This window comes from Erithacus rubecula (genome assembly GCF_903797595.1).
Source record: "Erithacus rubecula genome assembly, chromosome: 1".
In the NCBI taxonomy this organism is placed as follows: Eukaryota; Metazoa; Chordata; class Aves; order Passeriformes; family Muscicapidae; genus Erithacus; species Erithacus rubecula.
The window spans coordinates 40,425,965-40,685,411 of NC_136658.1; the positions used below are offsets into that span (position 1 = coordinate 40,425,965).

The following is a 259,447-nucleotide window of genomic DNA, read 5'->3' on the forward strand; positions in this document are numbered from 1 at the left end:
GTTCATCTACATATTGGGGTCAATTGTCCAGCCACAGCCCCAGGCTAGGAAGTTTCAGTCCCCTGGCTTGCCCCCTTCCCTTCACCACTGTTTATGATTTTTGAGTAATGGTTGTCCTTGATTTTCTAGCTAGAAAGGGATTGTTTTGTCTAACTACCCTGTGAAGAGAGCTTACTAACACCAAATATGAAGTTTCAGAGTTACACACCAAGCAGCAGAGAACCTGAAAAATATAAGAGTTAAAACCCAAGCTACAAACCACCAAATTTCCAATGCTACAAACCACCTCCTTAGTTTTCACTCAGAAAGAAATGGTGTACACTGCAGGGAAAAGTGATTTTTACAGTGATTTATGTCAGCGTTGTGTAAATAAATGTCAGACACACTGCAGGTTACCAGATTCAGAGAGTGTATCTGAATATTTAGGCACTTAAATTTAGGTGTCTGTATGAAATTCAACTTTTGATGGCAGCCAGTGGGGATCTGGCTGCTGCAGATCTGCATAACCTTTGTCTCTTATAAAAGCAAACACCTACATTTGGACATGTAAATAGCTCTATACAGTCCATTGGCTGATTTGACTAAACCTCTCTTAATTTTAATGGGAACTTAAATGACTGGCTCATGGGTTAAAGGTGTTAATGAGAGTCTTTGCATTATAATTAGAGAGAGAGAGCAGTGCTCATATGAGGCAGAACTGGAAAATCCTCTGTTGCTTTGATGGCTTTTCTAAAATAGTCTGGCATTGTGTCACATTTGTAAGTGTCTGAACCTTTGTCTAAATCCTGCCTTAAATCCAGAATGCTCAATAAAATTTTTTAAAAAATTATTTTAGAATTTAAAAGTAAATCAAAACCACACCTCCAGCTTATTATGGCTACAACTAATAGTGTAGACTTCTGGGGAAAGGAATAGGGGAAAGGGAAAATTAACTGTGAAAAAAACCCAAGGCCTTTCTAGATCCAAAATAATTATCAGCTGGTAAGGCAAAATCCTTCTGTGTGGATTTTGGAGGAGGAAATGTGTTGATATTCCAGTTTGTTCCATTTTTGTATGTGTCTCAATCGACTACCTGATATGATGCTGCCAGTACTACAAGACTCTAGCACCTGGCATCATTTTGTTGATTATGTTTGACTGACACATGGTTTGATTAGTGCTGAAGAAAAGCATACTTTTAAGTTAGGCACAAAAAGAATACAGTTCTAGTTCAGCCACAGATCATTTCAGAAGAGCTACTAAAGAAATTCAGAACAGTCCATTTTTACCTTGCTATAGTGCCTCCTTGCCTAATTGTCATGCAAAGGCTGCAGTGAATTTCTTTCAAGTTACTCTGAGTCAACTGGAAGACTTTTTAAAAGCAATCTCTGCTTTAAAGAGCCTTCAATAAATTGCTATAATTATTTTTCTAGCTGAAACAATTAGTAAATAATTGAATTTCTTTTTTTGTTGTTGTTGTTGATTCCTTTCATAATTTCAATTATGAACTCATAAGTGCATTGTTAGTTCTGGCAGCTTGTGATTTTTTTTCCCCTGAAAGGGTTAGTGCTCCAGTAGGCACTGCATGTTAACTAGGTGTGAGCAATTGAGAATATTAATTTGTCAAAAAAAGAGAATAAATGAGTGTGGTGAGCTACAAGTATTTATGACTGGTGTAGAAACACAAGGCTCTGGGTGTCAGTCTTCTCCCTGGCCCATCACTAACTGGGTGCTGCTTGAGCCAGGCCCTGCTGGTCACTGGGGCATTGTCACAGAGAGATAAGTGACCAGCATGGCAATGACATCAGATTATGGGATACCACAGGATGGGGACACACAGTACATCACAGCTGGGACACGAGTCATGTCAAACTGGATGCTGGCAGAGGAAGTGTTATTTGAGGGAAAGGACATCCTGGCATATCAAGTTGAATTGTGCCACATTGTTTTCACTAACCAGAATACTTTCTTCTTTTCAGTCTAATACATGACCTAAGAAGATTCAGAAGATTATTTCTAATATTTTTGGAGATACAGAGCAGGTAAGGAGATGAGACAGCCATTCATCTGGGAAGCAAGTTTTCACTGACAGTAAAAAAAACCCTAAAAGACATACCTTTGCACCCTGAATAAGCATTTTAAACTCAGGCTTGCAACAGAACTGTAGTGACCCAGGAAATTATTTATTAAGGTTTTTGTTTTAATAAGAAGACAGGGAGATCAAGATCCAGCTTGCATACCAACAATTTGAAAGCCAGTACTGTGGCAGAAGTATCTATGCTCAAAAATATATCTGTCTATTGTATTTTATGGTTTATTCTGTAAGAGCCAACACCAATAAATTAGTCCCTGTAAGGGGTTTCTTTCCTGGTTTCATGCAGCAAATCATTGAATCATAGAGAATTGCAAAATATTTGGCCTTCCTGATTGATACTTTTGGATCTAAGGATACCCTACTTTGAAATTCAGAGAAAATACTGTGAAAAATTTCCACATTATTTTCAAGTAATACAGAACAAGAATATACATAAAAACAAACAGAAAAAGACCTCCCAGTTCAGCAGATCCATAAGTTTCAAACCATTGGAGTAATCACTGAGAAGACTTTAACATCCAAACCCAAATGGATAAGGCTCCTGACCTTCATGTTACTGAGACACTGGCATGCTTCATTTATTTCATCTTCATAGCCTCCTTATCCAGTCTAAGTAAGGTCAATATCAATACCCAACTTAGCAGAAACACTGTCAGAGAAAAAATAGGTAAATTAATTAGAAATGCTTAATTATTAAAGAAAAACTGGTTTCTCAGCTGGTGTAGGTGGACTTCTGTCTCCCAACGTCCTCCCCACAACACAGTTTGCAATTTTCAAAACAATCCACCCACTTTGTTCTTAGGTAACCTCAGTGTCTGGTCAGCTGGCATTTTCCTCCCAGCAAACCCTCAGCCAAGCAGCCTCACAAGTGTGCAGCTCATGTCTCCAGTGAGTGAGGTACAGAGAAACCATCTCTGCCTGGTAGCCAACTCAAAAGATTCCAAAGCATGACTCATTAGTTCCTCTTTCCAATTTTTAGAGAAAAAAAATTTAACTTTTTTGGTTGCCTTTTCATATGTAAAAATAAATAGCTGCTGTAGGTTTCTGTAGGTTTCTTGTTTGATAGGGAATTTTAGGAGGAACTCACAAGTATCTGAAGAGCAAAGAATTACAGCAAAGTGGGCTGTAGCTTCCTTACTACCTGCAAAAGAGGTTTTCACTGATTCTCTGCCATTTATAATGTATCCAAGAGAAAATAAGGATAATAGGCACCAGAGAGAGACTCATTCAGAAGACATCCCCAGAAGGCATTGGAGGGAGGTGCCTCCAGTAACTTCTGTCAGCCTGTACCCCTGACCCAAGGAAAAGAGTCTGGAGGGACACAGGGGCACCTTTCACAGTTGTACAGTGCCAATGGACACAGCTTGTTGTGCTTCTGACGTGAGGGCTCTCCATGTCAGCTCCACTTTGGCTGCTGCCTGCTCCTCCTTGGAACCTCTACTGCACTGTCAAGAGCAGGCACAGTGCCACCCAACAGATGGTCATGTGTGTAGGCATGTTGGAAACCTGGAATGCACAGACCTAAAGCCAGATTTCTCCTCCAAATAGGAAAAACGTGTCGAGCTTCTGCATTCTTTGTAGTCTAAAGTCTTCTCCACTTTTAGTACTCCCAGATACTTCCCATCATGCTGAGAGTGGCTTTGGGTCTCTAGTACAGAAAGATAAATTATGCCTGAGGGTGAAGAAAGAGATTGTGAAGGATGTCTCTGTGCAGCAAAATCGATGTCTATAAAATGTGAGGTGTGGAGTAGAAAATTAATGGGTTTAAAGTCCCTCCAGAGGATAAGTATACCTAGAGTGGATAAAAAGGTACATTCTTCACATGTGGGAAACTTGTATTAGATCCAGATTTCATCCCTGTTGTTATTATACATTCCACTAGCCTCCTTCTTGCTATACATATGGCAGGGAGGTTTGCTCCTCTCAGATTGAATATGATATTAAACAGGATTTTGCTTCTCATGGCTCAGTAGCTGGAATCTAATTTATGCAATGCACGCAAAAGAGAAAAAAAAAATGTTATTTTCCAGAGACAGCCCAATAAAATCTACACAACAGGTTTTCTTCAATACAAACAGCCATTGCAGGGCAATTCATGTATCTATTCCACTCAACATTTCACTTAGAAAGAAATATTTTCTAGGAAGCTAATCTAAACTCTTGGCCTTGTTTTCAGTTTTTCTTTAGCAACTCATGGCAGAGAAAGTGATTTTCCTGTTCATTGCTTACTGCCATCAGCCTTAGTTGTTTTACTGCTTTTCTTACCTCTTATCTCAGTACCAGTATAACATAGCTGCTTCAAAAACAATCACATTTCTACATGCCTGTTCTGTTTGCAGCTGGAATTCCATTTTTGTTCTGTTAGCTGTGCTTCACAGCACACATTGCCTCTTCCTCAGAGGATCCCTGTGGTTTGATTTCCTCTGCTTTACCCCTCTTTGTAACTGGTCTAATCTAATGTCAGGTTCTCTTCTGAGAGAATAAGGTATGTCAGGCTGCTTTCAAGAGGTCTTGAAGGAACTGATATGAGTAAAAACTGCAATAGGGGAAGTCAGGACTTCCAAATATTTGGATCCCAAATTGCTGTTTCATATAATTTTAAAGCAAAAGAAATGGACCCTCTGCTTCTAACAGGAGAATCAAGACTCCATGCTTCAGTTTTAATATTTGTTACTGAAAGTGTACTTTCAGCTTGGTCAGCTTATCTATATCAGTTTTCAAATGAGTACAAAGCAAAGACACTTTGCTGCAGTATTCCTTGATCAGCATTCCCAACTCCCTGACCTGTTTGGTATCTGGAGCATCTAAACAGCTTGAACACAGTGAGAAAAACAAAGAAAAGAACAAATAAAAAAAAAAAATTTAAAAAAAACAAAAGAACATACAGAAACACTAAACCAAACCAAAAACTCAAATAAACAACCAAGCAAACAACTGTTTTTAAAGGTTACTTGTATACTTATACTTTATATATTTATATTTTATATTATAATTTATGGGTTACTTATTACATTAAAAATCCTAGACTGAGTAGCAGCAAGTGAGTCTAGGAGCAGCCAATTTCAGTGGTGTTTCATCTGCCTGAACAACTAAAGAAAATTTCTTCCATCACTTTTGTATTTAAAGAACCTTTAAAGTTAAGCTTCTTTCAGACTGACCAATGGACCCAATCATCCAGTCCCTCTGCTTCTGCCATTTGGGTTGGCAATTTCTGGTACAGATGCAACTTCAAAATAGAAATGGCTGCACAGCTGCACATGACACACCAGTGGTGTCAAAAGACAGAACCCTTTTCCCTCCTGCAGTGAATCCATGATAGAAACATTTCAGAATATCTCTGTGCTGGCTAATACCAAGCATAGGCATGAAGGTGCAAAGTGCAATATAGGGAAGATTATGCCTTTAGTTGTGGAGGAGTTAATGCATGATGATTTTACATTTGAAGATAATAACTGACTGTGTGTAGTGTGAAAAATATTTTCTGTTGATAAGTATGTGCTTGATTGAGGTTACAGAGACGATCAACTCATAAATGGTTGAACGTGATTCTTGAGAACTTTCCTGCATTAAATGCAAGACCCTTTGAATGGGGCTACTCTTCATATGATGAACATATGTTTCTCAGAGTTTTTTTTACACTACAGGTGAAATTTCAAATTTTGAAAAGCTATATGAACTTAAATATGGTCTTTTCTTGTTTTCTGTGTGATGGGATGGGAAATGGAATGGAGAACAGATGCTTTTATAGACAACTCTTAAATTAATGTTTTCTACATGATAATCTGAAAAAGCAGGAGATGGAGCTGGAAATCCATTTAACTCCTTTTTCTTTATTCCTTTCTCCCTCTGTGAGCTGTATTATTTGAATGTGAACAAGTAGAAAATAGAAAATGGATGAAGTTGGTAGGTCTGCTTACTTAAGGAGAAATATAACATCTTCAACACAAGAAAACCAAAAATTGAAGTTTCACTATGCACAAGAAAAAAAGTATAATGACAGAACAAGAATAATACAAAAGAACCAACAGAATTCTACCTGCAAAATCTGTCCACAAAATATGAAACCTGATAAAGTTATTTATTCAGAACATGACAATAGGACAAAGAACTTCAGAATGCAGGACAGGCTATATAGACAAGTGAATTGTGAAGTTGGTGAGTATGAAAAAACCCCCTAAAACTTGTTCTTCAACAGTTGAATTAAAAATTAAAAATGTTGGGTTTATACTTGTGGAAAGAAAGCTGTATATCATTATAGGTAAATCACTGGAACACCTACTTAATATGATGGAAAAAAGCAAGTGATATGTCAGAATGCACACAAAAGTGGGCTGAGGAGAATAGTGCAAAAGTAATGCAATTATGTTGCTAGTTATAACCCTAGCCACCATTTCTTGAGGAAAATTGGACAGAATTATAGAGGGCTTGAGAGAAGGACATAATTATTAAGAACACAGAAAAACACTTAAGGGGAGATTGAAAAGAGTGTAATTGTTTCCTTTAGAAAAAAGATTAATAAAAGGATATGAAAAATGACTATACTAAATAAAAGAATATGATAGAAATGGTAAATGGAGAATCTCTGCTTCCTCTGTCTTGTGATGCAAGAGTATGGAGATATGCTAGCAAACCTGAAAGATGGCAGAATGAAAACTGATAAAATCCATTCCCTACAGGAGATATTTCTGAGTGTGGAGCAAATTAATTGATAGAGGTGCAATTGAGGTTAAGGATTCTGCAAGGCTGAATGAAATTTGAATGGTTACATGAAATAATGCCAGAAAGAATATCAGAAAGAAGATAAAGCCTATGTTTTCAGACCTAAACCCAGTCTCTAATTTCTAGGAACAGGTAGAAGGCTCTCTATGACTCTCTCAGGGCACTTTATGTTTCATAAAAACTGCATTTCTCATGCTATTAGTAAGATTCCCACAATATGGCCAATGGAATTTCTCACATCAGTCTATTTTACAGTGTTGTTCTGATTGCATTTTGGGTCTGTTCACAGTAACATGACAGCATTGCAGATGGTGTAAAAGCCTGTCTCTCCAGAAAACAATTCAGTCATCACTTCCATTTTCAAAATCCAGAGATGAGTCATTCCCCTCCCACAGGTAAATGTATTTGTATGAACATCAAGCTCTGCAAACTTGTATGTATATCCTCACAGTAGGAAAAAAAATTACAGCAGAGTCCCTCTCTGTATTGATAAAAGGCAAGTTTCAGTATGCCCTTAACCACTCTCCAGTTTGTCAAGTGCTCTTCAAGCAAATGTAATTCAAAGTACCCAAATGAGTACAGCAGTGACACACTGGACTGTGGTAAAGACAGAACAAAAAGTACAGGTTGGTAAGTGAAGGATGTGAAAAATGTTCCTTGGAGAGAGCAGACAAGCAGTGGTCAGCCACAGCTCTTAGAAGACCACAGAATCACAAGATGATTCAATAAATTCACTACTGATGGGGCAAAATGTACCACCAGCAAGTTTCTTGTGACACAAAGATGGGAGAATTTGCTGATATGCAGAGGGCTGTGCTGTCTTGGAGAGAGGCCACAACAGGCTGGAGAAATGGGTGACCCTTTCCCTTTTACTCAGCCCTGGTGAGGTTATACCCGTAGAACTAAATTTTTTAGTACAAGAGAGACATGGATGTACTAGAGAGAGTCCAGTGAAGCACCTCTAAGATGATTAAGGAAGTGGAGAATCTCAAATATGGGGGAAGTCTGAGTAAGGAATATTCAGCTTCAAGAAAAGAAGTCTCAGGGGAATCTCATCATTATGTGCCAGGGTCACCTGCCTTGGAGAGACCCAAAGGCCATCTGGATATGGGCAGCTGGCTCCAGGTGGCCTCCTGTCCATGGGGGTTCGTCCAGATGACCTCCAGAGGTCCCTTTGACCTCAAGCATGCAGTGTTTCTGGGGCTTGTTGCTGACTCATGAGCTGCATTACTGCAGCTCTTCCTGCTCTGGAGCAGGGCTGGCATTTGGCTTTGATGCATTTAATGGGATTTCCATTGGCCTGTTTCTCTAGGCTGTCTATGACCCCCTGGATAGAAGCTCTGGCCTCATGCAAATTGTCTTCTGCCCCAGTTTGGTGATATCAGTGAACTTGATGAGAGTTCACTATCTAAAGAAAATAACTACATGGATTCCATTAGTATTAGCATGTTTTCTGTCACTTACTGAGAATCTGAGGTGAATGAGGGGTATCTCCACTTTCCATGAAACAGGGCCTCTCAGACTCAGCTAAGGAATCTTAAACCTTGAGAGGTGTCAGTTCATCCTAATTAGGAAATAGACAGCTCTCCCTCTACATTCACTCAGTATAAAACAGGAAAGATTCTAAATTAACAAAATTAATCCCCACTTGTAGAGAAATGGTTAGTCATGACTGTAGCTAAATCCCATACTTCTGCATTTACAGCTAATTCTGGCATGGTCCTGCTCTGCTGGCCCCTGAGGTTTTTTTATTTTATTTGTCCAACAACAGGCATCTCTGTCAAGTTGAGGAATATGTTAGCAAATACCCTTAGTACCACAATGTTTTAAAACACAGGCAGATTTCACAGCAGCAAAGATGACTGCCCAGCCAAAAACCAGGGATAGGAAAAACCTTCTATCCCTTTCTGTTGTTTGAGCTGTCAGAAACCTGTGATGCACTTCCAGCTCTGGCTTTGCTGATTAGTCTGGTCACTGACTGCCCATAAGTATGTCCTTTGTGGGCGGTTTTCCAAACCTGTGCTCCTGTGCATGTACTGCTCAGATGAGGACAAGCACACAGGCTGTTTTCCCACTGCAGGCTGTGCCATCAAGCTGTGTCTATCCCATCACCTGCAGGTGAAAGAGACTGAAAGGGCTGTGCCTGCTGCTTGTAGGTGAAAAAGATTTTAGAAACCACGCTGTACAGGACATGGAATGAGAGAAAGGACATGACAGCTGCATCATGGTGCTTTGTGGGAAGTAGAGTGGTGGATTTGGCACGTCACCCAAGCAGCAAAAGGAGGGAGGTGAAGGGCACTGTCACCAGGCTCTCTCACACCTCTCACATTCCCCACTGCTACTGCACCCCTGGCACACACAGGCTCTGAGTGGTGCATCAGTTTGGTCTTTCTGAAATGCTTTTCCTCAGGCTATAGGTAAAACTCATGCAGGAAAAAATCACACTTACAGGACACTGAGCAGCCACACTGTTTGAGGTCATCAGGTTAGGTCAGGGAGCTAACCTAGTGCATGTTGTTTGGCTAAGAAGTATTTTATCTTAACATACTACAGGATTTTTGTTTTTGATTGAGAAGGCCTCTGAGGCAGCTGAAATGCAATGGTGACTCTTTCAATAAAAGGCTGGCTTGATAACCAAACTTGTATTTTCTCACCAAGCCACAAGAAGCTGTGGGAGAAACAGAAGAAAACTGGCAGAAAACTCATAACTTTAAAGAAAAAAAAAAACTTAAAGAAGTTTTGAATGTCTTTTCCTGAAGGCATTAAGGTTCATTGAAATTCCTGACAAACTCCACAGCAGTCGTGGATAACTGGACTAACACAGAGAGGTCTCCAGTTCTCCCTCTCAGCAGAGGCAATGGCAGCACAGCACTAGGGGCTATGGTGAGCTGTTTTTCACAGAAAATGCCTGTAAAGGTTCTTCATATCTATAGGGTTGTTCATACATTAAAATTATGCAAATGTATCAGATAAGAAAATTTTCACATTGGTTGTCTGCCAATTCTCTCTCTTTCATTTCCTTCTTCTTGTAAATTTAAACCTATATAATTGTGCACTTTTAAATCCCTTAGCATTGTTCCAGCTGGTGAGATTCTAGGACACAGGTGCAGAATGCCTGCCTTTATTGCTAATACAGAATTTAACGAAGCCAATTTATGTCTGTGGTACAACCTATGTTCATACAAACTCATTTTATCCATTATGGTCAAACTCCCTTTCTTCAGCTGTAAGACTGATAAATTTTAAAGTAGTAGCAGTTTCCTGAGAGCTGAGCTTATGAATTTCATCCCATCTTTATGAGAAGATACTGTGACATTTAATGTGAGAAAAAGTTATAAACAAATATCATTAATAGTTAGATTTAATAAGGAGCTGTATGTCCTATGAAACTCTTTACCATTGCTTAAGAAGCTGTAAGAAAGTAAAGCACTTTTTACTAAGGCTTTTAAAATAAGTTATTTTAAGATTATTACTGTATTTCTGATACCAGTTATTTGTATATTTATTTATAACAGTTTTATTAGTTTTTAAATGTGAAGATAAGGCTTCTGCCATAGTGGTGCAGGCAATGACAGAGAATGTTTTCTATACAGACTGATTTATTGAGATCTCCACACAGGATAATACTCAGAAGGGAAATTGGATGTCTCAGACAGATGACCACTTGCTGCCTGGTTGGTGATGGGACTCTGAGGCTCATTGCAGCAGCACCCTCCAAACTGTACCCAGGGGGATTTTTTCACATCCAGATGGGCCATGGTCCTACAGCAATACCCACACAAGCAAGGTCCACTGACACTGATTTTCTTCAGCTGTGCAAAAGCTTTTCCTATCCCCAACAAAGCACTTTCCTATGTGACCATTCCTGCATCTGGAGAAGCAGTTTGTACTGACCATACAGGTGTCCTGTTTGTGTTCAGTTTGGTCAATTCTGCTGCAGGAATGGGCTCAGAACATCTTTGGGACTGCAGCACTGGCTGCCCATTGGTCTGTGCACAGCAGCAGCTGCCCAGGGGAGTCTGCAGGGATGCTCAAGCTGCCTTGGGGAGCAGCTGTCACAGCTGGTCAAACACCTCATAGTGAAGCCAGTGGTTCAGCTGAGCACTTTGGCACACATGAGTGCACTGAACCAAACCAGCCCTGTGCCTGGATGCTGGGGAGCTCCTGGAGGCCCCAGGGAGCAGGGGACTAAGAGCACTGGGTGTTCACACAGACAAATCCCTGCTGTCACCCAACTATCGTGCAACACCCACTTCCACTTTTTTAATCAGGCTTACAAGTTAAATCTCATAACTCTTGCCACTGTAGATATATTTGGTAACCAGAACCTCAGAAAAAGGACTGTGATTAGTATTTGTGTCTTTTTTCAGACAGAGCCAACTAAATTACTGATTCAAAAGAATAAATAAATATTTCACTGTTTTAATGACAATGTAAAATGCCATTTATTTCCCTGCATACTAAAGTACTGCTTCTTTCTCCTTCAATTTTATTTGTCTGGTTTCTTTTGTTCTGTAGTTCATGCATAATTTCACACTTGCAAAATTTCTGAAGAGCTAGGATTTTGCTTATCAATTTGAACAATAAAGGCAGACCACTCAGAGAAACTTGCAAACAGCCATTTCACAGGCTGAACTGAAGGTGCCTGGGCTGCTTATACCAGTGGAGATTTTACTTTTTGCAGCTAGCTGAGAAGCCTTGTGCTCTTAATATAATGTTAAAAGACTCACAATGCAAAATAAAGTGTGCAAAACCCCATGCCAGCTAAGAGGAAGAGCGCAGAGATGGGAGCACACACTGAGAGGAGGTTCTGTGATGAATACCAGGCAGTTTCAAGCAAATGGCTCTTCTTAGAAGTCTTCCAAGGGCAAGGGTGATGTCTCCTCTAGCCAGGTCTGTGCACTCTACAGAGGTGGTGCCTAGTCAGGCATGGCATGTGTTGCATCCAAACCTCCTGATCAAATCCTACCAAGAAGTTCTTCAGGTAGGCAGCCAAAAATATAGGAAGACAGCTCTCCCTGTGTTTCATGATACTGGAAATAAAGTCCTGGGCAGCACTCAGTGGTGCTGGTAGGACATAGACAGTTGTCAGACTGGAGATCAAAAGGAGACAGATCACTAACAGAAAGTGATCAAGACTGCCCTGAAATCTCTTTGAAACTTAATACCACAGAGATAGAAAGTCAGCTATGTGCTGTTACCTCTCTTATCAGAAACAGGGATTATGTGGCTACATCCAGGCTTTGCTCCAGACTGAATACAGAATACATCTGTGTCTGAGCTCTGGAAATGGTGTTGCTGCTGGTCCTAGGTGACAAGGGATCTGAAGAAGGAAAGTTACACTAGGAGGCAGAAAAAAGCATGCTGTAAAAAGCAGTCTTGCTCCTAGAGATTAGCTATCCTGACATTTGTCTAACAGCTTGTTGGTATTATGCACTGTGTGCAAGACAGTATACAGCTGAGTATGTTGGATGCAGTGATGGTTCTCCAAGGGCTTGTGCCATCTCAAAGAACTGCTTTTACTCCCCCAGATTCAGGGCTATTGCCAAAAGGTGTTAAATATCTAAGCAGCTTTGGACAGAAAAGTGCAGCCTTTGTGATACTTTTCTGTCTATCAATCTTGTAAAGCTGTCTAGACTGTCCCAGGAGAGGGGGTGGAAGTGAAAATCAGATATAGGTGTAAATGTAGAAGTGTAAATCAGATTCTATAAGCATGCCTTTGCAACAGAGCATAGGGAAAAAAATTCCCAACATTCTCAAGATGAAGATCCAAGGACACCCTTGAAGCTCTGGTAATAAATGAATCTTTCCTTCTCTGGGATTAAATGAATGGCCAAAATCTTCTAGAAGCTGTGCTCAATAGCTCCACATCTTTGATACAGTGCAGTTAATACCCAGCCAAAATGGGATCATGACATGCAGTAGCAGCAGAGCACACCTCATGGGGATGGGTCACAGTGCTGCAAAATAATTTATGTGAGCAGAAGCACTGGCTGGTAATTATGTTTATTATCTGTGAGCCCATGGTGACAGCAAATGTGCCCAGCAATAGCTGTATCTCACCAACACAGTAGTCACCCACACTGCTAATGTAGCCATGGTCATTTTATGAATTACAACAAGGTAATATCTGCAGAAAGTTATTAAACCTGCTAATGGAACAGTGCTGGGTACATGGTTTTAATATCCACTATTTATTATTTCAGTTCTTTGCAATAAAAAGCTTAGGAAATATCATTTCCCTTCCAGGGTTTCTGGCTGTGCCTGGGTTTTCTCTGGTCCCACAGGGAAAGACAATTAAATGTTCCAGTTTTAGCAGCTGACAGACCTGAGTTCTGCACACTATCTTGAGACCACAGACTTGCTGCATTTTTTTGTGTTTGTTTTGTTGCCTGGTATTTTTTTTTCCAAGATCCTGGATCATCTGGAAGTTAAGCTGATGCAGAAAATGTCCAAGAGAACTACAGGTCTGGATTCTTGTGTTCATGCATGTGCTTTCTAGAGAAATGAACTTGAGCCTGCACAGGCCCATGCTAGTGGCTTTCAATGAAACCTGTGGTTTTTTGTGTAAGCCTGTTCTACTGAGAGAGAAATAAGGTGATGATGATAAACCACCAGATAAGGATTTTTATATAAAACTAAGACCAGACTCAGTGATACAGATTCTCTTGGGCAAGAACCAAAGAGGATGTCAAAGCATGTGCTGTCTTTGGGCTGTATTCAAATCACCTGCTGCTGCAGCCACCCACCCAGCCAGGGCTGCTTCTCTACCTCCTGGCAATGAGCAAGCAATGAGCAGTTAGGGGAAGGAATTGCAAAGAGCCCAGATATGGTTCCACAGCAGACAAATTCTCTGCTGGTCTACAGGCAAAGTTAGAGGGAAAAATGAGTCTGTTCACAAGGCACCAAAATTTCTGACACCTCTTGCTATATATTAGCAAGTCAATTTGTATTCTGGACCTCGTTTTGCTGAAGATAATTTGCCATTAGGCAAAGCAACTCTTAGGACAAAACTTCATGAAATGCTGCACTGAACTCTACAGATTACATGCAAAGCCTTTAAACCTGTTTCCTCCTTGGAACTTCCCAACTTGCAATGCCATTTTGAAAGCAGCCAGTTGCCTTTGTCCTCTCTTCACACACAGTTGTGGTTTGTTCCTCAATGCTCTATTATCCATGAGGGCTCTTGGCATATCACAACTATATTTTTCACTGGTTGAAGTCATATCTGTTTGAATCTTTTTCTCTAGTTCTTTTTTTTTCACTTCACCCAAGTAATTCCCCAATCTCTTCTCAGTTCCTGGGTATGCCAAGAAATGAATCTACTTATTTTCACCACTGTGAAAGTGAATTATCTATGGCATGCTTCTTAGTAAATGTGCAAAACTAAAAAAAGAAAAAATGCAATTATGAGTCATGTTCAGCAAATAATCAGGAAGCAAACATTTAAATAAAATAATGTATATATTCAATGGAAGCTGCTACAAAGAAATTTGAAGAAAATTCAGCCCAACCAAATCAGGAGCACATACAGAAAAGCAAAGCTAAATTATAAACAGCAGTTTTCTTTTTTGAAATGGTTAACAAAGCTGCATTAAAAAATAATGAATCTGCACAAAAGATAAAAGTATGTTTCACCAGGAGGACAGCATTCCCTGTCTTTATGTCATCCCGCCCATTACTTTTCTTCAGTCGGATGAGACCATGGAAAAGTCTTTCTGCAGAAAAGGTTTTCCTCACCTACTCTCTGTACTTTTCCTTTTCACCTTCTTGCCTTCTTAACCTCTGCAGAAGATGCTATTAAAACAGCTCTGAACAGTTCTGTGTACTTCAGTTTTGGTTAATTGGAGCCTTCTCTCCTCCTTTTTCAGATCAGTTTGTTTTTTCCTAGCCTACGCATAAACATTTCCTTCCTAAAACATTTATTTTTCTAAGACCATTTTCTTCTAGGTCCATTTCTTCATTTACATCACACCATCTAGTCAGGCAGTGGGGAGGGAGTAGGAATTCACAAGCATGCCTAAACTGAGTCATTTCACTCATCTATTCATTCCTGAGTGAGATGCCACATTTTTCAAAATTGACTACATTGGACCCTAATGAAGGAATTAAGTTCCTAACGGTACAGAGTGACACTGGAAACTGCAGCACACAGATTAAAGGAGAAATGCATTTTCATGGCATTAATTATTTACATGAGGGAAGAAGATGAGCAAGGTTACTGCTATGAGTCAGGCAGAGAAGTTCTCATGGGGCAGTGAGCTGGGCAGTGAGCTGAGCTGACTGCACTCTTAAACAACTGAGATTGTAAAGAATATCTTGTACTTTTCATGCATGAATATAGTAGAGAAATCCACCACTGTATTTTGCAGTGGCCTTTGAAAAGCAGTTCTCTAATCAAACAAATTCTATAGCATCAACTTTTTATTGGAGAGGAAGGACAGTGGAAGAAGAGAAGGAAGAAGAGGTTTGATTTTATCTCAGCGTTTGTTTTAAGTGACTGCTTTTGTACCCAGGAGGAGCCTAGGAGCAGGTGAGCCACTGGGCTGCCTCTGCTCCTCCTGCATTGCTCCTGTTGGTGGCTGGGTATGTTTAAGATTCAACAAGCATTTTCTCTTGCAGGCATTGTTCTGCAAGGAAGTTGTGATGACCTCAGGGATGGAGATATACATCAGCCCTGCCAGGTGCTGCAAAGACAGAATAGCCTTGGCATCACCTGCTCTAGAAAAAGAACACTTCAGCACAGTGACATGCAGGTCTGAACCCATGGCACAGTCTCCATCAGGAATGCCCTAGGTACAGGAGTTTTATGGGAAAACCTCATGTGATCTTGGAGTTTCTTAATGACTTGCAGACAGTGAATTTACTGATGAACTAGTCACGCTCATCATACTAAGACTAAAAATGCCATCCTCCTCTGACTACTAGATAATTGCTTCAGGAAAATGTAATTAAGACAATGTTGATTTAGCACACACTTCCAGTGTCACAGATCAGTTATGCCACTGACATTTACACAAGCTCCTTTTGACCTGGGGCACAGGGCAAATACTCAGTCAAGTTGTAATATGTATTAAACTTCCTGGATGTAATAATCTGCTATACACAATTAAAATTGATTAGGTCTTGATTTTCCAGAGTATCTGAGAAATTCATAATTTTTTCTAAGAATTTTGCTTCATTCTGATACATAATAAATATGTGCCTAAAGTGAAGAATAAGTCTTCTTTTTTTTTTCCCTACCAATAATCTTCTCTTTATTTCAAGAAAAAATTGTGTTCCTCCCTTGGATTCCAGCACAGGCATTAAGAAATAATTCTTTTCTCCTTATAAACTACACTCTTCAATGTTCAAACTAATTTTAAACTCACACTTATCATGAAAGCCAAGATAATTGTTATTACTGTTATTGATGGGTTTTCAGCAGCAGATTTTTATAATGTATTGGTCTGCAAAATTATTATTTCATGATTTAAACAGAAGTTCAGCATTACCTCATAACAGATTTCTGAAGTATTCTGGTGGCAGCATCATCTCTTTTCTTCTATGGCCCTTAGCAAGTCCAACACAGCTTATACAGCATCTCCTTCTACCTATTTCAGAATTTTTTTTGGTACTAATTTCAATTCGAGCTCAGTTCTGGATTCTAACTTAACTCTGATTTCATGCATGTCAGGACGTTCTCTTGCACACACTCCAGGAACCTCCCAGTCAGTTTCCTCTTGGCTGTGTGGCATTTCCAGCTGACAGATGAGAGGAAGGTATGGCTCTTGCTCAAACTGGGCACTCTTGCCTCATTTGTCTATGTTTCTGTTGTTGGAGAATCATAAAATCATATAATATTCACAAGGATCATTTAGCCCTGCACAGGACATCCCCAGAGTCACACCATGTGCTTGAGCACATAGTCCAAACATTTCTTGAGCTCTGCCAGGCTGGTGCTGTGACCACTTACCTGGGGAGCTGTTCCAGTGCCCAAACACCCTCTGGGTGAAGAATATTTTCCTGATATCCAACCTAAATTTCTCCTGGCACAGCTTCAGGCCATTCCCTTGGGTACTATTGCTCATCAGGAGTGAGAAGAAATCAGTAGCTGTTCCTCTGCTTTCTCCTGGGAGGAAGAGTATTTTCTCAAAGCATTGAACATTTTTTAATGCTTCTGTGTGTTAGTGATAGAGCTGGAGAAATCCTGAGTCCATTTGGAAAAGCATTTATTAAGGTCTTGGATATCTAGCACAAGACATCTTATTGGAATTCCGATAACAAAGTGCTTAGAAATGTAAATGAAAAATCAAAACAACTTCTCTAACACTCTGGTGTTTTCACACCTGAAAAAACTGGAAGGGTCAGAAACTGTATATGCATCTGGGACACAAATTGAGCTGAAAAGTGAAGCTAAGTATTTTGTCATATTTCATGAATCAGGACAGTATTTCCCAAGGCAGGTACCTGAAAGGAAAGAAAGATTAAAGAAAGAAAGAAATGTTTAACATTCAGTCCTAAAACTGGGAAGTTTTCATTGGCGTACTGGAACAAGGAATTAATATCAGTAACAAGCTCATGACCTGCCCTGTAATGACTCGGGTGTGTGACCACAGGCCTCTCTTTCATCTGACACACCACTGGCCCCTGTCACTGCAGAGAGACCATCTAAGGTTTATAAACTCAGAGCTGAGCAGCCACGTCCTGCCAGCCATGGGACTTCCTGACGGGGAAATGTAGATTGCCCCTTACACAATCAGGATTCCTTTTGGGTGAAGAGCACTGCTCTCAGCTCCCACAGCACTGCAAAGGTCTCATTACCACCATTTTCATGTGCAGCATAATAACCTGTCAGCTCCAGACAGACAACTGGAATAAAGGCAGTGTTTGCTCTTTCACTGCTGCCACAGGACAAGCAGTCTAGCTGGATTTGTGCACTGTAGGATTATATTGATTTTTGTGAAAGTAATTACAATAAGGCATATTATACAAGACATAGCAACGAGACAAAAGAACTACTATTTGCAGAAACAACTATGGGAGAAAAAATGCAAATTATACAACACTGTGCCTATTTCCATTGGCTTAAAGAGATATCTTAAGGGACAAATAAAATAAATCATATCACAGTTCCATTTCACTTGCTTGTTAAAGTATTCAGATCATTACATTACCATGTTAGGAATATTATTCAAGTTTCTTTTAATATATTTCATATTTCATATGCAAAGCTTTGTTTCATCATTTGTGAATGTACTCTAGTAAAAGTAATTCATACACTGATAGATGATGAATGGCCTGTGATCTTCATCTGGATAGCTGTTTTTCCTTCTGAGCAGTGTGATGTTTTTATCTGGGGAGTCAATTATAAACCCAGCACCATATAATTAATTCAGAAGCCATTTTCTGGCATCTAAGAGGTCAATGTGGTATTGCAAATATGGCCCAGGACCCTGAAAAGGTCTTCTGCCACATAGAAACTAAAGGGCAAACAAGGTGAACTGGGGCATTTAAAGTGCAGGACAGGTCTGTGTTTAGGAAGCTGAAACAAGATTACTTGCAGAAAAATTGCTATTTAACTCCCTTTCTCACATTTTTAATAGAAGTCAAGAGCACAGGCAATGCCTGAAGACCCTTCACCAGTTCACTCCAGGCCCACATAAAACAAGAAAAACTGTTTTAAAGATCACAACCTGGACCTGTCAAGAGATACACTCAGCCTCCTCTATCTCTTGGCTATTTTATTGAGCTGTATCACTTTGTACCTCCTTAGCCTACAGAACAGGAAGAAATGTGAGTATTTTGAACATTATTTATGCTATATTCTCTACCTAAAGACATAAAATTGTATCAGGCAGACTTCATGTGTATGTCCTTTAAAAGATGCACAGTTCACTCAAAAAGAGGCTAATTAAATAATTATACTTCCCCTAGGCTTTACCTGCTGCCAGTCACAAAAAATATCCTATAGTTGAATAATCAGAGTTACACACAATATTTCAGATGTGATCACATAAGTACCTTATGCAGTGCCTCTGATGTCTCCCTGCATCTATCAGAAACAGCTCTTTCTCTTTTTCACATGACATTAGTGAGTATAATCACACACTTCTCGGTCACTACACTTCCATCTCTTTTTCTGCTTCTGTCACTTCTAAATTGTGAGTTTCCAGTTACTACAGGAATACCTGCAATTAATCCTGGCAGACATTACTTATCCTTTCATCCTATCTCTATTTTTTGTGGTCGGGAGGCTGCTCTACTCTTCCCTTCTTTCATTTGGCTCTTGTTGTGTTGGTAACAACTCCCTGTTTTGTGCCATCAATAGATGTCATTTCTTCTCCTCTGTGCTAAGGCCTTTAATGAAAATACTGAATCAAAGTGGTCCTTAACTTCAGTTTCTGTTCTACTCAGCCTGTGCATCACACACAGGCCAGTAAAACAGAATTAAAGTGCCTGATCTGCTTATACATACCGGGTGTGCAGACCTACAATAGCTTTTTTATTCAGTATATTTATCAATTTTCTCTGCCTCTGTGCTGAAATTAAGGAGGAATATTACATGTGAGGAAACTTAAACAGTCCTTTCCACTTAAAGCTGTTACTGAGAATGTCTCAGATTTCACCCTGCAAGGTGTGTGCCCCAGGTACTCAGGTAGAGCCAACACACAATGGAGTGTTTTTCCCATCAAGAGGACGACAGCCCCCCAAGACTTTCTTGTAAAACTGATCTTGGCCCATTTCTGGATCTTTTTTTATTGCCTTGGTCCATACTTTTGGGGCTTTTTTCTAAGTATAGGAAAAGTGCTGTGAGAGATCACAGGTAATTTATTTGAGCAGAGTCAGTTCAGCAAAAACCTTCTTTTCTGATTTGTCTCCCAATGGAGACCATCTCTTTTCCCCCAGTCCAGCTCTGATGCCCAGACTGCATATTAGCATTACACTACCCCCAGATGCTGGTATGACTTTCACATTTTCTTCCCCCAGCCTGCAGATCATCCTGGACTCTCTTCTTCCAGTGTCTCCCATACCAAAATACAAACCCAGGACTTTTCTTGAAAGCTCCATCTACCCAGCAACTTTTCTGGAATGATATCCATAGGGAATGGTATGCAAAGAGGGGATAAAAAAGTATTACAAGACCTCTGGCTGGGACACTCTCTCATATTCCTGCAACAAAGGATTAGTGGCTTTCTGAGCTGACAATAGCATGCAGTTCAACATGTTTGAAATCAGTGGATGGATCTACCCTCCATCAGCTCTTTCAATTGCTTCTATTTTAGTCTTTCAAATGTTCTGTTGGCACTGAAAGTCACAATTTGATTACACATTCTAAGAAAAAAAAGTGCTTTCTCCTGCCCAACTTGTTTTTAATCTGCTGCCTGTAACCTCATTAAATGCACTCTAATTCTGCCATTAAAAGAAACACAGAATAATCAGCTTTTATCCTTTTTCAACATAATATTCAGAGATTTTTATCATAGTCATGTCTCTTCTAACTTGAGCTATTCTTTCCCATGTAATTTCTGATATATATGCAATAGCTTTCATAATTGTTGTTGTCCTTGACTGCACAAATTTTTATTCCTATTATATTCTTTTCTCCTGGGATTACCTTTAATGCATATGGGTGTTAAGCTGAAGGCACTTCTTGCAATCCTTGCATTCATACAGTCACATAATGGAACTTTATTTCAGAAAGTGAGATCTCAAAATGTAGTGTAATATTCATAAAAAAACTCTTACCACTAATAAGTCTGTGATAATTGTCTTCATCATAATTTCCTGGTTAACACATAATATTCTCAAATATACTGTGGACAAGAACTGACTCCCAAATACTGGAGTTATTAAAATTCCCATCCAAAAATTTCAGAATAATTTTCTAGAGTAATTTTCAAGACAGGAATAGGCAAATTATCAGTCTTCTTCCTAGAAAATGTTCACCAGGCTTAAGGCCAGCAAAAATCTCTGAAATTTCAGGACAGGTTAGACCTTCCTTAGCTTTAGTTTTAGCCACATAAGAGCTAAGCACATTTAGAACAAAAATGTCAGAATCAATCCCCCAATAACACATAGAATTCATTGAAACTCCACTTTCTCCCAGTAGCACAGAAAAATATTGCAACCAATTCTAGTTAATGGTCTTCTGTAAAAAGTAGCAGAGCAGAATGAGTAATTTTCTCAGTTGGGGATATAGAAAAGATTAAGAAAGAATGGAAAAATGGGTAACATATGCCAAACTGGTGACACCAGAGCCTGCCAGCTTCCTTTGCTCCTGCACTGGTAGCAAGGAGCTGGTGCTGGGATTTCCCTGCAATTTCACCTGTTCTCCCACTCTGTTCTCCAGGAAGGAAATCTGCTTCTGCTCTGTTGTTCTACAGAACCAAGAACTGAGCAATCACTGAAATCAGCTTTTGTAGTATCACCCACACCAGACATTTTCTTTCCAACAATCTGTTAAATTTCTTGAGAAGCTCTGCCTCAAATGCCAGAAGTTCAGCCAAGAACAAAAACTTTAGTAAGGCTTTAGCATGGCCATGCCCATGAAAACCAAAGCTTACATATCCAGGGATATACACAAAATGTATCCAAGCATTTAGCATCTATTTTGTTATAACTTATTTTAATGGTTTATTGTTTTAAATTAAATTTGGAGTTGGGCTAAAGGGTGAGGTTTGAGAGGTAGGAGTGAAAAAAAATTCTTTTCCACAAAGGCCTTCACTGACTTCTTGGACTCTTTCCACTGAATTGGGTTTTAATATATTTAAATACTGGCCTCCATAGGTAAGGCATAAACAGGAAAAAAAAATTCAATGAGGCTTCATGACTTTTAATAGACTTTTGCATGATTTATTGATGTAAATATACTTCAAATAACTGGTTGGACATTAAAGGGAAAATGAAATGTTTTTTCTTTAACAGACAACTTGGAAATGAACATTATAAATAGAACATAGTTGTCACCACTTCATTTTATGTCATTCCAATCTACTATCAATTTCTTTTCATATACAAACTTTTTTGTAGTCTTGAATACCTAGAAAACTTGCATAATGAAACATGTTATTTACACTGTGTATGAGTCACAAATAATTGCAAATAAAAAGAATACAAAATTATTAAAATGTATCATTACATGAAAAGCACAGAAGATATAGTAGATGTTCTGATTAACTATAAATGATTACATATTTGTACATATATTTCTAATCTGAAATTGCTAGATGACATATCTGATGATTTTGATCAGGAATACTACTTCTTATGCTTGCACTACTGGAGAGGAAGCAGTATTTTCAGACATAATGAGCCACTTAAGAAACATTTATGGAACTGCATAGGATGAAATGTATTCATTTTAAAAAACAAAAATAAAATATTTGACTTTGCAAAATATAAGCATTTTCACTCATGCCATTGAGATACATTGTACATTAAACCAATACTGTAAGATGGCATTGGAAATGAATCATAACAGAGCTATATAACATTTTAAAAATAAGCAACCCACATGGCATTTGTATCACAAAATAGCAGATGTACAGTATTATTTACATTGCAAACCAAAGAGAGAATAACCCCATGACACTGCAGCAAACAAACTGTTCCAAACATTGATCACAGACCTGATTCATAAAATCCGTAGGCATGTGTGTAGGGTGGGTGTAAAACTGGTCCTGGGATTTGCTTTGGGAATGTTTAGGACCAGCACTGCTCAGTCCTGATTCACAGTAACATTCGAATTCTCACCACAAAACCTTGCTGGAAACTGAACCCTAATGCCAAGACACTGCAGGGTATTTTTGGGTGTCGACCACTTCAGCAACCAATCTTTAAACAGGGGTTGTTAAAAAGCCAAACCCTCCTGCCCTGTGGCAGGATTACAGCTGCTCAGTATAAAATTTACTTTTGGAAGCTGAAATGGAACTCCTATGATACTGCTGATCAGCACTGACCTCTGTATTTGAATGGTTTTAGTTCCACCTCTGGAACATGAAATTTGATAAATGAGCTCTGCCTCACAATTGCCCTCGTTTGTTTTTTTCTTTCCTTCTTATTTTCCTATGTTTCTAGATAGTTTTCGTGACACAAGAGAGAGTAGGTGGCACAAATCATGTACTCCTGCCAACATCTCAAATTCCAATTGCTGCAAATTCCATTTTTCTCAGGATTTGCCAAGCTGTTGACCATGTGCCTGCACGAGCTGAGCAACATGTCAATGTGTTGTGCCTTTACACATCAGCTCTACAGCATAAGGTGAGCCCACTGAACTCAAAAAGTTGGTCTGCCCCTAGCAATAAACCTAAAATATCCTTACAAAACTTCTCACCTGAGATACAGATTTGTTCTGCACATGTTTAGTGTGACCTTTTGTCCAAGATTTCCAGCCATCCAGGAGCCCAAAAAAAGCTAATGATATAGCTGAAGAGATGTCAAAAAATTCCAGACAGGAAAAAAAAGGTATCACAAAAGAAATAAACCATCTTCTCTGTCATAAAGCAAGTCTGCAACATACTACCAGATGCCAGATGCAGTCTGCACATATGAGAATTTGAGTAATGTGGAGACAAAGACCTAAGCTTTATTTATTTATTCATTTCCCTTTTCAAGCAATGGGAGAAGAATAAAAAATGCAATCTGGGTGGTATCTTGAGCAGCCAACAATGCAACTGAACCAGTGCATTTCATACTGTGTTATGACAGTGTTCATAAGAACAAGCTCTGTCAGTGACTTCCAGTGAATTAAAGACCTCTGGGACTACTGAAGTCTGGATGGATTTGGTGTCTGGATTGCATTTGAAATGTAATTCGTACAAGGTCACCAGGTAACTTTTTTTTTTGTTTTGGAGATCTTCTGGCTTCAAAAGAAAGACAGTGAAGGAAGAAATAAATATTTTATGAGCAGCTGTTACACGTATAAACAAATTTTAATGAGAAAAAACCAACTTGATAACTTCCCCATCATATCACTTTTTAAAACCATATACAAAAAAAATTCTTGATTTGTCCTAATATTCTGTCTTCTTTGATCACCTCTTCAGTGACTTAGCTCTGAAATAGAGGCATCCTTGTCACAAACAGCATCAAAATATTTTTGAGTGAGGTTTCTCTGGAGAAACATTTTTTGTGGATATTTTACTACTATTATGACAAGAATTAATTAAAGTGAGCTATCTACCAGAGGAAAAGGTCAAATAAAGTGAGAACTGTCTTGAAGAAAACTTGTAATTTTTTTTTTTAATCCAGATAATTTATCCACTACAGTACACTTCCACATACAACTGGAAGCAGAAATTAGAACAACTTTATGAGGATACCAGCATCTTGGCCAAGGCTTCATCAAATATATGCATTATAATGACCCAAGAAACTGCAAAACTGAAGAAGCAATGCGAGAACTTCAGAATTTCCTCAGCTGAACTTCAAAGGATTTTGTTGTTTTGCTGATCACTAATAACTCATAAATGAAATTTTGGATCTATTTATCTTTATGAATCAGGTACTGTGCAAAGGTCATGCACTGAAATAGCTCATTACTTTTCCCTTTCAAATGCTTAATGGGGAATCATTAGGATGGACCCCACCACAAGTAAACTAGAAGCATGAGCAAAGAGTATTTTTTTAATAGAAATGTTACTGTTAGTATTTAGACAAGGCAAAACTTTGCTTGGTCCTGTGAAGAACAAGAAAACCTGTATTTCAATTATAAACATTTATATGAATAATAGCCTAAAACTAGAGGCATTGAAATAGAAGATGTATAGTATATTGCATATTGCTTTTCTTATAGAGTGTACATCATGTTTCTAATATGATGACAAACAAGTAAAATCTTTTAGGACAAACTGAAAGGACCTTGTTGCAACAAACACCATTAACAGCAGGTCACACTATGAAAGCGAGATGTCAAGTCACAGCACAGTGCAGGCACGCTGCTAAAAGACAGTCTGGGGTACTCTGAGAAGGCTGCTTTATCCTTCTGCTGCCTGGTAGCAACATACCTGCACGAGTTTTGTAAAGTTTTTTCTTCTTGTTGAGGCCTTCTGAGGCTTTGAAAACAGAAGGGTAAAAAAGGCAAGCTGTCCTCAGTTACACTTTGAGAGTTGTATCGCCAAAGCCTACTCAAAAGGAGGCAAAAAAAATTAAATTAAGAAGTATCAATAGAAGTGGGACAGAGCAAGGCTGTTTTGTTTCCTCTAAAGAAGGCCCAGGCTATTGGCACTGTTTGCATTTGCTAGTAAATAGAACTGGCTTATCAGGAGGAGATTCAGAAAAGGCATTCACTGATCTCACTAAGCCTGCAAGATTTACAAATAGCATCTGCTTTTCCATTTCCCAGCAATATACAGAGAAAGACCCTCTGCTGTACGCAGGTCTGTGTAAACAGTTAGACACAAAACAGTAATTTTAAGACAAGAAGAATAAACTTTAGATTACATTTTTTTTTCAGAAGCTCATAGGATCAACAGCTATCAAGACATACATTCTGTTATAGGAAGAGCAGTACAAATGTTAAAGCTTTTAAGACCGTATATAGTTCACTGCACACACAATTTTCCCATGGCCTACACATATGGCACATCAAGTTTTTACATAGACTAGTATTAATTAATTAATACTGAATTTTGAATGTGTAACACTGGTGCTGCAGCCTTGAATAACTTCTTCAATGCCACAGCACAGGCTTGGTTAGTACATACATCATGCACTTCAACTGCTCACATCCAAAGACACAAATGACGGAACCAAACTTTACTGGTTTTTTTTGTTTTGTTTTGTTTTGTGTTTTTCAAGTAGGTAAGTCTTTGGTTAGTAATAAATTCAGTTGGTTTGGGGAAGCAATCATAACCGAAGTAGCAACTTTCAAACAGAGGTACTTACAGGAACTTCCAGACCACTAAGTCTGCCAAACAAATGCCAACAAAAAAACTGAAATGCAGCATGTGATAGTTTGTATGGACTCTGCTTCTGTTGGCAGAAGGATTACTTTGCTGAACAGCTAGTTACAGGACAAGTAATCAGATGCAATTTTGCAATTAATTCCTTGACTTCAGCAGGGGAAGATCCTGGCTTATATGTTTTCTGAGCTTTTCTGTTCATGCCATCTGACAGTAAAACTCTAACCTGCCCCATCCCTTCCCAATAGATCATGGGTTGATATTTTAAAATAATGTTCAGATTTATAGAGTACTAAAATTAATCTCTTAACCATTAAGTTGACAGAAATCTCTAGGGACACTGCATTAACTCCTGTGTGTATACTAAAATGAAAATACTGTTGTTAATGAGATTATCCTTTGTCTGCAAGAAATTTTATACAAACAGGTTCAGGTTCACAAACATTTGAGTGCTCTAAACCCTGACAGAGCTCTAGTACTCCTTAATGGCATCCAAGATTGTTTTAATGCAAAGCAACCATTGTTGGTAGTGCAAGGTTGTGTAATCTTATTAGTGCAGAATGCTTGCACAAGTCTCTTCAGATAAACTTCATAAGACAACACTAAAACAGTATTACAGAACTACACAAAAAGCATTTGCACCCAGGGGATGGATATTTGTCCATTTCCACAGGAGTGCAGGCTTTGAGGTGGTCAATCTTCACATTTTAGGAGGACCAAATATTTTTATCCAGCATCCAGAACAGCAAAGTTTGAAACAAGACAAGCAGCAATTCTCAGCATTCATAAAGCTCTAATGAAAACTGCACCCTACTGAACAGTTCTGTCCCTTTGTTCTGCTATCAGTAAATGTCACACCAGCAACGGGTGGCTCATAACTCTTCCTAAAATTCCCACTCCCACAACTAATCATCATGAACTCAAGTGAAAATCCATCTTCCTACAATAATCCAACTTATCTTCCCATATGTCTGGCTCTGTTATTACAGATGTTTGCGTCCACTTTAGATAGGAATTAGCCCTCAGATTTTACTTTGGCAACATTGAAATTAAAGGGAAAAGTTGAAAGATACAACTCTAAGGCATCAAAGTTAATTGTCCTCCAGCATTACTTTCAGAGGAAATGAAGATGAGCCTGAATGAATCACCAGTTAAATCACCAATTTCAGCTGATTCCTGGAAAAATGTTTAAACAAGTATCAGAAATTACTTTCCATTCACATTTTCTTGAATTTCATGACTCCTGATTAGAAGGGAGAGGCAGAATCACAGTCACAGACAACTGGAAAACTGTTATCACTTCTTCTAGGCAAGATATTGCATGCAAAGTTCAGTATGTCCTCAAAGGCTTTGGGAAGAGACTGAACCATGACTTGTTGTGAATTTCATGCCAATAATATTAGTCTGTTTTGCAAGTTTCTCCTTATTACAAATTAATCCCACTGAAATATATAAATATAAACCACTAGATTATTTTTAGTAGCATTCAGCTCCTTGTCTAAGGTTGGCCATAGAAGCAGAGCAAAGTGGCAAAGAGAGAAAGGGGATTATTCATGGCTGTGAAATAATTGGTTGGACTCTCCAGGATGGTGATCTGAGAGTGCTTTAATATTTATGTGTTGCACCCATGAATTGAACAAACAGAATACACACAGCCTCCTCAAAACACTGTGGGATACTGCAAAGAAGAACTTTTGCAGAATTTTAGTAACCTGGGAAATGTTAAACTTTTATCAAGAAGGAATGTAGTCAGTCCTAGCAGTGGAGCCCACCATATTCAGGGGAAAAAACCCAACTAAAAGAAACAGTTACTGTTGTCTGGAAAATACTTATGTCATTACTCTCTGGGCTTTAAAGAAACTGAAGCTGAAAAACTGAAGGGATGAAGATGACCATGCTTTTCACTGAAGTAAGGATGGATGCTAAAGGTGCATGATTTGGTTTAGAGTAATCCCAAGGGTGGGTGACAAGATATCCATAATATCTCAAGACAGCTATCAGATATATTTTGCATATATTTTGTATTATTTATCCCTAACCATATTTCTACAAATTTAAGCAGTCATATCATGTTCTGTAAAACACAAAGCATGCCGTGGAATGTGTACATAATGCAAAGGACATGGGATGCAGATAACTGCTGGTGCTGCTTGTCCTGACATTTCTGTTCCACCACTGAACCCTAACACCCTGATAATAATGGTACACACTGAATGCCTGATAAATGGCATTGATGCTAATTCCATCTCAAAATCAAGATTACTCTTGACCTCTTTTACAACGAGGACTTCTTCAAGAACAAAATTTGCAAAAAACCCCCCTAGCTTATAAGACAATGAGCACAAATACTTTACAAATATTTTTCACAGTGATTTGCTTTGCTGACATGGGTTATTATTTATACCCTACACTTGTCACTGCCTCAGATCTGAAATGCAGAGATCTTATAACAGGTGTGCAGAAAAGACACCTACTATAGAAAGAATTTCTAAAGAAAGTGATGAAGGTTATTCCTGAGCTATGCATAGGTCATCTTGTGAATACATAAATAAAAAGAATTACTTAAGTCATAGTAGAAACTGACTTCCAGCCTGTATCCAGAAGAATTTTTCACTTTGACCAAACAGGCTGAGGTTCCCTATCTGCAGTGGATTGCTGCTCCTCCAGGGTCATACGCAGTATGGTGGAATTGCCCTGCTGCATAAAATAAGTATTTAAAGAAACATGATGAAGTGGTTTGCTTTGTTTAGTTTGTTAAATCCATGCAAGAAGTAATATGTACTTGCAAAATCACAGCAAAGAAGAGCATTCTTTAAAATGCAAATGTTTGAGGCAATGGAAAATTACCCACTTTTTAGTAAAGATATGCTGAGGTTTGGAAATTTGCTTTCACTGTAGCTCTGTTATTAGATTTGGGCTTTGGGAGTTTAGTTTTTATTTTTCAGTTGAATAAGTTTAACAATAAATTACCTCCTCCTCCCTCCTGCAAAGAAGATGGAAACGTCAAGCCAAAAACTTATTTTTCAGTATTCAAATAATGGCTTTAACATGAATTTCAGTCATAACTTGAGGTACTGAACTTTGAAGGGACTGATTCAGCAGACAAAACAGAAACTGTAAGGTGGATTTAGAAGGTGAATAAAACAGAATTAAGACTAAACCTTGTCATTCTTCTTCTTTGTGATTGCAATTGTTTTTGATGTAATTTTATGGCTAACTTGCTTTCAGTTGAGCATTTTTTGTTGCTTTTTCTCCAGATGAAAATGTATGAAATTTTGACGTACCTTCACCTCTATTGCTGAATTCACCCTTCTCTGGCAAGCCCATAGTGTCTATTTTTAGCTCCACGAGCTACTAATCCAGTTTCTCTGACAACTGCAATTTGTTGGAAGAAATGACTAACGTGACGTCGTCTCAGAGCTATGAGCCCATTTGAGAAATCAGCATCTTAGCTGACCTTTAAAGCAAGTGAGAAGAATGTGCCTGCAATTCCACAGGGTTTGGATTTCATTATCACAGCAGTGTGCACGAGATGGGCTGGCCCTGCTGCACAATTCTGCCTCTCTGTTTTGTTTTCCTGGTAATTATAGAAACTGCTCACTGTGCATGGAAAATCTGCAAGGTTTCTCAGCTCTTGAGGACAATACTATTTCTAATCCTTTTCTCTGGAGAGTAACAGTTCACAGTGTGGAGGACTGCATACTCTTGATTCTTCTCAAGAGGAACTTTCCCACGGACCATGACCACAGTGAGAATCACCACAGATGTCAGGATCAGAATGGCAGCTGTTCCTCCCTGGTTCAGAGCCCGACACAAGCTCCTCTTGGAGAATCTGAGTATTCCAAGAGAACAACACAAGTATGATTCAGGATGGGTCAAAGAGAAGCTTTAGTAACCATGATCATTGTTAGTTTTAAGTTGAAAGGAATGTTCTTTTAATTAGAATAGACCCCCTATCCAGATTTCTAAACCCTTAAATATTAATAATTTTATCATCACATCCCTTTGAATCTCTATCTGAAGCCTGGCCCTTGCCCCAGTGTCTTTGTCTCCATGAAGTTCTATTCTTTGCATCCTCTCATTTTGAAACAGCAGTGGAATTCATCTCACCTACAGCATGGCACATAATCTGAACTAGTCCTCCACCTCCACACAGTGTCACTTGGGAGGAAAGAGAAGAGCACATCTAAGGCAGTGGTTAATCTCATCCCTAAGACTTTCTCCAGGACAGCTTAATCTTTGAAATGCCAGCATGTCTGCACTGACTGTAGAGGGAACTGACCTGAGTAGCTGAGACCAGACAAAAGTTTTAGATACCTAAATGCAGATCAGCTGAATTTCATTTATATTTACAGCAACTACCCATATCCTTGGTTCTCTAGAGGACCCCATGGCAACTTGGGCACAGTGAGACATAAGAATAGTAAGGAATATTCTAACTTCAAAGACATTAATGGCTGCAACCTAGTGAAGTTCTAATTTTCTGGCAAGACAGTATAAATGTCATGTATTAGGATAGGAGTTTTGTCTAGAATGGGTTTTGTTTAGACTTCAGGAAAAGGCACAATGCTGTCCTGTCAGTAAGCACATTTAAAGCTTGGCTTTGGGATGCTTTGTATCTCTTACTAAGCTCTCAACAACTGAGTTAAATTTTGGGTTTACCCAACGTGACCTGCACAGCATTTCAGCAGAAGCTGCTGGGTAAAATGCTGCTTCCTTGGAAATTCACTACAGACAACTCCTGGTTGAATGTGCATTTGAAAACTCCATATAGAGGACTGTTTCTGAAAGAAGGGTGTGACCTGCAGATAATCTCATTGTACTTTTTTATGATGATACAACAGTATTAGAAGCTTTCTCTCTATTTAAGTATTTCCTAACAATACTTACCTACAGAGCAAAGCAGTCTCATTTTTTTAAAAAAAACTGCTAACATTTATCCCTATATACTTTTGAAAAGACATTCTTACTACCATCTCCAAATTTCCAGTTGGCAAAGTACCCCACTCGCCCTGTTTCACATCCAGTGTTGCATTCATTGTTGAAACTCATGGGGGAATTCTTATTCCTACCTCCAGAAAAGCCAAAAAATACAAAAAAGCAGGACACTCTTTACATTTTGCATTATAGACTTCCTAGATTTTCTTTCCCCCCAGCTCACCAATTTTTCTCTGTAAGTAGATATTCAACACTTACTTAAAACAAAAAACTCAAAAATTATGCATTTCTCATGCAATTCCACTAAAACTTTAAGGATTATAGACCCTAAAATTCAACCTTACACCCTCAGAGTTCTTGACACTACGTGCAATACTTTCTTGCACTTTGTATGAACAATCTCTGAGTCATCCAGCTTCCAGAGAGAGGAAAGCTAACATCAGCACCACATCTATGTACAGCTGCCCTCTCCTACACACAAACTTCACTTTCTTCAGATGCCTCTTATTTATACACTTGCAGGACATACATGAAATTTCCAGAGAGAATGTTTATACACCCAAACACTGACAAGCACATGGGACTTTACTTAAAAGGAGGATTTCTAACCCATATTTCCAAAACTAATTTAGGCATTTAGAACCTCAGGATCATGCAGCAAAGTAGGATTCAACTTTCAGAAAGAGGTTATGTTTAAGCAGAGAAAATAGGATTGAGAACTATGCCCCTTAATGTCACTTTAAAAATTTCACATGCTTCTTTGTAGGAAATGCAAATAATCTGAACTGGGAAGCCATGCTTTCAGTGTACAGTTTTAGAATTATTTCAATCAACCAGAAGTGCCATAGAAACTTCTAAAATAAATATACCTGTCAGCACCTCCTTTCTCTTTCCCATATGATCTGTTCTCTCATGCAATGGCTCACATCTAAAAAACTCTCCTTGATGGTTATTTATTCCTAAGCTTGTTCTTTTGCAATAAGTTCAGAAACTTTGATATTGATTTAATAGTATGTTCTAACCTCATTAGGGAAGGAAAAAAAATAATACCCTAGGGATGTACTGGTAATAAACAAATGCCAAAATGGATTAAATAGTATTTGCCCTCTGTGGGTATTAATCAGTTTTAGCATCTATTTACTGCTGTGTATTACACAGAAGTTATCTATTGTATACACCCTCCTGGTTTATAACTCCTATTTATCATTCCTGGGTATATCTTACATCAATTACCTGTATTTCTTCCCATATTCCTAGGATGTGAGATTAGTCTTACTCAGTGGGCAGTCTTTTAAAATACTGTTTATATCCAAAACTCTTTCCTAATTCTGGTCTATAGTTCTGATTCTGCTCTTCCTTATTTAAGTAAGTAACAACACATACTTTTAGAAAACTAACAAAAAAACACACCACCTCAAAAAACCTCATTAAATGCTCTACTCTCTGATAAAAAGGATGGAAGGACAAACAGTACATGTCAGGGTGTTATTCTGCCATTTAATGTCCCTCTGAAAAGCACTTTGTTAAGGTGACAGGTGTTGTACAGGAGCCTACACAGAAGAGATTAGCATGGCTTTATTTATTGCTTCAAGAGTAGTCATTAGAGAGTATTGCTAAGGAATAATTGCCTAGAAAACAAGAAGCTCAATGACACCTTTTGCTAATGAAAAGTTAATTTTGAGCCTACAAATTCACAAAAGCACAAAAAAATGTGTGGTAATGATAACCTGGCAACTATCTCTCTGTTCTTTAGAATCCATATATGCTATCACCACCTTGACTACAGGATAAGGTTTATGCAGGCATTCTGGCATACAGTTCCGGTGAACGTGGCATACAGGTTTTGCATAACTGAGCTAGGGGCTCAAATCTCAAAACCTTTTCTAAATCACACTCCTAATGGCATCCCAGAGCTGTGATTGGCAGTGCTGGTATCATATGCAAAGGGTGGGTTCAGACACGAGGAGGGATGTGCAGAACCGCAGTAGCCCACGTTCCTGACAGTCACCATGGCTACAGTGGTAACATTTTATTTATCCTGGAATATGCTTATCCATCCCTCTGACACTTAGTTTGATTCCATTTATTTTGGCCAGTGCAGGATGCTGGAAAGCAGCACAACAGACGATCTGAGACACAGCACTTGGGCTGAAAAGAATCGAATTCATTGGGATCAGTCTCACCCATCTTGGCCATCTTGAAAAACAGATGTCTAGGCTAAGTTTGCCATCTGTGGTCACTGAGAAAGTGACTCAAGGATTTAGGGAGCCTCATACTCTTTCCAAAGCAGAGGGGACAAGTGCCTGAAGTGCTTACCTGTCCTCCGGTTTTCAAAATAAACTTGACTGCTGGATGCCAAAGAGGGACAGCCAGCTGAAGGCACTGCTGCAGCCAAGGTAATAAGCATGTCCCTCTTGATTCATCTTAATTCCACTGCCTCCTTACTAGCCAGGGGAACACTTGCTTCTCTGAAATCCTCTCTTTTTGTTTGAATTAAAACACGTTCAGCCGCACTCTGACTTTGGAAACTAAAATCCCTGGAGCGAACAGCTGGTTTAACATCTGCCTCCACTGATCCTTTTGTTAAGGCTGCCAGCAAAGTTGCCACTTTGCATCACATGTTATATTGGGATCCTTAATGTGAACCCCAGCCCAGAGGGAAGCAGGTTGAGATGCCTGATGCTGTTTTCAGAGCGACACTAGTGTTGCTAGAGTGACACAGTGACACTAACCTGGACCACAGATAACTGGAGGTCAACCTTTCTAAGTCACAGGAGCAAGTTAGCATCTGCAGAGGTGAATGATCCATTGCCTGAGACTGAATTCCTGCATTGCTCAGTCTCACTGCTTCTCTTGCTTTCAAGCATGATTAACAGCCAAGCCACAAAAGATCAATCATGTATATGAGGTTAAACACTTCACAGATTTTTCTTGTAAGCCTACTCATGCATTGCAAATTAATAGCATCGTTAAGGAGTAACTCCTATCTGCACAGATAAATTTGGTGCATGTGGAAGCTAAAAGCATGCCACTGGTTGTTAATGCACTGAGCTCACCCAAACCCACCAGTGATAACTTTCACTGTGGTCTTTTCCCTCTCTAAGGATGTGAGTGCTTGCTGTGTCACTGCAGCAGTTTTGTCTTTGCTGCAAGAATAAGATCAGCCCTTTAACCCCAGTTATTCTTTAGACATAAGCAGACGTGTCAACAAAATATGCTAATTAGAACAGTAGGAATTATTCACTACATCACACACAATGTGCTAAGGGAAGGAAAGTGGAGGTCTTTTGGAGAGCAGAACCCTGACCAGGAGCAGGACATAGCATGCAAGATGATGGAATTATTTACAGCAGCAGAAGCCCATCAACTCCTAATTGTTGAGTCTACAGCACACTCAGCACCTTCAATCCATCCATAGCCTCCCCTGTCACTGGCACCCTCAATCCTGCACAGCATTATGAATAATGTATTACCTTGAGGGAAAGGAACCAACTGTCTCTGAGTTTGACAAGCTTTTTTAAGCTTCTTGTTTTGTTTCTTATTTAAGCATGCTGCTATTTCCAATACTACACATGCACAATTTTGCAAAAGATCACCAGAATCCAGAAAGGAAGCCAGAAGCTCTGAGACTGCATTTGGACAGGAAACTAGCTCTCCTCAGTGAGCTCTGAGCATCCAGCAGAAGTGAGACAAGAAGAAGAAAACCCAGATGTCCTAAATTTACAATGCTTCTGCTGGATTACAGAGTCCTGGACAGGACCATGTGCATGAAGCATGCACATGGGACAGCTTGTGGCAGCTGAAAAATCAGAAGCTGTCCAGCAATTCAACTTGCCCCAACAACCAGTGCAGGTCTCAGATTCATTTGCAATTCAACACAGCAGTTTTGGATGCTACTTTTTTCCCATTCATTTTTAAATTGCCTGAGAGAAGGATCTATTCAGAGAGAGAAATACACAATGTGAAACTGGTTATCAGAGTTTACATCTTAGTGCAGTGCTGATACTTTTAATTGCATGCAGCCTGTCATGGTTTTGGACAGTTTTTTTCATACAGGAAGAAATGGAAGATGGATGTTAAATATGCCCAGTGCTGCTGTTGGGCTGGGTAGGGAACACCAAGCACAGGAGGAGATAGCACTGTGAAATGGCATCTGCACACACATGAACTGCCACGGACTGCTAATGACTCAATCACAAGGATTTCTTCAAAAAGGCAATCCCCACACAAGATTTCCAAAGTTTTAAGAGCTTTGGCTTTCTGTTTGCAGAGGCATGTTTCCAAGCTTCAAAACAGATCTGAAACTGTATGTGGGAATGAGCAGAGAAGCCAAAACCACAATCACAGTTAATGACTATTGGCTCTCTGGAATTAAAAATGAAATATCCTTTGGGATCGTGCAAGAAAACCACACTTTGAGAGTCCTGGCTTAGGAGCAATTCTCCCATGCAGAGGCTTTTGTCTTTGAGTAGCTAATTTTACCAGAGGGATGCAGAACAAAATTTATGCACCACCCTACCATTTCAACACTATTTCCTTTTTGCTCTGAGTTCATGATCCCTATGAACTGCATCACAGAAAAGCCTGTGTGATGGGGGAGCTTCAAGCAGATGGAAAAACTTGACACAAGATCTGTAAAAAGTGTTCTGGGGAAACGACTGTGGAGTCTCTTTACTTTGATTTTTGGCCTCCTGATTTTTGTGCAAGAAACCAGCCACAAAGAGATTGATCGAGCCAGCTAGGAGGGCTCCTCACATCACCCTCCCTTTGCCTTGTACATGCAGTACAAAATAGACCTCCTCCCTCTCTCTTCAGAGAGAGTGGATTTGTTCTGCACAGAAACCCAAGACAGTAAAAGTGGCTACTTGCAGCTACGTGAAGAAACACAGAATTTAAATTCTTACTAGAGGAATCAAAGATCATCTGTTCTATAGGAAGTAAAATGCTGAAAGAAAATTCCAACCTGAGTATATGATTTCTGTAACCATTCCAGCACCTCTAACCTCTCCACCTCATCATCTCAAGGTACAAAATTCTGAGAATCTTTCTATTTGTGAAGACAATTTCAGGAAAATGAGAACCTTTTCCCCATCACTAAAAATAAGTGTTGTCGGAGAAATGTTGTCTGACCAGCATCTAATTGACATAAAAATATCAATCTTGATAACAAGTTTCATTTAACTTTGTAAAGGTGTCCAACAAAATAAGCTTGCAACCTGATAGGAAAGGCAGCAGATGTAACTACTAATTTAGGAAGTGCAGAGAATTTGTTTTATGCTTTCCTCACACTGACATAGAAAAATGTCCCCAGAGGCCACACTTTTTCATTAACATCCCTCATCATAACACAAATAACACAATACTTAGCATCTGTGCAGCAGTTCTAGATATGTTACCTTTTCATAAGCTTATGAAAAACAAAGACTGAATATTTTTATACAGTCAGTGTACTCTACTCTTTGGGGAGCTAGATGATTTATTTGCAAACACTATCAATGTATCCATGGTGATAAGAATACAAATTTTCAATTTTCACACAGATCTCTCTGGTTTGAGATTTCCTTATACAACAAAATGTCTCTGAGAGCATGAGGGTGGTTTTGATTGCTACTCCAATTTGCTAACAAAGCTAGCATTTATCCATCATTTGCTATGAAAATGTTTCCATTGATCAAGATCAGGTACAGAATTAACCTACCCATTTCTTATTGGCAACTGTAAGAGATAAATTATTGAACTTTTGGTCTAAACCTCCATATTTCTACTCTTCACATAGGACTGTGAATGGTGAAAAGAGAAAAAGCTTGGCCAGATAGGTTGAGACTCTGACATCAGCACCTAGTGATGAACAATGAAGATGTGCCAGAGAAGACAGAGTGAAATCTAAATCCACTAATGACTATTTGAAAAAAAAAATCACTCTAGGGAACTAAGTCATGACATGAGAACTATGGATTTATTAGCTGGGAAGTGGCATTCTTCTTCCAGTGGTGAAACATGAACTTTGATCCATTTATGATTCTTACACATCTCAGTGGTGTTCCCAGGGTAAAAAATGCAGGCTACATCCTGTGTATGTGCAAACTAATGGCTATAAGCTAAAACTTGTCATCCTGTACAGGAAATGCTCAGATTTGTAGTTTGGATGGAAATTCCACAACCTCAAGCTTGAACAGTTTTTGTAAGTAATTTTTCAGATAGGCCACAGAACTTCATATGCTGTTTATCAAGGTAGATAAAAAAATGATTCCTCTAATCCCAAGAATGCTCTAATACCAATGGAAGAAATCTTTAACATCAGTATCCCACTACAAAATGAGGGAATTTGCATTAAAACAGGTCTCTGGGCTAATTCCCATGCATCTACCCTCTCAGGCAAGGAAAAACTGACCTTGCATAATAAGTTCAGATGTCCTCAATCTGCTGAAGTCTGTAAAGGTTCAAGACAGTTCTTTCTCATCCAGAAAGGCTTCCTGGAAAGGAAGCTTGAAATATATTCAGCACAGGCTAGCAGTGTCATGCTGACTCACAGGGGCTACTGGTAAAAGGGCAGAAATAGAGAACTGTCATTCCCTACACAGAAAGATCCAGCTGGATAATCTCAAAATGTGGTGGAAGTTACTTACTTATTTTCAAGAGGTGCCTCATCTTATGACTACTAAATCCATAAGCAAGCTCATTTCTGTTCTTGATTAGAGAAATGAAGAGTTTATCATGCCTACTAGTTGCTGCTGAGTCTTACCTTTGATTAAAGTGATTAAAGGCTCATGTGCAGCTAAGCCACTCTGGAATCATGGCACAGATTTAACTAACAACATACAAGCCCAGAATAACATCACCCAGTCCAGTATGATCCAAAGGCAGCACAACCACACAGGAAAACTGACCACCATCACTTATGAAAAAGAAAACCTGAGAAATAAACAATGCCTGAAAATGTGCCAGATACACTTCTTGCTTGAACTTGTTTAACTGAAGACAATACTACTATATTAATTTTCAACAGCAAAGAATTGCCTTTTTTTAAGATTTTATTGTCTTGGACTAACAAAAATCTTGAACTGCCATTTGTAGTAAACCTGAAAAGTACTGCTTTTCCATTTTTGGTGCTTTTTCGATCTTCACTAGATAAAGCAAGGGACTTGCAACCAATCCAAGTTTCCCAATGAGCAATCATTATTAAGAGAATGGATTTTCAATAATAAATCTGAACTAGGAGCACAAGCCCTATTAACTAATGTGGAAAACCAGCATCTAGAGAGCTTCCAGTGTTTGTTGGAATTCCTCAGAATAAGTTTCCACAACACCAAATTTTAAGAAAAGTTCAGGGCTTCTACTGAAAATCAGTTTGGCTGATAGTTTAGAGGGAAAACAAGTCGCACTGAAGAGAAATTTTCTCTTTGTCCACACATTGACCTTCTGCACTTTGTTTACATTGTCCTGGAAGGACTGGACATACAACATTATAGGACAAATACTGAACATTATTTTATATAAGAAGACAGTGCTCAACTAAAGCTTTAGCATAAAAACCATTTAAAGTGATTTAGCAAAGTTGGGGTTTTATTCTGTAAATATTGATTTTTTTTTTGTTGCCAAAAGTCAAGAAATGCCTTCTTCCCACTTGTATAACAATAAGGTTTGATAGGTAGAATGTATGAAATATACAGTAACTTCTGAAAAGCTATCTAAGCTCACTCAGCTTACAGTATGTGGAATGTAATTATCCAGAAAGTGAAATATGTATAAAAATAGGTAAAATTCCTACAATATTTGTATTGAGTCATAATTCCTCCTGCCAGGAAGGTTACAATAGCTCTACAGTATATGTATGAAATGCTTGTTCATAAAGTTAAAAAACATCATTACCTTACTGAAGAACACATTAAATACAGGAATGCATAATCAGAACTGACTCTCAATTCTGCTTAGCTGGTGCAAATCTACAGAGAACCATCATCCTTTCTGCACAAAACAAGACCAACCTCCAATCTGAGCATTGGGGTTTTGTTCTGTTGTTTTGTTTGCCATAGAGGGGCCAGACTGAAGTTTATGAAAGCAATTCCTCTGGAAGTGGAAGGACATTGTTTAATATTTTTTTCCCATCTCCACTTTGTTTACTGACACCAGTTACCCACCTTTTAAAAGTGATTATTGCCTGACATTACATGGAGCTTTTTGCTGCCCATTGAGAAGAAGGCAGTGCAACACCAAGAACCTCCAACTGCCCTGCCATGACCCAGCTCTGGGCTTGTGCTTTTGGACGAGTCTTTGATCTGCAGCAGGCTCATAGGCTGGTCTCCCGCAGGAACATGGTGCCGATGTTGTAGGACACCTTCCTCACCCTGGCAGATGTGATGGAAGGCTTGGGCGGCTTCTGACCACTCCTGACCTCCAGGAAGTAACAGATCCCAGGAATTTCCTTTGGAAAGTTTTCTGGAAGCTCTTCACGGGAACGAGGGATAAAAATAAAATTTTCTTCCTTTTTCAAAAGCCTGGAGAAAAACAAAACAGAGGGATATAAAACACCGTAAAAACATTTCAGAAAGGTCCCTTTGGAAGAGGTGGATCCTATGTGCAACAAGAAAAAAAATGAGTTTGCACTGTTACCTAACATATAAAGAAATTCTAAGTCAGGATCCTCAGCTGATGTATATGAAGTTATTATCATTAACTTCAAGGAGCTCTGTTGACTGAGATCAGGTAGCTGAAGGGATGCTCAAAAAACATTCTCTGAAAATCAGTGTCAGCATTCAGAAAGTAATGTACCAGAAAGAGAACCAAATTCATAATGATAGATGTTCAGAACATAACATTTGGCTTAATTAAAACACTTCAGTCTGGCCAGTTGGGCAGAAATTAACATTTCAGACTGATGGCTACCACCAGGTTTCCTGCTGGAAGGCAGGTATGAGGGTGGCAGTGCTTGGGAGCTCTCTCAGATAAAAGCAGGGAGGTCAGTTTGAGCCTCTCTTACACTCAGTAGTATTGTTTTTCATAAACTGGGCTCAAATACAGCAAATCCGACTTCAACAGCAGAATCAAATCTGACACTATTCATCAGCAGTACCCATGGGTTTCACCCAGGCTATTTGGCTGGGTCACAAAAGGATCCAGGTTCCCTGGATCCACAAAGCCACCTCCTGGCACACCTTCTCAGCTGGTACAATACCACAGACATGACTCTGTTCCCTTCTGCCATCTTAGCCAGGGGCAGAAATCTCTGTCTGGTTAGACCTGAAAATTTAGGGCATCCTTATCAAGTACCTTCCCTAGAGCTAGGTGGACTTATAAAATACGGGAAATAACTCTATACATTTTCTTTTTGTTTCCAATTAATAAATTAAATTAAGTTAGTGGTATTCAATCCCTTGCAGCATTGGAAAGAGCAGTTTTGAGACAATGGTAAATTCTGAGCACAGTTGGATATACAAAAGCATTCCTTCTCTTTTCCCTCCAACAATATTTATTCTTTCTCTCAATCAGTTTGAAGCTTAAAAACATAATTGGGAAAAACTTTTTAAGTTTCCAGGGAATTTTGTAATAGGTAGATTATTTAATGTCTGTAAAGCTGATTTCTGGAAAGCAAATGAATGAATGAATCCCATTGCCAGGAGAATTTTCAGGATTATCAGCATATGCAATGGTACTTCCTTTACTGAGTATTTTTCATGAGTTTTGCATGAGACAGTCTGTGTGAGCTCACTGACATATAAAGGCATTTTCTCTCCAGCTTTTAAATAATCTCTTGATTATATACCCAACAAAGTTTTTGCCTTTGAACTTCTGTGGAGAACTTTATTTAGTGTGTGGTTTGAAGGCCCAAATTGTCAATTTTATGATCAAAGTACTGCAATCTTTTCTAAATTGCATGAATGTTTGTGGAGGGCTCTACAGAGAAGATTCTCTCTTTTCATCTCTGCAATGTTGGCAGTAAATATTTTGTATTGAAGGCTTAATATGCTGAAATAACTCTTCACAGCTTCCCAAATCAGATTTCTGCACGTAACAGCTGAAATTTTAGAACTTTCTGAGCTAAATCTGTAAACTTTCACTGTAGCCACTCTTCCCCACACTGACTATTCACTACAGAGCATCCAGCCTTCCTAAAAATCAATGGTTTCCTCATCAGAGTCTAACACGATTTGATTTTAATGACAGTCACACACATCCAAAACTGTAAAATATATCTATATTCTTTGATTCAGGTCAGGGCTGACACTAAAATTAGTTGATATTTTATACTACTTCCTCACAGAAAAAAAAAGAAGTGCAAGATACTAATTACACATCTTATTTTCACTTGTTTTGTGAATTGTAACTTGGTTACAATTACATGCTCCAGGATTGATAGACATCTAGGAACAATCTTTGAAGATTCCTCCAGTGCTGTGGCTTGTGATAGACTCCACATTCCTGTATTAGATTATAAAATGCACTGCTTGAATCAGCCTCTAACCCTCAGAAATCGTCCAGCTGACCTTCACTGGGATAACATTTCAGCTCTCAAGCAAGCCTGGCAAGAAATTTTTGTTACCAAATGTTAATGGAAGTTACTTATGATTATATTCTATCCAACTTAATTTACACTTCTAAGGGGGGAAAAAAACCTGGCTCATAGGATAATACTATTAGAAAGATTTTCATCATGATGAAAATGACTTGTTAGCTTTCTGCTAAAAAAAAGGTTCTTCAAATTCCTTAAATAATGTTGGTCCTGACACTTGACTTTCCAATCTGAGAAAGAGATCATAATCCAGAAATTGCCTCTGATTCCTTACATCTTTGTGTATATACTAAAGAAACAAGTTATCTCCAAATTCTCAGTGCATACCAGTGAGGATATTTTTCTGCAAAATCTTCCCTCTTACTTTCAGGCCACGTGTGATGCTAAAAAGAAATCAATAGCAGTTGATGGGCATTTCCAAGTGTATTGAATTCCTTTTTATGGGAAAGAACCCCAAAGGATCCTTGTGCCAAGCAGGTGAAGGAAGGGGGCACAACCCCAATGCTGGGCTGACCTTGGCTGGACACCAGGTGCTCGCCAAGCCACTCTATCCCTTGCAATCCATTTTTTGTGCTTCCTCTCTGGTTCAGGAGAAGACTCAGTGTAAAACCTTCTGCTCTGGAACATTCCCTGGGTGGTGGCACCCAGTTCTGGTTGGTTGCCTCACCTTGTGGACCATTCTCAGAGCACTCCTTTGTGAACAAGTCAGACTGCCAGTTGTGAAAGCCTGAAAGAACAATCTACCCCAAGAGCAAAATCTTACCCTTCACCTTCAGTAAATTATATTGCAGCTTAAACTGTATAAAAAACGTCCCCAGATTGTCCCATATTCAGAGAGCTTAAGCTGAAGTTACACAACCTCCACAGTTCAAGAATATTCATATAACAACTAGTCTGAAAATATCCCAAAGCATTTATCTTAGCTCTGCTTTCTGAATCACTTCTGTGAATTTCCTTTCAGGGCACATGGCAAAGGATATTTTTATAGTAGGTTTTTCACAGGTTCAAAATTCTGAGTTCCACTCACGTAGCTGGATACACAATTTACAATTCAGAGCTCAAATTGTGAGGGTCAGGGTACTCAGGCAATCCTATAAGTCGCTTGAAATTAGGTCTGCCCTCAGCTTGTCTTTTTCGTTGATGCTTCAGGGGAGGAAGAATATCTTAAACACTGATTTGCAGTTAATCAACTCTAACACCTTCTCTAACCTGAAATCTTCCGAAGTTTTTAAAATTCTTGTTCTGTCCCTTCCTTGGTAGGAAAACTCTTGTTTTCAGACAAAAAGAGATAGTATCTGAGAATTATCCTTTGGGGTTTTTTGGGGTTTTTTTTCAGTTCCTTCATTTAAGAAAAACAAAAATCAGGAGATCTGTGAATGAAAATTGGGATCATACTGAGTGGGAACCTTGAAGAAGCTTTTAAAAGCTGTAGCTCTTTCTTCACATAGATAAAATGATACAGTAATTATATATCAAATGATCTTGGCAAGAAAAGTCACATCTTCATCAGTGTTTCTATATTCAGAAAACCATAGAATCACTGAATATGCTGAGTTGGAGGGGACCCATCATGAATATCAAGTCCAGCTCCTGGCCCTGCATAGGATCATCCCCAAGAATCACACCATGTGCCTGAGAGCATTGTCCAAACACTTAGTGAACTCTGCCAGGCTGGTGCTGTGACCTCTTCCCTGGGGAGCCTGTTCCAGTGCCCAAACACCCCTGGGTGAAAAACCTTTTCCTGACACAGATTCATGCCTTTTTCTTGACTCCTGTTACCAGTCACAAGAATGAAGAGATCAGTTCCTGCCCCTCTGCTTCCCCTCATTAGGAACTTGCAGACTGCAATGGGGTTTCCCCTCAGTCTCCACTTGTCAAGGTATAAAACATCAAGTGACCTCACCACTCCTTGTATGTCTTCCCCTCCAGACCCTTCACCATCCTTGCTGCCCTCCCTTGGACACTCTCCAATAGTTCAGTGTCTCTTTTATACTGTGTCACCCAAAGGTGCCCCCAGCTCTGGAGGTGAGGCTGCCCCAGCTCAGAGCAGAGCAGGACAATCCCCTCCCTTGCCCAGCTGGCCATGCTGTGCCTGATGCCCCCAGGACAGGGCTGGCTCTCCTGGCTGCCAGGGCTCTGCTGCCTCATGCCCAACTGCCACTGACCAGGACCCCCAGGTCCCTTTCCATGGCTCTGCTCTCCAGCATCTCATTCCCCAGTGTGTCTGTACATCCAGAGTTGAACCATCCCAGGTGCAGAATTCCGCACTTGCACTTATTAAACTTAGTATGGTTCACATAGCCCAGCCCTCTGACTTGAAGTCAAAAAGGTGATTGCTCATCTCTCTTTGAACAAACAGAGACTTGCTATTGCAGAATTATTTGTTGCAAAGCCCTCTATAGTGAGTGAATATTTCCCATGACAATTCTTAACTTCTTCCATGTCCACAGTTTTTCTCTCCATCTCTCAGAGATTCCAGACTTCTGTGCTTTTCACTGGATTGCTGAATCAGAGCACAAAAGCACCCACTTAGAACTAAACTTCAGTGTGAAATTTTCTTTAGGAAAATCGGTCTGTATAGACCAAAGTTGAACAAAATTTCTAGGAGAAATATAATGCTCTACAACAAAGGAAACTATGCACTGCATTCCTAAACATAGTATACAAGAAGAAAAGCACACTGGCCAGGTCAATCTTCCATAAATACTTTCTTATCAACCAAAGGAAAAGGTTCTTTCTGCCTTAACTCTAAAAGTACTGTAAAACTTTTAGTCAGCCTTGTTCACATCACCCCATTAATTGGTATAATTAGGAAAATCTAATTTTAATGGCTTTCCAAATAGGCTATGAGAAGACTGTCTCCTGTTGGTGTGCTGCTCCCTTCCTCTGTGGCAACAACTGTTGCCTGTTTCGCCAACTGGGCATCCTCTTGATAACATAAACCAGCTCATTTGTTTCCATATGAATACAGATAGTGAACTATTACCACACTCATTAGAAATTTAGGAAGGCTGCTCTCAAATTACTCCGTATAAACATATGAATTTGCTATTGTAATGCTAAAAATCAGTGCACTTAGTTCTAAACTTAAGCTAATTTAAATTTCTCTCTCAGTTTCTGTACATGCTACAAACATAAGGAGACTGGAAAGAAATCCCTGACTACATCTCTACCTAATTAATTGCACATTGCATTTATTACTTTTTAAACTATGGAAGCTAGTGTATTGGTGCTTCTTCTTCAAGAAGGTCAAGAGTGGTAAGGTTATAAAAGATTATGATTTTTAATGGAATATATTGCATTCCACATGCAGCTCAGCATGGTGAGTGTCAGTCTCTGACCTTTAATACTTCTCTTTCTCACCCACCCAAGTAAAAAGAATACTGGGTTTCTGCTCTCTGTTTGGGCCATCAGAGACTCAGTGCACAGGTTTGGTACTAAAAGGCCTCAGGCTTTACATTGATGTAACAGTGCTGCCTGGATTTTTCCAGGCTTGAGCTTTTTGTAGTTTTAACAGTTATATAGCCAACAGATGACTTTTGCCTAAACATGTTTTGGCTTTAGATTAACTGTGTGAAACTGTGGTGTAACATACACTGTTAACTACTGAACAGTGATCTACACACAGCTATGTGCGTAGAGTGAGCCTTGAATAACAGTGAACCTTGAACAAAAATAGAATCACAAAGCACAGACAGACACCTGGGGCCCAAGGACCACAATCACAAAACACAGTGATCATGGGGGTGCAGCCTCACAGAGGCAGGTGACACTGGGAGCAGAAACCCAAAAAATACCCAGTGAATTTTGACTATGCTTCTAAAATTAGACTAGCAATACTTTTTTGTGCCCATGAATAAGTTGCATTCCCAATCTTTCCAAAACTAAATTGTCTGTCCACCAACATCTCTTGAAAACATACATGGTAAATTGACCAACATAAAAACAAAAACAGTCTTTTAAAGGATGCTGAGAAATAAAACCTGAAGTAATCTGAAAAGCCTCTTTGACCAAGCCCATTGCTTTGACCATATGAGGCAGAAAAATATAGATGTAGAGATAGTTATAACCTCTAGGAGAAATAATACATATAAATAGATATAACCTGTAGAAAAAAGAATTTGGTAAAAATAAAAATCTATAAGGAGTTTAAAGAAAAGTCATATTTTAATTTGAAATCTCTGTAAAGAGGGAAGTAGAGAAATGCTTCTTAATTGCCTAGAACTTCTTTCATACAACTTTCTGTGAAAGAACTACTAAAGACCTACATCAGTTTTAATCAATTTTAAAGGCTGAGAAGCCTTTTGTGCAGATGACCACACAATGACCTCACCCAGCTCAATAAGGAGGTGCACCTGGGTTGCCCTCTCTCCTAAATCAAGATAAAGATGTGGGACACAGGCTGTTCATCTTTACCAAGCTCAGGTCCCAGATGCATTGCCCAGCATGTGATAATGGAAAGTATCTGTACCCAGCACTGAGTGCCAGAAGCACATTCTCCACAAGAGAAATACATGCTGCAAAAGACTAGAGGTAGAAAGTAGAGGGAAAAAAAGAATTAATTCTTAAATAGGAGTTACTTGACAAAGAGGAACAACTGTGTTTACCTGCTTTTGATAACTGCCTAGAAATCCCAAAGCATTACATTATGACACTACCAGGAAAACAGGATAAATGTGGATATATAATATTAATATCTCATAAAAATCATTATTAAAGGCTGAAACAAAAAAACTAAAAAATATTTCATTTCTCTCCTGTGCTGAAGAGTCTCATAAATCTTACTGTGCTTCCTTCCTGACTACTGGAAAATAGGGTAATTCTATTAAATTCAGAATAATGTAGATGAATTAAATAAACTTATTTTCCTATTCTTTCCTGTCCATATGTTCAAATAGGGATCAATCTGGGATGCTCAACTTCCTCTCCAGTTTTTTACATTTTTTCCTGGAACTTTTACCAGTGCTATTCCATTGATTTAATTTCACAATGCTCAGTGATTCAAATGGGGCTCTGTGACCCTTGTGTCCAAAGACCTGTCTGCATCAAGAGAACAGGATATTTCAAACAGAAGTGATGTTTCAGATACAAAAAATGCAAAGTCCACCTTTGTAAGAGGTGTTAATTCACACATAGCAGAGCTTGCCCAGGCAGGTGTAACTGGAGCAAGGCTGCCCCATGCTCACTGCTGCTGCCAAGCAACAAGCATCACACCTTGTACTTATAATTTTAGACTCTGATTTAGGCAGATTACAGGCTTGAAGGGAAGTGTCTATAACCAATAATAGGTATTCTGAAGTGTGATTATTATTTGAATGCTGATGGCACTTTATGATGCATAATCTTTATTGTAAAATGAAAGCTGGTAAGTATTTGGCATGTTTCCAGGACCTGCAGGCTTTATAAAATTTGTATCACAACTTCCATCAGTGCCCATGGTAGACAAAAACACTTGATGATAAATGCCAGTAGTTTAATATAATTGAAAATTCTGTTGTTTTCATACTGACTGCAAAATTATATACTTTGGAAAACACTGATTCTTAGATAACAGAAATATTAACAGCAGATTAACAAAGTGCACAGCAGCACAGTGTCATCAAATAGAAGCATTTAATAAAATATAAATTCAAATACAAATGCATTTCAGTTTGTGATGAATCATATTTACACACAATAAATATATACTCATACAAATTATATTTAAGAAAAGTTATATATGGATGCATCAGATGTCTGCTTTTTGATTCAGACACCATCAGGACATTATGTTAAATCTCACAGATCACTTTCAGAAACTCTGAATAATTCTGCCCCTTTGGGTATTTTGTAACTGCAGTCTCTTCTGGCCACTGTGTCAACAGTGTCATTTCTTGACTTCTTCCCTGTTTGTTTTCAAGCTTTCAGCTATGCCAGAAGGCATGGTTTGAAATCAACTTTTCAAGGTGCCCCATGTGCATTCATTTAATCTTTCCACATCATTTCCCAAGCCTGTAATATAAAATTGTTCCTGACCTGATCACCACTATTTTAGCCATTCATCTTGCATGATAACTGCATCTCATGCAAAAATATTTTCTGGTCATTTCTGCTTCCTTCACTTGTAACCATGTGTCTAGCCTGTGACTTCCACTGCAAGTTCTCCAAATCAAGCACTGAATTTGTTCAGCACATTGTTAACAGCAGATTGCTTACTGAGTGCAATAATGAAGATTTAAAATACCAATAATTCTGTATTTTGTTGTGTATTGTTTTGCAATTTCATGTTACACATTACTATATAATCAGTCACTTTTTTACCTTCTCCCCTTTTTGAAGCAACATCTACATTGATAACTTTCTGCAAGGTAAGTACAGACATGAAGGTCACATGAGGAGAAAGTTCAGCTATCTTGAAAAAAAGTAGTCCCATTCATACTAGATTTCTAGGATTAAAGGGAAATGAAAAAAACTGTAGATCTATTTTTGATACAGCCTGAAAGATATGCAGGGTGGGAAGATCTGACCCACATTTTGGTACCTAGAACTCAGTAAGAACACTCTCCAAGATGACTCACATCTGACCTGCCATGCTACAATACCCCCAGTGGCAGCCAGGCAGAGGTGAGACACAGGTAAAGACAAGCCATCTTCTCCAGGAGCCAGAAAAAGGGCAGCACAAACCCACAGATTCCTAACAAGCTCCATACACAAACCCTTAAACCAACTTTCAGAGCAGTCCTTTTATCAGCATTGTAATGAAAAGAAAGTACAGTCACAGAACCTTAGAACTGATGGGGTTGGTGGGGACCTTTACAGCCCTTCTAGTCCAACCCACTTGCAATGAACAGAAACATCTTCAGCTAGATCAGGCTGTTCAGTGATGACCATAAATTTGTGTTCTCACAGAGGAGATGCTGTATCACTCAAAACCAAATTCAACACAACTGGCACTGTGCACTGTACATGGAAAGTGACTCTGGCCCCAGCAAGAAGGCAGTTTTGTGCACCACAGGTCCAACCAATACTCTCTAGTTATCTTTCCATAAAGCTGATTAGCTCACCAGTTTCTGCTCTCAGGGACACAAACATGAGCAAGCAACACCACAGCCCCAAGTGAAATCACTGCCCTGAACCACATTTGTGAAGCATTCTCTTTTGGGAAAGTATGGACTCAACTTCCAGAATATCTTGAAGACTATCTTTGGTTGGAGAACAGGACTTTATAAAAGCTGAACCTGCTCAAGAAAAGTCCAGTTCCCTGTCACAGGGCCTTGGCCATCTTTAACCACACCACAAACCACAAACCAAAGTTCCTGCTGCCATGTTATTTTTGTAACTGGAGCACAAATGGTAAATAAAATTCAAAAAGGGCTTTAGAGGGTTCCTCCTATCCCACTGTGGATGACTAAGAGGTAAAGGCTGTAGAATGCTGTGTATGGAAGGTCTCAAAACCAATTTATTTTCAAATTATACTAAGTTCCAAACAGAAATTTCCTATATGTTTATTGAATTTATTTTTAATTAAATGACAATGTTTTCTGTAAGCAATTATAGATTGGATTTGGATAGATTTGGAGAAATAGATTGTCTTTCTCTTGCATGCTACCAGACAACTGTATGAATCTATTTCTGTTCACTTTATGATACAAAGCCTATTCAGTTATTCTAGCTCTTGCTCAATTTACATTTGTTTCATTCTCAAAATATGATCTGAAGTGAACGGGCTTTTCAGAAGAATATGCACTAGTTTAATTACTTTTAACTTTAATTTCTGACTGATTCATACTTTAGCATAGCAGACACTTCAATACTTGCACAAAGAAATCCCATTTAAAAATTTTATTTACACAGATAGCTATGGGGGAAAAGAACTGAGATTCACAGTTCTGAATAGGAAAAAAATAAAGAAAGAAAAGCAATATTGTTGGAGCAACTGTGTAGAGATTTACCACACAGTCTCAAACTTCACTTCAGAAAATTACTTCTGATACAGAACACTGGAAGATTGAGATATCCTGCCAAAAAAAAAGTGAGTGCATCAGCTGTAATCTAAGCAGTAGAAATTCTAATAGTCAAACTGTCAAATTTGAACAATACAGAACACCTTTTTTATTTAGGAGCTGTTCCTCATAACCAGATTTAATCAAGCCTTCTCTCCATTTGCATAATTTCTTCAAAATGCTAGGAATAACGCTTTGCCATTTTCATTTTTTTTTCCTACATTATGAGAATGCTTCTATCAAGTGTGTCTTTACAGTGCTAAATAAGAAGTTTTGTCTTGAAGAAAGCATTAAATCTCTTTGTAAGCTTGGCCTTACTGGCAAAATTAGTCCTCCTCCTGAGACAATGGAAGCATGCTTTCTCTCATGAACAGTGTTTAGCAGGTGGAACCCAAATCCTCAGTCAGAAGCTGTAATAGTGGATAAAACTACGTTGCTTTGGCAGATACCTCCCCCTTCTTCTGTTGCATTTTATTTTAGGCAGGAATGGCTGGCTTTTCTGTTGTGCCTCCTTGCCTCCAGTGCCTCAACTCTGCACATTCTGATACAGACATCCCCAAGCAACACCTCTTTCCAGCTGTCCTGATGCTGTATCCCTACCAACTTTCTGTTGAATTTCACACACACACGCTACGAGATGGAACTGAGAACAGGCTGAAATAACACCAGCAGGATAGGACAGGGTTAGGAGCACTTACTGGTACGTGGTGGGACTGACATTGATGCGGCGTGGGTGACTTCCTGACTCGAACTTGCTTGCCAGGGTGACGTTGTTCCCAAAGAGACAGTAGCGTGGCATTCTCACTCCAACAACACCAGCCAGCACTGAACCTGAGTGGATGCCTATCCTCATCTGCAAAGAAACATGAGATCCACGTCAGGCTGCCTCTCTGTGCCACCAGTGGTAATGTCATCAGCACTCATCTACAAGCAAGCCTTTCAGATAAAGAATAAACCAAAGTAGAAAGAGTGAAGTGGAAGAAAACAGGCTCTTCTGTTCCTCTAGCTTAAATCAGATGCACTTAAAAAAAAATAAGAACAAAAAGATTGTTATCTTTTCACTAAAACTATTTTCTTCTGTGCACATGTTCTGCAGACTATGACAGCAAAAACAGAAATCATGAACAGAATAGGATGGGATCATCCAGAGTTACTGCAATATCAGCCATCTAATTACACAAATAAACACATTACAGAGGTTATTTTTGCCACCACTTCTAACACAGGCTTTAATGTAATACCAAATTTTTCTCAAACTGGCAGAAAGAGTAGTTAAGTGGAGTAAATGAATAAGTTACTTTTATCTCCCCCATATTTTTCTTCCAAACTCTTCAAGGTCTAAAGTCTTTCTCACTTTGTCAGGCAGAGAGGTGAGAATGTTGAAGACTGAGGCACCAATAATTTTAAAGGTAATTTTATCCTCCTCAAAATAAGGAGGAACAAATCCCCAGCAAATTAAAACACCCATGTGACTATTTTAGCAATCATCCCCTGTAACTGTCTGAGATCTGGCAACTCATAGACCTGTAAAGCTCAGAGTCACCATCCAAGTTTCTTCCAGAGTGAATTATCAGAGATTTATTCTGCATACATTCTAGCTAATAATTGTGTTTGCCAAGAAAATAATTTTTACAGATAGGGAAGTCTTTTTGTTTTGCTAACTTTGTAACAGTGAAAAATGGAAAAGAAGGTAATTATATCTTCTGAGGATACTCTTGCTCATAGCAATTGGGCTGCTGCAAAACACAAGGTGAAGGAAATAAATAGCAGCTACTAAGAGGGTCTGATGGAGTACGAATGAGTGACTTATCTAACACTGTACTCAATATGGTCCTCTGACTTACTTAACTCACAGTTATTGCACTGTGCTTTTGTCCATCAGTTTCTATTATTTTTAATAACAAAATACATATGGATTCAAATACAAATTTAAAAAATCATTGTTACTCCTTTAAATGTAAAGAAAATTCCAGCATTTGATAACATTGGTGTCCATGAAGCTCTAAGAACATGTGGGACCCCACATTAGTTCACTGACTGTGGTTCTTCCCACATGTCCAGGACTTTCACCATGCAGCTAAGAACTCTTAGTTATGATCTTTTCTTGTGTGTCACAGACAATGGGTTTAGAATTATATCTGCTACACAGTAAGCTCATGCATAACCTAAGGACATGTTCTGCATTGAGTGTGATACTACTCACAACATTCTCACAGGCAGCCTAAAACCCTCAATCTTCACAACAATGCTGTTAACTACAGACTAGGTTTTTTGGTTCTATTTTTTTTCTTCTTTTTTCTTCTTTTTTTTTTTAATCTTTGAAAAAATATCATTCAATTTAATTGAACTTTCAAACCTTTACTATGGTTTGGAAGGCAGCCACAAAATCCTTCTATTCCACAGAACTGGGAAACATCCACGAAATTGGTTTGCCTGCTAACATCTGTGCAAACTCATTACACTTGGGTTATTTTGGTCATCTTTTTGGAGCAATTAGATTTCCTGCTTTTGCTACAGCATAAATTTAAACTCCACCGTCCATTACCAGTGAAAAAAAGTGCTCCTGCAGCCATGAATTGGGTAAAAAGCCCTTCTCTATATAGGTGAGGTCAGTACCTGCCCTCAGTGAAAGACTATGAGCAGGAAGTCTTGCTCACACAGCAGCAAGCATGCTGCCAGCTTTCAATAAATAATAAGCAACCTATTTACAGTGTCTTGTTCTTGTGAGATGGGAGCTGAATTAGTAATTTTGCACACAATATTAGGAACAGAGCTAATGAAACCTATTTGTTCCATTGCTACTCTGCACATTTATTTAAAAATCCCAAATTAACTGTGTGCTGTGACCTCTTCCACAGTACATTCAATCACATGTACAGGCCAGATTGAAACTGTAACAAAAAGCATTAGTTTTGTTTTCCTCTAAAAACACAGGGATAAGAGCACACATTCAATAGGATGAAAAACATGACAGCAAAAAATGTACTAAGAAAATTAAATTTGCTTTTGCAATATATGCAGTGAAAGCTGAAGATATTGTAGGTTGTTTTGTCACTTTCGTTTTTTCCTTTTCGTTGCTTCCTTCTACATGGCCACATAGTTTCTTTTATCACTCAGTGCTTCAGCTAGGGCTCTTCTGTACTATTTTAGGAGTTTTTTAAAAAGCATGTGCTCCTACAATAAAAAGGTAGATATATTCTCACAAACACAGGTTAGACTACATAGTGTCAAAACCTGAAGTGCACATTGGGGGAAAGAAAGTTGATGTAGGCTTTCTCAATAAACCTTAGAGATAAATTACATGAAGAATGGCTTACAATAAAGCTCCACATCTGTTTTATTACACAGTTATCTACAAGAAAAGAACCTGCAAACACTGATGCTCTTGCCATGAATTCCTCAGTCTGCCTTACTATACTGAGAATAACCATTACTTTGGTCCTATAGCACTTTTTACAGAACTTTTTTACTTAGAAGTGTCTTTTCAAGATTTTACTTCATTCACAGATACGTTGTTCTGGTCTTTTCCTCACTAAATTGAAAATTGCTGTGTTAACAGCTTAAGGCTTTTTTTTACAAAGGAAATAATGCATGATCAAATTATTAATGAGAAGGTGAATACCTTACTGGGGCACATCAACCTTTCACATTACCTTTTCAGGAAAGAAAATCTGCCTAGACCACATAACTTAAAACAATAATAACAATAGTTACAAAAATATAGTTTCCAAGTTATATTGGACATGTTGCTTTCTCAGAAGTCACCACTAAATATTAATAATAGCATAGAAAGTGAAAGCTAAATGACAATAGGATGTGCTTTTTGTCTATCATAACTCTGTTTACTCCTTTTAATACATGTGTAGTATTTATTAAATGACTTAAATGGAGCATTTTTGACAAAATGCATGCTCTTCATCTGTGCACACTGCTCCTTTGTATGCCCTTAATTATCTGGAAAAAGATAAAGGGAAGAATCTAGCTGAACCCCAAAGTTCAGAGGTATTATGCACACAAATAGAAAGATGGGTGTTTGGAAACTATCACAAGGAGAAGACAGCTGTGAAAAAAAAAAAACAAAAAACAAACAGTATCATTCCATCAATAGTTAAGGAACAGTGCAGAGACCAACAAAAGCCAGACATTTCTAAAGCATGACACTGGAAGGCAGAAGAAACATGAACAGGTGGGAAAAATACTGAGAGATATTTGAGAGATTAAAGAGGAACAACTTGAACTGAGAGCAATGGAAAATGAGAAAAAAAGATTAACAAATCTGATCTTTGCAGAAGCTGTGGCAATAGTGAAGTGGAGAAAAGCTGGTGAGTCAGAGGTGTAAAAGAAAAGCAGCCTGCATTGATCAATGTAATGTGAGAGGAAAGACACAGCTATATGTGTAAAGCAAAAGATTCCAAAACTTGTATAGAGAAAGTAGCAGTACTTTAGAAACCAGCTGTATTTGAGTATTTCTTACTGGATAAGGCACAAAGAGGAGAAATGTCTAATACATGAGTGACAGAAAGGATAGTGATTTTGTTTAATAGTGATAAAGAAGATTCATAAGGAAGGATGAGGAGGACTGGTCATCATCTAAGGAGGAAATGTGCCAGATGTTGTATCAATGAGAACTGATAGTCCAGACTGGACTGCAAGAGGAAAGTCAAGAACAAACAGGAACAAGGATAAACAATGCAAAAATTTGTTCTTTTTCTGAACTGAGCATTCTGTTACTGAATTTTTCTTATGTCCCAAATCTTAGAAAAATTATGTGATACTTCTTTACACCTCCTCATTGCCAAAGTATAATTTTCCTTTTTTATATCTAGAGGAGCTGGAGGTTTTACTTTGTTTCATTTTGCCTGTTTTTCAACTGGTGTGCACTTTCAATTACTTGCAATTGTTTGAATGCCTTCTTAGGCACCACACTGAAAACTGCACTCTTACATCAAAATAAAGCCTATTCCAGATGAGAGTAAATGCAACACTGAAAATTCAAAAACCATCTACAATTGACTTTATGAGAAAAGGCAAAAATATTTTAATAACAGTAAACAAATGAAGTGGCATCCCTGAAGTAAATTTCATCATTGCTAATTTGTTCCTTAATAGCTTTTTCTGTTAATTAGTACTCTCATAATGAAAAAAACCAAAATCTCTAATTTTCATTGTGGTCAAAGCTCTTGAGTTTTTTCCTTTTTAGAAACCTTGTTGAAAAACGTATTCTCCTTCCTCATTCCTTATTTCTCCACATAACTTTCAAGGCAAAAGTTAGAATGCAAGTGGAAAGACAGTCTGAGAAGTAGCACTTGTCTACTCCAGAATGCTTTTTAAAACCTCCTCGAATCTAAAAATTTTTACCAATATATACTTGCATATTGATAACCATTAGAGGACACAACCTTATTTCCCTTCAGTCAAAACTGAGACATTGCATTACAAGATTTAAAAGTAATTCCTTTATTAATTAGACCACAGAAAAATGGTTCAAGCTGTAATAATTCCTGAAAGGAAAATCAAGCCGGTTTTAAATTATTCCTCAAGCTTCTTATGTACATGATGCTGTGCAAAAATATTTGTAGTCTTGGTTATGGGCTTACAAATCTATTTAAAAAAACATAATTTATGCTTTATTCAGAAGAAAAGAGACTAATAGGCAACAGCATGGAGAATTGCATAAGGGTATGACTGTGAAGAATGATTTCTGAGTTGAAAAGAAAAGGACTGCAAATATTTTTGCACAGCACCATGTACATAAGAAGCTTGAGGAATAATTTAAAACTCGCTTGATTTTCCTTTCAGGAATCATTATAGTTTGAACTGTTTTTTCTGTGGTCTAATTAATAAAGGAATTATTGAAATAAATTGAAAAGCAGAGTAGGAAGAAGAAGTCTGTGGGTACCTTTCTTTTTGTCTTCCAGTAAAGAGTAGCTGATACTAAAAACATGCAAGCAGATTTTCCAACTCACACTAAAGGTAACCATGTAACCTGTCTTCTTATAAGCACAGGACAAAAAAAAATAAAAACATGCTCATTTCCAAAGTTCTCTCTCTGCAACCAGCATTTTTTAGTTCAGGGATTTCCTGAGCCAAAAGAAATTCCTTTTGTAGAGAAAAGGTGTTTGATGTTCACAGTTCCTTCTCAGATATGAAGTATGATACATTCCAGCATGCATTCTTTCTTCCCACCACACAGACAGAAAGAAGGACCTTAACAAACTCTGAAAAACACACTCCCAAGCTAGGAAGAGAAGTCTCAGCTTGCCTCACAGGTTACCTGCATCCAGAAGGACACAACACCCATCTCCCCAGAGCTGCCTGCCTCACACAGAACAGGTGAAGGAGGGCAGGGGGGAAGCAGGTGACAGTCTGGAGAGTGACCATGGGCAGAAGTGACCCCCACTCAGCCAAGCTGGAGCTTTCCAAGCCTAGCAATGGGACTGACTGACAGCTGCTCAAGAGTTTGTGCTGGGCTGAGCAGAGCTCAGGGCTGGCACGGGGCAGCAGCTGCATGGAAACACCTCCAGGCACATGGATGGACCAAGCCAGAACAGCAATTAAATACAGTAGGAAGCATTCTGTGGGATCAGGACTTTGGTATCAGCTTCAGTAATGCACATTGGTATGGGTACAGTAACATTCCTTAGACAAAAGCACTCCTCACTTTCTGACCTAACACACTGACTGTGTTTCAGTATGGACCTTCTCCCTTCTGTCCTTGCAGTGTCCTTCAAAATGAAAAAAGTCACCTCTTGCAGGGTATCTTAGCTACTAGTCCATGACACACAGCCAGACTCTTTCAAACAAATGTGCCAAATTCTGTGAGGTGTTTTCTGCTCTAATATTTTCTAGCAGCTTCTACAACAGTGAGATCTCTAAGTCTCAACATACGCCTTACACAGGGACATTTCTTGTAAAATGTCTTAATGTAAAATAAACTCTCCAGAGCTCAGAGGTCTAAAATCAGGGCCATGGACTGGTGAGTCAATGTACCTTTCTGCTCCTTCAAAGGACTGCAAGTTGATAGGACTGACAGCTATGTCCTGACATATGCTTGAGTGTGTGGGTTATCTGTATTCTTGGATAGATTTATAAATAGTGCCTTTCTGGAAAGGGACATATGACAGTACAGCTCACTACAGAATTGTTGCCAAGGAACAGACCTGCTCAGAGGAAAATTTAGATCACTTGAATTTCACAAGGTGTTCTATAGAACTGAACTACAGGATATATCTCCCCCCTATTTGAACATCATTTGGAGAAATAAACATTTAAATTCTTTTTTAATCAGAATTTCCTAGGTTTTTTTTTTTCTCAAGGAATTATTCAACCCATCTGAAGCAAATACACAGAAAATTATACAAGGACAATGAAAAATATAGCAAAAATAAACTAATAAAGAGTGAATGCCTTGGGATCAATAAATCAATTTTAAATAGTTATTGGGTAAAGCCATTATGTGGTTTGTGGAAAAGAGATGGAATTAAATTATAAGCAATGTGATGCACATTGCATATGTAAATCTCTGGGCTATGGTCTTCACATACAGTAATTTCTACTGAATGTGGGAAAAGAGCTATGAAGCATTTCTACATGAAGAAGCCCCAGACTTGATAGATGGAATTATTTTTCTCTTTTCCTTGGAGTTCTTCCACTATGATCTAAGCTAGCCCTGCTTTGAATAGTGGCTGGATTAGTTAACCTCCAGAGGTTCCTTGCAGCTTCCTTTATTTCACAACTCTGTATTTCATAACCTGAACCTGTGTTGAAAAATTATACACCTGTGAGTCTCCATCAGCACTGTGAGGTAGAATTAGATGATGTAAAAACAAAAATGAAGCCTCAGACTAGTTTTGGGAGCTCATTAGCTCTAGCATAAAAGGGAAGTTTACACTGGGGCAAGTTATTTTTGAGCCAAATGGGATCATGTGAATTGACTATGGCTCTGCTCAGTGTCTTAGGTTAGGAGAGGATTTGGGTCATCTGTAAGGAAACTTCTGACCTGAAATTATTTACTGGAGGGGGTTGTGGGTGGAGAGGTGAGTGTTAAATGATGTAAATGAGAATTTTTAGAGCTACTAAACAGAAAAATAAAATCTATATCCTTCCCCTAAGATTCCAAAGAAGAAACATTAAAGTTAATGCACTTCTTCACGAGCTGCTTCTCACTCACCAATAAAACATTGCATTTCACTGCTGATGGGGCATTTAATAAAAAAACCCTTTTATTGTTTTCTTTAAATAGCAATTTCCACAGTAGGAATTTAATTACTATGTGAACCTGTGTGTTCAGGCACTTAAAAAAGAGCTAATCACTCACACAAGCCCACATAGCAGTGGAGGATTTTTCCCAGCCTCCCCTCCACTGACACCCAAAAAAGAAAAAAATTCATCAGAAAGTTCTCTTTGATCCCTAGTGTAGGAGGACATCTTTGTCTCGCAGTGCCATCATATGACATATACTGAATGGATTGGGTGATACTTTAACAAGGATAAATGACACATGCTCAAAATATTTGAGGGAACAAAAAAAACTGCATTTAAAAAAAAAAATCACCTAAACATTTTAACCTCAAAAATCAACCTTCAGTACTTTTGTTAATTTAGTAATTTAAGGTAAATTTCACCTAATTGCAACCAACTAGGAGTTAGCCAGCTCATTTAAGCTAGATTTCCAGACTCCTGCTAAACACAGGAGGTAAATAACCTCAAGGCTGCAATTCTTCAAATTCTAAAACTGGCACACAGGAGAGACTGAATCACTCACTCCTGAAACTGTCTAACTCTCCTGGTGGAACAGAGAGGGACATTTAATGGCAAGTTTAACCTGGACACCTCATAAACAGACAGCTAAAGAAAGGTGAGATGAATCCAACTCTCAGCCTGGCAAAGTGACACACTTTCATCTTTCCTTAAAATAAGCTGCACTCTTGTGCATAAGTCATCAAAAGTACTGGTGTTGCTGGATAGGACCCGATCAGAAGATCATTCTCTTTGTAGAACTGCAGAAATTTCTTCAGATGTTTTAATGTAATGGCCTTTGAATTTAGCCTGCAATCTTTGAAACTGTAAAATGAAATGACCTTTCAATGGCAGAGTCACGCTTCATCTTTTGACCACAGTACATGTTCTTCCAAACAGATGAAAGTCAGATTAATCTGCTTTGGGAAGAGCTTGGAACCAATCAACAGGGACCATAGCAGCTTTTGAACAGAACCACTGATCTGTAACAATCTCACAGTTTCACTACTAGAAGCAACCTTATCCAGCCTCTACAATAATGATGTATCAGAGTCTCCCCAACAGCTTCCACACTATTAATGAAACCTAAATTGTAGCTGATGTCATTTAAACCTCTACTACCACAAGGTAAGTTATTACTTTTTGGATGAAAAGGAGATAAATTTTCAGTGTGTAGTTTCTACTGGATGCCCCAGCTTCTTACAATCAGCACCAAGGCAGACATAATCAAGATAAAAAATCATTAAACTCATTGCTCCACATGGACAATGTAGACATGACAAAAAAAAAAAAAAAATCAGTGGGTCAGGTTTTAAAAATGTACCTTTTCATATGTTGGGAAGGGCAGAATGACTATTTCCTTCAGCACTTCTGAGTTCGAGCAAACAATACAGCAAATTAAATTGTTCAAGAAATGATTGGATCTGACACTTAGTGCTATAGTCTAGCTGACAAGGTGGTGATCAGCCAAAGGTTGGTTGGACTCAACAATCCCAGAGGTCTTTTCCAGCATAAATGAAACTGTGTGATTCTCTGTCTCTGTGATATAGACAAATACCCCAAACAAGTCAGTATATGACCACTTTTGAAACAGTAAGTCAAGGAATGACCACAAGAAAGATAAAAGTCTAAGAAAACCCCAAGATGTGTATAAAGAATGGGCAGAATTGCAGGCTGTAATAGTCAAAAAATAGTTCACCTCCTTGTGAAGAAACTTAAGGCACTGCTACCATCACAGAGACTTGGACACTAAATGTGCAACACAACAACTCTTTCTGATGGTCAAATAAAGGATAAATTAGCCTGTAAATAAAGGAAGTTTCCCCATGACAGCTGGAACATACAGATACCTTATGGGTTCCAATGTTTGAACAGCTCACTGTATTAGATAATCCTTGAGCACCTCACTCTAAAATTATAATGCTGCTGTGTTCCTTTGCTTGTTCACCAGCTTGATTTTAGGAACTGCAATTTCTATAGACTGAACACAAAACAGTGTAAGATGATGACAATGACTTTTGCAAAATTTACCCAACTCTTATGCCTGGAGCAAGTTTCCACAGTGATTGAATACAAAGGGAAATGAGGCTCTGTAACTGCATGGATCTATAAACAAGAGACAAAAAGGTTTCACCTTGGCTATAACTGGAAGGGGTTTACTAATGCTCCTTATTGCCCTTTGCTCTTCGCCATCACAAAGCTGCAGATTTTTGTAGGAAAGTGAACTTCCTCCTCAGTGACTTCAAAATACACACTCACATAAAATGATTTTTCTGAAGTATTTCAGACAGGCAAATCCAGACAGTTGTGAATAAGTACTTCATACAACAAAGGGAATTAGCACAAAGAGAAAGGCAGCTGGTTTTTACTGAACTGAGGGTTTTAGCAAATTATCTAAGCATTTAGTGAGTCTCCTGATTCCTGTATAGACAGCACTTCAGCAAGTCAATCAAACTTTCTTGACACCACAAAACAAATCATAACAAAAGCTAGGATCAGAACTCAGAGTATTCTGTACAGCTCTGTTACCTTCACTGAAAATCTAGGTTAAAAAAGAAAATTTGTAAATAAAATGGTTAATGAAATGAATGAAAAATCACTCTGCAATTCATACAAAATGTAACATTTTCTATTCCTAGATTTAAGATGGAAATCTGCAAGCAATATCTGATTGTTATTGAACATCAGATGTACCATGAATAGAAATGAGATACTATTTCACTGTTTATTTAAATTGCTTCAGAGAAAATTCTTAACTGCACTGCAATTTTAAGAAGATGATTCAGGATAAATTTGAATGTTCTGGTGTTTTCAATGCTAGAAGGATTCTGATGTTATTTTCAAAAAAATTAGCAAATGAAGGCCTGATGATGTCAAGAATATGACAAAATCCAAACAGAGACTAATTGCTCTCAGATGAAGGTGAATCACTTATGGGAAGGAAAGATTTCAATGTTCAGTCTAATGACTTTCCTTCATTTCATTCAATAATCTCTCCCACTGTCTTACACTCATCCCTCTCTCAGAGACACAACGACAAAGAACAAAGGATGGCAACACACACAGTTGTTTTTGGCTTGTACATTCTGTAAAGAATAGCAATCAGTGCATATCTTATAGTAAATCCTTTTATGTAGATTATGCATTTTGCAGTTGCAAAATTCAAACATTAATAGGTATAGCCAAGATTATTTCTGCCCATCTTCACCAGCTTTTACCAACTAATTTCTATGATCCACAAACATACAGACAAAAATTTAAGCGTACTTGTGCTATTGTTTGTGTGAGTAAGACCAAAAAAGAAAGCCAGAGACTTTAAATCTCAATTATCCTTGCATGTTCTTTTGAAAATGAGAAACTAATGCAGTTTGGGAGGCAGTGGAAGATGACAGTATGGCATATCTGTAACTTCCTTGTTTGTCACTGCTCTCTAGCCAACCTTTAACAACACCAGCTGGGTGCATTTGGCTGCTGAGGGGCACAGATCTCCAGCCCTGGATTTTGCTTATCCAGCATTCTCACAGCTTGCTTCTTTCCTGCTGTTGCTCCTATTTGATTGTGCTTTACTTGAAACTTTCCCAGTCAAATTCTTCAACCAAAAAGGGGGCAAACAATCTCTCCTGGTGCAAACTTTGCTGGCAAGTCCATTAGCTCTTAATCCAATTCTTTACTCCTTTCCTCCCAAATGCCTGCAAGATGTGCTCTCATGAAAAGAATACCTTTATTTTCTGGTGCCTTGTTCTTTATCAGTGTGTCTCTGAGAGGAAGATGAGCATGAAGATTAAATCATAACAATTTGATAATTTTTATTTAAATTTAACTTGAGTTGAAATTTGTGGATAAACACTCACAGTTGTGTATAATAAATAAAATTCAGCACAATTTTTTTTATTGTATTTGTTAATGATCTTCAATAAACAACACGCAATGCAAATTCAACAGATCCCACAAACTGAATTCATTTAGAAATATACTCCACTAAAAACACACAATTCAAGAGAGAAAGCTGGGAAATTCTGAGTGAAGACCAAAATGAACTTGAGATAGCATGAAATCTTGCCACATGAAACAAGTAATTTGGGGTTATGAACATCATATGATACCTATAGTTCCTTCCTACAGAATTCTAGCCAACCTCACCAAACCTATTAAGTTAAAACCTAGGTACTGTCAACAGGTGGGATTTCTGAAAAGACTGAGAATCTCTTCAGAAAGGATTTGATTAAAGGGAAACTAAAAATCTGTAAATACTTACAGCTTGGCTAATTATTACTCAATAGGGGAAGCGTGATAATCATCTACAAGTATGTGCAGGATGTTAATATCAAAGAGGAACATATGGGGACACAACTAGAAATAATGCAATTTAAATGCAGATGAATATCAGCTTATCTAGATCTAAATAGACTGGACTATAGTGACAGTGACAGGTTCCTGAGGTAAATGTGCTGTTACACCATTTCATTATGGCACTACTGAAACACTGGAAAACACATTGTGAGGAAGTTGTCAGGAAAATGGACAGGATGCATTAACATATGTGTGTCTTTTTTAACTCTAACATCATACTGTATTGAAGGACAAGTAATTAAAAAGTGGTGTTACATTTGAGGGTTTCAAATGACTGCTGCAAAGTCTGTTTTCCTGTCATCCTTAAGAACAGATGGGGTGGGAGAAATATTTTTTAATGTCCTGAAATTACTTAAAGAAACAGAATTTTGAATTTCAGTTCAAAGATAAATTAGGTGTACCTTGGTTAACATTCTCTTTAGAATTTCACTTAAACTAAAAAATTAAGACAGCAGCTTTTTTGAACTAATTTTATTTATGCTACAAACTCAGATATTTAACTTTCTTTTTGTATTAACCACACAATGATCAATGTCAACAACATATTTTGCAGTATCAAGCACACACCATGAATAGCAAAACAGTGTAAGCTTGATAGAAAATGAGTTTTTAGAGAAACATCCTTTCATGATGGACCATCAGTTGTTAGTGCACTGCAGTCATGCCTAGTCATGTTATTTTGGCATGGGTCTGTTCCTCATCACAGATGATCACAGCTAAGCTTCCTGTGGATAGCTATCAAAACAAACTCTTTCACAGGCAATACTCTGGCAGTTGCACATTCAGTCTCCATGAGAATGACAGAAGAATCACCTCACTAAAGGGCAGCAGCCTCCAAAGTACAACACAGACACATCCTGCATGGTTTTGAAGCACATGTCCCAGCTGTGCCTATTTACTCATCACTTTACAAAATGGTCTGTTCTGCATGAACTTGAACCCTGTTAAAGGAAATTAAAGCAGTTGCTCTTCTCAAGATGTACATCAAAGTTAAGACAAACTCCTATGGGTATATCAGTTTTTAAATCAACATTTTATGTTTCAGATCTGTGGAGGCATTCAGTGTGGTAGAGGCATTTAGAATGAGGAAGAAAATCACTCCAACTAAAAGTCTCAAAACACATCAAGTATAGAAGCAAGGGCCTCAGCACAAACTCCATCAATCCACCAATCCTTTTCTGTTGCACTGATCTACTGGAAGAGCTGGCACATTTATTGTGTGATGAATGACAGGGACAACAGCAAAACTAACTACATTACATTGGCCTTTCAAATCTGTGAACATGAATTTAAAAATTCAGTTGCTGAAATTCTAATCAGTGACTGATTCTATAACAACAAATACATTACCAAGTAAAAAAGTTATGGGTCTATTAAAAATGTTCCACAGTGAAATGTAAAATGAAAACAAAGCCATCTTTAATTAGAGCGGTAAGGCTCATGAAATTAAGAGATTCACTTACATAAAAATGCTGTAGATGATCCTTGAATGAAATTAGTCAAAACATATTTAAGATTTCTCATTCCAAAAGTGTTTTAATCCCAGAAGCTTCCCACATTAAGGGTTTGCCTTCATACACTAAATTCCAATTACTGCATAAAAGGTAGGCAGTGTGTGCATAAAAGATACTTGCAACAAAAGACTGCATTATGCTGTGTCTCAAAGCTCATTATAAAGCAGCTACTACAGTGGACCATGTCTGATAAATCACCACCATTTTTCTTCATTTAGTGTTACTTAGAAATTGATCTTGGTTTTGTAAGCAAATTCAGAGAATCTTAATTTGCTTCTAGTAATCCCCATGGGAAAGATGAATAATGTTCAGACTCCATGTTCCACAGATACCATTCCCTATTGTAGAAATATGGGAAGAGTAATGAAAACTCTTTTCCTTTTCTCTGTACTAAATTATTTTCTATAAAAATAAATCAAAGCTTTATTCAAATCAGAAACCATCCAAATTCATGCAACTGAACTTCATATACAAATTTGAGCAAAGAGAAGCAGATCTCCTTTAAAGTGTGCATTTTATTATAGTCTGTCTAAATCATAGAACAGTGTATTTCAACGGCATGTATATTTTTTTACAAATTATGCTTATGTGTGAAGAACCTGCTAACAAGGAAGTATTTATTAATTTTCACATTAATCATGAGGAAATCCTGCCAAGCAAACACAAGTTCTTTGTATCTCTAATTTCTGCCACACTGAGAAAGGCTATTTTTAAATTTGCAATGCCTTTGAAGCTATTACCTGTGCTGCACATTTCAGTGAGGCATACAGGCTCCAAGCTGTGTTAAGATAAGCTTGTTCAGATCTGACCCAATACAGCCACAGAAACACAGCACTGCTGCTGGGACAGTCCAAGGAGGACTGTCCTGACACAAACCATGGCAGTGCTCAACACCCATAAAACATTATCAGACAAATGACAAATTACAAATGAAGAGGAATAGCTTTCCAGCCTTCCTTGCTTCCAACCAGCTCTGAATCTTCCAAGGTAAAACATATCTCACCTTCTGCTGAGTTCCATGTTCTGTGATGCCCTCACTAGATTGTTATGGCTGCTGGAACTAACTGGAGTAAACCTGAACAGATAATTCTGTTATTTCACTGCCCCTTAGTTCCAGCATATTTCAGGTTATCTTTCTTTGCAGCAGATTTTTCAGAGCTATACATTGGCTGGATTCCTCAAATGTTCATGGGACTGAAGGGAGGCTTTGTTGTAACCTTCAGACACTAATTGATGGCAGCTTTCTTGACTGCAGCTCCTCTTTCCTTGGTCTGCCCTCCTGGCTGTAAGTATAAGGTGAGATAAACCTGACCTCTAACTCCACAGTGAAAGTCTCTTTTCCCTTCTACATATCCTCGACTTTATTTAAATGAATTAATTCATCACACAATTAGCATACAATGAATTTTAAAATATTTTCCTAGGAATGGAATCAGTTCTGCTCAGCCTGGAGACATCTGGAAACCTTCCCCAAAAACATTACTTCTATAAGTAACTGTTTTGAAAATATGCCACTTCTGTGGAGGTCACAAGTGGTGCTTCTGACATCACCTCAGTGCAGACCTAGAGAGTTTAAAACAGAAGGTAGCATCAAAGCACATGATTCAGCTCACTGCTTTTCCACCCAGTTAGCCCTGTGCTGACACCCACAGCTGACAGCAGGCTGCAGCAGATCTGGATTACACACAGAGCAGTGTTCAAACCTTGTTAGTGAACTCTCACTGACTCAAAAGGTGCCTGGAGAAGGATTTGGGTCAAAGGCAGTGCAGGACAGCAGAGGGCAATGCAAGCTGGTGAGTGGACAGTATGCTGTGGGATGCTTGGGATGCCTGGCTTTAAGGACAACAGGAACTGGGAAGGAAAGAGGGACCTGTGGCAGTTAAGACTGTGACACAAGATAAAACACAGACCTTCCTCCAGGCATTCATGGCAAGGACAAGAATGTGTGTTTATCCATACTAAGCCACAGTGATCTTAAGTGTTGTAGCTACCAAATCCTAAAGGTCCAAACCAGCATGCCTGAGCATAACCACAGGAAGCAAAAGAGAATCTCACTTGCAGAAAATTACTTAAAAGAAAAAATCAAGACAAGATAAAAGGAATGGGAGAGGAGGAGCGTGGAGCACCAGTGACAATTAAGTTTTGGTATGCTAAGCCCATAATGAAACATGGAAGCAACAGAAAAATATGCACATCTGTTTTTCATGCACCAGTAAAAATTCCAGATGTGTCACAGTATCCGTGGGAAAACTGCAATTCCTCTAACAGTACTGGGTTATAAAGGTATCAACTTCTGTTAATCCAAACTAATGAGAGAACACAAGTCACACTGTCATTTTGGAACCTTGTTCAACTAAATTGTCAATATGTTCAGGAAGTAGTTGCATCTGGATTATTCACAACATTGCCATGAGAGTTAAGACACATCAGGAAATGTGCTTAGCAATGTTTGCAAACAGAGTGAAGTCAATTGAACGTTTCACATAGATGGCAACCCCATATTCACATATGCACAGACACATCCTACTGAGGCAGTCACAATTCCAGTTAAGATTTGCTCTTTGCTGGTGTTCTTGGAAAGCAAATAACAGAAAAACTAGTATTACAGATGTCTCAGAAATTTCAACAAGTTTCAGTACTTTCTGCAGCCTATAAACCTGCTATTCAGTTCTTATGCATGCAGATTTGCTGTTCAGAGTTGTTTTCCCTATTGGCTTTTTGCTCCTTTTCCATTTCTGTGTAGGAGAGAAGAAATGCATACACAGAAGAACTTTCAGGAAGCCATCAGGGTTCCATATTGCTTTCTGGTCTTCAGAAGACCAAAGAAAGAACAGTCATCTGGTGCAATTTGCTCATAGCTGCAAACAGAAGTATTTACAACATAATTTTCTGGGGTTCAGATGCCTACTAATGATACAAAAGATTCTAAAACATGTATTTATTTCTCACTTTCCAATTTATCAAAAAAACTTTTTGACTCTTCCTGCAAAACATTGTTTAAGGCTTTCATTTCATAGATTTCATTTTAATATTAGTGTTATGTGGGCTGTGCATTGATGATTCTTGCTGTTAGGGTTAGCAAGAAAAACATTCAGTTTCGTACACATTGCATTTTTTAAATATCTTTTCTGAGAAACAAAACTGAAATGCCAAAACAATGACAGGCTCAAGAACAGCCATTATCCTATTTGGGGTTTAATGGCACTCCCTCATATGCAGTGTGGGACGTTCACCTTTTTCTTAGCCACAGAGGCTAAGCTTGGTTTTCCTCGCTCCCCTTAAACACTGGCTGCTCTTAATAAGTATTTGTCTTACCAGATCTCCTAATCTATTTTAAAAACCCAATAAACCTAATGCATTTTACAGTAAAGCTTGGTTTAATATGAGGAAAGTATTTAAAAAAAAAAACAAATTAAAAAATAAACTTCAGGTTTATTTTTCAGGTGGCTCTTCTTGCAACAACTGCCAAAACCAGCAACAAGCAAGGCATACAGCTACCTCACACTTCTAAGTGAAGTGGAACCCTACACTGCCACTATCCAGGATGCAATGCTCAGCCTCACTTAAAACCAGACTGGAAACTCTGGACTGTCTTACAGTTTGCAGTTTGTAGAGAGTGGCTCCCTAAGTTTGTGAAGACATAACTGGAGTTCTACAATGGGAACAGCCTTTCTCCATTCTGCAAAAGGTACATTTGCAAACAATCACACTGATTCTGAATGGCTGTTCATTTCTTTTTAGTCATCAACAGTTAGACCAAAAAACTCATTCAATGTGTTCACAAGGGAACAGATCTTAGCAAAATTAATCTCATCTCCTGTAAACAATAGCCTTCACATGTGAACAAGAGTAGGCTTTATTATTTAGCTATTTACCATTCATTCTCATGCCTCAAAAGCTTTTCTTCTATCCAAAGAGCAAGAACATCACATAATTTAGGTAACCAATACACACAATGCAACAAATGGCAAACATCAAGGAAGATCTCATGAAAAACAAAAAGGCTAAGAATTCTTTGGCAAATGCTCAAAAGTAATGAAAGCTCTGAGAACAGAAGAAAGATGTTATAGTGTCCTCAACATTTTTATGACTAGCAATTTCATAAGCTTCCTATGAGTCTGTTGAGGAGTAAATGAATAAACAAATCATGAGGACATGGTCTAGTGGTGGACTTGGCAGTGCTGGGATAATGGTTGGACATGATGATCTTAAAGGTCTTTCCCTACCTAAACAATTCCATAACCCTATGATTCTACTTTAGAAAAAATCTGTAGGGTAACCACAGTGAAATAGATACCATGATCTCACTCACAGCAGACAGAATTTTTGTTGTTTTTGTTATCTGAGCTATCCCAGCTATTAAACATGTCATTCCTTCAGAAAAGGGAGTTGACATTTAGCTGCAGAGATCTGTGACTAGAAACAGGCAATAAATTAGATAAGAATGTAAGAACAACTGTACTGAACCAGAACAAAAGACCATCTAGTCCAGCACTGTGGCCTTGGAAGCAGACATAACAGAGAGCCCAGTAATGCAATGGATGGCACCCTGGAGACAAATGGGGTTAAATGAAGGACTCACTGAAGCCTTTGAAGATTTTTTCTAGTTATGATAGAGAAAAGGTTCCAGGGAGTGCCAAACAGAACGCAATCATGCTTTGTTCTCATCAATTTAAGAAAAGTGAGACTGTAAATTTGAACATCAAATAGCTTCCTAAGAGATGTGAAGTTTTGTGATAAACATATACAGAAATAAACCCCCTAAGTTTGAACTTCATGTCATCTTTAATTTTTACCTTTGAAAAAGTCATTATTCACAGTGAGACTAAAATTTTGGAGTTAGAAATATGAAATACAAAACTGTGTTCATCCTACAAAAATACCTTTTCTGTGCTAAAATTAGCACAAATTGAAATTATATTAATTAGTGTTTCAGAGTTTATATAGGAAAATGGTCACTAATTTTCATGTTGTCTTGGTGAACATAAGCTAAGAATAACCAGCAAATTCTTGAAGACAAATAGACTTGTAATACAGAGAAGAAACTGTTCCATCTTTCTATATTTATATCCCTTTCTGAATCTGTGAACTGGTGGTTGGGAATGAATGTTTCTCCTCAGAAAAACCAAGTCTGAACAAAGGTAGCTAAATGCAAAATATTTTCTACTCAAGTATAAGGACTTGAATTCAGCTCCCAAATCGCTCACATGTACAAATGTGTAGTTAGCTAATTCATAAACACTGGACTGTATTTGATTAAATAAATGGGCATTTTGGTCAAAAAGACATCTGAACAATTAAGCTGTTCTCTAAGCCCAAGCAACCAGTGTGCTGTGAGATGCTCACAGTTTTAAAACATTGTAAGGAAGGTGCAGTAACCAAGTAGTGAAGATGGCCTAATAAACCAGATCTGTAAACTGGGAAAGATAAAAATACATACACAGATGCAAACTGAAATCACAGATAAATAAAAGATCAAAGTCCTATAACCATGGACTATAAATACAACTTTTTGACTGCACTATCTACTTCAAAGTTTGGAGTGTATAGTGATTTTAATTGTCCTACTTGAGATGCCCCCCAGATGCCTGATTTTCAGACCAAAAGGCACAATTATTTTCTTATTATCATAACACCTTGAGATAACAGCATTTATTTAAAAAACCTCACAGAAACACTTATTGGAACAACAGGGAAATATATGTGTCATTTCATATTATATATTTGTTGTCACTGTCATAGATCAGTCAAGAAAATGAAGACTCCTTCAAGTTAAGGTTTTGTAACAGTCTGCTTCTTTTAAGTAAATCATATTGATGCTCCCAAAGGAAACAATAACTTTAATTGTGCAAACTGTTGTTTGTGGCTACAGAGTGGGTGCCACTATGCAGAAATGACAGCAGTAGAGCAGTAACAGCAGCAGCTAGTCCCTTTCCCAAAGAGCTGTATGGCAGTTAAAAATCTCCCTATTTTTAGGATTCTTTTTCTTCTGGTAAAGTCTTTTACTAATTTTTTTCAACCATCTTTTAAAATGCAACACAAATGGACCTACAACAAAGCAAGATGTCACAGGAAGAAAAATAGGTATTCTACAGAGACATGTAGAAAAGACAAATTTTTAGAAAAGCACATAGGGGTTTAATTACTTTCCATTAAAATTTTTGTAAGAGGTGTCACTACTTCTATAGAAAAGTGAAACTACACACTGTTGTAAAGAATATTTTGTCTCCCAGATGAACATCAACTTTTAACAATGTAAACCTATCAGCACATTACCTGGGCCAGAATAACTAAAGAGCTCAGTAAAATCTGGATCTGCATGGCTGGGAAGCAGCCTTGCTGGAAGGGATCTGGGGCAGCAACAAAGGCACAAAGGATCCTGGGCTGCATCTGCAAGGGCATTGCTGGCAGAGATGGAGATGCCATCACCCAGAGTCCCAGAGGACACACGGACATGACAAGGGGTGAGAGGCACAATTTGCACTAGGAGACATTAATCTCAACATAGGAAAGAAATGTTTTTACAGTGAGAACACTCAATCACTGGAACAACATCCCTAGGGAGGTGGAGAAGTCCCCATAGGTGGAGGTGTCCACGCTGTCATTGGACAGGGTGCTCAGTAATGCCATCTGGGCACAAAAAGTTGGAGCAGCTGATCTTCTGAAATCCTTTCTAACCTTAAAGGTTATTCTATGATTTTGTGATTTTTGATAACTTTGTTCTAATCAGTTTTTGTCATTTTAGATATTAAAATAATGGTGAATTTTTTAACCAGTATTAGAATACTTATCTAAATGTCAAGAACTCTTATTCATCTAAGAAAACTATATCTCATCAAGAAATTATCCAGGGCTTTTGCTTTATGGCATGGAGATTTTGCAGCAGGGTAAAATGAGGTCTCAGAAATTCATCTCTTCCCATCTTCCTTCTCAGGGTTGACTCTTTTCCTGGAATGAAGCTCCAAAGCCAGACAAAAAATCAGGTCTTCCTTTGGGATAATGACCACTTTGACACTTCCAAGTTCTGCCAAGTGGAGAAATCCTTGTACATTCTATTCCACTTTTCCTTATACCACTTTCCCCTTTTTTTTTAATTGATGCATCCAAATAGGTCACATGGTGGAAGCGAACATCCTCAGATTTTTTGTGCCTCGTTTTCTCTCTTCCTCCATTCAAAACCAATGTTTTTGCCTCTCCTATCCTGTCTTTTTAAAATACTAAAGCAAAACCAAAATCCAATATAAATATGAAGATTGTTTTGCTAAAAAAAAAGTTCAAATTATTCAACATTAAGTCTCTGAAGAGGATTATTTGCATTGAATTACTTTTATCCTAGTTTAGATTTAAAGGAGGTATTTGAAAAGAAAAGGCAGCCACAAATCCCTCAGAATTATTGGCATTTTTTCCAAAATACTCTATGTCTCATATGAAAGGAAGTTTAAATACCATGGAACATTTAGTTTATGGATTTATTTATGACAGGAAATGCATTCTTCCTTAGGGAACTAAACTATTCTGAAACTGTTGAACAATGTTGCTGAACTTGTCAGCTTGAAACAGAAGGCCAAGTATAATCCTCCAGCATCCACCCCCCATCTGAACTGTTCACTCAAATATAGCACAGTGTAATGACTCACTGTTTAGCTCAGAATAATGACAACAGTTATGCCACAGAGTTTTTTTAACTGGTGCTTAAAACTGCAGACTTTGGCTTTTCTTCTCTGAACTGTTCATGTTGGAGAGAATGGGGGAAGCCAAGTAGCAAACTGCCTTTAACAAATGCACTTTCTTCTTCTGAAACTTGCAGAGCAGATGCTGGCAGCTGCTCCTAAAAATGCTGTAAGTGTGTATGCCAGATTATTGAGCCAGATCTGCACAAAGGTTAACATTTCTACAGGATTACCCAATGGAGCTGAGAAAGACACCGATCTCCATGAGACAACCCACAGGGAGCTCCTCTGGGACACAGTGCAAGGCTCTGCTTGCAATCCAGGGTCAGGAGAGAGAAGGAGAAACCAAGGTGCTCTTCCTTGCAACGTGAAAAAATTTGCATCTTTCTACCAGTAAGCATAATCCTCCCAGAAAAACTGCAATAAAGGGATAAGAGAACAAATAGGTTGTGGAGAGGAGAACAATGCCCTTCAAACATGTAATGGAAGTCAAAGAGTATAACACACTGTAGGCAGCTCAGCTGTACTTTACTGCTTTTTGTATTTCCAGCTGCACCTTATCCAGAACTACTCATGCAGTAGGAGACAAGGGATGGGGAGGAGTAGATGGGACAAGGCTCTTTGTTGAATCTTTTTCTCCAGGCTACACCTGGATGAAAGAAGGAGCTATGTTAGCACTGTCACCTAGCCCAAGCTGCATTATCCAGGAGCATGTGTTACATTTTTACACTGTAAGGCTGCTGCAGGTATAACACCATCTCTTTCTTCTAGGGAGGTCAGACCAAAAGATGAAGCAGATTTGCCCTATTCACTGCCAAGAAGCTGGGTATCAGTGATTTAATGGTAGTTCCAAAGCAGCATATTGTCCAGTTTAGAAAAGACAATGTGTGTAACTGGAATCACAACAGTAAATAAATATCACCAGCACTGGCCAGAACAGGCTTCCTTATTTCCAAGCAGGCAGAGCTCAGAGCAGGAGCTGACAGCTCGGTCACTGAAGGGAGAGGCAGATGCTGTACAAGGCAGCACAGGGCAGCAGCTGCCTGACAGCATCTCAGCAGCTGGAAACAGACACTCAGGTAGCAACCACCTCTACAGCTTCAAAGGGCATGGCATTTTCATCTCTGCATCTCCCTCTGAGGCCTCTGGGATCGCCTGTGCCTATTAATCCACTGAGGTAGCAATACAAGCCTGGCATTTTCTGGTCATGCTTACTGCATAAAAGCCAATCAAGCACTATTTTCAGATGTAGTCAGTGCTATTATCTGTGAGTCCTGGCAGCTTTGCGTATTCTGTTTTTTCAGTTTTTGTGTAATGTTTTTCATCTCTTGTCCATCTCAGGAGATAAGAAAAAATACTCTTGCTGTATAGTGGAAACCTGACTTTTTAATTTGTATATGACAGGAAATATACCAATGGAAGAAGAGAACATACATTTAGGACTTAAGAGAAATGAAATTTCAGCACTCAGCTACCCTGGATTCCCTAGCCCAATTCTTTAAATATTCATGATTTTCAAATGTATTTATTTCAAATTTTATGTCTCATATATAAGTATATAACATCATGGTACATGCTGCAATTCTAACTTTAGATTTTTGTCAATTCTTCAATTTATAAAAATGCAGCAATACCAACCTTTTGAAATGCAGTAAACAACACAAATTTAAGTGTTTATTTGCCTAGAAAGTTGTGTTTCTATTGTTACTATTGCTTACTTTTGTCTGAATAAATATTCAATGTAAAATAATAACAACAAAAAATTTCAGCTTCAGCATGGGAGTCACAGTCAAAGCCAGAATGTGAAGCTCTGGAAGCTGCAAAAAATGTCCCAACCCAAGCCCAAGGGCAAAACTGTATCATAGGATATCTTCCATTCTAGATAAATGAGAATGCAGAGGTCTCTTTTCTTATAATGAACACAAGTTCAATGCTTTACTCTCTTAAAAATTCTGGGGTTTTTGCCCCCAGGTCACTGTCCCAGAAACTACTGGTATTTAGTACTCTGAAGAGAGTTTTGATCAGTGATTTAATAGATTATGGTAGATATGCCCAATAATTTCTTTCTTATCATAAAGTGTTCTCTGCCAAAAAGCATTTCCTATGGAAAATTCCCAACCAGTTCTACTAGTAGCCAGACATCTGGAGTATTAGTTGGAGGCGTTTGTGTCTGGGGTGACTGCTGAACCGTGAGAGATGTCACACCGTGACCTTAAAGCTAATCCCACAACCCAGCTGCATATCCTGGGCCCCTGCAGGGATCTAAACCTTGAAATCCTTGCTGGTTTTTCCTGTGCATGTACTTATAGCACCTAGAGAAGGAAATGAGTCTCTGCTCAGTGTGAGGCACCAGGACAAAGCTACAAGCTAGGTGCAGCCATCAGAGCAAGGTTTAGTCTCCCTTAAGGAACAGGACATAAGACTGAATTACAGAGGCTCTTGTATATGCAGCTAGATCTACATACTGTGAGTCAAAGAGCTGTGAACATCTAGTAACCACTGTGAGCTAATAAACAGAGGGAAAGTTCACAAGCGCCCTGGGTAACCACCCTGGTTTCTACAAGTATGCTTTATCTCTGCCACAGGGTTAAGTATAGATGGAATGGCATGTGTGCTTCCTACTTGCCAGAGATGAAATGTCAGAGAATACAAGGCATGAGAGGAGAATGGCCAGGTCTAATGACAAAACCTCTTCTGATCATCACGTTATTCATTAACTCCTTGCTTGTGTTTTAGGTCTCTCTCTCCCAGCAGTCATTAAAAAAAGCCCAAACTTTCATAGCTTTCTAGTTTGCTCAAGTTTGGCTTACACTGGGTTGCTAATCACAGTATCATGCCTCTGCCTGGGCAGGTAGATCCTTATGTTGTGCAGAATCAAGTCCTCGTAGATTTGAAAAATCTACCTTTAGCATCAACTGGAGACTGTACCTAAGAACTGAAATGGTGCCATCTGAAAGAATGACCAACCCTTTGGGAAACTTCCCTCTTCAGCAGACTAAGCACTAGTCCAATTTTTCACACCAGATTCTTACACAAAGCTGCTGCTGTGCACCCACTAGTCATGTAGACCCCCTTTGCCTTGTTACTGCAACACATGCAGTAACACTGTCCTACAGTGGGTACAACACACCACTGTATTTGACAAAGTCCCTTCAAAAGAAAAGAAGATGCAGTGAAGAAGTTGTGGAAAAGAAATGGGTGTGCTCAGGGTTTTTAAAAGATCATTATTAAAACCACACAAAAGGAAGCAGTTGAGTGAAAATGACTGGAGGGCTGAGGAAAGTGAATTTTCCCTTAGAGTAGTCGAACAAAACTGGCAATTTCCCACATTCCTGGGGAAACGCGCTTCAATCTGCTCCTCTCATTCTGCATTTCCAAAGGCACTGGGAAAAGCTGAGGAAGTGCAGTCATGAGGTATCCCATGTTCAGAGAATTGTTACCAGGGCAGACTTTGCCTCACCATCTCCCAAGCATGCTGCCAAGAAAAACTACCAAGCTTCCCTGACATGCAGCTCTGAATGCTCCCCAAAGCTGTTGTGATGCTCTAATGCTGGCAAACCTGTGAAACCTGACAAGCTCTTCAAACTCACTTAATGCAAAGGTTTCTCTTGTGGAACTGTCTGATTTTTTTCTTTTGACACAAGGATGTTTCTAATTTCAAGTTCTGCAGGCTGAAGTAGGATATTATATATGTTCTAGAGTCTGATGTAGACATTAGGTACAAGGGAGAAGTTGCTAGGAGACCACAGTTGGAGCAAGGAGCATTGCAGTAATGCAGCAGCTTCTCACACAGGGCTGATGAGAATGCCTGCATCAGCAGTCAGCCCTTCACAACTTAAACCAGACAACATTCTGCTGCTTACATAAAGATGTACATTTGGATAGAACCATTAAATTATCATAAAACCAGCACACCACAACCTGAATAATAAGCAAGGCAGGAAACACTGAAAAGGATCACACATACAACACCTGATACACTCTCAAATTATTTTTGGGAATGGCCCTTTCACTTAGAAAATAAGAATTCCATTTTTACAAACAAATATTGGCACTGCCTACTTGTGTCCAGGGCCCAAGTGACATTATCACTGAAACACAAAGGAGAACACTTAATGAACCAGCAGAAGATGCCATGTACTCTAAAATTCATTGCCCATTTCCATGCTACATAGAAAAATGTGTCACTCACTGTGCCTGTAAGCCATTACAATCCTCAGAGCCCTTTTGACCATTCTGTAACCTTACTCATGAGTCAGAACTCATGCTGGTTAAAATTTACCACTTGGCAAGCAAAGATTAGAGCTTTATCAAACTCAGGCTTTCATTGTTTAAATTGTCATGATCACAAGTATTTAAATAGTCAACATAAACCAAAACTAATGCAGCTGCATGGCTGTAAGGTCATAAATCTTAGACATGCTAAACTAATGGTTCTACCCATAAAGCCTTATTTGTCACCAGTATATAGAAAATTGAAGTATAGAAAATCTGGATCACATCTAAAACTCAAGTGGAAAAGCTGTGACTGACCAAAGTTGTGAACCTCTGTTTCAGTTCAGCTGCTTCCAGTGGAATCATCCATCCTGGGAGGTCATTAACCTGTTCTATTACCTGACAAATATTAATTCATACTTTTCATTATAAAGTAGACACTGCAAGCATGTCAGATGAATACTGACTAAATTTACTCTCTTTAGTTAAGAGGGATCTACAGTAACAAGCTTAGCCACTCCCAATGTTTGAGATCAGATGATGTTAATGCCTACACTGTTTGAGTACAACCTACAAGTCCAATAATAAAATAGCTTTGGCAATGCATATCTGAAGGTTAGAAGTCTCAAGTGTGTCAAGGATCCTATCTTGATAATAAAGAAACAACTGAGCCAAGTACCAGTTTATCTGCCATGAAAATGCAAGAAAATGCACAAAATCTACTTCACCTGGGAATAAATTAATCAAATTGAAGCCAGTATCAGCTAGAAATTTTCTGCACTACTGTGTTTGGAGTATTTCACAAACTAGTGATTAGAAAGTGAGCAAAAAGAAAGGTGAGGGCATGTATTTGCTTCAGTTTGGGATTACAGTATTTACAGGTCTAATTCTCATGTTACAGTAACATCAATAATTTCAAATATACATGACATTTTTCTGCTGTAGCAAATCATTTTGCAAAGTGTTTTGAATTGCTGTGGTAGGGATCAACCTTTATGTTTTAGACAAGAACACCTGCACACTATTAATATAAATAATTGTAATTAATTTCAGCAGCTTCATGTAAATCGTTTACTTTTCCTCAGTTCCCAGTTCTTAACTCTTTATGAGTCTATTACATAAGCCTTCATACACCACAAAAATAAGTAGATAATTTTCTCTTGGGAAATCTCATTAGTTGAAACTAGGTATGTTCTATCATAGCAGCTCTTAAAAAAAATAATCAAAACTGAAAAGGAGGTCTTACTCTTTCTTAGGGATATACACCACACATTGATTAATTAGGTAAGACTTTAAGCATAATAAAAAGTTATCTGAGTAATAATATTCTCCTGGAATTCCATAGCTGCATTGCAACTTTTCACTGAAGGTCAATGCCCTGGAGAATTCTTCTCACAGTATTATCTCTAGCTATTAAAATTAATGTAATTCCACTTTATCTAAAAAAATGCAGTAAAGCACATCCCAAACCCAAGTAACACTCACTTAAATGTAAGAGGTAATTTTAAATCAATATTATCAGACTAAAGTCATAAAGCACTGCATATAATTAGTTGCACAGAATATAAATCAAATGAGTGCTTCTAAAGTAAAATTCTCTGCTGAAAGGATAAAAATGTATATCAAATTCTACATGCAGTGTCTGCAGCAAAAGTCCCTCTTTGTACTAAGGCCTCAGCTCATTCTAAAGTACTGGGATTTTGCCTCTAGTGAGTTTAAAAAGATCACACAGGGACCTGAAGCCTTCTCCATTGCTCACAGGGGAATGATCAGCCCATTTTCTGTTACAAATATTTCTTTCTAAGTGGGCAGGCTGTGTTACAACACTGATGACAGGATTTGTGGGGGGTGCTAAAATACAGCTTGCTCTCTCTCTTTCTGCAAAATAATAGTTTCTCATTGCCCTTCCAGTGACAGGCTGCTCACACAGGCATCAGCAGTGCTGGCACAGAGTCTCCATCCTGAATACCTTCATATGAGAACCTGAGCACCCAGGTAACAAGCCTTATTGATTATCTAATGCACTTAATAGGTGAAAACCTTATCCTAAATTCCTGATTGTGTGATATAGTTTTTTTTTCATTAATTCATTTACTTTTTCATCCTAACATTTTGAGACTTTAAGTGTTGCTTAGTAAGACATCCACTGCTATCACAGGGATGAACATTTCAAGAGCCAAAAAAAAGTAAATCCTTGCATTCTGGTGAATTCAGCCTTGAGATGACAACAAAATATATCCATCAAAGTAATTTAGAAAACCCATATATTCCATAAACCATAATCATAAAGTTAGACATATCAAACTAAGTAACCAGCAGTAATGGAACAGTAGAGTGTTGTTTACTCCTGAGATCAGAAGGTAGGGACCTCTTCTTTACAGGAATTATGTTTTGAAAAATTACCTCAGACTTACTGAAGCACTTGTCTTATTTTTTGAAAATGGCTTTTAGACTGCTCTGAAGAATAAAGCCAGAATTTAGTCACAGCAAATCATGAAAGCAGCCGAAGTTATTAAATTTTGGGCATGAGGAAAACTGCCCTTTGATTTCAGGTTCTTTTCAAGTAAGACTCATAACACGTGACCTGTACTTGTTAGCAGGATTCACAGTTAAGAATTAAGGTCAAAAGACAGTCAAAACTCTGCAATTGTATCAACAATTGTATCTGCAAACTGTATCAACAGGACCACCTCAAAGTACTCAGAATATAGTACAACTTAATTTGCCACATATAAATATCTTATAGACTAAATTGTGTACTTTGTTTTTAATGTTAATGAGTATTTCTATCTTTTAATGACAAAGCTTAATTGCAAAGGCTGTCATGAGCAGGTCTCCTATTGAGGTGCTGAGTCCACAGTAATTTTTATAGATACTTAGGCATTCCTTGAACTTCAGGTAAGTCCAACTCCTGACTTCACACAGGGCAACCTGAAAGTTAAGTCACATATTTAAGACCACTGTCCAAGCACTTAAACATGTACAGGCTTGGGGCCATGCCCACTTTCCTGAGAACCTCTTCCTTTTATCCACTCTGAGCTTCCCTTGATGCTCCTTTAAGACATTTTTATGCACATGGAACATTTGCTAATGGGAAATTGTGGTACAATGGGCCCCTTCATGGTTTTTTTTTAAGTGAAAAACTGCCAACTAACAAAAATAAGGATCATTCTAGCCAATTTAACATTGTCTGAAAGGCAAAAGTCATGCCAAATGAATTTAGAAATAATGAATATGTTTTTAACTGTGATGATCATTGACATAGCCACTAGGAAAAACTATGCATTCCTTGCCATTTGTAGGAGGACTCATGTGACAGAGTGTAGAAGCTCATAGCTGAGACATCTACATTTGGGTTAAGTCCACAGATTTCCCTTACAGACAACTGAAAAAGCACACATTTTTAGGGCATGATTCATCTCATCCTAGAGTAGACACCTAAACTAGGACAAACTAAAGTAGACTTCTCCAAAAGTCTTTATTAAAATAGTTTGCAGGGTAAATATATCCACATGAGAGAAATCCTAATCCTAATAAACTTTAAAACAAATCAGAATATGCTTCTATGAAAAGATAAGCTTTATTTTTAAGCACAACTTCCAGGTTAGGAACAAAGGTAACAACATTCTACAAAATCACCATCCCTCCTCACCTGAAGTTTTATTACACCTAAAACTGAAGACAAAACAATTAAGAAATGATGATGAGCTTCTCAGTACCTCTACTTTCAGTTTAAGTATGACAAACTGACTTTTTCTTCTGAATTCTAAAGGAGGTTTGTTAGCACTTTTTGAAAATATTTGGTTATACAGAGAATTTTATTCTATACACATTTCCTCTGCAACGTCTTTATAGTCTTTCTTTTACAGGTTTTCTTACGCAGATAGTGAAAATAAGAGAAATTTTCTGAAAAATAATGAGTGGTAATGAAAACAAAAGGTTTTAGAGTCTTAGAGTAAAACATACACCTTCATAATCTCCCTATAATTGCAGCAATGACTGAAAACAAAGTGCAAATATGAAGAGGCTCTGGAAGACAGCTCTTTCAGCAAGTACCATCACATATTAATTGGCTATAGGTATTGGAAAATAAATAAAAAATATATATTTTAGTAGGGTTAAATTAACATCTGTTTGAAATAGTTTTGCATCAAAACTGAAAATTCTGTGTCTTCTGGTATCTTCAGTCTTTTAATGCTTTTTCTGTGTTCAGTGAATGTTCACATGAAGCTTTAAAAGAAATTTCTTCAAGTTCCATAGTCCAACCTATTTTTTCAGAATGGTATTCTTTTTGCTATGTTGGTATAGGAACAAAAGAAGCAGAACAGCAGAGAAACTAGAAAGTGTTGCACAAAGACATCTGTTTTTCCCCCTCCTGCTACCTCCAGTACCAAAGTAGGGGAGGGAAAAATGGCATATCATAGGAAAGAAGCACATTAACAGTGAGAAAGAGCAGGCAGTCTACAGATTCTTCTTTAATGCAGGCTTACACCAATTTTGGAGAAGAGGCCTCTGGCCCATTAGAGCTGCAGATATAGAGATGCAAGTGTAAATTCTCTAGCACAAAACACAAGGAAATTAATTGGATCAGTGTACCACTGACTATCTGAGAATAAAAAGCAAAGGAGTTACCTTAATAGGGCTTCCATCTGGAGTAAGAACCTCTTCTGAAAGCTCCATCATCTTCAGTGCCATCAGGGCAATGGCTTTGGCATGACTAAGGCTTTTCTTATGGAGCCCTGCTGCAACGCAGTACGCATCACCTATCGTTTCCACCTGCAGCAACCAGACAAACCCAGTGTTAGGCTGTGAGAACGAGGGGGAGCCCTGCCACCAGGCCTGCAATCGTTGCTTGAAATGTGAGCAAAACATCCCTAAATAAGCAATTAGCAAAAGAGCATCATTACCTGAGTCTGCAAACAGGTGCAGTCGAAACCTGACACACGTGGTGTTTTACCACCATTATAACCAATGAAGATTGTCTGGAACAGTGTATGGCATCAGCTGAGGTATGACAACATTCTCCCACAGCAGTAACACACAACATTGCATTTTCCTAAATGAGAAATTGTTTGCAGTTTCATTTCATACTATCCTGGCTGAGTTTGCTGTTGGGCAAGAATAGGGCTCCATAATTATAATTCGTAATTAGTATTTGATATGCTAGAAAATTATATCAGGAAGAGAATTAGAAAAAGCAAAACATCACCATAAGAAACAATAAAGACTGTCTAATTTCTCATTAGTGGGTAGCTCTTCCTGGAATAATTTATGAACAGATACTATTGCTACAGACCTTTGACTGCATCTTTGTCCCTTACTTTCAAGTAAGAATTGATGTCTGTCTCTACCATGCCGGCTATCTTACTGTGCATTCCCTACCTGCAGGCATGAAGTAAAGCAGACTGATCTCTCTGGTCTCTTCAGGCAGGCCTTACTGCTCTTTTATCCTGATTTGCTTTAAAAAGAGTTGGGCCCCAGGAGGAAGGGGGAGCAAAAGGAATTGCAGAAACCCTCTGGCTTTGGGTAAAGGCAGCCTGAGAAACACTGCAGCCCTCAAGGTCTGCAGCTTTATTTACAGCATCGTGTTTTGCAGTCTGTCTGCTCACACATCTGCAACATTCCCGCACAAAATCCATTAACACGAGCCCAAGCAGACCTCAAGGATTAGATGAGGTTTTGTGACATAACTAATCTGGTTTTCACCCTGCACATAACACTACAGGAATGTCATAAAATGCTTCAGCAAAAACTAGGGTGAGAAGAAAGCAAGCACTGAGAAAGGAGTTATTCAGAGAATAAATAAGCTGATTCTTATCTCTGCAGAGAAGCTACTAAGCAGTAGGCATGGATTTTCTCAGATTAATTCCCAGTCTTGATAAAATGGAAATGTTATCTCAATACAAATAGTATTTGAAAAATTAAGCATTACATGTAAATGTACCCAGAGGTGAACCTAGAACAGAAGTATGGGCAAATACTTCCACCACCAAACTCAACCTGCTGCAAGCCCACTGTGAAGTTTGCCACCTTAACCTTCCTGGCTGATTGTGCAGGAGGATGCAAATACAGATTAGAAACAGAGGGTTTCTCATGAGCTGAGAGCCATCAGAGCTCCTTCAACACCTTTGAAAGCTCCTAGTGGTACTTATACATAGAAAAAAACATATAGGAGCAATCAATACTGCTGTCTGCCTGTTTTCTGCTTCTCAGGACGTCTGTCCACAAGAAGCAGACACTACCAATGCCCTGCAGCTCAGGAGTTTGTTTTTCCAAAGATAAATGGATGGGCAAGAATGTTGCAATGGCTGGTGAAAAATGTAGAAACTGGGCAAAAAAGTAAACAAGCACCATGAAAACAAGTATCAGAAGTTAAAAAGACAGTCTGGAAGAAAGAGATGCTTAAAAATGCTCAATATTGGAAGGAAGCATTAGTAGAAATCCATTGTCATTCTCCAAAATAATAATAAACATCAGTAGGAATAGACTCAAAGTAGTTACTACAGAAAGAGCTGAGTCTACGATGCCAAATACAAAAATTAAATACAAATTCTGCTCCTTCCTGAATGACCTAATTTTGGAATTACTTTTTCAGTAAATTTGGTTGCATAGATCTGGGATCATACACTGCTCCTGCAGTGTTCAGACAAAATTACTTATTCTGTTAGCTTCTTCCCCCTTGGAAATTTCCATAGCTGTAATTTAACAGCTGAATTCCACACACCAAATGTATTGTACTACCAGGAAAATGGGACTGAAGCTGCCTTGTAACTACCTTTATATAAAAATTAAAATTATAATAATGCCATTACTCTTTAAAAAGCTTGTCCCTATGGAGCTCATCTGACAGCAATACTGAAGAACCAGGGGAAGGACTATGACTGCTTAGACTGACCTGGTAGTTTAAATTGGAAGTGATGAGCACTGACAGGCCTGCCTAATGATTTACCATTCTGTAACCCTTTTGTCAGTCACTTCTAAGATTTTCCCCAGATAAGTATTTAAGCTGAAATTTTCACTATGACTACCTCCACCAAACTTTAACATTGGTTCTATCCTTCTTCAAAATGAGATTTGAAAAAATCTTCCAAAGTTCCAGGAGTTTTTGTAATTCAGATTGTTCACGGCATTTTCATCTGGTCCACTTGTATGGAGTCATAAAATCATGGAATGGTTTGGTTGGCACATCTCAAGATTATCTAGTTTCAACTCCTTTGCCATCCTTCCACTATACCAGGCTGCACAAAGCCCCATCCAGCCTGGGCTTTGAATCACCTGCCTTGACCTGCTGGCCAGATATTTTTTTGATTCATCCCAGAGTATGGTTGGCTCTCTGGGCTGCAAGTACACATTGCTGGCTCATGTCTAATTTTTCATCTACTAGTATTCCCAAGTCCTTCTTCAGAGGGATGGTCTGAATCCATTCACCCAGCAGTTTGTATTAATACTGGGGATTGCCCTGACCCAGATGCAGAACACTCACTTGCCCTTGCTGAGCTTCACCAGGGTATATGAGGACATCAAAATAGAGACTGTGGCAAGAGTGATACATCACACTTCAAAAGTGCAGGCTGAATGAGTCACATGCACACAGGGAAGAAGGGAATTTCTCTTGTCTCAGCTGAGGAGCAGCAATTGGACTGGAAATACAGAGCACTGCTCACAGCTTGCTCCAAAGTATCCTCTGGGTAGATCCTGAAACTGTGCACACCAGCGAGCAACCTACTCCATAAATATTCAATGACAATAGGATTAAAAGAAAAGACAGGCACTACTCAAAGTGTCTAAAAATTGCTGCACTCAGATCTATTTGATACTCTTCAAGATGATGATATACAGAAATGAAACTCCAGAGGAAATCTCTACCATGTGATAAACTAGATTCTGAGTTTTTGACTTTGTAATGTAACTTTTAAGACGCATTAGTAGCAGTATATTGGATTTTTACATCCTTCCTAGATGGAAGGATATTTTGCTTTCAACCTTGTTAAGACTGGAATGCCTTATCCTGCTTCTTTATAAAAGTTAAATATATTCTGTTCTGAATATTAAAGTATTTTTTGCAATAATGCCGTCAATAAGACTTAGTATATTTTTTTTCCTAATTAAATTATAGTTTCTCACTGCTCCTAATAGTTCTAGGTACTCACTGATTGTCTGACCTATTGTTACCAACTGTTCATGCCTTTTCACTGATTTACACTTACTATAGTGTAACTTAGTCCACTGGCGTTTTCATTAATTGGAAATTAATACACAGCACCATAGAAGACAAGTTGAACTTGGATTTCAAAATTAGACCAATCTTTAGAAACTTCATAATAGAATTTTTATTCTTAAAAAGATGAAGAATCCAGGAAATACTGCAGCTAATTACACTGCTATACAAAAGCCTCCTCTAAAGCCTTCTGTGACTCACAAGTCACTGGAACTGTCCAGTGACTGTTTTCCAGTCAGGCCCTCAAAAAAGCCCATATTAAAGTTAATAATTAGTTGAAGTTGTTGTGTGTACTCTGCAGTTCAGGAAAACTTTCTAGACAGTTATCCCTACACTGCTGAATTCTGAAGAGTGATAATGCAGGACAGTTGCAGCAGGAAGCAAATATCTTCTGCTTTCAAGAAGTCATTTTTTATACCCCCAGCTTCTGTCAGACCTCAGTAGGTACTGTTGTCTTCTTCAGATGTGAACAGTAATTTTTACAAAAGGTGAAACCTATAGAAATTGTCTTACAGTCACTTATCCTTAATTCATAACCATTTGAGATGGAATATGATTTGCAGATCTATTTTATAGCACAGAAGTCAGAATGTAATTTTTCCAACACTGAAGTGTCCAGAGAACAGAGATTAACAGACAACCTGATCCCTGGGCAGCTCCAACAGGTCTCTTCCAACTGCTAGTAGCTAAACCTTGTGTTGTCTTTCATTATTAGACTGAGAAACTGGAAGTTTTAGGCAAATGTTGTTCTTTGGATATAAATCCGGGTGTGGTTTCAGTGACAGTTTTTAAGGGAGAATGTGGTGCACTGAAGTAACATCCCTGCTTTGTATCCTTCATCCCAAATTCATGAGTATGTACCAGTCACTAAGTTTCTTAAGAAAAGAACTTCCAGAAGTAATGAACTCAAGTGTCACACTTCATTTCACAGAGGGACATACATGGGGCAGAGATACCATTTTGTAAGTGAAACCTGAAATGGTAGGCTAAGGATTTTTCATCTAAAATACTTAGGAATTCAAACAGTCTAATGAGTACTGCTTGGAAGCATTTTCAAAGCACAGTTTGGAAATAAACATAAATAACATAATTGCAGGGGTCACTCTGTGGCAATTTCAGTCTGAAATTCCTACTGCAATCAGAAATATTAAATACATTGAAAAAAGTAGCTGGAGGGAGAATTGGCTCTAGTTTTAGTTCTCTCTCAGCATGTTTCCTGTGAAAGCCTAATACATAATTTGTATTAGAACTATGACAATGGAGTACTCACTACTATTTTTTTCATGTAAGAGACATAAATAAGTTTGAGTGAAAGTCTGTGTGTTTTAATGGGTTAAATTATATCAATATAGCTTCTTTGTTTACAATCAAAATAAAATACATACCAAAAATGGGTCTGAAAATGAAAAAGTTGCTGTCTTTTCTCAGGAAGAAAGCCTACCTTTAACAGCATGTCTTGTATATCCTTCACTTTCCTCTGAAGGGTACTTTTGTACTATTGTTTTCATCTCCAAAACACTCACAGGGCTGCATACATATTTATTATCTCATTCATAATATTTAGGACCCATTTAACCTAAAATAATTTATGTCACTGTCCCTTTTAGCCTGTACAACAGTGTTTTTATCAAAATAAATCAGAAATAAAAAGTGAGAACTGCCTTCTGGTTCAGGATAAAGTACTACAAGATATTCCTGCTACACATAGATGGCCAGAATATAGGATTACTTTGGAAAGCAAATATGTAAGAACTGCATAACCAATGTTTGTTCAAGGCTTCTCTTCCTTGAGAAAAGGGTCATGTTTGAGGAAAAACAGATCATGCTGCTCAAATTTTTTGTGTGTTTTCTACTGATATATATGGGTAATCTATATAAGTTTATATATATAAAGTTTAGATAGAATAACCAGACTTAGATATTCTTCAGCCATGTCTTGATTTGTTACCCTTCTTTTTATAGAGTAACAGATGTTTCTTCCAGTTGAATTGAGTTTCCATATGCATCAAATCCTGCTTGTGGTCTCCCCCCTTTCTGTTTTAATCACCAGAAATATTTATTTCTGCTTAAGTAAGTATGTGTTCATAATCACTGTAATTTTAAGTTAGCAAGGAAACTTGGAATATTAAACAATTTCTCTATGCTCCACACCCTGTTCACAGTCACAGTGTACAAAGTGTATATGCTATATTTAGCTGAAGAGAAGATCATTACTAAATTGTTTCTTATCACATATGAGTAATCTGCCAATAGCCTGAAACTATCCTACTGCTGGGAGATACTCTATAAAACTTTGTTTTATAAAACTGGAATAATAACAAACATCATTTGCAATTATATCAGTTCCCTTCTAAAGAGCTTGAGAGTGAAGAAAACAGAAATAATGAGCAGGGAAAGGGGTAATGGTTTAGCTAATTGCAGTTTAATGCTTTTCTGTTCATCACTTAACTATTCTCTCTGAGAAAACCAACTTTTCTAGTTTGTTTATGGGTCATTTTCTTTAAGTGCAGTGAAGAACATTATTCTCCATCTTAACCTGTCTCTCCTTTTGCCTATTGCCTACGCATGTTTACCTTCTCCCACCAAAATACAGACACGTGGTTCTCAGTGCATATAATGCAGTTAACACCTTTAAAAATACAGTATGAAAAAAAAAATGTAGAATTATAAAATATATCTGTCTCCTATAACAAAATCTGTGGGGGAGGTTTCCTGATAGTAACATTATTTGCACCTGCATCAACCTAGAGTAGATTAGTATCTACTGGGGAGACAGGTCAATTGTCAACTTGCTCTGGGGCTGGGCTGCCATCCTGAGTGACATGTACAGGCAGGATGAATTGGAAGCTTATGAAATTCAGCAGGGACATGTGCAAAGTGCTGTCCCTGGGAAAGAATTTCTCTGGAACTGATACAGCCAACTTCCTGGAGAGAGGCTCTTTGAGAGGGTCCCTGGGGGTCTTGCTGGGCAGTAAATGTGAGTCCTGGGAACTAAGAGAGCCAGTGACAGTCCGGGTGTATGAACACAGCCCAGGGAAGTGCCAACCACCCCCTACTCAGCACTTGTTAGACTCAGACACCACATCCACTTTGGGAGTCCTCAGTGCAAGACAGAGATGGATAAACTGGATCCAACACTCATGGGGCCAACAGGATGGTGGGGGCTGGAGCACCTGGGAACACGGGCTGGGAGAGCTGAGCTTGTCCAGACTGGAGCAGAGATGGTTTCTTGGCACTTGAGGGGATAGCACTGGGCTCTCCACAGCAGTGGAGGGTGAAAGGACAAGAGACAAAAACGGCATCAGCATCCTTATGGATTGGGAAACGGGGAAACCTGTGAAACTTACTGACAACAAGGTCTTACTCTGATAAGAAGAAGCTTTTTAAAGCAATGAAGCATCTGCAGGCAGTGAAAATTTTCATAGATGCTTCAGCAAATATGGGGATAAGGAACATAATCTTTTTATTTTTGGAGGTAAATCTCAAAATGAAAATGCTGGAAAAAGCCTGCTCTATGCGCCTGGCATTTCATAAGTAGCTCATGAGGCATCTTGTACTTCTTCAAGCAGACACATTCAGTACTATCAAGCACAGACCATAATAATGCACTATTTTGGCAGATTCTAAGGTAATCCAAACTTTAACTATATGGTATGCCCTGTTCCCAAATATAGCTATTAATTATGTTACTAATTGTTTCAATGGGATTGAGCAATGATGAGGTGTTTAGACAACAAACACCACATTCATTTGTATAATTTAGAAAGTCAAGATTTGAATTAATTATTAAAGTGTTCTGAGGGACATTTTTGAGAGGCAACAGCATATCCATGCTCAGTGGTGATGGAAGCTACTCCAGTGGCTATAACAAAAATCAAAGAAAGTAGGAAGAAATAACTTGGGTGTATGATGTTTGTATGAGATAAATTAATATGCAGTAAAAATTCCTTTTGCCCAGTTAAAATACACTCTATGCATTAGTCATAACATGGCATCAAACCATAACATTATTAAATAACTATAAAACACATGAAAAGTAGATGACATTAGCAGAGAAGAAGGAATATTTCAGCTGTAGCTGCATCTTACAACTGCAATCTACACGGGTGAGATTCAGTTCACCTAACCAGAAATATGTCTAATAGAGCAATTTAAATATGAGTTATTCACTCTCAACTCAGAATTAATGAACTGAATGGGAGCCCTTGCAGTCATCTGACCTATGCTAAGAACATCCTTCAGAAAAAAACAAAACTCACATTTAAAAAAATTCACACTTACCCTATAAAATCAAACCTTCCTCTGTTGACTGTGAAGATAAGTCTAAATTATTAACACTCTGCTAAAAGTAGCATATTTTCACCTCTTTCTAACTGTAGAAAAGAAAGAAATAACAAGACTATGTGAAGAGGCAGAAGGGCAGATTGAACCTGAAAGGTCACAGAGGCAGGTCAATTTTAAAAGAAGGACATGTCAAGTTTTGTGAAATCAAATAGGCCTTTAGGAAAACTGATCTCTAGATTGCCAGCTGAACCAGTGGAAAAACTCTCTACACTTTCCAGTCTTCAAGACTAATCCAGAACAGCATTTATTGCAAGTATGAACCTTAAGTGATTCTCAAGATGACCTTAACAACAAAATCAATGCCTTCTAGCCCATTAAATTTGATTTGAAGACCTGAATTTTGTTCTTAAGGAGCAAAGTCAGAGTAAATTCTAGACATACTCCTCAGCCTAGACTTACTGGAACACATCTTAGCTTCCTGCACACCCAGGCTGCATTTCCATGGTAGCACAGAAATATTAAAGGAGATGGTTTTTCAAGTTTAATCCCAGCATGAGGCCAAAATTCAGGATGTGAATGGGCATGGCACTGGAAATTAACAGGAACTACAAAGACCTATGCTTTCACAAAATATTCATTTTCCTATTTATCCATATTTCATACCATCTGCAAGACTGAACTACACAGTACCTCAAAACTATGCATTTCTTTTATGAAAGCTGAAATGTCTTCCCTCTAAAGGAATACAGTGAAATCCAGCCTTAAGATTAAATTCTTGCCAGTACAACTGTGAAGGAAACCTTTGAAGTTTTTAGATCTCCCAAAGGTCTTTTCTTTCATCTGTTTTCTGCCCTAAGTTGTACAGAAGAATAAGGAAAAAGCTGTTGTATATGCAACATGGTGCTTCAGACTTATCATTTGGGCTTCATTATTCCTGTCCATGACTTCTAGCCCAGCAGCAAACAGACTGGTTTTTAACTGGTATGGGATGAAGACTGAAGAAAAGAGAGATTCTCTCCATTTTAGTTTTAAGTCAGCAATCTCAGCACTCATCACAGGAACAATTGATTTGATATCCATATTCTACCACAGGATGTCATTGACATCTCCCATATTTCCTTCTACCAAAGTCATTCTCACAATATCTCTGCAGATCAGTAATAACCTCACAATGTCCTCATTCATGATGGAACTCACATTATCAAGCATCAGTCACACAAAAATGAAGCTTCAATCCAATCTACTCATCTATACTCTTCCTATAGTAACTGAAGGGAAAAATGAATTTTTAAGCCATGACATATTCCATCCTGAATTCTGTAAACCTCTCTTTTTCCCATTTAGTACAGCAGGATGCAAATGTGTGTATCTTTGCTTAACTGCCTGAATCCATGCCCAGACTGTCATTGGACATGCAAGGCCCCATGCTGTCATCAGCATGCTCTTCTGGGCATTGCCTAAAAAAACATATTTATGTGGGCCACAGGCTGTTTGTGAACCTCTGAAGACTCTAGGGGAGCTCTGTGCCTTTGAAAGCCCCAGAGTGGGCACACTGCTGCTCCCACAAAGTGCCCTGAGCCAGGACAAGGGCTGTGTGAGTCTGCTGCCTACTACTGCTGTGATACCATTTGTCAACACAACAGCAGGATCCTGCTCAGCTCAGAAACTCCTGGATCCTGCCTTGCATATCCTGGCATGCAGGTCAGGGGATGTCATTAATCACTAGGCAGAGGGAGAGCAGATGTGAAGTATTTTAGGCAGCTTTTGGTACAAAGACTTGAACAAGTCACTTAATCGAAAACACAGGTTCTAAGGAAAGAAATAACAAATTAACATGCTGCAGGGAAAACAGAAAAGGTTATTTCCCTAAGACATTAAGTGTGTGTGCTCTTTCTCTGGAGGTGGTATAAGAGAGTTCAGAAAAGCCTCCTCTGAGCTTGACCTAGGTACTCTTGATCTTGAGGTAGGTCTAGGATCCACATTTCTGTGTGCATGGCAAAGAGTGAATACTGTCCTTATTCAAATTAAACAAAACCTGCCTGTTTTTTTGCTGTTCTGTGAATACAAATTAAGGCCTCATTCTGTTTAGATTTTGAAATTTTCTCTACATTTTTTCTACTGCAAAGATTCATCAGCAAAGCTCTAAAACAGTTGAATTTTGCAACACTGTTAACACTGAACACTGTTAAAGCTTAAAAATTTTAGTCAGCAGTAATGCACTCTCTATAGATTTCCAAATCTCTGGTATATTATAAAAAAATTTCTGCTTTGGAAAGGGTTGTAAAGTTTTCAAGATAGGATCTGAGAATGCCCTTCATTTTCTACTTAGTGTTTCACTCTCTTAGCTCCTGTCGTTAATGTTTTCAAAATCAATTCCTAGGCAGTGAAATTTTGTGCCCAAGTTCCAAGGTAACTTTGCAACTCTTTTATGAAATGACATTCTGCTTTTGGGAATACCTCAGGAAAACTCCTCCCATGTGAGAAGGGCATCCACCTATGAAGTTCAGAACTCCGTTCTTCTTGTAAAGCTCACTTTTCAAAAGAAGTGATTTCCTATAAAACTAAGCTCCTTTCCCAGGAGCCTAATTAAGAAGCAATTGCTCTTACCAGGCCTGAGGGCATCTTATTTTTAGTGAATTTAATGACGTTACATACTGGCAAGTTCATGAGAATTTTGCAGGAAGAGCTGTGTTTGAACTCTTCCTACAGCACCTATATGGAGGAACTCTTTCATCTACAGTCATTCAGAGTGCTACTTCCTTTACACAAGAAAAAAGACAAATAGTACTTGCCATGTAGAATTACTACCTGGTATCTTAAAGCAGGGGCGTTTTTTCAGTAGTTAAAAGAGTCATGCCAGGAGATTTGCAGTCTACATGACATCAGTATCAGGTTTGCACACAACAGCCATGGAATATAAAATTTATAGTGTATAAATGATTTCTCTCTTCTTCAGGCAAATATGAAATTGAAAAAATGAGACCAATTATCTCTGATGAACAGAAAACTTCCTGGCTGGCATTCGGCCCTATTGCAATGTCAAAGTGCACAACTGTTTGGCAAAATAAGAAAATATGAAAATATTCATGTATGACCTAAGACACACATTTCAGATTAATGTGACTGTCCTTCTCCTGATCTAAATGTGGTCTTAATTTGCTATAGGTATCTCCAGTATTTAAAGTCCTAGTGAACCAGAATATCTTCCTCAAGGTTATACAAACTCTAATTTATATGTCCTGAAATTAATATGTTATCTAGTTTCTATTAACTACTTAAATATCCTCCATGTTCACTTAAATAATTTAATAAAATAAGGTACAGTTATTTACATGCTATTTGCATGAATGAAAATGTTGCTTTATGGTACATGAAAGTCCAGCCAGACTACTTAAAAAATGAAAAGAGCCAAAGCAGATGGCAAGTTAAATTAGTTTTCTCCAGTCCCTCAGAGGTACTAACATTTAGAAGGTGAAAAAACTGGACAGAACTAAATAAAGGACATAGAATCTGTGGGCTGCAAGAGGGAATGCCCTTAGCCATGGCTCCTGTCTGGCCACAGTATGTGGACTTGCTCCTCAGTTTGGAGCAGGGAGGACACCCTTTGTGGTCTATTCAAGTTAAAGGTCAGCTTATAGCCAGGCTTCAGGTACAAACTGAGGACTTGGAAAGTGCTTTCAGAACCTGTAAGATGGACATAGACTCTAAGGCTCCCATGCAACTTGAGAGAAATGGACCAGGGCAGTTATAAACAAATGGGTGCATTCCAGATGGGAGAAAAGTGAAAGGAGAGGGGAAAAAGAAGAAAAAAAATAATTATATGCAAGCATGGTATTTCTGAAGAAGTAGAGAAGCATTCATGTACTGAAACAGAAGTCCTAGGCTCTTTAGAGTATTCTTGGGTGATGTATTGCAGGAGAACATGCACAGATGTTTTAGTGCTTTGTGCAGGGCTGTATGTTTATAAAGCAAAGAATAACTCTTCTGGAGCCCGAGTGTGTTTGCTTCATTTGCAGATCTCCCTGAAGACAGAAAGTGTAAATCGTCCACAAGGCTGGAGAAAAATACATGCTTAAAGGAACGGGAAATCTTAAAATATTCTTGAGTTCTTGGGTGGTGTTACACCAGATCTGCAGGAACAAAAAACTGGATGCAAAGATGGCAAAAATAGAGGCCATAGATTTTTACATGAAAATTTGGAGATTATGTTTTTAAATTATGAAACATAAAGAAAACTTCAGAATAGTCTGAAGCTCATGATCCTGCTTATTGAAGTATTCTTCAGCCATTATACCACTGATAGTAAGGTTGAGAACATGTATTTGAGTAGGAGATGTGTTAGTTCTCAGGAGGGGATAGCCATGGCATGTAGAGAATGCACTGGTTATATTCTGTAAAATAAATACAGATTTCTGCAACTTAAACTACCAGTACAGAAATATAAAGTGATATTCTTAGAAAATGGGAGTTTAAAATTACATTCCTAAAAGCATTATATCACAACTTAAATATAAACAACATTTTTTCAAAACTGGTGAGTATCAGTCTTGAATGATTGCAGCACAGTCCAGATTTCCCATTATTTTTTAGTCTTGGTCTTTACAACAAGCAAACATTAAGGCTGTGTACAGTTTTAGGCATATAAAATCAGAAAATAAAGATCTAGCATACTAAGTGTATCATGTTGCCACGAATAAAAGTCCAAGGAAACTGTGTGTGGTACCACTCAGAGAGAGTGCCAGTTTAGCCAAATAATGAATCCAAAAACAAAGCAGGAATTCACATAACAAAGTTCTGGATTCTGATTGTAAAATGAATGTATGTGATTATATTGTCTTATATAAATACTCAATAAACTTTCAATTAAAATTTTTATGATGAAGATGTATAGCAAAGAAATTCTGGCAGCTGACTACAGGTAATTTAAAAAAAACATTTAGGACACTCTGCTTAGACAAGGAAAGTGGGACTTAGCATTTCACAGAAAGTGAAGTATAGTGTCAGGGAAAATTTGCAATGTCTTCAAGGACAAATTCTGCCCTATTTAAAGAATGGGCAAAGAAACTAACACCTCCAGGATCAGGACTGGTTCTGCTTTGTTTGGCCTGACATTACCCAGCCAATATATATAGCCATGCAGCCAAAAAAACCCTGCACAATAAATGCTGCCTTTACACAGCAGTTAACGGGTGTGAGAGGGAAATGTTTCAGAAAGGAAACTGAGGGGAAAAGAGCTGAGAAAGCAGCTACAAAGGAAGAAGGACTCAACAAGAAACAAATATTTTAAATGAGCCAATGTCAAATACATATACATGAAGGAGAAACAGAAGCTGTGGGAATCTTAAGCAGGGAAGATTTCAGACTGCAGGGTTAAGTTTTAAATGCCAGAAGACACGGCTGCAGCATATCTAAATAGCTTATTTGATAAAGAGATGGCTTAACTGAAGCATCATTTCCCAGTACTTGGCTGATAAACAGGAACTCAGATGCAGAGAAAAACAGGTCAAAACAGTCAGGCCAACAAGAACATATTTCACCCAAAGCCACAGCTTTCAAAATTTACTGAGATAAATATCCCATGACTTCTGCTTCTGGAGTCCATGCTTCTACTTGCATGTCCACAAACACCAGCTTGCCAAGCAGCTGCAGCTGAACTCACTGATCTGAACTGCACTCCCTGCTTGACTTTTTCTCCCACTCCTCAACTCCAGCCAAACATAATTAGCTCTGATAGCCAGCAGCACCAGTTTCCAAATGCATCACCAGGTCTCAGCTCTTTCACCCCATTGTTCTTCTGTGATTATCACGAACATGTCCCTCCTAATCTTTCTACCAAGGCTTTATGTCAGCAGATTCTTTCCCAGGTTTCACTCTCTAAAACACAGATTCCTCTAGATTGCTAAAACTGTCACTGAGGCTCATAACACTGTGCATTCAATTACAGCAATGTTCTCCCTCAGCCTGGACAAATGTAATCTGTCATCATTGCTTTCCACTCAAAATGCTGCTGTGAAATTCATTTTTTGAGCCCATCATCTGTCTGTGTCATTCTCACCTGTGCCTCCATCAATTGGATAAACTTTCTCTACCTCATCAGTTATAGCTATTTACTTTGATTTCCAAGAAATTTCAAAGTCTAGCTTATCACCCTTCAGCTCTCTCCAAGCATTTTCAGTCTGTACCCAAGAGCTCATTATGCTTGCCCTCTATGTCTGACTAGTTAATTGTGAGGATCTTTGATCTTTATGTGCCCAATTTCTCTGTAAACATCCCTGGATGAACAGCACGAGATAAATGAAAATATTACATTCATTGCCAGATTAGAAGCAATGAGCTTCTGAATAAATCATTCTGTAACAGTAAAGCTGGGCAAATAATTTACATCACAGAATTTATTTATAGTATTTTACTAAATTTTCTGTTTACAAAATGGTGAATTTGGTATTCAGATGCACCCACCAAATAATCTTTGCAAATTATTCCTGCCATGCTGCTTAAAAACAAGCAAATTTTAAAACTGACATATTTATACTACATGATAAATTTCTGTAGCCTAGTTACACGAGTATATCTTGGAGGCAGGCTGGGTACAAATAGTGTTGATTAAGTACCTAGAATTCACTACCTGACAATAACTTTTAACATCATCATTGCTGTGGAGGTGATCATTCCTAGCAATAAAGTTTGCTTCCAGAATATCACCTGAAACAAATGAAAAAGATATAAACACAAAAGCTGTTTTAATTTTAAAAGGCAAATGTTTTCTTTCAAAAGGATTGCTATTTTATTTTAAGCCTAATTCTCTAGTGAAACAAAAAAGGGTTCATTGCTCGAGTTTTTCTTTCTGAAGTGCTAAACTGAGTCATTTTCACTTAACCTCTCAGAAATTTTTTAGACTTCTGCTTAAAAAAAAAAAAATTTAAAAAAAAAAAAAGAAAATTGGAGGGGAGAAAAAAAAGGTATATACAGCTCCAAAACAGCCAAAGTGCACACTGCCTTGCTCATGAGTGAGTGGTGGTGGGAATCAAGGGACACGTAGGCAGGGTCCAGGGATGGGGGAGTAGGGGGATAAGGGAAGTCCAAGATGAAAGGATCTGAGAGGAAACTGCCTATATTATGGCAGCAATAGCAGACAAAGGGTGTCAGAGCTGTAAGCCATTCTACCACAGAAAAACAGGTTTTATTCGTACCTTTGCTCACAGAATTACATGGGAGTCTCGACAAGGAAGTCCTTATTGCTTTCTTATGAATGCACGAATCTCATCTTGCCTGTCTCAACAGCTATGATCTTATTTCACTGGTCAGGACTGTCTTTTCATAAAGTAAAATCCTTCTAGCCACAGTAGCCCAAAGCAAGGTGAAAGGCAGAAAGCCATTGTCTCAATGATATAATATTCATGACCTGTGCATAAATATTCCTTCTTAGTATTCTCACAGGACTCAACCAACCTTCTCTGCAGTCAGATCATAGAGTTCTGCATACTTTATATCCTATTCCCATGCAACCATAATTTTCAACAAAGGATATTCTGAATGCTTCAAAACAGCTGAAATTAATCACCTGGGAACACAGTGAGTACACACACCCATGTGAACACACAGCATGTGAAGCAGGGTCACTAGGTATCCCTCCTCACTCTGGGTTACAAACCCCTCCAGTCCTGTTCTTGAAGCTGGGTCATAACCCAGTGCACCAACATTAGACTCACACAAACTGGGATCACACCCACCATCAGGATAGTATCACCATAAAAATTTTCAAATGAGGGCTGGTACTTCCACTGCATTCATGTCTCAAGACGGCCTTTTTTTTCTGATAAACAAAACCCTAAACCAGGAGTCCAAAACTTCTTTACAGTGTGCTTGTTTACTTTGGTAAACTGCCCTACTAACCTTTAGCTATACCATTTTCAGTTCTATCTGTGGTTACATGCTGTAACTTTTCAGCCATGTTGTGTAGTTGTGTAGTCATTATTTTTCAATTCCTTTTAAAGTGCATTAAAGGCAGAAATGAAAGGAGCAGGACACTTATGAGACCTTTTTCTCTAAAGTCTATCAACAAATACTATATGAAATGGTTTGAAAACTTAGTTTGCAAACCTCAGGCATATAATAAAATTGAGATATAATTTTACAACCACATCTCTTTTCTCATGTGCATTAACATATAAAAGAAATTTGTTCTATTTCTTCGATCACAAAATTAAAGGTATTCCATATACAAAACAGTCAGGTTTCACAGGATAATTACACTGCTAATATCCTCAGTGCATTTATTAAATTCTACCTCTCTTGTTTTTTTCACTCAAATACATACTGGACATCAAATCCTTTTAAGAGAAGTGAAGATGAATTCTCTCATGGGACCAACATGTGTGACATTTCCCTTGGAGCATGGCACACCAGCACCATGTCCCATTCATTACATTTACTATGCACAGACATCTGCTGTTCTCCTCCTGTTCTTCAGTGGAAGCTGAAGTTTCTTATAATAACTTTTTTTAGAGAATGCTCTGCTCCTTATGGAAAATTTTAGTTCTTTCAAAGGAAAGATAAATGCCTAAACCCTAAACTATTGAAGTTGAAAGTGAGTGCCTCCCAGGAGCTGCAGCTTGTGTTAGGATTCATCACTGTGCACTTTTTCATCTAGGATGCTGTGGCTGATATGTCATCTAAAGGAAACCAGGCTATAATACAGGAGATATATATTTCTATAAGAAAATGGAAATATGAGGCCTATATCCCCATGGGAGTATCATGATGACAGTTCATATTGAAGCATTCGAGTTTCAGTGGTGGTATTTCAGATCTAGGGTTTTTTGCACATAAACCAAAAGTATTGCCCTCATATTTTTCTAAGGAAGGTCTGCAATTTAGGAAGGAAGCTACTGGGAACATTTTCTTGGTTTCAGTTATCTTTTGCTAGGCTAGGACTAGAGCTGTTACCTTGTAGATGTCCAGGAAGCCACACTGGTGGTCGAAGCGGGTGTAGAGCTCGTTGAGCATGCTGATGACCTGCATGGGCGTGCACTGAGCACAGATGGCAGTGAAGCCAACAATGTCTGAGAAGAGCATGGTGACATCGTCAAACTTCCTGGCCTGCACCTGCTGCCCCTGCCACAGCTGCTGAGCCACCTCTTCGGGGAAAATAGAAATGAGCAGATCTACTGTCTTCTTCTTCTCCTCTTCCAGGGCTTGGTGTGTACATTCCAGCGTTGCCTTCAGCTTATCCATTCGTTTTTTCAAGCCATCTTGTGCCTTTGCTTGCTCCCCAACCAAAATGACATCACGAGTAGCATCATGGATAGGAATGTCTGAAAGATGGAGACCCCGGCCCATCAGCTCATCCAGCTTGTCCACACAGGGGGAACCCAGGAACAGTATCGAGTTCGATTCTGGCACATGAATCATTTGTCCTTTAATCTCCATCACCTGTAAAATAAGATAAATTTTAAAAAAGGAGTTTAGACAAGGGGAAAAATCCACTTGTAGATGTCGATCCTCATTCTAATTTCTCCATCTTTTCCACTAAAACAATTAACTGCAGGCTTTTATACAGAAGCTTTTTTCACTCACCTAATCAAGTAATGAGACTCACAGTCTGCTCACTGAATTGAGTCAGAAAATAACCTAAACTGACACAAAAGTATTCCCAAATCAGATGTTGGATTTTATTTGTACCCAATTAAATAAGAAATCAATAATAAGTATTCTCAGAGTGCTGTCAAAGTAAAGCTCCTGGAATGTACCTGGCCTTACAAGCAAATTTCAGAGCTGCTTTTTCTCTGTTACTTAGCTATAAATTACAAAAAGCAAAAAAGTAAAGAGAAATTGCAACCATCTGAAAGCACAGTGAAATGAAGTGCCTTCTGTTCTTTTTCCACAAAATATCTAATACAAGTCAATTGTGGCCATTTTATAGAGGAATCAAATAAAAATAAATGTGAAAAACAGCTCTATAAAATAACAAATGGCATGGAAATATTGCACTAGTCCTCCTGTTTCCTGTTTTCCTTCTCATACATGCAGCAGAGTTGAAGGCTGACACTCAGTTAGAGGCTGCAGATTTCTTGGTAACAGAGATTAATCCAATCTGTATCTAGATGTTTTGAGTGCTGTCCAAGGATTGAGGCTGTGGACTGTTACCTCCTGCTCCATGATGGCAGTCGAGCACAAAACTACCAGACTGAAATGGACATTGGAAACTAAATTAAGCCAGACAAACTGTATCTCTCTGTAAATACAGCTTGTCACAGCCTCTGTGATAACACACATCCCCATTAATGTTTCCCTGCCAGGACTGCACAAAGACCAGGGCAACTGTGCTAGGTGATCTAAAATAGCCACAGACCTTACCCTGAGGATCTCATAGTCAACACAGGCACAACACACAAACTTTGTGCATCTCAGCAGTGTTAGGCACTAATGCCTTGTATCTGTATTTTCTATTCCACGTAATCTCATGAAATGAAAAAGCCTCCTCCAGTCACCATTTCTTTCATCATGTAGGTATTCACTTGCTGTCACATGATTCACTTATAATTTAATATTCCATCCAATCCTACTAAGCAACATAGAAAAACCTCCATCAGGGAATCCAGAGGTGTCTGCAATAATGATGTGATTTAAGTGTCCAGTGGCCTGAAAGCTCCTGCTGAAGTGACAGGAATTCTACATGGTACTTCCATGTTTGGGGAAGATTTTAGGAAGCTCCTCTTTCTATTAGTTTCTTTTTTACATCAGGTAATATAGTGTCATTGCAGACTCTATTGCAACATGGGAATTGAGCCTATCCTGTCCCTATTGCCCTCTGCCTTCTCTGCTAGCAACCTAACATGCAGCTTCTGATGTCAGCCTGGGAACTCAGCAAGTGAAAATAAACGAAAGCCATTAAAATTGTCAATTTTTCTAATTTATGTTCCTGCACACCTACTAATATTTACATTTCTAAGCTTTGCTTCCTCAGCTTCACTCTGGAACATCCATCTTTGTGAGAAAGGTAGTCAGCTGCCTATATGATCTGATTTAATGCTGCATGGCTAAGTGTTCTTTTCCTACTTTTGAAACATGGCTCCCTGGGAAATAGGATGCTTTCTTCATGCATGCAGCCTCATGCTTTCAACAGACTACATGCAAAATTGTTTTAACTCCAAAGTACAAGTTGCCAAGTATGCCAAGTATGAAATACATGGTACAGCATTTCTAAATTCTCTTCCTATTTTGCTCCCCTGTGCCAGAGAGTTTTCTGAATTTCACCCTTGTGCAAAATAAGAGTATCTCATATTATCACTTGTCTCTTCCATCTCCAGGTGAAAACAGGGCATTTTCAGCTCAGGAGGAGAGGGTGTGACCACAGACCCTGGCTGAGCCAGCCCAGCCTGGGGTTGAGCTGCTTGTCAGCAAGGCAAGGCACCTGGCTTGGACTTCTGTTTCTCCTGTTAACCTGCTGTGAGTAGAAGAAAATCAATGCATCCCCCTGTGCTCCCACTTTGCCTCCGTCAATTTGAGGTGTTAAACTCTTTGATGTGATCTCTGTCTGTGTTAATATATAGTGCCAACCCTCCCCTGCTGGACTTTTCTCAGAGAGCTGACTGAGTAAATAATGTACTAAACAGGCACTCTGGAGCCCTCTGCTCAGCTTCTGGGTAACCCCAGGCAAATTATCAACCCTGACTTCTTATTTGGCCTTTCAGCACAGCAGGAACAATGCTATTGACCACCCTGTAACACACTTTGAGACTCATATGTGAAAAGCAATAAAAGACAGACAATCCTGTAAAATGCCTAATAATAACCAAGTGAGCTGACCCCCTGCTTCAACAAGGTTCAGTATTCCCAGAGCATTTTTAGAAACTTTTGCAAATATATTCTCCCTACACAACTGATTAGCTTCCTAAAACTGACAAAAGTTCAGTTATATTTCAGCTTTATCCCCTGAATATCATTATCACTTGTTCTGCTTAAAAGGAATTGTTGATGTTTCCTATCACTTTTTTCATGTTATATTAGTGATTCTGTCGTCCTGCTCTCTCTTGATGACTGATGGATGTTTTAGAAAATGGCCTGCCAGTCTCTTCAAGTTGCCAATTCAGGGAACAGGACAGCAGACAAAAAACCACCATATCCTTCCTGGGGAGAAACACTCAGGTTTTTAAAAAAACAACAGTAGGGAAGGGTTAAGACTGCATCATTCTTCCCAGTTTTTGCAAAGCCCCTTCCAAAGAAGTTACAGAGATGATTCAGACACATTCTAGCAGACTTCAGTCTGCAACTGTGATCCAGCATGACCTCCATCTCTTTTCTTTGATTTCTCTTGCTTCTTATATTCTTCTTTGTATCTTAAAATACAGCTGATGTTATAGGATATCAGGTTTGCCTGAAGCTTGCCATAGTAAGTCACAGTTCTGGGCACCTCCCCAAAGCTTTACATCTGGAACAAAAGCCTACAGGCAATCAGGATAGCATCATCCATCCATCTTTCTTGTAAGCAGGGGAAGATTGAAACATTTCTTTGTCATCAGTTTTATTTCATTACTGCTACATTTCATTGCCTTCTGTCTCTTTAATTATATTCTCACTGAATAAAATGAGAATAATACTACCATTTTCAGAGGACATTCTCCTGATTTACAGTGGTGTAAGAGAACATTTTGAAAAGACCAATTATATATCATATTTTACAGCCTTATGTTGCAGTGGAATGACAGTGCAGCCTAAGTAGCTCCAGGATTAAAAACAAAAAACCTGTCACTGAATTTTACTTCCACTGCAAACCCACTGTGAAGAAAGGGAGCAAACAGTTCCTGATTTTAAGGAACTCCTTCAGCCTCTCTCCCCAGAGACCCAGCTTGGAAATACTGACAGATTCTAAAGCTGCTTTTTGAGAATATGGAGAGTCTCCTGCTGAGCAGTGTCCCACCAGCTACTCCATCAGGTGCACAATATCCAACCCTCTGCACACCCTCTGCATGCTCTGGATGCAAGCCACTCCAGGACCAAAAAGCTTATGAATCAAATGCCAAATCCACTGCCTAATCTTTAAGGAAAAGCACAGGAAAAAGCTTTGCTGGCTGCACTGAGAGAGGATGATACTCCATACAAAGATGTGCATTTTGGAATAGTGACTGAGGGGAAATGTACACATCTTGAAAGGATTAGGGAAATATGGGATGGCATCCTTGAGAAATAACTGAGGGGTTAAAAAGGATTTTTTTTCTAATTGGACAGACCCTTTCTGCAGCCTCTGCAATCCACAGATTTCAATGGAGCTGCTCCTTTGATTTTGATTAGTGCTGCATAAACCCTCCCAAACTGTCTTCTTTTTTTAGTTTTATTTATTTGGATTAGGTTATAAACTTACCGTGCTAGGCCACATTTTCATACACAGTTGCACATGCATGCTTGATCTCACATAATGAATAAATTCAGGAAGAGAAAACAAAGCTGCTTCCTTATCACAGTTATTTAGAGGATGGAAAGATGGGGGCAAAATCAGCTTGAACCTGAACACCATCATCACTTCAAGGTACAAAGAGTATATATAGGGTGACTTTCAGAAAGGAGGTCCAGCTGCTAACCTAAATTTTAAAAGAACTGGACTTCTCTAAATGTCCTGTAGGATACATGGCAGTGTCTCAGGAACATTTACAGCATGTTTTTTTTGTAATACTTGAGCAGTTAGAGGCCATGGGGATTTTGTGAACACTGGACAAGGCAACAGTACACTTTCAGAAAGAAATGTAATTACTTTCTTGCTATGTTTCCATGAAGGAAACATCTAGAAGGGCTGAAAGTATGATGGACAACACTGGAATTAAAAAAAATAAAAATCTCTTAAATTGGAAAGACAGGCTAAAGCTGGAATTCAAAACAAGGGCAATAAATATGCTTAGACAGAAATAATCAAATGTAAAAAGTACAGGCAGGCTAACTGTTCCTAAGAAGATGGTCCAGAGTGCACAAAGGGGAACAAAGGAATGTAAGCCAACATGTCATACTGCCACTTAGAAAGAAAACACTATACAGGAATATATAAACAAAAATACAGCTTGCAAAACACTGCAAGTAGTTCTTATTCTGTGACCACCGATTTTTAGAGTAGACTGAGATAACTCAGAGCCACAGCCAGCAGAACTAGCTATGAAGATTCATAAAAATAAGAAAGAATCATATTTTAATGAAACCCTGATTTGCAATTTTATCTGTAGACAAAAATAACAAAATACGATTTCTATTTTACCCATGTTTTATTGAAAAAAGAAACTAAGAGAAATAATTATCATCTCCACAGAAATTAAAAACAAACTTTTCAGTTGATGCCTGATACAACTGAATAAACTACACAAGGTTTGCTCAGCACAACACAGGATGTGCTTGGGTTCTTGTGAAATTGTAACACTCAGCATTTGCTTACAAGTTTGTATTTCCAGCTCACTGCATTGTCAAAAGAATATTATTCCACACTGCAGCACAGTGACTGTGCTGTATAACAGTTTCTTATTATTTATAGCAAACCCTGGAGTGTTTCATAACATGCAGCAGTCTTCAAACCAAAGTGACCAAATGTAACATTTTCTGTATGTGACAGATACCTCACAAACCCAGACTGGCAGCAAAAATATTGTACTTTAGAAATCCAAAATTTTGGTTGGAATAAATAAATTCATTTTCTATAATGTAAAAGAGAGCAAATGATAATGAGAGAAACATTAATATCATTCAGCTGTAAACTTGGACCTCTAAAATAATTTCTTGGCATCGAAAGAGTAAGTGTGGCAGATTAAAAGCAAACAAATTATAGGATCTCCTCCATAAGAAGCATAGATATGTATGATGTATCAAAAGCATGGAGCCACCTGTAAGGACATGTAAAAGGGGAAAGGGGAAGAGGTAAAGGAGATGACTCTATCCTTAACACATTAGTCTGTCAAACCAAATAGATAAACAAAAGGCAACTGTGGATTCCACCTGGAAAAGGTCACGACAATTTGCAGTTTATCTTTTATCTTATCTTGCTTCAAGACACAGAAATTGCTTTTAAAATGGTTCTCCTGACTGCTACTTGGATAAGTCCAAGAGAAATCTAGCCCTGTGAAACAAAAACAATGGGAAAAGGATTCCTTCAAAGGAACATGTATCTTGACAAGACAGCAAAGAGCCAGAATTCAGCCCCATGTGCTCTTGGGTCAGCTTCCCTTACAGATGCTCTGAAGCAGAGCAGTGGGTGAACTCAAAATAGCAGAACATGGCATGGACAACACCAGACAGCTGCTAAAACAAGAACAAACTCACCAGTGTCACCAAGAGAATTTCAAAATCCCTTTGAATATCAACACTGAGGGCAGATTGATTTTTTTTTCCATGAATAAATACCTTCATATACCCAAACATGACCTGTATGAGTCCCAGAGGCACCACTGGTCTGACAATCCCTACCCAGTCTCCCAGAACACCCCAAAGTCTTGGACCCCACGTCAGCCCCTTGGGCTGCCAGTCCTCAGTCATTTTACCTAAAACACCTATCAGTCAATGAGCATCTGGACAACAGTCTTGGCCATATGGTTTAGTTTTAGGTAGTCCTGTATGAAGCAGAGAGTAGGACTTGATGAACCTTATGGGTCCCTTTCAACTCAAGATGTTCTATGATTTTTCTGCAAAATCTATTTCATCCCCTAGGATTGCTCTAGCATGCTAAGCAAGGTTGCACACACCTTGATTAGCATGCTAGAGTTTTACATTTCAACCATACATATCTCTGCTACTTTATTAAAAGCCAGGACACCCTGTGCAGATATTCAGCTGCCCATCTTACTCCAACAACACAGAGTTACAAATATGCAGTATCAATGTTAAAAAGTCTGTTTTGGTCAGCAGCAGAGGAGTGGAAACAATTTTCAGAGACATGGCAATTTGTTTAGAATCACAGAATCAGAAAATGGCTTAGGCTGGAAGGGGTAATAAAGATCATCAAGTTCCAAACCCCCCACCACAGGCAGGGACATCTTCCTCTGACCATCTTATTCAGGGACCCTTCCAGCCTGGCCTAGGAGTATTCCAGGGATGGGGTATCCACAGCCACTCTGGGCAACAAGCTCAAGATCTGTGAACTGTGAATGCTGATAGCAATAAACATGCTCCAAGCCACACACTTGCATTAATTTCGCATTTCAACCGAAGCAAAATGCATTTTTATACTTAGGATCCCACCACAGCTTAATTCCAATAGATCAATCAAAGCATAGGGGAAATTACCCATTTTCATATTCTCTCTCTATGAAAGACAAATAAAAGAGATTATATTTTGAATTCATGTTTGTTAAACATCTGATTAAAAATAAATGCTATATATATATATTTACATAATCAAATCTCTAATTATCTCAGGCCTGTGAAAACCTTGATAACTGACAAATATTATGTGTCACTTTGTTAAAGACAGATATTTTTTATTTATATCTGTCAATGTCAACCAAGCAAGATTATGGAGGAATGTGTCAGTACACAGGGAGTGAAGATGTTGCTTCTCTTTTGAACAAGATATGTCCCAGCTGCCTGAGATGATCTACTAGCAGAAAGTACTCTTACTTATGTGGTATTTCTTGCTAAGTACTTTTCTTTCTCAGATTCAGGCTCACTTGTTTCTTTGTGGAGACTGTATTTTAGCAAAAAGCAGTGAAATGGTTAAATAAGTGCATATGTTTATTCATGAAAACAGTAGGCAAGGAGCAGCAGAAGCAGCTTTCCCCTTTGATCTGTGAGAACAGATATATATAGCAACCATTAGGAGATATGACATTTCACCACCAACCTGGGTATCTTAAAATTCCTGTGATTAAAAGATCTCTTAGCCCATGCATTAACTAGCTTGCAGAATTTTTCACCTTTAGAGAATCAAGCTCTTTCCCTAATTCATCTTAAGTATATAAATCTGCTCGAAATTCCTGCTAGCACCACACCAAGGAAACTGATGAGAATTGGAGTCCTCTGTTGGTATTTTTATTTTGCTTTGATTTTTATTACCCCATATATCAAGTACTTTTGCAGCTTTGATAAAAGACTCTATCATTAGAACTTGATATTGGGATTAATCAATTTTGGTCTCTTGGTGCAGTATAAATTTTCAGAACATGAGGAGAAGAAATTTCTTCTTCTCCCAGTCCAATCATTCTTAAGTTAGATATAATAAGAAAGACCCATTCTACCTCTCACTGAAGTAATTGTAAATATATCAAGCTGATTTTAGTGAGAACTGCACCAAGCCTTTAAAATTATATTTCCTCTATATTTCTTAAAAAGGTTGAATTTCTTCTAATGTTAACATAATCCACTACATCATTAGGAGACCTTTCATCCATAACCTGCTGTAAGTAGCATATTGGAGAGGTATCAGTTAAAGACAGTCTTCAGGTGGAGTCTCTTACACACTGTGTTAATGAACTGGGGAAGAATACATTGCCTGTTTTAGTAGTCTCAGGTTAAGGGTGTCTTTTCCACAAAGTACTTATTTTACAACCTATCAAGAAATGAAAAGCAAATGAAAATATTAAAATGCCTTTAGCTTAACTATAAATAGAACATGGTGTGAGAGGGAACAGTCAGATGTAGTGAATATTCACATTTCTGTGCACATTAAAGTATCTGCTTAGCTTCCATTTTATTTGCTGTACCTAATTGATTTTTCTTTGTATGGTAATAAATAAAATGAAAAAAAAAAAAAAAAAACAAAACTTGAGGGTGATATTTTAAAACCAAAACATGGTCAGTCTCTATTGCCTTGACTTTTCCAGCAGAAATGGAAGAAAGCAGTTAAGCAAGCTGTTTCAATGACACATGCTGATAAGAAATAAGATGTTCCCAGGTCATAGCTGCTCCCCATTGCTGCATGAGGGCCACCAAAGCCTGGAGGGAGCGTGGTGGGATGGGCCAAGTGTGAGTGAGGATGGAAATGGGACACCCAGCCTTTAGGGAGAAGAAAGACAACAGAAGTGATGAGTCCAGCCTCAGCTGAAGCACCCTGGCAAGGAGCAGAGAGTATTGGCTCAGGCACAGCATGATGCTAGCACAGCCACCCTGCTCTGGGAACATGGCCAGGGCAGGCTGGGAGGCTGAGTGGAGCTCATGAAAATCTGTCTGTACACACATCCACAGGACCAACTCTAACCAATTCATAACCAATGCAAATACTGACCTGCAGGTAACTTGGAGAAGTGAATTCCCTAAAGAGCAGAGTATTTGAGGAGCCTCCCCATTGTCAGCATTTTGACTCCTACAATTCTCTTGAGTATTAAAGTCTTTAAGCCTAAATTCTGTATTTCAAAAGTCAGCTTTAAGATCTAGATGCCTTTCAAAATTTCACAGTTCAGGTATTTTCTTCCTTTGCAAGAGTCAGAAGGAGGGGTAGAGGCAGAGAATTCAAGAGTGGTTAAGTCCAGGAAGAAGTCACAGAGAAGGTTTTAAGATTTGGTTATACTTACCATGATCCTACTCTGATTTGATTAGTAAAAAAATTAACTAATTTCCCTAAGTCAAGTCTGTTCTGGCCATGGCAGTAATTGGTGAGTGATCTCTCCCCATCCTTATCTTGACCCACTACTTTCTCTCCCCTGTGCAGCTGAGAAGGCGAATCCTGCCTAAATTCTCTCATGAGAAGACACAAAAAGGAAACTTGGTGGAAAACAGTCTACCTTGTTTTCTTCAGGTTTTACTTGTAAATCTGCACATTTTAGGCTAAAACTGTGTGCTATGTTTTATCGAGCATCTGCAATACATGTGTCTTCAGTAGCTGTTCTGCATTTTCCTATACTTGGATTTACATAGCTTGTCATTGACTTATGCACTTAATTTACATGCACAGGCTCTCATAAATGGTATTTTCCTTCAGTACAGGATCTACTTGGATTCAACAGACAGTAAGAACCAGTGTAGTCACAAATAGGTGTGTGTTAAATTTTGCACTGATACCAGGTATTGCTAGAGTGCTGTAATATCCTATAACATGTAGATTTTTCCTACACATTTACACTGGAAATCCTCTATTCTCTGAACATTGGCAGTTTATGTTTCATAGTACTCAAATTACCACAAATGCAAAATCAAGGCATCTTGCCCTAGTTTTCAAATATAACTTGCTGGACATGGTGTCCTCCAGAATGCTTAAATTTTGTAATTGCATTATGTTTCATAATATTTTAATAAAGTACTAGGACTACAGAGAACAATTAAAGGAATATTAAATGTCATTGCATCATCAGGCTGATGATTCTATGAATTAAAATACTTGATGTACTGAGAATATAGAATATTGGATTTCTCAAGTGTGATCATATGATTTATTTGTAAAGTTAAAATAAGTTAAAGTAGTTCTCTCAAATACTCTATTCTTGCACAGTATTCCATAATTATGATATTTTTTTTAAAGACAGTAACATTTAGCAGTCCTTAATCACACTGCAACAGTCTTTTGATTTAAATCAATGGCATTATTCACAGATCAGTTGATTTCTTAAAAATAAGAAACTATTCTCATATGTGTCGAGGAAATGAGAGAAAATTATGATGATTACTCAGCCTCAGGTAAGAAGAAATGGCACAGAAAAGCAGACTGATGATTGCCTATTTCTGTGTTAAGATAAATTTTCTCACAAGATAGTAGGAGATCTTTTGTTTAACAAATTTTCCAATTGCCTTCAAAACACATGGCACTCCAGAAGGGATGCTCTTGAGCTATAGCAATGAAAAGGCCCACTCTGAAGTCATTTGGAATTAATGGGGAAGCTGGTTTTGAGAGCAGCACACTCTAGGACACAGGGTCACATAAAAGTGGAAAATCTCTCCATTCAGAAATGACAAAAATACGTTCACCTTTTATTGCAGTGCACAAAATATTCTAGGTCATTTCTACCAATACATACAAGTATGTATTGCATCAGTGGAAATAAATGGAAAGTCTGGCACAAACAACTCTCTGATGACATCTGTGATTTGTCAGGCATTGCTAAACAGTGTAACTAGCCATTTTCCCCAATTTCTTCCCACACATGTTTGTGAAAGGAAATAACACCCTTTGCTCAACAGGCAAGAAAATAAGATATTGTTTATCAAAAGTCATTATGATGTATTAGCGACTTGTGAAAAGATGGAAGAATGAAATTTCTTTCTTTCCTTTCTGCTTTGGTTGATGGTGCCTTAGTCAATTGAAAACACCATTGTATTTCATACACAATAACCCAACTGAAGTATGTTAAATGATCACAGATTACCAAGGCATTTCAATTACTTTTAAGCCCCTAGAGTAAAAATCCTGACACAGTGAAATAAATGGATAAACAATGAACTTAACGATGTAGAGATCTCCACTGCAGCTTCTTTCCTATGCTCTGAAATTATATACTATTTGAACATGGATGACCATATATATAAAATACATTCTCTACTGACTGCAAAGGTTCACAACATCTTAATGCTCATAATTCACAAAAGCAGTTAACAATTGAAGTCAGGAGAAAAATGAAATCAAAGCTCATTCTGGTAAAGCTTTCCAGAGATCAGCTTCCATATGCTGTCTTGCTCACTTCAAATCACTAGATGCCTAAATTCTGCAAAGATCAATCAAATCTCAGAGTTTCATCGACAACATCAGGAAAACTGTCTTGGATTCACACAAGAAGAAATTACAACAACACTGCTGTCTCACAGTGCCTTAACATTTAATCTGTTATATCACGACATTCTCATTATAGAACTTTAAATTTCTGATTTTTTATTAAAAATCAGATCACACAAGAAATGAAAAATTTTGGATAAGCAAGATTGTTCCAAATATTTTCATTTATAACAGAATAAATCTTCCAGAAATAGCCCTAACAGTGAAATTAATCAGTGAAACAACCTGCAAATTATTTCTTCTGGAGTCAGACTTCAAAGTGACCATATATCTGAGAAATGTATTTTAAACATGACTGTTTTTCATAGTTGGTGACAGTATCATATTCAAAGCTGTTGTAGCCACACGGTTCCAACAATGCTGACTTTAGCCACCTCAAAAACAGTCCCCCCCTAAGCAAAGACTGACAGATGCATTCTTAATAGCTACTGAAGACACTGACAGTAGCTGGTAAAAAAATCCCTAGCAAAGTATCTTTTTTTATGTCAGAAAATGATAATTCAATGAAAGAAACTATTTCACAGGTATACATTACTTAAGCCCAAGGATAAAATATGTATTCATGTTGGCTCAAGTCCAAAACTCTTCAATCTTACAATGAGTAAATAAAGTGATAAAATATAAAAGTTACAGTTTTATTGAAACAGGCACTTTGAATCAAAAAAGGTGGTAAGGTTGCAGAACTTAATATAAACAGATTAACAAAGTTATATTTTCAGATATATCAATACTTTCAGATTGAAATTAGGTTCAGGTTATAAATATTTTCATTATATTTCACTTAGTGATATTTGGGATAAAAAGAATAAAAAAAATATCTGTCCTGAGACAACCCAGCAGATATCTAAACATTCATTTCAAATGAATTCTGGGCATACTTTTCCACTGAATATTCTTTATGAAACCTAACTGGCATTCTGCTAACAGAGACTGATGCTCTTGTTTAGGCTATATAATGCCAAAGTGATTTCCTCCTCTTTGTCTTAATTTTGACTTCTGTACACCTCCCCAGGTAAAATCAGACTATATTTTCCTTAGTTAGACCAGCAAAGGCTGGTCAAAAAAACACAGCATGCTGTGTTTTCTCAAGCTGGTGCTGCTGTGCTATTACTCTCATTAAACAACCAATTCCACAAACAGCCTGTATTTGGCAAACACTATCAGCTTCACACATTTACTGATTAGCCAGGCTCAATTCCTCACACAGAAGTAATGATTTACCTATGCTTATTCATGCATCAACCTTGGAATAGAATGTGTTCTTTTCAAAAGGAGGTTAATAATGTACTTTTTACTGGCACTGTGATAACACTACAATTGCAGCACTAGATTTGCTGGTTTAGCCTAATCAATGGTCCTTCTATTCTCCTGCCCTCTGCCTGCTGTTGACCAACACCAGACAGTCCAGACTGAATCACCAGGGCTGCTGATGTACTTTGTGCAAAACTACGTGTTTGCTTTTATGGGGGTTTTTCAAGTGGTTTTGGGGCTTTGTTTGGGTTTGCTGTTGTGTTGTGGGGCTTTGTTTTTCCAGAGAGCTACCTTGAAGAAGGGTAAGCAGCTGCTGCTTGAGGTGAGAAGAGTGACCCTAGAAGCTGACCCTAGAAACTGAGCTAGAAAGCTAAATACCCCACATGGGATGTTAATGACCCAGTCCCCATGGGAGTTCAGAGTCAGCAAAAGCAGAACTTCTCTCCCACTTAAGCATCTTTGCTGTGAGAAGATCTAGGCTTTGTTTCAACGCAGGTAATTTTTGGTGTTCTGTAATCTGTTCTTTACTTAGCCACTAATTCCTTCCTCTTTCTTACAAAAACAAATGGAAAACTCTTTGATGGGATGACTGTCATTAGTCTTTGTTCTGAACTGGGAGTAAAAAGTTTTAATGCCTCCAGAGAATCTGGTTTCACCTCTTTGGTTACTCAATTTTCCAGGTGATCTGAGGCCAGTTTCCAAGGATTTTCTTTGTCATACTCGCTGGTAATCAACAACAATCTGTTATTTATATCATGCGGCAAAAATATCTTTAATCTGGAAAGGGAGCTTGCTTTTCTAACACAGTTCAGACATTATACTTGTCCCTTTGGACATACTAACCTACTTTAATTCATGTTCTCCTTCTTCTAGATTATCCAAAATAGATGGTAGCACTTAAACCTAGGAAATGAGACTAAATAAGAGTACAGTGCTATTTACTGTCATGTCTTAACATTTGATTTTAACATTTATTTTTTTCCTCTTCTTTACTTCTTCTCCTTAGTAAATTCTGGCTTTTGTCATAAACTTTGGCTAGTGATTTCAGGAAACATCATGCTCTCAATTTCAGTAGTGTAAATGTAAAATAATTCCCACTGCAGTAATCCATCTTATTCGAAATGTGCAGCAATATAATAAAGCAGTACTTGATTTAGAGCTGCTTCCACAAGTTGACAGTTGACTGGCATCAAATGATGCTTTTTCATCTCTTCATGCAAAACCCAAAAAGAACAGCTCTTTTCATAGGTTTCAATTTGGTTTTCCTTAGTTATTCTTAATGTTAAGTAGTCCAATAAATACACATATACTTAGAATTCTGACATTTTACAGGATTCTGCTACTTCTAATTCCAACCACAAAAAGTCCTTTAAGCGGATGGATCAGAAACTATAAAACACAAGATCTGTGGAATCTACTGTATGTCTAGCCAGAGATTCTGTTTTAATTTACTCTAAATAAGTATCATCTAAAAGAATAAAAGCTTCTAAAAGAAAGGTGGGTATGTGTACTAAGGAAAAAAAAACACAAACAAATGAACAAAATGAGGAAATTATCAAAATTCTCAAAAGCACCTGCTTCTGCCAACCAAGATTAAAATTTTTAAAAGAAATTAAATAATAGGATGAAAAATATATTTCAAATACTTCATATTCAGTGCCCACCATCACATCTGCATGTCTTAGTTCTCATATCCACTTCTTTGCCAAACACAACTGAGACGCAACTTTAGTGGATTCAGGCTGCCTCAAAGCTAAAACTATTTTTATGACAGATCAGATTGTGATGTAGTGTTACATCATTGCAGAAAACTACTCTGAATGTCTATTTCATGCTCATATTCTTTGTAGTATCTCATTTAACTAGTTAAATGTTCATAATAAGGTATATGAAAGCAAACAGTAGAAGTGAAGTTTGCTTCATCCTTCCTCTTCCTCCACCCACTAATAAGGGGTGCAAAGACAGCCTTATTGATTTACAAAAAAATAAGAAAAACTTAGCAGAACAGATTACTATAGTAAATATATCAAGAGTAAATATTTTTGTGTTGCCAATTCTGTAAACTGCAATGTAATTTGGGGTCAGTAACATTCATTTTCAGCAGGTATGAGTGTTTGTCTTAGTCTGTTTTGCATGGAAGAGGAGTAGGTTCTACAAAGGAAAGAGCATATATTAGCTTTAAAAGAAATCAAAGTAAAAAAATGATTCAATACAACAGAATTTTCATCCTCATACAGCTAGGAGTCATTCCTTTCAATCTGGAATGATTCAAGACTATATTTAATTTGTTATTGTGGCACAGTTCCTCCTTTTCTGGAACATCAAGTGTAAACAGATACACTACTAAAATGTAGTTTCTGACGCACATGTACAACCACATAACAAAGCTAAACTTGGCTTGATCATCTTTTCTTGCCATGTCTTTGCAAAAAGACATCTTCCTAAAGCAGCCTCAGCAATTACTGACATCACGTGGAACAATTATGGACATTGTATCAAAACAAAAGGCAGCAGATTGCAATAATTTTAGATGGTAATGAATCTAACATTAGATTATCAGTACCCTAATGAGAACCAAGGTGGTTTGAAATGGTATGCTCAAATCAGAATTTAATTTTGTATTCCTTTTGTAAAGATGAGTAATTTAAACTTCCTGAATGTGTTATAATCTCTAAATGACATGGTGTAATGGCTCTTGCCTCACAAACAACATTTTAGACAGGACATACATGCTAATTCATGTTGCATGAATTCTTGTGAGATATACACAGGTGGAAAACAGATAGTTAAAATATACACACACATATGTATAAATCTGCCAAAATATAAAGGAGGTGCCAAGCACATAAATCAATGACCCCTTCAGCTATTTTGTATATCAGAACTTACAGAATAAAATTATCTTTTCCCCTCTTTTATTGTTTGAACATATTCCAGAATTCTAAGCACAGTCTAAGCATGGTCCCTACTGGTTTGGAAAAACTGCACCAAAAATAAATATGTCAAAGGCCATATAAAAATCCATGCCAAAGAAGTCTTGGCACTAAAATGTAATAACTGAGATTGTCTGAGAGCTTCCAGATTATCAAAGCAACCACTCAAAACTTTGTGTTTTTCCACAAAGTTAAACAATATAAGGGTCCTTCTAAGATTTTGTATTAAGGCTCTCTCATCTCTCGTCTCCTTTCCTGTTTTCTTATAGCTGTATTGGAGAACATTTTTAATCTCAACTATATCTTTCAAGCTAAAATTCCATTCTCAATGAAGCTATGAGTGTGAACTTTGTCAGATTTTACTGTTATCTTCATAGTCTTCTCTTTAATTAACTGTGAACAAAGTAATATTCAAATTATGTGTTTTCTGATATTCTAACCATAGCACCTTGTGCTCCAAACAATAAGCAGCACCTTGTGCACTTCCTACTTTAGCATCCAGCCCTTCAAACAGTTACAATTCTGTCAGCAACTTCTATGACAGTTGAACAACAAAAAAGGAGCAATGGATATTGATACATGTCACTTTGTTGCTATTTCTAAATCCCACCATAAAAGATTAAAAGCCTCAGCCAAATAAAAACTCTTTTTTCTTTGCAAGATACTGTACATTTCATATCAGTTAGACCTTATGATATATTCCATCTGTTTCCATACTGAAAAAAAAATCAATGCTGGGAAAGTCTTATTGATAGTACCAATTATATAGTACATTGCCTCACTAACAAGAAACACGAATTCAACTGAGATAAATCCTTCTCTCACTTATACTGATCTCTACAAAAATAAGCCCATTGAGTCAATGCAGTTAGACCAGATTTGCAGCACAGTGACTGAAAGCAGAACTCTTTGCTGTCTTGGATGAGTGAAAGAGGATTTGGCAGGAGAAAAGAAACAATCATGAAGCAAAATTCCAACCCTCTTCTTACTGAAGAATTCTCCCTGACTTCAATAGAAATAGGATCAAGCCAGCATTCAAGCTTGATCAAACTGCTCTATTTTTTTTAATCTAGCAATTATTTTCATGTTGTTGAGGAAAAAACCCCAGCTATTAAAAGATTATAAATGTTCAAAGGATAATTATAGAATACAATCTCTGAAGCCATAGAAAAGAACCTGTTATATTTATTTAAACTAAGTCTCTTTAAAAAAATTACTAATGAAGAAAAAAAGCTGCTACAAGAAAAAAAAACCCTTTTCCTGTTGGATGCTAATATTGTTGATATTTTTCCTCTTGGCCAAACTCTGCAAGTCAATTTGTACTTAGCACATATAATAAAGCAAAAATAAGAAATTTTATCATTACAGTTAGCCATCCATGTCCAATTTCACACTAGTTGTCATCCAGCAGCATGTATGTGCCTCTTGAATTAAACAAATAAAGTTAATTTGTCATACCCCCTAGCATGCCTTTTTGCCACAGGACAATGCTGAAGCCATTAGTCAAGAGGTTTGAAAATCCAGAGACTGTGACACTTGTAGTTCAAACTGAGAAGCCAAATTCAGGAGCTGAAATACATGAGAACATGGATAATGTCTCCCAGTAGCCTGACAACTGCAGACCAGAGTGTACGAAGGGACCTATGTTGAAGTGTACACTGATTTTATTGTAAATTCCCCTAGTCATTGTGTTGATACTGATTTACAGAACTGAACCAGCAGGCTGTTTTTCATCAACATACATTCTCCCTCCTTTCTTCAGAATGTGCAGCTGGAGAAGTGAGCTACACAAAGTCATTATCTCTGTTATCTCAATTATTACTGCTGGCTAGCCAGGAGGAGCCAAAAGCCAGCCCCAAAAGAAGGATTTTAGACAACTTAAACAGCACTGCAGCCGCCTTTCTGCCCAACTCCTAAGCAGTGCTTAGGATACTCTGTTTCTGAATTCAGTAATGAACCAGTTGTCATGATCCTGGGTGTGAGGTAAATAAAACAAACTAAACAAATGTGCCCCTTCCTAGCTGACGTGTCTAATTCTTCAAATGATTCAGTCTGTAATGATTCCCAAGCATGTCACTATTTTTCTCCCTTTGAGTCCCACCTAATTTTAAAATGAATTTCCTCAGACCTAATCAGGACAATTCATCAAACTGGACTGCTAAAAAGGAAAATTAAAAACCTTGGGTAACTGTGCTTTTATGGTACATTTAACAAATGTATTCCAGTTTTCTCCTCCAGAAGAAATCTGATATTTCTACAGAAAACAATAACCTCTGCTACTCATATCAAGCCTAAATGGCTTTGTAATGGCATTATTGCAAAAAAGTATTTTTTACAATGCCACCATCATTAGGATTTGCTCTGGAAGTGAAGTATGCTGCAAATAAGTGTCTCATTCCAGCTGCTCTTCACAGAAAATGTAACACGCCAGGCGGACAGTTTCCAAACATGCAGCAGTATTTGATTCTGTCATTAATAACTAAGATTAACTAGGAATTTAAGCTTATCATTTGCTACTCATAACAAAAATTGTATTATCTTTTCTGCAGAAAATAATTTAAATGAGTTCTGATCTGTCCAGTTGAGGGGAAGAGTCGATACACATCCTTTCTGCACAAAAATATCTTTTGAGAAGAAATAGCATTATTTGTGGTCAAATCCTTGAAATCTGCTATATTTGTGGCAATTAGTCTCTTTTCAGAGAACCATTTCAAGCACATTCCAAATTTCAAAAATGCACTTAATTTCTTAAATCTAACTGGTCTACTGATGGGTAGCAGAACTTGACAAAAATCCATACTAGAATGAAGAAAAGCCAACTGAAGCTAATGAATGGAAGTTTTACTCTTAGAAAATACATTTAAAGATGCAGCATGTTTAAAACATTTTGAAAAAGCTCAATATCTTATCACGGAATCATTAAGTTTGGAATAGACCTCCATGACCATGGAATCCACTGGTTGAATTATGAAACAAATGTCTTAGAAAGGGAACATGCATAGTCTAATTTTAAAGGGATAGTAATGATATTATATTAAAACATAGATTTATAATTGAATTAAATATTTTCTTAGAACCCTAAACTGCTGACAACCAGAAAATAGAAAAAAAAGGCAACAAAATATGTAGATAAGATTCAGAATCTTGCACTAAAACTGTGCTGCTGTGCAGAAGTAAGATTTGTAAACTTACAACTCAGTAAATGTGAAACAAACTAATGGAGAAGAATTTTCCTCAAAAAAAAAACAAAAAAAAACCCAAACCACAAAATAAACCAAAGCAATGCAAAAGAAAACCAGCTAGTGTCCACTAACAGTGAATGCAAAAGGACACTTCTCTAGGCATGAATATGACAAATCCCTGCTGACGACTCATTCCAATGCATGGCGACCCAACACCATCACAAGGTGTTATTTTATGATACAGTCACGTGCCTTTCACAGTGGAGCATCGCCACTTTCAGCATTGCTAATTGTATGAATCTGGGGGTCATACACAAATAACAATTCCTACATCTAATAAGCACGGTGCAACAAAGCATAAACTGTGGGTATTAAATTTACTGGCTGGCACATTTGCATTACTAGCATTGGACATGTTCTGTGGTATTGCTGTTGGTTTCCTGCTGCTGCTCCAAAAGAGCACAGGTCTCCTAAACTTCCACCAGCCCTACGAGACCTTCTCACGTGCTGTAGGGCATCTCAGTCACACCAAATTAATTCAGAGTAGAAAACTGAACTGAGCCCTGGATATCTGTTTTCCTGTGCACTGCCTGGGGAGATGTGTGTGCCTCAAGAAGATAACTGAAAAGCCTGGATGTTCAGCAGATAGACAGACAGACTGTCTAGAACACTAATAGATTAGTGGTAAATCTTTTTAAGATTCTTCCTATTTGCAGATACTCCAACGAGTTGTCTTCAGGATTCAAAACTATCTACTCAAAGAAAACCTTTAAAGATCAGGGTTCATTTGAACTAACTAGCTGCAACTTTCAAATTCACCTTGGAGGCTGCACAGAAAAGAATGAATAGTTTATGTAGGTCATAGCACAATGATTATGATTGAAACACTTCATTGTTTTAGTGAAATTGCAGATTCAGAGGCTACTTATCTATTAGAGTGTTTTAATTTGGATCAAGATCTCGCTTCAGAAGTGCAGCCTGGCAGAGCAGGCTTAGAGAGCAGACTGGTCTCTAGGAGTTTCCCTTCTGAACTCTACATTCCAAAGGGCAGCCAGCCCACAGGACCAGATGAGAGCCTGTCCACAGTCAAACCCACAGATATACAAACCATGCCAGTGCTGGGTACTCAACAGCTGCTGCTGTGCCCTCCAGGTCTGTTCCTAGCACTCAACAATACTTGCTATGGTAGATACAGTCAGCTCTCATGACTGTCTGGTTCTAATCCAATGTTTCCAAAAAGTAAAATTCTTGAATAATTTTGGGAGCTAGTTTCATGTAGGCTAATCTGTCTAACGTGCCCTTTCTGACATGCAGTTTGGGCCTCTTGCATTATGCCAGTTCAAATTTATGCCAAATTGCTAGCATATATGTGTAAAGATAAACTTGGAAACCACCTATGAAATTGTCATGACCCCAATTCCTCCTTGCCTAGAAACTCAAGCAGTCATCTTGCAAGTAGTAAATGAATGCAGCACACTCCTGACAGACTGAATGTCACTTTACCCAGGTTAAAATGTCCATGAAGCTGAGATCTGCCATAGCAAAGGATCAAGCCCTGAATCATTTCCCAAATAACCACACTGCCAATTGCCGCTAGCAGGGGCTGCTTATCTATCACAAATACATAACTGCTTCAGAAAACATTTCACTTCTGTGGTCATGGGTATCTATTTGTTTCACAACTGAAGACTACATACAGGATTTTCAAAACCATACAAAGTGTTCTGGAGTCAGATTAAGTATCAGTTTGGTCTTTATTCCAACAGCTACTGAAAATGCAGTTGCCTTGCCATTGCACTTAAGTTTTGGTCTTATCTCAAGTATGTCACACCATATCATGTGGTTGCAAATAATAAAACTGAGTTGGTATTATGTCCTCAAAGCCAGCTAGCTCTGCAATTCCAGAATTACAATAAAATTCATTATAAAACTGGTATTCGATATTTAATATGTCAGCCCTTTAGCCAGGCATTGAGACACAGCAGAGTATTTTTCCAGCCCACATACAGGTACATATTTTTCAGTAGTCATAATCTAAGGTTTTTGTTAATTATTTATAGAACAAAAGTTGTAGTCCATCATCAGTCTCATATGCTTTTTTTGCATGACTGTGAAGTCTCAGATTTAAACCAAGACAGTGTCACCATGCATTTCACTAAAACAGAGTGAATATAAAATGCTCAGGCATTCTGTGTACACTTTTTTATCCCTTTCATTAGTTTGCTTCAGAGATCATTACAGATCTCCCACTTGATTTTGCCCAGTGTCCTGTGGGAAACAATCCCATCACAGAGTTAATTTTCCTAAATGCGTGAATTGCCATTTTTGAAGCAGTGGGGTTTTTTGAGCACATTCTGCACGTCAGTTCCACCTGCTGCAGCCCTACAGGAGATCCAGAAAAGCTTAGACATGACAAGGCTTCTTGCCACCATCATCTCAACAGCAAGGTACGTCCAGATGGTAGGCAGCCTTCCAAATAACCCAGGTGAGTTTCTTTATCCTCTCACACTTCTGTTTGTGGAAGGAGCAATGAATTCACAGGTCTACCACACGAACACATAGTGGAAAACATATAAAACTCTTCACTAAGGAGACAAATGAAATTTTCATGATGGTAAGATGATGTCTTTATCATAATTTTCTTCATACACAGAAGCTCTGGCTAAAGAGGAATAGTCTGAGAAAGATGTCAGAAGAGCTGGTAATGGATGGAATCACTACACAGTCACAGCCACCAGCCTGGGAGGGTACTGAGTAAAGGGGTCTGTGAGCTCTTAAGGCACCAATGCTCAGTTCAAGAAGACATTGAATTGTTTTCTTCCTGTTTTCCTAGCAGCACAGTCAGCTAAAAACCTTCATGTTTGACCATGTGAACTGTAGGCAAGCAGAGAATTTGCTCAGTCCTAACCAGTTCATTCATTATGAAATTACTGAAATATAAAAATATTTCACACCTTGATACACACGCAAAAATGCAAATAGGATGATTTTTCTGAATTATTTCATTCCAAAGAATGGAATCCTATGGAACACTCAGCAAAAGTTGAGAGTGTGTTCAACACTTAGAAAGTTTGTGGCAAAGTTTTCTCATAAGAAAATAGAAAGGAAATACATTTGTTGGATAGGATGGTATTGCCATTTCAGGAGCAGGGTAAGGAAGGAATGGAGAACACAGAGTTCTCAGAGAAGATTTTTCAGAGGATGTACATTAAGATTATGATATTTAAAGGAATTGCATTTGATTTTTCATGCATTATCAAGAAAAAAAAAAACCACCAAATGAACCCCACAGCAATATTGGGATGACAAAACTTAAGAGTTAACAACTATAAAGTTAGCAGCCAGAAAGGCTGGAGGGGATCTGTAATATGGACATTAAAGGTACTGAGCTTTTAAGTTTAATGATCCTGTCATAATGAATGAGAAAAGCGACATTCAATGAAAGAAGAAAAGAGAATTAAAAGCAGGATAGGGCATATTCTTTTTAATTATCACTGAAAAATAACCTCGTTCAACTATTGTAAAGATTCATCCAAGCAAAGGATTTTGTAATCACTAGAAAACATTTAGTCCCAAGTTAATCCATAAAAGACTGCCTTCACACCTCACACTAGACAGAAAGTCAGAAAAAATTCCCCACCAAATAAGTTAGTGTGCATTCCTCCTTTTAACTGCCTCCAGTCATATTCTGCCAGTCTCTGAGAGAGACAACATCCTGGATTAAATCAGCCAGTCCTATGGTACAGACAAGTGATTCAGAAATAGATGTCTTGCTGCTCTTCAGACCATTATATTCTCCTGAAAAATGGCACTGCAAGCCTAAAATACAAATGCCTGGTAATCTTTATGTCTCAGTAACACAGACATCTTCATGCATCTTCCCAGCAGAAAAGATTTAAGGCAACTTTGCATTAACCTCATTGGAAGGGGAGGAATCCCAGGAGCCTCAGAGTGGTTCAGGACTGCCAGGAATCCAGGTCTCAAAACCACAGAGACTTGTGTGATAGCTGCATAATTCAAAGGGGCTCAAAGGACCCACCTCAAATTAGGCACCCCATAACATTACTTAGCATCAGACAAGAGACTTATTGCCCCTGGGTCTCAGGTATTTCCTAAAATCCACAGTCCCACAGGAAAAGAGCAATAGGGATGGAGGCATCACCTTTGACCTCTGTTTATTTGCCTTCTTTTCTCCTCAGTATCATCTTCTAACCCATGTTTCCTATCCCAAACAGACACAAATCTCAGAAGCACTGACAAAGCCACCACTGGCTCAGGTATGGGGCTCACTGAGTATCTGCAGAGAATTAAGGCATCTCAGTGAATACATGACATAAACATGACTCATGCATACCTGTGATGTTTTGTTGCTGCTGGGGTTCTTTTGGGAGGTAGAGGGTGGGGGTAGGGGGTTGAGTGAAGAATTTAAAGTGTAAGTGCTCACAGGTAATAAAGTTGCAAACACATAATGACCTGTGTCCTTACACTGTGGGGAAGGTGTTTTTCTTGTAAACCTAACTTGAGCAGATGGCAAAGACCATCTTCTATTTTATTAATTGCACCTGTAATGAACTGTTGAATGTCATAAGCTAAAACCAGCTCATCATTTCAAATGCATTACCCTTCACATGCTGAGAAAGTCAAAAACAGTGACTAAAAAGCTGCCCTGTCTGCATCATAAGCAATGTTCTAAGCCTGTGCTACTACTAAAGGTGACAAACGTTTCCCATTAACAGATCTCATTTTTCATTGCTCATAAGTTTGTCATATTTGAACCATTCTGGCTGAAATTTTTGATTTCCTCTATCTCCCTCAGGCTGTCACGATATTAGAGAATTTGCACCAAAATTGTTTGGGCCATCAAAAAACACCTCCACCAAACAAATACAAAGTCCTCATGGTTAAAGCAAATTAATCCTAATACAGTAGGAAATAAAAGCTCTTGCATTGGTGATTTCCAGTACTTTTGTGCATTAGAGCAGGAATTTAAAATTTACCATCTGTATTGGGCATGTGGGTATGCAATTCTCTCAACTCATCCAAATTAACATATATAGAGACCCTTTAAAAACATGTTGTATCAGACAGCTGGTAGCACATTTCATCAGATACACGGCCTGTGTTGCTATTGTCTGGACAGACAATTCCAGACCCCAGATACTATGTGCACTGTTGGGTGAAAACACAGGAACTGAGTGTGAATGGATGGCTTAGCTTCTACTACAATTACACACCCTTCTGGACCAGAAAAGAAAAAGAAAAAAAAATACAAACAGAATCTGTTTTATCAGAATATTTATAAGATAAAATAGATAAGACAGATATATATATCGAAAGAGAGCTAGATGTATAGATAGATAAGATCTAGATCTACCTTTTCCCAAGAATGTATTTTCTGAGCAATTTTCTGAGCTATTTTTCTAACAATACAGAAATACTATTCATATTTTTGGTAGTTAACAATACAAAGCTCTAGCTTTCAGATTTCTACCATATCACATAAAAAGAAGCACTCAGACCTGAGCAATTTCTTGATAACCTTTATAAGGTAAAAACCCCAGAAGTATAAAGTCAAAAACTGAGAACTGTTAAGCATATTACTGAAAATGCAGTAACGACCTACGTGACTTTCAAGCTTCTAACTCCAGTTTGCAAAGAAGTTAAGTTAATAGACTTTGTTTCAGCAAAAATCCTGCTGAAACTATCAAATCAATTGCAAACTTTCAGAATTTTGAAAACTCTCCAGTATCTCTGGAGAAAAATTTCCCTGTGCTCACTTTTGAATCATGGAAATAATAAAAAGTATTAGACTTCCCTTGATTGCATAAATAAAGAAGATATTGCCAGAATATTTTGCTTTAAAAATAACAAATGAAAAGAAAATTTAAAATCTCAAATTGGGGTAATTACAGCAAATGTGAATTTTTCCATGCAGGAAACCAAAGTACTCTGTAATAATTCCCAGGGCTATGGCATATTTATATTTAGCAAGCTATAGGTAGACAAAACTAGCATGCTGCTGAAAGAATATTCATAAAATGCATACAAAGTCACAGAAACACTGGATTTGGAACCAAGTCAGATGTAGGAATGGCTACAATAAAAATACACCATGAAGAAAGCAGATGTCATCTACTATAACCTGTGCTGCAGGGCATACTTTACTTCACAACAATTCTAAGGTATCACACTCAGCAAAAGCTGTCCAAGCTATTTTACATTTCCCAAAGAATGTGCAGGTGAACTGCTAGGTTGGCACAGTGCACACCCTATAAATAACACTGGTGCTCTTATGGAAACATTCTCGCAAAGTTGATTTTTGCAGCTGATCCATGTACCTTTTTACTATGGCCTCTAAAGTAACATAAATATTCATGAGTGCAACACTCACAAACACGAAGCCATTTACTCAAATTGTAATAAAGCCTTTGAGGCACTTTAAAAGTCAAGAGCATGGTCATCTTCTGGAGGGTGCCCACTGAATTAGAGATGTGAGGCGTTGCAGGCAGAGAGCAATTATGAAAGTAAGCTCTACAGAGGTGAAGAACCATGAGCAAAGCCACAGAGTGATCAAGAACTGAAATTTCATGTACACTGCTATTTAATTAAAAACCTCTATGAATCAAAACTGTTGCTGAAAAAGTTGTGTAGAAAAAAACAAAAAAACAAGCAAAAAAAACACCAAAAAGGTTAATTCAGCTTTGCTATAAAAGCAGTGTGGATGGGATGTCATGATGCCACCTTTTCTTCTGAAGGCAAAGATGACAGAGGGCAGTGCAAGGCACACAGAGAGGTATTTAGCCATGTCACCATAGGAACCGTTTTGCAGGAGGGTGCAGGAGCAAAAGAGCTTGAGTGATGGAAGCATTTAGTGATGGGGAAAAAACCAACCAACCAGCAACAAAAACCTGAAATGTAAAATCAGCTACAATGTACTGTGGCTGGAAGACAGCTGAATCTGTGTGGCGCCTGAGTAAATCAAGATTAGAATAGAAGCCTGGTTCAATTCAATGCGAAGACACTGCAGATGCAGAGTGAAATATGCAGTCATCACAGAAGGAAATTTTAAAGCAATCCAGAGAACTATACAATGAGAAAAAAATACATATCTTCCACACATGGTAGTAGAAGCAAGCTGTGTTTCCTTGGAAACACCAAAACAAAAGTTATGTGACTTTCAGTCAGCAGTATTTCCTGAGACAGAATTAGGACCTGCATTTAAAGTTTGATCACTGCTACGTACATTTTAAGTAAACCAGAGTAATTGCTCTGCAATGAGTAGAATATTTCTGGTACAAAATCAGGAACTTGTTTTTCAAATATGGAGTTGGAAAGATTTGTTTTCATTATTAATTGAAAATGGGTCTACTTTAATCCTAAAATTTTGTCGATAATTGCAACACAAATCCAATTTGGGATTTTCGGCACACATTCACAGCATGTCAAATCAAATATTTTTGGTTCTGAGCCACCCTGAATGTCATAGATGTAAAATGGCATGGCAAAATGTTTAAGCTAATTCTTATTAATTAAAAAACCCTATGTATGGAATGTGGCTCTTGAAAAACACAGCAGTCAGAGAACCAACATAATCATGACAGACTTGAAATAAAGTACCAACCTCATGCAGTGAGCATCAGCTTTCCACACATTCCACCTCAAACCTCTGAGCTTTCAACAGGCTTACTGGGCTGGGAGAGAAGAACTTTTTAAGCTAAGCTATGATGAAACTGAAGAGGAGACAGAACATGACCATTCCCACTGGCCTCGTATGTCACCTGAACTTCTTTCACATTAATGAAATCTTCCTCTGCCCAGGGCATGCTCATCTATTTAGTGCATCTTGTAAGGAGCCAGCAGGACCTTGATTACTGTGCCTTAGGAGTACCTTCAACACTCTGCACAACAATAAACATGCACAAGATAACAACAAATATATTTAAACAGAATGAGAAGGACTTCAACCATCATGGGAGAAACATATTGGGATACTCTTCCAAGTAGGAGAACTGATGAAAAAATAAAATCTGGACAATTTTAAATGGCACTTGTTCATTTTATGAAAAATTTAGCTGCATTCATGGGAAATTGGAGCCTTTAGGGTCCTAAAAATATGCAGTTACTGGGATTATAATGAAAAACAGACAACACAATAAAATTTCATTTAGTAAGTCAGAAAACCTAAAAAAAAAAAAATATAGTTGTTACACAGGAGGAAATGGCAAATGATAGTACCTAGAATACTGAAAAAGAGTAAATTACAGATTGGTGTATTTAGTGTATTAGGAAGACTAGACAGAAGTATTAAAATAGATGAATATAGCTAAAACAATGAAGAAATGAGCTGAACATAGCTACAATTCTTTACATAGTTTATTTACTCACCTAATAGCTGTGAGCAATTAATTTATTCCTTCCAAATTATGTCCTTGTTAATTACAAATGGGACCAATGCCCATTTTACTAGACAGAACTGATACGAAACATAACTAATGTCTCTAATGTGTCCTATCAGTCTCTAATTTGCTACAGAGTAACTCTAAACCAAAACTCCAGATTTGAAAAGAAAGTATTATTTGTTATGAATTTTTTAAACAGCTGGTTTGATTTTTTTTTTATGAAAAAGAGAAGTATAGTGACATTGCCAAACGTTAAATCCAATTTAAGTCATAAAGATTTCCATAGAGAGATTGCTGTGCGTTTTTACCTCCTAGAAGAGAGGGAAAACACCTACTTAACACTTACATTAACTCATATATTAAAAACAAGGTAGTACTCTAAAAAGATGAAGGCATAAGGAGGAAAACAGAGACTTTTTAAAATGTTTTCAAGGCTGCATAGACCCTTAGATGAGGGCATGAGGGAGTTATAACTAGGCTCATAAAAACACACTCAAACATGGTTGCATGTGTGGTAAAAAGAAATCAGAATAGGTGCATTCAGCAGAGTAGCACCACCCTCATGGTCTTCCCTAGACAGAGCCTATTATTTATAAATTTTGTGATGTTGACATAAATTCTGAACAGCAAAGCCCATGAATTATACATTCCTTGATTATAGTAAAGATGTGGTTTTATTGGTTAAGTTTATTTTTTACATTTTAGTGTGCCTAGGAAACTAATTAATTAGACTGGTACTTTGTTGTGCTGTATAACAGAGGAAAAAAGATGATCCTGCCTCAAACAGTACAAAGTCCATATTGAGGCCTTTTTTCTCTGTCAGATATGAAGGTCGAACTTTTATCTTAAATTCCATTTCTTCCTTTGTACTCTGAAATGGATCGTGCTTCATGCAGTCATTAATTATTATTCATAAATGTTATTTATTTCATTAAAGCAATTCATATTGAACAAAGAATCAAATGACAGATTTTGGTAGCAGCACTGCATATTATCGTGCTAACAGCTATAAATCAAAATTTTTGTGTGTGCCCCTAAGACTCAACTTCACTGTGAAAGCAACACAGACCTACCTGAGGAGGAGTACATGGGGGGCTACATCCCAGCAGGTCCCTTTCCATAAGTCCTGGAAGGAATCAGAATTTGCCCAGACCCTTTGCATCCTCAGTGTAAACTTAAATTTAAACCACTTTAACCCATAAACAAAAAGGTATTTATGTTTCCTGTCTCCTTCACCCCCATGAAAATGTTTGCCCTTGCATACCAACCTCCAAATGCAAAATACAGAAGGTGTTTTTGCTTTGGCTTCAAAAGATATCAACACAACTTTATAATGGTTTTATTGAGTTTTCTGTGGCCTTTTCTCTTGACAGAATCAGCTCTAGAGACTCTGAAGAGCTGCCCCTGCTACCTTGACTGACCAGAATGTGTCCTGCCCTGCCATGTCTTCCTTAGGCTGAAGCACTTTTCTATTTGTTACTGCTTTGCACTTGTGATTCCCAGCATTCTAGCACTGTCTTACAACAGCTTTTTTCCTGACACTCATTTGCCACTAAATCCTACCTATTAAAAATAAAAAACAACAAAAACAACTTACTGGTTTTAATATGGTATTCTTAGATATTCTTAAGGGCTTTTAATTGGAAGAGCTTTCTCTGCAGATGGATTCAGCTCTTTGTTGACTGGATCTGAGAACAAACTATAAATGGTTTGGACTGTGAAAATGATATTAAGACTGTTGGTTGGCCTTCTATCAACACATAGCATGGCTAATCATGTGATGTTGTATTTAGCCAACAGTTTCATACCACAACAAAGAAAACATTTTGTTCTTATTGGATATTTCAAATGGCCAAACACATCAACTTTCTCAAATCCCAGTATCATATTTATTACTATAGCTTATCTTCCCTGTGAAAGAGTCCATTAATAAACAAATAATATTTAGACAGTCACATCATAACTGAAAAAACCCACAGAAAATGTCAAATGTTATAACTACACTCTAGTCATCAAGTGATATGACAAAAATTTAGACCTTTTAAAATATTTTCTCTCTGTTCCTCTCTCCCTTCCTACCTCCAGCACTGATGACTTCTTTTAAAGAGACAGTGAAACTTCTAAGTTACATAGTACAATGAGGTGGCTTGTGGCAGACAGCCTCTTTATGGACATAAGGAATGGAAAAGAAAAATATTTCACATTTAAACAACTCATCATGCCTGCTGCCTTACAGAACAGGGAGCCTGAGCTTCATAAGAGAGCCTAAAAGCATAGGGCTTTTCTCTCTCCAGTCCTAGAGCAGAAGATAGAAGGATTGCCAGATGTATAAAAAGCATTTAGAACTTTTCATGCAAACCTTGGTACAGATTTGGTACATCTTGGTACAGATTTGAAGACTGAGCTGTAATAGCTCCACTCTATTCAGCCTTGTGTCTGATGTATACAGGCTCTTACTGATTTACACAAAATGCTGTACAGACTTTGAACAATTTTACAAGAAAATCACACACTAAGTGGACTATATATGCTTCAAGAGATCCCTATTCTCAAAAATAAGAGAGAAGAAAATTTTAAAACTCGAATGAAAAGCTGTGTAGTAAAAGCATTAGGGGAATTTCCCAGCCAGTAAAAGTAGCATCACAGATCATTAATGCCAAATAATAAGGGCAATTCTACCCCTCGTGGGTGCTTCCTCCAATGCCTGCTGTCCTGAACAAAAATCTAAATTACTGAGAGGTAATATTATCTTTCATCTAAGAAGTACATATCAAATTGCTTTCCATGTTCTACATTAATAGGAAATAAATAATGTTTTATTTGATAAAATGGAGGAAGGAACTGTTTCATTTGACACTGGTAGGCAAAATCTTCAAAATAAAATTTTTGCAAATGCCTGACAGGACACAGGTACACTACACACTGTTGCAATGTGAAGTCCTAAAAATCTACATTCCCTCTTCATTTCTCAGTGTTTTTCCTGATACAAGCATATGCAAATAATGATATCTATGGCCTCACAAGTGTTTTTCCATCTACTGCCAGTGTCTACAGAAGGTGCAGTGTGTTACAATGTACATGTTGTGATCAACTAAAGCTCATGGTATAAACAAGGATTACACACATTATTCTTTCCTGAATGCAAACACAGATACATGCCATGTTTTAAATAAATTAAGAAATAATTTTAAAATATTATATTATTAACAAATTCAGAAGTAAGAAAATTCTGAATTTTTAAATATCAACATTGGTGTAGCCAAAATATGTGCTGGTGATTTTACTCGTGTTCCTATTTACTCAGCAGAAATCTTTAAAGAGAAAATTAAAACTCCTCAATGAGAAATACAAAAGGAAATCAAGCAAACTGGTACTCTTAAAAGTAAATACATTGGTGGATTGTCAACTGCATTGAATTGCATAAGTAAAAATATATTTCTTCACCTCCTCTTTTCAGACTTCAGTGCCAAGCAGATAAGAAAAGCTGCATAGAACTGTTCATTCTGTCTTAAACAAAATGCAACAAAATGCATTTTCTGAATTGCAATTTGATTTTAGTTGTACAGTACAGTGGTCTGTAATTCCAACAAAAAGGTACTTGAAGAAATATATTTTTGTCTGTTTTCACCGTAGCTAAAATCCTGCCTGCCTCCTTTATAGTAATTTGCACAAATCCTGTTGAATTCAGTGGAGACAGGGCATTTCTTCCAACAACATCAGCACTTCTAAGCATTTGTGCATCAAGCTCTTGTGCAAGTGTAGCTTGGCTTTTTCCAAATCCCTACATTTTGCAAAAATATATCTGTAACAAATTTATTAACAGTAAATGGGTCCCAGTAACTAGGGCACTCAGGTAAACTTTTCAAGATGTTTCTGACCCCAGCTTAAAACAAACCTTCCACTCCCACTCCTCTGGGAGAGGTTATTTTAAATCTAGATCACTTTCATGAGCAAGAACAGAGAGCTATATTACTAGATTCTTCTCACAGATCTGCAGGACCAGATTGAAAAATATCCTTTACTGATACATTTCTTCAAAGGGAAAAAACCTACAAATTAAATTAATTTCTCCGTCTTAATTCTGCTGAGGGGAAGATGGGTTTACTCATGCTGTGGAACATCAATCCTGTTCAACAGAAAGCCTTATTTCTGTTAATTTTCTCTAACTCAAATGGGAAAGCAGCAGGCAGCCTTTAGGTAGATTACTACACACAAATACAAATGCTTGAAGAATTACACAGGAAAAGATCTGTTAAGCTTAAACACCCAAGGCTTTTTTTTTTTTTTGTGATTCATACATCACTTCTTTCAAAGAACTAAGCCTCATGCTTTTTAATCTATGCAGGGATCAAAAACTCTCTCTTTTTTCCCTAATTCCACAGTACATTATCAAACACTGATTATCTGCACAATTTTCACTTCAGCAGACACAATTCAGAAACACATGCAGATACTCTAAAAACGTTAATAACCCTTCAGCCTGTTAGAAAATGGAATGTGTTTTTCCTTTGCGTGTAATCCCTCTGCTTCCCCAGTCATGTGCGAAAGCTCTGCTTGAACAGCAACCACTAACACTGGCTGCATAATCCCCTGGATAAAGCAATTAACAGAGGGAGGCTTAAGGCCATCTCTGATCTGGCAACTCGCTATTTCTGTCATAAATCTGAATATTGCATAGCTGGGGAAAGTGTTACAAAATAGTCCCCTTTCAGGAAAGGACCCTCAGTAGGAAAATATCTTTTGAGGATCAGCTTCTGTGAAGACTATTCAAGGCATAAAAATCTGCAGTGGTGTTTCCATTAATTTGGATGACTGACCAGTACAACTATTTTCAAATTCCAGGGCTATCACAGCCAAAGCATTGAAACTTCTCACCAGACAAGGACCTGGAAACCCTGAAGGAAACTTGGAAACCCCCTCAGCTATGCTTTGTTCAAGGAGAAGCATATTGCACATGTAAGCCTTGCCCACAGAGAGGGGACAAGGATTCCCCCTGCCCCAAACTGCTCCTGAAACACAGATAAACTGAAGGGAATAGCAAAGGGATTAGAAGATAGTCCAGTGAAGAGGTACATGGCTCAGAATACTTTTTCAAAAACATCCAGACTTCATAGCAAGTGAAGAGCCAGGGTCCTGGTTTAGAGAGCTGGTGCAAAGTGGAGAGTATGAAAATGAGTGAAAGTGTCAGAGAAGAAAACAGATGTGCTCTTTGCATATAGTCAGCTCATTTAACTACTCATTGATACAGTTATTTTGCAACATAATTTTAAAACACATTTATTCTTCATCACAGCTCTTTCTTTTGGGAGAAAGTAGAGTTAGCTGTCTGCTAATACAGAATCTGACTGATCATCTGCAAACAAGACTGGGATGGGCTGAATGGAACAAAAGGATATCTGTAACAATTTCAAAAAGCAACAGCACTTCTGCAGGATTCAGGCATGCAGCAGTGGTCGTCACTCAGCTGAGATACAGAAAAAGCCTGAGGTCTGAAATGAGCTTCCAGCTCAGAAACAGGAGCTCACCCAGATCTACAACACCCTTCCTCGATGGAGCAATGGGCTGACACGTCCTTCCAAGTTCCATCCAGCTTACTATTCCCACAGAGGCACCTTCTTTGAATGAAGATTCAATGCCAAGAGCTTTGCTGATAGGTTGTTTCACAGAGAACATTTTTATCTGTGCCACAAAAAAGCCCAACAGATGAAACCCTTCATAATCTCAAACACCTCTCTCCGTGAGGTGATTCCCTCAGCAAATACATATTAATTCCTTGTATTTATGAATTAATATAAAGCCTGCAATTAAGGTATAATAAGATTCATTATAACAAATATTTCAATTAAAACACCTTAAAACAGTATCTTGGATCTGCCCTGTTTTCCTAGCTATTCCTTGGTAAAATTCTACTTGAGTTCACATATAACTTATATCCTTACTCAGAGCAGCATTTGACAACTTCACTGTAAGATCTCTTAGTAAAGGGAGCGTTGGGTTTAGCCTACAAAAGCCATTTGTAGCTTACAAAAATTCCAGAAATAAACATTTGGGTGGGTGATTAATCAGTTCTTTCACCTCATAATTTCGTAGAGCTGTACTTTGGCATAGGTGCAAAACAACATTAGTCACTTCTGATTATTAATTGGTGATTTTTTGGACATTTCCCATAATTAACGCTGCAATCTCTACTTTTACAGTGGCTATAGAAAGAAGTCTTAAAATGTCAATCAAATTAACACATTCAAAAACATGTATCTTACACAACATTTTAAGTCACAATTTGTTGAATGGTAAATTCTTTTTTTAGACAAAAAGGCTTTTTTTTCTAAAAAAGAAAATAAGAAGATTATTTATGATTGCATGTCTCAAACTGAAAAAAATTCAGCAATACAGTATTGACGACATTACCAACTCCTATTTAGAAACAAAAGTCTAATTCCCAGAACATGCCATATGGAACACTTCTGTTACCAAAAGTTTCATACTTAAGGCATTTGTAGGAGTACTCACCGAATGTATTTTCTGCACTTCATCATCATCATCATCATCATCATCATCATCATCATCATCATCATCCTCATCATCGAAAGTTCTGGGTTGGAAGGGGCCCTAAAGTTTATCTAATTCCACTTAGCCTGCCATGGGCAAGGACACCCTCACTACAGCAGGTTGCTCAGAGCCACAATGAACCCAGTCCTGGACACTTCTAGGGATGCAGCATCCACAGCTTCCCTGGGAAACCTGTGCCCCACCATCCTCACAGGGAGGAACATCTATTCTAAACCTATTCTCTTTCATTTTAGAGCCATTCTCCCTTGTCCTGTCTCTACATGCCCTTATAAAAAGTCCCTCTCCATCTCTTCTGTAAGCCTTTTAGGTACTGGAAGGCTGATACAAAATCTTCCTGGAGCCTGCTCTGCTCCAGGCTGAACATCCCCAGCTCTCCCAATGTTAAATGATTCCTTTTCTTCTCCTTACTCAAAACAAATACATTGAAACTGGGCTGATGATAGCTAGTAAAGCAAATCAAGATGTAACATCTTACCCTGAGCAAAGGTACCAGGTTTTGGTCCCATAGTAGCAGCACAACACATTTAGTTTAGAATTGTAATTTGATTTTAGTTAGGGGTCAGAAGGTCCTGACCACAGCCATTGGTGCTTCTCTTTGGTTTTATACTCTCATTTTTATATTCTTTGTTTTTACACACCTGCATGCCTGAGTATACCAATACTGACAGAACAAATTGGTAACATTCTACTAAAAGAGTATGCAATTTCTGGACAGTGCAAACAGTGGGTGCTAGCATGGTTCTTCAAGTCCTGCTAGTCCAGTGTTGCACCCTGGTGTGTTCAACACATTCAGTGAGCCCCAATGTAATTATATAACACCATGGGAAAAAAACAGAATTGGAGCAGTAAGTCAGTTATTTTTAAACACTGTTTATGTATTTGTTAGTGTTATTCCCACGTCCTTGGAATTCTCTGTGGAGTTCCCCATCACCCAAAATGGTTCCAAAAGCCTTTCAAGACCCTCTGATGCTGCTGAACATAGCTAGGAAACCTCTCAGATGTTTCTGCATTTTTGGCTGACAGAAAATATTCTCTGTTATTTTATGCTCCTATTCCCAGGAACAAATGCCAGAAACTGAATGTTCAAGACACAGAACAGAAGTTATCCAATAACTGAATTTGAAGCCTTCCTGAGCAAAGAGGAAATAGACTGAATCAGCAGTCCTCTGAGATGAGTGAGAAAATTTGATGCCCTTTTAATGATAAGTTCCATGCTTCTTTCACATGAAAATTAAACAACACTGCTTGTCTGCACAGCATTCATATCACTGCTGTAGACAATATTTTTATAGCAATTTTTCCTTTAAATGAAAAAATAAGTACAATTCAGTGAAGCTGAAAAACCAAAGTTCCTTCAATATGAAGTATCTCCTTTAATACCTGCCAAGCACAAGTATTTTTTCCCCTGGGTCTCAGTGGAGCTAGAATTGACACAGCCTCATCTGTTCTTTTCTTGGTAGTTCTCATTCACTGGCAGTAATAGAACTCTGAGAACACAGAAGATCTTCATTACTTTTGTCTGACTTCTACCAGGTGCAACATCCATGGAAGCAGAATGTACTTTCACAGGGTAGTCATCCAAAAGTCTGCATGGCAAAGGACTCTAAGCCACAGCTAGCACAGCCAAAACAATCCCCAGGCTCTGTTAAACCATTCAAACATTCCCTCTGCTGGGTGCCTTTAAAGTAACCAAGCAGAAAATACCAACAATTTTATCAGAAAAATTTAACAAATATTTTAAGTTAAACATTTAAAATATAATTAATTCAGCATTCACTGGGAAGTGTTCTAATACAAGGAATCAACGTGTGCTGTATTGTATGAGATCAGTTTTATTATCATCCCTCTCTAAGCAAGGTTGTCCTGATAAGGAGACAGTTGAAGACTTGACAACTGAAATAATGCCAGACTCCTCCTGGGAGGGTAGGATCAAAATGCAAATGTAAGCCCTTAGCATCAGTGGAAGGAGGGAACATAACTGCATCCCCTCCTCAGCCCATGTCTGACAATCACTGAACCTCCCTGCTCAGAGCCGGAACAGCATCATGTGCCAAGGTGCTATGAGGGTCTGCCCCCACAACTCTGCCCTGTTTGACTTTCCTCCTCCAGCCACTGGGCATGACTTCCCTTCTGTTTTGGGACAGGGGTATCTGCCCTTCAACAGCCATGAACAAGGACTTTGAATACCTCAGTCTGAATATCTTTGCCCATTAAAATACCTGCTTAAGAAATGTATTTATTAATAGACTGTTTGCAAATCTTCCAAACACATCACAGGCCAAATATTTCTATGCTCTAAGCTTTTATTTTACGAATATTAAGAGGCAGTTATCTTTGCAACCTGTCAATGTAAGCCATCTTTTTTAAACACTTCAATCTGTACTGTCTCAAGAAGGATCCTTTTGACCTGCATTTTCATCACAAGACATTTTTAAAGCTACTAATTCAACTTTTGAGGAGGGAAGTACAAGACTGAAGTACTAAGACATGACATGATCAGATCCTACTAACTCCAGTGTTGACAGCAATCCACTAAAGCCACTCCACTGAAATATTCCCACAAAGATGCTGTCAGATGGATACAAAAAATAATAGCCGAAATTGTTTTTATGAAGATCACACAATAATTTCATACCAGCCCCTTCTAAGAAAGGGAAAAAAGGATTAAAGAAAAAGAAAGGTAATGCAAAAATGAAAATGAAATATGTTTTTATTCCTGTTACACTGCATAATGCTGTTCTTCCAGTGAACCCACAGCAGAATGAGAATCATTACAGAAAAAAAGCTGCTGTCCAGTGTGAACAAGATTGATTTCTGTTCTTAGAAAGAAAGAAAAAGAGTAAACCCTAATATATATAAAACTCACAAGGCAGACAGAAACTACATTGATCAAAATGTTGAAAATATTATTCCAATATGTCTTCATCTAGGACCAAATTTTGAAATGTTTACATCTTTCTGAGGTGTTGAAGTACCAAATATTTATTATTTGTTTGAGATCTCCAAAGAGGAAAAGTTTAATTCTTTTTTAATTTTTAATTTTAGTCAGTGGAAAAAAGAGGCAGGGAAAAATGCATTCCTGAAAAATCAAACTGAGTTGTGTCTTAAGTATTCCCATCTTGTAATGTAAAAATTAATGAAATGCATTTTGTTCCAGTTATGACATAGTGTAGTTCATAAATTTTTAAAAGGTTGTAGTTTGAAATCCATTCAAAAGCTTTGCAGCAAATAGACAAGTATGGACATTATCATGTCCAACCAACTTCCTTATCAAAACATGATACAAATCATAAGAGGGAAGAGTTTACCATGGAGTCATATTATTTTAATAGCCACTTCACTTGACAAAACAATTTACAAACAGCTTCTTTGTTTTTCAGCTAATGTAAATGAGAAGAAGTATTTTAACTTTAGATTGCTTCCCTTTTTCAGTTGTATCACTGAAAAAAATTTCAAAATGGCATTTTCATTGGCCTGTCTTGAAGTAGAAACACTAACAATTCTGGGCCTGTTTCACAATAATAAAGTTCTTCAATGCACAACTGTTTGTGAGATTAGAAAGTCATGTCATCTATTGTTTCTCATAACCCACCACAATCTCTAGAAGCAGTCAAGCCAGCCAATCCAATTCATCTTGAAAAACCATCGAAGTCCATACACATTTTGACAAGCAAATGGGTGGGATATTAGCATTAGCAGAAACAGAAGACACAAATTTAATTCAAAAGCTCCATGAGCCTGCAAAGCAACGGGAGCTTAGTGTCAAAACCTGAATGACTGTGAATAAATCAGATCTAGGAAAAAATTAGAATTCCTAGAACATAAGTGACAGATGTCCCTTATGCCGGAATGACTTTCAGGCCATTTCATTTTAATTTTATTAGGAGAGGAGGAAAAACAGTTACAGAGCAAAAGCAAAACACAAGATTGTGTACACTGGGTTTTAAATTAATCTGTTAGTGTCAGGACTGCTTGTTTCATTTAGTTGGTCCAGACGAAAAATACAGAAGAAGGAGATGAAGAATTGACTCTCAGTATAAAAAGGGAGACAGCATTTTCCAGCATTCATTTATTACAGTTTCCAATTATCAATGAGCACACTTGGGAAAACACACTGGGAAAGTGTTTTGCTGAAGCAAGGAGCAAGCAGGCTTCTTTGCCAGCTGTTTTACTCCATCCCCAATGTCCACACCTGGCTGAAAGCTGCCAGAGGGGTCTCACATTCACAGTTTCTTACGTCCACAGGATGCCACGGCAGTTGACAGTATGAACTTCCTCTGGTTCAAAAGGTGATAGAGAAAATTATGGAGGCTTGGTCCTGAGGGGGATATCCTATGCCACGTGCTGGATAGCACTGCAGGAGGATCTGCTTTCATCCCCGGACAGCTAAGAGTGTTTCAGAGAACACTGCAGCCTTAAACTTTGTCTTACCTGTCTCATAAAGGATTGGCTGCTGGTCACTGTGAGAGTCAGCATGCTTGTCTGGATGGACCTTTCATCATTGAATCACTGAACATGCTGAGTTGGAAGGGACCCACAAGGATCATCAAAGTCCTGGCTCTGCACAGGACAGTCCCAAGAATCACACCATATGCCTAAGACTGTATGAGTGCTTCTTAAACTTTGTCAGGTTGGTGCTGTGACCACTTCCCTGGGGAGCTGTTCCAGTGCCCAAACACCCTGCGGGTGAAGAACTTTTTCCTAATATCCAACCCAAACCTCCCCTGACACAGCTTCAAGCCATTCATAAATCTGAACAATATGTGGCATTTGGACTTTCTTCCAATATAAAAATTTCACAGGTCATTTTTGTCAAACCCAGTGCTTCATATTTTTAGACATTTTGTTTTAATTGTAAGATAATTTTTTTCCTTAAAAGTATTTTATGTCTAAAATTACTGGGAAAAAACTGAACTCACATATATATATAAAAGTATTTTTTTTGCCAGAACACATTTTGCTGAACTGTTAACCTGGAAGTTATGATTTTAATAAAATATTCAAAGCAAATACAGTCCATCAGAAAAAATAGTCCAGACATCTCCAGTAATGCAGTTTTAAGTACCAGCTTTATTCTTAGAGAATTTCTAAAGCACTCAGAGGCCTAAATCAAAGCCAGTGAGTATCCTTGCTAAAACTGATTTATTTCAAATGTGGAAAAGGGCTGTTAGTCTGAGCTGAAGAGCAGCAATGCAAGGAAATGCATCTGGCACAGCATACGGCAAGGAGCCTGAAACCCATTTTCAGAAACATGGGCCCACGAACTGGTGGGCACCAAAGTGCTGGCAGGGCTCACCCTGTCCATCTGTGCACCAGGAGGGCTGGGTGTGGACAGAGGTCTCAGGGACAGGGGGTCCCTGCAAGGGCAGCCCCATCTCCTCTCAATCCACCCAGCACCAATGGCTCACGGGGGGCACGTGGGGAGAAGGTGCCAGGGGAGTGAAAGCAGGAGAACCATTCCCTGTGCTCCCATTCAGCTAAAAAGTGGAGCAGCTCCAGCCACCTCACTGTACTGTCAGAGATGAGTATTTATATCATGGCACAGATGGCCTTGCTCATTAGCACTGTCTGAAAATGACTGCATGCAGGATGCACCTGTCAGGAGCTTCCAGCCCTGTCTGGTCTGGAAAGGGTGGAAAAGAAAGGGTGGGGGGACACCAGCCTGCCTTGCATGACACCTCACTGCTGGCTTATCAGCCCCCCCACATGCCAGCACCTTCACCTCAATGGGTGGGCTGGACATGGATTTCAGAACACTCCATCACAGCAGCTCAGACTTAGCCCTCTTAATTTAATTTCTTATCCCATGTGTGACTCCACTAACATCCACTGAACTTCTGTGCAGTACAGTTTTATTAACCATGTGTGAAGATGTAAGATATCAATCCCAAGTGCTCAATTGTCACAATAAATTTATTTTGTATTGTTGCAATAAATAATTGCTCCCATAGAAAGATATAGAATCAGTTTCCATAAAGAGGGTAAACAGCAAACATTGTGACCTTGTTACACTGAGACTTTGTTATCTTGGGACAACATCCAAAATTTGGAAAATCTGACTGGATGCTAGTAAAAGTCTCTGGTTAAACACACACACATAATTTAAAAAAAAATAAATAAATTAGAGTGAAATGTGAAAAGCAACAGAATGTTTGTATAAGAAGTAGAGCAACAGGACCCTTTAACATCTGGGTAATACCATACCATAAGAAAAAAAAAAAAAACAATAATAAGCATTTAGCTGCATAGGAAACATGGTGTTGGAAATCATGCTTAAAGCTAGGTATCCATATTCTTCAGGTGGGGAGTTTTTGGTTGGATTTTTTTTGTTTGTTTTTTTGGTTTTGTTTGGTTTAAAACAATAGGATGCTTTAAATCCTCTGAGCTCCAAGCAACAGCTGGTGACATACCAAATTAACATAACTTTGCTGAGATATTAATGCATGAGGCTGTGCTTCTGCAAAGGTGCACAGACAGCTCTGCAGGAAGTTCTACCTATCACCCAGACCTCACAGGCCTTATATCAGGAATTTGGGATAGTGCTATTTATTCCAGTGATTCAACCACCAGTAAATTGAAACACACAGATGAGCCTTAGAATAAACTGGATGAGCACTAAACGCCTTGAAAAGCAGGCAGGTGGGGTTTTATGATTTTTATTTTCCTTCTAGATGTTTAGTTAGGGAAAGAGCATGATTTGTGACTTACTTTCATGTGAACATAGAGCTGGTGTCAGGACTAAATGAAAATTCTTTTCTTATTCTTTCTCACTGCCACTCTGAAAAAAATATGATTTATGCATTGAAATTAAAATAAACATCTTCTGAAGAGAGGCTGGAATGTCTTGTGTTCATTGCAAAGCCTTCATTTTTATTTTTTTTTTTTAATGCAATAAGACATCTGAACAGCTTCAACACTGCAACAGAGTTGTCTGAGTCACATGCTTACAGTTGCCATTTAAGGTAACCAAGCCTGAAAAGTGTCAGTTACTTCAGAGTCAGATTTATTTATTTATTTTTAAGCTAAATAGCTGTAAACAAGATGCAATTCCACTATGAACTGAATAGAGGTGTGTGGCAGAGAAATAGGGAAATGTCTAAGTCAGTTACTGGCAACTTTTAAGCAGCTTACAGCCACTGATCTACCTGCCTAATACTAACTTCCAAACAAGCCCTGGCAAATTGAAAAGAATTCCAGAATTAGCTAAATGAGTGACATAGCTATGGGAAAACAAGACAGTGTGCAGTTCCCAAGACTCAGTTCACTTTTGTATCCAAAAAGGACTTGAGCATGACATAAACAGTATTGCTATGTCCCTCCTCTCAAAATCTATGCAAGCAAGTCAACCACACCCTATGAATCTGTGCAACTTCTTTTTTTATTTAAAATTTTTAAAAAGGGAATATCTAACAAAATGCATCATATGCTGAGATTTTTTTAACGATTCACAAGCAAAAAAGTTTTGAAAGTCTTATCAAATAAGACAGAAGAAAATACCTCTCCAGATAAACTGATGTTCTCAAATTAATGCCCGTGCCTGCAGCACAACCATTGCCTGCACCTCATCATCATCCTTTTGCTTCTTATTAACTCCTTACTCTTCAAGGTACCATTTTTCCTCATAACTGCTGGCAGGAAAAGGATTTCCTTTGCTGCCATCCCCTTCTACCTGCTTCTCTGGTGTTAGTACTGTCTAACCTAAAATCCTGCCTCCAGCCAGCCCAACTTCTGCCACTTCTAAGAACAAGCCACAAGCATATGAAACCTGTTCAGCTATGAGAATATTTTGTGTGTTTAGCTTAAATAGGGAAAAGGCTTCGAAACCCTCTTTCCCCCACCTAAACCTCCTCAGCAGGTTCATGAAGAGCAGAGACAGGCAAAAGCTGTGACTGTCCTGGGAGAGGGGAAGGTTTCTGAGAGGGATAGGTATGTTCTGCAGGAAGTATCATGAAACTAGACCCTTTCAAAAGAGAAACAAGTGTGTCATGAGACAGCTCAGAGCCAACACCTCCACTCTTCCACACATCATTTCCTTCTAGTAATTAAAGCCTAGGGTGACACTGAGGACAGATTCTGATAAATAAACTCTCTTTTGGTTTTAAGAAGGTTGAGTTACATCAACTAATACAAAATGAAAAGAACTAATTTGTTTCTCTTAGGGGAACATGTCGTATCCAGAGGAGGAGGCACCAGACATGCTTTTTGGTGCCACAGCATAGTGCCAAAGAGAAGCTGGAAATACTGCTGCTGTAAGAAACAACTATATTTTGAATCATCGTAGAACCATTGATTGGTTTGGCTTGGAAGGGACCTTAAAGATCATCCAGTTCCACTTAGGGCAGCAGTATTTCCAAGGCACCCACACAGAGACTTTTAAGCCTTTAAACAAGTTTTAATGATAGCATTAAGTACAAGTACTTTAGTGCACAAAACCTAGAACACCAAAAAGCCTTCCTGTAATTCAAGGACAGACATTGAGACAAATTCCATCCAATCACTGGAGAACTCGACACTAAAGACATTTCTCAGCTTACTCAGCTGAAAGCACTGAATTCAACATAGGGCTCACTGGTTAAGGTAGCTCTCTCCTGAAACACTGAGGAAAGAGGCAGTGTAGAGGACAAGTGCCTATTTGAATGACTGAAACACAATAAAACTGGTGTTAAGTGATAGTACCACTTACAACTGGTTTGCTTGAGTGGAGGGTGAGAGGTAGGAAGAAACCTATAGGAAAGCAGCATTCAAAAAGAGGGAAATAAGATATAATAAGGTGGTAATGAGAAACATGCAGTGAGAATCTTTCAGAACAAATACTTAAAGCTAGTCTCTAGCAAATGGCTTAGAAACTATTCTTATCATAATACAGATAAAGTGAAATTTAGGATTAGATACAGGTATATTGTAAATTTCCTCACCCTTTTTATTCAAGCTGTACTATTCAACCACATGGGGCAGAATTTTCTGAATGGAAATGTCACGATTTGCTACAACTCCACAGGCAAATCTTACACATAATCCAGGAAAATATTCACTTGGCTGAGGAACATCCCTTAGCCCCTGTTTACAAGGCATGAATGAGCTTTCCAGAGTACACAGGACTTGAGCTGCTTTTCTTCTGAGCAAAAAATCCTCTCCCACGGCACACACATAAGCACATCTGCTTCCAAATTAATATTCTTACCTTATCTTTACTTTCAGAGTCAGAATCCTCAAGTTTGGTCCGAATGACAAAGGGTGTAGATAACCTCAGGAGAACTCGTTCAAATGTGGCACTGATTTTAGGAGAGACTATGTCAAAGCAGTCTTGGAATTTCAGGGTTTTATGAGTGTCACATCTGAGCTGCTTCCTAAGACCTTCTCCAAGCTGGAGAACCAGCATGTTTGGATCAAACATCAGGTGAAAGGGGAAAGCTCTGCAGAAGGTGCTGATACTAATCCTCAGGTCTAAGGGGGACTGGGAAGTTCCTGGTGGAAGTGCTTTTGTAGTATTTGCATTTTCATGTTCTTTGATAAGGAAAGTCAAACAACTGCAGTTACTTGGGTTTGTCCCCTCTGAACACAACTTATCATTTGTGACCTGTTCTACTTCTACTTCCAAGCGGTAAATCTTCTTTGCTGCTGCTTTTATCATTCCTGTCATTGCAAATCCCACAATCTGATGTGGGTGAAAATAATGAAGCATGAGATTGCCATCAGGGAGTTCTTTGCATAGGAAAGAAGGAGATTCCAGGGTGGCCTGTCTTCCAAATGAAGTTCTAATATGCTCCAGCAAAGCATCAAAGCCATTGAAGAAATCTTGAAGGGTCCCACCTACAGCTCGAAGAACTCTTTCATTCTCGTCAAAGCAGATATTGAAGAATTCCTCCCCAAATTTTTCTTGCATTTCCTCAAACTTCAGACCTATAGGACAATGAGACACTGATATCAACAACATAGCATTGTTACTGTGTCACATTTTCCCTTTTCCCTCTGTTTGCCCAGTATTTTTTCCAAAACAATGAGGGAAGCTTTTCACTAGATATGTATCCATAGGTTTCTGTAGTGGTTGGGAATAACCCTAGAAGCCATTTTTTAAAGCCCTCACTCTTTCAGCTTGCTGTCCCAGCCAGTTATTAGTGGGCCTGTTTCCTTTTTCCCACTGACAGCCAGCTTCCATTACAGTTTCCCAGACCTTTGCATGTCACATCCAGGCCACGGTGTGAATGCACCCAGGCATGGCTGCATCCCTTCCACTGCTGACCTGGCTACCAATGAGGCTTCCAACCTTCCAGCCCCTCTGTTCCCTCCCTCCATAAAGTATCCAGCTCTCCCCAGCTGCCTAAAGAATAAGATACTGGGACTCAAAGTCAGTTGTTTGGCTTTCCATCCGCAATGTAAAACCCTGCAGTCAGATCACACTTTTAAAAGGGGGATTGTGAGTTTTGCAGGGCATTTTTAGCCAAAATATTTTTCTCATTATAGGCACTGGGCACTGCCACAACATACAAAGAAATAATTACTTCTTTTATGTTGTCTGCAAAGGAGAACAAAGCCTTTTCATTTTAAGCTCCTACCTACACTCACCCATCTTTAAAAAAACCTTGCCTATTAAGAGCAGTCTACACAGCTAGTAGATGGGGCAGCTCTGTGATATCTCACAATGTCACTGCAAGTTTCTATCACATAAATTCAAAAGGGTTTGATTTACAGAGCTGATAAGGCTGGCATTGTTGAAGGGATGAAAAAATAACAGTAATGGAAATTTTGTATTAAATCCCATTCCAGTTTGTTACTTGCGGTTTTTAGGATAACTATAAAAATATTTTTGACATGGTTACTAAGCATTTTCCTCTGTCTTATTTCAAGGAAGATACACTCTATTATGTTTCAACTCTACTATCATATAATCCCTATATCATAGTAGTTATAAAATTAATCAGATGTTTTAAGATGTAACAGAATAAAAAGAAGTACATATCAGCTCTACGGGAATTACAAATATCCAGAGTTCAAAAGAAGTTAATATAGGAATTAACAACATTGAAATCATATAGAATCATATGTCAGTCAACTAGTCAAACACCTTAAAATTTATCTCGAATTTGAACAGAAATGAAGGTCAGTTATTTCTTTCCTGAGGACACAACAGGCCCTTTATTTTAATGTATATTCAGCATGTTTTGTAACATTGATAATATCCCAGCAGATCGCTGAATCTCTCATTGTTTAGACTACTTCTAGGCTTTCAATTTGGGAAGAAGGTATAACTGGAGATGAAATCATGTTATTTGCAGACAATAACCTTTAATAATTTCAAGGCAGTGTCTAAACTGTCTATGTGCACAGGTATAGTTAACACAATCAATATTCACAAGGGATTTCAGTGTTCCCCAGCTTTAAAGTCTGCAATGGCATATGATTAATAGCAAATTAAAATGCATAAAATTGCATATATATATATATATATATATATATATATATATATATATAACAACATAAGAACATGACAAAGCATATTTTATAAAAAAAGTAATAGCAATAACTTGGGAAAGTTCATTCAAATGGCATTACTCATAAAGAAATTTGGTCCCTAAACTAGGTTATTACAAAAATATTCCCAGGATCTTTTATGACCACAGATGGTCAGCTCTTCAGCTAAGCCAAAAGAAAGTACCTCTGGTACACAATGCCCCCTAATATCCTGACTCAGAAGACTGTGTGCCAATTCCTGACTCATTGCCATTACGTCTCATAACATGCTATTGCAATGTCTTACCAAAAAATACTCATTGTAACTCAAAAAGATATAAATGTCATAACTGGATACAACATAATGTCATAACTGGATATAAATTGCAAATAGCTAAGAAATCATCATATTCATATGTATACACAAATAGATATTCATATTTTTAAATCTCATTGTTCTGTATAGTGAAGTGTGAGCAACTATAAGTCTATGTGTAAAAGAGAGTAGTCTAGCAGGGGCACCCAAGGCTGTAACATTGCAGAGGGGAAGAGGACAGCAACAGAAACCCCTGGGTTATTCATAAAATGGCCAAATACATCCCATGAGGCCACCCAGAAGTCAGCACAGGTGAACTGTCCTTGAAGTATATTATACAAATACAGTGAACTGCTGTCCTGGCACCACTGACTGCAAATGAGGTTTGCAGAAATGATCACTCCTGGACTCTGTTGCCTGAGGTTTTGCTGATTGTCAGATTGGTCTTGCTGTCCACCCTGGAGAACTGGCCATTCAGGCTGGATGCAACATACTGACCCCAAGCAACATGAATTATGCCATGAAATTCAGGTACATGGCCTGGCTCAAGGATGCACCACTACTTTTAAAAACATCTGAGCTTTGAATTGAGTTACACCCAGCACTAGCAGAAAATCAGATCAGCTCTAATAGAAAATGACCAAAATCAACCAAAGTGCTGGTGTGTGTTAGTCATGAATCTTCTCTGCAAGAACAGACACTATGATATACTAAGAAAATTAAACTAAGTCAAACAACCTTCAAATCTAAAAATCATAATGTTCCTATCAAGGAAGTTTCTTCCTTAGCCTTACCAACAAAACATTATTTGCTTTTAAATTTTAATTGAAACAAAAGGAAAATATAATAATAATAATAGTAAATAGTAATAATGATGATAAAAGAAAAAAATAAAAACCTACAAAGTAAGACAAGTGATGTCCAATGCAACTGTTCACCACCAATGCCAATCCCTGTCCTCATCCAGGCCACTCCCCCAGTTTATATACTGGACATGACATTCTAATGGTGTGGAATGTCCCTTTGCCCAGTTTGGGTCTCAGCTGTGCTCCCTCCCAGCTTTCTTGTGCCCCTCCTCATTGGCAGAGCATGAGACACAAAAAAAGTCCTTGACTTAGGATAAACTCTACTTAGCAACCACCAAAACATCAGTAAGTTATCAACATTATTCTCATACTGAATCCAAAACACAGCAATGTACCAACTACTGAGGAGAAATTCCTTCTATCCCAGATAAATCCAGGACGATAGCAGACTAGGAGACAGTTTTATTACAAACAGAAAAACCTTCATGCTAAAAAAAAAAGAATTCCAGAAGTCATTGCCTCTATAGTGCATATTTTTTTACATTTGGAGACTTCCACGGGCTATTTGTTATCTTTAAATATTATATTCAGTATGATTTCCAATATCAACATATATGGTAGTTCCTGGTTTTTTCTTTCATGCCGAGAAAAGACAAACAAAATCAAAATAATCTTCTTATAACCTTCAGATTATGCATCTACATAAAAACTCCAATCTTTTTAAACTCATCTCACATTCAATCATTGAAATTGTCCAATTGCTTTTCTGTTGGATTTTGCAATGGAATAATTCAAATTGAATATGACATTGAAAATCTGAATCAACTTCTGTTCATTAAAACTGACAATTTGCTATTCCATTCTGCAGAGCCAGCATTTCCATTCTTTCTTTTTCACTTTCACCTCTAAGCAAAATTTTCATACAGCTTCCCAAGGATTTGATATTTGTATGAGGGCCCAGCACTTCCAAATGTGGAGGTCACTGTACTCCCTTATCACCTCCTGTGTGACCCCAACACAGCTTCCTAATGAGCACTGGCTTGCAATTAATAGAGAGGAAAAGGTCTTCCTTGGTTTCACCAAGACACTCCACTAAATGGTAGCAATGCAAAATAAATCAAAAATCATTCCATCACTCTCTGCTGCTCCCCAACTGAAGTAACTAGTTATTTTGAGCTTCTGTTCTTTACAAACCTTCTACTAATACAGCAAATTAAGTTCTGTCAATTAGTATCAATTTGTTTTCCTCCTGGAGAGGGATCTACTGTGTTCCTACTACTTAATCTATGTCAGGAGGACAAATCACATCTTAACTTTAATGGTTTTGTCTTAGTAGTTTCTTTTTGTTGCTTTTCCTTACAATGTCCCTTTTATTCTAGTCCATATTGGAGAGAAACTATATAAGCATATTGGAAATTGAGGCAAATCAACCACAGAATGAAAATATCACTATACACCTCCACTAAAAAGTACTTTTGGATCTGTGAAAAATTATTATTCTTTGAAAATATGTCTCAAAGACATTAAGAGCAGGGATCCTATATTTGCTAGCCAGATCCAAAATTACCAAAGTCTTTAAGCACAGGTTCAAAGTACAAATTAAGTATTTCACTGAACTGGAGCAGAAAGAGATGACTTCATCCTGTAATAACATGCTAGCAAAAGGTCTTCACTTTCTTTTCAGCAGTTAATGTAAACTGAAAACACACTGCAAAATGTCAAGGGATTAATACAATATTTTTAAGTATTTTGTACATTATGAAGAGGAGAAATTAGGTAAGAATCTGTTCCCATAAAGAAAATTGCAAATCATAGGCCCTTGAGAAACCAGAAGATTAATCAGAAGATTAAAAAAAAACTGATGTGATAAAAAAATATGTGATATGATAAAAAAATCAATGTAATCCATTAACTGGAACAGCATGCAGAAGCAGTTACAAGCCATCCAGTTTTTCCTAAAACTAAATAATGAAGACAATGGCTGCAGAGTGGCCAGCATCTGACTCATTTGGCATTGAAAAATACCTTTTTTTTTTCTGAGATACCATTCAGAATCTGTAAATATCAAACCTCAAGGGGCTGGAACAATTAAATATGCAATTCCAGGCCTCATACTGTGAATAGCAGCAGAATTTCCCACCTTCAGTTATAGCAAGTATCTCTTAAATGTTTTTGGATTATCAAATTTTTGGCATCAGTAACATCTTTTCCTTAAACAGACCTGTGGACAAAAAGACAGGTGGCAGTTTAGAATTCCAAAGAATGATTTCAGACAGTAGGGAAAGCAAAGTTTCATCTCTGAATAAAAAAGGTTTTCTTGTGTACGGATTAATGCTGAAGGTACATTAGATGAATCATTTGGCTTGTGAGTATCTAATTACTGTATAAATTACTTTGATTTTACTTCATTATGACTGTGAATTTGTATCATCCTGGGAATCCAGACAACATTTTTCTATTACTTTTTTTGGTGGTTTTTATATAAATGCAGTAACATCATTTTATGCCTTTACATATGGTTGTGACACAGCTGAAAAATCTATACAACACTTCTCTTACAGTGGCATGCAGGGCCTGCATATCTTTCAAGATTTCACAGAATCTAAATGAGAACTACTGTTCAAAAGAATTCCTGACACTTGTTCACCCATTATATTTCTTTTATCCGCTTTTAATGAGGTGGTTTCTTTCCTTGTCCTCTGACCAGTGATAGAAATATCATGGTAATTACTGCCTCTTGGTGAAGAGCTGATCACCAGTTCTCAACATAAATATAAAAGATTCTGCTCAAAACTGTTGGCACAGGAAGCTCACATGAGATATTAAGAGCAGGCAGCAGAAGGGGGTTTTGCCCCCATATAGTGCTCTCAGCAGCAGCCAATTCTGCAAGCAAAGCCAAGCTCTGTGAAGAAGGACTATCATGATTTTATGGCCCCCACCACAACCTGGGAAGCTCACTTCCTGTATTTGTGCAGGGCTTATTAAGTGAAAACAGCAATCATTAGATTGGTAGTTCCTAAAAATTAGGCTGATCAGGTTTGTTTCAGGCTAATTCTATAGATAAAATAGTAGTAAGGATTTTTTTCATTTCCTTTTTTTCAGTAAAATAAATATATACATCTTTGAATTAACATAGGGAGCAGAACTGCACTTCCTGGAACAAATAAAATTGCAATGAAATCTAAAAACTCTTCCCATGAAATACAAAATCATCTTCCTAACTCCTCACATATATAAAGGGCTCAACTCATCTGACTAAATATAGAAATCTAACGCTCCTGGAGTCTTCACAAGGCATCCAAGACATCTACAAAAGAACCAACAGATATTTACTGCATCTGCCAAGATGAGGGACCTAAGGGAGACCTACACATTTTTGAAGGTTTGACAGAGGCCACAAGATACCTCACAGCACCTCAGATAATGACAAACACCTACATTTAGTCAATGAATCATGGCCAGAATATGTTCTTTATAAATAGACTTCTACAAGATGCTGTTGTACATCATCATTTCAAACTGCTCATTATCTCCTGGTAGTTCATCTGCTTTCTAACAATAAATAGCTCTGATTTGAGAAGAGTGGGATGTCTAAGGCCATTTGGTACAAACATTTGTCCTTTTCTAATTGAGATGTACTGATCTCAGTTTTGAAATCACATGAATTACGTGCTTTTTGTTTTGTTTAGATTACTTTTGTGTTGCCAGTGCACTGTAACATCTGCTAAATAACAGGAGTCCTGTGTGTATAGCTTAGACCCCCCAGGATAAAGTATTATTAGAATCCATTAGTATTGCCAATCCTCTGGGTCTTGTAACATTTCCTTTTACGCCATTGGTAAACCAACAACTTTAATTATAAATCAGGCCGTGTATCCTAAATTAGTTGCATCTGAAGACTATCTGCAGTTCTTAGTGCAAAGGGAAGAGTGATAGAAATTTATGATGCTTTCAATATCTAAGCATTTACAGTTCTCACATACCTCCCAAGCAATCAGTGTACCAAACCTTTGTCCATCTTTTCCAAATGCTACACCTGGTCTACTTTTCATGGTAGGCTAAGATCTGTCCTGGCACATTCTTTTCAATTATTTCCTCTTCAAATGTAGTATTTCTCAGCAGTTATTTAATAGTTGCCAGAATGATCCTAAATTTATTCCTCATCAACACCAGAGTATCATAGGAGCATAAAATATTCTGAGTTCTAAAGGACTTACAAGGATCATCAAAATCTAACTCCTGGCCCTGCACAGGACATTCCCAGGAATCACACCATGTACCTGAGAACACTGCCCAGGCATTTCTTCCAAACTGTCAGGTTTGGTGCTCTGATCACTTCCCAAGTGCTCCACAGTGAAGTAATAAAAATTCAATAGCCTTCACCTCAGTGAAGCTCTCAGTCCCTCTGGGTGAAGAACCTTTTCCTAACACCCAGCCTAAACCTGCCCTGACACAGCTTCATGCCATTGCCTCGTATAAGAGCTAAGATTCTCTTAGTTTCATAAAGGAAACACAGATCTTTAACTTTGACAAATGTACAGAGAACAAATGACTTTTATAGAATTACGCCCTTTGTACTAAATGAAGGATCAGCCCTGCAAGATATATTTAGGCATGAAGTGATTTGCCCTATATAGAGCAGCCTGCAGCACATGTTCTCTTTGTTAGTGACAAGCAAATGTCACCTAGAGCAAGAATTCTCTAAAACCTTACACTAACAATGGATTCCACCCCTTCCTCGGTGTCTTGGGGAGGCTGAATCCAGAAACATGATTTATCTCCCTGACAGGACAGGGCTCTGGGCCAGGATTCCATACAGCTTATCACCAGGGCATTAGGGAATCCCTAGGGAACTGCACCATATCATCCTCCAAACAGAAGATGCCCAGATAGACAGGCAGACAAGCAAATTCCTCACACCAGTCTCTGAAGCAAAATCAAAAGAAAGAGCATGATTATCCCATAAGTTACAAATGCCTAACAGAAAAAATTCTTGCAATACACTTGAGTCCACATGCAGAGCTGACTTAGCCATTGATACGTGCTGTACATTTGAGACAAAAATAATACTGTTGTATAAATTATTTGTTTGAATAAAAAAAAAAAACTGAGGTGAATTTTTTTTTCTGTACATTAAGAAATGGAAAATCAGATAGGTAAAATCACTTCTCCAGGCCTTTCTGCTGAAACCATGATTTGATACAAGTGCATTTGTAACTTCGGACTGTGTGACCAAGTGTTATTTATACAGTGCATCTAACAGTGCTGCAGTACATGCAATTTAGATATTGCAGTCTAAAATACACACATGGGCTTTCAAAGACAACACTTCTTCCATGTTGTTAGAGACTGGGTAGGAAGAGCTACTGCTGCTTTGCAGATTTTGCACAGCAGCTCTTTTTATATGACTTTATGGATTTAGGTTACTTTTCCTTAGTTTCACTGTCAAAGTGAGGACAGTTCCTCAGCAAGATGCAAAGAGGCTCCAGAGGAAATCCCAATGCCATTAAAAAGACAGGTAACTCTTTCTTTTTTTTTACCTGTGAAGGACTGAATAGTGAAAAATAGTTCACATTCACATCAATTGTTTGCAGTGTCTGAAAAGAGTGTTTGGAGGAGGTGAGGTGAAGGTTGTATAATTTTTATCTGATTTGTGCATTTGGGATGTGAGAAATTTCACATGATATACTGGAAGTACTGAGTGAGGTTCAAAAAGGAAAATTGGGCATTTCTCTACTGCTTTGTAAAGTTCAGTAGCACAGACCTTCTTTGAATATCTGCCAAAAAAATAAACAAGTGATAGGTCATGAAGGCTTTATGTTCCGGAATAAATTCCTTACAAGAACAGTTACAAAACAAGAAAAAAGTTTTCATCCATAATTTTCCTATTGCCAAAGTTTTAATCTGCAGCTACATTAAGGTTTTCTGCCTTATTCTGGCAGCAGTTGAGTAAAAATGTACACTCTAATCTTACCTGAAATCAAATTATTTTAAATCATGAGGACAAAAGCAGTCCCAAACAAGATTTTCTGTCATTGCTCAAAATGCTGAATGTACAAAGGGTATGAAAATGTCTTTACTTCAAGAAGGTTGAAATCTGAATAGCACTGACATATGGTTTAAAGGATTAAAAAAATCCTGTTATCTCCATTATACAGATAGGAAATTGAGGCACAGAAAGAATGAAAACTTGCCCAAAGTCAAATAAGAAATCTCTTCAGATACAACTTTTCTCTCTAACATACCTCAGTATAAGTTTATAGTCACCTAAGAAAAAAAATGTGGTAGTGATCCACACAATATATTTCATCATGGACATCTTTCTCTTATCATTATTTCTAAAATAAATTCAAACCAACACTGTCAATCTCCTCTGAACACAGTTTAGTGGTGGACTTGGCAGTGCTGCATTAAAAATTGGACTTGATGATCTTAAAGATCTTTTTCTATATGCTTATGAAGGACAATGTGAAAGCATGCATGCACCAATTAATGAAAGCAGAGTCCATCATGAAGCTGTCTGGACTATTTTTGAAAGGATCAAGAGATAAATTAAACACTCCAGCCTCAGAAGCTGTCATTGCAAAGGCAAACTGTGTGATTGATCTGGCACCACACAGTTTACAGCATGTGAACATGATGGACATGGGGTCCTTTAATTACAGTGGTTTAAAGCAGGGAAACTTCTGTTGATGTCCAGACTTGAAGCAGAGCAACTCAGCAAGGAGACAAGGAGAATCAGGTCCTTGTGCTGCAGGAAGATGGTGACACACTTTAGTGCTGACTTGGCAAGAGGGAAATTGCAGTATTCATACATGATAAATCACAGGAATCGAGCTGAGTGAACAGCTTGTAGTCAGCACTTCCCTGTGAGCAGTGTAAGCACCAGGACCACAGTGTGAAGCATCTGCTCACAATCTTCCAAGTTTACCAATGATCTCAGGATTTGCACTCTTCTGCCAAACAACTATTTTAGAGGTGGTTAGAAGACTGGAAGAGGTGAGTCGTGTTGGCAGTATCTAAGGTCAGAGAGCAGGAAGATGCTTCCAAGCATCTTTAAGGAAGCACCTTCTTCCATCCCTAGACAGCAAGTGCCTCTTACTGCTCATGTAAATAAACTAAGAGCCAGATTTAGTTCAACAGTTCCTTTAACCTTCATCACAGTCAGATTCATGCTTGTCTCCTGCCTCAGCAGTGCCAGTTGTTCTAGGTACACGCCCCCGTGGTTACACCTCTCTTTTATAGAGGCAGCTCTTACCAGTCTTTATTCAACAAGAAAAACAACTGCATATATGAGAATTAATTACACAGCCTCCATTAATTATTTACCTGTTGTGATAGGAGCTAAAACTAAAATAAAGAAGGTGGGTTTGCTGCTCATTCCCTTATGTTCTTCCAGATAAGGAGGACTGTGTTTAAATTATCTCAGTGTTTTGCTCATCCTGAAGGGGTTTTTTTTGCTAAGAACTCATTGTTTAAAAGGCAAATGTGTCCAAGAAAAAGTCTCTGCAACCTTATTTTCAACAAAGCCCACTTTAATAGTTCCCCAAGATAGCAATGCTTAGATGTAATCCCTATACTTTGGTCCCAGAAGTCCAATCTGCTCCTAATAAATATGCATTGTGAGAATCCCACTGAAGAAACAGGTTGCATATTACTCAGCCATGCTGAGGTACTAGAACTAATATATTGCTTTAAAAACACAATGAAGGTGAAAAATTATTCAGAACTGTTTCTTTTAACACATACTTTGTGAAACAAATACTGAATGTCTAGTCTGGCTTTTTATAATATTAATATGCACCTGATAGCATGACAAGTCTCTGCTTTGCATGAGTCTTGACTTATCACTCATAGCATTTGTTTTAGAGAGCTAGCATGAAAATATTTTAATTTTTTTTAAAAAAGATAACTAACACTAGACACACTTAGAATTTAATTTGTTCTAAATTCTCTCCATGACCACACACACAAAATACAAAATGCCACCTCTTTCTAGCTGCAGTTAAAGGCACACAGGACATCCCTGACAGCATCTAGCATTTTACAGAATAAGGCACTAGATAGCAAAAAACAAAAAAAATAAAAGCATTTTGAATGTCAGTGAAACACAGTCATCTCTAAACTAGATCATGTTTGCTGTTTCACAGAGCACACCAAGTCTCTTTAACAGTTTGCAGTAGAAAAGACAGATATACAATGCATATCCTCTAAAAATATTTTAAGTCAGCAGGATACAATGGTAGAGACCAGAACATGATCACCTCACCATATTCCCCTGACATGGAAAGCTAAAACTTATCTTCAACTATTGTACACAGTCAGACTTCAGTGTTGTGCTTCTTGCTGAAGACAATCTAAGTTTCCAGAATGTTTCAGTCACACCCTGCTGTTGTTTCCCAATCCACCAGGCCCACAGATGATAAAAGTGCCTGTTGTTCTGCAGAACCCCTATTACAGATAATTCCAAGGGCTGCACAGAAGCAAGTCCACTTGCCAAAAGCCTTTGAAACTTCACAAATCTCTGGGTACTGCACAACACACATTCACTGCCTTCACTGACAATCAAGTCTGGATTGTCTTAAAGGCTCAAAACGTGTGTTGAAAAGGAGACAAATGTAGTAACAGTGCACTGGTACCTTGCTGCCTACATCCTAAATTTCTGTGGTTAGAGCAAAAATTTCTGGTTTCATTGTTGGCATTTCGATGATCAGTAAACTTCCAACTAAGGGAAACAAATTCCCTTGAAAAAAACACATACCAAGTACATTAGCCGTACACTGGAGAATTCCTGAGACATCCTCAGTTTCTTCATTGCCAGAGCAGTCTGTATAGGAGCATCTGTTTGATATATTGTGAAAATTCTTCTCTGCATCTCTGTAACTGCAAGGGAAAAAAAAAGTTGTAACAACTCCTTATAAAAATGCAAAGTCAACAAACGTCTTTCAGAAGTGGTGGCAAAGGACTAAGACCTTTCAATGATAGGAAATTTCAGGATTCAGCTGGACAGAGTGCAGAGCCATGTTGCCTAGACCATGCTTCTGTCAAGAAAGGTTGGACTAGATGAGCTTTGAGGTCCCTTTCCAACCTGATCTTCTATGATTGAAAAAGATTCACTCTTCTCTTTTTGTAAGAAACACTACAGTTCATTGAGCAGTCATCATCTGATGGGATTGTACAGAAGCAGGAATAAACAGCAGTTTACCATTTACATCCAGATTATGTATTGCTATTCCAAATCATCTCTAAGAATTTGAGAGAAAACAATTAAAAAATAAATTTAAAAGCTTATCATGTCAGGCTGTGAATTGGAAAGCACAGAGCAAAACATTACCATGCACCTTTTACTACCTCACATTAACACTTACCCAATAACTTGATGCTCAAAATGCTGCAGGGTCTTTTGAAGAGTCTGCCGAATGGTCTGAGGCTATGGAAGAATAATTTTAAAAACTGTGAGATTAGGGAATTGTAGCACAGTTCAATTAACAGATCTTTTAGCACCTTATTTTCCTCCAGTTTTACTCCTCTTTATCTTCTACCTGCCATATGCCCATCGCAACAACAGATATAAAATATTATTATTCATTCCTTGTATCTTCCTTCACCATTTAAACAGGAAGGATTTTACAATGTGACATAATTAATACTGCTTATAAGGCTAGTTGCACATAAAAAAGGAGCCACTTCACTCTCAGAAACAGCTCTCAAAAACTGTCACCCACCATCTCACTAATTTAAAATAATTAATTTGAAATAGTCTGCAAGAAAATGCCATTATTTTGTGATTAAAGTATCACCAGGAAAAGGCATTGAGTTTTTAAACTTTATATGCTCCCTAGAGCATTTTCTAATAAAGAATACTATAAAGATGCAATTTATTTTTGCTTATTTTCCTGACAAGCTATAACTCTTCAGTCATCTTTCAGATTACCAGTAAAGTCAAGTTCATCAAAAGAAAACTATGACATGCTTCAAGCATTTCTATGCTATTTCACTTTAATAGGTGTTCACCAAACTACATATGTGCATAATTGTCTTTATTTGCATTATTACCACTACTGCAGTGTTCACCAAAATACTTATTATATAAATGTTTATTTTCTTATTATTACTACTGCTGAGGCTATTATTATTTTAAATTAATTCATGAGAGACCTTTGGGCAAATAAAGAACATGTGATATCCATGTAATTTTCTCTTTTGAATTTTCCAAGTCACTTATGGCAAAATGCTATTCCTCCAGAATTACTAGTTTGTATCAAATCTGAGGTTCCTCACCTGTCTATTTTGACCTGGTGCCAGAAGTCAGACAGAGATACACAAATGAGATTTATAAGCTTTTCTTCTGTATCAAAAGCACACATGGACATTTTGATCAGACTCACAACAACACACACTGAAATTTTAGAGATGTTTGGTCTTTCCATGCCTTTTAAAATAGACATCTCATTGGTTTAGAAGGCAGTAGTTAAAATGCCCCTTAATTAGAGGAATTTCATTCTAAAACCACAATCACCTTTGAAAGTCTCAAATTTTGCTTTGACCTACAGATTCAGCAGTTTAAGAGCTGAGCCTCAAACTCTTGCTCATAGATTTGCAGGAGTCATCTGTCCTGATGACAGCAGGAATAGAAAACTGTATACCAGGCTACACTAGGTTTGTATGACTGCAAAAAATTATTTTCTAATACCTAAGTATAAGAAAGTGTCTGCACTTTTGAATTAAAAAAATAAACTAATTAAATTAGATGCTAAAAAAACTAAAATTTAAATGCATGCACTCAACAACAGCATAAGAGGGCTTATAGGAAAGATGGAGACTAACATTTTAGGCAGGTCTGCTGCAGCTGGACAAAGGCAATGGCTTAAAACTAGAAGAGGATAGAATTAGACTAGACATAAGAAAGAATATTTCTATAGCACTGATGGTAAAACACTGGAACAGGCTGTCCAGAGAAGTGCTGGGTGACCCATTCCTGGAAACATTCAAGGTCAAGTTGGATGGGGCTCTGGGCAACCTGATGTAACTGAAGATGCCCCTGCTCATTCCAGAGAGGCTGCACTACCTTTAAAGATCCCTTCCAACCCAAACTATTCTGTGATCATATGAACAAAAATTCAGCTCAACATTGAAAGCTCAAACCTTGAAAGAGGTTTTCCTTGTTAACTCTGTATCAGATAATCACTTTACTCTCTGCAGGAGCTAAGTTACCTGTGCCAAAAGGCTTTAAAAGTTGCATGTTTTCTTGTAAAACTCAATGGAAGCACCATGTGAGTGAAAAAGATCACGTATTTTAAAAATCCCCTTCTCAGTGGTACAGCAGGTGTTAAAGTCCTTAGGCCTAATGGGCTACAAATATATTTCATGGCATGTTCTCACAGAGATTCAGAAGATTTCCTGTGCCCAGCAGGCAGAAAAATCCACTCTTTGCATATAGAAAAAATGTATGTCCTCACACCAGCAACAAAGCAGAATAGCTTTAAGCAAAGAAGTGAGAGCTGCCATTTCCCATCTCCATACAGCATTCCCCTCAGCCTCACTCCCTACAAAAAGAACATCAGCACTCCACTGGTAACTCCTCTGACATGAAACAGGGAATAACAGAAATGTTTGATTGCTAAATTCATTCTCCATTCTGGTTGTCCCAAAGTGCTTTTACAGCAAGGACATGGAATGCAGCAATGCTTGGTAACACAGCAGAGAGGAAGAAAAACAGCTTTTTGTCTTCTCAAGAAGTTTTTCAGCTTAGAACACTTGAGAAATCATCCACAGATTGTCTTTGTCCTTCTCATGCCTGCACTCCAGGGAAAAATCATTTTGATACCTCAGGATTTGACAATACAAGCAATCTCCTAGAGTCCTGAACTTATTTCATTGGTAAACATCCCTTCTCCTGCAGTGCTGAATGGAAAAACTAAAAAATATTCCCATGTTAACTTTCTGTCCTAAAAGCTAAATCAGTTGCCTAGCTGTTGTCAGGCAATTCTAAACAACCCCATGAACTCACACCCCTTTTCATTGGCAACTCCTATCAAATCTTAGAAATTAAGTACAGACAAAAATAGGATTTACTATTAAAACAGGTCATAAACAGAGCTCGATATAATGTGCTCAGATCCAGAATGAAAACTGATCCAAGGAGTCATGAAGTCTTTCTTCATCTCTAACAAGAATTATTCTGGCATGTTGCTGTGCATCCTTGAAGAGTCACTATGCTCACCTCCTCAGTTTGCTGTATTTCATCACTGCTGAATGTCATTTTGCTACAAATGTAATCCTGTAACCAGGGCCATGTCTAAACAAAAGAGTGAGAAGAGATATGACACCTGTTTACAGCTGCCTACAAGGGCACTTTGATGTATTACTTCATCCACTACTGATAATGCATTGCCCATGAGACAGAGAATGAGCAGGAAAACATTTCCACCTCTTTTCTGTATCCAGTAACAAGACTGGATGGAGGCAAAATACCTTAACCTTCACCTATCAGCATAGCACACACAACCTCTCCCAGAAGCAGAGTTCTACCACTCAAGGAGGTAAAAGACAGCCTTTAACTATACACCTCCTCCACTGTAATGCCATTTAGGTGCTCAGTACCACTTATTTACTGAAGAGATTTTACAGATTCATGTCTACTTAAAATTCAATGATTTAATGTAAATGTAAGCCAGTGACTATTACCTAAACAATTAGATGTCAACATTTCCTTTTAATTATGATGATTGACTAATATTTGTATGCATCACAAGAGAAATAGTCATGTCAATTCATGTGCCTAAGGACAAATCTAAGTAAAACAAATTATTGTTATTCCTAACTGTAAATTCATCCAAAGTTTGCCATACCAGACCACATCTAAGCTCCATATGGAATGATGATATATAAGGTGTAAGGGAACACTGGAGATACTCAGACTGATCTCTTGCATGGTAGAGAACAAGAAACTTCCCTAAAATAACTCTGAATTCAGACATCAGCCATGGCTAACCCTAATGTGTCAGAATTTGTAAAAAATACTGAATCAATGAGTCATGTAGGTTTGAAAGAACCTCTGGGGCAAGTCTCTAGACCAACATCCTACTCAAAGTAGTTCGAGTTAGAACTAGTTGCTCAGGTCATTCTTCAGACGAGTTGAGTGTCTCCAAGGATGACAATTCCACAAGCTCTCTGGAAAACCTCTGCCAGCAACTGAACACCCTCATGACATCTCATTTCTTTCCATAATTCTAATTTTAAACTCCCATCTTTCAGCTTTTTTGCCTCTCATGCTTCTTCCATTCTGCACCCCATGGATGCCTGGCTCCATCTTCCCTACATACCCTGCTCAGTTTAGCTGTAGACTGCATTCTTCTGCTCACCTTTTTCTTCAGAGAATGAACCCCCTTCCCCAATAAGCATGATTTGAAGACCCCAGCTGGGCAGCCCCACCCTTCCCCCTGCCCTCAGAGCTGTGCAGTCACTCCTGGCACACCCCAGGCCTCCCCTGGCTCCATCACTGGTGCCCACATGGACGAGCAGCAGTGGAGACAAACAGGAGACAAACAAGCTTTGGCAGCCTCTTTGCAACGCTGATATGGGAGCTCTTGGCAAGCAGCAAAGTGCTGTGACAGCACAGCAGGCTGGAGTTGAGCACTTCTGTCCCCTCAGGAGACAGCTTCCCATACCTACAACCCTCCTCTTCTGGAAGCTTCTAAGGGTTGAGGCTCTGCTGGATCTGCTGCCCCATCCAAAGGGAGGGAGGTCCTTCCACCTCTTCACAGGGAATTCTACCTTCTCTGTACCTGATGAATCACAGTTATGCTGCCAGCAGTCACCAACATCCAGCCTTCTCCATCTCCAAAGTTTCCACCCTTGACTCAAAGCTTTTCTCTATTTTTCTCTCCGTCCTTTTGAAACGGAGATTCTTGGCTCTGCAGGGCCTCTGGAAAGACCTGTCCATCCTCCCTAATGTGTACAGCCTGCTCATTGTCTACAGCAGCTCTTCCCCCTGGCACCTCACTGCTCCCTGACCACAGCACCCAGCTTTTGGCACCACAGGCAGCAATCCTGGCAGCAGTCCACAACAGCCACTGCTGCTCTGCCAGCCACCACTGTTTACAAGATGCACTCCTAGAGAAATGTGCCCTCAGACAACTTCTTTTGAAAAAAGGATTCTAGTTTAAACCCTGGGTTTTTTTTCTTTTCCTGAGTTCAGTTTTCTCTTCTTGCAGCTTCATTGCCTTGGTTTTCAAGGGAAAGAGGAAAGAGTTTCCACTTTAACTGCATCCCTTCTTACAAATGTCTTTCCTAAGCCAATCAAACATAAACTTTCCAATCTTCTCAGAGGACAGAGATTTTAGCCTATTCTCTAGCCATTTTCTGTTGCCTCTGAAATGTCTTTTATTTGATTGCAACACCTTTGGAAATAAACAGTAGGGCTCATCTGCCCAACTGCAGGCACCCACAGTGATTCATTTCATCCTCCTGTTGGCATCTAATACGTGCCTGAGGACTCAGTCCTTACAAATACCCATTTCTTTCTTTTGCCTAGAAGAGACATTGAGTGATTGCTATAGACTTCGACATCTTAGAATGTTTGAGTAAGGACAGACAAACCCCACAGTGAGGTGACAGAACTGCACACAGTATCCCAGATGACTCAGTCTAAATTTACATAAATGCAGTTTCAAATTCCCCATGCCATTCCTTTTGCACCCTAAGATACCTAGATGGAATCAAGGAAGAAAGGGGCTGTATAGAATGCTGCCAAGAGAGCATCCAGGTACGCAGACAGCTCCTCCTTAACCCTGAAAAAGTTTCAAAGATTTTTCCTTGGAAAAGCTAAGCAGCTCCTAGCTGAGCTTCAGAGGGGCTTCAGCAGCCATGCTGTTAAAAACTTGAGTGCTTAAAATTTTAAATGTGGAAGTTGAGGCACTGAAAAGCATATCAGTCTCTGCTAGAAACCACTTTGCTTCTATCAGAATTTCTTCAAGTGTGTGCATCAGGTCAGGGGGCTCCCCTACACTGCTGTGCCCTGGGGAGCTGCAAAGTCCTTCCCAGAGGAACCTGCACCCCTGCATGCAGGGAAAGCCAAATCTGCACTGTGACACTGCAAGTTCTAAATGCCTCAAACTTCAGGTGTTCAATCACAAACCCAGCAGATGTGTACGATTTAAATTGCCAGATTCACTGCTGGTGATAATTCATTAATGAAAAACGTTTCCTTTTTCATATTTCAAAACCAATTTTAGTCAAGTCTTTGTGCTTAGGTGATTGCAGATCTCTAAGCATACACAAGCAGGTGTGCATCTGGCCCATTCGAAAGAAGATAAATGCAAAACAGTCATTTTCAGTCTGGGTATTTTTAATATTTACCCCACAATCATATAAGCAGTGAAAAACTGTTCCCTCCCTGTCCTTCTGGTCAGCAAAATATTGAATTAAAGAAATTGTAAACAAAGAATCAAGGCTCCAGCTGAAGACAAACATTTATCAACACTCCCAAGTGCCAGGGGTGGAGAGATAAGCATTGAAATTGCTGCAGCTAGGGAAAAGCAGAACTGAAAAAGAAAAGGAAGGCTCCTTTGGCATCCAGCAATGTTCTGATGATACACAAAGGAGGAAGACTCCCTAGCAGGTCCTGCACAGCTAGCATCCCTCCCTGTCCCATTCCCAATAGCTGAAGAATGGAATAAAAGGGAACAGACAGAAATCAGAAACAGATGAACAGAGTCACAACATAAGCAACCATCTGAAATTTTAAAAACTAAATAATCTTTAGGGGTTTAATAGTGCTTTTGATAATGTAATCAGGAAAAAAAAATAGGTTTGCTCTCTAGATTCTGAACGTTTTTAGGTGCACTCATTTTTCAACTGCCTTTATCTGAGCTAAAAATGTATTTTCTTCATGAAGACCAGCTTCCCAATTCCAGATGTTCATACTTTAGATAAAAGCACCCCCTGCTTGCAGACCTCCATGACTAGCAGCAGATTTGGTATCAAGGGAGGAAGATGAATAATCCCCAGGAGTGGACTGTCTGGGGATCCAGGGCAGGGTGACTGACAGCTGGAGGCAGAACAAGTTGCCTGCAGCAGCTCAGGATGATCCAGAGGGGACCGCGCGAGGCGCAGCGCCGAGCTCGATAAACCTGAGACCATTCTGCTCCCCACTTCCTACACTGGGGCCCTCTCCACAGGCAAACACTGGTGCACATCACACAACTGCTTAAATTTAATAGCTAACATCGAGATTAAGAATTTTACCCAATACTATTTCGTGGCAACCATGCAAACACTTTGAAGAAATAAAGCAGAGCTAAATAATGATTAGAAACTGTACGTTCTGCATTCCCAGCTGCCTTTCAGCGAGAAGAATCACACACATTACAGATGGAAATTGCCTAGTAGATCATCTAGCCTAACTCCTTGACAGTGAAGGATAAATATCTCAGGGTGCTATCCCTTATAACACCAGCTGTGATCACTTTGTTAATCTCTGAATTTCAGCCTGGTCTGGAACAGACAGAAGAACTGTTCTGTGCTGCAGAGAGAACATGTTCAGTAGGTAAGAATGTAATAGATGATCTATTGCTAATGCTACCTCTTCATCTTACAATGCAACTGATATCTACTACATAAAATCATCAGTGCTACTCCAGCAGACTGATAGAAAATGAAAAGCTTTATATGTCAGTCCTTTTCAAGGATTATTTTTCTGCTGAGATTGAAGAAGAATCAATTTCCCCAGTGTAACTGGACCTAATTTCATATGCAGGTCTGCACAGGTATTTATCCCTTTGAAACCTATGGACAAACCGCAGATGTTTTTCATCTTCATTCTGAAACTTAGTTTGAGAGTTGGCAAACAGACGTGTAGAAAAAATCTGGATACAAGATGGAATATTTTCTTTTACTCAAAGCACTTCATAGCAGCCTTTAACATTAGCACAAGAGGTAGAAGGCAAAAGAAGGCTTTCCTCTGTATTAACATTATGCATTTTACCAGAGTACAAGCAACTGCTGTGGGGTGGTAACTGGCTCTGCTCAAAGGGTTTCAAATGAAGGACATTCACACTCCTTTTGATGCAGCCATGAGGGCTCACTGCTTTCACAGGGACATATATTAATGATCGTGACATTCTCATCTCCCTTATGTCTTTCTCTATTTGCACCACACACTCTGGCCAGGGGAGAGGCAGGGAAGTTCAAGGCAATTTAGATCAGTTTTGTGGGATTACCACTAGTGCTGCCACGCTCTGCTGTCAGTCAGTGGGTCAGATCTGCCCGTGGGCAAGCCTATTCCCCAGAAGGGATATGATCACTGCTTCCAGGCAGCAAACACGTCTGAAACCTATGAATATTCCCGAGACACATTTTCTCCAAGCTCTGTAGGGAAGTTAAGATTCAGCCTGGCACTGCACCAACATTAAGAAAGCCAATATCACTATGATTGGTCTAAGCATTAGATGTCAAATACTTGAACTCACACTCAATAAAATTTCATCAAGGTCAATACAATGCTGCAGGCTCTTGGACACAGATAACTTTTTTTAGTATTCTATTTGCTGAAGCTGATTTTTTTTTACATCAGATGTTAAAACTACTGAACAAAATAAACAACTAAAACTGACTGTGATGCTTACATTGATGATATTTTCCTGAATGTTCCTGTTTAAGACATCACAGCTCTATTTCAGGCGATGAAATAACAGATTGATTGACTACAAACTGCTTGTGTGACCTTCTGGATAAATGACTTTTGTCAACGTTAAGTTGAAAGATCCTCGGCAAAAGTCTGAGTTTATTATATTTTCAAAAGAAAATCTTTCTGTTTGCTTGCTGAAATTAGAAGTTTCCCAGAGAATGTGCTTTTCTTTATCATTTTCATGCTTCACACCCACATTCTTGAGAAGGATGCTACTCATGTAAAAAGCTCACCCAGCCTGGGCTACTAAGTGAATAAGCTCCTCACAGCACTGATCATTTGACACTACCTTATTTCATTCAGAAAGACAGGCAGAAGTCATTTCTGCAACAGCAGAGCTTAGCTATACACGATGTGTTCATGTAAGTCATTAGGAGCTCAGAATACTTGTCCAATTTTTTTTCCAAAATCTTATGCAAGAATCAATTTGCCACCTCTCCTGCTAGTGGCAGCAGCTTGTTAAGGGAGTAAAAGCTAGTAAAGGGAGTAGAATCCACGGACACTAAGTGGTAGAGGTTTATGATGGAGCCACGTTGGATAAAAACTGCTACACTGCAACTTCTCTGCCAAAACCCCACCTCCGCTCATGGAGGATTCACTTGCAATTAAGCAATTTGAAGTTACAGTAGTTCTGTGACATAAGTCATAGCCTACACACTGAGATAAACGACTGCCTTTATGCTCACTTTTCTTCCATTGGCAGGGAAAGGGCTGGATTCAAAAAGACAGCTCTTAAATTCAAACTATTTGGCGGCAGCCTGTAGCAGCTTCCCAAAAAATACAGGAAAAAAGTGTTCTTACTTTATAATGTTTTGAACTGGGCCTTTAAAGAATAGCAGAAATAATTCTAAATGAACAGAAAAGTACATAGAACTGATTTTTATTTAACAGTTTTATAAGTGATGCGGTACATTGACCTTTCAGAAAATAAAATCAAATGGAAGTGTTAGTCATTTTAATGCTGTGTTATGTGGTAATTTGTGTTTCAGAAAGATCAGTGCAGCGCTTAGGGGTACACAGACTCCTCTGAATGCATGCCCAGTCACTCTCAGCTCCTTTAGGGATAGCCTATGCCTCTTAGATGGGAGCAGAGTATTTGACTTTTCAAATCAGTGACAAATTATGTTTTTCTGATTTTGGTTCTATTTTCAGCCTGGCATTGGATACAAGTCAAGTTAGAACTGCAGCAAATGTGAAAATTGCTGCAAAGAACTAGAATTCAGCATACTAAACTGCACTTTTAAAGAATCAAGCTATGTCAACTGGTGCCAGGATATCATTCCCCTATAGCAGAGCTCTGAAGGGCAAAAAATTTTATTTTGATAATGAATAGCATATAGTATCATGTTCTCGACTTATAATTAATCAAAATTTATGTCTTTGTGGGTGTCAAATTCATCCTTTAAAATGGAACACAATAACAAAGTGGAATCAAAAGGAGAATGTATTTGCTTGTGATGTGCATATAATTACCGAGTTATTTCTTAAAAACAAGGTCATAAATCAATGTCCACATTAAGTTCCCAACATTTTATAACTTATCTCCAATAGACTGAACCCAGCCTGGTGACAAGGGCAAATGTTTGTTTTGAGAGCAGCTGGATCTGGCTCCAGATTTCTCTGATCAGAGTGCATAACCAAAGACCATTCGACAGCAGTTCAGATGAAGGAGGACAGAGGGACATCTGTGTTCCATCAGGAGTATGATTTAGGCACATGTTAGAAGGGATAGGAGCTGCCTTCACAATTACTCAACCTTGTGGGAACATCACAGGGATCAAAGGCTGTGAGAGGGCAGAGACAGTCATGGGGCAATATGCAGGGAGCACTGTTGCCAGGATCTCACGAGCTTATGGAGCCACAAGAGCTGTGTGCAAATCCTGGGGTTTATTACACTAAGTTTGGTCCCACCAACCATCACCTTCACCTGCCATCACCTTCCCCAGCCACCACCTTCCCGCTCAGGTGCTGAGCACAGCTCCCTGACCCCACGGGCTGCAGCCCCAGGCTGTGCCTCCATCCTTCTGATGCCAGGGCACTTGGCTACACAGCAAACTGGTACTGGGGGAGGCAGCAGCTTGAGGAGATGCTCAGCACATGCAGTTAGTCTGCTGAGTGCACCTCTGACAAAATTGCTGCCTCTCCTTGCATTGCTGCTGCTCTGCCTCCCTGCCCCGGGCACTCTGCTCCCCCAGCACAGCCTACTCATGAATGCCAAGGGTGGGATGTGGATGGAGGTCTCATCACCACACACTTTTCCTCAAAATACACAGTTGTTTTGGTGAGAGATGAGCCCTGCCATCCTTCTAGTTCTGGTGCTCAAAAGAGAGAGGGTATGCAGTGAGCACATTCCAGACAAACAGCAGCAATCCTTCACCCATCCAGGCATGTAGGGAAACATTTACAAACCCACAGGAACATAAAATGAACCTGTGCTGATTGAAGATCAGGTCCCTACATCCTCTGGTATAACTACTGCAGGAAAAAAATCTCCAGTAATCAAAGGTGGAATATCATGTCTGCTGGAGAGTGCTAGAAGCTGTTGCTCTCCGGGAGCAAGGAGAATGGGGTGGATTCAATGCTGCAACACAGCAAGGTTCACTTTTTGATATTTTCCCACAGTTCCACAAAAACTAACGTACGTGCAAAGTCATACTCAGTTAAAACTGAGACCAAGATTACAAGTGATAAAAAATGCAGTAACTTATTTTTGCTATATTTTAGTGTAATACACCTTGAATGCTTCATTACTCGTACAATCTATGTACAATTGTACAGAGAATCTCCTACAATTGACACTACAGCTGTACTAACTCGTGAATGAATTGCACAGGAGATACATTTCATATACATTTTTGCATGACAATCCCTAAGACAGCCTATTTGCACTTGCTCTGCCCTATGGACACCCCTCTCGGGTATCCAATGTTTTTTTGCCCCCTGGATGCTCCTTCCTGCTCTGTTCAGGACTCTACACATGCCCAGAGCAGCTCTCAGTAGCTCCTGCTACCACTGAGAGCTTGCTGCATGGTACAGTAGTATTAAATACACACACAGGATTTTTCTTCAGTGAAAACACAAAACAGTATTTACTGAGTACTTCAATCCTAGTCATTGCTGAAGGAAAGCACAAAAAACTACGGCTAAGTATAAACATCAGGAACCTGTAGCATCCTTCAGCTTTGAAAGTTGGGATGAGGACAAATAACTGCTGCATTCATATTTGAAGAGACAACATTAAACCATACAGGCTAGATATATGGTATATACATCTGTATGTACATAAATATGTTTATATACATAACAGAGACCCCTATCTATAGTACTATGGAATGAAGAACTATCTACATCTATAAAAAAGTATTAGAGCTTTTTGTTGAAAAGAACATCTGTCAGTGCTCCCTTCAGATTCGCCTTCCAAATTAACAAACAACATAAATGAGTCCTATTAAATCAATTTTATAGGCAAAGTGGGTTTTTTACTTCTAATTAAAGTTATTCCTGATTTATATCAGTAGATGTGAAAAAATAATCAGATCCAAACATATGGCAACTTGACTTGTTGCATGAAGGCATATATTCTGTACCAGAACTCAGTAAGAAAGAACCAAAATAACAAAGCATCTCAACAGTGGTTTCTCTAAATAAAACATGAAAGGGCAGGGGACCTAGTTCTTTTTCTAAACCAAGGATAAGAAGACTAGGATAAGAAACTAGGATAAAAAGACTTAATGACATTAATTTATGTCAAAATGTGTAAGATGGGAATGAAGGTGTAGTTACAATACCAAGATAAAAAGGGAAATTTTAAGTAATGTGTATCACATTAAAATTTTAAAATAACCTATTTTTTTTTTGGCAACAAGGCTGCTATAATTACCTGCCAGGGAAAACATGAAAGCTGTTGATTGGGACATCAAAACCAAGTTAGATTAAATTTTTGCATTTTAAGCAAAATTTCTCTGCAAGCAAGGAAGAAAGAGGACTTGGATCTATCAGTTTTATTCATGTCTTAATTCAAGGAATGTGTTTATTTTGAAAAGAAATTCAACAACTTATCTGTAAAACTGTTATTGTCTTTAATAGCAGCATAATACAGGAGGTAACAATCAAAGCTTAGAAAACACAAATACTAAGGTTATCTCAAAATACTGCATTGAACTACTTCTGAATACTTCAAATATTTGGGGTATGCTCTATTTATATCATTGCATTACTATCAAATTAAATAGCTTCTCCTTTTTTTAGTATACTAAAACAAGGCAGGTCACCTGAAATATCCTCTATTAATATCAGCATTACAAGACCAGATTCCCAGTGGAAAGGGGAAAAAAATCAATGGGGAAAAAAAAAGTCTTAACTGTAACTGGATGACTATTAGCTATTTAATGCACTAAAACTTCTCCCATTAAACAGCTCATCTACTCCTGTCCAGTACTTAAACTCCAGACAGAAAAGAATATATTAAAACCAATGCAAACTGAGAGTAGATGGGGAGTTTTTTTCTCACAAGGAATTTCCAGAGCTGCCTAATAATATGAAAAAAGATGACCTGATGCCACAATAGCAGATACAGTTTTCCTGCAGATTAAGACTACTTGTTGCCATTAATGCTTTATGCTTTAATACATTAAACTATCCCAGAGACCAAACAAACATTCAGTTGCAGCTGAAACTTCAGGAGGAAATGTTAGCAATGATCACAGATGTATGTACAGGAGCATACCACAATCAAAACAAAAAGGCTGGAGAAAAACCTTCTTTTTTACAGTAATCTACAAGAACTCCTGAGATACTGATTTCAGTGTTACAAAATTGTATCAGTGTATGTTACGGGTTCTACCTGAATTCACTCCTGATGTTAATAGCACATAGACAATGGGTCCCTAGCTCTCAAATACCGGTGCAGCTATCCAATCACTAAACGGTGCATTTCAAAGTCTTCTTTAAAGAAACTGATCTGGCAGGAATATCTGCGCATCCAGGAGGCACAGGAAAATCTGTTGCTAAAATATTTCCGAACGCATACAGCCGGAACTTTGCTTTACCCTATTCAGTACAGAGAAGCCCTGCAAATGTAAGAAGTTCACATCCCCTCATTGTTCAGGAACAATGTGCACGCCATGCATCATGCAGATGTAACTTTTTATATATTTAAAATAAAAACAAAACCACGTTGCTAGTACCACGATAAGGACTTTATGACACTGTTTCCATTCAGAAAGGTACTCTGCAGAAATGATAAACCCAGCCAAAGCGGCAGCTAAGCGTGACTCCCGACCCGATTTCCAGCACCGGGCTGCCGGGCGCTGTACTCCCGCCGGTTTGCGGGGCTGGCAGCCGGCAGCCGGAGCGGGCACCGAGAGGCAGCGGGCACCGAGAGGCAGCGGGCTCCAGCGACCACCGGGGAGGGGGCGCGGGCACCGCCGCCTGTTTCCCGACAGGGACCCGAGCGCACGGGGCTGTGCCGGGCGGGGGGCACTCACCGCGGGCGCCGTCAGCCGGCGGATGCTCTCGCCCAGCGAGTCCAGGTTGACCCGCCGGCGGCGCGGAGCGCGGCGCGCCCCGGCGCTGGCCGCGGCGGCGGCGGCGAAGGGGGTGTCGGCGGGGCCGGGGGGGCTGCGGCTGCCGTTCCAGCAGAGGCGGGACAGGGGACACTCGCCCTCCTCCTCGGGGCTCGTCTCCGGGCAGTCGGAGCCCAGCGAGCTGAAGGACTCTGAGGAGATCTTGCGGCGGGACATGGTGCCGCGGGCCGGCGCGGGGCGGCGGGCTCAGCGCGGGGCGGCGGGCAGCCGCGGCGGGCAGCGCCGAGCGGGGCGGGCGCGGGCGCGGGGGCGGCCGCCTCGCATGGCCGCGGGTGCCCCTGGGCGGGCGGGAGGCAGCGGCGGAGCCGCCGCGCCGGGGCCGGGGCCGGGGCTGGGGCCGGCGCAGACCGCGGCTCTCCCCGCTCCGCGCCGCGCCGGGAGCCTTTAAAGCGGCGGCGGCGGCAACCGCGGTGGCTGCTGCCCTCCTCTGCCTCGGCCGCCCGCCCCGCTCTCCCCTCCCCCGGCTCCCTCGCTGCTCCGCGGGGATCACGTGTTGTTTGGAGCCCTTTCCCTCTCCTCCTCCTCCTCCCGCCTCCCCCGCCCCGCTCGCCGCCTGTGGCGCCCGGCCCCGCAGGCTCGGCCCCGCTGCCCCCCTGCCCCGCTCCCGGGCGATGCTCCCGGCCCCGGCGGGGCGGGCCGAGGGCAGGGCCGGAGCGCGGCCCGCGCTGCCGGGAGGGCGGCCGGGGCGCTCGGCTCTGCGCCCCGCCATCCGGAGCCGGGCTGCGGGAGCGGGGAGATGGCCCCCAGCCCCTCTCGGCTCCGCGGGGAGCGGCGGCGCCGCGCCGGGAGCGGGGACCATCCCGGGCCCTCCGTGGCTGCCGCCCCGGCCCCGCCGCGGTGCTGGACAGCTCCCTGGCAGCTCCAGCGGCTATCCCTGCCGCCCTCCCCGCCCGCCAGCTTTTGGAATGGCATTAGGAGAGCTGAAGCTTAAGAAATTAATCATTTTTAGGACTGGGGAGACGGGATGCCAGCCATCAGCTTTCAGGAGCAAAAGTTGTCTTTGGGCAAGCAGTGCTCCGGTTAACAGTGTAGGTCATGTCCAGAGCGGCAAAGAAACTAAATTCATTCCCACGACACAGCTCCGGCAAGGGGAGAAAGGACAGAGGGGGGACAGAGCACCCGAAGCAGAAGAGCTTCGATCTCGGGTGACACACAAGGTGTCTCCTTGCCAACTTTCCCTACCCATGCTGTCAGTTTAAATGCACCTTTAGAGATTCATTCCCATAATGATAACCCCATGTAGTTCTCAGCAAAAATGCTCCAAGGAAATGTGATTTTAGCTGAAGTGGTTCGTCCTACCATCAATGAAGACAGCTTGTCATTACTTTCCCTTTGTTCAAAGAAAACTTATTTTAAAAGGCAATGATTTTAAGATAGTTTTTACTCTACCTTTTCACTGTATTATGACATGTTTTACAACCTTATCCTTTTAAATGTCTGAATACAGCCTAAACAAGGACTCACTGAAGAAACTAGGGAGACTTCCACAGGTAGGAAGGAGCTTTTGAGCATGGCCCCAGGCAGCACAAGCCCGTGTCTGGTCTCAGAGGGGGCACAGCTCTATGGCTGAGCGTGCTGCTTTAAACTGGGGCAGGACAACCTTTGCCTGGACATTGCTTTGAGTGTGTCATCCTTGTTTCCCTTGATTCATCTAGTGCCTGTTTGGTTTTTTTCCTTGCCTTTTTTTTCTTTTTTGTCTTTTTTTTTTTTTTTTTTTAATAGAAATAGATACGGAGTCTGATGATTGAAGTGTGTGGCGTGAATCCCTAGGACATGAATCAGGCATGATTTCACATGCAAGTACTTCACACGTGAACTTCGGATCTGTTGTCCTCCTCTGTGTTTCTTCCTTGAGTGATTAACAATATTCATCAGTATCTGAGTGTAGAGAGGTGAAACAGTCACTCTGCCTTTTTTGTCCTTACCTCCAAAGAAATCCTCATGTTCACAGATTCTTTAAGACCTGCTGCACAAGCCCTTGTTGGCCTGCAGGCAAGCTCCCACCATTGAGGGGACTCAGGAACCAAGGGGTCTGGAAGCTGCTCTTTGGTGATGAACATCATCCCTAGCACAGGGTACTCTGTGTTAAGATGTTAATGTTCTTCACGTGCTCCACTTTCCATTAAATTTGCTTCATTCTCATAGACTATTTCATACAGTCCTCAGTGAAGCAAACTACCACTTGGTTGATGCAGTGACAGTGACAACTGGGTAAGAGCCACATAGTTTAGCACGGAAAAGGCAAATACATATTTATAAGTTCTAAACTGCTGAAATACTAAAGTGTCAACTGGTTCCATGTGCAGCATTTCAGCTGTAGGGTAAGCAACTTGCTTGGAGGCATTTTGCATTTTATTCAGCACTAAGGAAAAGGGTTTCAACATGACAAAAATGACACCTTTTCAGTCTTCAGTTTCCTCTTTTTCTTGAAGTTTAAAGTAGCACTTCCCCATGCAACTTCCCAATACAACTTACTGATACCATTTGACAGGGCTTCTGAGTTCCCCTTGCAGCTTTAAAAATTACTTTCCTCATGCTCCTCATGGCCATCTTCCTTTTATGTCTAGAATACAGTGATCCTGAAGTGAAAAGGAAAATTCTGCCTCAGTGACTATTCCTGAGGTCAGGACAATGTAACCAAATGTACTTGTGTACCAAACCAACTCTTTTCAAGAATGTGAAAGACATTTTCCTTCAACATCTAGATAATGAAGTGCACAACTCAGCAAAAAATGCCATTAGGTTCTCCATGTATTGTTTTGTTCAGATAAAGCAGAGCTTTGAGAAAACCCAGATGCAGTGTTGGGTAGTCTGATTAGATACAACCTTTAAAGCTTGTGAAAGTAAGTCTCACACCTGCCCAATCCAGTTACTAAGAATATCAGTAGCCTGCATAGTGCAAGTGTTTTGGATTCATGATATGAGGTGCGCAGAACTGAATAGAGGAACCAGCTGGAAAACTACCAAACACCATCATAAGTTGTCTCCAGCTAAATAGAAATGGACAGCAGAAGATCCAAGGTGATGCAGATCCTGGAGGTGAGTCTGGTGAGCAAACAAGTCATTCAGTCCTCAGTTAATTATTCTCATTATTTTCTTGGCAAAAGCTAAATACCACAGGGGTCACTTCATCTGACAGTCAAAAGCATTTGAGAGCACATAGACATAGACATTTACAGCATATAAGAGAACAAATATTCTTCTTTTATACATATCTCATCAGCCCCAACTTGTAGTTGGCACATTATTGGATGAATAACAGAATGTTTGCAATGTTTTTAAGTTCACTAAAAGAATGCCAATGCAACTTTTCTCTCATATTACAACAGAGTGCAATATATGTGTCCTACATATATTGCAGACATTTCAGAGAAATATTTGAGTACTTTTAATTCTTTTTCAATTTCTAATGCGTAATTACTCTTCTTATTAGACAGCAGCTGAACATGATCCAGGGTGTGCCCAGGTGTCCAAGAAGGCCAGTGGCATCCTGGCCTGGGTCAGCAGTGGTGTGGCAGCAGGAGCAGGGCAGTGACCGTCCCTCTGCCCTGGGCACTGCTGAGGCCACAGCTCCAATGCTGTGCTCAGCTCTGGGCCCCTCACTGCCAGAAAGACACTGAGGGGCTGGAGCGTGTCCAGAGAAGGGACACGGAGCTGGGGAAGGGTCTGGAGCACAAGTGCTGTGAGGAGCAGCTGAGGGAGCTGGGGGTGTTCAGCCTGGAGAAAAGGAGGCTCAGGGGGGACCCATCACTCTGCAGCTGCCTGGAAGGAGGGGGAGCCAGGGGGAGGGGGGGGGTCAATCTCTTCTGCTGGGTAACAAAGACAGGACAAGAGGACATAGCCTAAAGTTGTGCCAGGAGAGATCCAGACTGGACACCAGGAAGATTTTTTTTTTTTTCCACAGAAAGGGTGGTTAAGCATTGGATTGGATTGCCCCAAGGGAGGTGATGGATTAGCACTGTGGTTTAGTTGGCAAGGTTATCATCAGTCAAAGCTTGGACTTGATGGTCTTAGAGGTCTTTTCCAACTTACATGATTCTGTGTCTCTGTCATTCTAAGGAAAATATTATGAAAGTCACAAATGTTTTCTCATTTTTTTATCTATTTTCATATTTTTGTCTTAGTTCTAATGAGCAAAATTCACAAAACTGAGTTCAGTCCTGACAGAAAATACATGGTCTTTAATTTCTATTATTTACAGTGTGTTAGTTTATTACTAATTATTCATGATTTTTATTTATTTGTTTTTAACTATGCGTTTCTCATCAGACATTATATGCTGGAGTTTTGATATTATTTTTATTCACAAATGCTGTTTTTCTGCAGCTCACACAGCCTTGGAAGATTAAAATAACAAAAACAACTTCATCATAGCACATTTCATTGTCCTATCTGCCTTTGTTGAGAAAACGTTGGTTGCAAAGCTGCTAAAAGAAAGTATTTGAACTAATCCCTCTTAGGCATTAGTTGCACATATCACATATATCACATATATAGTTCATATCATTTCACCTATTACATTATATGGACTTTTATAATAATCCTTTTTTATAGTACTACTGAACTTATAAGTACTTAATTTTCCTTTAATAGAAAAGATTGTTGTCAGGGGATCAATGTCCCCCCACAGAGAAAACAAACATCTGTTTTGCAAAGCATTTTTAAAGCAGCAGGAGACTGTTATCCTATGACAACATCATGTTACAATTACTTTATTGCAGTCAGGCAAAATGAATGATGTGTAGAAAATTTATTCTTTTTTAACATTCTGCCAAACCTTCCTGTTCTTTATCCAATGACTTCCATCTGGAGCAGTGCCTCAAAGGATGGCCGGGGCGTTCTGCCATTCGTCATTAATGATCTGTTGAATTACAGCTGGCTTCAAGAACAAATCAATTCTATATTTCAGCTGCTCAGAAATACAGTTTATGTGCAAGGTGCAGCAAATTTACGTTGGTGTAAGCTGTTCTTCTAGTCATCAGGTTATATTCAAGTCCAGCATATTACTGAAGCACTAATGAATCTGTTTTACACTGCAAGATGAGATGTTGTGTAACAAAAGCAGAAGAATCTGTGTCTTAATGCTCATAAAACATCTTTAGTCTTTAATCTATGACCCTTAGCACACTATTAGCACTTCTTTCTCGTGGATGAGAAAAGCAAACAAAGCACTGATGATATACCACAAAATTCACATCGCCTAGCAGATCAATAGCAGAATCAGGAATTCTTTGTTGCCTAATCTAACTTCAAGACAACTTTATTCAGAAACAATTGGCTGGAAACATGAATGGACAACATCAGATCCATTTGCAAATTCAAGGATTTCACTATACAATAGATATTCACTATATATTTCAATATATCTATATTGCCAGAATAGGATCAAAACTAGATGTCAGGGCTGTGGAAAGAGCTAAGGTGTATTGACATCATTAATCATTCACACACACACAGAAAAAAAAGAAAATGCCCAAATAACTGTGCTTTGACTCAGATGAGTATGTCTGAGATTGCAAATCTCAGGGAGAAGTGATGACATACAATTTTAACTAATTGTCTAGAATGAACACTCAGCTGGCTAAACATTCAGACCTAAACATACAGACCTGCAGAATAAAAGCTGTAGCACAGCACCCAAAATCTCCTATTTCCATTCCTATTGCACAGAGAGGCAGATTTACTGAATTCAGCACAGGGTGGGGTAAACGGAACCTTTTCTTGATCAGCATTTCTTCTGTGTCCTGAGCATTTTACCCTGAGGACACCAGGTAGCAGAGGCAGCATAAGTTCTGCCTCAGAGTTGCCTATAAACCACATCCAAATTCATTTAAAACACTAAAACAGAGAGATGCTGATGAGCCCCTTTTTTATGGTCTAGAGCTACCTCACCCCAGCAGTCTTTGCAGCTTTGTCAAGCCACTGTTTATGTTAACAGCTCCCTACAGAAAGCCAGTTTGTTTCCACTCTTGCAAACATATTTATCCCAGACATACTTCCTGCTATAAGCAGGTTTTTTTTGCAAGGATATCAATGTTATCAGCAACTCTAATCCAAAGAAAATGCAGTGCTATGTATGTACATATGTAATTAAACCCAATTTGCTTTCAAGCACCCTCTGTGTCATAGCAGGAGTTCAAATGGACACATTTTCCAGACTTCTGAAGAAGTTCCTTCCAACCTTTGTACAACATGAGGGTCCAAAATGGAAAGAGCTTTAATAGCTTCTTATGCTCCAGACAAAGGCTGAATTAAACCAGGACTCTGAAATTTCCTGAGCTGTCTGCCAGGACTACCTTTCCTCCAGAATTGATGCCCATGAGGCAGGGTGCCCCACAAGTCTCTCCCAGTCCTCTGGCTTGCCTGCAGAAATTCCCTTTGCTGATGTCTCACACGGCCCACTCCAGGCAGCCCTGTGGTTCCCAGAAGTACCAGGACAGCAGGTTGCAGCTCTGGAAGCAACAGCAAGGAGTTAACAGACAAGTCCTGGAAAATTAAGGGAATCACAAAACTTCTTTGAATTATTTTAATTGTCTTAAAGACTTGCTCCCATGAAGGCCAAAAAGGAGTAAAGAGGTTTTGCTTTTATATAGTTTCAGCAACAGGAGAGGGAGAGAAAAAATATGCTTATACCTATAGATGTAGATCATAAGAAATCATTAAGATAGTGCCTGAGCAAATGAAAAATTATCTGCCATATCTACCTACAGGATATTATTCATGAACACTGAGTCAGCCAAAATGTTGTCCAAATGAAAGATCCTATTGTGCATCCAGATAAAATCTACAGTAACAAAATCCACTCTTTCTCCAAGAGGTGGCAAATGATCTTGTTGTGAAAGCAACTTCAAGCAGTCAAATGTGATGTACATGGCTGCTTGCAAGGACTGTCCCAGCCTCTTTCTTCACATGCATCTTGAACATGAACTTCAGTCTGTCTCTGCCTAGTAGTGCATTGCAGTTTTGTGTACTTAATAGTGTTCAGAACCCTTTCCAGATGTTCAGCTGTCTAACCTGCTGATGTTTGTGGATACTTGTGTTAAAACATTCCTAATATTCTAGAGAAATATTTGAAAGCATCTCAAAATATGGCGACTTAAGTTTTAGCACGAGATCAGGATTCACTTTTCTGTTCCATCCATCCTTTTTTTGTCCCTTTAGTCCTTGAAAATTTAACTGATTTTTTAATCTCATTCTTCACTTTTACTTGGCTCCTTAAAACAAGGCTACAGGCAAATATAAAGGTAAATTTTTTTCCTGTGAAATTAGTTCCTGTCACTTTGTTTCAGTGAAGGAACATCTTCCAAATACAAGTGCTGCTGCTGCTACTCAGCATTTTTGATGTTACTCAGCATCAGGATACGACAATTTCCTAATTCCACAGTTTCTTGTGCTCTTTGCCAAACAGTTGGTTCCCAGAGGACTGTTTCTATGCAGAGGTTAGTGTGAATACTAATAGGGAAGCTCTGCTCTAACAATTATTAAATAAATGGATTTTGTAATGGTGACATAACTAGAAACAAATATATAGATCTATATGTGCAATTTCAGCTTCAGAATCTGAGTTAGAAACTTTCTAAATTGTTCTGTTGAGGGGGAGTGGGAGGAGATGAACAAACAAAAGGTGGAAATTATAGGAAAGAAAGACCAATCCTTTTCTCTCTTGAAGACTCAATGGATTCTCAAGTTCTCTTTTATATGAACATATTTTATGCAAAAAAAAAAGTCCAAAAAAGGCTACTGTGAGGGAATCACACACCTTGGGAAGGGGGGGGGGGGCTGGGGGGGGGGGGGGAGGGATTGCAATGTACTTTCCATAACATTAATATTTCATTTTTCAGCATGTTTCATCCCAAACTTTTAAAGGTGATTTGCAAGCAAATATATCTCATGTGAATAAGCTTAAACAAAGATTTTTATTTTTTTTTTCCCCCACAAAGTGGGAAGTTGAGAGCAGTGTGGGTCAAATCCTATGGTTTTAATCCCTGCTGATATAGGCTAAGGTGCTCAGCACCTTGTAGAAATCCTCAGGACTTCTTTGAATCCAGCTCTGGGTGAATCAATCTTTTATAAGAAAAAAATCCACAAGCAAGCTGCATACTGGAATTTTTCTCCTTGTAGCAGTGCAGAAATAAATTCTATCTACCAACATTTGCTGCTAGTACAGAAATGTTTAAGAAAACTTTTCTCTTTAGATAGATAAAAAAATACACAAAGTAATTTTGCAGAAAAGTACCATTCAAATCCTGAAAGAATTTAACCTTTTGCTAGTAAGACCAATAAGTAAACCATATTTATGGAATATTTCTTCTAAAAATATAAAGTAAATCTTAGCTCTCACTGCAGTGGTGCAGCCAAGTGCCTGGTTTGTAAAGAGGGTGAGTGCTGTAGTTCAGGTCACTGGTACAGTTTTCTATACAATCAGTTTTTCACTTCATTCTTCAGTAATAAGATTCAGCTGAAGCTAAATGGCAGATGCTTCTGCAACACAGTGAGAATTTGAATTCAGAGAGGTGTAAGTGCTAATACAGTTGGTTCAAACTATTTTTAGTACTAATCTGTGCACAATACAAATTTTCTGTGAAGTATCTTGTACTGTTTTCACCATGAAGTAAAATGTACTCCTGCTGTAAAATCTCAGATTGGTGTCATGGTTTTTCCCTTATGCACATGGTTTGTCTCCAAATGTGATATTTTCCATTCCCTGACAACAGTTTAATGCTTTACATGACTCAACATGCACAAGGTGTCAAAAACATTAAAGAGCACTTGCTTTGTTGATTGGACACAAAGGCAACAAAAAGCAAATGTGTTGCAGCAGAAAGAAGCAAGTTAGCATTAAAACATCCATACTACCTCAAATGCCAAACACTTATCTGGATTTTAAGAAGCATCTTGAACTCTTTGCAGGTGAAAACTAAGAAGTGTGTTGCATTAGAGTGTTACCCCATTCAGTTCATCATATAGCAGAAATTAAAACATTAAAATTACTTAATGCAGACAAGATATGAAAACAAAAGAGAAAAATGTGAAGTCATGTTTAAAACTTATGGAGACATGAAAAAGAAACACTGAATTTATTGCCACGGGTATTAAAACCAGGAATCTGAAAAATAGTACAACCAATAAATTCCTCAATAAATGACTTATTTGAGGAAGTCCAAGAATAAGTAGCAGAAGCACTGTGCTACTGTCAGTGGTAGCTTCCTCCTTCTCTACAGCTGCCAGTAATTCTTAAACATTTTGTGTTTCAAAATTATTTGTTCTTTTCTCCATTCCCATCTTCTCCTGTCCTGTTCTGTTCACTGCTATTTATATAAAAAAATACATCTCATTAAATATTAAAAACAGTAACCTTTTGGTTCCAGCAGACTTGTATAAGTGTACAGATATATAAAACACAAGCAAGAGCTCTTCTTCTATTAGTAAGGTAAGTGTACCTGTTACAAGCAAGCAGAGCAATTTCATCATAACCTGAACACTTGAGACATAGCTGGGAAGAGAAGGATTTTCAGGGTAATTGGATTTTAAATAGTGTGAAAGGTCTTCTGAGGAGAGGCCATACTGAGCAAAGTCTCATCTCTGGTAGAAGAGAAATATAATTGTGAGAGACAGGCAGAGAGGCAGATTTGATGTTGCAAGGGACAAATTAGAAGCGGATAGGTAAAGTACTCATATATACTTTATCAAAGAGAAAGTTCTACTAATTTAAACTTGTACATCTTGAAGTCAACTTCTCTTTTCCTCTGGATTATATTCAAAGATGCCAGTTCTGTCTTTCCATGAAACAAGAAGCCACTCTAAGAAAATCTCTATTTCCTGTAGACAGGCCTTTATCTTCTGTGAACCTAACTATAAACTATCTGTCAATAATTCCACATTGAAAAAAATAGCAGTGTAAAATAAATTTTGTTAGCAAATTCTGGAACAGAAATGGGTTCACTGTAAACTTTAACCAACTTTGCAACTCTTCCTTAATTTCCTTTGACTTAAAAGAGAATTTATAAAGGGCTGCAACATTTGCATTCTTAATTCCTTCTTCTGAAGTATTTTGGGTTCTTTTACTGTTGAGGTGAAAGTAACGTGCATAATGTATGCATACAACTCGGCATCAAAGACAACACAAATAATAGAGTTTTATTATTTATTTAGAGGACTGGAATTTATAAAGTTTGAGTGCTTTTTTTCCAAATAAGAAAACAAAGATGACTAACAGGAGAAAATCAGGCACTATTGGGAACAACTGAACCATAGGCATGAAAGAAACAGAATTTTGTAAAGATGAGGTGATGAATCTCTTAATGCTAGATTTTGTGTAATTTTGTTGGAAATGAGAAAAGCACCAAGTCACAATGCTTGCAAGGAAAAAATCAGAGGCAGAAATAGTAATCTTCCATCCTGGAGAAGTGAGTAACATTAGTGGACAGAGGAGATCCCACTCCAAAAATATCAGGAGGCACCACTACTCGCCTTGGCATCACAGCCCAGGGCTGGGAATGCAGTTTGGAGCCAGGACTCGGTGGGACAGGTGGAGCTGTCCCTGCTTTCACTGGGCTCCTGGGATGCAAGCCCACCAATGCCAGCTCCAGCACCCATCACCTTCCAGCCACCTGCAGGTGCTGCAAACACGAGTGTCCTGCTGGAAAGTTCTCACTGCCAGGCCCACTGCAGCCAGCTCAACAAAGGGAAAGGAAGACATGTACCCAAACTGTAGCAACTGTAAAAGCATATGGTCTTCAGGAATCGGCATTATCTATCAAACACACTGAGCAGCTCTTCCCTGGAATACATTTGTCTGAATGCAGCATATTTGGTGCAATATTCTGGTTCTGCAATGCCCAGGCTCTGAACAGATTACCATTTTATTTACAATGTGTATTTCCATCCCTCTGACTGGAAAGATGACCAGATAACCTTGAAACCTCACCAGCACAGGAGTTCTGAGTTATGAACTCCCATTACTTCTTTCTACTGGCATACTGCCTTGAAAGTTTTAGTAATATTTTAAGGAATCATACTAATTATTTCATTGAACACAATTTCAGAAAACAAGAAAGGACTAGAAACTGCTGAAGGGAAAAGGAAGAGACATAGAAAGACAATAGAGAGAAAAGAAAAACAGAAAATGAAGAAAATGAAAGGCAGAGACAAATGGAGCAGAAAAAGAGCAGTCCTTGCTCTGATTATATTGCCCCAAAACTACCCATTACAATAACATTAGGGACTCAGCTGAGAACAAGAGATGATAAAATCTAAAGATCCACTAATTCATTTGGCCAAAAGCAAAAACCTGCAATGTTTTACCCTTCAGCTAGTGCCTTCACTGCTCTTTACAGTCAATGTACAGAAATAGGCACTTGGGGGCAGGGGGGATGATCATTTCATCCTAAAATAGATGGCTACAAATAGGTCAAGTGAATCACTTCTTGAAAATACCTACTTCTCTCAATTGACTCTGAAAGGAACCTAGGGTGACTTACACTCATACCAGAGAGCTGTAATTGTATGAGATGATCCTACTCCCCAGCCACAATGCAAAGACAAGATGCTTCACTTCATCATTACATGCATCTTTCATAAAGACAGTGGAAGTTCCTCTGTAAACTTTTATTGCAGCTCACAGACTGGATTTTGGTTTCCTCCACCAAACAGATTTTAATAAGTGTGTTTATTAGGTAATACAAAATAATATTTTCTGCAGCGACATGCAAAATTAGAACCTGAAAAAGTTAGTATAATGCCTCCAAATAACAAATATAACTACCAAATCTACAACACATAATGAGTTTAATACAAGCACTACAAACACACAAAGAATGTTTGTGATTGATACTGAGAGAGGATAAGGTTTGGGATCTTAACAGATCTGGAGGTATTTCCTATTTCACAGAAACCCTACCTACAACTCAAATATATTTTAGGGGCAGATGTGCTGCATGGTTGTGTCATATCCACTGTCATCTTCCTGTGCTGCAGAGCTGCTGGAGCCAGACTCGGGCACAGAGTCATGGGAAAGTCATAATGCTGGGTGAACTTGACAATTGGTCCCTACCAGGGAGGCCACATTAGTGTTGAGCCATACCAAAGGCATCTGTCTTTTGCAGGATTCAGATCTGGCAGCCCATTGACTCCAACCCCTGGGACACAGATATCTCACCTTTCCCCAGGTATCAGCTGCCAGCAAACTCTGTAAGAGCGAGATTGCTCTTGCACGATGATAGCGTGAGGAACAAATCAAGGCCATTATATCTGGGTCAAAAAGAAATCAGATTGACTTTTACACTGTAGCATTGTGGTGTAAAAAATATTCTGACAATATTTGTCAGTATTTTGAAGACAAAGTTCAAGTTTTTGCTTCATAAATTCCTGCAATGATGGCAGAATTTTAGTTTGTCCTAGTCAGCTGAGATTTCCTGGAAGAACAGGAGGTATGGTTCACATGTGCCAAACTCCTGTAATGTTTTCCTCCATGCCTCAGTCAGGCAGATAACATGTTTTAGTATCCAAAGAGTACCCAGGTGTAAAATGGTAACTTCTTGGGCAAAAAAGTGCTCCAAAATTCAAATGATAGCATGCTTATGGATATTTGTGCCTAGCAGAGACCTGACAGATCTTAATCATATGGAAAATATGATAGTGTGATGTATGATGGCTTTTCTGGTTGCCAGTTCCTCTCAGTGTTGAATTGCACACCTCCATCTGGCACAACAAAAATTGCCATCATCTGTTTGTCTCTGGGTGAGTGTCCCTTGCCTTTGTGACTGACGGCGCAGAATAACAACAATGAAACAAACACCTAAAACAGATTGATCTGGCTTTTGCCTGCAGCAGTTAAAAAGCCAGCAGAGAGCTGTGAGCTCAGCAGCAGCACAGTGAATCACAGTGAAGCTCCCTGCCACTAAGGAGAGATGTGGGGTTTTTTTCCCTTTTGTGCTTGGCTGCTTTTTGCACAGCAGCTTTCACCTGCATCTGGGTTTTGTCACAAAATTACTGAAAAAAGATCCAAACAGTGACCAACAGAAATCAGCAAACTATACTGGCAATGAGCTAGGAGGGGAAAATGTACTAATCCTGAGAGAAACATTAATAGTGAGGGTGACACCATGCAGATCACAACCGTGCATTAGGCTGATGTCATGACTTGGAGAAAGAGGATCTCAGGTGAAAGCAGATGTCCTCTGCATGCAATACATCCAACTGAGTATTCAAGTCCCTAGGTAACCTTTAAAAATTCACTGCCTTGCTGTAAACATCTGAAACATTCTTTGACAGGGTATGAGAGCAGTGGGAAGTGGCCACAGCCCCACCACAGTCTGAGTCAGCCCTACTGGACAATGGATGTGAGCTGCCATTCATTACAATCATTCTGGTTTCATTCTGTGCTGGGAGAATTTTTCCCTGGGCAAAAATGGATGAAATAGTCTCTCCACCATGGTTTTCCCTTCTCATTGTTCCTTTTTTCTTCCTCTAGTCTTCATAATTGGCTCCCCTCAGGATACTCTGTACTCATTTTCTGTCCCTCTTGTGCCTGTGTGCAGTTTTGGGCACCACAATATAAAAAGTTATTAAGCTAGTAGAGGGTACACAAAAGATGATGAAAGGTTTGGCAGGGAAGCCTTATGAGGAGCTGTTGAGGTCAGTTTGCTCAGCCTGGAGAAGATGACTGATTGGGGAGAGACCCCACTGCAGTCTGCAGATTCCTTGTGAGGGGAAGAGGGGCAGGCACTGATCTCTACTCTGTGGTGACAGTGACAGGACCTGAGGGAATGGCCTGAGCTGTGTCAGGGGAGGTTTAGATTGGATATTGGGGGAAGGTTTTTCACCCAGAGGGTGTTTGGGCACTGGAACAGCTCCCCAGGGAAGTGTTTGAAAAATACTTCTGGGCACCTGGTGTGAGTCTTGGGGGTGTCCTGTGTAAGGCCAGGAGTTGGGGATTCTGATGGATCCCTTCCAACTCACTGTATTCTATGATTGCATGGTTCTTTGACTCTGTCCTCTCTTCCCACCTCAATTCCCCTTGCATTGAGATGCTGCTGCTTGCCCAGAATCCTGCTGTTGCTCCCTTTCCTCCTGGCATCACCCCAGGCTCTTCCCTTCTGCTTGCAGGGCAGAGGGGCTGGTGAGGAGAACAAAAGAGGGCTCTGCCTGCCAAGGGCTGCAGGGAGGGTGAAAAGGCTGTTACCACCAAAACTACCGACCATCTCAGTGAAACAGAGCACTGACAGTACCATTCTGCTACTAACTAATAACTTCAGCAAAGATCCCTCCAGGAGGCCTTCACATGGAAAATGCATTTTGTGAGTGCATGGCAGCAGGCACCCTTGCACCAGCATTCACCTCTTACTCTTAATTTTCCTTTTATAGACTCCACAACCATGGTCTAGTCTCCAGAATAACACTTTCCTCTGTGTTGAATGTTCTAATTCCCCAAGAGACAGGAAAATATGCTGTTATTTGACTTCTTTGCTGACACATTAACAAAACATGGATGATATCAAGGGGGATAGTCTTTATCTGCTGTAGAAGAAGCCCCAGATAGTGCACAGGGTTGTGCCTGGCATGAACTCTGGTGCCAGTGAGGAAACTGCTCTGCTAATCCACCCAGCAGTAGCATTTCATAAGGCAAATGTTGGGTTGGAGAGAGGAGCAAAGAAGGAACAGATCATACTGACAGTGTGCCAAAGGATTACCTGATCACATAGACAGGATGGCTCTGGCTCTTCTAGCTAATTAATGACAACTGATTAGATAGCAAATACAATGGATTTCAAAGTGGAGATATCTACCAACTGCTAGCCACGTACAACCAAAGTATTGTTAATTTGAGTGCTAAGGAAGAAAAACTCCAAAACTGGAATCTTCCATCTGGGAAACTGCCTTGCTTGATATAGCAATAGCATTTTTTATTCTGATTTTCAAGGAAGATAGAAGCTGTTGTCCAGAGAAGCTGTGAATACCCTATCCTTGGAAGTGTCTAAGAGCCTTTGAGAAACCTGCTCTAGTGGAAGGTGTCCCTGCTCATGGCAGGGGGGTTGGAACTGAATGACCTTTTAGGTTCCTTCCAATCCAAACCATCCCATGGTTCCATGATGTTATAATATGCTGTTGTAGTGTTTGTGTGGGGCTGTGAACCTCCCTAGGCCTCCCTATGACACCTGAACCCCATGGCAAATATTAGACAATCACTCTGCAACCCTGATGCCCTCCTCACTAGTGGCCTTCCCTGCTCTCCTGACGTGCAGAATAATCAGCAAAGCTTGACTGACTTCTTATTCAGAGATGGACAGAGCGGGTTTGAAAAGGGGGAGTAACTCCTGTAACTTGGAAAGTTGCAGGAAAGGAAAGCTGAAAAGGAAACCTGATGCTATGGAGACTCTTCTGTAAGGGAGATCTGGTTTGGCTTAAATGCACAAACTGTCCAACTAAAACTGAAGAGGTTTATTCACAACCTCATTCTGAAAACATAATGCTAATATCATAAAAAGTTGTCTTCCCAAGCTGCTGCTTTTCCTCTTGATTGTCCTGTGTTTGTTCACACTTTGAATGTATAAAGGTACCTGAAAATAGAATGCATATGCCATTTTCAAATTAGTCTCCAAAGTCCAGTTAGCTTTAACTTCCATTTGAATAAGTTATCAATCCTATTCAACTTTACAGTTTTAAAAAATCCTCATTCCTAATTCATGTCATTACAACTTACAATGATGTTCTCCATAAGAAATTAATGCATCTAAATATGAATAGAAAAATGTCCTTTCCATAAAAAATCCAAGTGTATTTGTTAAGTATCACTCTTACTCAATTCTTAAAAATGGTCACTTGCTTCACCTGAAAATTATGTCTATCCTCTTCAGTAAATGAAACATTTCTACACTACTAAAACTCAACCTAACAGGAATGATGGAGACTGTTGAAGGGGAACACGTAAGATATACTCACCTCAGCTGAAGCAAAGTAACCTTGGAACAGCCCTATTGGAATCAGTGGGGTTGACTGGTATGGCTGGGCTTCTTCTGCAGTCCACAGGCTTCCCCTGCCTGTGGCTGCACACATTTTGCAGGCAAGGGACAGTGAGCAGAGTCAGGCTTTGCTCTGCCAGCCTCATGCTCTGTTGCTCATTTCCTGCAGCTGAGAACAAGCTGAAGAAACTCTCAGGAGAGGCATTGCTCACAGTCAGTGGTGAAGGGCTGTGAGCCAAGCCAGCATCCTCAAAGAATGTAGGATTCAATATCTGGATCAGGCTTTGGGTTTGCAGCCAGTAATTCACCTGCTCGTGGCACGTGGCTTAGTGGAGTGCCTGCAAACTCAAGGGTAGGTAGCCATGCATGACTTGAGCAAGCTTCTCAAGTTGGTCTATGTTGGATTTCTCACAGGCACAAAGTGAAACTCAAGCTGCAGTAGCTGCAGTTAAGTGGTTGCATAAATTGGGACTATTTTCAGAACCCCATTCAATATTTTTACAACTCTTCACGATTTTGCACACATACAGACATACATATGCAGCCACTATCCCCTTCAGAGGATTTAATAGCAGCTTTTTGTCTTGGGTACTGGCAAGATAATGACTATAATAATATAGAAATACCAATATAATTATAGGACAAAAAGTACGGATCTCTGTAGGCCTTTTTTTTGTCAAACTTTCTTACAACCTTGCATGTTTTATTTGTGTTAAATGTGAACTTAATTAGCAATCAGAATTCTAGGTCTTTCCTTTCAGTTCTAGACCTCTGATGCAAAATATTTTAATATTCTTCTTTTCTTTCTTTGCAGCATGCTAAATGAGGCATTGAAAATTCAACTTTATACTTGATAGGTCTTTCTTTAAAATATCTGGACAAGGCTATAATTATTTAAATTTTAATTTGTAAGTATTTAAACTATTCAGAAATAAAATAACTCAACCATAATTAATCATATTTTGACTAATAAAATACTTTAAAAGGTGCTTTTTGTTGCCTGGATTTAAACAGGTATAGTGGTAATTTGGGATGAGGGAATGGTTTGCTGTCAGGATCAAGTTTAAGGAGAACGAGCAGCTGAGGAAAGAGGTAATGCCCTGCAGTCACCCATAAGCCTTGTATTAGTCAGATGCACAACCCAGGAGAGGCAGGGCATCTGTCACCTGCAGGTCATACCCATGCAAACCCAGAAATGAAGGACCACAGTTAATAACAGTGCCAGTGTGCCTTGACCCAATGTGAGCAGCTGCTCACAGGCTGGAAATCACAGTGTGCTCATGCCTAAATTAGGGTAAAAATATGTTCTAATATTTTGAACTTTTGCCATACTCTTTTCTTAGTCATCCGTGCTGGAATGAGGGGACAGAGCTCACAACAGCTAAGGAACTCACTTGGAATACTCATATGTTCAGAGAGGAAGATTAGGACTCTTTTAAGGGTAATTTTAAAATGCTTCCTCTCCTCCATCACCAAGCCACGAGTGGTCAAGGAGCTGTGAGTGGAGACCTGGGGCTGGGTGCCATAACCATGGGCTGTTCTATTGTACCTGTGTGGAGAGTGGGTACAGCCCATGGGTGCAGCCAGGCAAGAAGTGTCTAGCTCTAGTTAAGCACCAAAACAGGCTGTCTAGGGAGACACCTGGGTCTCCAGCAGGGAAGATTTAAGAGTAGGCTGGAAGTCTGGAAGCCAGGCAAGGTTTTAGGCACAGCAAGACACATTCACTGGGGCAGGAGGCTGGAGAAGATGACTTCTTAGCTTTCCTTAGAGCAGTATTTTTTTCTGAATATGTCACAGTGCTGGTGGTGCACAGGAAACATGAGTGGTATTGCACTAGTCTTACACTTTGGCCACAACAACCCCCTGCAGTGTCACAGGCTGGGGAGGGTGTGGCTGGACAGTGCCCAGGCAGAAAGGGACCTGGGGGTGGTGTCTGACTGAACATGAGCCAGCAGAGTGCCCTGGTGGCCAAGAACACCAATGGCCCCTGGCCTGTATCAGGAACAGTGTGGCCAGCAGCAGCAGGGAGGCCACTCTTCCCCTGCACTGGGCACTGGTGAGGCCACACCTTGAGTGCTGTGTCCAGTTCTGGCCCCTCAGTTTGGGGAGGATGTTGAGATGCTTGAGCGCGTCCAGAGGAGGCAACGAGGCTGGTGAGGGGCTTGGAACACAAACCCTGTGAGGAATTACTGAGGGAGTTGAGGGGGTTCAAACTGGAGAAAATGAGACTCAGAAGTGACCTTATCACTCTCTACAACTCCCTGAAAGGAGGGGGTAGCCAAGTGAGGGTTGGTCTCTTTCTCCCCAGCATTCAGCAACACGATGAGAGGACACCAGTCTTAAGCTGCACTAGGGTAAGTTTGGGCTGGACATTAGGAAAAACTTTCACAGAAAGAGTGCTTGGGCATTGGAATGGGCTGCCCAGGGATGGTGGTCACTATCCCTGGAGGTGTTTAAAAAAAAGACTTGATGTGGCAATCTGTGCCATGGTTTAGTTGATAAGGTGGTATTAGGTCATAGGTAGGACTTGATTATCTCAAAGGTCTTTTCCAGCCTAGTTAATTCTGTGATTCTGCATCTCACTCAGAAATATCCCATGCAATTGCTTAGTGGTCTGCATGCCCTCAAGGGAACATGAACAGGAAACCATTGTGAAATAACAGCAAAGGCTGCTACAAAAAAAAAAAAATTGCTACCATGCCTGTATCAAATAATGACTTCTGTGCAAAATAGCCATTTTCAAGAAATGTTTCAGTTTGGTGTTCCAAGAGGCCTAAAACTACCTTAGGAAAAGGGTTTGAGTACACTGCCTTATCCTTGGGAGCTTAGGAGTTCCCAACTTCTACTGCTGAAGAAATCCCTGATCCTACCAATTATATAGGGTGGATTAGGTCTTCAGCACACCTCAAGCTTCTCCATTAAGGTTTCATCAAAGCTTGATGAAAATCAAGTCACACAAGAAACTTGTTAATAATGAATGTTGCTGATGGCTCCGTGGTGAAAAATACCCTGAAAAATATCACCAGCTCAGGGTAGTACGTTTGGATAGACCTTGGTTATTGTCATGCACAAGGAAGAAGACTGTGTGTGCAGTGGGAGAAGGGATACAGGCAGGGATTTGGGGGAATCACTCCTGACTCCATTGCTCACTGATAACCCACCTGGCTTGCAGGCACAGCCATCCCCAGTGATTCCCCAAGGCAAACTCCCCTCAGTAAAACCAGAGAAAACCCGAGACGTTGTGAGAGAAACAATGTGACAGACTAAGCAATCTGTCCTGGTGAAATTTGTCCTTTGCTGTTCTTTTCCTCATATGGTTAAATGCCTGATAAAAATAAATTATATTGTTTCTGAAGCTGACAGATGATTAATAGTCATTTCCCCAGTGTTCATCACCATGGTATTTTGAGAGAAATAATGGAAATTCTCCATTAGCTTAAGTGTTGGGGTTTATCTTAGGGAATCTGAGGAGCTATTGATCAACTTGTTTTTAGCGAAGAAAAGTTCTTTTTAAAGAAACTCACAAAAGAAAACTGAAGGTAAATAAAAGGAGCCCATTAATCACTAAAAGTCATGTCATTGTTTTTAAGTCTAGTTTGGCATTCCTGATTATAGTCTCCTAACATTATCTATGACTTTGTGGAATTCTTACCTTCGGGGAAAGGAAGAGAGGCTATCAGTAAGATACTTACCAAAATTGTGCTTTTTGTTTTTAACAGTATAAATTTGTTTAAAGAAAAAAATCTGTACTATCTTTACACTACTAAGGATGGTGAGGCACTGGAACAAGTTGCCCAGAAAAGTTGTGAATGTCCTATCCCTGGGAATGCTCAAGGCCAGGTTGGGTGGGATTCTGATCAATCTGTCCTCGTCCATGAGAGAGGAGATGGAACTAGATGATCTTTAAAGTCTCTTCCAACCCAAATCCTTTCATGATTCCATGAATTACATTCAAACTGATGTGCAGTGAGGGTATGGTGGAATTCCTTCACATTTTCTTCACTCTCCAGCTCTCTTTCCCTCCAGGAGAAGGAAAATGTTTTGGAAATATCCATATTTTGTAGATGGTATTTTAAAATGGAAACTTTCATGTTTCCAGAAGTGTGGAAGTAACTGAGCACTTGATGAGGTTCAAAGCTAAGGAAGAAAAAAAAAAACAAACTAACTTTTTATAATCCCTTTTCTTTCCTAATCACTCTTGCATTTCAGGGCCTTTGGTATCTAAAACGCACAGGAAGTTTGGGTTATAATCATCTGAATACCACATAACTGATCTAACTCTTTTTTTCTAGTCTGGGATTGGAACCAGACTTCTTTCTTCATGAATTGTGAGAAACAGCTGCACTGAGAATCAGCTTCCTGAAGACAGGCATGATGGAATGTTCAACCACAGATGTTACAGAATGTTTTGTCTTGTATATGTGGACATATCCCTCAAAAACAGGGTGAATACAATTTATCATTCCATGTCCCTCATCCAAGTGCCCTTTGTGTGAAGTTTAGTGAATTGTATATTCCTGTTTGTTCTCCGACCCCAGAGTATTTAAGTTCTGACATAAATTGGAACAGTTTCAACAAGATAGATGAGAAAAATCCACCCCCAGTCCTGATATGTCTTAAAGATGTGGTTGACCTTCACTGCAACTGTGTTCTGGCTCAAACAGAAAGGAGGCTTGATCCCAGACTTCCTCACTCAAAGTTATGGCTATCCTTGACATATTAGGGCACTCAGTTTTTAAAATATATATGATTGAGTTAAATTTCTACATGTTATTTCCACAACTCCAAAGCATCATAGGACTTAACCTCGGTTGGGAAGAATGTGAGTCCTGGTATTTGCATCATGGAGCTCTCAGTTTATATTGCATTATCACACATTTACCCAGCTACTGGGTAAAAGTACCCAAGTGCTGGGTAAATTGCACAAATACAACTTAGTTTAAAAAAGTGTAGTTTAAGACTCCTCTCTGTGTTAATGATCTATTTAACAACAAAGCCATCCTCACTTTCAAGCTCCAAGGTTTCGTTCCAATTAGGCTGCAGTGCTTTCTTACAGAGAGGTACACATCTGCAGGGGAGCAATGGAAAGTGATTTTCCCATCTGAGCTTCTGGTTTGCCAGTTAGAGCACGTATCTCATGGTAAGATAATATCTCTGAAAGAGGCATGAAAAAAGAGGTATAGGGCTAGAAGAAGCATCAGAAAGCATTTAAACCTGGAATATTTTCCAGTGACTGAATGGCTGCTCATATTATTCAGGCAGGCAAGCAGCAGTTCCATTTTCCAGTATCTATATCCCATTTATCATTTTCACTCAGCACTTTTCCATAAGTCTAAAGAGCATCAAAAGCTAAAGGGCAAACATGGGAAAAGATATACAACTTCAGTCTGCTTTATAGCAGTAAAAGGGTATTTTAAATTCAGTTTTTCCCTCTGTATTTTGATTTTACACCTTGTCATACATTAAGTCAAGTAGTTCAGCCACAAGCAACTGATCTTGGCCTATATTATTACAAAGATCACGCATAAAAGGTGCAAGAACTGATAACCCAGTAGAAATGCAGCTTGTAGCTACTCACAGAGGGGTTGAAAAAGTTCCCTCTCAGTTATTTGTTCTTTCTTCTCTATTCCATAAATTTTCAGCCCAGTTTGTACCAATATGTACTTCAGAAAGTGGGATGCTAATTAAGGGAGCTCTTCCTTCTCTCTGCTATCTATTGAATACAACACATGTTCCCAGTAATTTGAACATATCATCCCTTACCAGCACAGCATGAGTCAAGGAATGTGATTTCTCTTTCCTTAGGGACCAGTAAGATTCCCCAAACTGAACAGAATGACAGTCAGACTGATAACACCTACTCTATTCCGCCAGTTTTAAGTAATTTCCCACTCAAGTACAACTCTCAATGGGGAAAGGAATCATACACTGATTGATTCACTGCTAGAGCTTCCACAATCACTTTTAAAATTTTCTCCAACTCTAATGCTTGGTATAACAGGAACAATCAAACTCTTGTATGCTATTACTTCGCATTTTGTTGTTTTAAATTAATCCTCTTTAGATGCAGACAATTGGTTTTCCCAGGGCTTTGTTAGCATACAAACCAGAGGCAGGCAAATGTCCTTGGGACAGATACCCAGGAGTCCAGCACAAGAGGACTAACTCCAGGATGTGGTGTGCACCAGGGGAGAGCAAATCAACTAGAGCTTACCTCTTTTCCAGCACCTGGCCTGACCTGGAACAAGAAGCAATTAGTGTTACCTCATTGCTCATAGGGTGCATTTGATGCTGTGTGTAAATTTTCACTGAAAACAGTCATTGTGAGAGCAGGTCTGAAACTGAAATCATTCTCAAACATGCATCACTCTATCTCTTTCCCACTTGATACAAAAATAACTGGTCACACAAGGGATAAATATGAATGTCCTGTTGGTGATGTCAGTGGATTTCTCAAACTTAGTTGATGAGTCTTTATATTTCTCACAGTGACCTTCAATTTTGCAAGCATAAATTAACACAAGATGAATCCAGAGAGGTCTGGAGTCCAAATTTCCCTATATTGTCCAGTTTACTTGTATTTATTTATTTATTTATTTATTGCCTTAAAGAAAGTCATTCCAGAAAGTTTCTTCATGCCAACATATTATTTGGATAGCCCTCTTTACAACAGCTATCACTGTCTTATGTGCCAATTGCAGGTCTACTCCTTCAGGGTCTAGTCTAATGCCTGAAACTTTTGTCATAAATATCCTTTAGACTGTAGCTCTAGAATGTAGCTTTCCAAGTGCCCATATAATCTCTTGACACATATTACTACACATAATCCCATCCTAAACATAGGATCCCATTCATAAAATGTGCATTTTATTCTTTGGAAACAGGTGTATTAATAAAACTCCTATTTAAAAAAAAAAATTGAAATATTCTTCAATATGAAAATTAGATTCCACATTTTCAGGCATAATAAGTTACATGTTTTCCTAATGTCCATGACTTTGTCATTCAATGTCCACACTTGTCTCTCAGGGGTTATCTTTTTCTTAATGTTCCAGATCTTTCTTCCTTCCACTTGAAATTAATTTTATTTTTTATTTTAAGTTTAATTTTATTCTGTTTTCAAGAATAGGAATATCCTCATCACATCCTAGATTAAAGGGAGATGCTTAAAAATATCCTGTTACACTGTCTAGTTGCTCATTAGAAAATCTTTGGTAATTTGATGCTTTAGGTTTGAGGCTTCTGTTTCACAATTTTTTCATAATGTTATATGAAGTTGTAAGCCTTAGCAGAGAAGGGAGAGAGAGGCAATGCAATTCATCATCGAGTGGAGGTGTTGATTCTGTAGGTGGCACTATGAGCCAATGCTTCCACACAGAGCTGGTCGCAGTGCCACACAAGGAGTCACCCCTCACAAGAGATGCGGGCTCCTGACAACTTCCTGGGCATCAACAGCCTCAAGAGGAAAGTTGTTTCCACAACTTTACACAAAGTTGTCCAAAGAGTATCAGCCAACATCCACTGGCAGACATCCAAGAGAATCCAAGCCTCTTGTTCATCTTCCATTGGGTGACCATGGCATCTCTCACATTTTACAACTCACCTACATCTGACAAGAACAAAACATAGCTCATACCACTTCTGTTCACTTTCTACATTGTGCAGATACTGAAAAAGGAGGATTTATAAATATACAGATATAGAAATAACATCAGGTAGTACAGAAAATATATTTATCTGGCACCTTCTGGTCTTTTTGCTATATCTGGAGTAGAGACTTAGAGTGTACTCTATTGCCTTGAGAAGATCAACAATTGAGCTTTTGCAGAATACAAGGTTTCTGATTTCTTTGAGAGTACTGCCTTTATAATCTCTGTGTCAAGGAGAGATCTGTAGGGGAACATCAGAGGTTTTTGGGGCATCTGTTTGAAATAGTTGGCTTGGGAAAAAAAGACAAGAAAGCCTGTGCAGTGTGAAAAAGCTGAGATTGCTGGGGAGCATCTCCCATTCTTATGCTGTTTACTTCTCTCTGTGGGTTTTCCAAACTGATTACTAATTAATTTATTATTTAGCAGCTTGTTAATGGATGGAGCTAAAGCATGAGAGAATTATGCCTGTGTAGTAAAAGGAACTTGTGTTTTGTGGGGATTTTTAAGCAAACCCATATATGTAGAGCAAATTAACCTGGTATATACAAAACAAGCAGGTATTTGGTACAATAGGTACAAACAGGAAGGTACAAGGGCATCATTTGGCCAGATCTTGCCTTTTGCAGAATGAAAGTTGGTCATGTGCAAATCAAGGAGGTTACAGCAGTCAATCCTGTTACCGGCAAATTAGAGAAAAATAAATATTGTAACAAATGTTTCACTTAAGTACCAAAACCAAGGAATTTTCTGAATTCTTGTCATTTTACATGGTAGTATTTTCAGGGGATGCTGTATGTTCTCAGTGAGGTGCCACAGGAGTAATGTTTGCACCTAGCTATGACCAGAAGAGAAATGTGAATTAACTTTGGAGACTGACCATTTAAGAGACCCTATATTATGAGGTGGGGTGAGGGAAGTCTTGGTTCAGCACATAATTTGGACTTTTTAAGAGTTGGATTTTCACTAACTAGTCACTGACTGACTTTTCTGGTAGGGAACAAGTCACTTGATGAGGAATATCCAACAAATGGTAACTGAGCAGGAGAGAAGAGCTGAGGGATTCACTTTTGCAGAGATGAGATTATTTCCATTGTGGAAACAGCTAAGGAGGGAGGAGATGGGCTGCAGGAGACATTATGAGGAAGAAGCCATCTGCAGAAGTTCACTGTGTTCCCCAGAGAATTCATGGAGGAGAGAAATGAGGCATTGAATTGTCTACAGGTGTTCTATAGCTGAGCCACAATCTGTGCAGCTCTGGGTTAAAAGCAAGACAGGTTTTTTGGAGAGTCTGCAGTGCTTGGGCACAGTTTACCCTTATGCATCTGTCCCTGGAGACTAAATTGTTAATTCAGACTGCTTCTGGTAGAATTTCTTGGAAAAAAAATGTATTTTAACATTTGGCAATCCGAAGACATATCTTCATTGCAGGTGGTCTGGGGCTGCAGGGCTGCAAAACTTCTTCTCATGAGAAGGAGAGAGGCAAAGACCCTGTTCTGGGCAGAGAAACCAAGAGGAGAAAACAAACTACAATCCATTGAAATTAGAAAAATCTAAAGGGAATATGGATCCAGCCTGCTATAACCCAAATGCAGCAGTAGAGGAATATTTTCCCAGGAACAATGGCTTTTCGTCACCAAAAATTAAATGCTCCTAATGAATCTGGGCTTTATCTCAGAAGTTTTGTGAAGCAATCCATAGAATCCATTGCTTCCTAGTCACTTTCAGCCAGCTAATCATCTGTGATGTGTGCCAATGGATTTTTGGACTGTGTGATGGACCATGTAGGTCATGTGAAGACAAACGTGCTCTGCACGTCACAAGGGGAAGGACAAGAGTGAATAGTCACTCATGCATACAAAAAAAAAGCAATAAGTCTTCAAAAACAGATTTTCTTTCATATAATGTACAAGGAACACATGCAGATGCGTTATTTTAAAGCATGCTACAGCAATTTTTTATATTTCATGGAAGATTGTAAAGACCCAACAGCTGGGACTCACATTTCTTTGTCTGCAGAAATACAATAAAACAACACACAATTTTTTATCTGTTCAATGCAACTTTAGATTAAATAAAAATACAATAACTTCTACTTTAAGGCAGATCAAAGGTCCTTCTGGCCCCACTAACTTGACAGAAATAGCAATATTTGTTAAATAGTCTTTATATACTCTTCTGATTTTCAGTAGGAGCTAAAGGATTTCTTTTTTGGATGAAGAGTAATAACAGAAGTTTTGTCTTTGGTTTTAATGACAATTTTTAACTAAATGCTTTCATTCTGGAGAAAGAAAAGCAATGCTGAAGGCAAGTACCTCCTTACTTGGAATTATTTTGACTTTTATTTAGTTTTGCCCCTGGGTGCACTTAGGAAGTTATCAGGATTGAAGAGCCAGACAGACCATAAACAGTAAGATGGATATTCCAGAATTACAAGACATGTGAAATAAAAGATGGAATTTTCTGTTATGATTTTCTGTTAGAAGTGTTCTTATAAATGCCCTGTGTCAGTGACTGTTTTCTTATCATGCATCATCTGGAGATCATTAAATGTCCACTTGTACTGCTTGGAAAATAAAGGTAACACTCAAGAATATCTAAACTTTCACTTCCAAAGAGGAAGGGAACAAAACTGCACAGAACTTGCAGAAACTAAAGAATTTTATTTCAAGTCAGTCAGATCCTTTTAAGCAACCCCATTTACAGCAGACATTTTCACCAGGTTTGGTAACCAGCCCCAGTGCCCCTTCACAGCTGTAGGTGAACACTGCAGGCTGCTTTGAACTAATTATTTCAATGCAGACTCATTTTAGCTTTTCATTGAGAAGACCTTGGCTGAGTCAGAAATGTGTACAACACTAGAAAATGCTTCTGAAAGAGAGACAAGGAACCAGTGTTTTGTGTCTTGATATTTACTGTCTAGATTTAAAAAATAATCATAAAACTATAAGGGGAAGGCAATCACAAGTTGCCCAGCACCCAAAGACCTTCCTATTGGACTTCTCTTAACATAAAAAATTTGCATCCACAGCTGATACCTGCTGCTTTTATATCCTGTGATCTAGGTATCCAGTCTGCATTCTCCTGCATTCTCTTTGTTTCTTTTTTCCTGAAATACGGGTCAGCTTCATAAACTTCAGGGCTCTGTTCCATTACACAATCAAATGATAAAACTCAGCTATTTTAAGCAAGAGCCACACAACACAAGTGGTTCATCTTTCAGGGTTTGCTGTGAGCTGACAGCATTCTATCCAAATGTGTTTATGAGACATGCCACTGTGCACAGTATTATACTTTAATGCAGGAATCCTTGAATTCTGTGTACTTCTGGCATTTATTTATTCAATCATTTTCCTGTTTGGAGCAGTTGCCTGTCTCTCAATAAAAAGATAGAAGAAGACATTTCAAACTCAAGATCAAATGACTATGCTCCAAATTTTGCAACATTTACAACACTGAACTACCTTCTCCCCAGAGCGACACTGATGCCCACAAGAGAAGAATTTAGTGCTGGGTTTGCAATTATATTTACCATTAATTAGGGATTTATTATCACAAATAGTTGAATTAAGTGAGAAAATACTTATTATTTGGGGAAATTTAATTAAATCTTGTTGATTAGATGTTCTCTATATTAAAAAAATGTTCTTTAAGAAAGCATAATTGGCACTTACTGTCTGCACATTTCAGGTTCTTCAACACAACATTCTCTGGGCCATGATAAACTGGGGATCTTGATTCCAGCTGTATGAATGGGCTTAAATAGCATCTCTGGCCACATAACTAAGGGCTCCAAACCTGGACCAGCCTCTAAGATTCAAATGTTAAGGTCTGGTCTGGAATAAATTTAAGTTTATTGCCTTTCTGCCATTGTACCTAAGGGAGCCTGAGATGGATCTACTGAAACAGACTTCTGCTCCCAAGTTGTTACCTTCCTGCTGGGCATACAGCACTGCCTCATTCCTTGTTTGTATGCTGAAGGTGGTAGAAAAGGCTGGTGATCAGAGCAATCACCCAGGGAGGGGGAGACACGAATTTCAGTGCTCCTCAAGCTGGATGAATGGAGACTGATCACCCTTTTGTCAAGGGAACACCCAAACCCCTGGGGTAGCACCTGTGCTCCCACAGTATCACTTTGCACTCCTCTTGATGGCTCTGTCCTCCCAGCTGTGGGGGTACATTTGGAGAATCAGAAAGCAAATGAAAGAAGAGGAGCCTTTGTAGCCCACAAATGAAAACAGAGTACACAGAGGGAAACTCTGGATTTCAAGGTCTGATTCTTCAGAGGTTTATCTGGCATTATCTTAAACTACAGCAGCTGAAATTCAAAATAAAGTGTTGGAAACAGTCAGACATCAAGCTCTGTAGCTAGAGCAAGAGATGCAGTGTCCATTGTTTTTGAAACACCAGGGACAAGGGGTCAAAATGGACAAACTTGAGAGCTGTGAGGTCTCACTGGGGATGGCAGGAGCAGCTCAAAGAAGCAGGCACTGGATGGTAGCTTAGATCCTTCCTGTTTACAGAAATTGTTACTGGAATAATTTTTTCAACTCAAAGACCTGACCAAGAAAATGGAAGCTTTTTTTTTAAATATTGAATTAAAATTATTTGAGGACTATAGAAACTACCTCACAAGGCTTAAAGCACTCATTGTGGTTGCTGTATCAAAGAGGGGGCTGGAGGGTGACCTGACTGCAGAAATGTTCAGTACCACATTCCTTCTTCATCTTGCAGAGAAAAAAATTAGTTGCAGCAGCTAGAAACTGAAGACAGATGTATTGAAATGAGAAATAAGGCATGCAATTATAAGAAGAAAGATAATTAGCCAACAGAACACATGACCATGGAAAATGATATGTTCTCTCCCCATTTGTAGTGTCACATGAAGGCTGGATGGTTTTTTTGAACATTATGTGTGCCAAAATATGAATCCTACTGTGATCAAACACAAACTGCTGGGTGCAAAGCAGAACGATGAGTCCTGTGGTTTGCAGAAGGTTGGATGATACATCAGTAGCACCTATTGAACATCAGCTCCTGCTAAGCATATATGTTGTTAGATGTATGTAAGGAGATTCTCTCTGGTTTCCTCCTGAGCTAGGAGCATACAGCATTGTGCCCTGCTTGTGTGGTCCGGCTCTGTCCATAGGGAAATCAGGGTGCAGTTGTGCTCACCCATCCCTTCCCTTGACAAGGAGCTGGGCTGCAGCCCAAGCAAATGCCAGCACCCAGTGATGGTCAGGTTTAAACTAAAAATGTCCCCCACACACCCCATCTGCTCCTAATCAGGACATGCACACTCCATCCTTGTAGGCACCTCTGGGATAGGCTGTCATGCAGCTAGACCCTGGAACAAGGGTTTCAAGACTATCTTCTTCACAGTGACATCAAAACTGGTGACAAAAACAAAACAGAAAAGGAAGGTCCCACCTGGGTGTCATCACAGCCGGAGCAGGACAAAGGAGCCACTGAGGAGATGGTTAGCCATGGCTGTCATGTACAAAATGTAAGTTCTCCTTTGAGTATTCATAACATTATCTTGGTCCCTATGAACTAAAAGCAATTAGTACATGCAGCAGTTGTTAAAATATAATAGAAGTAATCCATATGGGATATGCTGCCTACTACCAGTGGTTCTGCTGCTTCTTAGCAAGCAGGAAGAAATAACTCATCGTTATAATATTTATACCCCATTTTACATTCTGTCTTAATGCAGGCTCCCAGAACCATAAAAAAATCCTCAGGCTCTCAAGACAAAACTCCATATCATTGCTCTAATTTGCCTTGTTGAGAAATATAATGATGTGTCAACACACTAAAAAAAAACTTAATGCCTGCATTTCAAAAAAGCGAACTACTTAATGTCACTATCCACAGGGTTTTATGAGTAGTTTGAAGAGACAACTTTGCATCTATGTTGGCAGCTGGTAGTTAAAGTTACATGCATGCTTAGTCTCAGGGGCACACTTTCATCCCACACTGTACTAGATTAATGCAGGTAATACAGACAAAGGGTATGATGGAAATAATCTACAGCACATACAGGCAGTTTGCAATGAAAGGAAGGTGTTTTCTCCTCCTTGCTCAGGAAAGAAACCAACACAACAAACGAGCTGATGTTAGTGTCACCCTGTGCAGGCTGTGCCTTGCCAGGGGACTGTGCTGTGGTGGCTGCAGTGTCACTTCTCACCAAGGAAGGATGTCACTTCCATAGGGAGGATGGGAAGCTGTCAGCCAGCTGGGAGTCTCTAGGGGAGCACAGCCCACTGCCCTTCAGCACACACACAGGGCTTCATCTCAGGCAGGGAAGAGGTACTGGCCACTTCTTCTATGTTGCAGGTAAAAACAGCTGAAAGTAGGTCACCAAGTAAATGAAAATTATGCATGGTAAGGCTCGAGTAGCAGCTACTGTACAGGCTGCCCACAGTCTCAGCTGGGTCAGGCTCAAGGCAGTGAGAGCACTATGGAAGCAAAAGCACCTTCTTGGTGGGAAAACAGGAATAGTAACCACTATGTCTAAATCTTTATAGATCCTTGAACATTCAGGGTATGGTATTCTCCCAGTGGGGCATGCAGAAAGTTTGATATGTTGATATCCATCAATTTGTAGTGAAACCAAGTGATCCCACATGTAGAAATCTCTTGCTGGATCTGAAATTACCAGCCTGAGTCTCCACAGGAGACGGAAGCCACTCTAGTGAGGTCTTGCAAGTCTCACAAGTTTCTGTGCTCTGCATTACATGTGCCTCCCAACAACTGACAACATGGTCACTGATGTCAAGATGGGATGTGCCACTGACCTTACACACTGCCTGTGAGTGCAGCCTCTACTGGAATGGACATTTCCTCACTGGAACTGGGCAGCCAGGAGAGCCAGCCCTGTCCTGGGGGGCATCAGCCACAGCATGGCCAGCTGGGCAAGGGAGGGGATTGTCCTGCTCTGCTCTGAGCTGGGGCAGCCTCACCTCCAGTGCTGGGGGCACCTTTGGGTGACATGGTATAAGATATAAAACTATTAGAGTCCAAAGGAGGGCTATTAGGATGCTGAAGAGCCTTGAGGGGAAGCTGCATGAAGAGATGTTGAGGTCACTTTGTCTTATCAGCCTGAAGGAGACTGAGGAGAGACCTCCATCCAGTCTGCAACTTCCTCATGAGGGGAAGAGGAGGGGCAGGTACAGATCTCTTCACTTTCATGACCAGTGACAGGATCTGAGAGAATGGCCTAAGACTGTGTCAGGGGAGGTGTAGATTAGACATCAGGAAAAGGTTCTTCACCCATCATTGGGTAGTAGGGCACTGGAACAGGCTCCCCAGGGAAGTGGTGACAGCACCAAGCCCAACAGAGTTCAAGGAACATTTGGACAGCATTTTCAGGCACATGGTGTGAGATGGTGGTCCTGTGCAGGGCCAGAAGTTGGGCTTGGGATACTGATGGGTCCTGTCCAGCTCAGCATGTTCTATGATTCTGTGATTCTGCAAACTCAGAAATGGATGTTTCACACTTCTGTTCCAGTGGTCCTGCAGTTCATGGGGGCTGACAGCCACCAATCCCCCACAACAGGCTTTCTTCCAGAATGCCACCAGATGAGCCACAGCTGGAATTCTGCCTGCTCTGTCACTTCAGACTTGTACAGGTAAAAGCACAGCTGATCTGCAGGTCTACAGACTTACTCCTAGCCAACACTTTCCAACTGATCTTCTGAGAGGTAGGTATTATTTGGAGGATGTATTACTCATTCTGCAGCAGGATAAAAAGGAGCTTTTCTTACAAAGACCTCCTCACTAACTCAGATAGTTCCCAGATACAGTTAGCTAAAATTTCCTGGTTCCAATATATGCTGAAATTGTCATGACTGATGGATTATAGTTGTCTTCTAATCTACTCTGGATTTTATTAGTGAAGGGCTTTTTTGAAGAATTCAACCATTCCACTATTCTGGAGAAATTAACATGACAGAGATAAGTCCATGCTCAGCAGCCCTTCTGTTCTTAATCAGTAAAAGCAAAGCTCTCCTGGAATAATTCCATTTCCTTGAAATGTCTTTTGTCAATATTATTCTCCTGCCTTTCTATCCTGTTATCAATCAAATGGGTCTCCTGCCCTTGATGAGTGCTGTGTCCTTGGCTCAGGTGATGAGGCTCAGTGCCTTTCCTGTGACTCTCCCACCAAAGTGGATTCAAAAGTCAAACAGGCAGCCCCTCTGCTGGCTGTGCTTTGTGACACCTCTCATTTAATGATTTGACTCTCACACAAAGTCAGCCATGCCATGTACTTGCATAAGCTCAAGGAAGTTTGACTAGAGTCAAAGCTGTTGTCCAGTGCATGATCCATGGCTGTGCAAATTTCCTATAACATGCTATTGCCCTTCCTTGTGGGAACTAGCTATTTCTGCTGCTAGGGTTTTTTGTGGGTTTTTTTTTCCCCAATCTAATGGCTAAGACTGCTTTTTGCCCTGGTGATAAACACACTGCAAATAGGAAATAGAAGCATTTGCCCTCTTGAGTCTGGAAAGAGAGGTCATATCAACTTGACAGGTTCTAACAAATAGCCTCAGAAAAGGTGCCAGGTGGAAATTAGTTTCCATTTCTACTGACCAGGGTGAATTTCAAAGTGCTAAGCTCTTCATGGCAGCCTCCATACACTTACCTGTAGTTTGAGCCATTCAGTCCCCTCTGAGTATTGATTTTTTTTTCACCCTGAAATATTTCTGCTCTGTCATGTTATCCAGCAGCTGCTCCATACAAAGACTTATTTTTCTTACTTACAAACACTGAATTTCATAATAAGTGGCAGAGATATTATCAGAAATATAAATCAGAAGGAAGAACTTTGTATAATTGCAAATGTCTCCCTTGAGATTTTTCCCTATTTTCAGATTTCTCTTTCCTCCTTGCTCTTTCTAAGACAAGAGTTTCACATCTGGGCCTAAGCAAGTTTGTGGGCTGTGCTAGTACAATAAAGAATATTTTTTTTCTCCTCAAACTATAGCAGGCAGGAAAGAAAACACTGTCAAGACCCCCCAAGGAGGTTTAAGTAGCACTGTGGGTAATTTTGCCTGAAGAAATGTATTGAAAAGCAAAGTCAATGCCATTTATTTGTTCATTGCTCATTTGAATAACATCAGCATAAACCTCCCTCTTACATGAGCCTTTTTCTCCCTTCTGAGAGGCTGGGGAGGTCTGGGAAAGGCAGGAGGGAGCACTGTGCTGCTTTACACTGTGCAGCATTCAGGCACACCACGGGACCCTTCCCTCTCAGCACTGCATGCAGCAAAAAATATCACTATAATTATCATAGAGTGAAAAAGAGAGAGCTGCCTTAGCCAACCCTTGAAAACATGCACCCCCACAATGGGCTTGTGGGAATCTCACAGCACAAACAGTTCAAACAGTGCTTGTCAGTCCTGGTGAGAGTGAGCAACTGGAGTCGTCCCCTGAAGAGATTGCTGGGACTGTGTGCAGCAGGAGAGCATTTTCTAGGCACAGAGCTGGGCTGCCACTGCATGCCTGGTGCTTATGTCCACCAAAAGCTTTACAGGTTTACATAAGAAGCAAATGGAATTATTTTGCCTGTCTCTGAAGCCAGCATGTTCAGCTATGTCCCTGAAGTTTCACACCCATCTTTTCCATCAAATCCCATGGCACACAGCACATTTCTTTGTTCCTAGAAAGATTGTTACCATGTGGGGGGCAAAACCTAATACATCTGCACTCATTCTTCACTGCTGCTAGCAGCAGCAATCATCTCCCACTGTTGCCTTTTCAATTCTTCTCATCCTAGTTGCAAAAGGAATCCAATCCTCCAAGACAGCAAAAATGTCCCTAAAGAGTTTGAGTGCTTCCATTACTCATCCAACTGATCTAGAAAGATATTTTTTATATTTATTAAATAGAAAAAGCCACTTAGTGTCATTCAGCTGTGATGATTCTCTTTGCTACTTGTTCAAATTACATGTTCAAACAAGAACTTTCTCCCATATAGCCAAATTCTTATCATTTCACCTTGTAAGGAAGTTATTATCCTTTGTAACAATGGCTGGCCTGCTGCCTTACATTTTGCTCAATTATGAGAAAAAAAGCAAGCTTCAGTACACCTCAGAGGTGCAAAAGGTGACTACACTGCTGAAGGAGGAAAAGGCATGACATAGACTTTTGCTCAGGGTGGTCACTTTACTGCAGCATGCATTTAACTCTGGAAATTATGGGCATGTTCTGGGCAAAATTTTAGGGATGAATAATCTGCCTAAGATTCTTTTCAGCAAAGAGGCTGCTTTTGTTTTGTATAAATCATCATAATCCTCATCCTTCAGCATAATAATTGTGAGATCAATAATGCCACAGAAGCCAGCAATGGGGAATGTTCATGCTCTTAAATGCTCTTAAGGTACATCTACAGCAGTGCTGCAGCTCAGATCAAGAAGGCACACTGCAGCCACACACTTCTTCTGCACATCATAAAGTGTGTCTCAGGGGATACAAACTGGGTCCTTTCAAATAAAGGTTAGCTAGAGGGCCGTGCCTGTCCCTCCTCACCATTGTCAGCACCAAAAGGACCAACACTGAAAGCAGCACTGGTGTCCATAAATGTCCTTAGCCTGCAGAAAAGAGGAAGGAATTTGGACCACAATTGTATTTCTGCCCCACAGTTACTGGGATCAATGTACTCCAGTAACCATAGGGGGGGATAGAACTATCCTTTGGCATGGCTGCTGTAGAGAAAGGTCTCTAAAGCTACTAACCTGTCCAAACTGCTGTGCCTCTATCAGGAGAGACAAATCCCCCTTCTTTCTCTGTCCTTGGATTGCAGGAATAGACTGGTCCAATACAGACATCTAGAACAGACATCAGATAATTTCTGTCTTTCATGGCCAGGCACATGCAAAGACCAGAGGACCACTTGACTTTAAGAGTCAGACATACCTATGGAAAACACATGTTTCTCTGGAAAAGGCACAGGGACAACCTCAGCCATGGAACTGGTGCAGCTGGAGGTGCTCAGGGCCCATGAGAGCCTGGGGCTCCCTGCATCACAGGATGGATAATGCCTGTGACTCAGGTGATGTCTAGCATGGGGTAGGAGGGGTACCCTGACTGCAGGCCAGCAGTAACCACATGCACAGGAGGCTTCTGGCAGGAACAGGCTTCAAGACAATCCAGAGAAGTTCTGATGAGTGGAAAGGGCAGATTGATTCAGCAGTCTTGAAAAGTGTGTGTTTCCTGGTGAATGTAAGCTAGCACTGAAGCTGTGAGCTGGGCTCTGTCTGCCTCAAGTCATTAAATGAAATAGGTTTGGTTTTTAAAAGCAGCTGTGTAGTGCAGCAAAAACCTTGGGCTGCTGGGCAGGATGGCTCTTTGTGTTACTTTAAGCCTCTCAGTCAGACAGAGGTACATCCTGGGAAAGCTCCCTCATTGTTCTGTATTCCTTAAGATGACATGTTTAAATAGCAGAAAATGAAGTGGGCTTCATTTAAAGAAAGCTGTGAGCATCTGCCAAAAATCCTCCCAGCAATGCAGCACCACTCAGAAATGCAAAATTTACCCCTGAATGCAATTTTTTCCACTTTCCAATTTCCCTTTCAGATGGGTCACTGCTGGTCTGTGCTCACCTGTCCCTTGGCAGATGCACCCACAAGGTGTCTCAGGCTTCCCTCCTGAATGAAGGGTCATGCTGTGACAGTCTGGGGCAGCTGGAGGGGCTGCCACCAGCCAGGCTGCCTGCACAGGGACAGGGCAGAGCATCTCTGCTGCCATGGAGAGCTGTGACACAGCTGAATGTATCAGACAGCCACTTATTTTTCACCTGGTGCAAAAGGCTGTCACAGACTCGTCTCAAGGTCATTGGTGTCCCACTCCACTTGATGCTTCTCATCAGAGGAGAGAGCTGAGGAATTCTGCTGTGATTAATAACCTTATCTATCCCCTTGAGCTTATTTTTTCCCTCCATTTTTAATTTTATGTTCTGCTTACCAGCTGCTCTTGCTCATTAAAAAAACAAACCCTCTCTAGTTCTCATTAGCACCATATGTCTGCTGGTTATTTGAGAAATGAACGCAAAATATATTTAAAGGATTAAACCATGATAGGAAAAAAGATTGAAAGGCAGAAACAAAGGAGATGCCATGAGACTCTCTCTTCTTGCTGCTACTCTTGCTATCCCCAGCTAAACCCAACACAACATCCCATCACAATCCTCCCTCCCTTCTCCACCAGTGCCTCCACAGCCACAGTGAAATTACAGCCATGTCTCTGGCTCTCATTTAATCCCCAGCAGAGGTTTTATTTCTCCTCACTCCTTCTTCAGGGAAGTTACCAGTGGCCCAAAACTGGTTTTCAAACGGGAGCCAATAACTAGTGCTCATTTTGAGACAGTTGTTTCTTAAACACTTGCAAAATTTCTCAGGGCTGCTCTGAAGCATTTGGAAACCTGTGCAGCATAAAACACAGGTGGCTGCTGTTCTCTGCTTTCCCCTGACAGCCCTCAGCATGTGCTGTCTGAAGCACCCTTCTTCTGAAGCCTCTCTATCATTCCACAACTAAACATATTTATTTAATTTAAACTGTGAACACAGATAATCACTTTTCTTTGAGACATAATAAGGCAAAAAGTCTAACCTATATCTCTCTCTCCAAGAGCTTCTGTCACGCAACAAATCCTGTTCCAGTATTTATAAATTCAGCCTGCATCCTGATACCCTGATATCCTGATACCCTGGTAAGGAAGAATATAAGCAGCTGAGAATTTGGCTTGTCTTAACGCCTCTGCACTTCTTCTGAGAGTGTGACATCTCCTCTGATGTGCATTACCTCCAGCAACACACGATCCCTTGGCAAAATGAACGTGTCCAGATTTCTTAGACAATCTATTACCATCAGAGCCAGAAGCAGCAGAGCTGCTGAGTGGCAGCACTGGCATTGAAATTCATTGTTTAATGCAGACCTGCAAATGGCTGCGCCGACAGGCGTGAAAATCTATATGTTTACGTATAGATTCATAGAAAAATTTTCACATGCCAAACTATATATTTCCTCTAGCAATTTAATCTGTAATATGAACAGCATTACCAATGAGGATCCTTTGGGTTTTTTGCTTATTGTTTTTCCATAGGAAAAAAAATAGCAAGCGATTAATAGCCTGAGAAGAGACTTCCTGCCCAGGGGACACAGGGAACAGTAATGGCTCTAACTGGATCTTCTGCAACAGAAAACCTTGTTTAGAGTAATAACAAAAACTTGCAGTTTCTCCTAAGAGGCTGAGCCTATGCTGAAGGTGGGTTATTTTCATTTTTCCCTAAAGCACACCTGGAAAAAACTGAAGCATATGAATCACTAAAGATAATGCATTAAAATGTTGAAAAGGAAAGAAAAAATCCAATTCTTCTGATCACTCAGTCAGTGTGCCACTCAGAGGACTCGTTACAATCCATTACAGGAAATTTATGTAGTAGATGGATGGTAATAGTTTAGGGGACTGGACAAAAGCAGTATGGTAGAAATAGCTCGCAGTGGGTGCTGCATGATTAATACGATGCTCATACTGGCCACGGGGGAAATTGTAATATCTGGGTTTAATGGTTTAGAGCATCAAATCTTCCTAAGGTTCACATAAAAAATATTTAATAGCTGGCTTGATTGATGTGAGGGAAAACTCCAAGTGCAATTTAATTATATTCAAACTATTTCAGACCGTGTATTTAATTTCTTAGATGTATGATTTTTCCTTTATTCCTTCTATTTTATTCCTACTACTCTCAACAAGGTTTCAGTAACCCTGCTTCAGCCCAGGAGTGGAGACCTGGCTTCTGCAGCTGACAGTGGGTGCCAGACCCATGCAAATACACAGCTGCCCCCAGGCTCCTCTTGGCACTGCACCAGGGCCAGGTTTGCTGGAGTGGGTCCAGGGGGCAAGAAGCACCCAGGACTGTGCTGCACATCCAGTCACCCACTCCTGCTCCTGAATTCCTACTGATCCTGGGACTCTCTGCATCCTGGGGAGTCAAACTCACCTGAAGGTCAGGCTCACCAGTCTGTAAGCCAGCATCACCCATGGCTCCAATAGAGCTCTGAGGGTGCTAGCTGTGAATTCCATCTTGGGCAGAAGGGCCATGTATACTTTACCTTATTACTCCTCTTGATAAAAGGATTGCTGCTTGCAAGAGAGAAAGCAACACTATGTGGTGATGATTGATAGTTTTTTTAAATAAGTGTATATGGGGATTGAATTTTAGAGATTGCAATTTGATCTGTTTTGGGAAAACTGCTAGTTTGAAGAATGTGTTGAATAATTGCAGTATCAAGAACAGAAGTAGTTGACTTATGTCTCTCACTTAGTACCAAGTGGTCTGTCTGCACTCTCTGTTGCTCTCAAAGTGCATCTTTTGGTTCCTTCATTGGCAAACTGTGATGGGAAAGAGAGTATATTTTCAGTTTTTTGTTTCTCAAATCAGAATTTCAGGCCCAGATTCTCAAGGGTGTCTAAGAATTACTAACATTCTGGATCACAGGGGGCAAGGAGTGTGTGTTTTAGCATTTTATGACCAGTCTAAGTTTCTGAGCAGTTGTCAATTAAGTGTCATCTTCCCTTCCCTTCCCTTCCCTTCCCTTCCCTTCCCTTCCCTTCCCTTCCCTTCCCTTCCCTTCCCTTCCCTTCCCTTCCCTTCCCTTCCCTTCCCTTCCCTTCCCTTCCCTTCCCTTCCCTTCCCTTCCCTTCCCTTCCCTTCCCTTCCCTTCCCTTCCCTTCCCTTCCCTTCCCTTCCCTTCCCTTCCCTTCCCTTCCCTTCCCTTCCCTTCCCTTCCCTTCCCTTCCATTCCCTTCCCTTCCCTTCCCTTCCCTTCCCTTCCCTTCCCTTCCCTTCCCTTCCCTTCCCTTCCCTTCCCTTCCCTGCTTTTGACACAAGTCTCCCAGGAGAATAAAAACCTGTACTGTGGTGCATTTCCAGACACTCACGTCTTAGAGAAATTTTTCCTTTACCCATCTTTGAAAAATGAAGGGCACTTGGGATGAAAATGGCAATGAAAGGCACTGAGTGTACCAAGCCAGTATAAATCTGATATTAGAACAAAGATTAAATACCACTATTACCATGTGTCAACAGATTTAAAGGAGTTTGTAAATTAAGCTGGTGTAGCTGTAATTATGGAAGGAACCATTCTGCCTTTTTAAAATGCTTTTTCAAATTGACATGAACCCTATCAAAAAGAATATTATTGAATACAAATAATGCAATTTGCTGTGCTCAGAGGAGATTTGGGTTCTTTTTTAAAAAGCTGCTTCTCAGGAGGCAAGGGTGAGGACTTAGCATGGATTTCTGCTGAGATTGTTGCATGCATCCAGGCCAGACTGCAAGATGCTGTCATGATTCCATTTGTAGGACACTGATGGGAAGAGAGCATTAGCATGTGAAACCATTCCTTTGCAATGTAAACGAAGAGCAGAGTGCCTCTTGGTATCCATACTAATAGACCAGCATAACACTGGCAGTTCATTTTCTGAACTGGCTGGCCACCAAAAATGCTTCTATTCTTTTCTTTAAAAAACAAAAAAAAATAGCTTTTCTTGAGAGAAAGACCACCTCAAAAGGGTTTGTTCATTGTGATCCAGCAAATTTTACTATTTCTTTCTTATGCTAAAATAACTACATTTATCTTCTTACTGTGAAAATTAGGCAAGTACCAAATCAATGTCTGATTGCTCAGATGTGTGTTTTGCACTGCTAATTTAATCCTTTACCTGGATTTGGTATTGCAGGGGAACCTGTGGCATAAAGCTTGTTCTTCTAGGGTACAGGTTAATGCTGGGGTTACTCTGAGATTGCAAATGTAACGTCTCAGATTCTCCTGTGTCATTCCTGTAAATCCCTGATGACCTTCCTTGCAATGCACAGGCAAGGACATGCCTTGTCTTTATGCAGCAGAGATCTCAGCACAGTCTCTGGGTCAGGGACAGCAGGAGACTGATTTCAGCCTGCCTCTGATTATGCTGCCCTATTTTCTGCACCTCCCACTCAAACCACTCCTTGGTGTTTGTTGTAAAAGTCTTACTTGGCACATAATGGTTAATTTTAAAGGAAGATGACATCTCTGGCAGCAAAAAAAAAACTGGAAAACTGACCAGTTTATTTATTGATACCTTAGTGGTACTAATTTAATTTAATAGGTAGATTTTGCATTTCTGTAGCTCCCATAGGTGTCAAGCAGCAACAGGCAGTACACCCAAGCAGCCTCTTTGTATGTGCCTCTGCTTGATGCATGTGTCTGAACTGGGGACTTCCAACACAACACTTGATGACTGTAGCAAGATAAAATGAGATCCCACTCCTTTTGCTCACTGATCCAGAGAGATTAAGTCCTTTTGGAAACAGTGGGTTCCCTTACCTTACCAGAGGTGTCACAGCTGCTACAGGATATTCTTGTTCTCTTCCTGAAGCCTGGCAATTTATGTTAGCCAGAGTTTTCCATGGAAATACCTTGCTGATGTTGGGAGTCTCCCAGAGGTGGAGACCCTGCTCTTTCCCTATTTCCTGCTCTAATAGCTATTCATGTCAAGTTCATATCAGCACCTTATATTTTCCTACTCAAATTTTCCATCTTGAGAGTCCAGCTTCTGTAACTCATCATACCTTCCTCCTCCCTGAGCTTAACAAGCCATGCACTAACTGATATTTTCTTCCTATCAAAGTTTTCCAGGTCACAATCAATGATTCAGTTTTATTTCCAGCAGTCTGAACATCCCAAACCTTCAAAGCTCCCATATTTCAGCATTTCATCTATATATTACATAATTTTTTTCTGCCTTCTGTGTTTTCAGGAACCTTTCTGCATCCTTTATAAATCCCATGCTTTAGGCTGCAGCATGCCCTTCCCCAAAAGCACCTTCAGAGACTAAAAGAACAGCAGAAGATCCTGGCTCACATGACTGCCACCTTCATAGTGAAGACTTTCTTCCTAACATCTAATCTAAATCTACCCTCTTGCACTTTAAATCCATTGCTTGTTTTCCTCTCACTACATGCCCTTGTAAAAAGTTTATTTCCAGCTTCCTTGTAAGATTTTTTTATATTTGTGCAGTCGAGTTCTTTGAGCCAAATATTTAACTTAAGATGAGTGCAATTGTTTACTAAGATAAATTAAAGTTTCAGCTGGTAAAGGGCACATATTCCTGCATGCTATTACAATCCTGGATGAGATAATGTTTGGTAAAACACCAGCAGCTGAGGAGCAGAGCTGTGAAACACAGAGTATTACCAAATGTTTTGATTGCTCCACATCTTCATCTCTAAGGGAGAAAGGTGAAGCACAGAAAGAATACCCAGTGTACAGATAAGTGACAGTGCATTTTGCAGAGCTGGGCATAGAGCATAGTCTATAAAATACTTCCCTAGTGCTTATCAGGCCCCATCACATCCAATTTATGTATTTCCATGCAATTTGCATTCCTTCAAACCTTTTTTTTTCTTACAGGCCTATTTCACATCAGCATCCTGCAGAAGAGCTCTGTATTGATAGACAGCAATATCAATCTGCAGCACCTGATCAGTCACCTGCTGAACATACAAATAGTGTGCCAGTATATACTATAATACAAAATATTGAGGAGAAGTTGCTGCAGCACTTCCTTAGGTATTGTCCAGCTGGCGAGCCCAGCAGGATTGCTGCTTGCAGGGGTGTTGCACTTTGTGCATTGTCAGTGACTCGTGCTGTCAGCTAAAACAAAGCAAACCACTCCAAGACAGGTCAGAGATTTTGAAGAGCACTGTTTGCACACTGTGTTTGCACATCCTCTTTCATGACCCCCAGCCCCAGCTGGAAGCACAGCAGAGAGGAATCTCACCCTGGACTGGGAATTTTGATGTTTGCTGCTTTTCTTCTCTCGATTTCACAGCCAGCATTTGCACATTGGCAAGGCAGCTCACAGGTCACACTGTGCTCTGTAGTCAGAGTTGCTGCTGACAAATGAATCAGTTCATAGGGGGACAGCTGTTGCCATGGGGGATCCAGTGCTGCTCTCCTCAAAATGCCACTTCCTGGGGCTGAAAGCAGCAGTCTGGCAGAGCCAAGAGGTCACAGAGATGCTCCTGCAGGTCAGGCAGAATTTCAGGAGGTTTCTTGCCCTTCCCATCCTCCTCCTTCCCTGCAACAGCATGCAAAGGAGACTTCTGCCTTTGGAGACTTTCTGCTTCTGCTGTACCTTGGTGAGTTCAGATGAATCTTATGTCCTCAGCACTCCACACAGTGACTAATGGCTGGAGTGCTGCCTGTGTTAGCACACAGCCAGCATCTGCATGATTCAGGGCTCTGAGAGACAGAGTGAAGAGGGGGCAGGGTGAGTGAGCACATGGATGGCATATCTCAAAGTGATGGGCAAATTATTCCTTTTCTGTCAGTGCTTAAAAGGACTGGGAATACACCAACCAGTACTGCTTTTGAAGATTGCCTGGAGGTGATTCTCGGAGTCTACAAGAGAAAAATGCTCTAGGAAAGCACTTGGCACCCTCATGGAGATTGGGAGAAAGAGCTCATGGAACCTCCTCAGTAGAAGTCCAGAAAAAGTATCCAGGCTTTAAAGCATAATACCAAAATCAAGCTCCAACCCAAAGCTGGTCCTTGGCTCACAGGCATTCAGCCAAGAGGCACTTGGTGGCAAATCAAAAGTTGGTCATAAAAGCAATATTCACTTCAGACTAGTCATAGTAAATAGTCATCTAAGCTGCTATGTAGTTCTAAACATCTTTCTCCCAACATGCTGGATTCCTAGGGGCCCTTTGTCCTTTAATCTAAGCAGAAAATTGATTTCTTTGTGGTTAATGTTGCTACAAAGAAGGCAAGTATGCATCCTTAGCACTCTGGAAGTTCCTGATATGTTAGATGTGTCCCAGCATATCTAGAGGCTTGCAGGAAGCTGGAAAGTGCTGCAGGCAATGGCTGGTCTGTTTTGTCATAGGGACAGCAAACATCCCTTCTGAGGTGGATCAAGATTTTCCCTTGCTGCTCAACTCTTTTCATGTCTGAAAAATCTGACTAGGACTCCTCACCAGACCTGGAATGTGTCTGCAGTCCTATGTCTTGGGACAGCTGGTGGCATTGTCTCCCCTCAGATGCAATTAAGTGTCATCCATCTTTGGCCATTTGGATCACCAAAGGATGAGATCTGAATTGCAGTTTATCTGATTAATAGCTTTGTCTTCATAGGTAGCTCTGAAACTTGAAAGGGAGGCACTGTCATTTGCATGCCTCTGGTCTTCAGTAAGGATTTACCTTCTGCTTGTGGAGTTTTGTGAAGTTTTTTCCTTTCTCTCACACTCTCAGGAGGTGGCATGCACTTGCAGTAATGCTAGAGAAGCACTTTCTCCTGAGCTCTCCGTTCCTTGATTAATTGGTGGCTCCTCTTATTTAATGGTCTCTAGCAGAAATTGGGAGAAAGGTTCATAAGAACGTGTCTCTGAGACCCACTTTTCATCACAAAGCCATCAAAATCCGTGGCTGTGGCCTGCATTTGCCTGCATCCAGAGGTGATGCTGTCAGGCAGTGCCACTCCTAGCTGGTGCATCCATCCCAGCACAACAGAGAGCCTGGCTCTCCGTATCAGCACCATTTGATGCAGCTCCTGCAGCATCACTGTCAGTGCTGAAATCAAGGACACAGCTTCCAGGGTGAATGGAAACAGGACACTTGTCATGTTGCCATATGAAATACACTCTAATTAAATTACATCATTGTATTGCTGTTCTTTATTCATCTCATGAAGCTTAGTCCCTCAAAGGACAATTACAATGCAGACTGCATACTATAAATACCTAGGCAAAAAAATCACAAGTCTCCTTGGGAAGAAGAGTTTAAACTATAACTGCCTATTCACTCCTGGTTTTCCTGCAGCTTCTATGCCATAATTTTTTCCACTGATTTTTTGGACATGATCAAAGACATTGCCTCACTACCCACCATTGCCTCTCCACGTTTTTCCTGTATTGATTGAATCCAGGCTATTTGAGATCAGGATGATTTCTCACAGTGGGAGCACACATGACACATCTAACAGTGCTACCTGCAGCTACCTTCTGCAGCTCAGGAGCATGCTCCCAGATTAGCTTCTTCACAGGAAAGCCAGTGCAAAGGAGCAGAACCAGAGCAGCAGGAAGCTCATTGGAAGTGACAAACACCACTTCAGAGATTCACACTGCTCCAGAGTATGGATCAGGCTCAACCAACTTAGGCTCCTACCCCAGTACAACCTCTGGTCTCACCTACTGAGGTCCTGCACAGGTGTTAAAGGAACCTTTCTCCTGCTTCAACACCTCACAAGCATCCAGAGTGCCCCACCACAGGAGTTCCCATCCTCTACCTGTTCAGGAGTTGCTCTTGCCATCCCTCCTTCCATGAAGCACAGGGCTTGTGGGGGTGTCTTGCCTCAAGGGACAGTTTCCCTTCACTCTACCTGATAGTTAGCTCCTTCATCAGTCCCTTCAACATTTTGACTGGAACATAACTCTGACAGAGAGATGTAGATTTCCCAACGAGCTCCTAGGGTACCCTGGCATTGCCAGAGCAAATATATATCACCTGCCAACCTGCCTGGGACTTTCTGACATTAAGCTATTGTGAGCTAGAGTTGACATTAATTGATTTTTAAAAAGCCCCCAAAGTTTCAGGAACTAACTCTTATCCTTGGAGGTAAGCATGGGGACATGAAACAATAGATCATCCCAGCTGTTTCTCAGTCTGTTTTAGCTTCAGGACAGTGTTTGTGTCGTCTCTCAAGCCCCACTCACTCCCTTATGCAGAGCCCTCCTGAGCTGGGTGTCACCCCCAGGATGAAGGAGGACAGCTCTAACAAGAGCTGCTCACCCCCCTCTTTCTCTCCCCATACCAGGAGTGTGGGAGGGACAGCCCTTCTCCCTCCCTGTCTGCTCTGCCCCAAGGAAAGCCTGCAGGACAGCCAGGGAACTGGGGAGGGATTTTGCCCCATGGAAGCAGAGAGTGCCCAGAGCAGCTGCCATTCCTCAGGTCCCTACCAGCCAGCCCAGCTGGGAAGGCACTGAGTTCAGTCACAGGGATGTAATGAGAGCTGACAGCTGTTCTGTGCTCCCACTCGAAGTGGAGATGATGCGGAGTCTGGGAGTTCTGTGTCCAGGCTGGCTCCTGGCTGGGGACAAGGCCATCTGCTTTGCAGAAGGGACTGTGCACAGACAGCTCCCAGTGTGTGGGGGCTGTGACCCAGCCATCAGTGCCATTAATACCCACTGGTCATCCACAGCCAGCAGCCCTGAATCAGCTCCCTGGAAGATTGTTCTTGCTCTGCCTGGAATGATAACCTAACTCCAAGCTGAAAGAACTGCATTTTACCCTTTAAACAGAGAACAAACAGGGTTGGGTTACTGCTGAACATCAAACCTTTTTCTGTAACAGAAGCTGAAGACAAGGACATTGTCACTGATGGACTATAAATTACAGGGGTGTCCATATTCACTCAGGTAAGTTCCACCTGAGGGCACTGCAGTTCATATATCTGTCATTCATAATAAATAATTCTAGCAGCCAATTCAGCCCAACACCTGCTTCTGTTTAATTTTAGATGTTGAAAGTGACAAAACTATTCATGCACCCGCATTAAACTTATATTCTGTTGCTTAAATGAATGGCAGGAACATGGTATATTTAAACTTCAAAAAAAGAAAGAATTGTATACAGTGTTGATTAGATGAATCATTATAGTTTTGTCTGGGTTTTATTTCAACTCGCTCTGCTCACATTTTTGAGGACACTAAAAGAGTAGGCAGGGTTAAACACAGATCTGTGAGAACTCATCCCCCTAGTGAGTTCACAGAACCATTAAGGTTGGAAAAAACCTCCAAGATCATCAAGTCCAACCTTTGACCAAACACCATCATCCAAGTAACCACAGCACTTAGTGCCACATCCAGACATTTCCTGGACACTTCCAGGGTTGGTGACTCCACCATCTCCCTTGGCCTGTTCCAGTGCCTCACCACCCTCTGGAAAAATTCTTCCTGGCGTTCAACCTGAACATTCCCTGGCACAACTTGAGGACATTTCCACTTGTCCTGTCCCTGGTTGCCTGGGAGAAATTACTTATCCTTGTTTAGCTACAACATCCCTTCCCTTCAGAGAGCAATAAGGTGCCTCCTGAGCCTCCTTTTTGCCAAGCTAAAGGAACCTAGGAAATGAATGGGGTCCTAAGCTGCTAAAAGAAATGGGGTGAAACTGCAAAAGAGGAAACAGACTTCCAGGGGGAAATCCTTCTGCCTAGAGAATCCCTGTTACAAGCTGGTAGTCCCAGCTATTAAGGAGAACATATAAAACTTGTCATGAAGAACACTTGAAAATGCACAACATAAAGCAATATAGGCCTGGGAAAGAGATCATCAGCATAATTATTGTTTCTGTTCTCGTGGGTTTTGCACTCACTGACATGCTTTGGGAACACAATTAAGGTCTTTCCACCTAGAGCTCATACATTTCTGTAAGGTTTCTCTAGAGCTTTTTAAAACTGAGCTTGCAGGGAAAAGGGATTCCAGAAAAGGTCTGAATGCTGAGAGGTAATTCTGCTGTGTGGGATTTAAACTTATTTTGCCCCATGTGAGAAACTTGACTGGGTGATAACTGTGGCATTCTTTTTGTCAGCATAAAAAAATGGTTTGACTATTCACTGTGTATTTTCCAGGTCTGTGAAAGCTTTTGGGGATTATGCTGGAGGAAAGATTTAGTTATGTTTCTATGGAAACCATAACACTTATATAAAAGCCTGCTTAACAAGCAAGAGTGTGGCACTGTATCTCATTCAAGGTGAGCCACCTCTGAGATAACTCATTGATAAACTTCCTGCTGGGTTTTGAAGTCTGAGAGGACACCAGTGGGTTTCTTACACCTCTAATAGGAGTGAGACTCAGCAGGTACTGCTGGATAACTACTTAGCACCGTGGCATGGGTGCTATAATCTCACATGGAAAGTCACAGTCATTTGGTTGGACTTCAGAGGAAATTTTTCATCGGGTTGTTTATACAGTAATGATTCCCAAGTTTATGTCTTTCTTACTTATCCCCTACTTCAGAGATGTGCAACTTCACTACCTCCAGCATAACCCAGAGGAGAAACACTGTTAATGTTTTTTCCATAAAACACTGATGTGTTCACAGATATTTGTTTGAAAAAACCTAGACATAGAAGTGACATTTTATTCATTTACGTACTACTTTTCCTGAGATGAACATCTCCTTTAAAATTAGAAAAGCTTTTTCCCCTAGACACTGCTCTTCCCAGCAAGCACACAGAAGCTGCTGTCACAGTGAAGTACAAACACCGTGGCTAGCAGGAGACAGAATTTATTTTTGTCTTTTCTCCTCAGAAAAGAACATGTTCAAATCAGATTTTAGAATCTATTTCATATTTTTAACTGACAGCACTTCTAGCCATGTTGTGGATTCTGTAGCAATACTAGAATTACTAAAGGTGGCCTCATTCGATAAGTGGCAAAAGCTGAGACAGAAAGTTGCTTTTTAAATTACTTCTGGTTATCTCACTATTAAAAGTTCACTGACATAAAAAAATTGCTGGTTTGAAGGCTCTTCTAGACACAACATCAGATTAGGGAATTAATTTTTTAATCTGCTTCTACTACTTGCAAAAGTGAAATTGGTTAAATTATTTTTGAATGCATGAAGAGACTCCTTTAGAGTAAGAGCAGCCAGCTATGTACAGTTTTGTCCATGGACTGCTAAGTCATTCATGGACAGCTGCAGAATGCTTACCCTTAGAAAGGGAACAGAAGAAACACAAAGGGGATGCCTAAGGCCTGTTTAGGACCTGATCCTGAAATGACTCACACAGTAACCCGACTTCTCATTCTGTCCTGTTCCCTCTAAAAATGTTCTTTTTCGCAAACCGAGTTAATAAACTCCTGCACGTGTTCTTGCAGCACTGCCACTTTTTTCCTTTTCTACACAGCACTGAGGAGGTCACTGGTGTCCATTTTGCTGCTTTATGTTCACTAAGAAATGCTCCAAACTACCACTGCCCCATTGGTACTGCTGAGCTGGTATTGAGTGATCAAAAACAAATCTCTGTTGGGGATTTCAGCAGCTCTCCTCTGTTGGAGGGGCCCAGCTGCTCGTGCAGCCAAATGTCACCCAGCTGCCAAAGCCACCAAGCCTTGGCAAGCAGTACAGGGTCAGTCTGTGTTGAAAGGGGTTTGAAGTGACTGATATCTACCAAGCTTTGCTCCAGGAGAACATGGAAAGCTCAGGAAACAAGCACCAAATGAAGAAGTCTCTGAGAAAGATTCTGCTTTGTCTGTCCAAGAGCAATATGTCTTCTACACATCTGATGTTGCTGCCTTGCTGCTAATCGTGTTTATGCATTGGCAGACAGCTCATTTGTTTCCCCCAGGTTCCACTGAACCAGATACTCCTTCTTCCTGCCAGGACAACAGCTTCTAACATTATTTCTGGAGGCTGGACTGCCTTGGGTAGGCTCCCTTTCTGCAGAGATGAAGACACAGCAGGCAGGCACAAACCACACAACAACTCCTCAAACAAAAAGTGTTCAAGCACAATACTGTAAATATTCAGTCCTGTGGGACAAAGGCATGCCCACAGGCTCAGTGTTGTGGGGGAGCATAGAAGCCAGAATTCAATCCTTCATGAATCACCTCTCCAGAGTCCTGATGTTTTTCTTTTCATGACCCATAGGTTAATGTTCTCTGCTTCTCACATTCTGTAACAACATTTCCAAATAATGGTACTCAGAAAATTCAAAATCAGATGGTCTTAGCTGTTTTTCCATTGGCAATCACACTAGTTAATTAGGGTTGGTTTCTTGGGGTTGGAAAATTTGTTAACTGGGACAGGTTGAGCATGAACTGCATGGTGCACTCATCATGTATAGTGTTATCAATGAGATATAGCTAAAGCATCCTCAGGTGTTTCCTCTGCATCTCACAAAGCTAACAACTTCAGCTTCAGAGCACTTTTGATGGATGGAATATCTATTTTCCTGTGCAACAGAATCAATATGGCTATAAAGGCTAGGATTTCTCTTTCTCAGAGGCAGACTCTAAGCTTGGTTCACTGGAGCACTGCTTGCTAACAGCAGGTCTGGTCTTGGTCTGATTCAGCCTTATTGAATAGAATTGGCTTTTAAAAATCACTTCAGGAAAGCTCCAGTCCTGCTGCTTCTGCCAGCTCCCTGGGAGCTATGCCACGTGTGCATGGATCAGTGGAAAACTCCTCCTTGCCTTCCCCAAGGCTGCTCATGCTCCAGATCCAAAATTGCCATGTTATCACTGGATTTTGTGCTTGGTGCTTGGTGTTGCCCACTAGTCCCACCAACATTCCACAGGAACTGTGTGTGAGTTCTTTGGCAACATATTCCTGACTCATAGATGTGCCAGAGACATGCAGACACTTTTTAAAGTCATGCAGATGTAGATGCTCACAGATTACTGCTATGCACATTTTCAGCCACACCAGCTCCACCACACTTAGATTATGGTTTTGCACCTTCATTTCTGTTATAAGAGTGATTTATTTCACTCAGAGTGAAGTAAATGCCTGAGACCAAGCTTTCTAGTTTCTGTATGACCCATGTATTGCAAATGGACCATCAGAGGACACACAGCTGGTCCATCAATATTCAGATGATAAAAAAACAGCCATTGGATTTTTAAGTTGCTGCTAAGTACATGAGAAAGTATGTGGGGAGGAGATGGTATTCTGTTTTCCAAACATTTCTTGGAACAGCTCTCATTTGGAGGGTCTATTCACACTCAATTAGGAAGCTGTGTCACACCTGGCACAACAGGAAAACATAGAAGGTCAGTTTTGCTGGCACTGTGAATAATTCTTCCCACACTGAAACCTCAAAATTTAACTGAATCATTCGTTTGCAAAGCAAGAGCAGATGTTCAGAGACTTCCAGCCTGAATTACCCTCTGGAGAAGGAATGTGCAATGTGAAGCTCAAGTTTTCCATCATGCACATTTACATGTGCATACACATAAATAACAAAACAGGTATTTCTTCTTGAACAAGTAATTTAAAAGGAATGCCATTCGCCCTTTCAAGCACTTCAGCTGGCTAGCATTGGTCATTCCAAAAATTAACTCTCTCAGAAAACTTCTCTGTATGGAAAGGATGAACTACCTGACCTTTGTTCCCACACATATTTGGCTGCACACACAACTTAAGTTCACTCGGTATATCTTTCAGAAAACACAACTTACATGCTAAAACAAAAGCATTTAAAACATCCTGTTGTGAGATTTGCTGCTGACACTGATCACACAGTGCTACAGCATTCATACTTGATGGTTTTTGCTTGTCCAAAATGCTCTGGTGGAAGCTGACCAGTAGTTGGCTCTCTAAGGCTTCTGTGAAGTGCATGGAGCTGCCTGTGCCTCAGCAAGGGGATTCCCCAGGCGCTGGAATAGGGTGTGGATAATCATGTCACCATGATTCCTGCTCACTTTCATCAAATTAAGCCTGTTTTGCTTAGATCAGTGCAGCTATTTTTACTTTTATGTCCTCAAATGTTGCCTCACTAATTATACTGGATGCCAGTTTGCAAGCTGAAATTATTTCTGTTTCACAGGAAAATGAAAGCTGAGCAACTAGATGCAAACTAAAATTTGTCCTTTTGTGGGGCTTGAAAACAGTGATTTTGGAAGTTAAGATTTGGTGTGGACACTGCTAACTTCAGTTAACTGTGACAACATCAGAATTTAGTTGTAGTTAATTTGGTTCACCTTGTTAAAAAAGTTTGCAATTTTGTTTTGTTTTTATTGAGTAGGGTTTTTTGGGGGGCATGATTTTTTTTTCTTTCTACTTGCTAGAGCAGAGGGGTTATATGTTTATAGAGCTCTGAATATATGATAAATACAGATTTTTTTCAGAAACTCCCAAACTGAGATGGAAGCTACAAAATGGTTATTAAGTTGATGATCAGTATTTCAAGTCATGACTGGGCTGGTTTTACAAAATAAGCATTTCTTTAATAAAGCACTTGCACACTTAAAAAGTCTGCAATCAAGAGGAGGACAGAAAGCAGTTAAAGGATCATTTAGAAATAAAAATGTTAAGAAATAAGTCAAATCCTGAGATTAAACAAATCAGAAATATGAAAATTGACAGCAGTAGGTCTTTTTTAATAAAATCATTTAAATGCAGGAATTTTTCTGAGATTCTTCTTGCACTATGGAAGCTTTGCTGAACTGCTTTGGTGGAAGAAAATACAGTTTTTATTTGAGTATGCAAAGATGCATAATGAGAAATAGCAACAGCTAGACTTCCTAAAAGGTGCTTAGAGAGGCAGCAAGTCTTCTCAAAGTCTTGCCAGAGAAGCTTGGTAGCTTGATAGAGAGTGATAATGATCCCCAAACATTATTTTTGTCTGAAATGAGAGTACATTCTTTACATCTAGTGTATCAAGGTAATAACTTCCAGCTTACCCAGCACACTGGAGCATAAAAATGGATGACACAGAGTTTATTTTTAATTTGGATTCTCCCCCATTCTATTTAAAGCATGAAGCCCAGAGGTGACACACACAATCCGAGTCCTGTGAGAGTTTTGCTCTGGCAGCCAGGTGAGCCAGCAGGGCACACTGCAGAGCAAGGCAGGCCTGGGGAGCCACAGCCACCCAGTGGCTCAGAGCCACACAGGTGAATGCACAGTGTAAAATCACTTTCTAGCCATGTTTCCTAAGGCAGGGGTGGGCAGATTGCCTGCAAAAAAGCATGTACTAATCTTGAGGCAATTCAAGCTAGGAGTGAGCAGTAGTGACAGCAAACCTTTGATGCTTCTCAGGAGCCCACCCAAACTTCTGTTTCACCCTGTTTGTCTCTCATTACTCATTTTGGCTTCGGTCAGAAGCTTCAAATAAACTAAAATACCCATTCTTCCCTGTTTGTTATATCAACAGATCAAGTATTACTTCAAATAAGGGGAAAATGGGCAGACTGAACCTCAAAGAAACTTGCCAGTCAGAGAAAAAGAAAGTTGAGAAATCTGACAGCTCTGAGCAATTCCTATAGGTTGATCACTTTCACAGCAACATACCAGTACATGATGCAATAATTTGGCTATGCTAACATAGCAGTAGTTGTAAAAGACATCATCATCTAAGGCGCTGGCCAGAACAGCAATATACAAGCAGCTCAAACATCACAGGCATGCCCCAGGATAAAGCCAGAGGAAAACTTTACTGATCCTTCACTTGCTGTGGGATATGGGATGTGTAGGCAGTGATGAAGGTGGAGCAAGTGCTCATTTGCAGCAGAAGAACTTGACATTGTTGAGTGCTGTGTCATCCTGAAGTCCCTGTGGGGGCTCCACCTTGGTCTGGAGACCGCATATCTTGCAGCTGTTGGTCCACGGGCCAAAGCTGCCCCACGACAGCCCATCACCTACCAGCACAGCTTCATCTGAGCATCTGAACTGGATGTTGTTGGCTGCTGTGTCATCACCTACTCCCTGGGACTCCTCTGTTCTCAGTGAAAAGGAGATCAAGTAGCCTCCAGGGCAAACTTGGAAGCTGGTCCAGGAACCCCATCTGAAAAGAAGCAGATGGGAAAATGTCTGGGCTCTGTGAGCTGCTGGAAATGCTCCTTCTCTTCCTTATGCTGCTCTGAAGCTTAACACTTCTCTGACACAGCATCCTGCTGCAGTCAGGGGCCCCTTATTTTCTCCTTTTGTTTTCCTTGCCTTCCAAAGATATACTTCTCTCTTCATTGATATCTCATTGGAAAGCAGCAGGAAGTCTGAGGTTGGATAGTTATGGTTCTGGTGGAAACTCTGAGGGCAGCCTGAGCACATGTTTTGTGAGGAATCTCTGGCATGTGTGACAGGCACACCCCAGGCAGCCAGGAGAACAACCAGAGGTGCAGGCAGTACTGTTCCCTGCAGCAGGGCCAGGGCTTGGACCAGACAGTTTCTACATGTATGGTTAGAAACCCTTCCAAAGAAAGGCTCTAACCCTAGGACCATACTTCAGGTGTTCACAGTGCTCTGCAGAAAATCCAAGGGCAAACAAAAAGTGGTGAAGTGAGGTAATCACATTTAATAATCCTCAAAATCAATGAAAAACAACCCCTAATCCCTAACTATAGTGCAGCACTATGTATACAGCAAGTCAGAGAGAAGAAACCCCTGCAAATGGTGGCACCCACGGGTGTTTTGCATGACAAACAGGAGGGAAAACACAGTGTCACTTACTCCCCAACCAAGGACTCAATGGTTATTGAGTCATCCTGACAGTGCAGGCGTATGCCATTGAGAGCAGTGTCATCTCTGCCAAACTGGTCAGGCTCCACCTGCAACAGAAGTCACACAGGGACAGAGGTAAAGGCAAAGGGCCAAGGGACCCAGGAAAAATCCTTTGCATGCCTGTTGTAAACAGTTCCACCTCTTTTCTATAATGGGAAATAGAAAATGTCTTGGGAAGCACATCAGGAGAGATGGCTGTCACTGGGAACCACCTAACCCTTGTAACATGTTCTTTGTGTTTTCTACTTCTGACCCAACAGGCCAGGCAGAGTCTCAGGAGAGACACTGGTGGCAGATGCCTCTCTCCTGGAATCCAGATTTTCACATCCATGGGACTTCTGCCAGCATCATCAGCCACATGAAGACTCCTTGTTTTATTTACAGAGTCTCATGCTCAAGAAGAGCAAAGCTGCAGAAAACCCTGAGGGCAGGAGATGGAAGGGGATGAGAGAAGTTTACCTTCAGCGCGAATCCATTGGCGTAGCCGTGATGGCAGAACTGGCGGCTGCCCCACCTGCCCCAGTGCCCCCCGTTGGGCACCATCAGCACAGAGGTGTATTCACGCACCCCCGAGCCTGGGGGGCACACGAGGGGCAGCACCAGGGCAGCTGGAACGAGGAACTTCATCTCTTGTGCTCTGCATCTGCTGGAGGAGAGCTGGTGTACGGGCTGGGGAATTTATACCCTTCCAAGGCTGCCTGCCTTTCCCTGCAGCCTGTGGACAAACACCTCTGGAACAATAGTTCCCACCCAGGCAGTGACACAGCACTTGCTGACCTGCTCCCAGTGCCCATGAGGATCCTCTGGGAGTTCAGCAGCTTTCCATACTGTGGCCACAGGTGTGTCCACCACCACTGAAGGGCTATGGGAACACCCACCTGCTCCTTGCTCTGCCCCTGCTAGAAGAGCAGCAGGTAGCAGAATATCCATTTCTGCTCCTGGCTACACAGATATTTGGCCATGGGAATGTTTGCCTTCTGAGAGCAGCTGCCATAACCATTTTACCTACTGCTATTTGGCAAGGAAGGTCAAACTAGATGGAGAAACATAAGGGACCTGGTCTGGAACAAAGAATAAGTAAACTCAAGCCCTGTGTCTCCCATACCTTCTGTTGAATAGGATTCCTGGGAATCTCAACAAATTAGGTAATTTACAGGTTTAATATCCTTTTTTTCAATGGCCTTTTTTATCTCAAGAAAAACTGTATGCTTTGCTTTTGCAGCTTACCCAAAGTCAGATATTCTGGGATGCCCACAGTAATTCAAATGGGGGCAAGTTGAAAGGCAGTGTTTCTAGAAAGGTGACATTGAGCCTGAGGACAGTCTTTGAGGATGTCATGATGCAGAGAGGTGAATTTGAAACCCTGGAGTTGAGATTCTCTCAACATAGACTTAACCAATTCTTCAGAGAGCCCTTGGTTGGTCTTGCAGAATCTGACAGCAGCTTTCTCTAAGTTCAATAGACAGAGAAGAGAGAATGCATTTTAGAGAAGTATCATGATCTTCAGGGTGCAAGATGAGGTGCAAAACGTTGAACTAACAGAAGACAAACAATTTCCCTCTTCTGGGTTTCACTTCCAATTCCTGTTCTGCTCCATCTGTTCCTGTCCCACTAAAAGATGATTTTGCTTTTTCCACTCTTGACTCTGCATTCCCCTTACACTTGTCAATGGTCTGTACAGATGATGGGAAGCTGGAAGATCATTTTAGTGAAAAGCACTAAAAGAGCACAGCACATGATGAAAGCACAACCTGTTTTCCTTTTTAAACCACAACTTTTGTTTTACTTCTCCAAAGGGATGCCCAAATCCAGAGATGTGTTTTCTCCCACAAGGACTGTGCAATCACATCTGGCAAACCAGGTGTGTTTGTTCAGGCAGGGACACACAGACCTGCCCTTGGCAGCAAATGGATGGAAAGGAGCAGAAGAAGCCTGAAAGAAAGGGCTGAGAACTGGTCTTGGCTACAAAAGGATAAGGATTCCCCCATCCATTTCTCCTTTGCTGGCCCAAAATCATCACCCTTGATCACTTAACCTCTAGCAGCAGTGATGGACATTCACAGCCTGGCAGAACCCATCTTCCCCCTCAGGCTCTGATCAAATCACAAGATTCCTGCCTTTCCCATCCCCAGAGGAGGATCCTAGGGCACAGTGAGCCCACAATGTGGAGGGGAGTGGGAAGAGGCAGGAGGTGAGGCCACCTTCAGGGATTTGGCCATGAGAAATTACTCCCATGCACACTTCACAGCTCCAGGAGAAAACTCAAGCCCAAGAGGAGAACTATTCGAGAACCATTAGCCCAGGATCTGGGAATATAATTTTTCCATTTATAATCAAACAGGTGGTAACCTGGGCTGCCAAATGTGAGATGCCTTGGACTTGATTTCACAGCACATGGCTAGACAGCACTTCATACATGCAGAGCACACACTGATTTTGCTACCAAAAAGTACCAGTTTTGCTTGGATGCCTCACAAGTTCCCAAAGATCAGCTTACACAGATTACCAAAATAAAAAAAAAGGCTACAGTGGTGACACCCAGATCTCTTACTGACACCCTGCTTTCTTACTCCCTCTCCTCTATTTCAATATCCTTGAAAATGTCAGAGTTTTAAAGGAAACTGGAAAACTGATGAATTTCATTAATAAAACATCACTACAGTAAAATGATGATGATACAGGGTATTTCATCCTTTCATCATTCATCCAGTTTAATACAATTATTTTTGCAGGCAGAGGAGCATGAAAATTTTGCCATTACTTTTCAGCTTTTATTAAAACTTCCATTTTTTTAATAAACAGATTAATATAATATTAATCAGTATATTGTAATGTTATGACATATTTAAAATCTGTATGGAACATGGAAAAAATGGTCTATAGCGTACAAAAACATATAGCATACAAAATTTGCTTATTTTATGCTGTTATTGAAAAAAAATGTACTAGCTTTTCTTGAAAATTCATTAATTTCTGATTTTTACATGTGAAAATACCACACACTTAGCAACACAAACTTAGTTTGGAAGTGTTCTGTTGTCTTTCTCATATTCTCAGTTTCTCATATTCATGTAAACTTTCTGCTGCACAAAGGATGGAGATCATTTGGGATGCTGGACTCTTCTGAGTGAGCTGTAGGAAGGGTGAAAGGCAGCAATTGCCCAGGAATTCCAAACAGGAGGGGAAATAAAGAGCATTCCCTAAAAGAGAAGTCAATAAACACAGGGTGATGGTTTTGGCTGGATGACTGTGTGTTTCTGTGCTCCAGGCCATTTTACACTCTTCCCACACTGTTACCAAGGCACTGGTTGCCACCCACCAGCTCTCAGTAGCCACGTTCCTCAGCAGCTCTAGTGCCAAACCTGACCATTACCACTGGGTATAAAAACACTGTAAATCACACAGCCTGGCTCTGCCAAACCTTCCTCACCTGCAGCTTGGGATGGAGATAAGACACTGCCCAGCTACCTGCATCCTGCAAAAGACACACCATCTCATGGAAATGGCACATCAGCAAACCCAGAAATCACACCTGGTGCCAAAAGAAATGTGAAAGGGCAATAAAGAATCTATTCTATTCCATGAAAATATGAATAAGCACAGGGTTGTATTATTTAGAAAGAAGAGGTGAGATTTTAAATGAACACAGACATCTACAGTGCAGATGTGTCCATCTGAAATAATTGCAGTGGGCTTCCTTCATAGCTGCAGGGAGAGACAGCATGGCAACAACAAAGAGAAGCACATATCTTCACATTAACCTCTCCCTAAAATCATCTGTTCATCACTGCTGGCTACAGGGACACATGAATGATCCCAGCTGAACTAGTCTCATAACCTCAGACTCTGTTTAGGCCTTTTCAGGCTAAAACTATAGTGTTGAATGAGAATTAGTTTTTCAGTAATAAGGGCAAATGTTTAAGAGAAAATGAGTAATCAAATTATGTGCTATCTGGTCCTCATTTTCTCATTTGCTAAATTGACTCAGATTAATAGAAAATTGAATGACAGGAAAAAATATAAGTGAGAGACATCAGAAACTAAACAGGAGCTGGTATTTTCTAGATGCATGAGCAGAGAGAGAGGCTTTAAAGCAAATAGCACAAGTATAGACTTTTCCCAGATGTAAGAGGAGATAATTTTGCATTAGTGATAGGATGTAAAGATGACCTGCATGTAGAGGTGGTGCTCCCCTTGTTGTGAAGTTATCTTCAGGTGGTTTCCAACTTGCCCACACCTCCCAATTTTCATATAAAACTTTGCCTTGAAAATATAGACAGTTATCTGCTAGGCTGAGCATACATTATTGTTTTTAACACAGAAATTACAGTCTTTACAGTTCTCACTTTTTTTTTATTTCTGTGTAATTAATAGCACTAATTTGTTCATCTATGAATCTGTATCTCTTCTTTCTGTTGCCTTATTCTTTGTTTGTTTCGATTTTTGTTTACAATTGCTAATAACATTTCAACACATTTTTGTTAAATCCTAATTGCCCTGCTGTAGAATCTCTTCATTTCTTTCAGTTTCCAATTCCTGTCTGGGACCCAGCATGCCAAAACTACCTTTTTTTTTTCTTTCTACTAAATTAATTTCAGTATTACCTGCCCACACAAGAACAGAAAACACATGAAAGGTCCCCTTGTCATTGAAATCTCATTGTGATTTCCACTTTCATGGAATGGCCAGCTAGTAAATCAAATATCCTTCAGAAGCTTGCTGAGCAGAAAGAAAGCATAGACCATGGCCAGTATCAAAGAAATTGCTTTTCATAAGTTTCATGGGTTTTACATCTTTTGCATTGAGACATTCACTTATTTTTCTCATAGCTGTATTAAGGTCCAGAATTAGCAGAAAAGGAGGTTCACAAATAAGAACCAGAAAATAGTAGATAAAGAAATTAGGAGTATCTGCTCAGGCAGGATTGGACAGTGGAATCTGAGGATGGAGAAAATACTGTCTGGCTGCAGCCCAGGTGAGCTGGGGAGAGGTGAGGGAAGCTGTGAAGAGAGCACCTGGGACCTGGAGATAAAGCCAGAGCAGACAACTCAGTCCATTTCTGCCCTGGGTACAGGACACCACTGGGCAAGAACAGAAAATGAAGCATTGTCTCATTTGGTGCTGATAGTTGGCTCTTTCTGAAGGTCTAATCCTGCACACAGTTCCCAAGAACTCTTACCATTCCTGCTGATCTCTTCTGGACTGTACTCTGTTGGTCAAATGCTGCTTTGAATAGCATTTCAACAGAGCTCTTGTCACTGCAGCATGATAATTTAAGGGTGGAATTATTCTAATTGTTAATTTAGTTAAAATACCCAGCATTTTAGCAAGGGTGGCACTTGCACATCTCTTCCTGTAGAACTGCTGCCTCACCAGTCACTCTCCCTCAACTCTGAAAGTGGCTATTCTCATGTTAGTGCAACATTTTGCACCTGTGCTCATTTTGAATTCTATCCCCAATCCTCTAGTGTCTTCATCTCCCAGGCTGATTACATCTATAAATTTAATATGCAAACTCTCTTTTCTACTGTGCAGTAAAATAAATAAAAATATCAAATTATTTTAGACCTAGAATTGTGTCCTGTGGGACATGGCTTGATATGTGTTTTTACAGTCGTGTCAGGCTTTCAGTATTTTTTACTATTGATTCAAATTGCTAATTAACAAAAAACCCCGCAAAGAAATGGAGAGGCAGACCCCCCTGCAGTGCAGATTTACTGACAGCCAGAGACCAAATGCCAATTTACACCCACTACAAATCTTCAACTAAAGATCACTTCACATACAAAAACTTTCGCAACTTATTCTGGAAACTCATTGGGAAAAGTTCTCAGGAAGCCTGTCCTTAACCACAGGCACAAGGCTGTTCCACCCCCTTGAAACTGAGGCTCAGGAATGCCAAGACAATAAAACAGATTAAGCTCTGCTGAGGGTAAGAAGAGGGAGGGAGACAGAAGGGGGGGGGGGGAAACTGCAAAAAACTCTGAAAATAAAGTTGAATATTTGTAGATTATTTTGATAAGACCAGATCACTCAAATTTCCCTTTATTTTTTAAATAAAGGACTTTATTAACAGATCCTGAACACAGGTGAAGGGGAGGATGAAAAGAAAGGAGAGGGCATGTCTTTGACATCAAAATGTCTAAGAATGTTTAATAACTGTAAACACCTTTTTCCCATATAATTTTTTTTTTTATCTCTTAAGACAATTCAGTAGTTGGTTGAAAATACTTGAGCCATGACTCTGAATGGTCATAAACAGAGCAGATGACACCCTGATCTATGCCCAGAGCCAGGCCAGATGATAGTATAGACTGTGCCTCCTCTTTTGACAGAAAGTCTTGAGGCCATTACACATGGAAGAGAGTCCATATTCTTCCAGGAAATCCATACATGGAATTACAATCCCCTTCCAGCCCAGAGCCAGGAAGAAATAAATTATGGTTATTGGAAACTGCCATGTGCAATTACTGCTGGCCACTGCACTGTAAACATTTCCACTTTGAAAAAAGACTCTTTTCTGAAAAAAAAAAAAAAAATAAAAGCAAGAGTCTTTTCTCTCCCTCAAGAACTTTTCACAGGCAGTTGTGTTGATCCAGGGAGTTTATTGTGAACAGATCCTGCTGTCTATAGTTAGCTGCCCAACTCTGGAATTTGTGCTGCAAAGCCTTTGAGCACAGCATCAATGTTCTGGATTTCATTTACATTCCTCAATTTCACCAAGTGTTAAAGAGCTTTGCTCCACTTGGTCTTGCAGCACCTTAAAAGCTCAGCTCTTCAATTATCAGCCTTCAAATCAAGGTCCCAAAGCTCTCAGCACTGACTAGAGAAGTGATGAGTTGGGATGCAGCCCTGGTCCTGCCACAGCTTCAGCAGCTTTGCTGATGGGCTGCTCTGGGGTCTCTGTCAGGAGGAGATGAACGTGGGGGAAACACAGGCTAGGCACAGGTTTGAGATCATGTACCTGGGAGTAGTTTGGAGTGTAAACATGCAGGCTAGTCCTGCTGAGTTCTGAACAGGGATTTCTGCTGTGGTTTAGAACCTGCTGTATGCTTGACTTCAACTCCTGCAAACACACGTCCAGACCTACATCCCTCACCTCACCTCCATCTCAGTCATCAAGAGCAAGAATTGGGCACCACCTACAAACAATGGTAGCTGTTTGGGGCATGAACTGTTTATTATTTACCCTCTGATTTATTATTTACCTTGATCTAGAAAGGTCCAGTTTACTTGGTGAGATTCCACAGTGTTCTTCACTAAGGTATCCATCACTCCACAAACATTAGTTTTCCTTGTCAAACAAGGGAGTGACATTTCTCCATGTAACAATCCAGGCACCAAGGTGCACAGACTAAAGACAGAAGCACCTATTCACTGAGTGCCAGATTTCCTTGACTATATTTCAAAGTTTTGAGTATTACATAGGATATAATAATTCAAGCTATGCTATCTGGGCACAGGTAGATTTCAGGAACAGGGGAGGCTGTGTGTCACCTTTCTGTCCAGCACCAAGACAGGTGTACAACTATTGTTTTAGCAATACTCCTCCTCTGCTCAGGGCTGAAGTTTACCCAGCTGGGATGGAATAACCAGTCCAATTAATGCAATTGCTGCCAAGGCCCATCTGCATAAAGGAAAAAAAAAATATTTGTTGCATTTAATGTTCACACCGATTAGAGATGACAAAGTAATGTGGAGAGGGAATTCACATGATGAATATATTGTCAGACTTCACATTGTTCCAAAAGCACATGTTGCTGAAATGTTGATGTTTTACAACACTGCCAAAGTCTCCTTCTAAGAAAGGCCTGAACCCAAAGTTGAACAGACAAGTACACAGCACAAGTCATTTCACCATAAGGCTTTCCAATGTGGCAAAGCTACAACACACTGAAAATCATTGGGAAGGAACCAGGTCAGGACAGCTGTTATTCCTCCCATCCACATTTTCCTCTGAATCCTCTACTGCTTCTGAAAGACTCAACATGCCCATGCTGGGCTCTGCTTTGTTATCTCACTGCTCTAAAGACTCTGCCTAAATGCACTTGACAGCCATGCTGGTTTTGGCACACTCTTGAAACCCTGACACTGCTTTGTCCATCTCATCCCTCATGTCATACCAGACAGGGGAGAGCCCCTCACGTTGGGCACAAGGGCTGGGGGAATCCAGAGTGCTTGCAGGGTGGTCCCTGCCACCTTGAGGTAGGACCTCAGGAACAGCAGAGGGAGAGGAGAAAGCAAACAGCTTCTTATTATTCTTTTTATGGCATCACCTGCAGGTCAAAGCCCTTTCTCAGTGGTTCTCAGCACTACTTCAGGTCTGTGTGGGCTGCACCCAGACAGCAGGTCTGGGTGTCCCTGGCTGCTAGTGTGTCACCCTGCCTGAGCAAACACACCTGGTCCTTCAGCTTCTCTCTGGGGTTCTTGCTTGATTTTGTTATTTCAGGGGGGGGAAAGTGAGTGCCTTGATGAAAAATCTCCCTCTCTCAGCTATTTTCTATCCTGTGGTCCCTTTTCTTTTGCACTCAGATAAAACTGTGATGTCTTATTTCTTCCAGAGGAGGAAAATGCAGCTATACATGCTTGCAGGGAAACTGTGCTTGCCTTGCCCCTAAGAGCTGCCTGTGTGCAACACTCCAGGTTCCACAACCATGGAAGATTTTCTTGGCACTGAATCCTCTGCTCACTTGTGGTTTCACCCCTCTATTCAGAGCTGCAGGAAGCCCCCCACAGGGCTCCCCATTAGGGCTGCCAGTCAGTGGAGGGAGCAGAGGGAAGCTGCTGATGGAAAATGCCACTCTCAGTCTGCTCAGAGCTGGTGTCAGTGACAGCCAGGACAGGTCACAAAAACCTGCTCAGCTCTGTGCCAAGGAGCAATGGCTGTGCTGTCACCAGGCCAGAGCTCACAGATACCAGGGCTTGGTCCCCTTTCCTCCTGTTGCTCCCAGGCAGCAGGAGCACAAAGCACATTTTTGTCATCCCTAAGGAGGAGACTCTTGGGCAACCAGGGGAAATCTCCACTATCACTTCAGTGGATGTACTGGATTTGTACAACAGGTAAAAGCCTTCACTGCCAGTAGTGTTTTATGCCAGCTACCTATGTCATTAACTCCCTCTGAAAACCCTCCTTGATCCCAGAACATGACTTACCACTGTACCACCGCCTGCAGTGACTGCAGCAGTTCACAGTTCCTACATGCCAAAAATGTCTCATATCTAGATTTCCCTCAGAATGTCTGGGTTTTCAGTAACTTTATGCAGCTGAAATATGGATTTCTTCCCTTTCTTGAAAATTTATGGACATTTCTCAATAAAATCTTTCACAAAAATGGGGCAATTCATGAAGGCATGAACCCTGTTAACCTCCCATACAAATGCCCTAGAGGTCAGCCTCTGTTTCCCTCATCTTTACCTATTCCTCCAAGTAGGATTGCACTTGGTCTTTGAAGGGCTTTGAACACTACAATTGGTATCTGCACACTTCACTTGGGTAACACTTGCTTTGGGGAATTTCCTCAGTGCTTTGGTCATTTTGTCCCTTCTTCACCCACAGTCAGGTATAGAAGAGCAAAGCCCACCAGTTTCTTGAAATTCAGGTCCAACCAGCTTGGCCACAGTAGCTTCACCAGTGAGGCTGATGTCTTTTTTATTTTAACTTTTTTATTTTAACATGTATCCCTACATGAAATGAGTTATAAAAATTAAAAAGCAAACAAAAATATTTTTAAAAAGATACCAGAACAATTTTCCCTCCAAACTGGGGCAAGTCACTGTGTAAAAACACTCTATTAACAGCATGACTCTCTTCTGTGGTCACATCTGCAGTTTTATGATGCAATTATACCCTGGCTCTGGCCAGTGAGGGATCTATTAGCTAAAATTACCTTAGAAAAAAGGAAACCTTAGTGCATAAATTAATGCAAATCAAGCCTGGGCTCTTCCCTCCCATGATGCTGGGAGCTGTTGTGTTCTCTGTGCTGCTGCAAGAAATGAGCACTCTGCTGCAATCTGGGGACAGCATGCTGATGAGAGGGGAGACAAGGGCAAGGCAGAAGACAAGATCCAGGACTTCAGCTTTAAAGCCTGGATGAGATAGAAATACTCAGAAAACAGTCACTTTTGTGGGTTGGTATTGAAACCACACAACCACGGTGGGTCCACTTGAGTGTCACCTGGAGGTAACACAGAATTCAAAGGTTAGCCAGTGAAAATGCCTTCTTAGATATGTCAGGAAATGCACATGCCTTGACACAACAATCAGGGATGGCTCAAATCTCCTCAGCAGCACAGCAAAGTTCAGCTCCAAGACCCCAACAAGTCCCAAGTGGAATACACTCCACCTCTGCAGAGGAGAGCAGTGCTGATGAGTCTCAGCTGCTGCAATGGCTCTGGCTGCCACTGGTGCACTGGAGATCTGCTGTCCCTGCTCCACTACATCAGGTTTTCACTGCTGCACTGGGGGGACTCCGACTGGAAAGGTTTTCTGGTCCCACAAAGCAAAAACAGTGAACATATTCCAAAGCACACAGTGCGAGTCCTGTTCCCTAAATCATTCACTTAAATATGCAGTCCATGCCTGGCAATGGCAGAGATGCTCAAATGGTTTTTTAGGTTTGGGATTTTTTTGAGGGAGAGAGTTTACTCAAGTAAACCATGTTTCTACTCTCCTTTTCCCTGTTTGACCCCCAAATGTCCTTTCACCTCCTCATCCCTTCATTTAAAAAGTGCTGCTGCCAGTCTGAGAGGGTGCTCCCTAACCACAGCCCAAGCCAGATCGGTGTCAGTGCTCAGGTAGGATCACCTGGGCTCACTCAGCTCTATTAACAGCACTGTAGCTGGAAGAAAGTGCCAAGTATCCCAGAAAATTGGCTCCATGGTATTCCTTTCATGTGAGTCCTAGGCAGGATTTATTTCTTTGTTTGTTTTTTTCAGTACTGCTTGGGGGATATTTATCCTTTGCTAGGCTCACATTACTGGTCAGGAAAAGGACTCCCCAGGCAGCAGGAATTTGATGTCCCACAGTTTCTTATCTGCAACTCTAGTCCAGCTTGTATTAATAAAGGCTGAAGATTATTTAGGACTTCCAGTCTGCTGGCCAGTTGCAGAGGGGATGGGAAATTCAGGATATACTTACACTCACAGTAAAACATAACACATGCAATAATATGTATATTTAACAAATATTTTCATATACTTAATCTAATAAACACAGCATATGCTGAAATGTATGTGTGGCCCTGGTTACTTACATTCTCCTTTAACAGTTTGTGTTACAGATCCCAGCTGTTCAGCTGCTTTTGCTCATATTTTCAATGTTTTCCCAATTTTATCCTGGAAATACACAGGAAATAAACACTTTGTAATGATGTTTTTGGCAGCAGCCTTCACCCATTTACTGGTGTGAAGCTCCTGTGGACTCGTGTCACTTTACATTTCACACTCCCCTCTCGAGGTGCTGGCAGAGGCTTGGGTGCCTGGAGCACAGTGGTGCAGGGGCTGAGACAGGCAGCTAAGCACAGCCCCAGGAAAAGCTGTTCTGGCAATCCTACAGGCAAATGTGACATGATCCTGCATGGCTGGGGGGAGAATTGGCATTCCCTCCCACCCTGCCCAGTCAGTCTCACCTCCAGCACGCAGCTCCTCAGCTGAGTGCCGTGGCTGCAGAGTGCCTGTGGGGCACACAGCCTGCCCAAGGGAGCTCACTGCTCCCCACCAGGCTGCTCCCCTGGCTGCCCAGCAGCAGCTACGTGCCCAGGGAGCCTCCAGAGGAGACACCAGCTCCTGGGGACCCTGCCCAGCTCAGCAGCTGAGGGCCAGGAGGGGCTCCTGGCTTGCAGAATCGGAGCAAACAGGTCTGGAAGGATGTCCAGGGGCTCTCCTGGTGCATTCCTACTCCAAAGCAATCACTGCACACTAGGCACCACTGATGCATTTCTGCTCAAACTTTCCCAAAAATCCTCCAGTGATAATCTTGCAGTCCCCCTACGTTTAATTGTGTTATTAAGGGTACTCCTTGGCCAATCTGAGCCTGCTGCAGTTCTCATGCATTATTCTTTGCCTCAGGCAGACAGAATCCAGACCATTCCCTCCACTTTGCAGCAGTATTCTGGTCTGTTGCAGGCTCTTATCACTCTCCTGCAGCAGCTGTAGCTGTTTGCAATGCATGGGGACTTGTTAACCTCCCTGCAGACTCCAGGTGACTGCACTCCTACTGTGATGTGGTTTCTGTCCTTGGAGCAATGCCCACCTCCCCAGCCTACTCCCTACATCTCCCCCTTCAGCAGGAGCTCCTGTACAGCCACCAGCCTCCCCCCTTGGTCCCTTGCAGCTGCCACCCAGCCCTACATGGCATGGAGGGAGCCCAGTGAGGAAGAAGACAGAAAATCCTGGGGCAGACTTTATCCCCTGAGCTCCCTGCATTGTCCTTCCCACATCATCCCACAACAGCACTGGCTGCAGGGCCCTGACTGAGCTGCTGTTCCAAGAATCCCTCTCCCCTGTGCCCCCAAAACTCAGTTACACAGTCCCAGCTCTCACAATCATTATGCACAGATCAGGTTTTCCAGACTACTGACCATTTTTGTTGCTTTCTGCTGGAGTCTATCCAACTGGGCCATATCCTGCTGGAAGTTCAGTGCTCTCAGCTTAGCAGAGCAGCCCTGCTGGGGGCTCACACTTGATGAGAAGAAAACTCACTCCATTTGTCTCGTAGACCATAATTTGGTTCATATTTCTCATCAGGGAGATGACCTGACACTGTTGACTCATGCATTGCCTTTGATCCTTTGTGACCCCCAGACCCCTCTCTGCAGAGTGATGTCAATGCAGGTATTTCTCTCCATTCAGCTGCTTGTTTCTGCAGAAAGTGGGAGCTCACCCTTGTCCCTATAATAGAATCACATCCTATTTTTCTCAAACTATTTCTCCAATTTGACAAGACCATTTGTCAAGCTCAAGCTGTGTCTTCCAAAGTACTTGCAGCCTATTCCAGCCTTCTGTGGCCTGCACAGTTAATAAGCTTGTTATTTATTTTAGAGACCACCATTAATAATGACCTGGCCTGGCATTTCCCTGCTAGTGAATTTCTTCCCAGAGGCCACCCTGTTCATTCCTCATGAAGCTTTGCTGTGGAAATTGGATTTGGTCAGGCAAGACACAGGAGGAAGCAAAGCTAAACTGAGATTATTACTCGCTTCCCTTCTGAGGGGAAAAAAAGTAACACATAATGCATGTCATCTGCTTCATTTAGCAGTCAGAGCCAGTAGCAAGTCACAAATATGTGACACAGCCACCAAATCAAGATCACCTCCTACGTGCCAGTGTCCCAGAGAGGAGCTGAAAGATGGAAGGGGACGGTGCCTGCAGTGGCTGGGGCAAGGATTATCAGCGAGCCAGGGGACACTGCCAAAGCAGGGCACTGCTGAAGGCAGGGCTCAACATGCAAAACCATGGGGCCAGAAAGAGAGAAAAGCACTCTGGCTGCACCTTTGCTTGGCCAGCTGAGGATGTAACTCAAAACCAGTCTGTCTGCTCCTCCTCTCAGCTCAGGAGAGTTGCCCAGCTCTCCCAGCAGCCACGGCCAGTTTTCCCTTCTCCCTGCTGCACTGGGCTCTCCCAGCCTGGCAGCTGCTCTCAGATGACACAGGAGCAGATGGCAGCAGTGATCACAGAGGCTGTATTACCCTCTGTTGTGCAGTACAAATTCTCTCATTTCCAAAGCCAGGAGCCACCCTGACTGCTCTTTGCCTAGGTTTAAAATGAACTGTTGACGTGCAAACCCTCTGCAGCCACCTTCTGCTGGCTCTGTTCCTGTGTGCTCAGGAAAACGGAGCTCAGCAGCACAGCCCTGTCCCTGCTGTGCCCATGGAGGCTTCTGGGCTGACACAGGGGTTGTTCCTCCTTGGCTATGCCAAGGGATTTGCAATGACAGCAAAGAATCTCTCTCCTTTTCCATGATCTACCTTCTGCCCTCGTACTCCCTGTCTCAGGAGGAGGATTCATTTGTGATTAAAGTATTCTTCCTATGAGGTGTTCTTTCTTCTCCTCTGTCTGCAATTTGCAAATGGGCCCTTGGACAAGAATATCTAAAACTCAGTGTTTAGACTGGAGGGATGTTATTAAAGATGGATTTTGAGACTTTGAAGAACAAGAGTAGTGGGGACTTAACTATTCAAATCCCCAGAGTTACCAGACAACACAGAAAATACCAGAAGGAAGTGCAAAGGAAGAGCTCAAAAGGATAAATCTGTGTGGTTTAGGAAAGAGAAGGGATGAGATAATGTCTGGAAATTGATTAAAGTAGAGAAGTGACTGTGTAAACTGGGAGAATGAGCATAAATCAGGCAAGAAATGTGTTCAGAATTAACTCAGAGGACAAGTCCAGAGAAGAATTTTGCTGTCACAGTTATGGCAGTAACACTCTCATATATTTAGTTTTACACCCATTAAGTCCCAAACAGCATCTCAGCAGACATGGCTTTTTCACAGAACCTGAGCACCCTGCTCAAAGAAGGGACAACTGAAAAGAAATATAAGGATTCTGAAGGTCATATCTAGTCAAGTTTTGGTGATTATTTTCCCCATAAAAAATTCTTCTGTCAAATGTGTTTATTTCCACTCTTTAAAGTGAGCAAGAGCTGGCAGCAGTACATCATGCCAGGATAGCTTTGGCTTTGCTTGGAATGAAACACCAACAAAGCTTTGCCACAAAGTGATAAAGTTCCCAGGGCTCACCACCTGGAAGAATTTCTTGGCAAATTTCATACACATAGAGAAGCACTTAACTCTCAGTTAATTTTAATTCACTTTTGCACACCCTGTCCTTTATTCAGATCTTCAGAAAGACTCTCCCAGTAGTGTCTCCAGGCTGGCTGTGGGGCACCATCAGAGCTGCAGGATGCCCATCCCTGTGTATCTCAGGGCTCAGACAATGCTTTAAATCTCTGCTGCCTGGTCCTCAGGAGTGTTCAGAGTAGCTCCTGGTTCTCTATTTCTCCTGCTCACTGAAAAAACACGGATACAGACCCTTCACAGGGTCCTTCTCCATTCTTCCTACCCAAAGTCAGTCTTCAAAGGAACACCATGGGCTTCAAGCCTGACTGAGAGCAGGAGCAGCCTGAAGGTTGTGGTGCTGGAAGTACAAGACCATGAAACACAATTAATTAACTTTTACTTGGGAAGGGTAAAAGAAAAATATCAATGTTATACCATAAGGTAAAAGTGGCTGAAGGAGACAGTGAGTGCTAATATTAAGGCCAGATGGAAAAAGTAGAAGTAACATATCTGGTGGTAGATTGCATGTGAAAACATGACAGAAAAAAAGCATTTTGAGGAACAAATGGCAAAGGGAATAAACATGATTAATGTTTCTTCACATCAAAGATTCAGGACCCTGTCAGAAAATCTGTAGGGCCTGCTGATATTATAATATCACAGCAGATATGGCCATTTTTAAGTTATTTATTTGCTCAGTGCACATAGTGGAAGAAACTTTGTGTTCAAATTGCTCCAGCCATTCTCGGGGGTTAGGGGTTCTTAAGAAAGATTAGGTAGAAATCAAAATTACTTCAGAAGAGAGATTTAAAAAGTCACAGAGTGAATAGCAATTAATGACTAAGACTGATAATAAGTACTCAGGATGTCTATATCCCTAAACTGGAAGAGCTAAGATCATAGCAGTGATGGATGTATCATTTTAAATTGCTGGAAAGTTAAACAGGCACAAACATGAGGTCAGTTTTTGAAATTTGCTCCAAAGGTGATGGGAATAACTACATGCCTCTTATTCTAGCTTAGATACTACAGTGGGGTCTGTCAATCCGTGCTACATCTATGTGCTGTGGCAAAGTCTTTGCTGGGAAACTGCAGGGATGTCTTCTGTGACAAGATGACAGTGGCTGCACCATGTCAGAGCCAATGTCAGCTGGTCCCAGGACATGTTCACCTGAGCTGAGCCCATCAGGGATGCTGGTGGCACCCCTCTAAAGCACAGTTAATGGAGGGTAAAAATCCTGCACAGCAGCTGGAGAGAGGAGTAAGAACATGCAAGAGAAACAGCTCTGCTGGCACTGAGGTCAGTGCAGAGGGGCAGGAGGTGCTCCAGGTGCCAGAGCTGATTCCCCTGCAGCCCCTGGTGCAGCCCATGGTGAAGCAGCTGTGCCCCTGCAGCCCACAGAGGACCACAGGGGAACAGAGACCTTTGGAGCCACTCCATCTGCTTCTAAACTGACAGGAGTACAATTTGAAAGGCTGACTGAAGCACCCTTGGCAGCACTGAAGAATTCTTGATAGTAGGTTTTTCATCAAAGAACTATCTTTAGTTTATGGGTGTGGGAACAATTTAACTGGTTTTATCTCCAATGACATTACAAAGGCCACCACAAGAATGTTTTCAGCCCACACATAATTTCAAGTGGCTGTTTCTCACCACCATCTAAGAGGGTTTATGTTGCTAGAGAAGGTCAGCTGAGAGCACAGCTCCTGGAGAGCCCCACCGTTTTATAAATGGGCAGGAAATGACAAAACACCTTCTGCCCTAGGGAAAGGGGGATTCAGCTAACCTGCACTTAGGTATCTACAATGTAAAGGTGTACATGCAATGTCAATAAGGCTACTGCAAGCACTTCATTCTTTAATCCTGATGTCTTGGCTGTGTGATTACCCTTTACTCTTCTGCTGTTTTGTGATTATTTTTAGCATCCGCACTGTTTTCAAATATTTTGTCTTTGTTGTAACTCTCTGTTCTTTTCTGTCATAGGGTGGAGGAGTTAAGTTGTCCAAAAATTAAAGATATTTCCTTTTGGTTTATACATCTGCAAAATTACAGAGCTGATCTTTGCTCTGCACTGGCCATCATTTCTTCAATTGCTGAGTCTAACACTACCCTGCCTACCAAAAGCTTGATTAAAAGAAGAAAGGACGTCACATATGACCCTATCAAAGCTGCCATAGCTTACCAGCAGAGAAGTTGCCAGACTTATTGAGTTCAAACTCTAGCTTTCCAAAGCTACATAATTAAAAATCTACCCATCCTAGGTTTGCAAGCTGGTACTTTTTCTGCCTGACTGGAAACCTGCAGGTTAACTGAAAAAGAAGCAGTGGGTGAAGAGAAAGAGCTTCCCCAGATGACAAAATGTTAATTAGCAGGGATGTTAGAGACATCACTGGATGCTCAGGTGTGTTCAGTGTATCAGCAGGTCTACCCTAAAGTACTCATTGGCCCTCACTCCAGCTGCTCAATTCAGCAAAATTCAGCTGCTCATACTGATCCCATCATTTTCATTTCAGTCCATTCCTTACTCCTAGATCTGGGAAAGTTTTCTGTAGGGAAAGGGGTGAGAGAGGAGGGGAGGAAAAGTCCTTTCACCCACAAAGATTCATCACTCTGGAAGAGTTAAAAATTAATGAGAGACAGGAGAGGGAAATAGAAAGCTGAGATTAGTTCCTTGTTTGTTTTCTTGCTCCCCACCGTGAAGTTATAGAAATGTACCCAGTGTTCACTTTCTCCCACCAGCAGTTAATTACTTGTGTGAACAGCTTTCACTGTTTCCTGCTGGAATATCCCAGAACCACTGACCCAGGGTCACTGTCTGCCATCTCCTCCCCACACAGCCAAAGGAAACAATAAAAAATCAGCTTAGCAGGGTCCTTTTGCAACCAGGATCTCCCTTCTGCCACCTGCAGTGGCAGGATTGTTGGGGCTGGAGCTCAGACTGTTAGACAGAGAGGAAACAGAAGATGTGTGAAAGCAGAAAACAGAGAAAACAGGCCCTGTCAATAAGAGGGATTCAAACAGAGAAAGATTCAGCTCTGTGAATATAATTGCAAACTGTGAAACATCTCTATTTTTTGGCATCGGTCATCTTAAGGTTTTCTCCTCCACATAGTTCCTCTTCACTTCTTTCTTTAAGATTCCTGTACAGTTGTAGGTGTCTCTGACACTGCTCAGCCCTAACTTTCTACAAATCCTGAAAGCCTTATCATGCAGCCAACATGGTTAAGGGAGAGGGCTGATAATGGCACTTATTCACAGCCCTTCACTGGACACAGAGCCTGGCAACAGCCCATTGCTCTTGTTTATGATTGCAGCCACTCTTGTGAAGAAATCCAGTCAACACTGCAAGCTTAGAAAATCCCATGCCACCAGGAGTGGCAAAATATCCATGAGCTTTTCATTCTCCTGAGCAGGACCCTGATCACACAGCCCTTCATTTGTTTTCTTTCTGACATGTGAAATACAGTAACACAGTAAGGCATCTCTGTCTTCACTGGATCTTTTTGGGTGCTGTGAGTACCTGAAGACCTTTACAGTTCTACCCAGGGGGTAACATCAGAGCTGAAAGAAACATTTCCCCCTTCACACTCACTAAGTGGCTTTTACAGAAGCAAGCCATTCCATTATTCAGTAATTGAAGACTGGAATAACTTTTTCTCCCTATTTTTGGCTGGTTTTTATAGTGCTGATACATGTATATATACCAGCATTTACATATAAATATAGAGAGAGACACAGATATACACATATAGTATACTGCTAATATACACTGATATACTGGTAGTATGGACCTCAGAGGGCAGCTCTCCCTGGTGACATCATCACTGACTCTTCAATGGAATGGAAGCAGCTCATCCTACTCTGAAACTACTCTCAGGATACCCTTGAATTGCTGTCAGCAGAGATTTCTTTTCTGGCTACACCCAATAGAGGAACAAGGAATGAAACAGGGAGTCACATCTGAGAGAGGCACCACAGCAGAAGTAGGATTTGCTTCTGTTGGGCACTTTTACCCTCTCTGGATGCCCACAGCTCCTGAAGACACACCTGGGCAGCTGGAGCCTCACAGCTCCATGGGATGATGCAACCACATGAAGTTTTGCTCCCACTGCCCCATCCCCAGTACAAGATGCCAGTAAATTGAAGTGAGTTCAGCAAGGGCCACACGAGGTGGGTGACAGCTGGAGCACTCCTTCTGCAAGGTGGGGTTGACACACTTTACTTTGTCACCTACACTTGATGCCTCAGTGAGATGGTGATAAGAGCAAGCAAGGAAGAAACAAGGGAGAATTTCCACAGGGTGAAAGACTCTGAGACTACTCTGTCTTATGTTTTGCCTCAGCCCTTGAGAAGTTTCCTCCCCTTCCAGTCCATTACTTCTCTCACCTCTCTCTCTTTTCAACACCCTCCCTGTAGCATTGCCAGGACCCTCCTCCAAACAACCATCTCCTGGACGAATGTCCTCAGCTCTGTCCCCCTTTCATTCCTTTGCATCCTCGGGTTCTCAGAGCCCTGCAAGTCCCCCAACCAGTGCATGCCAGGAGGCTTCTGCAGCCAGCAGGAGCAGCACCAGCAACCATGAGCACTCCCCAGATTTGTGGACACTCCCCAGGACTCCCACCCACTCTCCCAGCCAATAAATTCCCCTGTGCCAGCACCTTGGTGCAGAAAGGCACTGAGCAGGTTCCCTGTGGTGCAGCTGCTCATCCTGGCCATGCTCTGCCTGCTGGGCTCCTGCTGCCTCTGGGGCACAGAGGCAAGGCAGTATCAGTCCATCCTCACCGTGCCAAATGGGGGTCCCTGGGGCTCGTGGGGGCACAGGCAATTCTGCCCCAGCAGCTACGCCAAGGGATTTGAATTGAAGGTAAGCCTTGACTACTTCTTCAGGGTGGGGAACAAAACCTGCTGTGAGACAGTGATATTTTGTTCTGGCCACCACTCATTGCCCCATCACAGCAGTTTGTCTTGTATCTGCATCCTGCAGGCTTCTCAGCAAGAGATTGCTAGTACAGAATGTTTCTCCAGGCTCCCTACCAGTAAGTGATTTCTTAGCAGAGGGGTCTCTTGGGTAAGAAAACACCTGGGGTTAGTACAGCAGAGTCTGTTCCCAGAGACAGGGTCCCACCTGCCAGCACCCCAGCTCTGGGTGTCACAGCACATGGTGAGAGGGTGGGCATGGCCTGGGACAGCGGCCACCAAGCATTCCTGTTTCCAGAGCCCTGCTCCACCACTTGGAGAAAAACAGGTGTGGGAAACAGCAAAATGGGCTTCTTGAGAAATGCCATGGAGCTGCTTCACAGCCCTGCTCAGCTGCACTAACACTCTTGCTCCATCCCCAAAGCATCCTGCCATCCTCATCACATGGCTCACCTCATCCTCTCTTTTAAAAGGGTGATCCCTCCCTTTTTCTTCACCTCTTCTAGGGTGCAGCCCTTCCAGGGAGTGTGGCTGTTTGGTGTTTGGCTCTGAACATTGTCAGCCTGCCCTGCTCAGATGGGACAGCCACTGAGTCCTCCATGGGCTGGTGAGCAGCCTTCATCCCTCATCCTCCCTCAGGGCAGCAGCTCATGGGGAGATTGAAGGGAAACCAGTGCAGTGGTTTCTCCATAGGCAGCCACACCCCCTGGGAAGCTGACTCAACATCCCACCTGAGGAGGCAGGTGAGTTCCCCTTGGCCACAAAGTGTGAAGGTTTCAGGGTAAAGGTCTGCTCCAAGGAAAGAACAGAAATTACAGCTCTTAAAACTATACTTTCTCCTTTTCCTCAAGTGCTTACTTTGGAAAGTAAAGTAGCAGGGACACAGCAGGTGAAATTGCCAAGGGTTTCTGCAGGAGCAGGGCAGATTGGAGCTGGTGGAGGCTGAGCATCCAGGGAATGGTGAATAAGGAGAGTGAAACAGGTGCTCCCAGAAATCCCATGCCACCCCATGTATGTCCCTTGCCCCAGGACTGCCAGGGGCAGTTGTGCTGCTGTTTGCTTATTCTGATAAAGCTTTGTAACGAATTTATAACCTACAAAATTCCTGTGGGGGAGCGCTAGGGGTTCCCACACTTGTTAGTAAAGCAGGAGGTGGGACTGTAAGAGCTGAACGGTGAAGTAGAAGAGGGATCATCTGCCCTGACAGAAACTGTGGCTTCAAAGGAGAGGAAGGAGAACTCTTCACCCATTTCCATTATAATGCTTAGGATGTGCAGGGATCACTGTCAGACACCCATTCATCCATCCATCCATCCATCCATCCATCCATCCATCCATCCATCCATCCATCCATCCATCTATCCATCCACCAATAAGTTCAGATGTATCATGAATCTTGTGGTCCCAGCTCCATGCCTCTCCTCCAGCCTTGTCAGCACAGCATCTTAATGTCTCCAGGTGTCCCGTGCAGAAGAGGCACCCTGGGGATTTCTGTTTCAAGGGCTGCAGTAATTCACATGTATTTCAGTCAGAAACGGGCCATTGCACAGGTGTTTTTCCTGAACTCACCACCCCCTTTAGCATCCAAACTTCCTGCTGAGCTCATTTTGGAGTTCATATTTTGTGCACTTCCTGGGGCTGTAGGCAATACTTTGAGTGTGAGGACTGCAGCCATAACCAGTGTGGGGCAGGGATTAACCACAAACCCAGGTCTCACAGGACATTATGCAGGAACAGGTTGGTTGGAGAGCATCATGGTGCACATCTGCAGGAAGGACTCCAGGAGAAAAGGAGCAAACAGCAAGGATTAGGAAAGCTCCAGAGAGAATTTCAAAGATTACAGCAAAAACTTTCCTCAGTCCAGGAGTGCAAAGAGGAGGCAGAAATCTGAGAAAGACATAGGAGGGAAGGAGAATATCCTCAACTCTGTAAAGTTCATAGACCTTTCCCATAATCATGTATTTGGAGTTTGTTTGCTGCAGTATTCTCTCAGGTAAGTCTTGCTTAGGAGGACTGTGAATGGTCCCCAATCCACCTGTGAGCCAAGACTTTCTGTGCACACATCTGACACACAATGTCATCTTTGTTTAGTCCCTGCTGGCATCCCAGATGTTCCAGAGGTTTCTGAAGCACTGACATGATGTGCCCTTATGCATCCAAAGGGACTGCTTGTTACTTGGCTTTCAGCCAGGAAAAGCCTTATAATAGAACTGTAAAGCCTTACATTTAGAACCATATTTACCCCTTTCTGCCAAGTTTTTGAAAACAGGAGTTTGAAAGTCCAAGCTGTTATATTTTTATTGCCAGTTTGGTTGGTTTCCACATGCCTTTCTTATTCCATACCGGTAAGCCCCACAGAGCCACCTATTTTATCAGGAGAGTACCAGATTTAAAATCAAAAGAGAAATACTGAATATGTGATCTGGCAACAGGGTCACATATCCTTATGGATAATTTCTAGTTTTAAGAGATAAAGGCACTCCAGAGACAGCTCAATTTTTGTTACAGGAATCTCTCTCTACAATTAGATATAATAGGAAAACGCATAACTCAGCTTTTTTTCTGGAAAAAGGGTTCCCCTAGGGCACTTTGAAATACACTGAGACAAAATAATGGAATTCTTGCCATGAATGTCTCAAGGGTCTTTATGTTATCTTTGCATTATTCTGTCACTTTCATATTACTCATTATTCATTCACTTAAGCAAGTTACTGTACACAGCACTTTTCATGGCAGTAAACATGAAAGAGTTTCTGTCAACAGGGAGGTTCCTGCAAGAAAACTGGCCTTCAAAGTCATTTCATGGTCTTCCCACTCAGGTCTTAGCCCTCCCCATCATAACAAAAATATTTGATTGGGCTGAATCCAAATGCCATGGCATATCCTCTTGAATAATAAATATCCTAGTTTCCAGGCAGAATAACAGTGAAATGCTGGAAGAGATATCCCTGTCCATTACTCCTTCAAATTCATCCTTTGACTAGTATCAGGTTTTCTGCTGTGTATGTATGTCACTACTCTGCAGCTGTGAAGGTCAGGGTTTGTCACAGTTCACCACAGAGTGGCAAGGCTCATGTCAAGACCTCACCTCCTGTGCACTCACCCCAGCGTGTGATCACTCTTCTCTCAGTAAAACCTGAATGGAATACCAGATGGAAATCCAAGGCTCTCCAAGGAGCATCATGCTTCTTGTGCACTGACTCACCGTGATGCACAGCAAGAGCTGGGTGAGATGTTTAATCTCACATCCCTCTCTGCATACATGTTCTGTCTTTTGGCATCTGTGCTGAAAAATATCCAGCAGCACCCACTTTTCCCCCATGCCCTGGGCAGAACATGCACAGTGCTCAAAACTCTGTGCAAAGATACTCACAGCCACACTTCCCCAAAAGACACAGGTGGTGTGCAGCAACAGCTGATAATGAAATAACACCAGTTATTCACCTATGGATGGGTTTCAGCATCTAGGGAGAGGGGATTAGCAAAGAAATAACACCAGGGCTCATCTTGTACACATTTTGTTGGATATGGGGAGGGATGGTGGTCTTGTTCTACCCAAAACAACTTCTTTCCTCCTCAGCAAGTCCTAGTTACTTGTCCAGTATGTACTGATTCAGCCTGAGAAGTGCCAATGGAATTTCACCACAGTAAAGAAGTGCATCAGGGGATGTCCTCAAACTAAAATCTTTGGTAAGGGAGAAGGCAGTAAGGGCAATTCAATGATGTTACACTCCAGTAAGTGAAATACAAACCATGAGGGTCTCTCCACAGCTCAGACATGCACCCAGTGGGAGCATTCCTGTGATGATACTGGCATGTTGTCCTTAAGCAGAGAGCTGATAGCCCCTGTTCTATCAGATGGGCTCTGTCTCGTTTTTTCTGTCTGTTCTGGTGACAGATTCCATATGTAAAACCCACAGGAATGGAGCAGGGCTCCTGTGGCTTTTGGCATTGTGCAACCGGGGGGCAGGAGGAAGGTCCATGCTCTAATCCTTGCTGCAACTCCAGCACACACATGAGCAGGCATCCTCTTCATCCTCACATGCTAAGTGAGGTGACAGTGCCCTTCTTAGAAGCCACAGTCCTGTCCCCAGATGTCACAACACCTGTGACACCCTTCCTGGAGTGAGAGAATAAATACGAGTAAGGATGAAGAACACCTTGGAAATCTTTCTGGTGCTTCTCCAAGAGCCCTGAAGGAAGACACAGAATATTTGGATTTTCCCCATTATCATTCCAAGGTTTGGATCCCCTGGTGCATTAGCAGACTTTGGACATCACTGTCACATGACAGAGCTGAAATAATGAATGCTAAACGTGGAAAATTGCAGTATCCAAAGCTTTGGAAAGTGTTCCTGTCAGACATCAGGAACTCACCTCTAGGCACTGAGTATTTCAAACAAACCACCTCTGTAACAGAGGTCAGCCCCAAAAGTCTCCTGGGAAATTTGTAACCTCCCTAAAAGCAGCAAGGGCTGGACTCCACTCTGAACTGCACTGTGAGATGCTCCAGCCTAGAAGATCTCTGGTGCTTATCAGCATTCTCATCCTCTGAGACCACCACATTCCCTTCAGAAAAACTGCAGTTTGAACTTGGCTCCACATTGAGCAAATGTTCCCAAAGTTCAGAACTCTTCCAGGCCATCTTATTTCCTCTAGAGCATCTTTAATGAAGCACTTATTTGTGTTTTCCTTAAAGTAGAAATACTGTATATGATTTTATCTCTTATTTTTTATTTTAAGGATATTTGGTTTTGCTTCCACTAGTGTGTCTTTGACCTGTAATAAAATCTGTACTGAAGTAATGGCTAATTCTGAACAAGTAAGTAACAATTCCAATAAATCCAAGGAAGGGTACAAACAACTATACCCCTCTGACCTTTCTTTGCTCTTTTTTAGTAACAAACATGTACTTTGAGCAAAAGAACAAAATTTCTTGTGCTATGGTTCTGCAGAGTGCTGCCTATAACCACATAATTAGAAGGAAGGTTAATGAATTGCCAAAGTACATGTTTCCAGTGGATTATTCAGATAGAAAGCATATTTAGGTGGCCAAGCAGTTTATTAAATGAGATTATAATGGGCACTTTGCTCTTTGGGAACTATCATTTTGATAAATTGATGTAACTCTTTACCTCTGAAAGGTCCATTAGTAAAAGAAGGGTTGAAATCTGTACTCATGCAAACCAGTGTCAGGCATCATTCCTTTGGTATTAATATTTCCTCCCTTTTCTCCTTTTCTATCCATCAGTATTTTATATCTTCTCTTCAATTTTCTGGCCAAAAATAGCATTCAACCTCAACCATGACTTCAGATACACAATTTCCAGCACTTATTGCTGTATTGGAGATTTCCTTCCTCTGCTCATCTTCCCCCCAGTGTCTGCAGGGACATTTCCATGGAGAGCAGCCCTCTTCCTTGTGCAGGATTCAGCAGTTCACATAGGAATAAGCAGCCTGCTGTGCAACTTTCCAGTGCTGCTGGGCCCAGGAAAGAGCAGTGGGGACACCACACCATGGACACCACTTTGCAATAGCTACCCTTGGATGTCCTTGAACAAGCTGATCCCTGCCAGGGTCTGCAGGTGGCCTTGCTGAAGAAAAGGAAAATGCACATGTCCAGGGAGGCTATACCTGTGCATGGGGCCTAAGCCATGCTGTCCATGCAGCTGATTTTTTCAGGTGAGGTTTCTTTTTAGTGTTTGAAGGGATAAGGACATCTTTTGACAGTTTCTCAGTACCAACCTGTAATGGTGATGCTGTGGGGAGGAGCATCTTAATAATAGGGAAAAAAACCCTCTCATTCTTCTTCTGTCTGGAATATTTTTCAACTATATATTTTTTTTTAAATATAAAAAATTAATTATCTGAAGAAACCAGACAGCACCATTTGCTGTTCTCATGGTGCTTTCAAGTCTCACATCTGGTTTTACAAAAACAAGACACCAAGGAGGTGCAATAATTTTATCATCTTGCTAGTATCTGTGTCTTGGTTGCAGTTGTACTACATCTACCAGAGTCTCATTATGCAGGTATTTTTTACCATTTCAACACAATGGCCTGTCAAAAAAGCAACTACTGTCTAAGCACCCAATTGCCCTTCTTCTCTAAATATTGCTTGTTTGCTTATATAGCTTTATCTAAATGTACCTCTGTCATCTGTAATGAGGTAATAGGCCTAAAAAGTACTTAATGTCATCTTGTGTCTTCCACTTAGGTACAGAATCCATTTTAAACCTAAACTGATCCCTTTATTACAGGTCTTTCCTCCTGCTCCTTGTAGCAGTTTCAGATACCACCAGTAACTGCAACAGGGAGAAGGAACATAAACCCATTCCAGTGCAAATTTTTTGGGCTGAAAAGCCATAAAATCACAGAATACCAGGTTGTAAAGGGACCTTGAGGATCACCTTGTTTAACCTTTCTTGGCAAAATGATGTTGTAGACAAGATGGCCCAGCAACCTGTCCAACTTAAAATCTCTAGTTGGGCAGGGAGCATTTGTCCTGTTTTCCACAAATGTCAGTTTTCCCCATCTTCTTTCATCAGTTTGGGCCTCATTTTCTTCGAGCTTTAAGCTGTTTGGGCTGAGCATAATCTTACTATGAACAAAGGGTGTCTACTGTAAGAGGACCCTGCAACAAAGGGTTTGCCTCCATCCCCAAGGCTTTTCATGCAAACTCAGATAATGCCAAGAGAAAGAAATGTTGTGTCTCAAGAGAACCTGCCTTGGACTAAGGAATCTGCATCTTTTTTATACTTTTTAAAATTATAGGTTTTTTAAATGAGAAAATTAGGCAACATCTTGAAGATTGAACATTAAGTTGATGCAAATTTCAATAGGTCAGTTGGAAATCTCTCAAAAAATACAAGATTTATAATGGCAGAGAGAGACAAAGGCCACAAAATTGGCTGCAGAGCAGCCCTTACAGAGTCATACGTCTCCAGCATTAATTTTCATACAAAATGAGTAATATACTTTTAGTCAGACCCAACAGCTACAACAACCTGACTCATTCCCTTGCACAGGAGCAATAAATTTTGTTAGGGGTCAAATTGTGCTGAGGTTCCTCAATAGAAAAACGTAACTAATAAATAAGCACAAGTTCTTGTCAGGTGATGTTGTCCTGAAAAGCACAGAAAAAGCAAGTCAAGAGCCAATATTGTCCTTGGACTTGCCAGAAAATCTTTACTGCTGAGCTACAGCCCATGTGTTGGGCAACCCATACCAGTTTGGTTAAAAGCCTGGTGGAAAAGCCATCTCCAGTTCCTCAGGTTGAACGTGTTTCAGTTGTTTCTTTCTGTATCCCCAACTTAGGCATCTATAGAAATTTCTTCTATAATAAAGTTTCACAAAGGATGATTGGCCAAATGAAGGTTTTTCAAAAGAAAATCAGATTTGATTAAAAGAAGCCAGAGCAAATCCCCTGCCAGGGAAAGGCAGACTTTTTTGTACCTAACCACACTGTTAAAATCACTAATTAATGGGGAAAATGTATTTCAGAGACACTATGATCTGTAGGTCCAGATTAATTAGGATAACACTTTAATTATTCAGTGGTAATACATGCCACCTTTGAAAGCAAAATCATCAAAAGTGGGTGTTTGCAAGCTCAGCAACTCCCCCAAACACATTTCTTTCTGCTTGTACTAAGGCACCAAGAAGACATAATGCAATTCCAGTTTTCCTCCAAGGCCTCAAGCCACCTCAGTTAGGTAGGTTGATCCCCAGAAGCACATCCTGAAGAGGAGAGAGGACTTTGCAGAATATTTCTCCTCCACATTAGAAGAGATGACTCAGACTTCTTGAAAACTCTTTTGTCTCTCCTAATCTTCATATTGATTGGGGTGAAAATAAGAGTGAAAGCATTTGCTCCCAGCTTCTTCTCTCAATTGTTCTTCCCATGTTTGGTTTTCTTTCATATTTTCAAAAACCATTTTTGTACTTTCTCCAAGCACCCTCAGCAACCTCACCCAGCATATTTTCAGGGCCATCAGAGCTCTTGCTTTGTCCCTCTGACCAACTTTGCCATCATACCTAGAGCAGCTTCCCCTTTTGTGCCTTGTCTCTCTTTTGGGATTAGCTTCTCTTCAGGTTGGCATGACCTCCTAGCACAGAAGCATTATCACCACCATTTGCCATTAATCAAGGCTCTGCCACAGGTAGGAGCAGACATCAGCAGACTGCAGGCAGTCAGGAAAACAAGGTTATTTTATTAGCAAATTTCAGATAAAAGTTGGGCATCAGTCAACTGGATAACTACAATTTCTCCTGGCTTGCAAATTACAGAGTGAAACAGCATCATTTTCAAGTCTGAGTCCAGCAGCACTGTGGAAAGTGCATGATGATGGAATATGTCCCTGGAAGTGGTCATTTTGTTTATGTGACTCTGTCTGTACCATCACATAGATCATCCCTTAAATCTTACAGTTTTCTTGCTTCACTTTCTTAGCAGGTACAGCAATTTCCTCTGAATTTTCTAGTAACTTTCTCTTCAGCTCTGAGTCAGTAGGTGCTGGAGCTGGGGATGGTGGAAGCATCCATCACTGGAAACCCCACTGCAAACATTTTTCCCTCAGCTTAATTCCAACATGCTTGAGGTCCAGCATGCCATGGAGCAGAGTCATTATGAAAGTCATGCCAGTGACATGTGTTGCCATAAAACTGAGACCCCCACATAGGAAATTTGTAATTAAGGAATAAACAGAGGCAATGAGTCATTACATTTGGTGCTGTGGGAGTTTTAGGGAAGCATGTTTTCAGTTAACTCATGGAAATAAGACATGACCTTTACACAACTTTTTTTCTCTCATTGTTAGCAGTCATAGGAAGCAGGACACAGATTTTCCCAGTTACTGGCATTTAGGTGTCTCATACACAGATGCTGACAACTGGACCTCCTCAGTCCTTCTCCAGATGCTGACATTGGACCTCACAGCTCCCACAAATAGCACAGAAAGATTACAAAGAAATAATGGTTTGGGGAAAGGATTTAATACAAGATAGGACAGGAATGCTGGGCCAGCAAAGGGTTCAGCATGTTGAGCTATTTTTATCCCTTTTTTTCATTGCCTCATGCTTCTCACCCATTTACCCTGATTCCTTCCCTTCCCCTAAACTTCCTGTAATAAATTTTACATAATCCAACAAACCCCTTCTGAAATCCCATAATAAGCTTCACATAGACCTAAAATCCCCCTCAAATTCTAAACACACTTGCAATAATAATGTTTTCCCTCTCTGTCAGTGACAAAGCTGAGGATGATGCCTTTGAGGCTGTGTCTGACTATGTTTTTTTACTGGTCCATTTATTAGCAACTAAATTTTTTTTGTATTAACTGGATTGTGTTGGCTTGACTTCCAATTGTCTGTCTCACCAAAGGAGGGAATATCATTTCTAGGTATAAAGCTTTTGAAACAGGTAGTTAAAATTTGTTATGTACACATCAACACATCTGAAAGACTTGAAAATACAAAAGAATCATACTGAATACAAGTATCACAGCTGTAGAATAACAGGAAAATATATCTTTTTGTACCTCAGTTTCCCATCTCTAAATAACAGGCTGAGAGTCTTTCCCTTCCCATAGATTTTGATGTATTTGGGACAGAAACTGCTCTTGTTCTGTATAATCACAGTATTTCTTGTCTCATCCTTTTGGAGACCAAAGTAATAATAAAACTGTGTACTATTTTCTCTGTTCTTCAAGTAACTTTTGTTTCAGCAAAGAAATAGCTATTAGACAATGAACTCATCATTCTAACAAAAAACTGAGTTAGAGATCTGAAATTGATATTACCAGGAATGAGCAAAGTCAGAAATACCACTGCATATCATTCTCAAAGTCTGGAGCCATTCCACCAGGATAAAGTTATTAAACCAAAAACAAAACAACAAAGCACAAGGATATTGAAAACTTCTTCTGGTGCAATTGCAATCACAGTGGCAGTCAGGATTCATAAAACAACAGTATAATCTTCTCAAGATTAGGGAAATATCTGTACTACTCTGCTTGGGGAACTTCGGAGTTCCAAAACTTGCCACATTGTGGGATGTTTAGTCTGAAGCCAGGGACTCTTCTGAGCCCCTCGAGCAATAGTTTAAAAAAAAAAAAAAAACAAAAAAAAAATCAGAGACCTTTTTCTAATGTAAGCTGTCATGAATCCAACTCTTGATCTTTACAGCTGTATGTTATTTTTGCTAAATTTTCTATTTCCTGATGCTCTTGCAAAACATCCAGGAACATGAGCCACAAGGAACAGCAGATCCTCCAAAGACTCATGTCCTATCTGGAATAACAGGTTCACTGTCAGCATAAGAGTTCAGAGCTGCACACCAGCAGCTCAGCAGCTCCTCTTCTTTGCTGTGCTCAGCATGGGTACAGAGAGCAGAGCTATTGTGCCCCTGGGATTTCTGATGACTTGACTGAAAGTGCCATATTGCCCACAATGGTGTGAAGCAAGAGATCTCACCTGTACAAGGGCCTGTACCAGGGAAAGCCAATAAAATCCAAAAACAACCCAAACACCTGAAGTCATTAAATAAAATAGTTCATAATAGTCATAAATATTAAACCCAGGGGCTTACCCAGTCAGAGGGAGAGGCTGCTGATGTGACCTATGGGAATATGTACCACCATTTGTGCAAGAAACTGGAATCCAGTTGAACACAATTGGAATGTTTAAATTTGACCTAAATGGGGAAAGGAAAAAAAATATCATGTTCTTTTCGTTAAGGGCAGGGAGACAAGGAAATGAGACATCTGACTGCTTCTGTCCAATCTACATCCTTCATTATTTTCTGTCACCTGTGCTATTTTACCATCTTGTTTTTATGTGAAAGGCAGCAAAACTACACTTCAGAAGCATCATGTGTTGCCACGATGCCTCATCTCATCTGGAGCAAAATGTTTTAAAGAGGTCCTTCATCTTGACTGTGGATTTGAATACAAACTCAAAGTAATTCCTATTCTGCCAAAATAGCCTCCTTGCTGTTCTTCACATTTTCAGAATTGTGCTAAAGCTGTAAAAACCATATTTTCTAAACCTGACAACCACATGACATTTAACAGCATCATACTGATCCTCTGGATCACAGAGCTCTACAAGGCCAAAGATGTGAATGGAATTGTGTGATACCAACATTTCCAGGGTTTCATTGTCCTCATAGGTTGATTATGGAAGTATCACCTGTGAGTTAGAGAATAATAAAAATTCCAATGATATCATATCTACTGCTTTCTCTGTATTCTCTGTATTTATCTGCATTATTCTCTGTATTTCTCTGCCATTCAAACAAAAAAGGAGTCTTGAAGAACTTTCAAAATCCTTTTTGTTTGTTTTTTTCTTACCCATATACATCAACCACTAGATGTTTACTTGTTTTTTTCCCAGTTCCAAAGCATGGGTTAGAAGAGTGCAGGTCCCTGGGTTCTCTTTAGTCTGTTTTTAGAAAAGCATTTTTCTTCTGCAAGTCCTATGCGATGGTGCCCAATTCCTTTGACTTCGAAATATGATGACTGGTTTATATAAAAACTTACCCTCATTTTTTGGGACTGGCCTCAGTTAAGATCCTGTGACTCTAGACAGAGGAGTGCTCAGTTCTCCCTTGATACCTCCTTCCTCATTAGAACATTAAAATATATGAACAAAACATCTAACATTCAATTTGTGAAACATATTACACCTTCCCACCTTTAATAAGACACAATTTGCTCTAATATCTTAGAGCAAGAAAATTCAATAGTGTTCTGATGGCTGCTGCAAGACTCACAGGAGAAAACTTACATTCTAAAGGATATAATTCCCATATAGGAGTAAAAAATAATTACAATAATTATCTACATAAAAATACAGGCTACAATCCAGCCTTGTTGGATTTGAGTCTCTGCAGTGCAGGTGTCTCTGTGTGAGGCAGGTGTCTGAGCTGCCCTTAGAGCCCATGGAGAGCCAGGCAGGACAGGACACTGACTCATCCCAAGAACACCACCCACTCTGGGGAGACTGAATCACTCTCTCAACTCTGCTCACTATGCTGACTGTAACATCTTCCCTGTACTGCTGGGAAATCACCCTCCCCAAACTTAAGCTGAGATGTATTCTACTCTTTGCATCTCACCAGTGAGGAGCAAAAAACCTACACTTTTTAAAACATTTCTCAGTGAAACTGCAGGAGTAAATTCCAAGCAAATTCTAATGCATTGTAGAGAACTGAAGGCTGAGAATTTCCTGCCAGCATGGGTAACACTGACTTTGGTGGTTTTTCAGAGGACAAAAGGTCAATTGTTAAACATAAAAACTGAATTCAAGAGAGATAAGGGGTCTTGCTTGAAATACATGTACAGTTCCACAGGCACATATCAGCTTCTCTTCCAGAGGATACTGATGGACATTTGAAAGATATTTCTTCCCACATATGGAAAAAGTATCAAGGAGGTCTGTGATTTAGATGGGAACAAACCACTGAGATACTCAGAACTTCATTACCTCTTGCTGATGCCTGCCTTGGAAAGAATACACAAATGGTGTCAGCACTTTCTCCTCTCAAGAAGGCTGGTCCCAACAGAAGGAAGAGATGCAGACATGGAATCACAACTCATTATTTTCAATTCCCAAGGGCCATTTTCTGTGATATCACAAAACTTGGCAAAGGTGACAAGAAAATGCTGCATGACTCCTGCATGCCTATGGCAGTTATTAAACAGAATGTCACACATGAGATTCACCTTTTTCCTAAGCAGTGGCAGAGTGCAGTGGAAAGAAGAAAATTTTCATAAAAGCACTGAGTTATTGGAATATGTTCTTTTGGAAACAGCTGTGGATTATTTGATTATAGGAAGAAAGCACACAGACAGCTTTCAGAATCTGAACATTTTGCTTCCTGCAGCAATGTGTTCTATCTACTTCAGGGAATTTGGGACTAAAAAAGAAGCTTCATGGCCACTGGAGGGTGCAAAATTACCCAGCACAAAGAGCAGGTTTTGTGCACTTCAAAACAACCTTTCTGCTGCACAAATTCCCAAGAGAAAAGTGAAAATTATACTCTTTTTCTTGGCAGTAAAGCTCTATCTGAAAGAAATTTTTCAAAGATGAGTTTTATTTAGACTGCATAATGACAGAAAACTCAAAGTAGAAATACTGAAGCCTTTGCTTAGATGGAAAGGTAACTTTTTAAGGAAGTGTGAAGATTCTCATGAACAGAACATTAAAAAAAATGTATTCTCTTTGAAAGTTTGCTTGCTTTTTTTTTTCCCCTCCAAAAAAAGTCCTTGAGAACATGAACAAATCTATGGGATATAAGTCTAGGCAATTTTACACATACCATATTTGAATCTGTCTGTAAATATTTATCAATGGTATTTTCACATCTCCTCCAAATATTCCACAGCATCCAGATAGTTTTGTGCTGATTTTTTAGACATGCATGTAAGTTACTGAATATTTTGTTTTCCTCTTCTTTCCTTTTGCTGACAACTATTTCCCCCTTTGAAAACTTAATTATGTTTAGAGTTTGGTCCAAATGATTCTTTTTAATAGTTAAAAGCCAAAATTATTTAATATCTCCTTTGCACCATCAGTTATTCGAGAGTCTTCCCAACTTATTAATGACACTATGGTATCACTGCCTTCCTCTTAGTGTAGGTGTTAAACTTCTCTCCTTGCCTTTCATGAGCTTAAAAGTCACTAGGTCCACTTCACATTTTAGTACTTTTTATCCCTACCCATTGCTGTTACGGCCTCACACAGCTCTCTAATAATTTTCTTTTCCCTAATTTTGAGTGGTTTATCATCCCTCCCATCAAACATTGCCCTGTGCTGCCCAGCAGGGGCTGCACACCATTAAGTGGAACTCCACCCCATCTCTCATCTTCCTGTAGGTCATTCCTCATTAGCAGAATGAGAATGAAAAGTAAGAACTTTCCTCCACTCTGGGTGGGGTTTTTGTTTTTCACAGCCTAATTATGTGACTGAGCAAGAGCCAGCACAACAGCTGCTTTGCTCTGCAGCATGCTGATAGCAATACAATATTGGTAAATTATAAATCATAAAGTATTTGTGGTATTTGAGAAACAATTTCAAAATGCCAATGCTAATACTATTCCCTTCCCATTATAATGAGTGGAAAGCTATATCAAACAGAGACCTCTGACAGTATGATTTTGTTAACAGCTCTCAGTCTTTACTGCTGGCTGCTTTTCTAAGCCAACCAAATATTCAACTTCATGACCCACTTGTTCAAGTCAAAAGGATTCTTTCCCAGCTCCAAACTCTCTCTACAGATTTTTCTATTCTTTGTATATTTGTTTTAAATGATAATCCATCAGGAAGACATCCTTAGTACAGATCAACTCCCCCTTCATGACCACTTGTCTCATTGGCCATTCATGGCTGCTAGAGTGAAACACAGTCAGCCTCTGGCAAAAAGCAGGGAGCAGACCTTCAAATATAGGGATCTGCACCACAGCATGGCAAAAACAAAGACTGAGCACAGAATTGTGACTACTCACTACATTTACCACAAAAGAGAACTCCCCAGCTTTAAATGATGACTATGAATCAGTGTGAGAGTCAGACTTCCATATCTCCAAACAAAATAAAACTCTGAATTATTTCATTTCTTTAATCAAAGAATTGAAAGGAATCAAAATTTTCTGCTAGGCATGCTGTCAAACTGACAGAGTGACTCAGCGAGCAGAATAATTGGTCTGTAATGTGATTGTATTTGGGGATTCATGTTGGGATTTAGACTGAAATAACTGATTATTACAAAGTTGTCAGTCCTACAGTTTTAAAAGGTCCTGCTGTCAGTCATTAAACAAGTGGGAACTCAGTGCAAAAAATAATTGGATCCTGTGTCACCTTACTGGGCCTTCATTAATAAATATCCTTAATAGGCTGATCCAGAGCGAAACACAGTTCCTGAGAAGGTGATAGTTTTTAGGTTATTCCCCAAGACCTGTCCACTTGCACAATAGACTTCTTTCAGGAGAGGGAGACAAACAATAACCATGGACCCCCTCTCCAATACACAGACCTCTCTCCAAGACCCCAGCCATTAGGAAAGGGAGCAGCACAGGTCTCCAAGAACCCAGGATCAGGCAGTACCAGTGTACTTAACTAAGAGTCAGCCATATACAGAGCAGCTAAGCAGAACACCATGCAGGAGAAGCACTTTTGTTGGCACCCTGAAAGACATACTGCAGGTAAAGTGTTACAGGGGAAAGCAAAACTCAGCAAAACAAAAAAACAAAAACATGCAATGAAAACTGCATAGCCAGGAATCTTCTGTGAAGCTAAAACACATCAACCAAAAGGTGCACAAAGATGTCTGCATAAACCAAGTAATGCATATAGCGTAATTTAAGAAAATCAAACATCACAATATTTTTGCCAAAATAATGCAGACACATGAAACACAACAGGACCAGTGGCACCAAAACTGAGGAATTACATGATGATAAAAACTAGCGCAGAGCAGAGGGGCAGAATCACCTCCCTCACTCTGCTGTCCAAGCTGCTTTTGATGCATCCCAGGATACAATTGGCTTTCTCAGACATGAGCACACAATGACATATCACATCCAGTTTCCCATCCACCAGCACCACCACATCCTTCTTGGATTTTTCTCCCAGTCAGTTCCATACCTGGGATTGCCCTGAGCCAGGAGCAGCACTTAGACTTGTTGAGCCTCATGAGGTTCTCATGGGCCACCTCCCAAGCTTGTCCAGCCCCCCAGGATGACATCCCTCTGTTGTGCCAACTGCACCACCCAGCTCACAATCTCTTGTGACTCCTCACAATCCTCTTGCCTGTCCTCACTTCCCAACACTAAAAAACAATCCAAGCTTTCTAGCAGTGCTGATTTGTTAGGCAGGGACTCACTGACCTTTTTAAAGTTAATTATTTAATACAACAGAATTATATTACTGTTCTCATCTACCTGTATTCCTGTTTGATTTGTGTAAAAAATACACTAAGGAAGACAACCACATGGTTTGACTGAAAACTCTACTTGTTTTTCATTAGTGGAAACGAAGACAACAAAATCATCACAGACAGCAGTTCCCATCAAGATTTGATTTGGAAGCTTTGCACAGAAGCTAAAAATAAAAGACTGTGCAGTCATAAATAATTTAAAACAGTGTTCATGGACAAAGAACACTTCAAGGATGATGTACTCAATTGAAGTGGATGCAAAAGGAGCTGGAATCTAAGAGGATTTTCTAGGTGCCCTAAGCAACCCAAATCCAGGTGTTGGGTTAGGGCAGGGCATGTGCAAAGATTTGGGGGGAAATTCACTTGGTCCAAAGAGACAGTAGATTCACAGTTGTCAGAGGGAGCTGTGTCTGTCAAAACCTTCAGACGTACAAAGTTCATGTTTGTAAGAAGCTCTGAAGATCAAGGTTCTATGGATTACAATTTTCTTGGAGAAACTGCTATTCTTTCTTTTTTTCCCCAGTTTAAAACAATGTTTTAAAAAGATTTTTTTTTTATTTGTTAGGAAGTACAAAGTGCTATTTACCCACAGTCTTGCAGACAGAGATAAGAACTACAGGTGTCAGATGAACTCCATATCATCTGTTTCTTTTCTAATACTGGCCAAAGTATTTTTGCTCTAAGGAGAAAATAATTCAAAAGCTTTCCACAGAAGACTACACTTCAATAGAAGTGGGGAGCTGGTGAGCACGAACCTCTCAAGAAGCCATGTGCTATTTGTAAAAAGAGGTAATAGCCAAATTCTCTTTCTACTCTGCATTCTAAAGTCGGTCAAGTTGTTTAGGGCTTTTAAAATCCTGAATCTATGTTTTCATTACAGATAATATTTTCCTCAGAGTTTTTAGGAATGGCCAGTGGTATATACTTTTCAAATTCAACCAAGCTGACCATAAATCACTGCAATCACTCACGGTAGATAATTTCAACCAAGCCTCTCAAAGCTCCTGCTGAGTGGTGGCCCTGTCCCTATCTGCCAATAGCAAAGGGCACAGCTTGCAGGGTGCTGTGAATTAGATCTGTGACCAAAACAATGCTGGTGAAGTTTCCCATATTGCTAAGCAGTGTTTTCACATCAAGGCCTCTCCTGTTCCTCGCTCTGCCCCCTCAGTGCTGTGACTGTGCAGGAGGCTGGGAAGGGATCCAGCCAAGCAGATGACCTGAATGAGAATGGTATCACAGCAATGTCTGATTTTCAGCCCTTTTTTTAATTTTGGAAAATCAGAATATAATCCTGGAGTTCATTTCCATCTCATCTTTTACAGATGATACTAGTTTCTGACTCTACTAAAGCAACGTTCCTATTGCATTTGGTACTTGAGATGCCCACAGCAGACACATCTGTAGCAAGAATAATGGGATCAGAAGTTGCAGCAAGTCCATCAGCAACAGTCCAAGTGACAGCAGGGAAACAGTTTGGCCAAAGCACACAAATATTGCAGGGTGAACGTGGATGTGGCCCCAATTAGTTGCTGCAATACAGCATTGCTGCTTAATTTTGCAGATGACTCAAGAGGGTGTAAAAAAGTAATTTAAAAGCAGAAGTAGAACTCAAAATTATCTCATCAAAATGAAAATAACAAAGGTCTATAAAAAGGAAATTAAGTCAATAAGAGCAAGAACATAGACTTGGGTGTAATTTGCTCTAATAGCAAACTGTTGACTTGAGAGCAGGAGAGGATCTGAAGATTGCAGGGAGTCAGGGGTTTCACTGTCATAGTGTCCTCAAATAGGCAAACTGCACTCTGTGTGTGTTTGTGTCTGTGAATAGGAGGATATTTCACCAAGAATGACAGTAACCCCCTCCTTTCAGACACAATAACAACTCTTTGAGATATCATATTCACTCTAGAGACTTCCATTACATCCCATCTTAATGAACCAGAGAGACTCTAGAGCACAAAAGAATGAGAAGAATAGAAAAAAATAACCTACAGGAAAACATTGGAAGAAAATGCACAGTTTAACCTGAAGGCAAGAATTTGGAGATGGCCAAACTGCAGTCCTCAGATTGCAAAAGCAGGCTCCAAAGAATGAAGTGATGTTTCACACATTCATAACAGATGACAACAAATACTGAACTTGAATCAGGGACAAATCAGATTAAAGATAAGAAACCAAATGTTTCATGATGAAAAACAGATCTAGGAATGCCAATGCCACAAATGTACCTGAATTTCTCTTTGGATCAACTAGATAAAATTATCTCCTGTCCTCCTCTGAATCTATGGATGCCACAAACCACTTAGAAAAGCTTAAGGCTTACTTAATACATTTTATAAATCCAGTATTGGCAGATGGAGTACATGAACAAGTAAAGTTGTAAATTCTTTTGCATACTAATATTACCTTCTCATGATAAGGGACATACACTGACATGCTTAATGGTGTACAGCCCAGTGTAACTCTAGTGAAATCCCAGGTGTTTGCTGCTCATATCTTGTCTTACAATGTCTCACATTCAGAAGCAAATAAGATCATAATCACAGCAGAAAGATCTGGGAGAGACTTGGAAAAGTCATCTTGTCCAGTCTGAAAACCAAACTACATCTATTTCTCATTCCAGACGGGCAGGTGACCGAGCAATAGTTTGCATCAATGGCCAGAAAGCACCAGAGTGACCAGAAAATCTTGAACAAAAATATTACTTCAAAGATAGTAGCACAAGAAGAATACCTTCAACTTTATTTTAAAATGTTAATTGTACTTGTGGGCTTTTGTTAAATTTGTTTTTACTGCATATACGCTCTAGGGTACTTGCTTTACAAAAGCTAAAAATTTTAAAATAATGAATTTATGCATTTTCAGCTCTAATACAGAACTTAAAGTTCAGCTCATCAGAGCAATTTCAGGCTGCATGCTGCCCTCAGATCACATGCAGAAAGGCACAGGCAGCTTGAGCACTGAGGAATTAACTTTTCATAATTACCCACACATCAAGAGCTCAGACTCTGCTTTCTCTGACATAACCAGTGTGCAAGATGTGCCTTTGTGAACAGTGCTTGGGTCACATCCAGGAGCCAGGAAGGGTAAAGATGCTTGTAGATAAAGATGTTTTGTACTCTTGTATCTAGTCCTAGTTTACTGGGATATTAGAGATCTAGTTTAAAGAACAGTTGCACTTAGAGCAAGAGTATAGCACCCTGTGCTTCCATGACTTTTCACCCATAGTCTAGTTGGAATTAGAAAAACATACTTTAATGATAAAATGACAAATGCAGAAAACAGGAAATGCTGAAGAAATTTCAACCAAAGAAAGAACTCTCAAGGAAATCATCAAAATTTCTTGTCTTCCATGAGATTTCAAGAGATTGGTGAAGAGCCATGAGAATTACTATTAACACATTGTTTTCCTTTCAGAAAAGTAGCAGCTCATATTCTATCACTCTTCTAGCAACAAAGGGCAAGACAGAGATATAATCTAATATCTATTAAATCACACATGTAGATTCACTTGCAGAAAAATCCTTTTCCTCCCTGGTCACACAAAAGAGTTCATAGAAGCACATTAAACAACATGAGAAATCAAGCTTTAAATCACTGCTTTCCCTAAAGATACCTGAATTGATATTTTCTACCTGTTAGTGCTAAAAAACTTAGTTATGGGATATTCTTTCAGATGAAAAGGGTCTATTTAAATTTTTTAGTATTTATAAGAGTAAGGACTGAATTCTAAGCAAACCATGCCTTCCAAAAGTTCCCTAACAGCTGTGTTGACTGTCATAGCCTCATGAATATTTAGACATGAGGAGGAACAGCTTAACCTGACAATATGCTTTTCTAGTCTGTGACCAATGATGACAAGACACTGTTCTCAGTGTATGTGGCAAACACAGTCTCCCATTCTGAAAACTTCTAACAGGGCAAGAAATATTTTCCTGCATCCCTTATTTCAGAGTCCTTTCCAAGCAATACCAGTAGTTTTGTAGTTTTGTTGAAAGCAGAATAATGAAATATGCATAGACCATGAGTCAGAGGAGTTTTCTACACACAAGTTGGCTGTTCTTTGTGAAATGTAGCACTTCCCTTGAGGAACACAAATTCTGAGAGAAGTGATGTCAGAAGAACTGCATTTCCAGCACAGCATCAGATAAAGACTTTTCCATGGCCTTAAAAGACAGTCACCTCTGCTGCTTCCAGCCATCATCCCAGGGGGCAGATGAGGCTGGAGGCTACATATGCTTTCAGAGAAAACAAGATTTTAGTCCTGCTTTACACCATCAAAGACTATGCTTTAGCTAAATTTGGTTCAGCATTGCCACATTCTAAGCAACTACTAGCAGCTACTGTTTCACATCCTATTTGCTAAACAATCTTCCCAATACCTAAGGAAGATCAAAACTTACTGGAGAACAGTAGCTCTCCAGTACTACTGTCCCTTTTGTCCACAGCTTGCTGGTGAATACAGTGTAAATCAGACATTAGATCACTACAACCATCATCAAATCTT

General features: G+C 39.9%; 2 protein-coding genes and 1 long non-coding RNA gene across 4 annotated transcripts; 1 reads left to right on the forward strand and 2 right to left on the reverse strand.

The window, feature by feature from the left end:
• Positions 1-30,598: 30,598 nt before the first annotated feature.
• GUCY1A2 (guanylate cyclase 1 soluble subunit alpha 2) lies at positions 30,599-166,740 on the reverse strand. Of its 2 annotated transcripts, XR_013775450.1 has the most exons (9): positions 166,336-166,740; positions 152,529-152,590; positions 151,922-152,043; positions 139,772-140,490; positions 96,540-97,025; positions 79,724-79,867; positions 49,803-49,957; positions 37,275-39,110; positions 30,599-37,236 (listed from the first exon to the last, which is right to left on the reverse strand). XR_013775450.1 is itself a non-coding variant. In XM_079314962.1 (8 exons), exons 1-8 carry the CDS (start codon positions 166,588-166,590, stop codon positions 38,903-38,905), a joined length of 2,151 nt encoding a protein of 716 aa, XP_079171088.1. In that variant the 5' UTR covers positions 166,591-166,740; the 3' UTR covers positions 30,599-38,902. The 2 variants fall into 2 exon arrangements, 1 of the variants encoding a protein (XP_079171088.1); XM_079314962.1 differs by having other exon boundaries at positions 30,599-39,110.
• A 30,803-nt stretch (positions 166,741-197,543) lies between these two features.
• LOC306809510 lies at positions 197,544-207,581 on the forward strand. The gene is made up of 3 exons (XR_013776252.1): positions 197,544-197,673; positions 203,145-203,306; positions 207,497-207,581. It is a non-coding gene; the product is annotated as an uncharacterized lncRNA (long non-coding RNA).
• A 10,730-nt stretch (positions 207,582-218,311) lies between these two features.
• Positions 218,312-219,937, reverse strand: VMO1 (vitelline membrane outer layer 1 homolog; the record flags this gene model as incomplete). Its single annotated transcript, XM_079297904.1, has 3 exons — positions 218,312-218,597; positions 219,260-219,357; positions 219,770-219,937. 3 exons carry the CDS (start codon positions 219,935-219,937, stop codon positions 218,312-218,314), a joined length of 552 nt encoding a protein of 183 aa, XP_079154030.1.
• Between the last annotated feature and the right edge of the window lie 39,510 nt (positions 219,938-259,447).

Excerpts from the sequence above, each read along its gene's own strand:
- GUCY1A2 (XM_079314962.1), bottom strand. The coding sequence starts at position 166,590 with ATGTCCCGCCGCAAGATCTCCTCAGAGTCCTTCAGCTCGCTGGGCTCC. Across the intron at positions 79,868-96,539 it reads GCTTCCTGGACATCTACAAG|GTGGAAACGATAGGTGATGC; the intron begins GTAACAGCTCTA and ends TGGTTGCTGCAG. Across the intron at positions 49,958-79,723 it reads CAGATGGAAGCCCTATTAAG|ATGAGGATAGGCATCCACTC; the intron begins GTAACTCCTTTG and ends GTTTCTTTGCAG.